The 284,141-nt window shown below is 49.1% G+C and overlaps 7 protein-coding genes and 1 non-coding gene across 21 annotated transcripts; 4 read left to right on the forward strand and 4 right to left on the reverse strand.

Annotated features, from left to right (window-relative positions):
* Positions 1-860: 860 nt before the first annotated feature.
* LOC143637847 (small nucleolar RNA SNORA18) lies at positions 861-982 on the reverse strand. The gene has a single exon (XR_013154502.1). It is a non-coding gene; the product is annotated as a small nucleolar RNA SNORA18 (small nucleolar RNA).
* A 34,001-nt stretch (positions 983-34,983) lies between these two features.
* Positions 34,984-68,572, forward strand: Trim67 (tripartite motif containing 67). 7 transcript variants are annotated; one of them, XM_077105133.1, is made up of 12 exons: positions 34,984-35,117; positions 35,214-35,768; positions 35,835-35,994; positions 55,950-56,045; positions 57,767-57,889; positions 58,645-58,755; positions 59,809-59,962; positions 62,177-62,322; positions 64,435-64,573; positions 65,001-65,304; positions 67,184-67,346; positions 68,139-68,572. In XM_077105133.1, the coding sequence occupies exons 1-12, from the start codon at positions 34,984-34,986 to the stop codon at positions 68,202-68,204; spliced, it is 2,151 nt and encodes a 716-aa protein (XP_076961248.1). In that variant the 3' UTR covers positions 68,205-68,572. The 7 variants fall into 7 exon arrangements, with proteins under 7 accessions (XP_076961248.1, XP_076961247.1, XP_076961246.1 ...); XM_077105132.1 differs by having other exon boundaries at positions 35,214-35,721; positions 35,770-35,994; positions 59,809-59,968; XM_077105131.1 differs by having other exon boundaries at positions 34,984-35,994; positions 59,809-59,968.
* Positions 68,573-75,398: 6,826 nt separating this feature from the next.
* Positions 75,399-84,368, reverse strand: Fsaf1 (40S small subunit processome assembly factor 1). The gene is made up of 7 exons (XM_077105124.1): positions 84,005-84,368; positions 81,991-82,319; positions 78,361-78,417; positions 77,619-77,714; positions 77,410-77,496; positions 76,814-76,866; positions 75,399-75,952 (listed from the first exon to the last, which is right to left on the reverse strand). Exons 1-7 carry the CDS (start codon positions 84,084-84,086, stop codon positions 75,820-75,822), a joined length of 837 nt encoding a protein of 278 aa, XP_076961239.1. The 5' UTR covers positions 84,087-84,368; the 3' UTR covers positions 75,399-75,819.
* On the forward strand, positions 84,171-112,086 carry Gnpat (glyceronephosphate O-acyltransferase). 2 transcript variants are annotated; one of them, XM_077105122.1, is made up of 16 exons: positions 84,171-84,430; positions 91,326-91,508; positions 95,697-95,873; positions 98,322-98,451; positions 101,036-101,163; positions 101,548-101,623; positions 101,881-102,032; positions 102,150-102,280; positions 103,753-103,976; positions 106,427-106,669; positions 107,855-107,934; positions 108,844-108,984; positions 110,176-110,275; positions 110,352-110,445; positions 110,910-110,971; positions 111,826-112,086. In XM_077105122.1, the coding sequence occupies exons 1-16, from the start codon at positions 84,353-84,355 to the stop codon at positions 111,867-111,869; spliced, it is 2,043 nt and encodes a 680-aa protein (XP_076961237.1). In that variant the 5' UTR covers positions 84,171-84,352; the 3' UTR covers positions 111,870-112,086. The 2 variants fall into 2 exon arrangements, with proteins under 2 accessions (XP_076961237.1, XP_076961238.1); XM_077105123.1 differs by lacking the exon at positions 84,171-84,430 and adding an exon at positions 84,555-84,910.
* A 5,589-nt stretch (positions 112,087-117,675) lies between these two features.
* On the reverse strand, positions 117,676-123,034 carry Exoc8 (exocyst complex component 8). Its single transcript, XM_077105125.1, has one exon. It carries the CDS (start codon positions 122,948-122,950, stop codon positions 120,800-120,802), a length of 2,151 nt encoding a protein of 716 aa, XP_076961240.1. The 5' UTR covers positions 122,951-123,034; the 3' UTR covers positions 117,676-120,799.
* Positions 123,035-123,210: 176 nt separating this feature from the next.
* Positions 123,211-133,240, forward strand: Sprtn (SprT-like N-terminal domain). Of its 3 annotated transcripts, none has more exons than XM_077105126.1 (5): positions 123,211-123,702; positions 124,451-124,550; positions 128,477-128,605; positions 129,883-130,150; positions 131,002-133,240. In XM_077105126.1, the coding sequence occupies exons 1-5, from the start codon at positions 123,482-123,484 to the stop codon at positions 131,751-131,753; spliced, it is 1,470 nt and encodes a 489-aa protein (XP_076961241.1). In that variant the 5' UTR covers positions 123,211-123,481; the 3' UTR covers positions 131,754-133,240. The 3 variants fall into 3 exon arrangements, with proteins under 3 accessions (XP_076961241.1, XP_076961243.1, XP_076961242.1); XM_077105128.1 differs by having other exon boundaries at positions 131,015-131,268; XM_077105127.1 differs by lacking the exon at positions 128,477-128,605.
* A 6,065-nt stretch (positions 133,241-139,305) lies between these two features.
* On the reverse strand, positions 139,306-184,092 carry Egln1 (egl-9 family hypoxia inducible factor 1). Its single transcript, XM_077105076.1, has 5 exons — positions 183,201-184,092; positions 148,085-148,204; positions 145,276-145,412; positions 142,948-143,015; positions 139,306-141,677 (listed from the first exon to the last, which is right to left on the reverse strand). Exons 1-5 carry the CDS (start codon positions 184,053-184,055, stop codon positions 141,616-141,618), a joined length of 1,242 nt encoding a protein of 413 aa, XP_076961191.1. The 5' UTR covers positions 184,056-184,092; the 3' UTR covers positions 139,306-141,615.
* A 47,317-nt stretch (positions 184,093-231,409) lies between these two features.
* On the forward strand, positions 231,410-258,265 carry Tsnax (translin associated factor X). Of its 5 annotated transcripts, none has more exons than XM_077105096.1 (7): positions 231,410-231,675; positions 232,247-232,351; positions 237,875-237,989; positions 238,917-239,048; positions 239,815-239,945; positions 252,030-252,157; positions 256,601-258,265. In XM_077105096.1, the coding sequence occupies exons 1-7, from the start codon at positions 231,420-231,422 to the stop codon at positions 256,976-256,978; spliced, it is 1,245 nt and encodes a 414-aa protein (XP_076961211.1). In that variant the 5' UTR covers positions 231,410-231,419; the 3' UTR covers positions 256,979-258,265. The 5 variants fall into 5 exon arrangements, with proteins under 5 accessions (XP_076961211.1, XP_076961214.1, XP_076961212.1 ...); XM_077105099.1 differs by lacking the exon at positions 256,601-258,265 and adding an exon at positions 253,155-255,157; XM_077105098.1 differs by lacking the exon at positions 231,410-231,675 and adding an exon at positions 231,700-232,068.
* Positions 258,266-284,141: the final 25,876 nt, after the last annotated feature.

Consider the following 284,141-nt stretch of genomic DNA (forward strand, 5'->3'; position numbering starts at 1 on the left):
TTAAAATTGAGTAATTTTAAAAGTCAATAAATTTTTATTTAAGGAATTTCCCATTGTGATTCCTCTGTTGACCATTTCAAGGATGCCCTTTTTAAAAGAACTGGTGGCTTAGTTGTTTCAATCGCCCACCATCCTTTTCCCACTTGAATTATACAACAGTGATGATTTCACTATTCTCCACTGTCTGGAGCCGCTGTGGTCAAAAGATATGTGTACACCTGTAAGTCCTGAGTAAAGGGGTGCTGGACAGGCATTACACCCCACAATACATTGGGCTTTACCCCACGTTGGATAAGGAAGGTGTGGGCATTACCCAATGGGGCTGAGTTACACCCACCTGTTCCTTTGTAATCCTACCCCTTTGCCCTTTTTGGGATAGAATGTTCCATGGAAGCTCCCCTTGTGTGTCCCCTATACAAGAATAAAGAATTCCAGTGGCTCTGTCTTTCCATGGACCCCTAAGGTAACAGAGCTGTCCCTGAATTTTGAAAAGGTACTTCTGTGTGTTGCGTGCTTTCTTCGCTATTTTCTTAAGTTACTGGAATAGTCAGATTTGTGAACCCAGCACAGGTCTCCAGCTCTGATAGATGGTGATACTCCACCTAGTATATTTGGGATTTAATTTCTTCAAGTAATTGACTTAGGATCCAAATAGGAGAAAAACAAACAGCCAGAAGCAATGTGCACAAAGCCTTATACTTTGGAGTATAGATGGATCTGCCTGGTTCTCAAGGGCTGACACCTTCTCTAAACACCAGTGAGTTCAAGTCATATCTGTTCCTATCATCACACCCAGTCGTGCAGATGTGGGATATGCCAATACCCAGAGAAGAAGAAAAATTAGGTCTTTCATATTTTTTAATTGTCTTGTAGTTCCTTCCCATAGGCCTAACAAACAGTCCTATGAGTAAAACAAAACCACAGAATTGCCCTACGAGGCATTTCCAACAGTGACTGGCTCCAGGAGAAGACAGATCTCAACTCGATGTTTATTTTTTAAAGTGCCAATTATAGATGGAACAAAAAGAAAGCAGAGATGGCCTGTGGTCCACCATCCACAGCTGACCCTTCTTCCCCCGGGAGTTCCAGAGAGCACCTTTGTCATCCCAGCGGCCCTCAGGCAGATGCAGGGCACGTTCAGATTTACAGGTAAGGCCAAGCATCCGCCTGAGGACACATGGTTTAATGGCCAGGGAGCCAGATGTCGGACCAGATACCCTGGCTGCAGAAGCTTCTAGGCCCTGGGAGCAGCAGTTCCCCAAAGTTTGAGTGGACTGACTGGGAGGTGAGTGCAGCAGGTGGGGCAAGGCTGGAGGAGGTGGGCACTGGGGGCTGCCCTGGAAGGGTACATCTGCCCTGTGGCCTCTTCCCCTCCTCTCTCTCTGCTTCCTGACCCCACATGGAGCTGAGCTCTCCTCTGCCAGCCCTTCCATGATGTGCTGCCTCATGTTGGGTTCAGAGCTACAGAGCTGGCCATATGTGGGCTAATGCCTCTGAAAAACTGCAAGCCCCAAATAAAGTCCTTTCCTCTAGGCTGTTCCTGTCAGTCACCCTAGGGGGAACCATGGAGGGCAGAGTCCAGGACGGGTGCATGATGGAGTGGCCCTGGGAGGTACAATCTGCAGGAATCATAGCTGAGTGGGAGGGCTGAGGAAAGGGGAGAGTAAGAACCTAGACTGGCAGCCGGACGAATGATGCTGCCCTCTGACCAAGCATGGACTGCTCAGGCACATCAGGAGCATGCTTTGAAATAAGGTCTTACTGATTCAAGTTCTGAGGACATTAGTAGAAAAGCATGCTGCTCAGACACCTGCAGGTCAGAGCTCAGAGGTGAGGTAGGAGCTAGAGACCTGGCAGTGGAGGTGAGCTTGGCTGGAAGAGCTAGGCCAGGTGAACGTGCAGCAAGAAGAGAAGGCTGGGGATGGGGCACCCAGGACATGAACCCTGCCACTCAGGCAGAATTCGTGTGGGTCACGGGCTTCCTTCACCAGAGACCCCCAATGGCACCTGCAGAGCCCAGTCACATGTCTCGTCCTCATGAGATTAGGGATTTCCTACTCCATAGAGTGCACCAAACAAGAAGTTGTCATTCATGATAGATAATCAAAATGCTGCTGCCTACACGACCCTAAGCCTTGTTCCTAGGGACTGTGGACCTAGATGGGTCCGACTCATCAAGGGAGGAAGACACGAACAGTCCTGACATGGGAGCCTGCTGCCCGGAGACAACTCCATTCAGACCCGCAGAAGGGCCTTCTCCATGCACATCCACCAGCAAAGTCTTCTGTGCTCAGGGACCTGTTTGTTGATCCTTTGTTCATCCCTGTGCATGTTAGCATATGAAGTCACACGAGGTCATTGAAGAAGGGTCAGATGAGAAAAAGCCTCCATAGCACAGCGGTCAGAGAGCCAGTCCCCCTAGAACAGACCAAGAGCCCTCCTCTGAAGTACACAGAAGTGGTCAGGTGGGTTCTCAGCACTGGACAATGCTTTCCAAATTAGAAAGGGCAGTAAAACTTTCCTCCAAAGTTAGAGACTGAATTGTAGCCACCCAAAATTCATGCTGACGTTCCAACACCGCCCCCACACACCGGCCCCATTCCTCAGAATGTGTCTGTATTTGGGCAGAAGGTATAAAAAGGTGATCAAGTAAAGTGAGGTCATCAGGGTGGGCCCTGATCCAATCTGACTGGTGTCCCTGAAAGAAGAGACTTGGACAGAAGATGCTACCTGCAAGTCAAGGCGAGGCCTTGGGGACAATGTCCTGTGACCCCAGCTCTCTGCTGGCAGCCTCCAGGTTGGGGGCCAATGCCCGTCTGTCGTGTGAGCCCCTGGCTCTGCACTGTTGCTGTGGCCCTCATGAACTAACACACTGAATAGTCCACACTTCACAACTCCGTGGCCGTGTCCCTGATGGCTGGATGTGGTGCTCAGTGTGATCACAACAAATGCCCTGCCTCAGCCAGGACAAAGCTGCTTTCAAGGGCAGGCAGGAGAGGGTAATTAGAAACCCCCAGTGTGAAGGCCACGTCTGGAAGCAGGGTGCTCACAGCACCTTGCCTTCTGCTCAGACTCTGGTGGAAGCACGGTACCCTGGCTCCTGAGTCCCAGCACCAGCAGTTGCTGGCTAAGGGCAAAGGCAGACACTCAAAGCAGAAAAGAGGCAGCCTGTGGACAGCTCCGCTGCTCATCGCTAGCCCGTCCACAGGCCTTCACTTGAAAAAACCAAAGCTATAATTTCTCTAATCAGTGCTTGCTGAGAGTACTGTCTGTCCTTCGCCTTGTGAGATCAGGAACAAGAGGCAAGGAGGCCCAAACTGCCCGCTCTTCTTGGCTTGGTCTGTTTCCTACAAAGTTGAATTTGGAAGGCGCATCCAGGTATCTTCTCTGGGTTGTTAACATATTCTCTCCTCTCTGAAGTGGTACCCCCTTTCTCCACAGAAAAGCCCTCTTCACCATGGCTGATGTTAGGACTGTCAGCTAAAGAGTCTCTGCAAAACAGTCCAATGTAGATAAACTTCCTATTTTTGTGTCACCTTGTTTACTTGGCCACTGGCCGAAAAGATACCAGCACTCAGGTGCTGGACACCCCCTTACTAGTTTTTCACAAACATATCCACTATAGTACTTTGTAGAAATGTGAAAACAAGGCCTCTGGCCTTGAGCTGGGCTTCACAGAGATGTCTACATTTTAAGATAAGTTACCAACTGGGCTCCATGGTAACAGCTGGCAGGGGGAGGAAAGAAAGGGGAGGAGAAGCTCTCCCCTTCTCAGGTGTTGTCCTTGAAGAATTAACTTGCCCAGAACAGTGAAAGAAAAAGCTGCTTTTATGAGAACTCCTGCAGACTGTGAACTTCTGAGCCCCTCCCCTTACACGCTGGGTATAAAACTCTGAAACTCCCTGAACTCTGAGTTCAGGGGATTGATTGATTACAGCAAAGGCTGTACCCTCTGAACCTGGCTGCAGCCAAATAAAACTGTTTCCTGCTGTCTTCGGTGCCTTGCCTCGTTTGTCCCTACAACATCTCTACAGTCTATAATTCTGGACTAGCTCCTATTTTCTTTCTCTGCTTCCTTCCTTCCCTCCCTCGCTCCTTCTCCTTCTGGTCTTCCCCAGCAGAGCGTATTAGTGTCCCTGTGTAGACACACACATGGGTCCTGCCAGGCCTCTGGCTACATCATTCATTACCTGATCCTGCCCACAGGCTCTGTCCAGAGGTGGGTCCTGTGAGCAGGCTAAGCATGGGCTGGAGGGATCCCAGCCCATTGCCCTTGCCTTGTCCAAGGTCCCAGAAGCAGGCATCGGTGGACTGTTAAGGAGCGCAGAGCAGGCCCTTGTCCAGTGTCCCCTTCCCACTGCCTGACCACTCTCCCCACCTCCTTCACCAGCTCACCTCCTGGGTGCCGTTCTCTCCTGACCTGGGCCAACCTTATCTGACTTCTGAGGCCAAGTCCTTCTTGTTTGGGCCCAGGTCAGTGGGCCTTTTCTGGTCCTCTGATCACCCTCAGGGTTCTCTGTTTCTCAGATAATCTGTCCTAAGACCAGGCCAAGGGCCGATTGTGGAGAAGCGGCCTCCAGTGACTGCTGCCCCAAGCTTCTTAAGAAATGGATGTGCAAAGGTGAAATTTGTCACAGAGGCAAACCCCACAGGACATGGGGAGGGGCCCTGGAAGGGAAGGGTGTAGCCAGCCATGTGCCTGAGTACAAAGACAGAAGCTGGGCCTGGCTGTCAGTCCTCCTGGAGAGTCTGGGTGTGCCCTGGAGGATGAAGTGGGCAGGAACCAGCTGAAAAGTAGCTCTTGATATCACTGAAATCTCACTCCATTCCGCACAGAGGCAAGCTCAGTCCTCTGTACCCCACAGGCCTGGATGCACTCAGTGGGTGCTCTGAGCTCCGAGAAGTCTGCTGGGTCAAAGCACAGAACCAGAGACCAGGCCCAAGGAGATGCCACTCCTGTCCATCAGGCACTATAGGGAAGCTGAGCCTGTATCAGCTGCACACACCCAGGGCTGGAGAGCCACTGCAGGATTGGGAGGGAGACAGCCAGAATGTCTAACAGGCACATGCCCACCCAGGGAGAAACTGGGCCAGACACCATCCCCCTAGCTGGCCTGGCACAGCGGGGTGGCCTGGCTAAGCTTCTACCACCCCTAATGTTCCATGTGTCTATGAGACAGGATGTCCCAAGCTCAGAAGGTCCTCCTCAGGTAGCCAGGCTGACACCAGGTGGACCCATGTTGTTGCCAGGCTGACACGATGATTTCAAACTCCGCCTCGGTCAGCCTCACTGTCCTCCTTCCTTTGCCCAATGCCTGCGGGTGAGACGCTGGGTTTTGAGTTGTCTCCCACTTCTGTTTTTTGGCCAGGGATAAAAGTCTCCCTCACTGATAAACAGGTGCTCAGTCTTGTTATTGGTTCCATAATTCCCAGAGGGAAAAAGGACCCAGGCTTTGGGCTCAAAATTTGATAACACTGGGACACCACAGCAGCAGCATCCTGACCGCTGTGGTAGCCCCAGTGGGTGCCTCTTCTACCTAACCCTGGACCTGGGCCACCTGCTGAGCTGGACCAGAGGGAGTCCTGGCTGTGGGCAGCTGTCTTGGGGCCTCAGAGCTGGGTGAACTTGGAGGGCCAGATAAGTCCTGAACCCAGAAAGACCTCGCCTTACAAACCACTAGCAGAGCTGAGGTAGCTCTCACTTGCACCCTGGTGTCAGCACCCCGTGGCTTAGAGTTTGGAAAGGGGGAACCTGGCTTCCGGGTAAGACTATATTTCAGGGCTGGGGATGTGGCTCAAGCGGTAGCGCGCTAGCCTGGCATGCGTGCGGCCCGGGTTCAATCCTCAGAACCACATACAAATAAAGACGTTGTGTCCGCCAAAAACTAAAGAATAAATATTAAAGAAAAATTCTTAAAAAAAAAAAGACTATATTTCAATAAAGGCTTATTAGTGAAGGTTCTGTGGTTAAAAGTTGTAGAAATCAGGCAAAGAAGAGGGTTTATTGGAAGTATATAGGTCTGGGTGTTTTCTTGCCTTTTTTCTTTTCTTTCTTTTTTGGGGGGTGGTATTGGGGATCAAACAGAGAGCCTCGTGAGTGCTAGGCAAGCACTGAACCATGGGCTACCTCCCCAGCCTGCTCTGGGTGTTCTCTAGCACCAATGGCCAGGTTTCCTTTTGTTTTCTTTTGGCACTGGGGATGGAACCCTGGGCACTTGACCAGTTAGCCACTTCTCCAACCCTTTTCATTTTCTATTTTGAGAAAGGATCTTGCTAAGTTGCTTAGGGCCTCACTAAATTACTGAGGCTGGCCTTGAACTTGCAATTCTCATGCCTCAGCCTCCTGGGTCTCTGGGATTATAGGTGTGCACCCAGCTCAACCACCAGTTTTCTGCTTCTCCAAGAGTCCTTCAATTCTAACACTACCCGGAGTCAGTGCAGACCCAGCAGAGCATCAGGACTCACCCCATCCTCCACCTCAGGAGCCAGATGCAGGTCCCAGCCTCTGGTACTTCTGACTGAAGATCTCCTCGCTGACTGGGAAACCCAGAACAGCTCAGAAAGCACTTCCTATGATGGGTTCCTTTTAAAGGGTGCACTCAGGAACAGCTGGATGGAAAGCTGCTGGAGACCAGGCCCCTGCGTACAGGCTCCATGCCCCATCAGGCAGGCCTATGGGATGTGCTCACCAACAACAGCTAGTCTCATTCAGGTTCTGATTCTCCTAGCTCCAGCTCCCTGGCCTTCCTGGAGGTCCAAGAGGAAGCCAAAGTCTCACCCTTCTAATCGCTGGGCCTTTGGGTGATCGAATTCATCATGAAACAATCTAGGGCCCCACACTAAATTACAGTGTTAGCTCAACCTCAGATAGGATTAATCAGAAGGGATTTGTTATTAACACCAGAGACACACCTATTAGGAATTCCAGGGGTTTTAGGAGCTCCGCACCAGGACCTGAGAACAAAGACCACATCTGGTTCCTGCTCTGGTGCCATGGGTTCCCCTGGACCTAGAGGGAGGCTGAGGAAGCAGGTGTGGGCAAGGGTTCCAGAGGTCTTTGTAGCAAGGGGGCTAGCCTCTAGTCCCCCGGCTGCTGGCTGGCCTCGGTCACAGCGACCTGTGACCGAGCCTGTCGCAGTGTGGGCATCCCCCAGGACCGGGCCCAGAGGCTCGGGCGGAGCAAACCTATACCCCTGCAGGAAGGGGCCTCAGCGCTGTTCTCCCCACGCACGCGTTGCCGGGTATTACCCCAAAATGGGTAACTGGGGGGTGCCGGCCTCGCATTCTTCCTTCCTCTCGGATTTTCTGTATTCCTGGAGGACTGCTGCGTCCGGGCACTACGTGGAAGTCCACGATTTCCCCGCGCGGCAGGGCAGGTGTCCAGCGCAGAGCCGCCCTGAGCGACGGAGCCCCGCCCTCCGGCCAGTGCGTGCTCGGAACCACCGCACTGGGACGCCAGTCGCCCTCGCCGGGTGCTGGCCCTCAGCTGCTTGTGTGCCCGAAGGGGAAGTACTGATCCCTGGGGCCTAGGCGCGGGGGTCTGAAGTCGCGCGGTTGGAGCACAGAGCAGGTGCTCGCTGGCGCCCCCTGCGGACCCGGAACCGGCCTTCACTGGGGAAGATGAAGGACTTCTATAAGGCCGGGTGATCGCAGGAAGGCGAGACGCTGGCGGCGGCCGCGGGACCTGCGGTTCCGTGCAGCTGCAGGCGCGGGGGAGGGGCGTGGAGGCGAGCTGGCCCGGCCCTCGGCGAGCTCCGCAAGCTGGCTCTGGAAGATGTCTGTTCGCTCTTTGGCTTTTCACCATTTCTTGCCATCTGAAAAATGGGACTGGCAAAGCTTGATTTGCGGTTCTGAAAATTACCCCAGAAGATGCAGCACAGCCCTCTGTAGCTGTCCAGTTGGTGTCAGGCGTCCCTGTTGGACTGGGAGGTCCAGGAATGATTTAGAGACACGCAGTATCGGTTGCTCCGCAATCCCACGTCTGGCTACCAGAACCAAAGAACCAAAGAACCAAAAGAACCAAAGAGGGAGACCACTGTGTCTCTTGGAGTGTTTCTCAGAAAGAAGGACACCAAATTTAGATCCAGCGCGTAGATCACAGCGAGTGTTTCTAAAGGGCTGGAAACAAGAGCCCAGTTATATGGTCACTTTTAAAACAAAGGCAGTAAAATGTGCTCCCTCACAAGTTTCTGGGAGCTCTGGAATGAGGGGTGCTGCTCTGCTCCGGAGAAGCTGGGCGGTCCCATACTGATCCTCCGGGCTTAGCTCCCTCTGCTGCCCACGGGGAGGCACCAAAGCAACACGTGACTTCCTTTCTTCTTTCTGAAGCCATCCGCGCCTCCACTGAGGTGCAGCTCTGTGGCAGAGAGCTTGCCTAGCCTGGGAGGCACTGGGTTCTACCCTCAGCATCACAAGGGGTAAACAAGCACAAAAAGTCCCTCCTATCTGTGTCATCCGACTCCCAGGCCTAGAAGGAAAGGCGGTTCAGGATGGTAGTATTTATTAGCAAGACACCTTCACTGTGCGGTGAATCTCACCTCCAGCCTCCAAAGACATCTTAAAGGTGCACACGGAGGGCTGGGGTTGTAGCTCAGTGGTAGAGCGCTTGCCCGGCACGTGTAATGCCCTGGGTTCAATCCTCAGCACCACATAAAAATAAAGACATTGTGACAATCTACAACTAAAAATTATTTTAAAAGAAAAAATGGTGCACTGGAATGCCCTTAATTTTTTAAAGGGAAGAGTCCACCCCCTCCTTCCCGGCTTGCTGGTCGTGGCAGGCTCCGGTGGCCCCTGCAGATGGAGCTGCTGGGCATGTTCCCTAGGCGTCTCCCTCCAAGGGTCTGGTTTCTGCCCACTGCTGCCCTCTACCCTGGGCTCCCATTCAGGCAGAAATTCCCATCAGACTCCCTGTGAGGAAGATGGGACTTCACTGGCAAGCACTGTGCCCGGATGAATTGGTCCAGCTGATTTGTGGCATTTTGATTGATGCTCAGTCGGATGCGACTTTTTTTTTTTTTTTTGAGAGAGAGAGAATTTTTTTAATATTTGTTTTTTAGTTTTCGGTGGACACAACATCTTTATTTTATTTTTATGTGGTGCTGAGGATCTAACCCAGCTCCCCACGCATGCCAGGCGAGCACACTACCGCTTGAACTATATCCCCAGCCCGGATGCGACTTTTTAAAACCCAGTTTCCTTTGGAAAGACAGCAGAAAATCACTGGCCCTGTGCGTGTGTGCGTGTGTGTACCCTGAGCAATCTGAATGACTCTTCAAATGTACGATTTGTTCCTACTTAATTTAATCCAGGGGTCTCTAAAGGTAAAGAGCAAAAACAAACTCCACATCTATGGGTCCTCTCCAAAAGAGGGACCCAGGTCATTCCACATTCAAAATGCACACAGCATCCTGTGACTGCACCTTGGACAGGGTATTTGCTCACAACAGCAGGCAGCAGAGCAGCCAAGCATCCCTGCTGCCCCAGGTCTCCCCTGGCCCAGAGTTCGTGGCTCTGCCCTCTCCCAGGCAAGCACTAGTGGCTGCTTTGCCAGGACGTTAGACAAGAAATACAGGCCTGCATTTGCCCTGTCTGTGCTGGTCAATAGGCGGTGATTCTGAGTCCCACTGCCTAAATGACAATCAGGTGACAGGAGTATGGAAGTGGTTTCTACCTAAGTCCAGCTGACAGCAAGTCAACCATCAAACACACATCTGCTTGGAATCAGGTCAGGTAGTGTGGTGTTTGCCTCAAAACTGTCCAGTCCATGAAGGCAACAAATTGTTCCGAGTGGCCTGAGCACTCCCGCCCACAAGCTCTGGCATCCCCTGGAACAGGGTGCAAGAGCATGGTAAGCACACCTTCCCGTTGACAGCACTGCTGGCCGAGCGGAGGATCCATTGCCCTATCTGTGTCTCTGTACTAGGTCTTCGATCTCACTGAGAACACCTCTCTTTACTGCAAGTTCCTACTCTGTGCAGGAGTCCAAAAGACATTCATGGTGGCTTCACAGTCCTGCCATGGGGATTTGGAAGAAGAGTCATCATTTGATAGGGACATCAGTAATAGTAGGATCCACCTGCTCCCTAGGAGAAGGTTCCTATATGTTTCCTAAGAGACCTAGTAGACCCCAAGCCCAGAAGGGTGCACAGCTCATATCTGCAGAGCTGGGATTTAAGCTATGTGCCAGAACCAGTCCTGGCAACCCCGTTGTCTGAACTCAAGAGGTTCTAACACAAGGTGAGGGCTGATGCACCAACGGTGGCTGGGGAGGTAGGGAGGAGAGTGTCAGCACTTCCTGTGTCCCAGGCAGGAGGGGGTTAAAAATATTGCAGCCACTAGAGAAATGTTACTAATGTCCTAATTCTAGAGACTCTTGCTCTTTAGCCTCCTGGAAATGCCTCCTGGAAAGAGAAGGAAATTTTCACCCCTTTGGGTGATTAGAAATGTCCCCCAGTAGCCATCTATTTCTTCTGTCCCAATTCTGTGTCACAGCAGAGCTCTCTGAGCTGGAGCCGTCTCCTGTCTGTGGTCTTCCATGCAGCATCCTGGGAGATGACAGCTGGCCTCCCTCTGCCAATGTCACTTTCTGAGGAATTCACTGGCTTATTGATCCGTGCTGTTCAAATTTGGCCAGTGACCCTGTGCCCTAAAGGTTTGTCAGCTCTGAGAGCAAGGGTGATGTTGGCTGCTCCTTGTCTAATGATGGGTGAAATACAGTAAATCAAAATGAACTAATATGCCTAACATCCCAAACATCCTAACACGCTTGCCAGCCTTAAACTTGCCCAGAACACGTGCACCAGCCTACAGAGGGAAAAAGTCATCTAACATAAGCCTTTCTTTAAGATAAAGTATTGTTAGCTCACATTATTTATTGAAAAATACAATGGTTCTATGGTGCTATGGTTTAAATGTGTGGTATCCCCAAAAGCTCATGTTTCAGACAATGCAAGAATGTTCACAGGTGCAATGATTCATTTTGAGAGGTGTAACCTGATTAGTGGATTATCCACTAGTAAAGATTAACTGGGTGGAGACCATAGGCAGGTAAGATGTGGCTGGAGAAAGCAGCCACTGGGGTTGTGACTTTGGGGTTTATATTTTGTCCTTGGTGAGTGGGGCTCTCTGCTGCCTGGGTGCCATGCTCTGATTACTCTCTCTGCTTTGCCCTTCCACCATGAAGCTCCACCTCACTTCAGGCCCAGAGCCATGGAGCCAGCTGATCATGGACTAAATCCCTGAAATCATGAGCCAAAATTAACTTCTTCTCCTCTGAGTTGTTCTTTTCAGGTCTTTTGGTCACAACGACAAAAAGATGACTCAAACAAATTGGTACCTGGAGTGGGTCATTGCTGTGACTAATCTGACCATGTGGTTCAGAAGTTTTGGAGCTGTGGGAACAATTTTGAAAAGTTTGGAAATGTAGGCCAGAAAATCTTTGGTATATTGTAAGTGGAGTTTAATGGACAATTCTGGTGGGGGCTCGGAAGACCAGAATGCCAATGAGACTGCAGACAGTAAAGACTGGGCTTGTGAGTTTATAGAAGGGAAGGAGGAGATTGGGCGAGAGGCCATTCAGGTTACATTCTGGCAAAGAAGTCATTTACATTTTGCCCATGTCCTAAGACTTTATGTGAAGCTACATTTAAAAGCAATGTACTAATTCATCTGATGGGGGAATTTCAAGGCAGCCCAGCATTTGGGCAGTGGCATGGATATTGCTAGTGACTTTTAGTCGTTTTTACTGTGATAATCAGGACAGAAAGCAAAGCATACATATTTTAAGAAGCTTGCAGTTTGGCCATAAAAGTGCAAGCAAAACTGGAGCTAAGGAAGTTGAGGCTGTTAAAAATATTGCAGCCACTAGAGAAATGTTACATGTTTTGTGCAGGGATGATAGGGAAGGTGGCTTGAGGGCATTTCGGGAGTTAGCAAGACCACACTCGTCTTAGGCCCAAGGCTGCAAAAGTTAAAATTCTTTTGAGAAGAGACCATGAGGGCACCCTGCTTGCACAGGGTGGCTAGGAAGTTTTTTCACAATGCTCAGCTGCCAAAGCACTCAGAAGATGATGCAACCATGGTTCCTGGAGGCTTGGCTGCTGCTCGGTCAAGATGGTGGCAAACCTTGGCATCAACCATGTGGTCCTGGTTCTGCAGGAATGCATGATGCTGGAGTTAGGGGATCATGGAGAATCTACCAAGATTACAAAGGAAGGTCTGGGAGGCCAGGCAAAGTGCAGGAGGGTCATCATCCCTGTGGATGCCTCTGAAAGGGTGATGCATGAAGACACGAGAAGGAAGCAGAGCAGCAGTGGAAATCCCCCAAGACTAAGAGATGCCAGTAACATGGAGTGTCTTCCAGGAAAGCCACAGGAATAGAGCAGATACAGCCAAGAGAGAGACCTTGCAATCAGCAGGGCCATAAGGCTGAGTCACAAAAATGACATGACCCCGTGGGCCTCAGATGCTGGTCGTGGAGCAATAGGATTTGTCTGCCTAGCTGACCGTGGACTGAATCCCTGAAACCATGAGACAAATTAAACTATTCTTCCTTTAAATTGTTATTGCCAGGTCTTTGGATCACCAAAAGCTGACTGAAACACACGACTATGCTTTTGCACCATACTAATGTTGAACCATCATAAGTTAGGGATCTTCTGCACAATTCTGGACTTTAAAATCTGGACCTCAGACTCTAGATGCTGAGACATAAAAGGCATTGCTGGGAAGTGTAAGGCAGAGTGCACAGAGGTCCTGAGACCTGAGTTCTCTGCAGCGTAACAAATGTCCGCTGGGTTATTTGTGTGTGCAGACACAAGCTGCAAGTGGCACTTGGCACTCTGTGTGGCTCTGGAGATTCCAGGTCATGGTGGGTGCAGTGGCCTGGGTACTGGTGCCATCTCTGCCTGAACCAGTGAGCCTCCCTGGGGTCCCAAAGCCAGACTCTGAGCCAGACTTTGGGACAAGTGGCTTATTTGAGAGATGACCCCAGGATACACTGAGGTTGTTGGGGCATGAGGCTGGGGAGGGGGAAATCTGTGAGGGCAAGCTGGACCCCCCAGGGCATGGGACTTAATCCCCCAGGATCTCTCAGAGGAGACTGCAGAAGCACCTCAGAGTGGTCCATCTGTGGGGTGGGGAGTCACCCCCCCAATGTCACCTGCTTTGGCCCAAGTTTGCACCTGGGCACACTGTGTCCGTAGCGTCCTCCTGGCTGCCTTGCTTGCAGGCAGAGCAAGGCAGGGAGAAAGCCATGGGGAGAGAAGGAGAGAGAAGCCTCAGGTAGAAACCGACAACTATGGGAAATCGTCCACTGAAGCCACCAGATAGTGCAGAGGTGGCTGGAGGGATCAGAAGCATCTGCTGTGAGTCCCAGGTGTTTGTAAAACAGGGGAGTTGAGCCAGAGTATGTGCTGGGCTCCCACCGTGCTCCATGCCTACAGAGCCTTCTACCCCAGACCTGTTCCACTGGCCACCTGACCTGGGCAGGGACATGCCACCTGACAGCACCTTGTATGTTGAACACCTGCTGTGACCACAGAGAGCTTTTGTGGTGGGCACATTGTGCAATGTCCACAAAAAATAAATTGGTTATTGAGAGGCCTGGAAGGACCGTCCAGGGAAGAGGCCGTCCTTCCCTCTGAATACTTGGTTTGGCGACCTTGCTTTTCTCGTTTCAATGTAGATGGAAAACACACCATCTCATCAATAACAAGGACCTTGCATTTGTAGACAGGCGTCACCTGCACATCCATCATTGCATTTAATCTCCCCGTGGTCCTGTAAGACAGGCAAGAACATTTCCCCCATCTTAAAGTAAGTGGTTATTTTGGAATATTCCTTGTCAGCCACTTCTGCAGCAGCATCTTCAGCTTCTCCAGCCTGCTGTGTGACAGGCCTCACCCATCACTGCAAAATCTCACCCCAAATGTGAAACAATAAGCATTAAAGGTGTTTTCTGAAAAGTTTTTAAAAAGAGTTAGTTACCTTGGGGCTGGGGCTGGGGCTCCATGGTAGAGCACTCGCCTAGCGTGTGTGAGGCACTGGGTTCGATTCTCAGCACCACATATAAATAAATAAAAAAAATAAAGGTGCATTGACATCTAAAAACAATATTAAAAAAAAAAAAAAAAGCGTTACCTCACTGTGTTCTGGCTCTGGGATCCAGGAGCAGCTTAAATGGGCTCCTGGCTCTGGCGCTGGCAGGAGGTTGCAGACAGAATGTTGTTAGAGTGTATTCATCTGAAGGCTTGGCTGGGGCTGGGGGACCCACTTCCAAAACGACTCGCTCACAAGGCTGAGTTGGCAGGGGGCCTGTTCCTCCTACAGTAGACCCCACCCGCAGGCTGCTCCAGGATCTGTCCCCACCACCTGGTAGCTGACTTCTTCTAGAGCAGGAGAGCCCAGGAGGGAACAGACACCACTGTGTGTTTTCTGAGTTAACTCTGAAGCCATACTCTGCTGCCCACCACATCCCACTGGTCACAAAGCAACACAAGGGCGTAAGCCCAAGGAAAAGCCAATGTCACTAACCCTGTGACAGCAATTCCAACGTTACAAAAAATCTCATAATGAAAAACAAGCACCTAACATATGCTGTTGAATTCCTGACCCTAGCTTTCTAATTTACCTTCATCAAAATAAGATGTTTGCAATAATAATTCCTGGTTTTCAGTGTTGTTTATTGTTGGTTGACTTTCTTTCCCCCACAGAAGAGGTGGGATTGGACCCTCTATGTTGTTCCCCTAGCCCCACGCTTCAACATGCATTCCTCCATCTTCCTAGTATAGATTTTTTTAAAATATTTTTTTAGTTGTAGATAGATACAGTACCTTTATTTTATTTATTTATCTTTATGTGGTGCTGAGGATTGAGCCCATTTCCTCACATGTGCCAGGCAAGCACTCTACCACTGAACTACAGCCACAGCCCAAGTTTGATATTTTTAAAGATAATTATAGAATTGATTATTATATCCATGTATTATATCCAGTGAAGCTATACTGTGTACCATGATATATTTACTTTTGTTTATTTTTCCTGGAGTTAATAGTTGCCTTTTATTTTGTTTAGTTTTTTATGTACCTCTAATTTTCAAGCTCTTTGACAGGGCTTTTAAAAAATTTTTCAAATATGTTTAAGTAGGATGACAGCCCACCTCCACTCCTTCCCCAAAACCCTCTTTTTGGAGCCCCCTGCCTTCTGGCACTGATTTGGCCTGGTTCTCTCTATGCCTGCTGCACACGGCTGCCCTGGGATTCTTTATACTGGGAAATCCTGGCTTTCCTTTCACTTCCCCATTTTCTGAATACCCCCATCCTCCTTAATACTAACTTGATATGGTAAGGAACGTCATCCAGTAGCATATGGAAGTTTTTCATGCCTTAACAGTATTTGGAACTGCCTTTGACATGGCTCCTGGCTGCCAGGCTGCACAGCCTACCCCCTGTCCCTGCCCAGAAGCAGCAGTGGGGCTGTGAAGCCCGGAGTTCAACCCAAGTAGATTGGAGCACAGGCAGCAAGCACGACCTGTGGCTGTGTGCCTGCATGCAAGTGTGGAGTCCTGAGGGCTGCAAAGCAAGGCACTGGCCTGTCACCCTTGGGCTGTCAGGTCTGGGCACAGTAGGGATACTTACTGCAGAAGCCTACTCCATGCACCAGTGCAGCACAGAATCTGCAAGAACAGAGCATCCCATGACCTCCACCTCCCACTTCCTGACCTGTGGGGAGAAAGTGGAAGTGGGCAGAGCAAGCCAGAACTCCAGTCGACCTTAGTAGGTCTCCAAATCCTGGTTAGCGTACGTGTGGGCCAACAGCAGTGACCCAAGTGTTATAGATGAGCACACGCCAGCTGATAAAACGTTCTGTTCCCCCTTGCATTCCAGGAGGTCTATCTCCCTTCTTCAGTGAATGTCATCATGGTCTGTGGGTTTCATTTTTTTAATTCAGGAGACAAAACCCAGAGGGAGGAAGTTGAGGGTGAGCCACTGCAGCACCGAAGGGCAGAGGCTCTGGGCTGCGGCCTGCTCTGCTGCTGCAGGGTCTGCAGTCTCAAAGTCCCTGCCCACCAGAGAAACAGGAAACCCAGTGCATCTCAAAGCCCTGGTTTCATCTTCATCCTTTTCCATGTTCCTAAATCATAGTGTGTGGAGATGACGTCCCCAGCATTCCTAGGCTCCATTCAATGGTCACCGCCTCCTAGGCTTACTTTGGGGGAGCTCAGTCAGTGCCTCTGTCTTTCATGTCACAGCCATTTAAGATGGCTCATAATTCTTGTACATTCACTGTGTGTGTGTGTGTGTGTGTGTGTGTGTGTGTGTGGTGCTGGGCATTGAACCCAGGGCTTTGTGTGCGAGGCAAGCGCTCTACCAACTGAGCTGTGTCCCCAGCCCCATGTATTCACATTTAAAAGCAAGACTTCACCACTTGTCTGGAAGCTGTATGATGAGAATTCAAGAGCCTCTGCCCTTCGTGTAGGGTGATGAGGCTAGAAATGCCTTGTTGGAGGACTCTGAAGGCAATTTGCTTAGTTCTTTTGTTAGACCAGGACCCCAAAACAGACCACGATTCCAATTAAAATAATAAGCAAGCTTATTATTTTGACCGGGTGGGCTGCCTCTCCCAACAAAAACCACGGGAACAAGATGCACTACATCTTTCTTGCAGTCCAGCTTTATAGCCCAGAAAGTCACACAAGGGAGGGGGGGGTTACAGATAATAAAACTCTGATGAGCATAACACAAAGGCTAGTTTACATATTTGCTGGCCCTAACATCAGAATTTATGAAGGTCATTAGAGCCTCAGAGAGGGTCGTTATCTGGCCAGGGAAGGCCAAGATTTATGAGGCATCACTAAAGTTTCAGAGAGGGCTACCATCTGGTAAGAGAGAGCCAGGCATGGGTGAGTTCAAGGCACGAGCAGGCATTCTAAGCAAGTTCAGAATTTTCAGTAATTTATGGTAAAGCTGAAATTAGCTTTTCATGGCTTTGTGGTGAGATGGCTCCCAATGTTAAGAGGGAATCAGGCTGGGTCTATCACTTTCTCCTGGGCTCACTAATTTCCCCAGAGAGAACTCCTCCACCTCTGCTCAGAAGGTAGCATCTGAACCCAAAGGAGACCAGTGGGGTGGGGACCTAGCACCTAGCAGGTGCCCTTTGCTGAAGCCTGTGTTCAGGGCACCAGCAATCGACACTCAGGAGACCCAACCTCCAGGCTTCTGCCAGGGCCATTGTTCAGCTGTGTGACCCATGGAGCAGAGAGGACTCTAGGGTGAAGCTGCCTGTAGATGTCACCTCAGCCAAACCTCCGTTTTTGTCCTCACCATCTGCCCATGTTTGGAAAGACCCAAAAGCTGCAAACCCCTGTGCCCTTGGGGTCGCAGGAGAGTAGGTTTGCTGCTTCCTGGCTTCTGTGTCCACACCCACTTCCTGCTCCTGTGGCCTTCGTTCTGCTTTGATGGCCACGTCAAGGGCTCTCTCTGTCCATCTGCTTTCCGGCTTGCCAGATGGCGTCTGGACTTCTCATCTGCTGTCTCTCCTCCGTGCTGCAGAGCTGCACACAGCAATTCTGTTCTGCAGTCTGAGGAGGGCCTGGCTGTGTTTCTGAGCCTCCTGTGGTGGCTCGTAACATGGAAGCCCATGTCTGAGAGATGAGCATTGGGGAGACAGCAAGGAGGGAGCTGGGCTCATGAACCCATGTCTCATGCCAGGACCAAGGGCTCAGCCCTGGGGAGGCGGGTAAGGGCCAGCTCCGGCCAGCCAGGAGCAGGAGGCCTCTTGTCTCTTCTGGAACTCAGAGGCTGCCTCTCTCAGGTCCTTCCTGGTGTTCCTTTGACAGTCACAGTGGCTGACAAGGCATGGTCAGTTTTAAGTGGGGCAGGAGACGAGGCACGTCCAGGTCAAGTGAATCCTATGTCACAGTTGTAGACAAGACATTTCCCAAGTGCCCAACAGGTCCACAGGCAGAGCTAAGTAGAATCTGACCAAAGGTCCAGCAATGGAGGATTTGGGCACAGCAGTGAAAACAGATGAAGCTTTTCACCCTGTTCCAGTCACCATGGGGCACCTGCAGACCAGTGTTCTCAGTAAGAGTGACCTCAGTTCCCAGGAGACTATTCTAGGCATCAGAACCCAGCTGTTGGGCTATCGACAGCAAAGCCAGCGGGCACCAATGTACAGCCCAGTCGCGTGACCTCCCACATCAGTGTCTTTCTGTCACTCTAAAGCAAACAAACAATGGAGTTTAATTTGTTTTTTCCTGGGTAACAGTTGGGAGTAAAGACAGGTATGTTTAACTGGTCATAGTTAAACAAGTTGTCACGTTCGTAGGACACCTTTTATTTTATTCTCTGTGACTTACCTATTCCTGTCCTTTTTCCACTGATAAAATTATTCATCTTTCTTCACTAATGACTTTTTTTGGGGGGACGGTGTGTGCCAGGGATTGAACTGGTGATTGAGCCACATTCCCAGCCGTATTTCATATTTTATTTAGAGACAGGGTCTCACTGAGTTGCTCAACGCCTCGAGTTTGCTGAGGCTGGCTTTGAACTTGAGATTCTCCTGCCTCAGCCTCCCAAATTGCTGGGATTACAGGAATGCTACAGCACACGGCTCTTCACTAAAATTTAAGAGCTTTTTACGTACAAAGAAACATGAGTATTTAAAATATGTTGCATTTTCATTTTGATAATGATTGTTTTTGAAAGCAGGTTCTGGATGATCTGGTAGATAAGCTATGAGTAAGGGGGGGGGGAATTCTCAGCACCTGATTTGCATTTGTGAAGTCGAGGCGGCGTTGTGGCAGACGTACAGATGAAGAGTCTGAAGCAGCTTAACACAGTGCGGAGGAGCTGAGCAGCCACAGCTTGTGACAGCAGGAGCAGAGTTTTAGGTCACATGGAGCGTCCTGTGTGTATGTCTGTGTGTATGCTGTACCCAGGAGAGTGCTCGGCTCCCGACTCTGAGTCAGATGAGGTCTTGTCTGAGTTTCAGTAAAGTCCAAATGCTGATCTCGTTCTCCAGTGAACAATACAGCTTCACAGAATCCTCAACTGAATCATTAGTGAGATTTTAATTAAGTGTAAATCATAATTTTCCAGGACTTACAAAAAAAGCTTAAAATTATTTATACTGTTTTGTACAATGTGTTTATATAAACAACCTTTCTTGGCATTAGAGTTTTTAAAATAAAATGCAGAAACAGATAAAATATTAAAACAGTCCTGAGAAGTCATCTTTCCAACTATGAAACCTATTATCATCCACTCCACAGAGCTAACAATTTCTATCAGATTACATTAGAGATGTTCATTTCAATTAAAAAAATACATATAGGGGGAGAGAGAAAAAAATGAATTGATTTTACAGAATTGGCTAACATGATTTTAGAGATGGGAAAATCCAAAATCTGCAGGGCAGGCTGGCAGGCTGGAGCCCAGAGAAGGCTGGTGTGGCCATTGAAGTGGGAAGGCCCCCTCTGGCAGAATTCCTTAATGAGGGGAGGAACTCAGTGGCTTTTCATCCCAAGGCTTTCAACATTGGAGGAGGCCCACCACACTGCAGGGCTACCTGCTTTAGTCATAGTCACTGATGTAAATGCTACTCTTATCTACATAACATCTTCACAGACATCTAGATTGGTGTTTGACCGATTGTTGGTACAATGACACAATTAGGTTGACACATAAAATTAAAAATTAAAATTTGTTATAGTTTATTATATAAGAGCCTCAAGGACCAAAGGCTTCAAATTTTGTCTTATGCACATATTTTTTAAGTAATATGATAAAAGCATTGTAACTGTACCTTATCTGGGGGTGTCTGCATGTCTTTTCTCTTTAAAAGCATTGGAATCACCCGCAGTTCAGAAGGTGCTCCTTGCAGGACTGAAAGCCATGCTGAGGACTTCCCTCCAGAGGAGGGAGCCCTGCTCCACCCTGTCTGCCTCCGTCCTTCTCTGTTGGTGGCTCTGCTTGGTCCTGGACGCCCCACAGTGTGTGCTCCGCACTGGCTATGCGGTTCCACATCTTTCTCTTGAACATATTTCTCCTCTTGCAGGTGAGGCTTAGGTGACGGTGTCAGTGGAACACAATGCTGTCACTCACAGGATCCCTGAAAGGCCAACTGCAAAGTGACCTGGATGGGCACTACAGCGAGCAGGAGGGCCCAGAGGCAGGAGTGTTATGACATCCCCTGGCTTCTACACGGGACCCTTTCACCTGGGCCCATGTCAAGGAACCCCCCCCCGCCCCCCCCCGTGAAAGTCCCCTCAGGCAGGAAGAGAGCCAGCTACCATTTGCATTAGGACAGGAGAACTGGACCAATAAAACCTGTGCCCTGGGCTGGCAACAGTAGTGTCCCCATCAGGAGTGCGCAGACCCGGCTATAAATAGAGCCGGCAGCAGATAGGGCCGCTCTGTAATCAGGTCACCCGAGTCTGCCTGATTTATTTTCTTTGAGTCTTTGCCAGTTTGCACTCGGATCTGGTTTCTTTGTGACAATGATGCAGCAGGACAGGAGCAGCCCCTTCCGAGAGCTGCCCCTCCACCCGCCCCATCCTGGTTTCCCAGTCCCTCCTCTGTCTCTCGTTCTCTGGGTGGTCTCTGGCCATCTCTGTCCCTCTCTCTCTCCCCTTCTGTCTCTGCCACGGCTTGTGCTCTTGTTCTCCAGCCTCTGGGAAGTGAGGCAGGGGCTCCCATCTTGGGGGCCTCCTTTTTGGTCATGCTCCCACCTGGGTGAATGGTATCCTGGAGCTGGGCTCACCCCCAGCCCTCCCAGGGCCACTTAGCTTCCTCCTGAACTGCGTGACTGGGGGTGAAGGGTGGGGAGTGGTAGTGGAAGAGGGGGGACTCCCCGCAAGATGCACCTCCGTAGGGGCTGCTGTACAGTGTCCTTCTCTTTCCCCCAGGCCTCCAATGAAGGAGAAGTAGAAAGGACCCTCCAGGGTGTCCCGAGTGCTGGGAGGGGCTCTGCCTCCAAACTCCCCCCACCTGCTCCCATCACAGGTGCATAATACCTTCCTACAGAGGCGGCCCACTTGGTGACTCTGGAGGCCTTTGTGTCCCTGATTCAACCACAGCCTCTGAAAGGCATGCTGAGGAGTTTTGAGCCAACAGTGATTTAGGTCTGAGCTGGGAGGGGACACAGCTCCAGGCATCCCTGGGCCCTGGGGGCGGCCCCTGTTACATCCAGGAGCCCAGATCCCTTGCTGGCCTCAAGAGCCCACGTTGCTGCCCCCTCTTGCCTCACTGAGCTGCTGTTGTGGAGGCCGGGCTGCATCTGATGGGAGGCCTTTCCGTCTGGGTCATGGCTGTGGAGAAGCTGGCCGCCTCATTGTCCAGGTTGGGAGCTGCTGGGGTCCCCAGTGCCTGACTCTGGCCTGACCTGCAGTAGTATCCTGTAAGAGTGGCCCTACATCTGAACACTCAGGAAATAGGCAAGTGGCATCACATCAGGATGTCCTTCAGGGTACAGAGTCACAGGTCATTCACTCAGTCACTCAGTGGATTCTTCATTCACCTTCCACCTAACAAGAACCCCTTCCTTTCTTTTTTTTTTTCTTTTTTTTTTTAAGAGAGAGAGAGGTAGAGAGAGAATTTTAATATTTATTTTTTAGTTATCGGCAGGCACAACATCTTTGTTTGTATGTGGTGCTGAGGATCGAACCCGGGCCGCACGCATTCCAGGCGAGCGAGCGTGCTACTGCTTGAGTCACATCCCCAGCCCGAATCCTTTCCTTTCCTGGGAACGAGAAACAGGGTCCCAAAGCCCTTGCGGTGCTGGGGGAGGTGCTGTGTAGGCACAAGGACCAACTGCGGCCTCTCCGTGGGCTGCAGTTCGCTCTGTGCAGGAGCCGCACGCTGTAGGCAGGGACCCCGCAGTTTGCTTGCTGTCCTCCAGCTTTAGCCTGCAAAGCCAGGTCAGAGCTGTGAAACCCAGAATCACGAGACGGGCCGGTCCTAGGCCTTTCTTAAATAGCCCAGAGCAGGCACAGGAACCAGGCTGACAGGCCCTGTGAATTTTCAGCTGCTGGAAGCCAGAGGGCAGCAGGACAGAGGGTACTGGACACCTGGACAGCTGCAAGGTGGACGCAGGGAACTGCCCAGTGCTCTGCGGATCGTTTCTGCTTCGGTCAGCGTGTGGCTGCAGGCTACCTGCCAGCCCAGCTTCTGGTCTACTCCTTAGCTAGGCAGTTGGTGTGGGAGAGGGGAGGCCTCTGCCTGGCTCTCGACCCAGAGATGGAGGACCGTTCTGCACCCCTGGAAGGCTCTGGCACTTCCTCTGAGGGGTGCACAGTGAACTGTCCTGGTGTTTCCTGTTAGGGCAGATTGCCAGCAGCACTGGGCTGCACCCCCTTTAACTAGGGTTTCTTAGACCCTTCACCAGATCACCAGGTGCCCACCAGGTGGGACACACTGGGTGGCTCAGGCACCCAAGTCAGGCAACTCACCCTGTGCACTTCTTCAACCCCCTAAAGATAAGAAGAAATAGGTAACTTGAGCTGTCCTTAGCTAATAAATAAAATGAACTCCTAGTTCAACACCTTCCCAGAGGGACATACAAGGCCCCAGTGGCTAAACGGAAGAAGTCCACCAAATTTTAAGAAATAACACCAACCTTCTGTACATTTGTCCTGAAACTGTAAGAGGAGCAGCCTCTTAACTGTCCCTGCCAGGCTCCCCGGCCACCTGCAGTGCAGTGATCCTGTCATTGGCCTTTGATGCTGCAGCACCTACATCCCAGAACTTTCTGCTGCTTTTGGCTTAGAAAAGACACGTCAAGAACTTCCTGGGACTGAAGGGCAGAGCCCACCCACCTCAAGCCCCTTCCCCAGGAAGCTGGTTCTGCGGGGTTTGGGGGGGGCGGGTTAGTGCCCTTTCTCCTGCCTGTTGCCGCCTGTCTGGAACCTCAGACCATGCACACACACCCTTTGTCCCTGAGCTATACCCCAGTAAAGGCTTGTTTTTTTGCCTAGAATATTCCATCGTCCCAGAACCACTTGGAGGAGGAGTAGGAAGCACCTTTCTCCATTTAGTGCCTTTGGAGAACGTGAAAAGTGATCGATCACATGTGTGCAGGTCTATTCTTGTCCACTGACCTCTGTGTCTGTTTTTAAGCTAAGATCTTCCTCTTGGTTACTGGGGTTCTATAGTAAGACTTGAAATTCGGAATTCTTTTGGCTTTTCCAGGACCTTTGCATTTCCATATAAACCTTAGAATCAGTTTGTAAAACAAACTGCAGGGATTTTCACTGGGATTTTTATTAAATTTCTAGACTGATTTGGGGAAATTTGAGTTTTCCAATCTGTGAATACAGGATATCTTTCTATTTGTTTACTTATTCTTTATTTACGTCAGGGCTGTTTTATAGATTTCAATGTATAGGTTTTGTACACATTTTATAAACATTTTCCCTAAATACTTGATATGTTGATGGTTCAATAATGGCATATAAATTTTTGTACACAATTTTTCATTGTTTATAGAGAAATACAATTTTCTTTTTTTTTTTTTTTTTTTTTTTTTTTTTTTTTTTAGTGTCGGGGATTGAAACCAATGGGCTACCTACCCTTGGCTTTTTTTTTTTATTATTATTATTTTTTATTTTGAAACAGGGTGTCAGTAAGTTGACCAGGCTGCCTGGACTTGCCATCCTCCTGCCCCAGCATCCTGAGGATCTGGGATCATGGGGGTATGCACCACCATGTCTAGAACCAGCACAATTAATTTTTGTATCTTGACCTTTGCTAAATTCACTTGCTAGTTCTAGTAGTTTTTGAATAGATTTTCTATGTTGATCCTGTTACATTCAATAAAATATAGCTTTTTCCTTTCCAATTGGAATGTCTTTATTTTTCTGGTTTACTGTACTAACTGGGACCACAACTAAAATACTGGCTAGAAGTCGTGAAAGGCATTCCTGGTCTTGTTCTTGACCTTTAGGGAAACACACTTAAGTGTTCACCACTAAGTGCTGTAGGCTATAAGGATTCCTTCATAGGACTCACTTAGGCTGGGGACTTTGCTGTTCTTAGAGGGCTGAGAGTTTTTAATCATGAGTGGACTTTAAATTCTTGCCAAATGCTGCATCTTCATTGATTAAGATGAAGTTTTTGTTGTTGTTTAAGAGTATCAACTGAGGGCTGGAGTTGTGGCTCAGTGGTAGAGCACTTGCCTAGCATGTGTGAGGCCCTGGGTTTGATTCTCAGCACCGCATATAAATAAGTGAATAAAATTAAGTTCCATCAACATCTAAAAAAGTATTTTTAAAAAGGAGTATCAACTGAGTGAATTATAGTGACTGATTTTCTAATGTTGAAATAGGTTTGCATTTTTGGGAAAACCCCACCTGATTGTGAAGTACCTTCCTTTTCACACATACAAGAGCTTGAATTGTGTAGAGTTTCTTTCTGTTTGTTTGGTGTTTTTTTTTTTTTTTTTTTTTTTTTTGTGTGTGTGTGTGTGTGTATGTGTGTGTTTTGTTGTTGTTGTTGATGTTTTGGTACCAGGGATTGAACTCAAGGGCACTTGTCCACTAAGTCCCATCCCCAGCCCTATTCTGTATGTTATTTAGAGACAGGGTCTCACTGAGTTGCTTAGCTCCTTGCTTTTGCTGAGGCTGGCTTTGAACTAGAGATCCTCCTGCCTCAGCCTCCCGAGCCACTGTGCCCTGTGAATTGTTAGAGACTTGTTAGATATTCTTGCTCTCTGCTCATGAGCGAGGTAGGTCCTGATTTTCTGTCCTCCACAAACCTTCGTTTTGTGTTGGCACTAGAGTTATGCTGGCCTCAGGAAAGTGGGCTGGACTGTGTTGCTCCTCTTACAGTTTCAGGACAAGTGTACAGAAGGTTGGTATTATTTCTTAAAATTTGGTGGACTTCTTCTGTTTAGCTATTGGGGCCTGGTACGTCTCTGTGGGAAGGTGTTGAACTAGGAGTTCATTTTATTTAATAGCTAAGGACAGCTCAAGTTACCTATTTCTTCTTATCTTTAGTAATCTATGTTTTTTAAGGGAATTTATCCATTTGGCTTAAAATTGTTCTCAGTGTTCTCTTTGCATTAGTGACTAGGCATGTGTAACAATGTGCTCTGATTTCTGACATAGGTATTTGTGTCTTCTCCCTTTTGTTGATCAGTCTGGCTAGCACTTTGTCAATTCTATCAATTTTACTGGATCGTTTTTTTTGGAGTTATTTATTTCTTCTATATTCCTTGGTCTTCTATTTCACTGGTATCTGCTTTCATTTTCACTATTGGCTCTCTTCTGATTACTTGGTTACAATTTGCTCTTAAAATTCTAGTTTCTTTCTTTCATTTTTTATGGAAATATCTTATGTTTTACTTATTTCTTTTTATGTGTTGCTGAATATCAAACTCAGTGCCTCACGTGTGCTAGGCAAGCGCTCTACCATTGAGCTACAACTGCAGCCCTATTTCTAGTTTCTTAAGGTGGAAGCTTAGATTCAGCTTGATTTGCTGTTTATTTAAGATGCCTCTTCTTTTCTGATGCATTTGGTGCTATGCATTTCCTTGTAATCACTGCTTCCTCCTTAAGTCACAGTTTGATGAACCCAGGGCCTCAAGCACGACAGGCAGGTTCTCTACCACCGAGCAACATCCCCAACACTTTAAAAAATTTTATTTTGAGATAGGGTATCACTTAGTTGCTGAGACAGGCCTCTAACTGTGCCTGTCCCCAGTAGTTAGGATTATAGGTGTATGCCACTGTGCCTGGCTTTCCACAATTTTGACATATATTTTTCCTTTTATTCAGTTCAAAATACTTTTCTAATTTCCCCTTTGATTTTTCTCTGGCCTCTGGCCTTTATAGAAGCACATTATTTATTTTCCAAGTGTTTGGGAATTTTTCTAATATCTTTCTATTATTGACTTCTAAATTAATTTTTCTTGTGGTCAGAGAACATAGTTTTATGACTTTAATTCTTTTACGTTTTTAGATTTGTTTTGTGGTCCAAAATATGGCTATTTTTGTAAGTGTTTTGTGTGCACATGAAAATACTGTGCATTCTGCTTATGTTGAATGGAGGTTCTATAAGTTGACTAGATGGAGCTGGTTAGTAGCCTATGTTTTTTAAGGGAATTTATCCATTTGGCTTAAAATTGTTCTCAGTGTTCTCTTTGCATTAGTGACAGTGTACAGAAGGTTGGTATTATTTCATATCTTCACTGATTCCTCACCTGTTTGTTTACCCATTGTTTCAAATTGTAATTGTGGATCTGTCTAATTCTTCTCCTTTTTCCTTATTCATATTACAGTTCTCTTTATGTGCTCACATACACACAGAGGATCGCTGTATTTTCTTGGATCTGTCTCTGTCTCCCAGCACAATGTTCCTCTCTGCTGTGGTTGTGTTTCCAGGTCTAAATGGACTCTGCCTGGCATGAAGCCTCTAGGTTTCTTGGTTTTGGTGTCTATGTGCCATGTCTGTACACACCTTTGCTTTTCTCCTGTTTGTCTAACTTTGTATTTCACATGGCCATCTCTGCCTTTTAATTGGGGTGATGAGAACGTGGACATTGAAGGTTCTTTTTATATGACTGGGTAAACCTCCTGTCTTGCTGTTTTTCATGTGTGCTGTTTGGTCCTCTTTTCCTCTTTTCTAAATTGAGAGTTTTTGTAACGACTCCATATTACAGCCCTCTGACTCAGGTGTCCCTGGGTCCTCCCTGTACCGTTGCCCAAGGTCCACAGTGTGCACCTTTCCTCTGTCAGAGCCTGTCCCGTTCCATCTCTTCTTCCTTCATTCCAATCACGGGCACAGTGCATCCTCTGATTTGTCCCATGGCTCTAAGATCCATAGGATGTTCTCTTAAACTCTTTGGTAGGCTGACTGCTGTTCACAGGAGCAAGGAGTGGGTGAGGACGGGAGGAGCAGGTGGGGCCCAGCAGCACCAGGAGTTGGCCCTTTGGGCTGGACAGAAATTCAGAGGTGCATTGTCGGGAGCAGACACTCAGCAGACCAGCAGGGTGCAGGAGCCAGGGCTCATGTCCAAGTGAGGCTGGAAGAGGGCACAGGCATTGAGAGACTCAGGAGGAGCTGGGTACCATGTCCAAAGTGGGTGGGTGAAAGGTAGGCTTCTGCTGCCACAGACGGCCACAGGCGAAGGTGAGGCAGTTGGCACCCTATGAGGTCACCAAAACTCTGTGAAGGACTTTGGGCTTTCAGGAGATGCGAATCTCCAACTTGAACCAAAGGTATCTGGATTTCAAGGTGCCTCAGATGGCGTCCGTCACCCATTTTAAGTTGTTGCCTCCTCACTTGATCTGCAAGTTCTGTGGAGATGGAATCCTGTCTGCTCCTGCCCTTGAGTCCCTTATAACAGACACACAAATGTCTTCAAAGACAGGACGATGTGAAGCCAGAGGCCTGGATCCTCCACCTCCTGGCCAGGCACACCTGAACAGCCCGTTCCTGAACTCTACCCCTTCCTCTCCTCCTGAAAGTGGGTGAACCTGATCCCATCTGCCAGTTGTGCTGGATAAAGAATGAAACACATGAACCAGGCAAAATCCCATCCTGACCAGGGAGCACGGACTTTTTACTGCCTGCTGCATGATGGGAGGTCATGAAGGTCAAGTGCTCTCTCAGCTGTGGTCCAGGGCACCCTCTCTCCTCCCTTGGCTCCTCCCCATGGGAAATCCCATCTGGAGACAGTGAGTCTGTGGGAGGAGGCGGCATTGGGCTGCTGTCACTGTTGTCCTCTCCACGCTGACATCAGCTGAGATATTCTGGTCATGTGACTGTAGATTCCGGCTAAAAGGCCATCTTAGGTGTGCCGAATTTCTGGGCTAACTCTGAGCCGCACAGACAACACTCTGGTGCTCTGTGCACATGTGGGGAGTGGAAGGACCCTGCCGGGCTGCCTTGGCCTCTCTGCCAGGACACGTGTGCAGCCATGTCAGCTTGCGACCTGTGAGCCTCTCCACATCCTCCACAGAGCTGGTGGCTTCTAAGGCTCCACCAGGAGGAAAGCCTGAGCCCCGCAGCCCTCAGATCCCCACCCTGTGTGCGGGGTCTGTCATCCTGTATCCCTCAGGACCAGGGTAAAGGTGGGACGTGAGCCCTCTCAGTGACACTGGTATCTTGGCTCTCTGGTCCTCTGTCTCTCTCTTCTCGTTTCCCAAGACAAGCTATTGGATTGGCTTCTGCTTTTTCATGGTGCATGAAAAACTGACTCCAACTGATCTTACTGTCTTCCAAAACTACAGTCTATAACATGAAGTATGTTTACTGAATTATTTTGAGCTCAGACTCTTTTTTTAAAAAAAAATTGTAGTTATAGATGGACAGCATGTCTTTATTTTATTTGTTTATTATTATGTGTTGCAGAGGGTCAAACCCAGTGCCTCACACATGCAAGGCAAGAACTCTGCCACTGAACTACAGCCCCAGCAATTGAAAGTCAATTATTCCTCAAAATATTATCTTTGCCATAAATTTAAAATTCATAAGTCACAAGCCAAGACATGACTGTCTTCTTTGTCTCTGGTTCTACATAGCTGAACCACCAAGCTGTGCTGATAGCCCACTCATCCCTCTGGAGAAGTGGGAGTAGAGCAGTGGCCCAGGCAGGCTGGAGCAGAGCAGCCAGCCACGGCCTGCCTACCTGTCACCCTGCAACATCCAGACTGGGTGGCTGCCACACCCACTTTACCTGGCACTGCAGCATCCGAGGTCTGCCCACCTCAACTTCCTGGGAAGCTGGGTTGCAGCAAGGGGCCAGAAAAGGAAGTGGGAAGAGCTGGGTGGAAGTTCAGACTCAAGGGTTAACCAAGAGCCTTAGTACCTTCCCAAACCTGATTCGCACGAGTTTGGACCGATAGCATTATCCCAAGTGCTTCGGGCGGTAACCTGCTATCAGGTTCCCATTCTCCTGTGAGAGTCCTGTTCCTATTTACGAATAAACCTTGATTTTTTGCATTCACTATTTCTAGGTTGTGAATTTTTCAAGAACCTAGAAAGAAGAGGTTGGCTGTGAGCTGCTGGGGTCTGCTGCAACACTGGAGGGCAGGGCCCACGGTTAAGAGCTGTGATGCTTCTCTGCTGCAGAAGCTGGCAGTGTGCACAGACCCCAGGCCCCTTTGCCAGCAGGAGAGGGAAACTGGTTTCACTACGACCATGACCATTGTTCCTTTGCAATGGGTGCTGAGTTGAAATAGAAAGAGCTTGAGAATTTATTGAAAATAGAAAAGATATTGAGCCTATTTTGATTAATATATAAAATGCTATCCCGTGACTTATGAGTAAATGGTATACAGTTATTAGCTGGTCATAATTTCTTTTTTTATTTTTTCAGTTGTTGATGAGCCTTTCTTTTCTTTTCTTTATTTATTTACATGTGGCACTGAGAATTGAACCCAGTGCCACACACATGCCAGGCAAGCACTCTGCCACTGAGCCACAACCCCAGCCCTAGCGTCATAATTTCTTAAGTTTTTTTCACTAGAAGCTTTAAAAACCTATAGAAGTGACTAACCTATGTATGGGTGCACATATTTAAATGTCTCTTTCTTTCTTCTTGCCAACCATGGCTCTTGCTGTCCTGTCTGACTGTGAGAGCTTCCTGAGGCCCTGGGGGCTGTGTCCTCCCTGGGGGCTGTGTCCTCCCTGGGGGCTGCACCTGCTTCCTGGCAGGGTTGTCCTCCGGGTTCTTCACCGGCCCTCTCACTCCCCGCAGGCAGGCACAGCTTCCTACCTGCTCAGGTGTGTCTGCTGCTCCCATCATACAGTGCACACAGTGTCTGCTGAGAACCAACCATGTGCCTGTCCCCAAGTCAACGTGTGGGGGTGGGGTTCAAGCATACAGAGACAACAAGGCTTGACGTCTGCTGAGCAGCCCATGCACCCACTGCGCGGAATGTTTTTCCTGAGTTGCTTGTTGAATTACCTCCTCCCATGGAGATGTACACTTCCTAAGTTTCTGTTTTATACTGAGGAACCCAAGTCACGGAGAGCATCTTCCAAAGCCTTCCCACTAGTGAGCAGGAGGGCTGGGGTTCCAACCCACGTGGCCCAGCTCCCAAACCCACTCTCCCACCACCTCACAGCAACACCCGAGAGGTTTGTGGGATTCCTACCCACCCCCAAGGGATCTGCAGGCAGAGTGTGTCACACGTGGTCAGTGTTAGGAGGCTGCAGACACTGCATCCAGTGCAGCCACTCCCAGCCCTGCGTCATGCTGAAGATAGCCCTCCAGGAGGTGGGTGTGCCACCCTGGGCGTCAGAGCCTTGGAGGGGAGATGCCCAACACAGGCCTGGGAGTCAGAAGGCACTTCGTGCTCTGACCTCTCTCATTCCAATTGGGACCTGCTCTGTGGCTCCACTGGGCTCACAGGCCATGGGGGAGGAGCTGCTCTTTGTTTCCAGGCAGGGAAGGGGTTGGCTGCACTCAGGTGCTGCTACCATGAGCATCCTGACACCTCACTGCTCTGTTGCAGAGAGTGTGGAGTGGAGACAACAGGACATGGCGGAGTCACCTCCTATGGCTGTGGCCGGGAGCAGGGAGCCCACCAGGGGAAAGCGAATGGCCCATTAGCGCTGGTGGTTGTGGTAGAGAAAGGGAGAGGCGAAGCTTAACAGATGAAAAGGCCAAGCTGTGGGCAGAAAGCAGCATCCAAGAACAAAAAGGGCAAAAGCACAAACAGTCCCGGGCAGGGTCCCATGGAGACAGGTCGAGCCTAAGCACCACCACGATCTCCAGAGGTTTCTGAAGCACCCTTCTCAGTCAGTGGGTCCCTAACTTCTCAATAGGCAGACAGGCCAACCCACACCCCAGCTAGTTAGAGGTGGGAGGAATAAGGAAAGGAAATCATCGTCAGGATGGAGGGGTATTTTATAGGCTCCCTTCTGTACATGCTGGTCTCAGACACGCAAGGTGTGAGACCCTCGGAGGCCGCCTCGCTGCTCTGATTGTGTTTCTGCTCTCCTCTGCTGCAAAGGTCCATCTGGAGGGCACAGCCCAGGGAGCAGTCATTTCCTTCCCATCAAACTGCGCTGGGCCACATGGTTCCTGGGCTGCAGATTCCTAATAATTTCCCCAAATCTTCCTGCAGTTTGGCAAACAGGAAACCCAAACCTCAAATGACACCCCATAAAAATGCCCAAAATATTCAACTAAAAAAAAAACCATCGACTTTCCTTTAGAATTTGTTTTAGAGATTCCTGCACTCAAGATTGCAGCATCTATTTTTAGCTGATAAGCCTTAAGCTCCATTCTACCTAGGCCTGAAGTTCAAGGGTATGGAAGGCTTCACAGATTGCCTTTTATTTCTGGCTTGCTGTGTCAGCCGGAGCTAAATTATTTAACTGAGCTGTGCTTGTTTTGGAGAAGTAACTTGAGTCTGTCTCTTGAGGGTTTCTAGGACACTTAGGGTAAAAGCCAGGCTGGAGGACATTGGCCGGGGTGACTCCTGCAGAGTGTCCCTGCTGACGGGAGTGTTGAGCATCGACGCGCTCTCCATGACTGTGGATGATGGTAAGGTGCACCATCAGCTCACCAAGCAACCACCAGGGCAAAGGCGGGGAGTGGGCGGATTTCAGCAGCATTGTGACCATTGTGACTTAAGAACACACACACCCTAACACTGAGGGCCAGTGGTAATGCCCACTTTCCCGGCTGGGAGGCAGAAGTAGGACTAGGAAGAGGCGGTGGCTTCTGCTGCGAATGTCACACAGAGCATAGCCACCTGCCTCATGGGCACAACCCTGACTTTACTGGTGCACCTGCAACCTGGGACATGGGTGTGTCACACAGGACCTGCATCAAATTTCTTTATGAAATTCACTTTTTAAAAAGGGAGATATTTCATTCTTTTTTGAGACAGGATCTTTCTGAGTTGCCCAGAAATTGCTGGCCTTGAACTTGAGATCCTCCTGCCTCAGCCTCTGGAGCAGGTGGGATGACAGGTATGGCCAAGGTGGGAGGTTTTGTTCTTTTTTTAATATTTATTTTTTAGTTGTACTTGGACACAATAAATTTATTTTATTTGTTTATTTTTATGTGGTGCTGAGGATTGAACCCAGGGCCTCGCATGTTCTAGGAGAGCACTCTACCGCTGAGCCACAACCCCAGCCTGGATGTTTCATTCTTAACAACACAGTGCCATGCCCCTTTCCCTGTGGCCTCCCTCCAGTGGGCTGTTCCTGTCCCTAAGAACTGAGCCAAGCAAGGGCTGCTACCCCCTCCTACACAGACTCTAGAGCCAGGAGAAAACTTGAAGTTCTATTGCAGCATTATGTAAAAGGAGAGAACCAAGGTTCAGAGAAACCAGTGACTTCTCTCTATACTTATGGTCATGGCAGAGTTGGGTCAGAAAGCGGATCTTTAATAGATGATGTTGACAATTGTTAGCAATCACTGTGGTACGATGCCAGTCCTCCAAAGGGGCAAAGCCCTAGGCACTATTCAGTACACAGCTGGTTCAGGTTGTGGAAATGGGGCAGCACAGATTGAGGGCACGAGGAATGCACAGGTGCAGGAATTGGATGTGTTAGATAAGCATCCTCCTCAGGGGAGACAAAACCATGCTCAGCCTGAGCAAAGGAGGGGCTTACTGTCAGTCCCCTTACACAGGGTGCCCTTCAGGAGGCCACCCTCCCAAACCCAAGCAGTGTGGTCCTGGGTTCGAAAGTGACAAAGCAGAACATGAGTCAGGTAGAGCGGTGGTCAGGGACCAGCCTGTTCCCCCTGGAACTGCAGGAGGCATGACTTCCCCTGAAGTCACCAGAGAGCTGGACTGGGTGAGTGAAGTCCTGCTTGAGTCACCAAAAAGTGCACTTTGAAGTGCCTTCAGTTGCACTTGGTGACTCTGGGTTCCAGGGCCACTTTCTCCTGGGCTTATCAAAGCATTGCAGGCAGGATCAGGCTCCCATCACAGAAGGCAGATTAGGACAGGGTTGTCACCATCTCCCACTGGGGATACTGATGTCTGGGGCTTGCTGAGCCGGGTTGCTTAGTCCAGTATGGTGTCCATCTGGCCTCAGGTCGGCCTGCTCTTGAACCTTGCGGCCGAAGCAAGCTGCTCAGCAGGAGTAAGGCTGAACTGAAGGTGCAAAGAAGCCGCAGCGCGCGTGTTTACGAAGATCCCGCTTGGTTCCCATGCGTGCGTTTGTTATGATCCCAGACAGGAAAAGCTTAAGCAAGCTGCTGGGGCGGGCACCTAGTCCCCAGGGAGTCCTGACTTCCGAGGTCTGAGTCTCTTTGGGGCGCAGCTCCGTGCCCCTCCCGGTGGGCCGTTCCCCTCCTGAGGCTCCCGGCCACGCGAGGGCTGCCGCCTCCTCCTACCCGGGCCCAGCGGCGCCGCGCTCGCCGCGCACTGGCAGACTCCGACCCGCTCCCTGGCGCCGGCGCGGGCCTGCGGTCTTTGTTTGGAGTACCGGGGAACCCGGCGCCGCACGGCTCCGCAGGCACAACGTTCCTAAACACGGTTTCCGAATTTGCGTGGGTTTCCTGCCCGCGCGGACTTCCGTGGGCAGAGCCCCCGCGCCAGCCCTTCCCCGTGCACCCGCACCGCCCCGCGGTGGAGTCGGAGCCGCCTGGCGCGGGGATCTCGCATTCCCGCCGCCCTGCAGCCGGGAGGGCCCGCGCGGTGCCCAGCCGAGGCCAGCTCGCGCGCCTGCTCCGGTGGGACCAGGAAGCCGGTTCTGCAAAGCCCACTTGTTCTCGCCCGGGGTGCAGACCCCGAACCGCCCGCGGACGAGCACTCCCGGTCGAAACCAGGAGGCAAAATGGCTTGTGCTTCGATTCACAAGTAAAACCTCGCCCTTTGGCTCCAGGTTGTCCGACATTTTGTGACTGGCTTTTTTTCTTTTTCTTATTGCTTAATCATGATTTAGGAAGCCGTGTCGCCGGTCCCTTTCTAAACGGCTGACCTTTTAGGGCTTGGTTTTTGCCCTTTTATTCTGGCTAGCGGGGACCAGGGACCGAACGGCAGGGGCGGGGCGGGGCGGGGCGGGGCAGGGCGTAGTGCTAATTCTCGATGCAGTCTCCATGCAAATAATGGATTGTTATTAACAATGATCCTCCCTGCGAAATCCTCGAATTGCCCCTTGACTCTCAGCAGCTAGACGCGAGCCCCTATTCGTTGAGCTGGCGCCTCCCCCTCCGCCCTGTTACTCCCGGCTCGGGAAATTACAACTCCTGGGCGCGCGGCGCGGCGGTCGCGAGAGGCGGCGGGGCAGGGAGGGGATTCCCGAGCCAGCGGGCGCTCGCCCCCCGCCCGCCGCCGCAGCGTCGCGCGGCCAAGGTCAGGGGCGCCGCAGGAGCAGCGCTTCGAGCCAGGGACTTGGGTCAACGCCGGCCTCGGGGAGGCAGCCCTGGGCGCAGCTGGCCCGTCTGCAGCTGAGTGGTTGCCGAAGTGGCCCGGCACAGCGGACCTAACGGGCGAGCTCGCGTTGCGCACGCGGGAGCTGGGACCCCACGGTCACTGTCCGCTGGCAGCGCTGTCCGCCGCCTCATAGTGCTGAACCAGCCCGGGCTGAGCGGCCTGCGCTCGCGCCCGATAGGGGCGGGGCCGGGGCAGAAGGAGGACTCGGGACAGCCGCCCCGCGGAGCCAGGAGCTAAACGGAGCTGGCCAACCGCAGCCGACCGCTGGTCCGGTGTGCAGAAGAGGCGCGCGGCAGCCGGCGGAGGCGCTGCTGATTCATCTCCTGGAGCACCTCGCAGGCCACCGCGATAGCAGCCAACAGCCTCTGGACTCTGGCCACAAGCTGAAGGAGCTGGTGCAAGAGCCTTGTGGGCAGGAGGTGAGGACCCCTCCCTTCCATAGCCCCCAGGAGTCTTAGGGCGGTGGCCGCAAGACAGAGAGGGGCGTGCCCCAGTTTGTCAAGGAGGCAAACCCGTGTGATGCCCAGGCCTTCCGTCTCACCAGTGCTGACCACACTCGGCCCCCGCCGCCCGTTTCCGAAGCTTCGGCCATTCTTCCCCGGCCGCGAGCAGCTCAGGCTGCGGGCGCGGCGATGGAGGAGGAGCTGAAGTGCCCGGTGTGCGGTTCCCTGTTTCGCGAGCCCATCATCCTGCCCTGTTCCCATAATGTCTGCCTCCCGTGCGCTCGCACCATTGCTGTGCAGACCCCGGACGGCGAGCAGCACCTGTCCCCACCTCTCCTGCTTTCCCGGGGTGGCGCCGCCGCCGCGCCCCCTCCGGATCAAGACACTGCAGCCGGCGCGGCCTGCGGCGGCGGCGCGAGCGCAAACGCTGCGGGCGGTCTGGGCGGTGGAGCGGCAGGTGGCGGGGACCACGCAGACAAGCTGAGCTTGTACAGCGAGACGGACAGCGGCTATGGCTCCTACACCCCGAGCCTCAAGTCCCCCAACGGGGTCCGCGTACTACCCATGGTGCCGGCGCCCCCCGGCTCCTCTGCCGCGGCTGCCCGAGGCGCCGCCTGCTCCTCGCTGTCGTCCTCCTCCAGTTCCATCACGTGCCCGCAGTGCCACCGCAGCGCCTCCTTGGACCACCGCGGCCTGCGCGGCTTCCAGCGCAACCGACTGCTGGAAGCCATCGTGCAGCGGTACCAGCAGAGCCGCGGGACCGCGCCGGGGGCCTCTGCAGCCGCGGCGGTGGCCGTTTGCCAGCTGTGTGACCGCACCCCGCCGGAGCCGGCAGCCGCGCTCTGCGAGCAGTGCGACGTGCTCTACTGCGCCGCCTGCCAGCTCAAGTGCCACCCTTCCCGAGGCCCCTTCGCCAAGCATCGCCTGGTGCAGCCGCCGCCGCCGCCCGCGCCACCTGAAGCGGCAGCGGCTCAGCCCAGCGCCGCCGCGACCCCCAGCACTGGCAGTGGCTGCAAAAGCCCAGGGGGCGCTGGGGCCAGCGCGGCCCGGAAGTTTCCCACGTGTCCGGAGCATGACATGGAGAACTACAGCATGTACTGCGTGAGCTGCCGGAGCCCGGTGTGCTACCTGTGTCTGGAAGAGGGCCGGCACGGCAAGCACGAGGTGAAGCCTCTGGGGGCCACGTGGAAACAGCACAAGGTGAGCGCTGGCAGCGCCGCCCAGGCGCAGCGCGGGAGGGACCCTTGGCCTCTTGTGCAAAGTTGGCAGAGGGTTAGCCTTAGGGCCACGAAGGAACAGCCTCGTTCGTTCATTCATTCCAGCAGTTTACGATTGACGGGTGTTTATGAATCAGGTACCCTGAGCTGGTCATTGCAGTTGGGAAAGATATGAGAAAATGATTCACTAAGTCCCCTTCCACTGGAAACTGATTGTATACAAGCCATCCCAATTGCAGAAGCAGGGCTCTCACTCCCAAAGGCTAGTAAGGTACCCTGGAGGCCCCTCCCAATTAAGCCAAATAGGGTCTTCCCTCCATTTGAAAATAAATGCATTTTTAAAGTGCACATTACCACCTGGCTGCAGAAAACTGTCTGGGGCCTTCCTGCTCAAAATCTGCTCTAAGGGTGGGAGTTTGCACCCCAACCCTCCCTGAAGGGATGCACTGTTGCCTGTTCAGCAGGACACCCTGTCTTCCAGAGCAGGAATTTTCCTACCCTCAGCTGTTCTTCAGCACCTTCTGTCCTCAAAATGCCTTTCAGCCTAGAGGGCAGATGCCTCCTTGGCACATCTGGGATTGTGCCCTTTCAAGAAGGGAGTGTTTTCCCCAGAGACTCTCTCTTGCCTGGGACTGTATCACTGGGCCAGTGGGATAGGGGTGGAGTCATAAGTGATCTCTTAATAAGGGGACCAGGCATACCTCTCCACAGCCTCCTTCCCCTGGGACTTGCTGGCAGCAGGAAGCTGAGTGTCAACCCCAGAAACTTACGCTGACAGATTTTGTTTGTTTTGTTTTGGCACTGGAGATGGAACCCAGGGGCATTTTACCACTGAGCTACATCCCCAACCCTTTTTAATTTTTTTATTTTGAGACAGTGTCTTGCTAAGTTTCTTAGGCTGGGCTTGAACTTGTGATCCTCCTGCCTCAGCCCTCAAGCCTCTGGGATTGCAGGTGTGCACTACTGCATCTGACTTGTCTTCCTATCTTATACTTCAAGAAAGAGAAGAAACTATCAATATTTGCTTAGACCTTCACCAGGCCCCAAAGGCAAGACTGGAGTCAGCTCTAACCAATACCTAATCTCCCACCCAAAGGTCCAGTGGGCACCTGGGTTCAATACCTGGGCAGGTTAGAGCCTATTGTTCAAGGTTCCCCAGTGCCCCTGGGCTCCTGATACCCTCATTCATGAACTCTTTCCAGTAAACTCTCATTCTAGAGGAGGTAAGAGGTCTCCATACCATCCAACGGGGAATACTGTATGTGTTTTGATTGGAAAATAGAGCAATTTTCCAAGGCTACCTTATCACCCAACTGGGAACAAGCAGAAAGGGCCAAACAGAAGAGAGGAAGAGACAACTATTTCTGTACAGATTTGTTTGTATGTATATGAAATATACACAGTTACTATATATAGTTTCATCTACTATGATGAACATGTGTTGTTATTGTAATTTAACATTTTAAAATAAAAAAAATACAAGAAACAAATAGGGAACACTTGAGGAATCCCCCTTGGAGAGGAAGATTTGCATGTGGATCTGAAGGAGGGAATGGGCCAAGTCCATGGTCCTAAAGCAGTGGTTCTCTGGGGGGCCCATGTGCTTCCTTGTTGCTAATGAACTCCTGAAGGTTCCCAAAACTGTTGGGTGGGGTGGAACATCTGCAAGTGTTCCCTTGAACTGAGAGCCAGAGTGCAAAGTTCCCAGACACTTACCCAGCCTCAAATGCCAACAGTACTGCTGGTGAGAAACCCTGCTCTGAGGTTGTACAGCCCTGCATCTCTCTAGAGCCTGCAATTTACTAGTTGAATAAGTTTAGGCGATTTTAATCTAAAACGTTTTGAAAGTTATGTCTAAGTGGATCCTTGTGGGTGGATTAAGCACAGTTCTGTAGGTCTAGCCTCCAGCATTCTACCCGACCCATTAAGTGGGATTGTTTTTGCAGTCCTGACACTTCAAATCAGAGGACTTGCAGAAAGCTGCAGGGCAGCAGCCTGAGTGCTGTTTTGACCTCACTGACTTGGTTATCTGTAGAAAACGTGAGCGGGTAACTTTGGGGTTTCTTGTGGTGAGCCCCCACCTAGCCTCGAGCTGATTGGGGACACCTTAAGTTCATTTTTTTCCATATGGCCCTTTGTTACATATACTTTGCAGGAATTGTAAATGCCTTACTTATTTCGTCTTTTATGTGAATCGACATCATTTTACAAATCAAGAATTCATTGTAAAAAGGCTGTGATCAATTACCAAGACAAGAAGCATGAGTTCTAAATCTCACATTCTGGTTTCACAAGCTGTTATGTTTTCACAGCCTAGAGAGCCAAAACCAATTTTGGGTATTGCCACTAAAGTGTTCAGAATAGTGAAGACTGGAAATGAAGGAAAGTCGATGTGAGATTTTGCAGTTGTGAGAGATTCAGCATCTTGCATGGAAGAGGTGGATAATGAGCTGTGGTGCCAAGAACCAAAGCCATGCAGGGAGACTCAGTGGTCACCCCCAGTTTGGTGTCAGTGTATAAAATCTCTCCCCAACCAACAGTGCGCCAGCGTGAGAAGAAGCAGCAGCCAGGTGTCAGCTCAGGAGTGGGCAGGGTCACTGTGGGAATGTGATTGTGCAGATCCTTGCATCTGAATTTTGTATCTAGCGCTGCTGCTTCAGGGACAGCCACGTCCTCCTGAATGGAGCCGGACACTGCGAGGTAGTTCTGGGGAGCTTGTGTTTATGACTATAGGCAGGCGCTGCCGCCGTTGTTTTCCTATAGAAAAGGAGGTTGTTGAGCATGTGTTGTGGTGTCCAGGGACTGGACATGAAAAGACACATGGGGGAACTCATGGCTTAGCTTTGGAGTAGGCACCAGGGCCATCCCAGCAGTGAGGGTGGCTACTGAACGATTGCCTGCACACGGCACATCACACTCCCACTGGGGCCATCCAATTTATTGTGAACCTTAACATCTTTGGGTTCTTGTTTTCTGTCTGAAACCCCAGCTCCACACTGGACCTCCTGGCTGCCAGCAGCACTCACCCCAGGCTCCTGAGCCAGGAGGGCCTCCCCTACAGGCTCCCTTCACCCAATTTCCTCTCCGACTAGCGATTCCTAAGGGAGGAGGTACCCAGGTCTGTTCCAAAGCAAGGTTGATAATCAACTTTTAAACACAGAAATCTTAAGATCTTGGCTAAACAAATTCTATGTTGATTCCCCTGGAAGAGGATTAACCGTTTCTAGGAGCTTCTGACCTGAAGAAGACCCCTGTGGTGAGAAGACCACCACTTTCCAGACAGCATTGCCTTTTTTGCTACTGATGGCAGAGTTCTGCTTCTCCTGAAGCCAGGGGGAAGGTCACTGTGGCCTAGCCTGTCACAGGCCTCGATCACATCTGAAAGTCCTGCTTCAGGGGACTCTGGCTGATGGGTGCAGGTGGTTGGCCCTGAGTTAAGGTAAGGACACTGTTCCCAGCTGAGGATGTGGGACACGGGCTAGGCCTCTCCACAGAAGCGCATTGAGCATCTCACTGGTGCCCGAGGAATGCTGCTCGGGAGTGAGGGATGGCTCAGCCTGAAGACCTCAGGAGAGTCGGGACTTCCCTCCGGCCTGGAGGCTGTGCCAGGGGCCTTGGCTTCCCAGCACCATCAGCATGTTCGGTAAAAGAAGTATTGAGGGGTTTCAAGCCTCCAGGAAAGACATCAGAAAGACCACACATGCATGGCAAGGCTGAGCTGGGGCCAGCTGCACCCAGCCGTGGGGGACTCACTCCAACGATTGCAGCCCCATGTTACCAGTAGGGCCCTCTCCTGAAAACTGCAATTACAGAGGGAGAAATGTGACCTTAACTGTCGTCTGCAAATTCTAATTTCAGAGGGAACACATCTAATGTGGTAGATTTTTTTCCTTCTGGAATTGCTTCGACACTCTTTTTTCTTCAAACTGCAATATAAACTTTACTAATGGTACAAATGCATGGTTTTCCATGGCTGTGCCATTCTATTGAAGGGTTATTTTTTAGTTAATCAATATGTTAGTGCTGTGCAGAGGTTTCAGGCTTCAGCTGTGCTGGACGTTTCTCTGCTAAAACCCATACCTGACACTCCTGTTTCCTTGGGTTAGATTAGCAGGTGTGTGATTGCTATATCAAAGGGTATCCATCTTTTAGGTCTGAGTAATATCTCCAGATTACTGCCTGTCCTGTTGTTTCTCCCAACAGCAAAATTATGTCAATAGTAAAAAATTCACAAGGTCGGGGACCAGTAGGGTAAAGCACTGGTGTGGGCTGTCTTACTTCTAATAATTGTTGTCTGCAACTTTCACTACATTTTTGTTAGAAATGTTTTTAAGAGGGGATTACAAGTATCTAGACGTCCATATTCCTAACTAGTCAGGGGCCTTCCTCTCCTCAAGAGTTGATTTAACACCTACAGCTCTGCTGCCCTGTATCTTGGATTTCAGGGCCTCCAAGGTCCACCTGTGGTCTTTTGGAGTGGGGTTGGGTGACCATAAGAAACAGTTAGAGAGAGAAAAGACGTTGGCCAGTGACCTTCAGGACGTCTGGGGCTCCAGCTTGCCTGCCTCCACTGGCCTGGGGTCTGTGCACTCCGAGGCAGAGCCTGGGGTGGTGGGGAGCTAAGCCTTTCTGAAGTTCTGGGAAAAGAAGGCTCTATGTGCCTGGCTGGCTCAGAGCCCACGGCAGGGCTGCCAGTCCTGGAGATGTGCCCATAGTAGTCCTGGGTGCCAAGGTCAGCACAGCAGGAACCACCACTGGAAAGAGAGCTCAAGTCATGCCCTCAGAGCCACCTCTTCCTTACCGCCCCACACAGCTGGGAAACTATAGGGAGAGGCCAGAACCCACAGCTTAAAGGCCTTCCTCTTGTCTTTGAAGACTATTTGAGAGTTCGAGGAGTTCGGAACTGAAGTCAGCCTCAAAGTGTATGACAGGAGGTCCCTCTTGTCACCAGTTATGAGTATGCTAATAGTATGTACCGTGGCTCTCCACATCTTTATCCTGCAGTGGAAAGATTCCCTACAGGTGGACATTCCTGATGAGCGGCCTGCCTGCTAGTGCCAACCATGCAGAGTGTTCTAGATGGGAGGGACCTCATGCTCTCTGAGGCACTCTATGGAAAGCACCAGCACACAGGCCCACCACCTGTGTTTACAAATAAGGGTTTATTGGAACACAGCCATGCTTTTTTGCTTTCTATTGCCTATGGCTACTTTTAGCAGTAGTTGCTTTGGAGGGAGTTGAGTAGGTGCATCAGAGATGGGTGTTCTGTAAAGGCGAAAATACTATCTGTCTCTTTATAGTAAAACATTTGCCCATTTTCCATTGCTGTGACAAAGTAACTGAGAGAATCATCTTGAAGGAGGAAAGAATATTTTTGTTTCATGGTTTCAGAGGTTTCAGTCCGTGGTCACTTGGCCCCATCTCTTTGGGCCTTTGGTGAAGCAGAACATCATGGTGAGGAGTTTTGGTGGAGTGGGCTGCTCACCTTGTAGCAGACAGGAGACAGAGAGAAAGTGGCTAGGGTCAATGCTGTCTAGAGGACCTGTCTCCAGTGACCTACCTCCTCCAACTAGGCCCCGCCTCCTCAGCTTGCACCACCTGCGGGAGCACCACCAGCTGGGACAGGCCTTCAACACATGGATAAGCCTTGGGGACACTGCAGATGCAAGCACAGCAGCTCCAGACTCACCGGCTCCTGAGAGAGCCAGTATCAGCACCTGCCTCCATGGGAATGCGGGGCTCTGAACCCAGAGCAGTCCTGCTGCCCCAGGGTCTGCACTTGAGATGCCTGCAGGGACTGTGTGCTGGGCTACACGGCATGGGCCCATGACTGCAGCTCATCTGAGAAGTGGCCACGCTCCCTGGAGTGGACTCCAGGGCAATCCAGAGTGTTGAACCCGAGAGTCAAGAAGGCACCCGACCTCCCAATCTCAGAGGGTGGGAATCAGCTGCAAAGCTGAGGGAGCCCCAAGGTAGAGGGCAGGGGCCAAGGGAAGGAACTCTGCACACATGTTCTTTGCTGCTCTCTGGGATAGAAAAGAAAGCTGTCTGCTGTTTGTCCTTGGATTTCCTGTTAGTTGTGTCTGTTGCTCTAGAAAGCAGTGGGGTGTGCCTTATCCACTTTGAGGGGACTGCAGGGGTGATGGTGGAGGTTAAGGGGTCACAGTCTGGGGCCTCTGGGCCAGAGCATCCAGGCAGACAGGGAGAGGCTCTGTGGGGGACTTTCTGTTTTGTACAGTCAGCTGTTGGCTGGTGGAGTTTATGAACAGTGGTCCTGTCATTTTGCAGATGAGGAAACCTGAGGTGAAGGGCTCTCTGGACTTGCACAGCAAGCCCTGGGATGATATTGAAAGATGGCCTCCACTTTCCCCAGGGTGTATGCTGAACAGCAAGACACCGCAGAAGGCCAAGTATGTGTTGGGCTAAACAGTAGTAGATCCATGTGGCGCCTGCAGAGGAGTCATTACATGTGGAAGAAACAGGGTTAGCTGAATGGGACAGGGTGTGCCCATGTCTGTCCTCTCCGAATGGTGGGGACAAACATGGCACAATCTCTCCTTCAACTGGAATGGGCAGCAAGAAAGGAAATCAGAAGCGGGTGGGCAAAACACCCTGCTTAGAGCCAATAGGACAGGGGTTGGGGCCGGAGCGGGCAAAGAGAGCAAATAGTCTTCCCATTTCACATGCGGCACAGGGAAGAGGTTCAGAGGACAGGAGGGACAGGACAGGGCCAGGGGCCATGGGGGTAGGAGGCCAGGAGTGCCGGGGGTCTGCCTGACAGACGGCCACTGCAGAAGGGACTGGACCTGGAGGAAGCACCTGCCTGGAGCACCTGTGCAGACAGCAGGTGACTTGAGAACAGCCAGGTCAGGAAGCGCAGGCAAACCCTGTGCTTGCCCAGTCTGCCCGTCCTGGCTTATAGTTTGATTTTAGGTGGTAGCTACAAAACCAGGAAAGCAATGACGGGGAATGATGGGAGGTGGGCCACTAAAATGAAGAGCCGAGGCCTGTGGCTCTGCAGGCCCCTCTGCAGGTTGGCTGCTCCGCCCAGTGGGTTTGCCCATCAGCTGAGCTGTGCTTCCTGGGAACCAGACACCACCTCTGGCACTTGCTGTGATAGTCCAAGCTGACCGTGGGTCTCGCCATTATGGCCTTATTCTGAGTACTTGCTTTTTAACCCACCTAAGTACTTATTGGGTTCACGGAGAATCCAGGAGCACCTGTGTCCTTGCAGGGACAAGGTAAGTGCCTGGTTGTAGAAGGAATGGTCTCCCACAAGGGCAAACATCTGGTCACAGGAGAAAGAAAAAAACAACTAATGGGTAAACAGGCGAGGTGCCTTCTGATGGTGGCAAGTACTGAGACAGAGGTAAGGATAATGTGACAAAGATACTTCAGCAGTGAAGAAGGTTGGAAATCGACTGTGCAGAGGTCAAATTTCCAGATAGGACTTGAAGACAGAGGAGAAGGGACCAGCCCTGCATGCTGGAAAGGGAAGCAGGAGCCCAGAACCAGAGGCAGGAAGAGGCGTGTCAGGTTTGAGGGGCAGAAGTGGGCCAGTGTGTGAATGGCTGGCAGGAGCAGAGCCAGGTGGAGCAGGGAATGCAGGGCAGAGTGGACCATGGGTCCTACAGGGTGCCAGGGGAACCCCCAGAGGGCTTTCAGCTGGGAGCCAGGTGTGGTTCTTAGAAGGTCCCTGGGGCCTTTGTTCAGAAAGGGAGGGTGGGGACACAAGTGGAAACAGGAAGACTCATCTGAGGCTACTACAGTGGACCAGGTATAAATGGGTACTCTTGTTAGGAGCAAGCAGCAGCAATGACGAGATGCTCGTGCGTTCATCTCCTGCTGGAGCCTGCCCCACTTCTTGGACTTGTGGTTTGATGTCTTTCATTATTTTTGCAAAATTGTTGTCTCCCCTATCTTCAGATAATTGTTCTATCATTTAAAAAATATTTTTGATTGTTGATGGACTTTATTTTATTCATTTATTCATATGCAGTGCTGAGAACTAAACCCAGTGCCTCATACAGGCTAGGCAAGTGCTCTCACGAGGCCACACCCCCATTCCTCTATCATTTCTCTCATCCTTTTGGGATTTCAATGACACGTATGTTAGATTGCTTGGTAACATTCCATAGTTCTTGGACACTCTTATTTTTATCTCTTTGTGTTGCAGTTTGGGTAATTCCTGTTGACCTCTCTTCAAATTCATGACTCCCTCCTGGGCCATGTCAAGCCTCCCCTCCTGACCTCCTCTTCCTCCCCACGCTGCCTGTCCCTCCCTGTCCCTGCTGTGGGTGCCTCTCTCAGAGCACTCCCAGGACAGTCTCTACTTCTCACCAGGGATACAGGTTTTCCTCTCTTTCCCTCAGCTGTGAGGGGTCTTTGCTCTGCCACTAAGAGGGGTTTTTTTCTTTTAATTAATGCATTCTTAAATTTTATAGACTCTTACAAGCTGTCTTAAACCCCTTTTGAAATAAATAGATCTGCTTTTCTTTTGCCTTCAGGCCAGGATGTTCCTGGGGCGGGAAGAGCTGCCTGTGACCTGCAATGGGCATTCAGTGTGGGTGAGATGTCCACTTGGTTGCTGGAAGCCTCTGTGTGGCAGGCAACAGCTCCGCATGGCCAGCCCATGCAGACTCAGTCCTGCTCTTCCCAGCTCACTCCAGCCTCTACCACTCACCCTGGGCAGTGGTCACAACGTTTCTGTTTTCCTTTGGTTGTGGAAGAACTAGGAAACACTTTCAAAATCCTGTGGTGTCCTCCACTTGGCCTGTCTTTAGGTCTGTTTTCTACTTTGTGTGGGGGGCGTTCTTCCTTGAGCCTGGAGCTGCAGAGAGAGAGACACTGCCTGTGGGGTCCGACTCCTGGAGCCGGTGCTCTGCCTGGGGGGCAGACGGTCCTTTCTACCACTGAGTCTCCTCTCAACTCCTTTTCTGGTTCTAGACTTTTTCTAGATTGATTTTGCTTAAAATCCATATCTTTTCTCAATGCAAAATGGTAAGAGCACAGACCTGGCTCTTCCTGAGCAAGCTGCAGGTGGTGGCCTGAGGTTGAATTGGGCCTACAGCATCCCAGGCCTGCCTGCCTCCTGGCGTCTCCAGGGGTGAGGCCTGCTTCTTCTTTTATTTTCTTTCTTTCAATTCCTTTTAGTTACATGCAACCCTGGGGTACACCCTGATGTTATCACAAAGGTGTGAAACTCAACTGGCTCTGATTCAGGGCCCACGCACCTGTCCCCACTCCCTCCCTTCTCCCCACTCCCCCTTCAATCCCTTTACCATTTATTTTTCTAATTAGTGTCCTGTGGACACATCTGATGCTGGGACCCACTGTGCCACGTCCAGGCTGCACATATAGAAGTTCTATCAGATCCATTCCAGGGTCCCTGCCTTTTCCCATCCCTTTCTCTTCCTCTTTGATCCCCTCCATCTACTCTTCTGATCTTTCCTCTATCTTGATGAAATTCTCTCTCTTTTTTCCCTATCCTTCTCTCTTTCTTTGTGTGTTTTTTTTAACTCCCCCCTTCTTTTGGACTAGTTTCTGCATATCAGAGAAACTCTCAGGCCCATCCATTTACTGGCAAATCCGTAAGTCACTCTCTTTATAGCTAATAGCCTGTCGTGTGGACCTACCACATTTTCTTTGTGCATTCATCTACTGAAGGCACCTCGTTGTTTCCACAGCTTGGCTGTTGTGAATTTTGCTGCTGTAAACCCTGATGTGGCCGTGTCCCTACAGTATGCGGATTTTTACATCTTTTGGATTTATACTGTAGAGTGGTGTAGAGTGGTGGTTCCATTCCTCGTCTTTTGAGAACCTCGACGCTGCTTTCCAGAGTGGTTACTGGAAAAAGTCCCACCAACAATGTATGAATGGACCTTTTCCCCAAATCAAGCGAGGCCTTTTGCAGTGTGATCCCCAAAGTATAAGAGCAGTCAGTCGCACAATCGTTGCACGTCAGGCACAAAGCTAAAGGGGAATTCTGGTCCTTGCTGCTGACCCTTGGTTCATTCCAGAAACTTCCCTGACATGTTGCCCAAGGAAAATACTCACTTATTCAACAAATACTCACTGGAAGCATGTTAGTACCTCATCCCAAGATGGAACCTGCAAGCTCTCCCTCTCCAAGACCACACATGGCAGCAGGAGAGAAAGACAGCAGGATGTAGTAGGTGTGGGTCCCTGAGGACCAGCTTCCAGGCAAGACAGTGGAGGGAGGGGCACTGGAGTGAGTTGGGATGCCCACTAGGCCCTGCAAGGCAAGGGAGGCACACCTACAGGGGAGCGGCAGGCAAAGGCGCAGAGTGTGGCCATGGCTATGCTGTGCAAGCGGGTGCCGGCTGTGCTCTTCTGTCGACTTCCGCAGAACTCCATGAGCCCAGGCCCCAGGGAATGTGTCCCAGTTACTCTGGGTCTCACTCTGCCAGGTGGGCTCTTGAGGGTCGTTAGGCACCAGCTGACCCCATGGTCAGGGTGAGACACCATTGTATGCCCTGGGCCTGTCTGATGGGAAGCCAGTTCCTGGTTTCTACCTCAGCCTGGGTGTTAGCCGAGGACGTCCCTTGGTGGTGCTGACCTACCCATACTGGCCCCTTGCAAACCTTAGCAAGGCTGCTGCCCTCTGCAGTCTGGGAGATGCGTGAGCAGTCAGCATCTGGAGACTCAGAATGAGAAGGCGAGAAGTGGGCGGCGCAGAGAGAAGGGCCACCTTTGCCACCCCAGGGCACTGCGCAGGCCGAGGCTCTGCAGGCGCTGCTAACCCTCACCCAGCAGGTTGGGTGCAATCAGCTCCCCTACGAGTCAATGTGGCAAGCAAGAGAAACCCACTGGCCTACCTAGAACAGGGAATCCGTCAGCACAGGGCCTTCTGCCTCAGCACTCAGCCAGGTCTGAAGTCCTGGACAGGAGGCCACATCGGCAAACCCAGACTCCATATCTGCCACTAGACCCTCACAATTCTGTGACCTGACCCCAAAGGTGTGCTGGTTTCTTCGCACCAGCAAGCAGGCCGTCAGCTCTGCAGTGGACACTGGCTGGGTGTCCTCTAATGCTCTTCTCTTCTGACCCTCCCTTCCTGGAGGCAGTCAGTGTCAGACCCCACAGGTTCAGAGCTCCATCCCCGAGGACCCCCACCTAGGTGCTGACCCCAAGCCCCAGGTTGCTTTCCCTGAGCTTCTGACCCACCAGCTATAAATCGGGGTCCCCCAGGTTTGATTGACTTGCTCCAGTGGTCCCAGAGCTCAGGCAGACACTTGCTCACGCTCACGGTTTATTATAAAGGTTATTACAAAGGACACAGAGGGAGAGATGTCCAGGGAGGGGGGGAGGGGGAGCTCCCACGGCCCCCCAGGCGCACGCCCTCCAGGACCTCCCTGTGTTTAGCTGTCCTTTGGGGCTTTTTTGAACAGCGTGTAGTAGTGGAAGTGGGCAGAGGTCTGCTGTGAGGCTGGTGGACGAGGGAGCTCAGCAGGGCTGTGGTGCAGACACAGTGAGGTGTCTCCTTCCTGCCAGCGTGGGCAGGACCCACTCAAAGGGTCTCCTGGTGCACTCTCAGGCAAGCAGATCAGAGGATTTCTCTGTGGCCAGCCCGAGGCAGGTGGGCAGGGAGGTCAGAGTTTCTGTGGCCTGCCCCAGGAGGAAAAGAGTCAAGAGAAAGAAGGGAAGGGGTGGGGACTTGGCTTTCTGAGTCCGAGGAAGGAGGCATGTGGCTGTGACTCCCTCTGAAGTGCAGGAGATCCTGAGGCAGCCCCAGGGGGTGGGGCTGTCAGCTGCCAGCAGGGTGGACTCCAGGGAAGAGCTCTGTTGTGGCCACCAGACAGGACATGGCCTGTGAACACTGGTCCTCCCAGGCAGTGGACAGAGCTATTCAGTGAGCATGTGGGGAATGAGGCTGAGAAGGAAGGCTCTGGTTGAGAATGGCGGCCTCCAGGGCATCCACCTCGGAATCCCTGGGCTGGGGAGGCCCCTGACCCAGCAGATGTGTGGAAGTGGAGCATCTTGAGAGGGGAGATGGTCCTGGGTTCCTCAGCTGACCCTGTGACTGCCCAAGGTCCTTGTAAAAGGGAGGCAGGAGGGGCAGCTAGTAGTCACAGATGTGAGGTGGATGCAAACGCCTTGGCCCACAGGGGACTGAAGCACCACACCACGTCCCAGGGGCCTAAACATCAGGAGTTTATTCCTCTTAGTTACAGAAGCCTGAGATCACGGTGCTGGCAGCTCTGGAGTCTGGGGAGGTGAGAGCACCTGCACCCTGTGTGCTCGTGGGTGGAAGATGAGGAGCTGCCTGAGGCCTCTTTGAGGCTCTAAGGGCCGGGAGCCTCTTGAGAGGCCCAGCGTTCACAACTCCATCACTGGAAGAGCCATCTCCTGATGCCACCACCTTGGGAGTTCGTATCCATTGTGTGAATCTGGGGACACAAACACCCAGAGCACAGCAGGAGAGGCCGCATGAGTCAAGCAGCCATACCAGAGTGACCTGGGCAAGGAAGCAGACTGTCCCTGGAAGGAACAGCCCTGATGCTCTGCAGACTCTGGCTCAGACGTGGATGATGACTCTGTGTCACTTAGGCCCTTCTGACAGTGGTGGCAGGGAGCTCAGGTGCCGAGGGGACCCACGACAGAATGACCCCGGCTGTTCCAGGCAGGGTGGGTCCACTCAGAATCTTCTCTGCCCAGCCTGGATGGGCCCTGAAGGGTGGGGGTCTTCACAGATGGCCATCTTCTGTGCTGCCAGCCGTAGAGGAGACCTCCACGTAGCCTGGCCCTCTCAGGGAGCCAGTGCACAGGAGCTGACCTCCTGAGCCGCTTTGCTTTAGGGACCCCCAATCCTGTCCCCTGTCCTGCCAAAGACCCCTTTGATTCTGAGACCCAACTTAACATGGCAGGGCCTGCTGCCCACCGTGGCTCCTTCATGGTGACCCCTGAGCTCATTGCTCCTGAGTGTACTTCTGTGCAGGGCCTAGCCCTCGCTGACCCTCAGCTTCAGCCCTACAGCAGGACTCCATGACAGCCCCTCTAGGGTGGGACTGGCTCCTAGGGCTTCTGGGAGGGGCAGCCTGTGGGCTCGTGGAACCCAGGGGCTCCTGGGGAGGGGACTGTTCCTAGCACCCCCGCCCCAGGATCCCCCTTGGCCCTATTGCCACTGCTGAGGCCTCCGTGTGCCCACCTTCCCTCCCAGCCCTGTGAGTCACCTCCAGTGGTGCTGTGGCTCCCTACTCTGCTTCCCCTTCAGACCTGTCTGCTTCCACCGCAAGGGCTGCTGAGGCTCGGGTCTTTAGGCCGCTGTGTTTATCTTGGGCATTGATTGAGCCTAGCGCCCGCAGTTCAGAAAAGACCAGGAAACAAGGCAGCTCTCTGCCGGTGGGGCAGGGTCTGCTCCGGCTCTGCAGGGTGGGTGGAGGGCCTGCGGGTCTGCAGCCAAGGATAGGGAGGGTCATCAGAAGCGCCCTCCTGTGTGACTGCACTAGGGCTAGCTCAGTGGTGGCAGTTAACCTAGAAAGAGTCATGAAAGGCGGGTCAGTCTGCAGGGCACGGGGAGCTGCTAGTGCCTGGTGCCACAGAACAGAGGGTGAGGAATGTCCACCTGGCCATCGTAATCATGCCCAGTGTGGGGGAGGCTTAGACAATGGAGAGCAAAATCAAATCAAGCGTTTGTGGGGTACAGCACTGGTTCAGGCACCATATGGCACCAGAGACACTCAGGACTGGCTTGTGGTGTGGAGTTGGCCACAGCATGGGGGTGGCTGCAGCACGGGCTGGGAGCCAGGCCCCCTTCTGGGCGTTCAAAGAGCACATTCTACTGGGGAGGACAGCCAGAGCTTCAGGAGGAGCCGAATTTGGAAAGCGTCTTCCCAGGTGGGTGCTGGCAGCAGCTCTAGGCAGGGCCAATGGGAGGTGCTGCAAGCAGAGCCCAGCCAGCAGGGGAAGAGCAGGGTGGCCTGGGGACCCAGTTTGGAGGAAGGGTGGCGTCCCCAAGGGTAGCAACATGGACAGCCTGGGATGCAGAGCTGAGGGCCTGGAGTCTCTCTAGACAGCAGAGGACACTGTCATAAATAAGAGCAGAGCCAGGTAGAGAGCCGGGGGGCTTTTTGGTGTGGGGGGCTCAGGGCCCTGGGTGGGGGCTCTCAGCAGCAATCTTCACCAGCAGTTGGACACGTGGGGACTGAGCCCAGCCCAGCCTTGCTCCAGGCTCAGGGGCTGCTGGTCTAGCAGGGGGACTGACAGGGCCACAGGGAGGGTCTCCTGGGGACCTGGCGTATGGTCCCCTAAATATTAGTGGGTGGTGTCAACTCAGTCACACCCCGGACACTGTAACATGGGTCTTAGTCCCCATACCTTTCATGTCTGGGGTAATGGTTCGCCCATCTCTAGCCCTTTCACATGCACATAAGAATGACCTTCACAGGTCACAACCTGTGATCCCAGAGACTCGAGAGGCTGAGTCAGGATTGCAAGTTCAAGGCTAGCCTTAGCAACTTAGGGAGACCCTGCCTCAAAATGAAAATACTAAAGACTGGAGATATAGCTCAGGGGTAGAGTATTCCTGGGTTCAATCCCCAGTACCAGGAAAAAAGAAAAGACATTTAATTAGCTATATGACCTTGGGCAAGTTCACAGCACCCTCAAGGTGGGAAGAAAGACAAATGGCTACACACCTGCGAGCGCCGTTGGCACACATGCAAGTTCTATCAGGACACTGGGTGGCAACACACAGCACATTTACGTGCTCCTTTATAGTTGGTACCTTTTACTAAACACTCAACTTCCTCTATGTGAAATGAAGTCCCCCACAGCATTTCTAAGGTCTTTGTGTCTACATTGTGTACCTCCTTTGAAATCCTAATGTTGGTGGTCAGGGACCAAGTTTGAAAGCAAGGTCCCCGGGTGACCCCGCACAGTCCCTGGCAAGCACCTGGGATCAGCTAAAAAGCCACGAACTTCAAACAGAGGTGGGTCCCAGGAGACACTTCAGACAGACAGCTCCAGAGACGGTAGACCTGCATCGGACAATTCCTAAGGAACCAGGGAGGGCTTGATTGTGTGCTAAGCATAACAGTGAGAGCGCGTGGGGCCAGATTCACCACACTTGTCCAACCTTAGGGCAGAACAGAAACAAGGAGCTTCCCAGGACTCTCAAGCTGGAGTTTGAAGTACACTGGCCCAGGACCCTGCCTGGGAGGAACCCAGACTGCTCTGGGAGCTGCTGGTGGAGATGCTCTGTGGGGCGGATAGGCATTGGTTGGACCTAGGAGGAAACTGTCCCAAACCAGACTCCTAGGGATGCATTCTCACTCGCGAGGACAAGGAAGTCACTAACTGCCCCTTGCTATTCAGTTACAACCATTCAACCAGAAAGCAGAGCGTGTCTTCCGCCTGGGCCTTTCCTTTCTTTCCCAGAGTTAGCTATGATCTGCCCACTGGGGCAAGCCAAGCCCCCCACCTCTCAGACTCAAGGTCTTCGTACTACTAGGGGAGGACTAGGAATAGTGTTCAGGGTCCTCAGCCAACACCCAGCGGTCCCTGTGGAAGATGGAGCTGGTGCCCTGAAGGTTGAGACAGGTTGAGGGCTCCACCCCAGGCTGCTCACTCCTGGGGACCCAGTGTGACTGCCACAGTCCTCTTCCAGGCCAGGAGAGGTGACTTACCATCATTCCCCCACACACATGGGACTGGGTGGAAAGAAGGACAAGTGCGTTTCTGTGGGGACACTTCCATGGCCGCCAGCCGTCCCTGCCCACCTGGGTCCCACCAAGGCCTGCCAACCGGGGGATAGGCCCTCACCTGACTGAGCACAGGGCTGGCCCTGGGAGGCTCTGTGCTGAGGGGCTCTCTGGCCATGCAGAGGCAGCAGAGGGGAAGCAGGTGGTGAGTCTGTAGGCCACTGAGCCACAAGATGGCTCTGTTTTCAGCCAGGCACTGCCCAAAGTCATGGTCTCCTTGCCAAGTGGGAAGCAGGTCTGCTGGTGCTGGGGAGGCAGGGCTGCTGGGAGGCAGGCACTGGCTGAAGCACAGCTGTGCCGGTGCCTGGCACAGGTCTGACCTCTCTCCCTGCCGGCAAAGGTGGCAGATCGGCTATGACCTACCCCGCTCAGCACAGGCCTGGGGTCTACCAACCATTCTGCTCTTCTTTAATAAACTCCCATCTGTGCAAAGACAAAAAAACAGTTGCCCCATTGATCCCCTAGAGATAGGGGGAGGTGGCCTCTGGGGGAGGTGACAGTCCTGAGTGTATGTGAACCCCAGACCTGCATGTCAAAGCCCTGACCCTTGATGTGAAGAGGTGGGACCTTTAGAGGCCCTTAGGTTTAGACAAGGTCAGGAGGTGGAGCCCGAGGAGAGGAAGGAGCCGAGCCTCTGCATGGCCACTAGGGGAGGGCATGTGTAGGACCCTGGAAGAGCACAGTGTGCTGGCGCCCTGACCTGGAGGCGTAAGCATCCTTGTCTAAGGTGCCCTGTCTGGGTTACAAAGATAGCTGAGAAGGGAATGGCCTGGCCTTGGTGGGCCTATGCTCTGGGTGGGTGCCTTGGGGAGGGACTTGCTGCCCCTCTCTGAATGCTGATAACTGATCACTTTGAAAGATGCCTGCAAGCCTGTGGACAATGCTGCCATCTGAGCCTCCTTCCAAGGTTAAGTATCCTGGGCCCTGGACCCTCCAAGGATGGAGGTCAAGATCTGTGCCCCTTCCATATTAAACTTAATAGCATGTAAATTCCAGCTTCCACAGTTTGAGGCTGGGCTCAGTGGTAGAGCTGCCTAGCATGTGCAAGGCCCTGGGTTCGATCCTCAGCACCACATTAAAATAAAGGTATTGTGTCCAACTATAACTAAACATAAAAAAAAAATCCAGCTCCCTGGCCACATTAGCTGCCTGTTCAGGTACTCAGGAGCCAAGTGTGGCCAGTGGCCGTCAGTGGAGGGTGGGCGTGGAACACCCCAGGTTCTGCTGACAGCTTTGCTGTCTTGAAACTTGCAGAGTGGGTGCTCTAGAGTGAGCCTCAGAGGGAGGTGCCTGAGCAGGGGTGCAGGGGTACAGCAGTGGAGTAGGAGAAGCTTCTTGGAGGGGCCACCCTTGCTCGGAGGCTCCTGGCTCCCTGGAACAGACCAGCCCTCACCTGAACCTCACCCAGAGCGGCAGAGCCTCCCTTGGCTTCCATGCATGGCGCTAGGCCTGCTCCCAGCTAATCAGAGATTTCCAGCTGAGGCTGGAAATTGTCATTGTCCAGGCCAGTGAGGCTCCAGATGCTCTTGGAGGGCTGGGTCAACCCAGACTCCTGGGCTCCACCTGGTTTCTGATGGGCAGCTCTGGAGGAGCCAGACCTCCACTGAGGTCCGCAGTGATGCTGACACAAACAGGGATCCCTCTCTGAGAACCACTGCTACTGTCTAAAGAGTAACATTCCTGGACTTTTTTAATGCCACAGAGAGAGACATAGTGCTGCGTGGCCAGGGGCTCTTCCAGTCCTGGATCGTGGCTGTGACAGCCAGATGTCTCTGGACTGCCCTGCTCCACTCTCAGCCTTTACATTTAGAAAATGTGACTAGTTAAAAACCAGGTCATCTGCCTCATCCATGGCTAGGTTTCAAAGACAAATTGGATTGTGTGTGTGTGTGTGTGTGTGTGTGTGTGTACGCAGGAAACGCAGGACACTGACGCCATGGACCTGAGCTCAGCCAGCAGATGCCCCCATTATGAGCAAACCATACCATGAATAGACAAGACACGCCTATGTCTTTCTACAATGTCAGATTCATTGAGTAACAGTAAATTCACAGGCTACACACTTGCAGTTGTTGTGATTCACTGAATGCCGGTGGGTCACGTGACAGAGGACAGACACCCACAAGTCCTTTCCTTCCATTCCACTCTTCATTTCTAATATCTGAAACACTCAAGGCACACACCACACTTCATAAGATTTACATATAAGAAACAGAAAGACTAAGAAAGGGTAAGGCAGCTTCAGGGTCAGAGGGCGCTGGGCCAGCAGCACAGGCAGAGGGATATGGACACAGAGCAGAAGGGTCAAGGCGGAAGTCAGATAAGGGTCAAGGAACTCTTTGCACAGAGTTGCCCAGGCAATGGACCCTGGTGGATGCCAGTTTGTTTCAGAGCATGAGTTTGAAGTGTCAGATAGAGGTGTACCCTTGGAGGGGCCAGGAGAAAAATGCTGCTAAAGCCCAAGAACAGAACTGGAGATTCACTGCTGTGGCGATTCTCCTGGGCAAGGCTAGTGAGGAGTGACCAGGTGACAGGGTACAGTGCCACCGGGGCCAGCCTCAGAGGGCTCCTCCTTTTATGGGCCTTGCGTTAAGCAGGTTCTGTCTGGTGAGTTTGATAAGCTCCCATGTCTGGTGTTCCTGATGAGATTTGGGATGGCCACGTGTCCAGGTGTTCCTGATTTAGTTTGATAGGTTGGCATATGTAAATTATCTGTTAATTTGTGCCTTATGGTGGTGCCAGGCAGATGATGGTTGTTCAAACAATGTGTAGAGTTCTTCTACCTTGGCACCTGTACTCGAAATACAGTGACTCAGGGCAAATTCCTGTTGCACAAAACGGAGTCACTCAGGAAAAGGCACAACCTGAGAGCTACTGTCCTGCACACCATGGAGTCACTCAGGGCAGGCACAGCCTGAGAACTGCTGTTCTACTACACACCATGGAGTCACCAGGGCAAGCACAGCCTGAGAACTGCTGTTCCATGCACCATGGATCACCAGGGCAGGTGCAGCCTGAGAACTGCTGTTCTGCACAACATGGAATCACTCAGTCTGAGAGCTGCTATTCTATACACCATGGAGTCACTCAGGAAACGGCACAGCCTAAGAGCTGCTGTTCTACAAACCATGGAGTCACTCAGGGCAGGCACAGCCTGAGGACTGCTGTTCCACACACCAAGGAGTCACCAGGGCAGGCACAGCCTGAGGACTGCTGTTCTGCACACCATGGAATCACTCAGGGCAGGCACAGCCTGAGAGCTGCTGTTCTACACACCATGGAGTCACTCAGGAAAAGGTACAGCCTGAGAGCTGCTGTTCCACACACCATGGAGTCACTCAGGGCAGGCACAGCCTGAGGACTGCTGTTCTGCACACCATGGAGTCACAGGGGCAGGTGTAGCCTGAGGACTGCCGGTCTACACCATGGAGTCACTCAAGGCAGGCATAGCCTGAGGACTGCTGTTCTACACACCATGGAATCACTGGGGCAGGCGCAGCCTGAGGACTGCTGTTCTGCACACCATGGAGTCACCCAGGGCAAGCACAGCCTGAGAGCTGTTGTTCCACACACCATGGAGTCCCTCAGATGGGGGTACAGCTCACTTCCCACATATCCTATTTTGCAGCAGCTGGTCTTGGGCTCAGAAGTCCCCTCTGTGGCTCTGCTGGCCACTCCCTTCTCATCGGGCTCAAGGTCGGATGCTGGAAACTACTAGAGAATGGTATAGGCCCAATTCACCTCTAGGGCCACGGGCCTCTCTCTGTTCCTCCCTCTGGTGTGCCCACAGGTTGAACGGTGACTGTGCAGGAACAAGGAGAGTGGAGGTTGACTTGGGGTACAGGATGGTCATAGCATCAACTGATCAGAGATAGACCTGCCAAAGAAGAGCAGGCCTAGGCCAGGCCATGGGCTCATTTGTCCCCTTGTCCTGGGCTGCTTCCACCCAGGACAGGCCTGTTACCTTCCACAGCTAGTGAGCAGTCCTTGCCTCTGCCAGGCCGGGGTCAGAGGGAGGGTGGAGGCCCACCCATGCTCTCTAGGTGCTCTGGGAAAAGCCATGTACTCTGGGGCTAGGCCTCAGTTATGGTCCCTTTATAGAGGAGGACGGCCTGCACAGGGGACTCCTGCAGCCCTTGCACAAGTGTGGCTTCCAGGACGAGGCACAAGCAGTGTTCCCTTGACCCCTCCTTTTACAATGTCGTGTCTCTTCCAGGCCCAGCTCTCTCAGGCCTTAAACGGGGTTTCGGATAAGGCCAAGGAGGCGAAGGAGTTTCTGGTCCAGCTCAAGAACATCCTGCAGCAGATCCAGGTGAGCATGCTCTGGTTCACTCAGCAAGGACAGGTCCCCACCTGCCAGGTAGGAGAAGAAGGGGCAAGCCTTGCCATGGGCACTCGGTCCCACACCAGAGGGCTGGTGTGTCCTCGCACATCCCTGCATGTCGCCTGCCACTGTCTGCTGACATGCATGTGACACTGATGTGGGATGGAGTTTATAGGAGGCCAGCAAGCAGAGGCCACGTGCTGGGGAGCTGGAGAGATGTGATCCAACTGGGCCACACAGGTTGTGGCAGTGGTGCCCTGTGCCCAAATAGTCCCATGTAATCGAGGCACCAAAACGTAAATCCAGGTGTTTACTGAGCACCTGCACTGTGCCCCACTGAGCCTGAGAAGCATCCTAAGCTCAGTCAGTCTTGCTTCAGGGATCCCTGTGTAGGGGAGGGAGCCCCAACAGGTGGGTGCACAAAAGGCCAAGCTGTAACAGATCTGCACAGCTGGTGCAGAGGAGATTGAGGGCCCTTGAATTCCTAGCCCGTGAGAACTGGTGAGCCTTCTGCCACTATGATAGACACCCGAGACAGTCAGCTCACGAGGAGGAGAGGCTTGTTCAGGCTCATGGTTTCAGCAGTTTCTGTCCGCACTGCTGGACTCCACTGCCTCTGGGCCTGTGGTAGCCCAGTAAGCCTCCGTGGGAGCGAGTGGCAGAGGAGGCTGCTGGCCTCCTGGTGGCTGGGAAGCAGAGAGAGGAGGGGCTGAGGTCCCAAAGATTCCTTCAGGGGCATGTCCCCAGCAGCCTAACCTCCGCCCACCAGGCCTCCCCGCAAAGGCTCCACCACCTGCCAATAGCACCACAGGTTGGGGACCAGGCCTTTGGGGGATGCTTACAGTCCAAACTAGAGCAAAACCCATGCCCTAATAAGCTAACCTCAGATGACATCCTCGGGGCATCTGAAGTATGATGTCCCAGTTTTTCACACACACAGGATGGATTAGTTTACCCAGACTCTATCACAGAGCACCAGAGACAGGGCAGCTTGAACAGGACAGATGCACTCTCTGTCGGGAAGGCTGGAAGTGACGGCCATGACAGGTGGATCCCTCTTGAGGCCTCTCCTCAGCTTGCAGCTGCTCTCTTCTTCCTGAGTCCCCGGGTGACCTCTGTGTGTCTGTCCTGCTCTCCTTTTTTTGTAAGAACCCTGTCAGGTTGGATTGGGAACTGCCTTATGACCTCATTAGATCTCCATGGCCTCCTAAAGACCCCGTCCCCAGGCACAGGCACTTCTGAGGTCCTGGCGTAGGACTTCACCATGACACCGGGGGGGGGGGGGGGGGGGGACTGAAGCAGACCCACACTGACCGAGGTCTGAGGACCTTCCTTCAGACTGACAGAGCCAGACCTAGAGCGAGGACATTGCTTCTTGTTTGTTTCACTTTTTTCTGATTATAAAAAGCCAAAGTATGTGTCATAGAAATTTTGGAAAGTAGGAAAAATAGCGCTGAGTCCTGGCCTGCAGGGGATGGGCACACACTAGCGGTGGCACAGTGTCTGAGGCGGCCTGGGCCTGGCTCTGGAGAGTGTTCCCCAGGCACAGGAGCCTCTGGAGTGGTCTGTGAGGTGACAACCCCCAGGCATGAGGCATGCACAGGTCAGCCCTGGGGCACTGGGACCTTCTCCCATGGGGCAACATAGGGGGCTCAAGGCTTCTCTAGTGGGCTTTCGGTCACCCTCCCTCAAGCTCTCTGTCTCCCCAGGAGAATGGGCTGGACTACGAGGCCTGCCTGGTGGCTCAGTGTGACGCTCTGGTGGAGGCTCTGACGCGGCAGAAGGCCAAGCTGCTCACCAAGGTGACAAAAGAGAGGGAGCACAAGTTGAAGGTAGGCAGCTGGGCCGACCCTGAGGTCCCCTTCATGCCCTCCTGCTCAGTGCTGGACCTTAGTTGAGGGGCCAGGGAAGGAAGGACGTGGTGAGGAGGGGCTGAGCTGCTGGTGGGTGGCGCTCAGGGGACAGTCACCACCCATGCTCCCTGCAAAGCCAAGGGCAGGCAACAGCAGCCACCATCTCCTACCTCCTACCTCCTGTCCTCATCTGTAGAGTGGGAGCAACCCGTCACAATGGCAAGGCTGGGCTCTGCCTCTGTCCCTTTCTTCAGTTCTCTCTGATGTATACTCTCATCCCCACCAGGGGACGGCCAGCGACCCCGCCCCCCACTGCACCCCTGGCAGGTGCCTCTGCAACTGAGGAGGGCTGTCACATCAGCCCTCCTGTGGTGTCGGGGAGCGGGGAGCGTTTCCTAACCAAGCAGGAAGCATTACTTTTGAGGAGAGGAGGAGCGAGTATTGGCGGAAGCCCCGTGTCTGGTGATGCAGCCATCCTGGGGCCATCCCTGCCTGCTGGCCAGTGGAGCAAGGCCAGGGTGGCCACAGACACAGGTGGAGCTCAGGCCAGGCCCTCTCTCCACACTGCTCCATTCCAGAGTCTGTTGAGGGAATTGGCCCCTCTAGTCCCCAGTAGGATGGAGCAGAGTGCAGGAGTGGGCTGGCCAGGGCCCCTCCCCACTGGTTTGCTGACTCTTGGGGCCTGGCTGCTCTTCCTCTGGGAAGGCAGTTGCTGAGAGGAGTCCCTGCTACAGATGGTTTGGGACCAGATCAACCACTGCACGCTGAAGCTGCGCCAGTCCACAGGGCTGATGGAGTACTGCCTGGAGGTGATGAAGGAGAACGACCCCTCTGGGTTCCTCCAGGTGAGTCGGCCACACCAGGACGGCCCTAGGTGTCATTCCCGCTCACAAGTGCCAGCCCCAGGCCAGCCCAGGTGTTAGGCAAGGCCAATCCACAACGCAGCACTGTGGGGAGTCCCTGTGCTCGGGCGTGCAGAGGTCCAGCTCTCCCTCAGCCAGGGCCCTCAGCAGCTCTGACCCTAGTTTTGCAGCCTCCATAGGAGAGGTGAGCTAGCATGGTCTCTGGTGGCCAGACGCCAACCGTCAACATCCTCCCCATGCCTGGGAAGGGCAGTCTGCCAGATCAGAGACTGTCCAGGGAGAAGCCAGGTAGAGTCCACACAGCTTCCCCTTAGGGTGCAGTCCTGCAGACCTGGTCGATGACCAGCTAGTTCATCCCTCTTGGGATCACTGCTGTGGCCCTCGGGCTGGCTCGGTCATGCATGTCTCTCGGGAACACAGCAGTGATTCAGCCTCTGTCTGGGGAAAATGACGAATCCTCTTGGTAATTCCCAAAGAAGTGTGCATGGGGCCCTGGCTCTGCAGCAGGTGTGCAGATGTCTGATGAGCAGAACTTCCCAGCCAGGGAAGTGCAATTCAGCCGGAGTTTGCCGCAAAAGCCACAGAATGATCAGAAGAGATGCACTGGGGGGAGTGGGCTTCTGTGCTCAGAGGGACTGGGGCACACTTTCTTCATACCCTGGGACAGACAACTAGCATTTCCCTTGGCAATGTACCAGAGCTGGCAAAGCAGATGTAATCAAGCGTGGTTTTGCATATTTTTTGAAAAGCATCTTTACTTCATGAAAGGGTTTGACCCAATTTCTCTAAATATCTAGTGCTTCTTTACTTTTGTCACCATCACACTGTTGAATCACAATTCAAACAAGACAGTGAGTCTCTATCCAGCCAGCACTGTGCAGTAGGGGTGGCTTCATCTGGCCCTGGCTCGAGGACATGTGCTCAGCACAGCCCCTTCCCATCCCTGAGCCCACAGAGAACAAGCCCCTGGCTCCCGTCCTTCACCCTTCGCTGTTTTCTACAAACCCAACCCTCGACCTTGTGCTCCCCTTCAAGATCTCTGATGCTCTGATCAAGCGCGTGCAGTTGTCCCAGGAGCAGTGGGTCAAAGGTGCCCTGGAGCCAAAAGTGTCTGCGGAGTTTGACCTGACCCTGGACAGCGAGCCACTGCTGCAGGCCATCCACCAGCTGGACTTCATTCAGATGAAATGTAGGGGTGAGCCACAGTTGGCCCTTGTTCAGCCAGTGCTTCTTCCCAAAGAGGCATCTGGTCTGAGGGGCAGCTTGGTGCTAGGAGCCCATGATGCTCTCTGCCACAGGCAGAGTGGCAGGGCAGGGTCACCAGGTGGTGGGCCTGACTGTGGAGCTGGGTGGGGTGGGTCCTCTGTCTGAGCCTGAGCTTCCTCTTGTGTTCACTCACAATGACCCATGGAGTGTCCACCATGTGCCAGGCTGTGGCAGGTGTCCTGTGTGCAGTGGTGAACAAGTCTGCAAACTCCCTCCAAAGACTGGGCTGTTCTTCTAGAGAAGGAAGGGGACAGTGCCCAGACAATGAGAGATGTGAGGCCTGGCAGCGGCAGCTGGTGCCAGCGCAAGGCAGAATGGGCATCGGTCAGGGGGGCTGCTTCTCAAGGGGAGGAGAAGGGAGGGGCAATCTAGTGAGAGCTGAGAGCAGGCGCTGGGGCTTCGCAGGCAGAGGTAAGTTTCCTGTGTCTCCAGAAGAGCAGGAAGGTCAAGGCAAGAACAGAAAGAGGGGCTGGGGCTGGGGCTCATCAGTAGAGCACTTGCCTCACATAGTTGAGGCACTGGGTTCCATCCTCAGCACCATATAAAAATAAATAAAGGTATTGTGTCCATCTACAACTAAAAAATAAATTTAAAAAAGAGCAGAGGGAGCAGGAGAAGATGGCAGGAACCAAGGGAGTGCATGGTTAAGGTTGGGTAAAGTCTGTACAACTTGGCAGGTGCAAAGGCTGTAAGGGACAGCCAGAAGGAGTCCTGCCCTGCAGGTGTGCTGGGAGAGGAAGCGAGGGCACCTGCAGGATTTGAGAACCCAGGCAGGCCTGACCTTCAGAGTGTGGAGAAGCGGGGCTCTTGATACCCCAGGCTCGCTCCCACAGTTTGCACCTCCATGAGGTCGGGAAATGCCACCCGCCCAAGCCACCTGCCCTGGGTGTGAATGAGATGCAGTGCCAAGGAGCAGAAGGGCCAGACAGAGTGGGGAAGCTGCAGCAAGGGAGAGACCCCAAAATGGGCACACCACGGGAGGAGGCTTGGCCGTATCCTCCTGCTGCTCCTGCAACAGGGAGTCATGGGGAGTAGAGACTGCGCTGAGGGCATGGGAAGGGACCCATGGGCGGGGGTCAGGCTGTGCGTGGCCACTGAAAGCACACCTGAAATCAGGGGATTTCAACCAGCTGGACCTTCAGCCAACATCTGGAAAATAGTGACCCCATTCTTGGAGTCAAATTGAAATATCAATCTTGTCATTTTTCCTTTTTGAAATTGTCAGAGTGGATTCTATCAATCTCTAAAATCTCTTGAGCCCAAAGAGAGCTAGAACCTATGACGTTGTCCCCTCTTAGTTCAATAAAGTTCAGGGCATACCCAGTTTGCGTTCCTAATTCCAGGGAGTGGCATCCATCATCCAAGGTTGCTCCTCTGTCCCGGGCCCTGTCCAGGTTGGAAAGCTTCTGGTTGATGGTTGCAGGCATCTCTGCACCTGTGTTGGTCAGTGCTCCATCACAGCACAATGCCTGAGGTGACTGGCCTGGAGCAAAGGTCCACTTGGCTCACAGCCTGGGAGGTTTTAGTCCCAAGTCAGATGGTTCCGTGAAATGTGTCAAGGGGTGCTAGCATGGTGAAGCTAGGACATGAGAGCAAAAGCTTTCATGTCATGGCCAGGAAGCAAAGGAGAGACAGAGGAAGGGGCTGGGTCCCCTCCAAGGTGGCATCAGTTCCCAGTGAAGGGAGGACCTCCCCTGGCCCCACTCCCAAGGGCTCCCCTATCTTTCAACAGCACAACACTGGGGACCAAGCCTTGAACAAGAGCCTTGGGGGACACTGAAGGTAAACCGTAGTGTCCCTCTTCCCCGCTCTGGTGTAAGGCTGACTCTTGCCTAGTTCTCCACCCTGCCAAAAGGGCTTGCACAGGCCCATGCTAGGTGGACTCTGCTGAGCTACCTCAAGTGCTTCTCACAGGCCTGAACATCACTGCCACGGCTCTTGGTGGCGGGTGACAGGCTTGGGGGTAGGCCATGACCCCAGTTCTGAGATCAGGATATGCTGTGGGGTGAAGAATGACACAGGACCTGCACTTCCCTGTCCCCAGCTCTCTTTGGCCTGGGGGTAACCCAGGTGTTTCCTGGGGTGGGCTGGGGCATGAGGACAGGGGTGCTGCGCTAACCCAGTGGCCCTGTCACAGTGCCACCCGTCCCCCTGCTGCAACTGGAGAAGTGCTGCACTCGGAACAACAGTGTCACCCTGGCCTGGAGGACACCGCCCTTCACCCACAGCCCTGTGGACGGCTACATCCTGGAGCTGGACGACGGGGACGGGGGGCAGTTCCGGGTGAGGCCTGCTGCTGGGCATGGGGGGCATCCTAATGTGAGGCTGTGAGTGGGCAACTGAGGCCACCCTGAGGAGGGGCCACAGGATGGAGAGCTGGCAGCTGGGATTGGAGACTGGGCTTCCCTGCTGTAGGCTGTCTCTGGCCCCCGCCAGCAGCAGCGTCTATCATAGAGGACACAGGGATGACTGGCACTGGCACGAGGGAGGGACAGAGCCCAGGGACGGCACCACCTGCAGGCTCCTCCCTCTTGTCTCCCTCGCTGGGGTGCAGGCCTTACCAGCCTCATGTGCTACCCAGGACCCAGCAGGGCAGGTTTCCTCTTGCCTCATCTCATCCATGTCATTGCCATTCAGGGGATAGGCTTGTCTTGGGGGGTCACATTCTAGAGGAGGAGGCTCTTGCTAGGCCTCAAATACCTGGCAAGGAGCTGGGTGTGTAGAAACACATCAAAAATGGCTGTTGGGTTGGGGTGACATACTGCACTCATGGCCCCCAGGTGGACTGACTTGGGGACTATAAGGGCTCTTAGTGAGCCTGAGTGCAACTTCTTCCCAGAAACCCTAGGGCACCCCTGACCCCACCAGGTCAGAACCCTGCAGGACTGTCCCTGGAGCTTCCACTTGGCCAGGCCCAGGTGCACATGCATGCAGGGAGCACAGCCCTGGTCTTTCTCCATCACCTCCTGCCCGCTAGACCAGCATCCACTGGATTTCTTGCAGTTCTTCCCCAGGGAACCACCCCCACTGAGCAGTTTACCAAAGGTCAGGGCTCCCTTAGTTTCTCTCAAAGGTATCTATGTACCTGTCATTTCATTTTTTTTTTGCGGGGGGGGGGGGAATACAACCATGCAGTTCCTTGAGAATCGCTGAGTGTGGGTGGGCATGGGCTAGTGGGGCGTGAGTCAGAGATGGTGGTCTGTTGGGGGTGCACACCTTGGTCCCTCTGTGGTGCTCCCCCATCAGACAGCAGGTATGGGAACAGAGAAAAGGCTGTGGACATGAAGAGGAGGCCCTACAGAGCGCAAAGGTGATCCCTCTTCTTTGAGTCATGGCCACCGAGAAAACCAGACCCAAGGGCTTAAGCTCAGGAGGAGCGGCCCTGCAGCTGGTGGGTGGCTTTGAACAGAGACAGACCTGCATTTGAAAGGTGGCTCTTCGGTGGACTAGCTACAATCCAGGGACAGCTCCCAACCTTCCCCAGGTCTCCTTGTGTGCAGAGTAAAAAACAAAATAACAATGTTTCCATGTTGTGTGACACTTACAAGACCTTAGCAATGCCTGGCACAGAGATAACTGTCAAGAGCTTGGATGACAAGTGAACAGGGAGCCCCCACATTGGAAAGCAGGGAAGGAGCCTGGACACAGTGAGCAGTACAGAGTTATAGGAGAACCTGAGGCCGTGCGGCCAGGGACAATAGGACCAGCATAACTTGGAAATGAATGGGGAAGAAAATACACCCTAGGAAAGATTCTTGGGTCTGACTCAGAGGGTCTCATCCTCTTGGAAAACAGCATCTCCCGGGGGCCCAGGAGCAGAAGGTGCCAACCTCTGGGGTAGGAGGGGATGTGGGAGTCAGAGTTCCTTAGAGCTTCAGAGTCTTTTGACAGGGTCACCTTGGCAGAGACAGGACGTCCTTGGGCAGTGTCCTAGCTAGCTGAAGACCTGCAGACCCGCCTCCCTGGGACCCCCACATGCCTTGCAGCCTGCAGGCACAGTGGCCAGGAGGAAGATGTTTCCTCCCAGTTTGGAAAAGTTCTGGGACCAGGCCACAAGAAGTTGTAATTTCCCTTATTCAAGAACTTCTTTTTGGGGCTGGGCATGGTGGCCACATCTGCAATCCCAGCAACTCAGGAGGCTGAGGAAAGAGGATCGCAAGTTCGAGGCCAGCCGGGCAACTTAGCAAGACCCTGTCTCAAAATAAAAAATAAAAGGGCTGGGGTGCAGCTCAGTGGTAGAGTGTCCCTGGGTTCAATCCTACTGCTGCACAAATAAACAAAATGAGTAACTTCTGTTGGGGCTAAAACACTTTTAGTGGCCCCATGTGCCTGAGAACCATCTGCTGAGGGCTTTTCCAAATGCTGAGGGCCTAAAGAGTGGTCTTCCTTGCTCAGGAAGTGTACGTGGGCAAGGAGACCCTGTGCACCATTGACGGGCTGCACTTCAACAGCACCTACAACGCCAGAGTCAAAGCCTTCAGCACTGCTGGCCTTGGGCCCTACAGTAAAACCGTTGTCCTGCAGACGTCCGATGGTGAGCACTGCCTCTGGGGAGGGGCCATCCTTTCCTGCTGTGTGTACCTCCTCAAGACCTGGGGCTTGGGGACAGGAGGGTGCCACCCGTGGGCTGCAGAGGATGGAGCCTTGTGACCTGGGCCCCATAAACTGGGTGTTCTGTGGACTTCCTCTTTCACTCCTAGCATCTCTGAAGTATTTGGGAGGTACTGGGAACCAGGACTCCCTGAGGTGCCCCAGGTTGGGACTAGAAGCCTGATTGTCTGTTTCTTGGTGAGGCTGAGGGACAGGCACCTGGAGAACACAGGGCAGGAAGTGTGTGTGTGTTTCCCATGCAGAGACCGCCGGATGTGGCTGGGGATTGGTGAGTCTATCTCTGAGCACATTAGAGGCTGCCAGCAAATTCCATCGCCTGACCCTTCTTCTCTTGCCTTCTTCCTTTCCAGTGGCCTGGTTCACATTTGACCCCAATTCTGGGCACCGGGACATCATTTTATCCAATGACAACCAGACAGCCACCTGCAGCAGCTACGATGACCGGGTGGTGCTGGGCACAGCTGCCTTCTCCAAGGGCGCGCACTATTGGGAGCTGCACGTGGACCGCTATGACAACCACCCAGACCCTGCCTTTGGTGTGGCCAGGGCCAGTGTGGCCAAAGACATGATGCTGGGCAAGGACGACAGGGCCTGGGCCATGTATGTGGACAACCACCGCAGCTGGTTCATGCACTGCAACTCTCACACCAACAGGTGCGTGACCTGCCACCCTCCCTGGACATGCACGTGGGTCTTCAGGTCCTGGTGGTCTGACAAGGACCAGGGAGAAGTGACTACTTCCTGCAGCCCCAATGAGAGCAGGTGACAGTGATGGGAGCCACACCTGCCCAGCAGGCAGCCGCAGGGTGGCTTTCTTTCTGGTTTCACTCCACTGCACAGTCATCCAGTCAAGCCTGTGTTCCATGGGGCTTTGCAGAGGAGGAACACATCACTGCTATTCCTGGCGGGACCCTATTACTCCCCCAAGGGATGAGGAGCTTCAGGGAGCTCACTCATTGGGCCCCAGCTCCATCGTGCTCTGGGCCCACCAGCTCCTGCAAACAGACCCTGGGCACCTTCTTCACCTGGGAGGACCCAACTGAAGTCAGGGAAGCCAGGTCTGGTCTGGCCAGGAACTGGTCCGAGGGTGCTCAAAACTGCCTGCTGCCCACCACCTTTTCACTGGTAGTGCCCTTGGCTCCAAACTTGGGGAAGCTCTGTTCCTCTGTGTGCTTGGGGCCAGGTCCAAACCCACCAGTCCTATTGCTTCTTGCTTAAGCCAGACAAGCACCCAGAGACAGTTGCCTATGGGAGTGACAACCTCCTTTAACCCTATGAAGTAGGTAGCATTGCCATTTCATAGACACTGGCCCAGCCACAGGGACTGAACCAAGGATCCCAGCCCCTTCTCAGGGTGGTATGGGCACATCCCTGCCAGGGGAGGACAGCCTTCTTGATCTTTTGCTAACTTTGCCAGCCCTTGGGTGCCTCAGCAGTGGGATCTCTAAGAAACGGGGGCCAGAAGAGAGCACAGGGGAATCACCTCTTTACACCCCACCCCCACACCGTGGGTTTGGAGCAGGTGCAGGTGAGCGCCTTCCCAGAGGAGGCCTGCTGCCCTCACCATAGCACTGGGGAGTCAGTAAGAGCACAGACAGACCAGTTGTAATTCCCTCCTCCTGGGTATGGGATAGGGCCCCGCCCCTGAGCCCAGCCCTCCAGGAAACCTGGCTCTGGAGGAACAACCTCCTGATTAGCCAGGTCCTCTGGGACCTTCTCATTGCTCAGGTCGCTGTCCAGCTGCCTGTAGCTAAAGGGACGGATAGCCTCAGCCCAGAGGGACAGGGCGAGGTTGGCCAGGACCTTAGGAGCATTCCTCACTTAAAATCCCTCCCCACCCAGAGGGCGCTCGATGCTTCTCTCCAGCCCAAAGTGCAACTCATCAACTCTGTCAAGCACAGGGCTGCTGACATAGTCCCTGGCTGTCCCTGCCACTGCAGGATGAGGACCAAAGGGCTTGATTCACTACTCATTGCCTGCCCCTGCCACATGTTGCTCTTCTAGAGTCCCTAGGGTGGTTCTGGGGAGGACAGCTGGAGGGCGGGGTCTTTCTGCAGGCTGGGCATCTGCACGTCCATCAGGGCCAGCAGCTCACTGGGCTAGGGAGAAAGGGGGACCAAGTGAATTCTTTTCCTTGGCAGTACCCACCCCACCTCCGTTTCAGATGGAACCCACCTGGCGAAACCTTAGTTCCCTGGGCACAGGTCTCAGATCTTTTGGAAAGAAGGGGTTGAGCAGTCTTTGCCCCAGGGTAGAGTCTGTTGTGTGGCCAGTTCATGGGGTACAAGCACTGCCAGAGGAGGCTCCCAACCAGCATGAACACTCCCCGCCCCTAGGTATTGAGTTTGAGGTGGGGCTGTCCTGTTGTCCCTGGCCGCATGGACTTGGGTTCTCCTGTAACTGTGCTGCTCAGTGTGTCCAGGCTCTTCCCTGCTTTCCTGTGTCAGGGCTCCCTGTTCACTTGTCATTCCAAGCTCTTGACAGCACCCTGGGGCAGCCAGGCAATAGGTCTTCCTGGGACTTCTCTCCTCAGGACGGAAGGCGGAGTGTGCAAGGGGGCCACAGTGGGCGTGCTGCTGGACCTGAATAAGCACACCCTGACCTTCTTCATCAATGGGCAGCAGCAGGGGCCCACAGCCTTCAGCCACGTGGACGGAGTCTTCATGCCAGCCCTCAGCCTCAACCGCAATGTACAGGTACCTCACGCCTCTCCAGGCCCTGACTGGCTGGGCGACTGGCTCCCTGCTGCTCATCCACCAGCCACTGCCACACACTTGAGCCAAGTAGACTAGAGCCTCCTGGAAGCTGTCCTCTGCCAGGATGCACTGTGAGGTGTTCACTTGGAATGAGCAGGGCTCCATGGTGGCAGTGTGTGGAGGAGCTGGGCTCAAGGCCTGGGCAGGTGCCGATGGTGTTGAGGCCTGGGACAGAGGTGCCACGAAAAACAGAGGATGGGCAAGGGGGAGAGAACTGTGACTCGAGGACTGGCTGCCATCCTTAGCCTCTAGCAGAGTCCTCTGGCTGGGCGGGGCAGATCTGCCTTGAGCCTGCTAAGCCTGCACAGGGTTGAGGCCATAGCAGTTTAAGAAGGCCCTCGAGGTGGGCAGCAAGGTGGGCTGCTAGTCTACGAAGGTGGGGGACCTGAATAAGCACACCCCAGAAGACAGGGAAGGAAAGAGGGCAGCAGGAAGATGGCGGGCACGAGTGCCCAGCCGTGAGAACCAGTTGCCTGCTCAGCAGTGTGACCGTTGCTAACAACGCTGGGAGCGTGGTCAGCCAGCCGCAGGGCTCCTACAGCGAGGAAAGAGGCCCAAGCCAACCAGAACCTTAACCAGCATGTTAAGTGGCCCAATGAGTAAAGCCCACAGGCAGAGCCACCCTGGGCTTTGCCCATGATGCCCTCCAGCAAGCAGAGGGCATCCTGTGACTCTGTGCTAGGGCAGCACCCTGCGTCCATGGCAGCCTCTCAGCAACCCCTTCTTTTCCAGGTCACCTTGCACACGGGACTGGAAGTACCAACCAACCTGGGGCGGCCAAAGCTGTCAGGCAACTAGCCTGGCAACTCCCGCTATCCAGCAACTATGCTGAGACACTTGCAGACCAAGTGCCACTCTGTCCCCACTAAGCTCACATAGCTCAGCAGGCACAACAAGCAAGCCCTGGGCACAGCCAGCTGGGAACGAACGTCTGGAGCCAGCTTCTTCAGGGGATGGGATTGGTCTGCAGGCCACATGGTGGCTGCCACTGTCAGTGGTCAACAGGGCGGGGCTTCACCTTCAACCACTCAGCGTTAGAGATTCTCCAACCAGGACTTTCCAAGAAGGGAGGCCTTCAGGGTTCATGCGTATGTTTCCTGCCATCTGTTTGCAACATTTGTCTGGTTTTGAATGGAAAGAGGAAGGCTAGCTTTGAGACTGGTGTCCTGAGAGGAGCCAGGGAGCCACTGCGCCAGCCCAGGCTGAGCACTGGCTCCCTCTGCCTCTGCTCCTGCCTGAGTCCTGAACTGGCAGGTGCACATGTCTTCTGGGAAAAGTTGCTCTTTAGCATTTGGTCCTAGAATTTTGCAAACCTGATTTGGGACTGACTGACAGGGAACTGATCCTTAACGCTTGATTTCTGCCTCTCACTGAACTGCTGCGGACTCTGGAAAGAACCCCCGGCCTCTCCTGAGCAACTGGCTGTGTCTCACCTCACACATGCCGCACGCACGGCACGCACACGCACGGCACGCACACACATGATGCGCACACACAGACGTGAGCAGTTCTCTGAGGTTTCATTCACTCAGTTCTTGGCTCTGCAATTCTAATGACCGACCTGTCTCACCCTGTGGTGGCTCTTTTTGGAACTGGCTTCCCAAGAAGTTACTGGAAATGTGTCTAAGGGGCTCTTCTGAGCTGGCCACTTGGACTGAAAAGCACAGAAGCTGGAGGCCTGGCAAGGCCGCCTGGTCATCTACCCTTTGCTTTGAGACCCGCCCCACTGCCATTGTTGAAGTGTAATGGAAACAGAAGTGGCCCGATGGCAGGCAGAGGTGGCTCTGCTGTGACAGGGGCCTCCAAGAAGTCCAGGTCAGAGGGCTTAGTCTGCACCTTGTCCCCTCCCACGTGAGCCATGAGCCAGGGTGTGCTCCAGGGCCCTGTACCCCCAATACTTATCTCCACTTCTTCCCTGTCTCCTGCCCTCGCCAGCCCCATCTAGTGGTCACCTGGCTCTCTCCTTTTTAAAGAATCTATTTTGTCAAGCATTTTATTTTGACATGAAGATTGACTTGTCCACTTGCTGGATCAGATTCTCTTGGGGCCCATACACTGGCACCAACTGTGCTTTCTCATCTGCCTTTGTATTCAGACCCTGCGCCTGCCTCCTGAGTACCCACTGCCGGGCTATGCGGATCCAACAGTCCTACCTCAAAGCTCTTGCTCATGGGCCGCAGGGCCGCCTGACTTGCCATCCTGCCATGTGGCTGTGGAGGCCAGCTGCGTGGTGCCCTCAAGAGCTGCTTGGTGCTGTTCCAGCCTCCACGTGGCCTGAAGCCACCCTTTGTGGAGGCCTAGGTCTGGCCTCCTCACCCTCTTCCTGGAGTGCTTTCTGGCTCTGCTTCTCCTGGGCCAGAGCCCCATCCAGAGCCTCAAGGCAACGCACAAGACCTGAGCTCTGTGTCCAAGGCTGCTCAGCTGCCTCCTCAGCCTCCACTTTCCTTCAGCATTGGCTGTGGACATAGATAAGCCCTGGTGGCCCCAGCGTGGAGCTTGGGGCAGGTGCCTAAGACTAAAAAATGCCGAGAAGTGCAGCCTTCCTGGGCTTAACAACTCAGGGGGGGCCTGCAGCCAGGCCAGGGGAGATGTGGAAATGCAGAATGGCATGCCCATACCTGCAGGTGGCCTACTCCTCTCCTGCCCAGGGAACAAACCCAGGGTGCGGAGCATACGAGGCCAGTGTTCTACCACTGAGCTATACCCCAGCCCTCCAGGTGATATCTTTAAGAAGACATTTTCTGAAATCACTGAAGCAGCCAGGACCTCTGCCCCCAGTGATGGGAGGGGCTGGGGTGTCTCCCTTTCTTACTTGCCAGGAGCAATGCAGCTGGTTCCAGGCAGCCCCACAGCCACTCCCCTGCCTGCAGCACAAAGCCCCTTGCAGGGACTAGAATGGACTCAGAAGAAAAGGGAGGCTGCCCACACTGTTTTTGAGGGATCAGAACAGTGAAGAAGGAACTTATCAACTCATTAAGGTGGGAAGGCCTGGCATTTGGGAAGAAAAGACAGTTAGTGGGATTCTCATCTGCCATTGAATTTCCTACCATCTTGCAATGTGGTGACATTCCTGTATATAAATGGCATCAAGACAAGACTGGGCTGGGCAGACCAACAGGTGGAGCAGCCTACAACGTGGAATGAGGCAGTCTGTACGCCTTTCCTCTCACAGGTGTCCATCAGCACCTCACCTCACAGAGCATCCTGGCTCCTGCTTCAAGGCAACGGAAGGCCATATTCCACTCCACCTTTCTCCCGTCCCAGCCTTCTTTCCTGCCCATATAACCGTATGTTCGGCTGCATCTCCAGCCCTGTATGTACTTTGTAGTTGCAATAATACCCTTAGGTGCCCTGTGATTCCCCCCACCAGTTGGGGAGGGTCATACTTCTAAGAATGAGCCTGGGAAACACTGTGGAGCTCCCCCAGAGAAGAGCAGGCCACCCCTCTCTCCCCCTCATGGTGCCCCTGTCCTATCAGGACACTCAGACCAGGATCAGAGGGCAGGATCTGTTGTGCTTCCTATGGGGACATGTGAGACGAAGCCTTAATTCTAATCGAAAGTAAAGGCTTGACCTCCTACACAGGAGGCTTCAGTGAAGATGGTGAGCGGCTCAGCCATGGGCTGCAGTCCCAGAGCCACCTGCAGCAAGAGGTTGGGAGGGTGGTGAATACCTCTGGGATCTCAGCTCGGGGCTGCTAAACACCATCACCATCACGAGGCTGTGGGGTGATGTCAGGGTGTCTCACCCTGGACGTTTTTGGGGCAAGGTTGCACTCCTGGGGTCTCCTACTAGGTGCCAGCAGCAACCTCCAGGTGGCTGACAACCACAGCTACCTAGAGATGCTGCCAAGTGTCCCCTGGGGGCCACCTGCACCTGAGGACTACTAGGTTATGCTATTGGATATTCAGAGTGGTACCTATTTCCATGTCAAACAGAATGCCTACACCACAAAGCTGCTGACCTGGATTCTCCTTTGGTTTTCAGTGGGAGCAGTGGGGAGTGGAGTGCCACAGACAGCGGCCAACCTAGCAGGTCTCTGTTTTGCTCACTTTAGATGCTCACCAGCCCCAGCTTCAAGTCTAGAAGGAAAAGCTCTTTCTTTTTCCTTGGTCACATGTTACCAGAAGCAACAGGGACTTCTTAATGGGTCAGTGGCTTTAAAAAAATATCTAATAGATGTTATCAGGAGACGAATATTGGAGTCTGTGCAGATCCTGGGAAATCTCAGGATTTTCCTTTTGCAATTGAGCCTGCAGCTGTTGTCACTGATGGTCTTCCTCAGCAGGTCCTCCTGGAAGCTTAGGTCGCTGGGCTGCAGAGAGACTGGTGAGCTTAGGGCAGGATGTGTGGGTCAGACACAACTGCAGCCCTCAGAGTTCATTTCTCTTGACCAGGCTTTTGATATTGGTTTATGGCATGGGTGGGGGCAAATCTCTTATCTTTCGTGCCTCAGAATCCCCGCCTGAAAATGGGACTGGTCATGCTACCCTACCTCCCCTGCTGTGATGAGGATAATGGAGGAGCACCTTTTAAAGGACGTGCAGTCTTACCTCTGCAGCCTGGGATAATGGCCCACATTCGACGGACCAAACCTGGGTGGTGATTTTCCAGCATGCTCCGACTTCAGTGTCTTCCTCCCATGCCTCCTTGTGACAGGGTTGAGTACTGGTCACACAGCTACCTGGCCTGGAGAAGGTAAGAGGCATGCAGGACAGGATTTCTGTGACCAGACTGTTAATGGTTCTCTGCTCAAGGCCATGAGCAGTCTCCAGGTTAGTGCTGCAGGCAGGCGGAGGCCCCCTTAGGCCAGGAAGGCCACAGCCTGACTTCCTGCCTCCTGGGTGGCGAGGTCTGTGAGCAGGGCCAATCCACTGCCTCTCCTCTGTCTCCAGTGCTCTGCATAGAGTGGCTTTGCAGCCACGGGACGGTGTGACCAGGGCCATGGCTGCATGGGCTGGAAGAAGAGCTGACTGGACACAGGTTGCTTTCAGACCCCTGCAGATGGCTAGAACTGCATTGGCCTGAGCTATATGATTATATGGGGGACAGGGAGGTCCCCAACTTTGAAATGAATGATATTGACTCCAGATAAGTCTCATCTGAATGCGACACTCTTCTCTCAAGGGCGCAGCTCACGGAGGGCATAGCTGCTAACCTAGTCCTGGGGAGGCCCAGGAGCTTGTAGCAGCAAGACAGGCCCTGAGGAGAGGCCAGAAACAGACTTCAGGGTGGAAAAGGGGCCGCTGGCGGCTGTGGAAGGGGACGCGGGGCCAGTACAGGCCAGCCTTTCAGCACCCCACCCGTGGGCTGGAGTCCTGAGCCCTGCTTGCTCAGCATTGAGAGGGGCAGGCGAAGACGATACGCAATGCATGATGTAGAGGTGCTGCCTTCGCACCGAGCTGTCTGTTGAGCATGAGAGGTGTTTGTTTGACTTTGGCAAAGGAATTTAACAAGAAGCAAAAAGCTGTGTGTCCTTGTTTTGGCTGTCGACAGAACTTCCATTCCCTGCCTGTCCTTGCCCTACTCCCTGCTCCCCAACTCCACGTCACTTCCTGTCCCCACTCTCTGCTCCCCCACTCCACATCACTTTCTATCCCCAGTGGTTGGAGTCTGGTGGCAGCTCTTGGTCCTGTGGCTGTTCACTTCCACTGAAAACAGGGAGGGTGGGCAGTGGCAAGGAAAGTGATTTTTTCTAGTTTTTGTATTGGTATCCACAAGCGTTTGTATTTTTTGAATTGCAAACACTGTGTTTTCTGGTCTTTGGGGGTTGGTTGGACTTTCTGTATTACCTTTTGAAAAACTTGAGTTTTACCACAGTCTTAAGCAGATTTGAAATAAATTCTTTTGACACTGCCAACTAGAAGACAGATGTGGTCTGTAACCACTGCTGAGGCAGCTGCTGCCTTTCCGGTGCAGAGCAGAGCAGGTCAGGGGATTCTGGTTTGCGGGCCCAGGCACTCTCGTCGCCTGTGACTTGCAGGTTGCCCAGGAGATCATGGAATTCATTTTTTGCCTAAGATAACAAGGCTGGAGCTATGAACAGTCCAGGAAAGGAGGCAGTTCATACTGAGGGAGACAGACAGCCCACCAAGGTCTCAGCCAACTCTCCTCTGGAGTTCTGGGCTGCAGTGATAAGACTGGGCTTTGCACCACCCACCGCCATTCACTGACTGTGGTCACCTGGGAAGGGGCTGGGGCAATCCTTGTAGTCACTCACAGCTAAAGGGCCATCTGCCCTCACCTCCTGGCAGTCAAGGGACTAGTCCTCTCCTCTGGACACATGCTGCTCCAGGCTCACTGTTCTTCCCCATGTGTCCTGAGATGCTGGGCCAAGATGGCCTGGCAATGTGTGACTCCCAGTGTCCCAGCCATCCACTGGCCTGTCTGCCCCAGGGTCCTGCTCATTGCTAATACAGCTCCCCGCACAGGTGGGAGCAGCACACAGATAGTCCTCCACACCCAGGGGGCTCCCCACACAGGTGGCCTGTTCAGACCTAAGCTGAGCTGTCTCTTCCAGAGCTGCTCATGACTCTTCTGCATATGTCTATGTCACCCACACACTAGCCATGAGCCCTGGAGGTCAGGGACACTGTGTTCACCACCCCTAGCATGACTTTGACTTGCAACTGGTGGTCAGGAAGGTCATACTCTTGCTGGAGGACAGTAAGTGTGGGGCGCAGGAGGGGGAGAAGTCAGCTAGTCAAGGAGTCCCTGGCAGAACGAGGGTGCAGAGCAGCACTGGGGCCTCCGGGCTTGGGTGCAGAGTGGGCAGTGTGAGCACCATGGGGGTAGCCAGGGTGAGTGGGAAGTGCTGGACACCACGGGGGTAGCTGGGGTGAGTGGGCAATGCCGAGTATCACGAGGGTAACCAGGGCGAGTGGGTAGTGCCGGACACCACGGGGGTAGCCGGGGTGAGGCGTCTGCACCCTCTCAGGATGGTTCCAGGGTAATGAGCAAAGGCCTCTTCACATCATCACCAGATCATAGGTCAAGATGAGTTTCCACATTCCAGTGGTGCCTCTCTACTTTCCAGCCACTCTGTCAGCAAGGAGAAGGCTCTGCCGCCCCTTCCTGGTAGGCTCAGCTTGTCCTGAGCCCCCCGTCCAGGCTCTCTGTCTCCCTTGGGCGGGCCAGCCACCCTGCCATGCATGTCCTGCAGATCCGAGTGCACTGAACGTGTAGCGCTAGGAAGCACCCCACCAAGGGAAGGGGCAGCATGCAGACACAGCAAAAGCACACTTGCCCTGGGCAGACCTCAGTCATGACTTCATGGTCACTTCTCTGCTGCCGACCTTGCTGGAGCCTCTTCAACAGGAAATAACGAGCACCAGCTGAAATCTGAACCCAGGTTGCTTTGGCAGTATTTATCATTTCTGCCCCTACACCTCAAAGTGCTTCTAGAATGCCCACTGGCCCCAAAACTGCACCTCAAATACCTGTGCAATAAGTTAAAAGCAGAAACCACAGTGAGTGTGGTGATTTATACTTGGAATGGCAGACTTTTTCAAAACAGACTAGGTGGGGACTCTGGTTGGCCTGGCTGAGGAAGAGCCTATTTGCTGTCACGACTCATGGGGGGGCCCCTCTTCCCCAGTAGCCCATTTCTAGCTCCTGAGATTCTTCCTAGTGCCACCTGTCAGGTTCTGCAGGCTCCACTCATCCGAGTTACCCACACGCTATCCTCCACAGTCCACTGAAAGCCACGCAACAGCCAGCCAAGGACACCCCGAGGGTTGTTGATCAAAACTTGATTACTTGCTAGGCTGGGATCTGAATTTTTTGGCAATTAAAAAAAGTCATAATTGTTACTAGCATTGAAAATGCTTCTTTAATGTGCCACAAGCTTTGAAAAGCCGTTGACACCTTAAGAAAGGGGACAGCATTAAAATGTGTGTGGCATATAAGTTCTGTCTTCCGCAAGACAATATCCACTGGCACATGAGCACTAAGCACATGTTAAAACCATCTTTCATTATTTAGCAGTCAATATAAATATAAAAACTATTTTATTATATAATTTCTTACAAAGTAGATTTCATATACAAAGTAGTCTGAAAAATTAAAACTGCTTTTCCACAAAACTGAAGAATTGCCACATTCTGAATTCTTTCATAATGTAAAAGTAGTTACAAATGTTAAAAGGTGTACACCACCAGTACCCCCCAAAAAAGTCAAAAGGCAATTTATGTCAATCACTAGCATTTACAAATGATCATGGAAAACTGCATCACAAGCAAGTGCTCCAAGCACCAGGGCAGGAAGCGGAGGTGACACTTGCTGTGCTCACCAACAGCTGGCAACGCAGCCTCACCTGTTCTCTCTCTGTGGAATGTGAGGAGTCTGGGTCTGGTAGGGCCCAGTGCCAGCAGGGCCACCTGTTCCCACTCCTCTTGTTAGCTGACGAAGTGCTTCATTTAGCCACTCTGGAAGAATTTATTTTCTTGATATCAAGGGGGCTCAGAATCAATGTCCCATTTCTGAATTTTCCAAACTGTCCAATTCGTCCACTTGATGTACTAGGAACCGGCTTCTTTTTGGATTTTCTACATTCAAGGTGAGAAAAAGGTACCATATGCGGTCAGGTGCTGGTAGCACTGAGGTTATAGTCTCCCTGCAGAACTCACCCTGATGCAGTCCCGCAGGCCTTCCTCCTCAGGGCCTTGGAGTGGACTGACCTTTCTAGGCTGGCCCTCCCTTTGCTCAGTTCTGCACATGGATGTCACTGCTCTCAAGTGACCTCCCAGCTTCCCTATGATTTTCTCTCATCATGCTATTTGAGCCTCTTCACAGGACTGCCCAGAACCTGACATCACCTTGCCTACCAGTGTGTGTGTTTGGGGTACTTCCCTCCCACAGCGCAAGTACTGGAGGACAGGGACCCCATCAGTATGGTCATGACTGGGGACCAACACCTGTACCTGGCCCTCTATATCCTGGCACACAGTGGGCACTCCAAGGATTGCTGTGGCAGAACAAAGGACCATTTTACAGCATGTGCAAGCACACTAGGCATCCAGAAATAAAGGTCAAGACAAAAAAGTCACGTGGGAAACAGTCACGTGAAGAGAGAGCAGGCAATGCTTGAATGAAGCCAAGAGTCAAGTAGAGGCAAGGCCGGCTCCACGCAGCCCCACACAGCCCTGCCAGGCCAGGCCACCTGACCGTTGTTGGCTCGCTTCTAGCCCAGCTTCCTCCCTAGTCCCTGAGGGGCCCGGTCTCTGACAATGGAAGGCCACAGAGGGCTCCAGCTTCAGTGCCAAGGCAGCTCCTCGGTCAGGACAACTCACTGAAACCTGCCTTTCCCCTGTGGACCTGGGAGGACACTCATATACTGCAGGCACTGCTGCCATACTGACCAAGGCTCACCCAATCTGCACAGCCCTGGCTCCTGCCAGCACACTCACCTGTCTTCCTGTCCCTTCCTCTTCTTTTTCTTGAAAATATCTGTATCCTGTGCCTGATTTCAGAATTTAAGGTAATATATGGGTCAGTAATGGAGAATGCAGATTCAAAAACGGGCAAGAGGTTTGTGACCAAGGTACCAGTTATTTTTAGTCATTTTTTCACATGGGCCTACTAACCATGACTGTTTCAAAGTCTCAATTTGAAGCCCTTTCAAGAATGTAAAAGGCTACTCCAGGTAAGACCAACACCAAAAGTAAAGTCTTCTATTCTAGGTGAAAAGACCCAAGTGTCACACTTATTCTTGGGGCTTTGCAAAGGGTCTCATGTGCTTTACAACACAAAACACGTAAGATGCATAAGGGCAGCCAAGAGAGGGGAAGAGCTAGCATCACCTGGGCAGGAGGCGCCTGCTATTTAAAACTGCCCCTGCAGGTGAGCAGCAGATCCCTTGGCTGGCATCATGAAATGTGGCTGGCAGAGTGGAGGGAACCAACATTCAGCAGTGGTGTCCCTGAGTGCTTCCAGGCATGGCGCCAGCCCCAGAAATCCCTGTGGGAGATAACCCTCGCCTTTCTGCTCCCCACATCACACCTACCATTCTTTTCTCTTCTTCCTTTGCTGCCTTTTTTTCTTTGATTTGCTCCTGTAAAACCTTATAATTCACGTAACTCTTTTTGGGAGGCTGAAATCAAAGAATAAGGACATGTATCATCAGCTTTTATTTTGTAAAATGTCCCAATGTTCCCTGCATTTCCCTGGGACGCTCTTTCTGCACCTTGTGGCTAATGGAAGATGGCCCCTCACCTTAGCACCCAGCATGATGGCACGCTCCTGTTCCAGGACTCTTTCCTTTCCCTTCCCATAGCCCATGATCCCAAACCGGTGCACTTCCAAACGAGCCTGTGGAGAAAACAGAATTCAACCCGGATGCATATGTGGAACCCCGAGGGGCAACATGGCTCCGACCCAGCACATGGCTCCAACTGCAGAGGGTACTGTGGTCTTGTAGGTGCAGCAAAGGAGCTCCTGGAGGCTCTCCTTGCAGGTCACTGTCATGTCACATCTGACACTGAAGGAAAAAATTATCTCCACATGCATCAGTGACAACCAGGACCGGGGAAGAGCTCTGCGACACTCAGGCTGCTTGCAGACGAGCTGAGAAACACCACCTACTCAGGACCACCGATCACAGCAGCTGCCACACCCACTCGGGGTGCTGCCTGGCTTCTTCCTGTCCTTTTAGTAGGCATTTTTAAAATCTGTTCGGATCCCAATAAGCACAAGTCCCTGTTTTTTAGCTTATCATGGTCACTGTCACTATCTTGTCTCTCTCGAGCACACAGCATGCAATCAAGTGAACCAGAGGGATCTGCATAACCACTTCCCTAACCACTAGACATGCAAAACACTCACTTTGTGGCACTATAAATAAAGGTGTTAATGACTACAAATTTTACAAACATTTGATAAATTTTATACAAATACAATGAACTTATAAATAAATAAAATCAATTACAAATAATTAAATAATCTTAAAAGAACATACCTTTTCCAAGTTAAATTCTTGAATATCCACATCTTTTTCATGGACATGAATTTTACTCTGCGAAGAAAAGAATTCTTATTAAAATCATCTGTTACTGCATCAGTACCGTATCGTCACAGTACAGATCACCATCAGAGTTTTCAAAAGCCTTGAACAAGCTACCTCACACCCATTAGACTGGCTACTCTCATAAAAAAGAAAATAACAAATGATGCAAGAATGTGGAGAATTTGAACCCTGTGTTCCACTGGTAGGAATGTGAAATGGTGTGGCTGCTATGGAGAATTGTGGAAGTTCCTCAAAACACTAAAAAAGAGAAGACTGATGATCGGGCAATTCTGCCCCCTCAGTGTTTTCTGACCATCTATCTAGTAGGTTCTACTTGTTACGCTCAGGACCCTATTTACTTCTTCAGAGCATTTGCAATTCTTTCCAGTTATATTAATTAATTTGCTTGCCTCCCCAGCAGACAGGGCAGTTTATTCCATGAGGGCAAAGAATGACACCTGTTCACTGCTTCCTAGGGACTGCAAACAGCAAGCACTCAATTATGTATGGAATAAATGAGTGAATAAGTGATCTTTTTTTTTTCTTTTTTTTTTTACCTACTATTTCCTGTGCATTAGAAGTAGCACAGGAGCAGGCAGTTCACCTGTGGGTATTTGGGATAGGTAAAACGAAACATAAACAGTGCCCAGTTCCTAGATAAGCTGAGGACAACCAGTTATAAAGCACAAGGCAGTTTCCTCAGAGAATGTGTGGCTCAAGTCTCAGTCCTGGGAAAAGACCACTTCCTGGGTTCAGTAGGCCAGCCAAGTGGCCTGCTGTGAAGCTCACCCCACCTCCTCTTTTCTCAAAGTCTTGCTAAAGACAAACAGCCAGTGCCCTGGCTGTTCACCAGAGGTGACTGTTATATTGCTACGTATTTCTGCCAATCTCATGTCTGTTGGAACTCGTGCTATAATGGCTTAAATGCTTGCAGAGAACAAGGATAACTATATGAGATCACTTATTCATTCATTCATTCCACCATGGGGAGCTGCTATTTACCCCTCCCTAGGGCAATCACACTTTCCCATATTTCACAGGCTCTCAGCACAACTTCTGCACCTCATGAGCCCCAACCCAAGAGGACACTACAGGGACCAAGTCACATTCATCTGCTGCAATGCTGAGATTCTATCTTCTCACAGGTGTATGTGTTTTCACTGTAGCCATATTCAGTTTCCTTAACCAGACACAACTCACATTTTCAAAAGATATGAATTTTTATTAATATTTTTAGTTGTTAATGGACCTTTATTTATTTGTTAATTTGTATGTGGTCCTGAGAATCGAACCCTGTGCCTCACACATGCTAGGCAAGCATTCTACCACTGAGCTACAACCTCAGCCCAAAAGATGCAAATTTTTTAAAAACAAGAAAGGGTGGAACATCAAGGACAATGGAAAATTTTACTAGGCTCGGTAAATTCAAACCGAACAGAGTCAAGGTTCCCAAGGTTCCCGGGAAAAATCCAACCATGACGGAAAAGACTCAGTCAGAACAGAAAGAAAAGGACCACACAATGGCCTGCCAGACATTCTATTACTAAGAGACAGGAAAACGCACAATCACTCAGTGCTAACTTTCCCACCCTTTTAAAATGAAGGAAACTTTCCAGTCCAGAAGAGGAACACACAAGAGGTTAGGAAGAATGTGAAGTGCAGATAAGGTGCGGGGGATACCAAGACACTTATCCTGGCTGAACTCTCCAGCTCTGAAATATATAGCAAAGCAGGGCTTTCCCAGTTCTCTCACATCAGAGCTGTCCATATAATACTAATATCTGAAGAGAGCTCTGGGATAATAGGAGACAGCTTGAGGGCTTTGGCTGCAAAGGACCATTTCTTGGATCTCCCCTAACAGGTCCCAGCACCGCAGGATTTGGAGCATAAGAGTTGGGAAGCTGACCTAGAATTCCAAAATAAAGGTAGAGATAATTGGAGTGTTCTAATAATCCTTGAGGGAGAAATGTTAGTAAACCAACAGTAAGTGCTTGCTTTTGTTGTTTTTAGAGTAATGACATGGCAAACTGTGGGGGCTGCCCCTGAGCTAAATGAAGCATCCTCTCACAGCCTTGAGCCCAGAGGGGTTGGTCTTGCAACGCAAGCTGTCTGGCTGCGCGAGGCAGGTGGCCTCCACCTTCTTTTGGCCAAGAAGTCTGCTTTCCCCTGACTCTGGACCCAGGCGTTACCCACTGGGGCTTAACCAGCCCACTCCTGCCTTATTTGGTGAAGAACATTTGATCAAAAAACCTTTGTTAATTTCCCTATAAATAAAGGGAATTCTGGATGCACGCACACTCTCTCGCTCTAGAGTCTTCCAGTGTGAAAGCAGAACCCTTAAGGTTGCAGAGCAGTCTCACCCCTGCTTTATGAAAAAAATTACTTCTGTGTCCATTTGGTCTTTTTGCCGGCAGCCCACAGACACGTAGGGATGCCGATCCCACAGCCCAAGCGGGATGTGGGCATGTGGTAGCAAACACTGGCACTAATGTGTTAGTTCTAAGGATGTACTATATCCAAAAAGCACAACTGCAAGCCAAACTGTCTTAGTGGTGGATGGAATTGTATGCCCTCCAAGATATGTCCATGAAACATCTTGAAAAAGGATCTTTAGAGCACAAAGATCTCAACAGAAAGTCATCTTGGATTTAGGATGACCCCTAAATCCAAGGGAAGATGTCCTTACGGAGGCAGAGTAAAAATAAGGTGAACTGCAGTTATGCAGCTGCTAGCCAAGGGATGCCCAGAGCTACCTCTGATCAAAGACACAGAGAAGATTCTCCCCTGAGCCCTCAGAAGGAGTACAGCCTTGCCAACATCTTGATTCTAGACTTCTCTGACGTCTAGGACTGCAAGACAATTTTTTAAGTCACCAATTTTGTGGCTGTTTGTTGCAGCAGCCTTAGAAACAAATGCAATCCTCACTTCCTATTTTGATAGACCAAAGGTGATAGGACATATCTTTGTGGAGGAAAAAACATTTGGAGGGTAACCATACCTCCTTCATGGACTGAATTTTGGGTCAGATTTTCAGGTTCAGTTGGAAAAGACAGTAAATCATCTGCTCTTCCACCAGAATGCAAGTTCCTTAAGAGCAAGGATTGCTGCACATTTTGCTGCTATATTCCAATGCCTAGAACAGTGGTGGGCAGTTAGCAGGAATATCAGAAAGAGGTAAACGACTGAGTTTTCCTGAGCACTAATAAGCAGAATGCTTATGAATGGAGAGGAGTTCACTGAACATGTCTGGGCTTATCAAGCCCCACAATTCTCAAGACAGTTCTGTTCTCTTGACTTGCTGCTGGCCAGTTCTGCTTATCAGAGTTTTCCTGCATATCTTAAACCCTGAGCCACTGCTGTACCAAGTTTGCCATCAACCATGAAATTTATAATGAAGAACTAATTAACTCTGAAGGGTGAGAGCTTGATAAGGTCAGTCTACAAGTCTAGATGGCAGATAAAAATTTTATGCTGAGTCCTGTGAATGAGCAAATCCTTAGGTGGGGGTGGTCCTGGGGGGGCACGCCATCTATAAAGACAGTAACTTAATGCCACCATACAAAGCGTCAATCAACTTCTTACCTTTGTGTGCTCATCTTGTTCTGGTTGCAGTTTTCTTTTTTTATTTCTGCTGTGAAATTTGACCACTTCTATGTGGGGAAAGGGTGGCAATGCAGCAGCAGAGACTTCTGGTCCTGAAGGAAGACCCTGGGAGGTGACATCAGGAGCACCATGCATCTCTTCTCTGAGTTCCTTGAAAAAGCTGGAAGCACTCTTCCTCTGCCCTCTTTCAAGTGAAGCAGGCAGGGAAGGTGGCCCCACTGGACCGGCTGCTGCAGCTTCCACGTCTCTCTTCTTGTTTTCCCTCTTCTTTCTGATCCTCTTCTGTTCTGATTCATCTTTAGTCTCTCCTGTTTGTTCAAACACCAAAAGGAAGCAAATATTTTTGGTTTTAGCTATCACCAACATCAAGCACTGCGTTTGGCACAACCATTAAGTACCAGCAGTGCACACTAAGAAATAAACTGTTTTCATCAAGGTACACTCCCACAACTTATAGAATCCATAATGCAGCCATCATGTCCTTGGTGACCATATTTATACAATGACTCTGGTCCTCACTCTAAGCACAGAACCATGACAGTGCCCAGTACTGGGCATCCCAACTGGCTCATACATGGTGCTACTGTGTCTCACACAGCAGCCAGTGCTGTTCTATTTTTTTTTTTTTTTTAATTTTAGGGTTATAGGTACATGACATGTATTTTCTTTCTTTTTTAAAAAATACTTTCTAGGCTGCATGTAGTGGCATATGCCTGTAAATCAAACAACTCAGGAAGTTGAGACAAGAGGATTGCAAGTTCAAGGCTCTGTCTCAAAATAAAAAATAAAAAAGACTGGGAATGTAGCTCAGTGGTTAAGCACCCCTGGGATCAATCCCCAGCACCTGCCCCCAAATAAAATAAAAAGTAACACTTTCCAGGATTATAGGTACATGTTACGATCTTCCTGTTTTCTTTCAGTTATCAATTAACAACTTAAGGTGATTGGCTTAATTTAAACATCTTTATTTTCTACCAATGCCTAGATCTACTTTTTGATTCACCTATTCAAACTCTGGTCAGTCATCTGAAGGTTCTGACCAAAATTCTGGGCCTCATTCCTCACCGAAAGTATAAACACAAGAGCTCTCTGGACATTGGTTGATGATTTATGCTTGCTTCTATTTACTTAGTCATTTACTCCAACTGTGTTAATAGCCAGCTACACTCTGGCATTAAGGATATAAAAATGAGTACAGAAAATCCGAACCTTCACAGCTCCTGGCATAACAATTCAAGACTGTAGATACAAACTGTATCAGATCGTTTTTTTCCTCTAGATTTTAAACTTCTCAAGTCAGAGACTAACTCTTCTCTGTCCTCCAATCTTTCCAAGGGCACAGAGTTGCTTCATTACAGGACAGGATCTGGAGTTAGGCTCTGGGCCTGCAACCCAGGCTCTGCAAATAACCAGCTGGGTAACCTTCAGCAAGCTCGGTATCCTTCAGTGCGTTTCTATATTCCTAATAATGGGAATAAGGACGTATCCATAAGGTTAACAATCACAAGGTTGTAAAAATTAATGGGGTGTATGTGAAAAGCAAGTCGCGCCTGATAAATTCCATACTTTTAAGCTGATTCTTACTGACAGGGTGAGCCGCAACTGCTCGGAAATAAAAACAAAATAGCCTTTGCCTTCGTTACCATAACCTAGTTAAGATCAGGCTCTTGGTACCAAAAGGTGGCCAGCCATGTCAGCCCTGCTGGGCTTCCTCTTGAAGTGCCAGGCAGTTGCAAATCTTTAATAATAAGCCTTTTAATTTCATTTTTGCCCAGTAAAAGAAGACAGGGGAGCGAATGGTCGGCCACCTCGTGAACAGCTGAAGGTTACCCAGCTGGTTATTTGCAGAGCCTGGATTGCAGGGCCCAGAGCCTAACTCCAGAGCCTAACTCCCTGCAGAGGCTCGCGTCGCAGGCAAAGGCTCGCAGGTGGCCAGCGCTCCCCGGACTGCGGGCACCAAGCGCCGACGCGCCCCCACGCGAGCCGTTCTCACCCAGGTCGTAGAGGGTCTGCAGGAGGGAGTCCAGGCGCGTCTCTGAGCCCGCGGTCTCCGAGGAAGCGGCTGCCGGCGCCATCGTGCGCGCGCGGGACCCCGGCCGTCCGTCCACTCGCCACTCGCACTTCCGCTTCCGGCGCCGACGGCTGCGCGTGTGCCGCGGGGCTCCGCGCGGCTTCCGTCCTGGGCAAGATGGCGGCGCCCGGGGTCCCGTGCTGCGGCAGCAAAGGGTGCCGTCGCCCTGGGCGAGGTCGGGCCGCCCCGCGCGGAAGAACCGCCCCCAGCGGCTGCACCACCGCCGCCTAGTAGAGGAACCCAGGCCCCGCCCGGAACGGCAGCCGCGCCATGGACGCTCCCAGCTCCTCCAGATCTTACTTCTCGGTCGGCTCGTCCAGTTCCGGCGCTGTCGCGCTCCTCTATGCGGTAGGCGCCCGAGATCGCGGCCCGCGGCGGGGCTCGCCCGGCCCGGCCCTGAGCTGCCGAGGCCCGCAGCTGCGGCGCGGGTGCCGGCGCGGTTCCCAGGCAACGGCGTGCGCCACGCGTCTCGGCAGCGCGCGCGCCGGGCGATTCCCCCGCGGCCCCGGGCCTGCCGCTCCGCCGCGCGCCCGGACCCCTGACCCGTGCCGCGGGGCCGCCCGGCTGGTGTGCAGGCTGGTCGAGGCCGCTCGGGCAGAGCCGAGCACCCGGGAACTCTGCTGCCTGGCTGGTCTGGTCTTCGTCCTTGCGCTTGTTCCAAGCCACTTTGGAGGACAACCTTTGCCACCCAGCTTATCCCCGACCGGCCACCTCAACTCCGGCCACCCCCTCGTCCTCTTCTGGGCTTTGGACTGGTGGGGTTTTTTGCTTGCTTTGTTTTTTCCACCAGAATGTTGGTACTCAAAATTTTCATGAAGAAATTGCAAGGTAGGAGCCCTTTAGCCGTTGGGATTGCACAATGCTGGGGCAGCTGATCTGGTTATTATCTGGTGCTTTTATTACCAAATTAATTTCTATCTACTTTAGAAGGAAATGAAGTAATGCATTTTGAAGACATAAATCCACGTCTTGGCAGTTAGTGTAAGTTTCTGATTTAGGTACAGTATAGTGTTAATTTATGCAGGAAGGTCAGCGCAAGGAAAACACAAAAGGGCAAAATAAACAAAATTCCCAGTTTCTAAGAGAACGTGACTATCTCCAGATTGGGACAGTCCTCTTTGTAGTGTGTTGAAGCTCCAGTGTGCTTTGTGAGGAGCTATTGGTTTTTGATTGCTGCTAACTGCCTATTTCCCTCAAGCTTAATCACCCTTAGCCTCTCTCCTCGCTGACCTTGTCAGCCCACAGTTCTTGGGTGGAAGTATTTCATCTTTGTTTTCTGATTCTGATACTGCAGGACAAACATGTGGAGTTGTTGTGCAGATCCAATATATGGAAAGTTTTTTCTTTTTTTTGCCCTAAAGTGGTTCACGAATTGACTGGAATTTTCTTTGTGTGTGTTGAATAGAGTTGGTGTTTTACTTCTTCTTTCATCAGTGACATTTTAACCCTAAGACTTGTTGACTTTTCACATGAAAGACCAAGGCAATGCATGTGAACAGTGTACTTCTGATGCTGGACAGCAGCCCTCTTATTAGTAATTCTGGCTACTCTTTGTGATTGCATAGTCTTACTTCAGTGAACTTCTTCTTACTCCTTCAGGTTGTCCTCATTTCCACTGTTATTGTGCAATACTTTCTGTCTTATCTGAGACTAGTTCTTTAGAGGTATTTAAGATACTTCTGATTAAAGCAAACATTAGAAGTATCTATAATATCACAGTCATTATTCTCAATGTCTAAGATGTAGGTGTTACAGATCCAGCCCTTGCCTTTAAGGATATGAGAAGTCATAAGTGAATAAATAATTACAATTAAGTAGTCTAAGGGCACAGCATATTGTGTTAGTAAAATGGAGGTATATCTGGTTGTTGGGGATTCTGCAAGGCAAGGTGACACCTTAGCTGAGGTTTGAAGTGTGAATGGTAGATGAAGGAGAGGAAGACAGTCTTAGGCATTGTGTAAGAAAACCACGCCTTACATGTGTTGGGGAGCCAGTCAGGCAAGGATATGGAAAAGGGGACATGAGAATCAGAAGAAGCAGGCAGAGGACATTTCCTAACAAATATGGATATCATGCCTACATCCTTAAGGATAACAATCTTGGCTTTATGGTAGGCCATTTATACTCAGCTACTGGTTTCTGGCATGACATCTGTGGGCAACCTCCTTTACTTAAGCAGAGTGTAGGACGGGAATCAGGGTAGGGAGGGAATCTGATGCATAAGCATAGAGATGATTGGATACTATTGGAAGAATCCAGAGGAGCGAGGAAGCCTGGAGTAGGCCAGTGCAGTGAGGTTGGTGGAAGGCTGTGAATGTCTGTGGGACTTAGGACAGCAAGTTGTTGGCTCTTGGAGTCAGTTGGCTAAGGGAAGGGGGGCAATCTGACATTAACTGTTGGGTTTATGTGACTTGGCAACTGGGCAGCTAATATATGCCTTTTGATAGGACTTACTGGAGAGAAACAGGTTTTGACAGGTAATATATCAATTTCCGTTTGGGATGTGTTTTTTTTTAGGTAAGAGATATTTAGCTTGTTGATTATCATGTTATGGACCAGAAACAACACAATCATTTGAGAAAACATCCAAGTAGAGTGGCATATGGTACCAGAGCAAAAGAGGAAGGTCTGTACTAACATGTTGCTCCGGTAATCATCAGCTAGTGGCTATATCCAAAGCCAGAGGAGTACTTGTGGTCTTTCAGTGAGATTCTGGAATGAAAAATGGAAAAGTCCTGGGACTCTTGACGTGATTCCCTTGCTGTATTCCATAAGACTCTGTGTGGTCTGGTAACTGCCACTGCTCAGTGCCTGGTGGCTGCTGCTGGGGCACTTGGTGACCTTCTTCTGAGTGAATGGGTCCTCTAGAGCAGTCAGAAGGGAGGTTCAGAAGTCAGGAGAGGTTTGTCCAGCCATCAGCGGGGGAGCCTGCCTGCAGACTGAGACAAGGAGAGTGTCCACTTCACCTCTTACTTGGCTCTCCTTTGTTTTATGTTCCTGGGTGAGTAGCCATGCAAATATGTCTACTCAATGATAATCAATACTCCTAGCAGGCCTAAGGGAGGACCAGTTGATAAGCAGTTGACCCTGCCTGTACATGGGAGCCACTTAGTGTACTTTTAGAAATCCTGATGCCCAAGGCACTGCTCACAGAACTAGTTAACCAAGCACCTCTAATGGTGGGGCCTAGGCATTAATATTTTTAAAGTTTCCCCAGTTATTTTAATGTGCAGCTTGGGTTAAAAACCACTTGATTGAACATTGGGTTAGAGCCAGATTGGGGAGTTTTGAGGTTTATCCTATGAATGTTAGGGAGCTGTCAACAGTATTCAAGAAGTAACTGCCTTATTTCATTCTATGATAACTGAGTTCCTACTGATAATAGTAGATTCAGAAACATAGAAGATACTTTACCTACCTCAACAAGAAGTTCACAGTCTTGTACAGGAGGCACCAAATACAGGTTTAATAAAATGTTGGAAGTACCATTTTGAAAATCCATGCTTCTCTCAATCGCTGGTACCGCCATGCACTGATTACTTATAAGAGAGATTGTTTTGATCACCACTCTGTCCCCAACACAAACCACAAAGCCAAGCTTACAGTTGTGCTCAAATATGTAAGGACGAATGCTCTTTTGCCGAGGTGTTAACTTGAACAGAGGTCTGGAGAGCCCTGAAATAGCGTACTTTGTTTAGGGAATTGCATGTCTACAGCAAGACTATCAAAGAGAGGAAGTGGTAGGGGTCATGAAAAGCTGGGGTAATAAGGCAAGAGGGGTGTGGACTTGGCCCTGCAGGTAACAGAAATGTGCAAAAGTTGCTGCTGATCCTCTTTTGCAGGCTTTTTTTTTTTTTTTTTTTTTTTTAGTTGTAGTTGGACACAATAACTTCATTGTATTTATTTATTTATATGTGGGCCTCGCACATGCTAGGCAAGCGCTGTACCTTTGAGCCACAACCCCAGCCCCTCTTTTTTTTTTTTTAATATTTATTATTTAGTTGTAGTTGGACACAGTACCTTTAATTTATTCATTTAGTTTTTATGTGGTGCTGAGGTTTGAACCCAAGGCTCCACATGTCCTGGTTGAGCGCTCTACCGCTGAGCCACAACTCCAGCCCTTTTGCAGGCTTTCTTAAAGTGCCTGTTTTTGCTGCTCTTGGTGTCCTGAATGCTCTGCCCTCCATGTGTTCCCAGTTGATCCTGATCCTTTTCTCTTTCTATTCCCAGGACCACTAAATGGAAAGTTTCAAGATCCCTTTTGACCCTCAAATTACATGATGATAGTTTGTTGCAGTCTAACTGAGGTGATAGATCTGTTCCTTATTAATGGCTTATAAGCAAGAGTGTGTGATATGTTGCAGTGACTTCAATTTTACACCAGAATTCCAGCACCGTGCCCAGATGCTGGAAAGATAAAGAAATAGGCCATCTTATCTCAAGATAATTATGCTGTAGTATTGAGACAAGACATACTGACAATCACAGTGTGTGGGATACATATTGTAATAGACATAGATTGTAGCTGAAGAAGTCCACATGAGGAGGTGTCAGTAATTCCAGGTGGAACTCAGGGGGAGCCTTCATAGAAGAAGGGGTGCCTATGCAGGGATGACAGGAACAGATGGGCAGATGTATAAGGCCAGGTGCAAGCAAGGAAGCACAGTAGGCAGTGCAGTTCCCTCTCCCAGGAGTGGTTGATGGGTACCGTGGCATGATAGGGTTGAATCTGATTAGAACTCTCTTGAGAAGAGCACAGAGGCAGTGGATGCAGAGGACGGGTGAGCTCAGCAGAGGGGCTGTTGAAGGAAAGGGCTGAAGCTGCACTGAGAGATGACCAGGGCAGTGGTGGGTTGCTGAGTGGACAGGGTGCATGCTCAAAGCCAGGTTAGGACCGGACAGAAAGGGCGAGGTTGGGGGGCACTAGAGTGATACAGAAGGCTGCAGATGACAGGGACCTGGAGACTGAGATCTTAGGAACAAGATGGAGTTAAAGATCTTACAGAGCAATGAGTTCCTTTGGGAAAGGCCAGATGAGTGTGGCAACCAAGTGTGTGCACTGAGAGGCAGGAGAAGCTGGGCCAGAAGGCCGGGAAGTATGTGCCCATGCCCAACACTGTGAGGAGGATGGGTAGAGGGGATTGGAGGAGGAGACTGACTGAGGGAGGTGGGGGAAAGAACACACATTTGTAGTTTTGAGGGGAAAACTTCCCATAGGTTGAGAGTCACTGGATTAGAGAAGCAAGGTAGATTTTTCTACTGTGACAGAGAGCCATGAATTAAAAACCAAAGCAGGGAAATTGCTAGACACTTTGAAATGGGCAGGGAGAGGGAGCACTAGATAATGGTGTTACACAGTAGAGGAGGCTGGCAGAATGAAAGCTGGAAGAGGCCAGGATGGAAGGGTTCACTGAAAGAAGGATGTTGGGGCTGGGGGCTAAGAATGTGTGTTTTTGTATATAGCAAGGAGTGAAAAATTATATAAATTTTTAACATTAAAAATAGTGATATTGCTGGGCATGGTGGCATACACCTGTAATCCTAGCTACTTGGGAGACTGAGGTAGGAGGATCACAAGTTTGAAGCCAGCCTTGGCAACTTAGTAAAGCCCTGTCTATAAACAAACAAACAAATAAATAAATAGGCTGGGGATGTAGCTCATCCGTAAAAGCACCACTGGGTTCAATCCTCATAATAACAAGAACAACAACATAATAAAAGATGGGCTGTGGATATAGCTTTGTAGTAAAGTGTTTGGCTAGCATGCACAGGCACTTGGGTTTGGTTCCCAGACAAAAAAGAAAGGAAGGAATTTAAATGGCATGGAGCAATATTTAATGACATTAAATGAAAAGAAACACATTGCAAGTCCCAGTGTGTATCTGGCAAGGAAAGAATGTGTCCATCTGTGCATTTAGAGAAAACGAATTCATGAAAGTGTCTCTGGATCATAGGACTCTAGGTGATTTTAATTCTTTTTCTATGCTTGTATATTCTAAATTTTTATAATGAACATATGTTGCTTTGGTAATTTGAAAAACTATTTTAAGTATTTAGGGAACATGATAATTGTGCGGCCACTGAAGTGCTTTAAAACAGTACTCTGAGTTGAAAACAGAGGTAAACTGTATGGTTCCTGTTTTGAATAAAAACAATAAGAAAACTCTTACATGTTGTGAGCAGGTTGTTCCTGGGTCATAAGATTGGGAGCAATTTCTATTTTTATATGTGTTACTGTGTTTCCAGATTTTCATGATCAGGCCCTGGAGGTAGTCAGGAGTTGGCCTGAGGAAAGTCCACCTAAGTCCACCTCTGCATGCCTGAGTCCCCTTGTAAGCTGGGACTGAGAACACCAGCCCCTCCTGGGTTTGTTGGGAGGCTTGCCCCTCTGTTCAGAGCTGTTAGAAGAGTCCTCACAAACAGTGAGCAACTTAGACATGCTAGCTGAGAATATCACCACCACTCTTACTTTCACAATCGGAGGACGTCTTTTTAAAACTAGCAGTCTAAGAGTCATTGGTAGGCTTCTAAGAGCTGCGCTGGGGGCTGGCTGGGTGGAGAGAAGCCAAGCTACGGCAGTTGAGCGGACATGGCCACAGTAGCACAGACCCTTTGTCAGAGCTCGTGTGGGCCCTTTCTTCTTGAGAGATTGAGAGATCTTCCATTTTCTTTGCACTTGTATGGGCTTATTTGACATAAGCCCAAATATATCAAATGCGGGTTCTTAATATATTTTGGTTTAATTTTTAAAGCTAAGTAGAGGCAGATGAAAGTCTGTCAATGTGATATAATTGCAAAACTGATGAGATAATTCTGGAGCTTAATCTTGTCTCTGCAGTTTTTGTTAAGTTTCCCAAAGGGGTACTGGCTCTACCAAAAATATGATAAAAATTAAATATTGATGTATTGATTCTAATAATTATTACATTTCTTTTTTAAAAAATATTTTTTAGTTGTAGTTGTACACAATACCTTCATTCTATTTATTTTTATGTGGCGCTGAGGATCGAACCCAGGGCCTAGCACATGCTAGGCAAGCGCTCTACCACTGAGCCACAAACCCAGCCCCACATTTCTTTTTCTTAGTGTATGAAAACCTAACGTCAGAACACTCAATTCTTTTGTCCAGAGGCCATGGAATAAATATTTGGTAAAGGTGAAACCTTTCCTATGTCATCCCTAATTTGTCCTATTTGTTTTATAGTATGTGCTCATTACTTTCTTTGATTTGCCTTATTCACAGAAAGAGCTTAAAAAGTGGGATGATTTTGAAGATATCTTAGAGGAGAGGAGACATGTCAGTGACTTGAAGTTTGCGATGAAGTGCTATACGCCTCTTGTCTATAAGGGAATTACTCCTTGCAAGCCAAGCGATATTAAATACAGTGTTCTCAGTTCTGAAGAGATTCATTATGTCATTAAGCAGGTGAGTCCTTTGGTCACAGCCAGACTTGTTCATCGTAACCAGTTCCTTCTTTCGAATGTATTCTTTAAGGTTTAGCTATATTCAGCACATTCACCAAATACCTGTCATCCTATAATGTGTGTTTGCTTCTTTCCTAGACACTGAGAACTGCCGCCACCTGATGCAGTGTCTAGGCTGGCAGGGAACAATGATGGTCACACAGTTACAGTGAAATTCAGTTCAGGGCACACTAGCGGTGGCCCAAGATCCAAGGACACTAAATAGTTATAAGGACTGTTAATTTGGTGTGGAGAGTCAGGGAAGTGATTTTACTTTTAAATGAGATCTGAAAGATGATTCAGGTTTTTCCAGTGAAGTGGGTGAAGAAAGTTCTAGTAGAGCAGATCATTATGGCTCCGTGTTAGAATACCTGTGGAGCTCTGAGAAACGCCTGTGGCTGTGTCCATGCCAAATCAGTTAACAATGTCATCTTGTCTATGGAACACCTTCCTTCTGAGGTCTTCAGATCACACATCCAGAGCGAGCCTTGCTCCCTTCCCAGTCCTGTTCTCTGGTCTAAGTTCCTTTCCCACTGAACAGCTCCACTTCCTTCATTCTTTCCTTCCTTCCTGTACCCATACAGCCACCAAAAAAGATCAGCTTCACCTCTCAATCTCTGAAGCCTGTCCATTCCTGTCCATTCCTGTACCCCAGTGCAGGCAATGATAGTGGCACCTGGGGACTACTGCAAGAGTCCCATGAGCACTTCCTGTCTTCAGTGTTCTGAGGGCACTCCAGTGCACTCTCACTCTACCTCAAGAGCCTTTGACGGCTTCACAGCACAGGCCAACAAAGCCCTACCTGACCGCCCCCACTCACCTCTCCAGGCTAAAAGCTTATCGTCATCCTCTCTTTGTTCTTTGTTTTGAGCTATTTTTAGTATGTGAAAGTACACATTCTCTTAATGCGTGTTCCCTTAGTACATATTCTCTCTTAAATCACACTGGCATCTTCCAAACTTTGCTATTCTTTGGAATCTGGGCTCTTTGAAACACTCCTGCTGCAGGTTCCCTCTCACTGACGTTGTTAACTGAGCTGGCATGGACACGGGCACAGGCATTTCTCAGAGTTCCATAGGTATTCTAACATGGAGGTTTGTAGCTATAATGATCTGCTCTACTAGAACTTTCTTCACCCACTTCACTGGACAAACCTGAATCATCTTTCAGATCTCATTTAAAAGAAAATGGAGCCACGGAGCAAAGGAGGCCCACACCACTAACGGCCAGGCCTTCTGTGCCATTTGTATAGCTATGGTCCTGAGGATCGGGCAGGACAGAGCACAGGTCAGCAACAGCCTCAAGGGCATCAGTCTGTCACTGCGGACTTGGGCCTGGTTAGGGAACACACAGGGCTGGCCATCAGTTTAATCTGGTTCATGGCCTGGGGAATGTTCTCTCCACCCTCTGATTTCTCTTTTGATTTGGATGTTGACTTGTGCTCCTAATCCCTTTGTTTTGATTGGCCTTATGTATCAGAGAAGCTACCTGTTTTCTCTGGTTATGCCTATTTCACAAGTGAAGTCAGATTTCCTCATGAATAAAAACCCCCTCATGGAGCTGGGCACAGTGGTGCACACCTGTAATCTCCACGGCTTGGGAGACTGAGGCAGGAGAATTTCGAGTTCAAAGCCAGCCTCAGCAACAATGAGGTGCTAAGCAACTCAGTGAGACCCTGTCTCTAAATAAAATACGAAGTAGGACTGAAGATGTGGCTTAGTGGCCGAGTGCCCCTGAGTTCAGTCCCTGGTACCAAAAAAAAAGAGGCTGGGTTTGGACAGGTGTGTTGGTAGGCAGTTTCATTGTTGTAAGGAACATTGTAGCGTGTACCTCCTCCATAGCTGGACTCATGGTGAACGCACATGGTGGAGCCTGTTGCTCCAAGGCCCACAAAAAGCAAAATAGCACAAGGCTAAGTCCTCTTGTGTATGTGGTGCTGAGCTGGAACCTGGGCCTCGCACATGCTGGACAAGCGTTCACCATGATCCTCACCCCAGTCCCACATGTGCTATTTTACAGTATCTTTTTATTTTTTTCTAAACAAGTAGGAGAAATACACTGTAAAAATAACAGTAAAAAGTGGAGCATACTAAGTACATAAACCAGGGACATAGGAGCTACCATTAGGCATCATTAGGCAGGAGCCCCTGGAGCTGCCTGCTCTCGGTTCCTGGTTTCTGTTTACTTGCTCCAGTATCTTCACAGACTGGGAGCCATGCATTGTGCTAGGACCTCTGGACAGCTGCAGTGTCACCAGGCATGGGCACCTCTTGGCTCTGCCGTGATCTTATTGTTACTAGACATGGGGAACCTTGTATTGCTACATCTTTTGTAGTTATTTTAAGTGTGGGGGTTGCTGGGGATTTTACTCAGGTGCTCTACCACTGAGTTTCATCCCCTTTCCCTTTCCCTTTCCGTCTTGCTAAGTTGCCCAGGCTGGTCTTGAACTTGTGCTCCTTCTGACCCTGCTGCCTCAACCTCCCAAGCGCTGGAATTACTGACATGCATCACCACACCTAGGAAGATTTATAAATTTTGATTAAGACTATGGCTACAGCCATCAGATTTTTTTTTTTTCAGTTTCTTTAAAGCCAATCAAACAAAAAATCAAACTAAAAGAACTCGTAAAACAATTATATTAAACTAGTTTAGCCTTCATCAAGTCAATGGCCATAACACAGCTAACAGGATGCCTAGAGCAGCCATTAGGGTATGCTTTCAGATGCATAGGCCACAGTACATCACAACAAGTCACAAGTAATCTTCATAGCTATAAATAGCTCAAGTCAGCCAGAACCTCTGTGGGGGCGGAGTGGGGGGGTGGCCCTCAGATAGAATTAGCACTTTGCAATCTTAGGCAAATCATAGAACAGATCTCCCAAACCAGCCAGATTTCTCTGTACCAAATATGCCTGCCTTGCTGGTTGATACCACAGATTTGCAGAATTCCAACTTCCCTGGCCTCAGAAGAACCTGGATTGGTTTCAAGGAGCCACCAATGACAAGGAAAAGGAAGGGTGGGGTCTGATGTGCACTCGTGGGGAGAACTGAAGCCAGGATCAGACTTCAAAGCCCCTGTATTCCAAAAATTCATTTCTCATCTTCGCCAAATGATGGTAAAACAGCCAATGTCAGCCTGCCAACGGAGAGGGAGGCACTGCGTACTGGAGGCATGGTGGTGGAATCAGCCCTTCCTCTTCTGTCTTCCTGTCTGGGGTCAGAGAACTGTAAGCGGCAGCCATTATGTGGGCCTGGTCTCCTGCCTGGCTCCTTTCTCTGGAATGCTGATTCTCTTCACATTTCTAGCCTTTAAACTTACCTACATGAGCTCATTCAGGTTTGCACTCTGGACACAGCTGCCTCATGCTTAACATGCTGCGTAAAAGCTGGGACCACACCTGGCCTGTGGCCCCCCAGCCAGCCTGGCCTGCTGGATAAGAGCTGCGCCCAGGCCAGCTCCAGCAGCAACCCCACCACCTGCAGGTTGTTCTCCTGCTCCTGCAGTGGATGTGGCTGTGGAGCACACGCTGGGCTGTGCTATCACTTACCAGGGCCTCAGGGAGCCAGCCAGCATAGCAGCAGCATGGGGGGCTCTTGCTTTTATGAGATAAAACAATTTTTGAAATGTGTCCAGAATCAGGGTGATGTTAAGCCCTGTGAGGGTTTCAGTGAGGTACTAAGACACTGCAGAACTGCAGGTGGACTCTTCTCATCAAGAAGTTCAAGTCAAAGAAATGGAAAGTTGGCTCCGATGACCAACTTACTTTAGTATGAAGGTATCATGGGAGATGGAAGTGTGAAGTGTAAAACCTCACTTTATAGCGTCACTGTTTCTGAATGGCAGTGGAAAAGGGTGCTCTGGTCACTGAGTTGACACAGAATTGGGGGATGGGAAAATGTTTGTGTGCCCTCCTTAAACTGGCTGTTTTAGTGTTATTCTTTGTGAATTAATTAAAGTAAAGTGATTTTCTTCCAAAAGAGGAAAAAATAAGACCATTTATCTGCTTCACTGTGTTGGAAAAAACACTATGTCAATTTAAAACAAGAAGAAAACACATCATCTTGGAGTTGTATAATCCTGGTCCATTTGAAGCTAGCTATACTGGTTGGAATAGAGTTCTGGCTTATCTCTGCGTCCCTCTCCTTCCAGCTCTCCACGGAGTCTCTCCAGTCTGTCGATGTCCTCCGGGAGGAAGCGTGTGAGATCCTGGATGAGATGAGCCATAAGCTGCGTTTGGGAGTCATTCGGTTTTTTGCCTTCGCCTTGAGTAAAATATTTAAACAGATTTTCTCGAAGGTGTGTGTGAATGAAGAAGGCATTCAGAAGGTAAGTACTGACTTAGACCCAGCCCTTCTGTACCCTGGTAACAACTCGGGCATCTCCTGAGCTGGCAGGTGCTGAGGGTCCAGGTACCAGGCATCAGTGTGGCAGAAGAGGATGTGATTCTTTGGGCTTGGTTTTGCCTTCCTCCTTTTAGCTCTAAACTCCTGATTTCAAACTAATGTACTTGGTCAAGCACGACTTTCAGACCAATCAACATCCCATGTTCACAGAAGTTAGACATATAATACAAAGAATTTTGTCTATATTTCACCCGGACTCCTCTCCAACATTTTCTTTATCCTGTTTGCCAATGTTTTTCATATAATTAAAGTCGTTCTCTTATGGTACAGTTACCAACATGAATCAGTCAGGACATGGCACTTGTGAAGTGGACCTCACAGCTGCCGTTGGCACTCCTCACACTCATGTCCTGCAGAGCCAGAGAAGCCTTAGGGTGTGGGCTATGTCCAGCCTCCCCTCTCCTTCAAGTTCATTGATCCAGAACAAGTTCTCAGTGTTTTTGCTTGTGTCTCTGGGTGTCATGCTGTTCCCAGCAGAGACCAGTTATGTCAGTATCCCTTGGGTTAGACATGAACTGTGTCCCTCCATAGTGGGCTCAGGGGTGCACTTTGGGCAGGAATACCTTAGAGGCGATGCTGGGTTCTCCTCTGCACATCTGTACTGTTCCTCACGGGGTGTCCCTCATCACTTGGTTGAGGCCATGCCTCCCGAGTTTCTCCACTATAGAGTTTCTACTTTCCCTCTGTCCACAGTAAGCATCTTGAGGGATTTTGGAAACAGTCACCGTCCTGTTTCCAGGACGACTGTCCGACTGCCCACTAGGTGTGCATCCACTGCTTGGTTTTGCCTGGACTGCATTGCTCTGAAAACTGCCTAGTGGTCCTTCCCTTGCTGGTGCTATTGGGAAGCTTGCCTTTTCCTGTAAGGAAGAGCTTTCCTTGTAAATGTTCTGCTCACTCACTTGTGTTTTTTGTTTTGTTTTGTTTTGTTTTTTTAATATTTATTTTATTTCTATTTGGTGCTGAGGATCGAACCCAGTGCCTCATGCATGCTAGGCGAGCACTCACCCACTGAGCCACAACCCCAGCCCCCCCACTCCCTTGTTTTTTAATGCTTGTTTTCTCCTAGGAAACCTCTTAATCTTCCTTTGCCTTTTCCTCCTGCCTTTTAATGTTGTGCCTGTATTTGATTGTCTGCTTTCCTGTCAAGAATTTTTTTCTCCCATGATTCTTTTTGATATCACTGACTTAGTCTCTGGGTCTGTCAAACAATGTTTGGTGTAGTGTTTGGGCCCAGGGCAAGCTGTGTTTTACCAATCACAAATTACCTGCCTTGGTTCATTATGTTTAGATTTCAGAAAAACAGGTAACAAATTGATACCAGTGACTGTGTTTGAGTCTATGACCTGAATATATCTGGAATCTCAAGTGTCTCTCCCAACTGTGTGATGCCCATTCTCCAGGCAGACATACATAGAGAAATATTCCTATTATTTTGTCCTAATCATTTATAAATCCTGCTGACTGTGGTGATGCACACCTGTAATCCCAGCAACTCGAGAGACTTGAGACAGGAGGATTGCAAGTTCAAGGCCAGCTTTAGCAACTAAGTGAGACTGTGTCTCAAATAAAAAAGGGCTGGAGATTAAGCTCAATGGCAGAGCACCCCTGAGTTAAATGCCCAGTACTACAACAAAACAAAAACACTTATGAAAGCCCCTGTTAAATCTCTCCCAGAGAAGCCTTGCTTTCTGCTGCTGTAAGCCCCCAGGCCAGGGCAACAGTTCAGGTTAGCTCTTTTCAGTCCTAGGGATTGAACCCAGGGGTACTTAACTACTGAGCCACATCTCCAGTACTATTTTTTTATTTTGAGACAGGGTCTCACTAAGTTGTTCAGGGCCTTGCCAAGTTGCTGAGGCTGGCCTCAAACTTGCAGTCCTCCTGCCTCAGCCTCCTGTGTTGCTGGAATCATAGGCATGCACCACTGCAGCTGACTTGGGTTGGTTGTATAAGGCAGGCTGACCTGGGTCTCACCCTCAGCTCCACCATTCATAAGGTACATGCCCATGTGATCAACAGGGAAGCAAAGGCTTAGACCTTACTTACAAATACATGTTAGAAAATCAATGTCAAATGACTGGTGTATAAAATGCCCAAATAATACATGCTTGTGATCATAATTATTATTCTGATTCATAAAATTTATATATTTAATATTCTTTTATGGGGTGAAATTGTTTGACTAGAACTCCAAAATAATACTTAATCTGGTCAGAGCAGGTGAAGTTTGTATGTATGTAGTGAAGGCAAAAACATGGTTAGTATTACCTTTAAGCATAGACTTGTCCTCCTGATTTTTGATTTGAGGTATGATTTAAAATCATAGAGAATGTGATAACTGAAATTATTCCAAATGTGATATTTTTTCAAGCTTCAACGCGCTATTCAGGAGCACCCCGTTGTCCTGCTGCCTAGTCACCGGAGTTACATTGACTTTCTGATGCTCTCTTTTCTTTTGTACAACTACGACTTGCCTGTGCCAGTCATAGCAGCAGGAATGGGTATGTACTCATCTGCTCCTTTTTTTTTTTTTTTTTTTTTTTTAAACCTTATAGATTAAAATGTTCACAGGAATGGTTCTAGCCCTGCTGGAGTATGGAAGCCAACGTTAACCCAGCCTCTTCTCAGGACCCAGAGTGTGACAGCCTGATGTGGGTCCTTCTCTCTTGGCTCCTTGTTCTGGGCAGATGGAGACAGGCGTGCAGGCACACAGGGCTCTTTGGTTTCAGTTTGAAGAATGTGATTGTACTACCCATGTGTAGTTACTACCTTCTGGCTTTTGTATTTGATAATATACTGATAGTTCTCTATCTAGGTAAATGAACAGGTCTAACTTTTAGAATGTATTTTTTGTGAATAAATACATATAACATGAACTTGCCATCTTGCCCACATTAAGAGGTGTCAAGTGTACTCACTGTGTCATGCAGCCACCACATTGTCCATCCTTGCAGCACGGAAGCCAAACCCACAGAACAGGACCTCTTTATCCTTCCTTCCCAGCCCAGGTACCTACTGTTCTGCTGTCTCCTCTGAACTTGACGGCTCTGGTGGTTCCCACAGGTGGAAGTGCCAGGGTCTCCCCTGCAGTGATGTGATGGCGCACATCCTTTCAAGCTTCTCCCATATAGTCTGGTCAGAATGTCCCTCCTTTCTAAGGTTGAATAATATTCCTTGTGTGAATAGACATGTTAGTTTATTCCTTCACCCCAGTGGATACTTGGGTTGCTTTTCCCTTCTGCCTATTGCAGATGACACTGCTGTGGATATAGGAGGACACTTATCTGTTCAAGACCCTGCTTTCAGCTCCCAGGTACAGTGGCCACACGTGTAACTCAGGAGACTGAGGCAGGAGGATCACATCAGAGCCTCAGATGAGAACTTGGCTCAAAATAAAAGGATTGGGGTATAGTTCAGTGGTAATGCTCCCCTGGGTTCAATCTCTAATACTCCCCCACAAAAGAAAATTTAAAAGGCCCTGCTTTCAGGTCGGGCATGGTGGCACACTCCTGTAACCCCAGTGACTTGGGAGGCTTGAGGCAGGAAGATTGCACGTTTGAGGCCAGCCTCAAGAAGGCCTTAAGCAACTCAGTAGGACTTGTCTCCAAAACAAACAAACAAAAACGGGGGCTGTAGCTCAGTGGCAAAGCACAGAGTGTTCAATCCCCAGAACCAAAACATACAAAAAAAAAAGATCTTGTATTTAATTTGTGTTAGACATATACCAAGGAGTGGAATTGCTGGATCATCTGGTAACTTTATTCGAACTTGAGGAGCTTCCACATGGCTCCACCAGGGCAGTTCAGGTTTCTCCATGTCCTGGCCTGTCCTTGTTGCTTTATGGGGTTTTGTTTTCAGTAGTGCCACTTCCAGTAGGCATGGAATGAACAGCACTGTGGTTCTGACTTGCATTTCCCTGGTGAGCAATGAGGCTGAGCATCCTTTCCCATGCTTTTTGGCCATTTATGTAACTTCTTTGGAAAAGTTTCTATTCAAGTTCATTATCCATTTTTTAATTGGGTTGTTTTAGGTTGTTGTTGAGTTGTAGAAGTTCTTTATATTTTCTGCAAATCCTTTACCAGATAGATGATTTGTAAATGGTGCCTCCCATTCCCTGCATTACCTTTTTGCTCTTGATTACATCTTGGATACACAGACATTTACATTTTGATACAGTCCAGTTTATTTTTCTTCTGTTCCCTTTGCTTTTGGTGTCCCATGCAAGACATCATTGCCAAATTTAGTGCCGTGAAGACTTTCCCTGTGTTTTCCTTAGAATCTTACACTTCAGCTTTACCTTTAGGTCTTTGAGGCACTGAGTTAATTTCTATATATGGCTTAAGGTAAGACTCCATCTTCTGTATTGCACTACTTTTGATACTGTATAATGTTCAGTATCATGGGTGTATAATTTAGCAGGATCATTATTACAAAGTTGTTGTATTGTAACTTTATATATCAGTACTTTATTTCTGTAGAATTGATTCTTAAATGACATATCTGCCTTAGCAGTCCTACTTTTATCAGCTTCCTTTTAAGGCCACCAGGAAAGCTGGGATTTAAGTGTTCACCTTTGGTGATAAATGTAGAAAACTGTAAGGTGAAAACTGCTGGGACTCAAGCACTTCCTGAGCATTTTTATCTGAATAAAGATATGAGGAAGATACTTGGAAATTAAGGAAAAAGAAGAGAAAACCTGTCTTAAAACTGCTAGTAGAGCTGCCTCTCTGTGTAATCTGTCCTGCTGGACGTAGTTCAGTGTTTTTACCTGCTGGGGTGGGGGTGAGAGCAGGTGGGCCTGGCTCTTCAGGTGTGAGGACAGAGGTGGCCTTGTTATCTGGTTCAAAGCGGGGCCAAGGACCTGGGCCTGGGATGCTGCTGCTGCCCTGCTGTGGCCTATTGTTGCCAGCTGGTGTCGGCACAGCACATGGAGCCTCCCAGCAGCTTCTGGCTGAAGCACCCCTTCTCTTCAGTGGTTCTGAGCTGTCCTCTCATTAACTCAGTCTCAGTATAACTGTCCATGTGTCATGTGTAATCTGATGGCCTCTAAGCTCAGGGCTTGAGAAAGTTTCCTTTGTTTTTCAGACTTCCTGGGAATGAGAGTGGTTGGGGAGCTGCTGAGGATGTCAGGTGCCTTTTTCATGCGGCGTACCTTTGGTGGCAACAAACTCTACTGGGCGGTGTTCTCTGAATATGTAAAGACCATGTTACGGGTAAATGCATGTGATGGCCAGGTTTTTTCAAGCTCAGTTTTCTTTCCACTGATGGTTGTTTTGCTTTTACAAATTGTGAATTTCTAAATAGACCATTTAGCTGTTTTCCCCCTTGAGGAACATTCCAAGCCTCAGCAGTCTGTGGCTCCCTTATCTACATGTTGCTGTGAGCAGCATTTATTTATTTAGAGGGTTGGGAGGGCATGGGGAAAGGAATCAAAAGAAGGACCTATGGGGCTGGGGATAGAGCTCAGTGGTAGAGCGCGTGTCTAGCTTGCGCCAAGGGCCCTGGGTTCCATCCCCAGTTCCAGGAAAAAAAAAAAGGTGTCATTTTGAGAGTAGGCAATGGGTTTTGTGTCTTGATTGTTTGTTTTCTCTTTAAAGAATGGTTATGCTCCTGTTGAATTTTTCCTCGAAGGGACCAGGAGCCGCTCTGCCAAGACACTGACTCCTAAATTTGGTAGGTCACTTATAGATTAGAAAGAAAAGTACAGACCCAAGGGATTTAGATGTGACTTTCTGATCACTGCTAAATAGAACTTGATACTTTTAAAATTTTTTGACAAGATGATTGTTTCTTTGTAAGTGTAACTGTTTCTATAAGTGGAACTGTTCCTGGGCTTAGAATATGTGCATACTTTTGCTGTCTTTTATTTATGCCCCTGTGTGCTCTACTCCCCAGTGTGCATGAGAAAACATTTTCCCCTATGTTTACAGGTCTCCTGAACATTGTGATGGAGCCGTTTTTTAAAAGAGAAGTTTTTGACACCTACCTTGTCCCAATTAGCATCAGTTATGATAAGATATTGGAAGAAACTCTTTATGCATATGAACTTCTAGGAGTCCCGAAGCCAAAAGAATCTACAACTGTACGTGAGAATGGCCCAACTTGATTTTCATCAAGTAGAGAGAATATCCCAATTTATATGTGTTCTGACTTATAAGTATACTCCTTTTTTTTTCTTTCCCCATTATGATGCTACTAGGGGTTGTTGAAAGCCAGAAAGATTCTCTCTGAAAACTTTGGAAGCATCCACGTGTACTTCGGAGACCCTGTGTCGCTTCGATCTCTGGCAGCTGGGAGGATGAGTCGGAGCCCGTATAACTTGGTTCCAAGGTGCAAGGCCTGTTTTGATACCTGATGCAGAGAGGAGGGTTAAACCTAGCAGTGTGAATTGAGATCTGGGCTGATGGCCTCCAAGCCTGAACTGTGGTTTACCTGAGAGCACACAGCATATCACCAGGGAAGCTGTGCTGCTTCGTTTTCTTTCTTCCTTTTTTATTAAAACTTTTAATTTATTTACTTATAATTTTTATCGGTGCATTACAAAAATTCTACATAATGATGGGATTCATTATGCCACATTCATACAGGTATAGGTTATAATTCAATCAATCTCCTTCCCGTCATTTCGTTTTTGTCATTGGAAGGCTTCAGTGAAGATGATCTGTGCTTGCTAACAGTTGATTCTCTACAGGATACATGTGTCAGATATGTAATCAGATACAATCGCCTTCTTAGGGGAACTCTCTCAACATTAGGAAGAAGAGTGCTGCTGTTAACAAGTGCACCTGTAGGAGCCATTGAGCCCGCTGAAGTCCAGCCAGCATGTGTCCTGAGCACTGGTTTGATCCCAGAAAAGAGTGTGTGATAGCCACGCATGGGACTGAGCCCCTGTTCCCAAGAAAGCGTATTAAGTCCTTGAGGAGGCGGAGTTCCCCAGCAGGGCTGTGCCTCTCCAGTAGCTGCATTGTCACCTCAAGTGTTTGTGGGCTTCCTGCTGCCACCCGTTCTTTAGACCTCACGTTGGCCAGCTGGCCTATACAGAAGACCCTTACTGGCGTAGTTTTCATCAAGCCCCTTGTGTGGCTGCTGTTAGGCCCCGCGTATCTCTTTTGGCTCCACCCTGTGCTCTTAGGCCTTGTGTACACTTGCAGTGATCCGAGCATGAGGAGCTCCCAGATGAGGATGGGGTCGCAGGCACTCAAGCTCCCAGACTGAGCAGCCTGTCCAGTGAAGATGTTAGCCTGACAGGGGTGGTGTACAGTAGAGATGTTCATGGTGCTAGGATTCTGCAGAGATGGCCATTCATTTTACAGGGAGATATTGGTTTTCACAGAAGTGATATGAACTATTTAAAAATCAGCAAAAGTCTCCCCCCCTGGAATTAGGAGTTTAGAGTAGTTCCTACTGGGTACAGTGTTGCATACCTGTAATCTCAGCAGCTTGGGAGGCTGAGACAGAAATATCATGAGTTCAAAGCCAGCCTCAGCAAAAGCAAGGTGCTAAGCAACTCAGTGAGACTGTGTCTCAAAATGAAATATAAAAAAGAGCTGGAGAATGTGGCTCAGTGGTTAAGCACCCCTGAGTTCAATTCCCAGTACCAAAAAAAAAAAAGAGTATTTCTTTTGTTTCAAGAGCATGTCCTGGAAATGTCTGGGCAGATTACACTGTGGTAAAGCCAGGAACACTTCTTGCAGGTGGCCTGAGGAATTTGGTTGGCAGTAGCATGAGCAGCCTTCCGAGGGGTCCTCCCACTCGTGAGTGTGGGTAGCAAATCTGCCATGTGTTCTGTCCCTTCCTTCTAGATATATCCCGCAGAAACAGTCTGAGGACATGCATGCTTTTGTCACTGAAGTTGCCTACAAAATGCAGCTTTTGCAAATTGAAAACCTTGTTCTGAGCCCTTGGAGCTTGGCAGTTGCTGTTCTGCTTCAGAACCGGCCATGTATGGACTTCGATGCCCTGGTGGAGAAGACTCTGTGGCTGAAGGGCTTGGCCCAGACTTTCGGAGGGCTCCTCCTGTGGCCTGGTATGTGGTGTGGAGGCTCGCCTTTCACTCTTAATTTGGGAATGAATTCTATATGTGAGAAACCTGCGTGAGAGCTGAGCTAAACATCCTTCAGAGAAAAGGATCCTTGTCTGTTTTTACCCCACAAGGACTGGAACCCAGCAGGTTAGCCCTCGAGCATAAGCATTTTCATGTCATGTCCCCCTGACTATAAACACCTGAGGACTGGACCATTGTCCCTTTGTACCCATCAGAGTGGAGACTAGGGACAGGAGTCCTTTCTTCTCTCAGACGACCTCATGTTAGCAGCCCATTTGCCTTGTGGGTGGCACACACTGAAGGGCTGGCCTTATCCAGCTTTACGCAGTTCTCAGATGAAAACAGCTTGGCAAAAACCTTGTCCAGGTTTTGAATGCTGTGCTGGAAATTGGGGGTGAATGTAACAAGAGTTAGTGGAAGTTGTTTCAGTCTCTTTGATTTAAGATTATATAGATGGCAGATGGAATTGCAGTCCTTTCTAAATCAGGTAATTGTTTCTAGTTAACTGCCTATGTACATTCACCATGCCGACATCAGATGTGTGAACAAGCAGTAGGGTCAGTGAGCTGTGGACACACTGTTGAGAATGCCTGAGAATACCATGGGTGAAGGGAGACTTCACAGAGTGGCTCTGTAGCCCCTCGACAGGAGAGGAGCTCCTCAGAGAGTGGTGCCTGATCCACGCAGGGATAGCAAATGCAAAACAGTGACCTGGTGACCTGCATGTTAGAAAGCTGCTGCTGGGTGGGGTGAACAGAAGAAAAGGCTGTAGGTGGCAGCTAGATTGCCTCGGCCTGTGGGCCTCAGATCTGGACTGAAACCTCTCAGCTACAGAAAGCCATAATGGATGTAAGCAGAAAGACAGAGTGGCCTTTAGAAAACACCCGGCTACCATCTCTAAAGATGGACCTCCATGAAAGAGACTGGAGACAGGTTAGGAGGCTCCTGTGCCCAACTGAGAAGTGAGGACACCCAGTCCCAGTGGTGGCTGAGCTGGCACACAGCAAAGAGGAGTCCAGGAGGAATTCCTAACAAGAGCCAGGAAGTCCAGTGCTTGTCACCAGTGAGGAAAGAGGGAGGTGACATCTGTCTCAGCATTGTGATGGTCTGGTAGGAGGTGAGGGGCGTGTAAATTATGATACAAGGTAGCAAGTATTTGGTGTTGTGAGTGGGCCAGGTAAAGTGTTGACCTATAACTATGTGCCCTGGGGACATGTGAATACATAGACACCGGTCTCTCTAAGGCATCTTGCTTTTTGAAGACAGGATAAGTACGTGACTGCATAAGAGTACCTGTGGCTGACTGACACTGCACCACCCTGGTTATTACAGAGTCTGTCACATCCAAGGTACTGAGGCCAGAGCAACTGTGCTTCCTATTTTTAGAGCATATATTCAGTTCCTTTGTTCTTTTTTACTCAAATTATCACACAGTCCTAAGCATTCTCGTATCTAGAGCCTGCCTTTCTTTCTTTCTTTCTTTCTTTATTTATTTCAAGTGCTGGGGATTGAACCCAGGGCCTTTTGCATGCCAATCAAGCACTGGGCCACTGAGCTGCATCTCCAGTTCTCTGGAGCTTTTTAATATCATTTCCTACATACCATTAACTTAAGCAAGCTGAGAGAACAAGCTGATCAAGAATGAGTGTGATTGAGGCCACTGAAGGGAACCGAGTTCAGAGTCTTGGAATGAGCAGCCATGTCTGTGCAGTCCACATACCAGCCAGGAATGGGCCTTTACTCTGAGACCTTGTGTTCATTCCCTGGATATAAGCCATACCCTTCATTTGTCCCTCCCCTGCAGCGTCAGCAGAACCTAACACCCAGCTCTCTGGCTGAGGTTCATAGTAAAACAATTGCCCTTGCTGTTAAACATCACCATCTCTGCATTCTGCTTCTGTGACTACCTTTTGGCCATGTTTAAGCCCAAGGTAGTGTCGGGTGATGAGCTACAGGAACCATGATGGGTCTGTCTCTCTAATGATGCTAGATGTGGGGAAGAGACACATGTCTCTCTGTGCTCTGAGACATGGTGCTAGGAGCTGGGTGGGTTGTAAGAAGTATGTTTAATGTACTCATGCACCAATCACAGACCTTTGTGTCTTAGTATTGTTAAATCCATGTGCGTGTGATTTTTCCAGTCATGTAACTTGCTCTTGCAAATGTTTTGTGCCCTTGGTTCCTGAAGTAGATAGCAGGTGTTGATTTTTCAGATTGGGAACTGATGTGTACTTCAGAATGGCTGACAGTCTTAGGGTACATGGTGTTATGTACATGTCCTGAAAGATTCCATACATGAAGTCTTCTTTCCACTGTCCTTCATTGACCTTGACCGCAGCTGGTAAGAGAGTAACCCAGCCTCTGCCTCTGCTCTCAGGCCAGGCCTGCCCTGCAGACCCTGTCTCATTTACACATGTTGTCTTTGTGTGCAGATAATGAGCCTGCTGAGGAAGTTGTCCAGTCCAGCATTCTTCTGCATTCCAACCTTGCCAGCCTCGTTAAAGACCAGGTGATTCTGAACGTGGACTCCGGAGACTCGGAAGTGGTCGATGGACTCATTTTCCAGCATATCACTCTGCTTATGTGCTCAGCTTATAGGAACCAGTTGCTCAACATTTTTGTCCGTCCTTCCTTAGTAGCTGTAGCCTTGCAGATGACACCTGGGTTCAGGAAAGGTAACTTTCAGGAACGTGTCCTTGAACTTCAGAAGAAGCCTAGCATTGCAGTTCCATAGAGGAAGCAATAGTGCGCAGCAAGGACACCACTGGCAGGACGCGGGGCCTTCACCCTCAGAAGTTAGCTTTGCTCCTGAAACACGTGGTCATCTATCTTAGAGTCCTAGATTTGGAGGGCACAGTAGCATGTACCCATCTGTAGTCCCAGCTGCTCAGAAGGCTGAGACCCACCTGGGCAATACAGCAAGACCCCACCTCCAAAAAAAAAAAAAGAAAGAAAGAAAGAAAGAAAAACTTAGAATTGGAAGGACCTAGAAATTGCCTAACCTAAACATCTTCTACTATAAGTGAGAATTAGGCCTACAGAGTTGCGTAATTGCTCAGAGAAGGCTCTGCATGTGAGCACACTTGCCCCATGTCCTGGTCTGGTCTGTTCTGCTGTGACAGCCCCTTGTCCAGCAGAACACCAGCGCAGCAGCGTGCACATTACACTGAGGAGCGGGGAAGTGAGTCAGGCACAGCTCGTATTGGCAGGAGCTTATAGTCCAGGCCATGGTCTCTACCTGGGGTCTGCATGAGGATCCCTGGGGAAGCCCCACACCAGAGCCGCCTGCAGTGGGCCTAGAGTTGGGGTTCCATTGGTGTTTTCTTTCTTTTTTTTCCCTTCACAGGGAAGAGACCACAGGTATAGTAAAGATGCAGGACTATGAGTGTTGAGGGAAGCTAGGAAATCAGTTTCTCTCCCCCATGGGGACTTTGGCATAGGGGAAGTGATGTCTCAGGCTTCTAAGGACTGTGGTATCTTCCTTGTTACCTGACTGGCTTATTAGAAGCTTGTTTGTAATTTAGCACATTAAAACTGTGCTAGACTAGTTTACTCTGCAGGTGAAGTTCTGGTTGATTCTGGCTTCCCACAGGGGACTTAATTCTTTCCTATTATATGCATAAAAATGCACCTTTGGGGGCTAGGGCTATAGCTCATTGGTAGAGCACTTGCCTTGCATGTGTGAGACACTGAGTTTGATTCTCATTACCACATATAAAAATAAAGATCCATTGACAACTAAAAACATTTTTAAAAATGCGCCTTTGAAGGACTGCATTTTGGGGTTTCATGGACTTCCTGATACTCCCTGAAAGTTTAAAAAGCAGCCTGGTGATCTTATGTAACAAATTTATTTGCAGAGGATGTCTACAGCTGCTTCCGCTTCCTCCGTGACATGTTTTCAGATGAGTTCATCTTCCTTCCGGGAAGCACACTGAGGGTAAGTCTGCACATAGCAGGAGAGCAGGGTGCACGCGTGAGTTCTGCAAGCAGGCAGGCACATTCTCAGGCAACACGGTGAGAAACGCAGGCGCTCACGGTCCAGCAGACCCAGAGCTGCACAGTGCATGGTGATGAGTAGTGAATAACCTAGGGATTCTTTGTGAGGAGGGTCCCTTCTGGAGCCACTAGTGCAGCTCTGTAAATGGCTGTTCCAGTAGATGTTTGTAAGTCTACACACACCTTTCTGCTCACAACGTGTTGGAATGAGTCTGGCAGGCAGGTGCCTCAGCCTGGAGAGGAGCAGTAGGTGGCCTTGCTGGCAGTGTGGGCAATTGAGCAAGTGGGCCTGCTAGTTCTCTGGTGTAGGCAGTGGTAGAACACACACAGGTGGTGCAGGCTTTGGTTGCTGTGCTAAGGAGAGCAGGCTTCGTTTTATTCTGTGGGACTTGAGAGCAAGCATGCCAGCAAGCTTTGAGTGTGAGCACAACTCTTTTTTTTTTAAAAGAGAGAGGAGAGAGAGAGAGAGAATTTTTAATATTTATTTTTTAGTTTTTGGCGGACACGACATCATTGTTTGTATGTGGTGCTGAGGATCGAACCCGGGCCGCACGCATGCCAGGCGAGCGTGCTACCGCTTGAGCCACATCCCAGCCCCATGAGCACAACTCTTAAGTGTCTTTGGGACTCTTCGCACACACTTGCTAGTTAGACTAAGGAGTGTGGCTGCGCACAGTGAAAGAAAGTCCATCCGCCCAGTGGTTTTCTTGTGCTACTCTGGAGCTTCCAGGTGGTCCTGGGAGGCTGTGACTAGCTGGTGTCATGGCCGAGGGCTCATGCTGGGTTGAGATGCCTATTCCCATGAACCTAAATTCCCGGATACATTCTGGCTTCCCCTTTTCCCTTCCAGGACTTCGAAGAAGGTTGTTACCTGCTTTGTAAAAGTGAGACCATTCAGTTGACTTTAAGGGACATCCTTGTCACAGAGAAAGGAAAGACTGTGTTAGAATTTCTAGTAGGACTCTTTAAACCTTTTGTGGAATGTTATCAGGTATGTAAATTTGGCAAGTTCTTCTTTATGACCCTGATATCAAATTAAAAGATTTTTCCACTCCACACATATTATTGCTCTGGTGGGCCGGCCGGGATTTTTCCCAGTGAATGATGTTACCTCCCAGGTGTCTAGAGGAGGAGGAGAAGGCCTGGTCCATCACAGAACCAAAAGAATGACAGCTTAGTGAGACCTAGAGCACAGTCTTCGTGTAACCTTAGTTTTACCCAAACACTGTTGTCACGCTGTGACTTGTGTCTTTTGGTCTTAGTGTGTAGCAAAGTGTTTGACACATAATAAGCACTTAGTGAATGGAAGACCCAAGATCCGAATGATGCATAGAGTCGATCATTTATGTTACTCAAAGTTGGAAGGGAAAGAAAAGTTCAAATGCAGGTATCTAAAGAGCTTGTCAGAGCTCTCAGTGGACACCCAGTAGGAATGGTCAGGGCTCAGGAGAGAGGGAGTTGGAAATGCAAACCCAGGAGCCCTGCGTATTGGAGAGAAGAAGCCTCAGGCTGGGCTCAGTGTGTGCCCTGCCCAGGGGCACCAGACCTGCTTCCTGGCACAGGGATGCTTGTGGCACGTGAGGTGACACCACCAGCCTCCTTGCACAAAGCTTCACACTTGGTGCTTGATCAGTGTCCCTTCTACCCTTTCTATAGTAGAAATCATCCAATGTTTTAGGACCTAGCACATTGTTGGGTTTATTTAGTGAAAAAGACAAAGTTATAAACATCTGGCTCCTGTTTTCTCAAGTAGCATGAAATACAAAGCTGGTAGTAGTTAACCTGCAAACCGACTAAAATGCCAAAGTCATGTTTAATAAACATTGATATTATTACAAACCATTGTATTCTAATTGTAAACATGAACTGAAGCTGGGCTGGGGCTGTGGTCAGTGCAGAGCACCTGCCTAGAATGTGCAAGGCACTGGGTTCAATTCTCAGCACTGCACGTAAATGAATAAAATAAAGGTCCTCTGACAACTTAAAAAAAAAAAAAAAATGAACTGAAGCTTAGAAGAGATGTCCTAAAAGTTCTCCCTTGTTTCTCGGGCTCCACCTTAATGGGTCTGCATTCTGCTCCACTGGGAGGTGCCACTTTTTAAGAAGGTGGTGAAAGTCTTTGATGGTTCTCCTGTGTTTGGCCACCCTTTCTCTCTGTTCCTCATTGTCCTCTTAAAATCAGATCATTTGCAAGTACCTCTTACATGAAGAAGAAGAGCGCTTTACTGAGAAGCAGTACTTGGCTGCAGTGAGGAAGTTTACATGTCAGCTTCTTGATCAAGGTCAGTCACTCTTGTGGGGAGGGGGCTTTTATTACTGGAGAGCAAGGGGTCCACCAGCTCTTCCTCCTTCGCCCAGGTGCCTCTCAGTGTTATGATGTGCTATCTTCTGACGTGCAGAAAAATGCCTTAGCAGCCTTTGTGAGACTTGGCGTGGTAGAAAAAAAGAAGATGTAAGTACTACGCACAGTTCCATGGGTGCTAAAGGGGCAAGGGCCACAAATGACACTGAGCAAAAGCCCAGGCATGGGAGTGTTAGAATGTTCTTCACTTACCAAGCCCCTCCCGAGTGAAGTCAGTATGCATCCCCAGGAAATCTGTGGTTATGAATAAAAATGCCACTGGAGCAAAGGAAGGAGGTAGGGTAGGCCAGTCTGTGGAAGATTTTTGGAGAATGTAGTGTGGGTGGTACATGGATGAATGGGTGGAGAGATAGACATTTGCCTCCAGAACTAAAGCAGCAGTGCGAAAGCTTAAACTCATGGCCACGTGTCTGGTGTAGTCCAAAGAAGGAAGGGTGAAGCCAGGAGGGAGGGCAGGCCAAAGGCCTTCCAGCCCTGTACACTGGCCCAAAGCAGCACTTTTGGGAGGCTGTCACCTTGATGTGTGCAGTGACAAAGCTTATTCCTTTCTTTAGAAACAATGAAAACATATTTAGTGTGAATGAACCTGCCACAACCAAATTAGAAGGAATGCTCAGTAAGTACGGTTTAATAAACATGAAGAACTTCCGCATTGTTTTATCAGTGTTTTTCCCTTGCTGGAGCTGGAGCTGGACCTCACACATGCTAGGCAGGTGGGGGTAAAGCTCAGTGGTGGAGCACTGGCCTGGCTATTCCCTGTACCACCAGAGACAGAGAGGAAAAGACACAGCACAGCCCAGGAAATGCAGGCCATTTGTTCTTGTAAGAGTCAGGAGAGTCAAGCGTGAACAGAGAAATGGCCAGAAGAGTAGAGAAATTTCCTGCAGGGATGTTGGGATGATATTAGAAGGGGATATCGACATTTAAGGAAATGATGATCTGTTAGTCGTGTTGAATGAGCACTATGTCATTGATACTCTTACAAGGGGCATTTTTATACCTAAGCCCAGCTCAGGGCATTGGTCAGGGCTGCATGGAGGGCCCCTCGGTGGCATTTGCCTAAGCCAGGAAAACCAGGATTGGGCGTATGGAGGAAGGAGGGGTGGAGGGGCTGTGAGACCTCTTGTAGGAGTGTGGTGAGCACCACCCCTCTTCTGTTCACAGAATAGGTAGCCTTGGAACTCAGTTTCAAATGTGGTAAGGAGAAGTATAGAGCTAAAGCACTCACACGCACCTCATCTACGAAGACGACAATCAGTTTATTAATAGTGGGGAGCAGTGGCCAGCTCTTGCTTCTGGCCCTGCCACACTGGCCACACCTCCTGCAGAGGGGACTGGCACCCCATTGATGCACTTGGTCTGTACAGCTCTGCACAGTGTTGGGTATCCCTGTTGGGCAGTAGCTTAAGACACAGTTGTATGAGAAAGGGCAAAGTCCGTGTCATTTCACGAGCTCTTTGTTTATATCAGGTTGTAAGACACCGATAGGAAAACCAACAGCTGCAAGACTTTAATGGTCATCACACAGTTATTGTTGTAAAGGACTACTGCCAACATGGGTGTAAAGGAAGACACACCTCATGCTCCACAAGACTTTATGAGTATAGACTCCGTGGAGAGGAAGAAATGATCAGTGTAAGCAGTCAGTGTAATCTTCCCCGCCACACGGTTAAAAGGCATTTGTAAATCCAGCTCTGTGTGTGTTTAAAATAAACGTCTTTTGAAAACATGTTTGGGAAAGCAAAGTTCAGCTTCTGTTTCACAAACACTTCTTAGTCCCCACATGTGCCCAGTTTTATGTTGCCTTCTGGGTTGAAGCACCATATTGACATCAAAGGCTCTGGCTATTAGAAGAAAACTGTGAAGAAGGTGTGTCAGCTGAGTGTCCCTAGTCCAGAAATCTGAAGTTTCTTGAGCACCAACCTAACACCAAGAGGAGAATTCCAAACCTGACCTCAAAGGAGGATTTGTAGTCAAAAAACAGGTGACACTAAAAAACGTGGTGAAATTGTCTCAGGCAAGGGTGTCAGGTACACATGGAACATAAAGGCAGTTCGCATTTAGACTTGGGACAGTCTGCATGACCTCTCGTCAGGAGTAACATACTGTAGTGAAGGGACACTCAGCCTCTGTCTTACTGCTTGCTTTAGTTCCAGTTGCCTCAAATATGTACGGTGGTCACAGTCATAGAGAATAAGTTAGCTAGCTTACTTTAAACTTTACTACCCAGAGCCTTAACAAAATGAATGAGTCAAAGCTACATGCAACTAAGAGATACTATGTGAGGAAGCTTGGAGTACTGTGGCTGAGCACTGGGACCTTGGCAGGTGGCCGCTCTGAGGTGACTTGTAGGTCGAGTTGTTGAGCAGGAGTCAGCTCTCCAAGGTGCTGGGTTTTGAGGATAGACAGGGAGAGTGGAGTGGCATGTGCAGAGAGAATAGGGAGTGGATAGTCCTGGGGAGGTTCTGGAGGACCCGAAAGAAGATAGGGGGACTAGAGTGAGTCCTGGATAGGGAAATTCAAGAGAAAGATGCTTTGTCAGCTCAGGCTTCTGGAATAGGATGCCATGGACTGGGTGGCTTCAACACAGACATTTCTTGTAGTTTTCCAGACTGAGGTCCAAGGTCAAGGTGCTAACAGTGCATGTCCATTCTGAGGCCTCCCTCAGCGGCCATCTCCTTATGTGTTTGAATGAGCTAATGAGATCACTAAGGCCACCATGAGGGCCTCAGCCTCCCGACCACATCTAATTTTAACCACCCCCCAGTATAGGCACCTTCGTCTGAGCTTCACCATGCAAAGTGGGGGGATACAGTTCGGTCAGCAGCAGCAGGGTCAACTCTAAGACATTTGGGTTGGAAGTGCCAAGGAAAATCACTGGAAAGCTCAAAATAAGGTGCAATATTCCCTGCAACCAAGTTCCCCTGCAATGTGCATGTATTCCCAGCAGCCAGGCTGCTTCTGCTTGCTCATTGGAGGTCCCTTGTACCAGGCCACACACTAGTGTGGAGCCAACTCAGCAGTGCCTGGCTGATGACGTCTTGGTGCACAGCCAGGTGGCACCAAGCTGCTGCCTTCAGGGAGCACGGGGGCCAGTGCTGCAGGAGTGCTGGGACCCAGGCTGGTCGTTGCCATGGAGACTGTACAGTGGAAAAGTCCCCGATGCCAAATTTGATTGCCTGCTTTTCTTTTCCATGACACTTGTTGTACAGGTACATGTTGAAGACTCAGATGATCTTTGCTTACTTTTAGGCCACTTTGTGAACAGGTTTGGATGAAGCCTTGAGTTTTGGGTGCAAGTAGCTAGATTTGTCTCCTAGTGAGCTTTGGCATTAGAGCCAGGCAAGCAATCAATGGCAGAGGTAGGGACTTGCAGTGAAAAGAGATGAGGCTTTGAGCTTCCAGCAGATGGTCTGGAGGACTCATTCACTGTCATCCAGCACAAGACACTCCAAGTAAAAGCCTTCCCTAAGACTAGCAGCTTCTAGCACCCACATGCATGCCTGCATACACCCACAGCCAAGCCCAGAGCTGACCCTCGGCCCCTCTCCTGCCTCCTGCTATACAATCTGGAGCTGCCACTGCTTTGAAGTAAGGCCCCAAGCACCTGGCTTTCCAAGATTATCTCCCATTCACACTACAGCATGATGTAGTCACCGAGAAAGCACAGTCTGGAGCTGGACCAAGTTCAAAACAATTCTGCCACGTGTAGAAGCTTAGCCTACAATGTTACATTGAAAATATCCTAACTGAAGATCTCACTGAGTGCACCCCATCTGCTGACCACCTTGGCAGCACAGTGCCCTGCAGTGTTGGTGTGACCCCTCGAGATTGTGGGGCTGGCTGGAGCTGTGCACACACAGCGTAGTGAGAGGATACCACTGCATATCCCTACCCCTGGAAAAGATGAAAGTTCAAAACAGTACCACCCTCAAGTGAAAAGGGGAGCCATCCAAAGATGGAGGTGATATGCACAAGCCTTGTGTGGCCTTGTAAGGTCAATTGAAACTCTCAGAGCCTCTGCCTCACAGAGGGACACAGTGGTGTGTGCCTGAAGTCCCACCTACTCAGGTGGCTGAGGCAGGAGGATCGAAAGTTCCAGGCCAGCATTAGCAATTTAGTGAGGCCCTGTCTCAAAGTAAAAACTAAAAAGGGCTGGCTATAAAGTGTCCCTGCACTCAAAACAAAAAAAAGGGGCTGGGGTTGTGGCTCAGAGGTAAAGCACTTGCCTAGCATGTGTGAGGCACTGGGTTCGATCCTCAGGATCACATAAAAAATAAATAAAATATATTGTATCAACCTATAACTAAAAAAATAAATATTAAAAAAGTCCCTGATGTCAGGTTTCAGTTTTCATATAAATAATTAGGAAGTTGTCACAATATTGAATCATTAATTTCCTCACTGATTTGAAATGCCACTTTAGTACTAAGTCCATGCAAGAAGTAGCTGATGGCAACATTTGAAAGAGATGCCCACTCCCTCACTGTGTTAGCCTTCTGCCACCATGACAGACACCGAGACAGCTCATGAGGAGGAGAGGTTTGTTCAGGCTCGTGGTTTCAGCAGTTTCTGTCCACACTGCTGGCCTCCTGGTGGCCAGGAAGCAAAGAGAGGAGGGATTGAGGTCCCAAAGTTTCCTTCAGGGGCATGTCCCCAGCAGCCTAACCTCTGCTCACCAGGCGTCCTTGCAAAGGCTCCACCACCTGCCAGTAGCACCACAGGCTGGGGACCAGGCCTTCAGGGGATGCTTATGGTCCAAACCATAACACCCACCCAGGCAGCTGCTGTTCTTCCAGAAGACAGCAGACATGTTCTGGAGAGACCAATAATAAAAGTTGTCTGTCTGAAAACCAGGCCCCACAGTAAAAGGAAGCAATGCAAGAACATGTCCCAGCACTGAAGGTACACACCTATTGAAAGTTCTGCTAGGGACCCAGAATGAGGACTAGAAAGCCACTCCACCTGACACTTCAGGACTTACACAGAAGAGATGTTAAAAAATTTTCAAGAAAGCAAATAGTTGTTCAGGAAACGGAATGAATGACTTGAAAGCAACTTTAGAAACTAGAAGACCATGGAGTAATGCTTTTCAAGATGATCCTAAGGGGAAATTATTTCCAACCTAAGATTCTATATCCAGCTTACCTATGAGACAACCAAGAGAGTAGAAAAATATTTTTAAACATTCACGGTCTAAAATATTAATTTTCTCCACATCTGGAAAGATGGGCCTAACTAAAATGGAAAACCAGTGGAAAGAGATGTTGTCTAAAGCAGGGAGTCTAACAGATAAAGGAGAGAATTGTCCAGGTAACAGGAAAGAGAGATTCCAGGTTGAACCTGCAGCAGACCTAAAGCAGGTCAGAGTTTGATAACTCAGAAAAAACATGATGAAAGTTGAAGGTGACATTAAAATTACTTTCTGCCCCACATTGAAAGGTGACATTAAAATTACTTTCTGCCCCACATTGAATGCTTCCACTCTCTGGTGAAGGGAAGCAGGAGGGTGAAGTGTCCTGCTTTCCATCACAGCCCAGCTGAACTCAGAAGGAGGCAGGTGTCTGGGGGAGATCCTGGCAGTGCTGCTGAGCCAACAGAGGGGCTGCTCCAAAGTAACTGGAAAATGCAAAATTATAGTTTATCATTGTGGTTGAAGACCAAGCCATCACAGGAAAACAAAAGCAAACAAAAACCCCTCCAGTAAGGTACAGCTATAGCACTGATGTGAGATAATGTCTTAAAAATACTGAGTTGTATGGGCTGGGGTTGTGGCTCAGTGGCAGAGCGCTTGCCTCACACTTGTGAGGCACTGGGTTCGATCCTCAGCACCACATAAAAATAAATAAACAAAAATATTTTTAAAATACTGAATTGTAGGGCTGGGGATATAGCTCAGTTGGTAGAATGCTTGCCTCACATGCACAAGGCCCTGGGTTCAATCCCCAGCACCACACACACACACACAACAAAACCTGAATTGTAGCTGGGTGTGCATGCCTATAATCTATGCTGAGGCAGAGATTATAGGCATGCTGAGGCTGAGGCAGGAGGATCTTAAGTTCAAAGCCAGTCTCAGCAATTTAGCTGGGCCCCAAGTAACTCAGTGAGACCCTATCTCTAAATAAAATACCAAAAGGACTGGGGATATGGCTGAGTTTCTCAATGGTTAGTGCCCCTGAATTCACTTCCCAGTACCCCCACCTCATCCCACCAAAAAAATACTGAATTGTAGCTAGGCGTGGTGGCACATGCCTATGATCCCAGCAGCTCAGGAGCTGAGGCAGGAAGAAGGCAAATTCAAAACCAACCTGGGCAACTTGGCAAGATTTTATCTCAAAAATTAAAAGGGCTGGGATATAGCTCAGTGGTAAAGTGGCTCTGGGTTTGATCCCCAGTACCAAAAAACAAAATTGTTACGTGAATGAAAGCAAGATGCTGAGCTGCTTGCACAATATAATCCAATTTTAGGGAAAACACGTGGAACTCTTGCCAAGGGCCACCTCCTCTTGGGAGTGGGGTTTCTGAACACGTGGATCTCTTACCAAGGGCCACCTCTTGGGAGTGGGTTTCTGGAGGCTTTGTCAGAGATGCCGGCTTGGAATCCCACACCTGCATGGATGTACCCTTCTAGGAAGCCTCCTCAGTAAGCAGCCTCTTTGCAGGACAATTGCACTGTTGAAGGGCTTGCTCCTGGCATGGCCTTCTTTTTACTTTGCAGGTCCACCTCTCCTTCATTCTCCAAGGACCAGCTCAAATGTCAGGGCCCCATGAGAATTTCCCACTCAGAATTACACTGCTCCCTCCCTCCTCAGCATTCCCCTGCACACAGCTAAGCATCTCACTCTTTTCCAGTCTTCAGGGCCCTCTCCACCCTCAGTCATCACAAAGCATAGCATTCAATTCTTTTAAATGTGGGTGTCCTCATTGTCTGCATATTATTTTATTATTTATTTCTTTCTGGTACTGGACATTGAAGCCAGGAGCACTGTACCATGAGCTACATCCCGAGCCCTATTTATTTGAGACAAGATCTCACTAAGTTGTGCAGGCTGGCTTTGAACTTGCCATCCTCCTATCTCAGTTCCCCGAGTTGCTGGGATTACCGGTGTGTGCCACCACATCTGCCTTGCATTTTACTTTAAAAAAGTAGAACCTTATAATGTAGTTCCTACGTCTTGTAGCCTATGTTACACTTTCTTCATTCAGGAATGTGCAGATAGCATAAAACTTACTTTTTAGAGTAAATTCACGTTTTGTACATCTGAAACTTCCCACAAGGGAATCCTAAAATGTTTAGATCCAATTTATTCACAACTCTTGACAGTAGAATGTTTATTTAAATTAGCTAACAGCTTTTGGTCCTCCCCACATAAATAACAGAAAATAAAAACAACAAAGAATAGTTAAAAGAACATATTAAATCCCAATTAAAGAAAAATACATATAACATTGTATTATCAATTTTATCCAGTGTAGGCACATTTTTAAGCTTTATTTTATAAAACATTTTAAGATTTTCTAATACCACAGCATATCAAAAGCAAAATGCACATACGGATTTTATACTACATGTAAAGTTCCAGATTTCCAATCCTCGGTAAGATGCCAAGTTGAAGATACATATACTGATAATTAAACTATAGATAGTGTTTTGTATAAAAATAAGTTTTTAACACCTACATGAAAAGAGGCTTTAATCAAAAGAGACTTAATTCCAAGGGTGTCTTTTTCCCAACAATTAATTCAATCTGTGATCCCAGGCTCAGTGACAGGTATGCTCAAAGCACACAAGAGATGGTAGTTCACAATGGTGCATCTTTCTGGACAATCTCTAAATTCATTCAATTTTTAGAACTTATTTTGAAATCTAATGAAACCAAAGAACAGGGGCGCTCTGGCTGCACTCTGAGGAATACAACCTGAATTGTTCTGTCTGGACACAAAGGTGCATTACCACCCTAGTGGTTTTAGTCCACCTCCCATGCCAGTTGATTCACAGAAGCATACTTCCTCCAGCTACAATGCAGATTGAAGAGCACACAGACTTTTGCAAAAGAAAATTCTGATATTTCAGCTTTAAAAAGCAGACAGTTCTATGAAGAAGCAACCATTTATGTATGAGAATACACATTCATGATTCATACCATAAGATAAATTTCCATTTCAAAAGCATTTTACAGGCCCAGTGTCACATATTTATATAGTATGTTTTATACTATATGTCAGAAACTAGATGACACCGAATAATCATAATAATCACAAAATTTTATAAAATTCAAGTTTCCAGTGATGTTTAAAAAAGAAATTATAACTGCCTGTTCAGCTGATATATCCAGTTATGGTTATCTAGAAAATCCCAAGTTATGTGAAAAAAAAAAAAAATTTAATGAGAGACAATCTGTAACTCTGCTACTTTCCGGCCTTTTAAATATGGATAGCTAAAAAGAAAACTGCTGTTTTGGCTTTTGAGCTATTAGGTCAAGGAGTGTTATAGCTCTGAGCCATTCTTCAGATCATGTTTAGGTTTCACACAATCTTCAGCTTCAACACCACCATTTATCCAGATGAATGACCTGTGGAAATCATGGGCATGAGAAACAAGACTTAGAGACAAAAATCACAATTAGAAGCTAGGGGGGAAAAAATGAGTTTCAGCAAACACAATTTCTCTGAAATAGGAGAAGTATTATATATATGATCAACACACCACAGAAGTATTTCTTTAGTTTTTTTGTTTTACTAAACAATCTGAAGTATGCATTATAATCTGAGATCCTTTAGCTGGGTGTGGTGGTGCACACCTGTAAATCCCAGTGTCTTGGGAGGCTAAGACAGAGTGGCAAGCTCAAGGCCAGCCTCAGCAACTTTGTGAGTCACTATCCCAAAATAAAAGGGGCTGGGGATGTAGCTTAGTGGTTAGGTGCCTCTGCGTTAAAAGGCAGGGAGGGGGTGAATCTGAGGGCCTTTAAAAAACAAAGGCCATAAAAATAAAAAATAAAACAAGAAAATGCAGTGCGGATCACTCTGAAGTTACACAGGGTCTCTTTTCCCTGTGCTTTGGGCATATCCAATCTCAACTTTGTTCTCTACTTTGTTACAAAAAACAGAATTAAAAAAAAAAAAAAATCTGTGCCAGGCATGTTGGTGCACACCTGTAATCCTATCGGCTCAGGAGGAGGCTGAGAAAGGAAGAATTCAAAGCCAGCCTCAGCAAAAGCGAGGTGCTAAGCAACTCAGAGATCCTGAGACCCTGTCTCTAAACAAAATACAAAACATGGCTGGGGATGTGGCTCAGTGGTTGAGTGCCCCTGAGTTCAATCCCTGGTACCAAAAGGAAAAAAAAAAAAAATCTGTATTGTCAGATTTTTTCCTTTTGGTATGGGGGAATGAACCCACAGATGCTTTACCACAGACCCCATCCCCAGCCGTTTGTATTTTTTAAGATAAGTCTCACTAAATTACCCAGGCTCACCTTGAACTTGGAATTCTCCTGCTTCAGACACCCAAATCACTGGAATTACAAGCGTGCACCACCTTACCTTGCTAAATAAGTATCCTGGTGGAAACTTTTCCATTTGCCTGAACACGGAGCCACTCTAAGCTACACTGAAGGAGTGGGAAGTCTCAAGTTACTGACTGCTGCCAGGTTCCTCAGTGTGTATTTTGTTGTTAGTACTTTATTTAATATGACAAAGATAAAAAAAGCTTCAGCTGGAATTTCACACAATCCAAAATGTGTTGAAAAAAATTTTTTATCTTGGTCTTTTAGATTTCCAAGTAAATGCTCCCCTACCAAATATTATAAAGCTGCTAATCAGCAACTCAAATTAATCAGCTGTTCAAATTACAAACTTGGGAATGTACAAATGTTTTTTTATAAAGCTGCTTCTGGTACCCTGTAAGGATGGAAGTGTCTGACATCTACACATGAGCTAGTTCCAAGAAAGAAGTCTTGTGACTAAAATTTTCTCTAAAACTAATTTCCTAACTCCTTTCTTTCCCCAAATTGTTCATTACAGTTTAAAAGGGAGAAGTACATGAGGCAGGGTGTTTTATATGACACTGTACCCTTTAAGAAACCTAACATTCTAGTGAACTGGGACACTTCCCAACATCCTTGAACTCTGTCTTTACAGACCTCCATTTCTCCATGCTGCATAATGTACAGAGTGTTTTGATTCAAAAGACAAGCTGAAGTACTACAGCAACCATACATTCATTAAGGAATTACCATAATTTAAAAGGAAAGCATGGTATACGTTTTAATAATTCTAGTATTTTTCTCATTTGTGCTTCAATTAGCATATTTTCTTTCTTCTTTTGATTTAGCCTAAGAGGTACCTTTCAATTTTACACTGAGACCATAAGGAATATGTTAATGTAACTTAACATAAATATAAATGACACACAAGCCACATTTAAGTATCACGAAACAGAATCCTCAGACCACGGAAGTCGTGCTCTCAGGGTTCACCCGGATGAGTCTGGATGTGCTCCTCAGGTCTTGGAGCTGCTTGGCAGGTTTCCCCACACCTTCTTCAAACCTCTTCTCCACCACGGGGAGGACTGTTTCATACAGAAAGGACGCATTCTGTCTGATAAATGCCTTCTTCTCTGGATCTTGCTCACACCGCAGACTATAATCCACATGCTGCACGGCGACCAGGATGACTTCCACCAGGCTCTCCAGGAGGACCATGTGCAGTTCTGGGAAGTACAGCTTCAGCGCCTCCTCTAGGAAGCCCATGGTCTGCTTGGTGAAGGCCACCACCGTGTAGCTCAGGTTCACCCAGCAGTCATCGCCGGTGTACTGCTCGAAGTTACTGACCCCACAGTTTCTCATCTCCTCCTTGAGCTTCCCCAGAGCCTCAGGGGTCATCAGGTTCATCCTCCTCCACATCTCCTCAGAGTTGCGGTGCTTGGTGGCTTCGATAATGATCTCCTTGTAGCTGTGTAAGGCCCCCTGGATGTCTCTCACCAGCAGGGCATGGATGATGAAGGTGAGGTCCAGCCCGATGTCCCCAAGCTGCTGGCAGTGCTCCTTGGCCACCTTCACACACTCTGCAGCTGTGGAGAGGCTCTCCTTGCTGTCAAACACCTGCTTGCTGAAAGCATCCACGAACATGCCCATGGCTGACCTTGCCCAGACCACAAAGGCAGAGTAGCAGCCACTGTCAGTGCCTGCAAAGTCTGTCTCAAACTCCTTCGCTGTCTCAAGAAGGCTGGTAAAGAAGACATGGCACAGCTTGTGAATGTAGAGCAGAGTGGCTCCTTCGATTCGAAGCTGGCGTATGGCAGTGTGCACCGCTGCTGCCCTGTTTCTCAGAAACAGCTCACAGGCTTTGGTGCACTGGCCAAGCCGGATCAGCTGAGAAACTGCCCTTCGAGTGGCCTTGGGACCACCTCTCAGTGATCGATCTGGGGAAAGCTCAAATACCAGCACCTCGGTTAACTGTCGCACCCGCTCTTCCACCTTGGCCCTGAGTTCTTTCACAGGAGGTGGGCTGGGCTTATCTTCCAGATAGTGGTTCAATTTGTCCAGCAGGTCCACTGCGCCCTCAAAGTCCCTCTGGGCAATACAGACATCCAGGTCTTCGGGCAACTCCTGGATCCACTCCATTGAGAGGTCCACCTTCTCCTCCTCCACCTCAGGAAGTGCTGGCTCTTCGTCGTCGTCCTCCTCGAACGGGTTGCCAGCCTTGGGAATTGCCTGTGGTGGCCCTCGCGGGGCAGCGGCTGCCGCTGCCTCCTGTTCCCGCCGTCTCTTCTCACCTAGGGCCCTTTTGGTCTCCTCCAGCACTTCCAGCCACTCGCGCTTGATTTTGGCGTTTTCCGCTTGAAATATGCGGCTCTCGGGGAACATAAGTAGCTTGAACATGTCCTTCATGGGCGGGTTGTCCTTGACGTTGACCACGGCCAGGCCGTCCAGCGGGTACAGCGCGTTGTAGCGGTACATGCCGCGCCGCTGGGGCAGCCAGGTGGCCACGAGCAGACAGTCGTTCATAAGGAAGCCGTGCACGCGCTGCAGCTGCGCCATGTGGTCCGCCTCGTACTCCACCAGGTCCCCGTTGTACACTAGGTACTGCCCCGCCTCCAGCAGGTGCCTGCAGCCCTCCACCTTCTCCAGCAGTGTGGTGAGCGTGCGCTGCTTGCCCTCCTCGCCAGCGCCCTCGCGCGAGGCGCCCGCGGGCCCCGGCAGGAAGCCGGTCGGGCCGCGCCGGCGGTCCCGGGCCCCCGCGCCCGCCGTGTCCTCGGCGGCGGCGGTGGTGCCCGCGGCGGCGGCGGGCAGCAGCGCGAGCGGGATGCTCTCCAGGCTGCTCTTCTGCTCCGTCAGCAGGTGGCTGAGCTGGTACATCTCGCTCTCCAGGTAGGAGATCTCGCGCGCCGTCTCGATGAACTGCCGGTAATTCTGGTAAACGTTGCGCTTCAGGTTCTGCGCCGTCTCCTCCGCCAGTGCCTGGACGCGCTGCCGGTGCTCCTGCAGGTCGCGGTCGCCGTCCGACTGCTGCGACAACTGCTTCACGTACAGCCGCGCCTCGAAGCCCCCCGACTCCAGCTGCCGCCGCAGGCGGCTGGCCCCGCTGTCCGACATGGTCTCTGCTCTCCCGCGTCGGCCGCCTGCAACCTCCACCACTGGCCGCCGCCGCCGCCGGGCCCCACCCGACCCGGGCCGAGTCTTGCAGCCAAGAGAGCGGGCGGGGGCGAGCCGAGGGCGCCTGCGCCGAGCCCAGCGCCCCGCATTGCGCCTGCGCGGGAGCCAAGCGATGCACACTGCGCCTGTGCTGACCGAGCGCGGACGGCGCGCCTGCGCGGACGAGCCATTGCGGAAGCGAGACGCGGCCGGGAGCAGTTCGGGGGGGTTGAGCGTGGCGGGTGGCGTGTGATCCCGGTGCGGCGTAAGGGCGATACCGCGCCTCCCAAAGTCTTCCTGCGTCCTAGCCCGGGGATCCCGTGCGTGCGTGCGGCGGTGCGCGGCTTTCGGTCGCCAAGCCCCAGGTCTTGGCCCGGCGTCCTTGTGGGCCTGCGCTCGCGCCGCGGCCCGCCTTGAGTTCTCGCGAGACCGGCGCGCGCGAGTCCGAGCCGGCTTTCTCGAGCGGGCGGCGTCCTGGCGGCGAGCAGTGCGATGGACGAGGACCTGGTGGTGGCGCTGCGGCTGCAGGAAGAGTGGGACGCGCGGGCCGCGCAGCGCGCAGCGGCCCAGGAGCCGCCCTCGTTGGTGGACGCGTCCTGGGAGCTGGCGGACCCCACCCCGGACCTGCAGGCCCTGTTCGTGCAGTTTAACGACCGCTTCTTCTGGGGCCGGCTGGAGGCCGTGGAGGTCAAATGGAGCGTGCGCATGACGCTGTGAGTGTCCGCGCCGTCGCGAACGGCCCTCGGGGCTGTCGTTGACGCCCCGCCGCGCGGGGGAGGCCTGGGGCCGGCCGCCCTGATCCCCGGGATGGCGGATCAGGGCCTTGGAGAGGACACCCCGACCCCAGCGCCCTCCCCTACACACGCAGGTCCCAGGGACCTTCGGGATAGATGCCCCGACCCCAGCACCCCCCAATATATGCGATTCTAGGGGCCTTCGGGATGGACGCCCTGACCCCAGCGGACCCCCCACACACACGCGGGTCCCAGGGGCCCTCGGGATGGACGGCCCAACCCCAGCGCCCCTCCCCCTCCACAAGGGCCTTCAGGATGGATGCCCCAGCGCTACCCCCCTACACATGCGGGTCCCAGGGACCCTCGGGATGGACGCCCCGACCCCAGCGCCTTTCCCCCCACCCTCCGCCACGCGGATCCCAGGGGCCTTCGGCTTGGACCCCCTGACCCCAGCCCACCAGGCTCCAACCCACTCCACCCAACCCACTCTGTACCACTGCCTTCCCCACAATTTGAGCATTGCTGAGGGTTAAGGTGAGGGCAGCCACTATTGCCCACTGTCTGACCCTCAAGATTTAGCTCCTAAGAGGGTGCATAATCAAGAAAGCCCTCTGCAGTAGGTTCTCTTAGTGTGAACTGCCCATGGTGGTAAGTTTGCCCTTCCAGCTCTTCCCCTTTCTTTTGTGTGATTGGTAAATATAACTGTGTTGTGGTGATTGCTTTCCAGGTGTGCTGGGATTTGCAGCTACGAAGGGAGGGGTGGAATGTGCTCCATCCGTCTCAGTGAACCCCTTTTAAAGCTGAGACCAAGAAAGGATCTTGTAGAGGTATTCTTTACATAAGCTGATTCTTAATTTCTTAATTTACAGTAATTATCATAGATTTAGTCTGCTATGAAAAAATTACTCTTTGCTCAGTGCAACCTCATAAATTTTGGAGCAAATAATTTGAAATATTTTTATAGTGCTTCATAGTTAAGTAAGGTTGTCAGATGTCTTATCCCACTTGATCTTTACAACAGCCCAGTTTATGTTCAATGTGCATTATCTTTGTTTTTACATAAAAGAAAATTAGGGGTCAGAGAGATTAAATTATATATTTAGAAGCAGAGAAAAAACAAGATTCAGTTCTTCCTGTTGAGACAGATGTTGGTTCTCCTGTTTGACCATCATGCTACTGCCCTTTAGTGATACCTGGCTGAACTGGCCACACTACTGGCCTGGGGGCACATTCATATGTGGAGTAGTGGTTATTCCTTGTGACACAGTGGACCAGAAACAACTCTCAGTTTACTTTAGGTTGGGTTTAGTAGATGCCTGAAAGTTCCCAGGATGCACCTAGTATGATTTGTCCTCCCCCAGTTGTCGCTTGAAAAATCTGCACAAACAGCACAGGGATGCTAGAGGTTGTCTGCATGGGATGGGAAATAGATTAAAACATCCTTAGACTTGTGGGGGATGGATTTTTGTGTGTGTGTGGTACGGAGGCTTGAACTCGGGCACTCCACCACATCCCCAGCCCTGTTTTGTAGTTTAATTTAGAGACAGGGTCTCCCTGAGTCACTAGTGCCTCACGGTTGCTGAGGCTGGCTTTGAACTCGAGATTCTCCTGCCTTAGCCTCCCAAGCTGCTGGGATTACAGGTGTCTGCCGCTGCACCTGGCTGCCATGGGATTTTTAAGGACAATAAAAGATAACAGGTTTCACAAAATGACTGTTCTTATACACATAATAGTGGTTAAATGGCAAATTTTACATTTTTATACCAGAGTTTAAAGACATGTAAATAGCTACTAAATATAAAATGGTACGATAAAAATATTTGGTTAATGAGAAAGAAAAAGAATGAAGAAGCCAGTCCACGTGAAATGAGAAATGGCCATGAGTGCCGCATCAGTTACACTGCATGTCAGTGCTTTAGTGCTCCTGTTGAGACACAGTGTGATGTACTAGATTAGAAATAATATGCTTTCAGAAAGGGCATGCACATGTTAAATTTAGAGGAAAGGAGAAGCATGTCATTCCAACAGTTAACAATATAAAGCTACCATTGGCTAGCTGGGTATGGTGGTGCATACCTCTAATCCCAGCAGCTCAGGAGGCTGAGGCAGGAGGATCTCAAGTTTGAGGCCAGCCTCAGTAAGTTAGTGAGATGGTCTTAAAATTAAAAATAGGGCTAGAGATGTAGCTCAAAGGTTGAGTACCCCTGGGTTCAATCCCTGGTACAAAAAAGAAAAGAAAGCAAGCTACCATGGCTATATTAGACCAAAAACTTCAAGGAAATAAAATTTACTAGGAAAAATATGGGACATTTTATAACAGAATAACATTAGACAAAAGTACATAATAACTCTAAAAGTGATAACATAACTTAGAATTATGTGGAACATAAATTGGCAGAAGCTAAATAAATAAGTCTACAATCACAGTTGCAGACATTAGCCAGCCCTCTTAGTGACTCGATGAATAAGTAGAAAAAGTACAACTGAAATAAAAAAAAAGAAGTTGAACACGAATAACAAGTCACCCCTCCAGGCGCCCTCGCGAAGTCGCTGCTGGGTGCCTGTCAGCAGTGGGTGAGAGGAGAGGAAGTGTGTTGTGATGGCACGGGTGAGCATTGCCATGGGCAGGAAGTCACAGTGTCAGACCAGGCAAGGATGGGAGGGAGACTCTGGTTTGCTGAGTGTAGCAAATGGGGGCCAAGAAAAGGCTCATAAATATGAAGTTCAATATGACCACTTGCCACTCCCACCACCTTTTGCATGCCGCACTTGAGGAGCTCCTTGGTAGCAGTTGCCACAGCCCTGCAAAATTAGCACCCACCCCTTTAGGCATGAGAAGCAGGTTGCAGCCTGTCCAGCTCTCATGCCTACTAAAGGACAGATCCTTGCTTTAGGCTCCAGTTTCCCTGACCCTGAACCTCTGTCCCTGATGCTACTCTGCCTATCACTGTTGCCCTTAGCTATTGCTCCTACCAGTTGAGCCCTAAGGACCAGCTGAACTTTTTGACAAATGGGGACAAAAGAGAAGCTTACTCTTTCTTGGCGGGAGGAGTGGGAATGATGTGAACAAAGGCAGGCAGAAAATGTGTGGCAGTGTCTGGACTAGAAGTAGGGGCCGTGAACCAGATTGGGCAGTAACTGAAACAGGTGTGCTGTCCAGAGCTGGAACCTGGCCTCAACATGAAGGTAGAGGTGTTCAGAAGTGCCATGGGTCTCCCTCAAGATGTGAGTTGAATTGGACATCTCAAAATTTCTCTTTTGTGAGTGTGGGTATTTATCATTACTTTAGAATATTGAGAAACTTTTGAAATGTCGTGTGGTTTTTTTTTTTCAGTTTGAGTCTTCTGAATAGAGTGGCATTTACTTGAAAAATACCATTCCTCTTTTAAGAAGTACAGTTGATAACTATAAGGGGGTATATTCATAATGACCATGCAGGGGTTGTAGCTCAGTGATAGAGCAATTGCCTAGCACTTGCCTAGCATGTGTGAGGCACTGGGTTCAATTCTCAGCACCACATATAAATAAATAAAGGCCCATCAACAACTAAAGAAGAAAAATATTTTAAAAAAAGACTAAGGTTCATTAATGCCAGTCTTGTTCTTCTGTTAGAAATTCTTCATCTTCTTTCTTTGTCTTTTTCTTTCTTGCTATGTTTGAGATTGAACCCAGGACCCCACTTAGGCAAGGCAAGTGCTCTACCACTGAGATAAATCCTCAGTCCTGGAAAATCTTTTTTATTAAAAAAAATTGAGGATTATGGAAAATTCATGCTTTTGAACAAAAAAGCTCCAGCAACTTTTAAGTGCATTTGTAATTTTGCACATAAACTGCTCTCTTGGTGAGGAGTGAGCAATATAGCTTTTACTGTTTGTCTTAAAATTTTACTTGATTTGAAGTCATAAAACAAGCTACATATAGAGAAATCTTGTCTATGCCTGTCCTTCTCTATCCTTAACTGTCCACCTACTATTTTTAGTTTCTTATTCTCTCATTGTTCTGTTTTACAACTGTTTGTGTCTTTTATTCCCCTTTTCTATCTTACAAAGTGTGAGAATGCTGTGTGCATCCTGCTGTGCTCGGTCTTTTCTGCTAGAACAATGCATTCTAATCTTCTCCAGATCCTTTGCAGGATCTTCCCACTCTCTTCATGCTGCACAGAACTCCCTCTTGTGACTGTGTACTCAGCCAGGCTGCCACTTCTGCACTCCTGAATCATATATGATTTTCTGCCTTTGTACACAGTGCTGAATGGCGCCCCAACAGAGCCATTCCTGGTGGTTTAGGTATTGCTGGTGTAAAGGCCAAACGCACTTGTGGTTTTGCCCGGTACCATCAGATCCTTCCCTGTGGGGTTATACCATTTAGCACTTCGTCAGCAGTATACAGAAGTGTTTATTTTCCCTGAGCTCCACCAACAGTCGAGAGGAGTTTCACCAATCTTGAAGCAAGAAATAGCATCCTAATGTAGTGTGAATTTGCACTTCTCTTTTTATAAATGAGATTGAGCATTTTTTGTAATGTTTTTAGGTCATTTATACTTCCTATCAGAATTTTAAAGGTTTTCATGTAGTTGAATTCATGGATCTTTTCTTCAGGATTCTGATATGTACTTTAAAAGGACAGGCAGACCTTTGGGTACATATGAAAGTTCTGTGAGTTTGTGCATAAGAAGTTAAGACCTCAGGTAGAGTAAGAAAATGCACTTTTATTTTCAGAGGTGCTATGACAAATTAATTGTTTTCTATTTCAGACCCTCTTGCATGAAATGATACATGCCTATTTGTTTGTCACGAATAATGATAAAGACCGGGAAGGACATGGTCCAGAGTTTTGTAAACATATGCATCGTATCAACAGCCTGACTGGAGCCAATATAACGGTATACAAAGCTATATACTTTTAGTGTTTTTTTAAATTCAGTAACTCTTGGGATTTAATTAAAAAGAGAGAACGAGGTAGAAGTAAGTGGTATCTGAGGATTTCAGCAGTGGACGGGGGCCTGCAGTAGCTGATGGGCTTGTCTAGGCCTACACAGTAGAGTGACCATGGCCTCTGACCACCTGCTGTAACCATTTAGGCAGTCAGTGAGGCTGCAGGACCTCTTCTCTGAACTCTCACTCATGAGGATCTTGACTTTATTCCTCATAACAGTCTCCTCCCTGAGTCTATCCTATATTCGGCGACTTCTATGCCCCTTTTGATTCTCATCTCTGTACCGTCTTGTAGGAGGTAGGGTCAGTCGCCTGGGTTCAGATCCTGCCTGGCTATCCCGTGCTTATCTGTGTGCCTGCCTGATTCTTCTCTGCCTCACATCACTCACGTGCCAGTGGGGGTCATGGCAACACCTTGCTGTTGTATCATGGGGAGGAGAGAGGATCACGAGAAGGCACAGATGAAGAGCATGGGCCTGGCCTGAGCACTGGTAAGGTCAGTGTGTCAGGCCTCCCTGGTCTTTGTTCTGCTTCCTCCCTCTGCACACTGAATGGTTTTTACTCATCTCTGTGCACATGTGTCAAGTGTGTATAGATGGTTTCTGAAACATTAGTTTTTGCAGAGGTGTTTTTGTGGTTTTGGTTTTTTCCAAAACTTTTTTCCTAATGTCAGATTAATCTTTTAGTTCAGGAAGCATTAAATTAACTGCTGTTTCCCATTAAAATAGACTTTTAAAAATATTTTTTGCCTGGGTGCAATAGTACCTGCCTGTAATCCCAGCAGTTCTGGAGGTTGAGGCAAGAGAATCATGAGTTCAAAGCCAGCCTCAGCAAAAGGGAGGCACTAAGCAACTCAGTGAGACCTGTCTCTAAATAAAATACAAATAAGGGCTGGGGATGAGGCTCTGAGTTCCATCCCCTATACCCAAAAAAAAAAAAAAAAATGTAGGGGGACAACATATTTATTTATTTTTATGTGGTGCAAAGAATTTAACCCAGTACCTCACATGTGTTTGGCAAGTGCTCTGCCACTGAGCTATAGCCCAAGCCCCAAGATGGACTTTTGAAAAGAAACTAAATATAGGAGCTTGTCTTTTCAAAAATAGAACTTCTCAAAAATCTCTGGGGAAAGGAAAGTTAAAAGAAAAAAGAAAGACTGCTTCTATAGGAATTTCCTTGAAATTACCAGTTGGCTTTCTGAGTGGTGACAGTGCTCTCTGCCCAGGTGTACCACACCTTCCACGATGAGGTGGATGAGTATCGGCGACACTGGTGGCGCTGCAACGGGCCCTGTCAGCACAGACAGCCATATTTTGGCTACGTCAGACGCGCGACCAACAGGGCACCCTCTGCTCATGATTTCTGGTGGGCCGAGCACCAGAAAACTTGTGGAGGCACTTATATCAAGATCAAGGAGCCAGAGAACTACTCAAAAAAAGGCAAAGGCAAGGCAAAGCCAGGAAAGCAGCCAGCGCCAGCCGTGGAGAATGCAGGTACTTTTATGAAACCCCCTCTGCCCCGCGCTGCAGCCCACAGGCCTGTACACGATAAGCCAGGGTCGTTTCTCCTGGAGAAGCTTTTAAGTATACACTGAGCGAAAACTCCCGCTGTCCAAGAAATGGTGGTAGGAAAACATGCTTTGTTCTACATGGAAGTGAGTGAAAGTAGAATAGTGTCTACTGACGATGCTGGAGGATAGAGTCTCTTTTCCTGTCTTGACTCAGCACTGAGTTGTTAGGAAACAGAAAGCAAAAAAATTGTCAAAGTAAAAATAAGCAAAAGAACAGTAGTCGGAGTGTAAGTCCTGATCATATGCCTGTGGTCAGTTGGATTCTGTCAGGTCACTTCTGATGTGGGTGTGATCCTTGGGGAGGATGGGAAAGGAACCTGAAGTGTTGGCTGTACTTCACCCTGAAGACATGCCCTGTCCTGAAAGCTCTTGCTGAAGTTAGGCTCGTTCACTTGGGAAATTACCTAGGAGGACAAGCTGTGGAAGGGTTTGTGTGAGGGCCGGTGTCTCCTCCTCTGATTGGAAGGAAACATACCAAGGTAGCATGCCTTTCCTTCTGGAGCCCAACAGAGAGGAAACCAAGTTCTTTTCAAGGTGAGTGTTCCTCGGTGGTTGTTCTGTAGCATGATGGGGTTTTTTAAAGAAAAGAAAAGTTTGTTTATCCTCTTTGTTTTCTCGATACCAGAGCTCTGGAATATTCTTTTCCCATGAATAGGTAATTATTACTACATGGTACTAAGTTGGAATGAAATATTTTTTTATTTTGAGACTCATCCATTAGTTTGGTGTTTAGTACTGCATTAATGTTGGGAAAAATCTGTGTTTTCTTTGCAGATAAGACCAGTAGAGGTGAGGCACAGCCCTTGGTCCCTTTCAGTGGGAAAGGCTATGTTCTTGGAAAGACAAGCAGTTCACCTGTGCCTGAGAAAGCCATTACCTCGCATGCCATCAATGAGACCAAAGATGTTTTTAATCAAGGCCATTCAGCAAACACCCTAAAGTCTGATTCCAGTATTGAGGTGAAATTTGAACAGAATGGTTTAAGTAAAAAATCATCTCATCTGGTCTCCCCTGTTGTCAGTACCAGTACCAGTCACCAAAGCATCCTGAGCAGCTACTTTCCCAGGGTCTCAGTTGCCAACCAGAAGGCTTTCAGAAGTGGCAGTGGATCTCCAACAGCAAGTGGGACCATTGGCGACATCACTAAACACTCTGTCTCTTCTGGCTCTCAGAGAAGGGTTCCAGCTTCTAAGATGCCCCTGAGAAATTCCTCCAGAGCAAAGACATCAGCATCTGCAGCCCGGGGTGGGGGTGGGTCCCAAGAGAGATCCCCAAGCAAACGGCTCAGGCTGGAAGACAAAACTGTTCTTGACAACTTTTTTATCAAGAAAGAGCAAATACAGAGTGGTGGGAGTGATGTGAAGAGTAGTTCACTCCCCGCAGCTGCAAGTCAGAGTTCTAGCAGCTGCTGTAGTCAGAGCCAGCTGGTCAGCTGTCCAGTTTGTCAGGATGAAGTTCTGGAGTCGCAGATTAATGAGCATTTGGACTGGTGCCTTGAAGGTGATGGCATCAGAGTCAGAAGCTGAGAAGCTTCTGGAAAGGCGATGAGTCTCATTTATTGTGTGTGATCTCAGGGACCACCGCCAGCCGTTGGGGGATCTAGGTGACACCAGGCCTGTGGTTAGCACAGTGTTCTGCTGTTTTACTCTAGGTGGAGGTCTAGAGCTGGGCTCAGGAGCTCATGCCTGTAGTCCCACTAAGAGAGCTGAGGTGGAAGGTAGCTGTGAGCTTATGAGTTTTGAGACCAATCTGGGTAACATGGTGAGACTACGGTGTCAAAAAAAAAGTTTACATCTTAAGGTGCTGGGTTTACTCCTGCCTTACTTACACTGTGGCCCAGAGTTTGTTCTACCTATGCAGTTTTAGATATTTTTGTTCTTTCTTGAAGGCTTTAAAATCTATTAATCTTTATATGTTCTTCTCAAAATACATGTCTCAGGAATGCTGTTGGGTTTTGGTTAAGTTAAAACCATAGCACCAGATGTGCCAAAACCTGAATGACATAAAAGTACAGAGTTGAGTCATTGTAGGGCGCTCAAGTTTGGGGTTTTTATCTTTTTAAAAACAACAGGATATAAATTTTTGATATTTTAAAGAATCTATCTGTTCCACCTTTACTAAAAGGTAGCAGATTTTTTGGTTAGATAAGGAATATTATAAAATAAATTTATTTTGGAATATTACTAGTAATACCTTCTAGTTTTATAGGACAGATTTTAATATTGAGTTTAGCTTCTCAGAATTTAGTAAAGGGGGTAGCTAAACTCAGGCTGGGCAGTAGCTGGCCCATGTGGATGCCAGTATTTAGAACCATCATAACAAAAAGGGTGCCATTGGTGCACTTGGTTTGTTCCTTTTGCAGAGGCTTTCTTCCTGTTCCTGCTGCGGCGCAGACAGCTTCTGTGTCAGTTGCATTGTCTCGCAGGGTACCTCTGCTGTCAGCATTCCCTTGGCCTCGGAGGTTCACTTTTCTTGGTTCTGAATTCTGGTGGTGTGATTTGTTTCTGGTCAGGTACAGGAGTCTTGCGGGTCAACCCAAGTGACGTTTACATGGAATTAATCAGTTCACCATTCCCATCACCACCAGAGGCTGCTTCTCGTGGTACCGCCTGCTCCCCAGACAGCACCCACCACCTTCACTTTCCCCAAAGGTCACCACTGTTTCCATCTAAGGTTAGCTCAGCCTGTTTCTGAAATGGATGAAGAAGGGGTGGTGTTGCTGTGTGTAGAGCTCTTCCTCACTGCCCCCATGTGGTATACTGTACAGGTTTCCATCCACTCCAGCATTAGTAGGATTCTCAGTTTGGGGCCGTTGTGAATGGTGCTGCTGAGTACAATCCTGCTCCGCCCAGTGTGCACATGGGGAAGGGCCTGTGGGGTCACGTGGCTCTGGGGAATACTGTTGGGGTGCACTCCTCCAGCAGTGCAGGAAAGCTCTTAACTGGTTTTGGCCTGCCCAAGTGTTCATATGTCTTAAAGCGTGAAGTTAATCAGTATTTAATAAATATTTATAAATGGCTGTTGGAGTCTGTTGCTGAACACGTGCTGCTGGGCTTTCATCAGTTTAACAGGTTATATGCAATAAGATACTTTGTGAGCAAAACTGCTCAGAGTTCTGAGGCTGTGAGCTGAAGAATGGAGTTGATGTCTTTAATGAGCTGACAGCCTCCTTGGGGACGCAGACTGGCAGAGTAGTCTTGATATCTTTTGGTAAGTGCTGTGACAGGTTCTGCCCAGTGTGGTGGGAAAACTGAGTATGACACAGGACTTCGGGGCCTTGTCCTGAAGCAGATAATTCCCAAGTGGAACCTGGGTCAACCTGGAGGTTAAAGGGTGGGAGGGGCCTGCACAGGCATGGAAACAGATTAGCAGGACGTTCTGGGGACTGCAAACTTTGGGTTGCAGCTGGGATAGGAGGGAGGGGCAAAGTGTCAGGAGAAAGAGCAGATCTAGCTCCAAGTTGCCAGGGCAGCGACTCTGCTTCTCACACCATCCTGTGGTTGTGGTCTCTTGACCAGGTGGGCTTGGAGAGGCCATGCCTCAGCCAGGGACAGGCTAAGAAGCCTGGGTGGAGGAAGACAGAGGCAAGAAGGGGTCAGGACAGTGAGGCTCATGTTGGGTCAGTGGCAGAGCCTGGGATGACAGGAGTACCTGTTTGGCTTCCTTAGAATGAGGCAGTTGGCCTGAGGTCAAGCCTGCACTTCCAGCTGTGTGAAAACTGGAGGAAATGAGCACCCTCAGAGGCGGCTCCCCAGATCTGAGTCCCTCAGAGCAGAGTCACTCTCCGTTTCTCATTTTTCTCTTTCTAAAGCAAACTTGTGGTCTCACTAGCAGAGTCAGTGATTCTGGCTCAGCCTCACAGAGGGAAGATAGGGTGTTTTATTTCTACAAAAACTGGGCGTTTTTAAGTCAGTGTCTCACAATGTTCAGCTACATAACTTCAGAAACGTTGGCCTGTTTTTGTAGACTGTAAATGCACACCCTAACTGAAAATTCTAAGCTGGGTGGGAAAATACTATGACAAAAACATCATTCTGTCCTATTGTCCCAAAGCTTTATTTTTAAAAATTTTTTTTTAGTTATACATGGGCACAGTATCTTTATTTTGCTTATTTTTATGTGGTGCTGAGGATGGAGCCCAGTGCCTCACATATGCAAGGCAAGCACTCTGTCACTGAGCCACAATCCCAGCCCCCAAAGCTTTATTTTTTTTCCAAAGTGTATGGAATTTTTAAAGAAATCAGAATGTTTCAAAGTAAAATCGTTGTACCTTCCTACAAGACGCCTGCACCTGTGACTCCTGCGGGTGGTGGACGTGGTATGTGAATCTGGTCTTGTTCTCAACTTTTTTGCCTTTCTGAGCCAACTGTAGTTGTTGAGCATCAGCACAGCCACCAGACAAACTGGAACTCTTCATATAGCAATGACTGTAGAGCCGGAAAGGATAGGACATGGAAATCTGCTTTGGCTTTTCTCTTGCAGTCTACCATTGGCCTTGAAAGTCACGTGGTCACCTAATTTATCTTCACACCTCTAGAAGCAGATAGTAAAAGTCCTGGCGATAGTAAAAGCTCCCCAGGGGATGAGCATTGTGTGACTAGAGCCCAGCACTGCTGCAGGGCAGAAGCCAGCTCAGTGCTAACCTAGCTAAGATGACCCTCCTACTGAGTCCCTCCTCCTGAACATTGGGGTGGTGGTACTCTCTGGTCACCTGCTTTATCTTCACATCTCTAAAAGCAGATAGTAAAAGTCCTTAGCTCCCCAGGGGGTAAGCATTGTGACTAGAGCCCAGCACTGCTGCAGGGCAGAAGCTAGCCTAGTGCTAACATAGCTAAGATGACCCTCCTACTGAACACAGGGTGGTGGTACTGTCCGCAGGTCACATTTCTGAAAAACCAACAGCAAAGTGAAGCCCAAACCACCTAAGAAATCTGTGAGCTCAGGACAGAAGGAAATGACCAGGGCCCCAAGTCCTGTGAGGGGAGCAGAGGACCCCTCCACAGGCACTTCCTCTCCACACTTTTCACCTGTCACTGAACACTAGCATCCCAGTCTTGAAGAAAGCAATGGGGTCCCAGATAACGGGACAATACTGTGCGCCAGAGTGCTCCTGACGAGGTGGGCCTGCATGGTCCATGAGCTGTAGTCCTTTTCCCTTGACCAGGCCTGAGGTTTGTTGCTCTGGCCCACCCACATAGTCCCAAAGAGTCCTGGATGTCAAGTACCTCCTTCACTCTTTCCTCAGACCTTTCCTCAGAGCAACAGGTGCCTGTTAGGTCCCTAGTGTTAGTGAATGAGGGTCTCAAGTTCCAAGGTTATCCCTTTGCACAAAGCATGCTGATGAATGCTAGGTGCATCTCCATACCTTGCTGAAGAGTGAAAGTCTAGGTGCATTTAGGAAATGCCAAGAACAAACCACTCCAGATTATAAGCATACCGTGCACACTAACTACATAAAAAATCTGTACTTACAATCAAGCATGGTTTTTTAGATTCCATTCCAGATAGATTTCCTTTATGTACAAGAAATATAAATTTGTGTGCACACATGTACATAACATACAAACATAGATAAGTGATTTCATTTATAAAGTAAGATGGACTTGCCCTGCGGATGGTGTCCAGCCTTGCCTTGACGGAAACTGCCAGGCTGCCCTGTGCATAGGTCATCCAAGTTTCATGAGTGCAGTGCTGCCCCAGGGAGGAGGCTCAGCGCATAACGTGTGTCATTCTATTTTCCAATCCTTCCAATCTATTGTTGGCTGCTTGCTTTTCAGTGTCATTCATTACATTTTCAGTTGGATCTATTCCTCTGGCATATTGTAGCTTCCTCTTACTTGAGATAATTCTGTCTTCAATTTTTTTGCTGACTTAAATCAACTCTTTGTTTCCTGGCTTCCCAAGAGTTTCTTTTTCTTCTTTTGGTCCTTTTTTTTTTTTTTTTTTTTTTTTTTTTTTTTTGAGAGAGAGAGATTTTTGAACTTATAATTTCCTATTCTTTTTTTTGAGATGGGGTCTGGCCATGTTGACCAGGCTGGTCTCAAATGATCCTCTTGCCTCAGCCTCCTGAGGTGCTGGGAGTGCAGGCATGAACCATTGCTGGGCTTGAATTTCTCCCTTCAAGTGTTAACTTGAGTTTATCTCAGTGTTCACCAGCCATGAACATCATCTTCTTTTCTTCTTAGTCCTCCTCCTGCTCATTTTGGAAGCGCCAGAGTGCTCCCGATGAGGTGGGCCTGCATGGGCCTCCACTTGCAGCAATAGCTGCAGTTCTCCACAGGGCTTGGGGTGAGGTCCCCCTCATGGCAGGGCCAGGTGCAGTGCCCAGAGATGGTGCTCTTTGGGTGAGGGAAGAGCTGGAGGTGGAGCCTCTTAGATCCCCCTCCCATATTGCCATCTTCTGCACAGTCTCCTCCAACCTGTGAACTCCAAACCCCTACCTCTCAAGCCCAAGGGGCCAGTACACTCACTTTGGGATCTGACTTACCAGGACTTCTGTCACATGCAGGGTGTGCCTGACCTGGTGTGTCCCAGATACGGCCACGGCCACAGTCACTGCGCGGCCCTCCTTGACTATCTCTGCCGGTGTTTTCCTCTGCCTCACAGGTATTGTGTAGTGTTGGCCTTGTGCATGACAGGAGGCGCTGACATGGAGCCAACTGGGCTGACAGGTGGGACATGTGACAACTGGACTGCAGAGGTAGGACAAGACACACAGGGCTGAGAGAACAAGGGAGCTCTTGACAATCAAAACCTATCAACAGGCATGAAACAGCCACTGAAGAACTGGAAAACAGATACCCCCCAGAGAAGATGAGGACAGTGACCAGGGCAGGAACAGCATGTTTAAACCGGCCAGCTTGTGACCCCACTCTGGAAAGCACGAGAGCAGAGGGGAATAGTAATGAAAGACGTCAGGAAACACCCAGCCAGCAGTGCCATGGCCGAGATGCCCCGTTCCACTTAACTGGCTCACAGAAGTAGCAGGTCACACTAGGAACTGGGCTGCTTCAGATCTCAATCCACACAGAGACCATAGCTGCCGCAGTGCCACAGACTCGAGGACAGTGACTTCCAAACGAGAATTCTGTCCTGGGCCAAGCTCCAGTTGGGTGTCATGGCTGACAATGCCCACACCCACATGTGCTTGCCAGAACCCAGAGACCAGGGCCACTGCAGCGAGAAAGGACACAGAGAGGAGGGGGCAGGGTCCTGACACGGAGTGGAGACAGGGCGCCAGAGGCCAGCTGTGCACCAGGAGGAAGGGCAGCCTCCCAGCGGCACAGGCTGGGAGCCACAGGCACAAGTGAGAGACGTGAGGAAAAAACGTAAGTCGCAGAAGAAAATAGAACCACAGGGTACACTGTCTTTCCGAGCTCCAAGCAGCACACCACCATGGGAACACCAGGAGCTTGACCCCGGGCACAACACCACCAGGTGGGGAGGCTGGGTGGCAGAGGCTGCCTGTGTCTGCGGTGCGTCTGGATGGGGCGGGAGTGCTGGCAGGAGGCCTATGTTCTCTTGGTCCTGGTGGCACCTCAGCAAGCAATGCCTGGTCTTGAGATGCCAGGACAGAGCGAGGATCTCATCCCTTAGCTCCCGAAGGACCACTCAAGAGCTGAAACTTGTTTTCCTCCAAGAGTGAGGGTCACTGTTGCTCCTGACCCTTAGAGAATACACAGTCTAGCTACTGAAGCTACTTACACAAGAGCTTACTTACACAAGAGCTCAGCTTCCAGTCCCCACTGTCTACCTCTTACCAGCTGCAATGAGCCAGCATTTCCAGGTCCTGTGCCTACTTTGTTAAGGACATAAGGGCACAGGTATTCTATAGACCCAGGAGGAGCAGAACAGCTCTGGAAGCCGCCACCGATCTCTGTGAAGGGAAGACCTTGTACAGTGACTAACATACGCATCAACCAGTTACGATGACCCATCCACAGCCACCTGGGCTCTCCCGCCCGTGGTATCACACCTGTGGGTTCTGCTCACGAACCAGCTCACACGCACCTTCTGCACCTGTTGCCAGCCAGCAGGTACAGTGAGCAGCATGTGTGCAGGTGAAAAACCTGGTGTCCCGGGCAGAAGCTGCGCCGACTACCACAGTCTGGGCCTGTGTTTATGATGTGAGGCCTGCAGATGGAGACGGAGAGCCAGTGCGGCCTTCTGTCAGAGGCGCGGTGAGAACACAGATGTTGCAGGCGTTTCCAGGCCACAGCCCTCAGGAAGTAGAGTGTGTGCATGCTCCAGTGATCCAGCTGAAAACCCACCTGCAGAGACCTGTCCCAGACAAGGAGGCACCTGAGACTGACAGCTGTTCAAAACCCTCCGACTCTGCATTCTCCCTCTGCAGCTCTGCTGCCATGATGTTGGAGGAGGGGCACAGCATCTGTTGGAAGCCAAGCCGTGCCAGGCACAAAGGTGCTTTGCACACTGTCTCATTCAGCTCTCACAAACCTCTGTAAGTCTGCTTGTTTTCAGATTATAAAAGGATCAGAAGGTCACATGATTAAATGGCTGAACCACCAGAACTAAATAGATCCATCGAGCACACCACCTAATTCAATCAGTCTTCACCTCTAACTCATGTGCCCTCTCCACCAATCCACCCAGCTATGCATCCTGGTACAGTTCTCCAAATGCCCTAAGCTAGGCCAAAACATGAAAAAGCACCACACTAAGAATATCACGTGAGAGATACACGGCAGGTGTGTTGGCTCACTGCAGCAGGTGGTCACACAGCTACACTCTGCTACACACTCAGAAGCACACCTGAGATGGCCGGGGGGTGCCTGACACCCATTCCTTTTGCAGTCAAGTGTGACACAGACTCTCAGCAGTGCTGAGCACACTCGAAGCCTGAGACTCCAGACAGAATGGGACGAAGCAGAGCAGGGACGTTCCTGAGGCTGCTAGACTCGGTGTCCGCTGTCTTCTCTTCCCCGTAGTCACCTACAAGAGGCATCCTGGACTAAGCTGGAGAGGTGTGAAGCACACAGCCGGCCCAGCCGAGGGCCCTCTAGAGAGCAATGCGTGGTAGTGGATTCAGAAAACAAAGAGCTGCAGTGACAACCAAAATCTTTTTCAAGAACATTTATACATCTTTTTAATTAGATTAGCTTTACAAGCAACTCCAGTGTTCTTTCATAATGAAACACTGCTTTTCAAATTACATGACTTTGTAGTCTATCCTGAAATTCTTTGCCTGCTATTGCTAAAGGTCTGTGTTTTACAGCTGGTTAATGTGTTGAAAAAACAGCATTATGAAGCTTTATCTTTAACCAGAATTAACACATATAGGCCACAAAGAGTTTTAAATAGAGTCCTACTTGGTGACAAGTTAACAGTCCCACTAACATGAAATGAATAGATTTAAAATGGATATTAAAGAAATGGCTATGCTGATTTCTTGATCTTTTCACAATGTATCACCAAGAAAGTATATAAACCTCTCCAAAAAATATACAATTTAAGACCTGTCTGGCAAGCACAACCCATAGACAGTAGAATCTGATACTTTGTACATCTGCAGAGGTATCCATCTGAAGGACAACAGCGCTCCCAAATTAAAAGGCTATTGCTGTACATCTTGAGGATCCAACAAGCCTTCTTCCACCAACACAGAGCAGTTCCTGCCAACGCTGCATAACAGTGCTTGTGAGCCAGGCCGGAGGTGGAGCGGGGCACTGCAGGCTGGATGCCAAGACTTGAACACCCAGGCCGGCATGGGCACTTGCTGGAGAGGCGCCGTTGATCATCTGGAGTAGAGGAGAGGGCGGGAAAGGGCTGAGCCTGGGAGAGGAAAGCACCACCCTTTTTCCCGCGAGTCCTGCTGCGTGAGGTCACAGCTCTGAGCATCTGGTTCCCCAAGTTTACACTGTCAGTTTCTCTCAATTTTTTTCATGTTTTACATGAACAATAGCAATCTTTTAATAAAAATTACTGAGCTTTCCATAGAAAAGGTCTCTAATTGAATACAAACTATACAGATGCTAAAATTGTCATAGGTTGAAATATACAGAAATATTTCTGTATACTTGTATTTTGGCAAAGAAGATCAAGGACAGAGATAGAAAACCCAAGGGTGCAAGGTCTTACACCTAATTCATGCAAAATAGGGATACCATCCTTTGGGCTTTGCTCAAGACCAGGGAAATGACGCCTATGACACCCATCCCAACTCAGTTCTTTAAGAGGTTCGGGAAGCCTGTGTGATCTTGTAATAGTCCCTCTTTTTCTAAAAAGTAAAAAAGAAAATCCATGAAATGTAAAAATATCTGATTTTGTGTTCTCTGCTTTCCTAAGCTAAGCCTACATCTTTCAGGGCAGGTGAGGAGGCAGAGACATTTGGGGAATGCCTCAAGGCTAGGCAGGGCAGCCAGTGGATGGAGTCTGCAGCCACACTGGTCCACCTGGATGCATCCTTATCCCCCCTGGTGCTCTTCAGCAGAACCAGGTACTCATCTGCAGGTCAGATGGGCCCTAGTGCCAGGGAGAGATGCAACAATAAATTTAGAAGGACAGTCAATTTGAGGAGAGGCCAGGGAGAAATGGGATTACGTCACCTAGGATTATAGGACACGCCTGAGAGCAGAAGAGAGCCCTTTATTTTAGGAATCTGAAGCTCGGGACACCCTCACGTCCTTTAGTGCTAGTCACTTTTGTTTCTGAAAAAAAAAAAAAAATAAGTGAAAAGATAAACCCTTCCTATTGTGCACTTTTTCTGGTAAGATGGGGACTCAAGGTTACTTGGTAGTCACTGGCAACCACTTCACGGTCAGGTTTCACATGGACAGAGTCGACGGACGCACCACAGCAGGGTCTCAGAGTTCAGATCAGTGTACGGCGGGACAAGAAGGCAGTCTGGGCTTCCGGCTGCAACTACAGTGCTCCTTCCCTTGTTTCCAGCCCAAAGAAACCGACTCTCAGTCACTGGACAATTATCGTGAGAGGCCTTTTAGGGCAAAATTTAATAGTACGAAGAGGTTTACAAAAATAGATTGATGTTATTTTGAGGAATAATACTGTAATTTTTTTCTCATTTCAGTTTTGATAAATTGTACCTAATCATACAAAAATTACCCCAAATTCAAACTTGATATAAAAAAGAGAGAGATGAAATGAACTCAGCTAGATGATAGATCTGGCAAAATATAAGAATGAAAATTCCACGTAGGGCACTTGTTCACGTCAGGTGGGGAAGCGACAGTCCTGGAGTGTTCCCCATGGTGGCAGCCGCAGGGGCGAGTTCAGATCAGCAAAGGCTCCTGCCCCATGAAGCTCAGGGGAGCTGCTTGTCCCCAGGCAGGTCCGCTGCCTGTCTGTGGTCCTCGCCTTCCACTCGTCCAGAGCCACATGGTGACGAGGGTGCTGCTGGCCAAGGGCGGCCTAGACATCCTTGCCGACAGGGTCGGAGGGCTTGTTGAGCTCAACCCGCACGCCCTTTTCACCTGCCAAAGAGAGGAGACATGCTCAGTACGCGGCATGCCTGGCACTGGGACAGCACCTCAGCTGCCCTCACTATGCCCGGTGGGCTCTGCAGGGACAAGCGCTCACTCGGCAGCAGACCTCTGAGAGAGGAAGTATCCTCTACACAGAGGTGGTAACTGTCTCCTTGTGTTCAAAAAGCCACTGGACTACCTTAAAACAGGAAGTGCTGAGTGCCACTGGAAGCAAATAATGGCTTTAAAAATATACAGAAAATGTGTGAATGTTGGGTTTTTATGTTTTAATAAAACGCTGAAGTTGGATTACCAATTGCCCATGGAAATACCGTGATCAGGATGCCAACACGGAGCCCAGTAGTGGAGAGGTCAAAAGGAAGACACCACCTGGAACCAGGACGTGCTGCTCAGGAGAGGGGCCCATGGGGGCAGCTGCGCCAGGAGGGACGTGCAGCTAGAGCCAGGGTGTCTGTCTGCCGAGCGGACTTGGTTGGACCTCTCACTTCACCTCCCTATGCTGGCTGACTTTGTGTTCTTTAGAGCATGTGCCTTGAGAAAGGGTATGAGAGGAAGCCTGAAGCCTGGCACTAAGAGGTCAGCAGCCGGTGACTGAAAAGGACAGTCACAGAGGCTCAGCTTAGTTTGAATGACTTCCTTTGAACTTGTTGTTCCACACTTGCCTCATCCTCGGAGGGCTCTGCTGGCTAAAGGTAACAGCACTCTGGCACAGCCCAGAATCTCCGAGCTTGAGAGGCTGACACAGGAGGATTGCAAGTCTGAGGCCAGCCTGGACAATGGAGATCTTGATTCAAAAATAATAAAATATAAAAAAGGCACGGGGGTGGGGTGGGATGTGGCTCAGTGACACAGCCCTCAGGGCTTCCATCCCCAGTACCACAAAAAAGATGACAGCAAGGATGACTTCAATCCTTTTTAGGGCTGGGGTGTAGCTCAGAAGTAGAGCATTCCCCTAGCACATGCAGGGCCTGGGTTGGATCCCTAGCACCACACACAGGCATGCGCACACACACGCACACACACACACCCTCTTGAGTGCACACACACGCTGTATGCACTCATACACACAAGTGCTCTCTCTCTCATACACACACACACACACACACACACACACACACACAGTCCTGCTTTCACTGAGGGCATGAAGGACCGGCAACACGGGGTGCTCCTGAGTGAGCAAAGTTCCTGGGCTTTCTGCACATGCCCCCTGGTCCCAGGCATCTCTGCACCAGAGCTCCCTGGCCCCAAATGACGTTACCTGTTAGATATTTTACTTTAGCTCGAGCTCGCTCATCTGCATCAAAATACCAAACAGTTATTGCGTACCTAAAAGAAAATTCAGAATAGGATAAGAATGGTAACAATGGGGGACAGTGATATGTGCCTGACGGCAGGTCAGCAACTCGCCACGCCACTGCTGTACCTGGCCTGGACGACACGAGGCACACTGGGTGACATGCCATCTTGCTCACCAGCTGCCCAAGAAAGACTTCTTTCCTCTCCTAGCACCCCCTAGCCAGGCAGGTGGCCAGGCAAGCCACCCAGGTGCCACGAGAGGAGAGGGATGACGTGGCACCCCCTGCACAGCCGTTCTAACAGGGACAACCCAGAAGCCACAGCTGGGATTCACAAGGCACTGACAAGCTTCTGGGGTTTTTACCAAAACCATCACATTGTGTTTGATGCCTGCAGTTTGGCTGAACTTCATTTTCATGAAAGACTTCTCAGGACTTATTCCACAAACGATGACACAATCCTGGTTTACTGACCACCCAGTGCACACAGTTCCACCCGCTGGGAACACACAGGGACACATACAGGAGTGAACACTTGCTCCAATCCCCTTCCCCAGGAGGATGCTGCCATCGGCCAAACGTCTTGTGGACCCTGGCCAATGTTCACGGGGGAGCAACATAGGCCAAAGACAGCCAGCAAATTATCTGAGGAGTAGCGCACCACAGAGCCACCAGCAGCTCTGGGGACACTGTGGTGCACAGGTCTGTCTGTGGCCAAGGTCCCAGGTGAGACCCAGGCTCCTGGACCCCACACTCCCTCATAAGGTACCACACCCTTCTTACCACCAACATCTTCTACTCTCTTGGGCAGCCCTGGTACCCAGCAAGGGGTTCAGATGTTCGATCTTGCCTTCTGCTCATGCCCTAATCTACAGCTGCGTCATAACTGGAGTTCTGATGTCTGCACCCACTCCCTGAGAGCCCCAGTGCTTACAGAAATGCTGCAAGCTACCACCTGTCATTGTCTTCCCCTGGAGTGCCTTTGAGAGTCCTGTGTTCTCCTGGGCTGCCCGACATGCCCAGGTCACAGCAGACTGTCTGCCGCCTCCACCTGGCTCACTATGGCCCTCTCCTCCTTGCCACTCCTAGGCACTCGTCCTCCACACCACCTGGCATTTTTCACTACCCAAAATGTCTGTCATTTCTTCATCCAGGTGGGACATGATCCAGCCAAACTCAGACTCCATAGAAAGGAAGGCCTATGAAGCAGGTCCTGGGTCAGGACCAGTGAAAGAGCAGTGGGCGTGGAGGCGGGGCTCAGCAAGGCCACCAATGCAACCCCACCACTCCACCACATGTGATACCACATGCCACCCAGCTTGCTACCCAGTTTGTGAAAATCTGTGAATGTTGAATTTTTATGTTTTAATAAGGATGAAGTTGGATTACCAGTGGCCCATGGAAATACAGAGGCAGCATGGTCAGGAAGGAGGGAGAGTGCTGGAGCACAGAGGGGTTGAGCATCAGCAAAGCCAGCGCCCCACACAGCGAGGGACAGCACTGCTGGGGAGAGCACACCTCACCCAGCCCCCACAAGGGGCTGCAGTTTCACCAGAGCATGCAGAGCCCCCTCCCTAGCAGGGAGGAAGTGTCCAGGAAACAGGACTGTCTTCTACCAATGCAGATTTTCATAAGAATGTCTGGAGAATCTTCTAGTCAAATAAGCTACACGTCTTAACTGAATCACACATGGTAAAAACAGACCACGTTTAAAGAATGCTTTAAATGTAACCAGTTCAAATGCTCCACTCTGTAGAAAAGCACAGGGAGCAATGCTGCTTACTGGGACAGCCACGCGAGTGCCCGCCACCCACGCCCGCCTCCTGCATCCCCTTTCCTCCTCACTTCCGCACTAGTCACCTCTGATTTTTCTACTCTTGTCCATTTTCCCACACTATCCCTCTTTTTGGTCTCTTTACTACCCTTGAAAACCTGCCTTTTGCTTCCCTATCTTTGTATGCCCAAGTGAAATGTTCTCACCAAGGGACAGACAGCAGACACACAGAGCAGCCTGCGCTGGGGACCGGGAGGCCTGTGCTTCCCGACCTGCCCACAGAAAGAGACTGCCACAGACTAAACACTGTGTCTGGGCACAGCGTTCAGTACTAACTGGGGATAACCCTGCACAAGGTGACAATAGTGTGAAAGAGGCCTGGCAAGTCAGAGGGACCCGAGGGAAGCTCCCTGTTCACCCTGGCGTCCCCCTCCTGCCCCACCACACCTGGGTGCCGTTCACTTGCCGTCCCCCTCCTGCCCCACCACCCTGACGACACTTTCGGAAGGGATACTACCTTGTAGCATATGCTGGTTGTACTTCATGAGGGTTACGACGGTCAGACCAGAAAAACAGCAGTCTATCAAATTTGGGTTCAATGTCAGCAAACTGGGCTTTGCCTTCTGGGAAAATTCGAAGTATCCCTCCACTTACCTAGGAAGAGAGCCAAATGTGTGAGTACAAACAGCAAAGGTGCTACAGACTGAACCCAGAGGGAAAAGGCCACCTCCCAGGTCAAACTCAGGGGTTATCTCTGTCAACAAGGTGCAACGGTGTGTCAAAAAGGTGCAAGGGTGTGTCGGATTCTAAGGGCCCTCACTGAGGCATTGACAACCCACCCTGGCCTTGGGCGTTTTAAAGACCTGATGAAGCTGACAAATAGTATCTGACTTCAAAAGCCCTCAGATGATTCTTGAGAGTCTGAAAAGCAGTGAATCTGTCTTACTTATATGCTAATGGCTGCTCAAGACACCTTGATGGCTGGTCAGCAGTGACCCAAGGGCTCCCTCTCTCACATTGGGTTCCACAGTTCAAGGACACTTGTTGGGACAGTCACACACTTAGTGCCTCCTAAGAAGCGGCACACAGGGCAGAGGTGGCTCTGTTCACTGTCACCATCTGCCCATGGGCTCCCTGTCCAGGCCAGATGACAGGTGACGAGTGCCCTCAAGGCCTGTTCTTATTTTCCTGAACACACCACTCTCTGGGGTCAACCCAGTGTTCACTGAGCGTCAGCTGCTCTGGGAGCCATGTGGCCCCGGGTGGAGAGCAGGGGACAAGGCAGAGAGCCCAGGCCACCCGCCAGGGAGCAAACCTGAGGACCTGTGCTCATAAGCTGGGGGACCTCGATGGTGGGACGGAGCTCTAACGCCTAGCACAGACCATGGCATGGCTGAGCACAGCAAAAACTCCCTTGGGAGAACTTGCTGTGCTCGCATGAGGATGCGCCCAGGGGGCTCGTCCCCGGTGACAAGGTGCCAGCTATTGGGACCCTGGCCTGCCTCCCTCAGGTCCTGTTGTCCCTGAGTCCCTAGGCATCAGACTGGGGCTGAGAACGTCCCTCTTTCCTGGCCCTCCCCTCTGAAGACAGTTGCTGGACCGGGGCAGGTGCCCACCAAGACCCTGTAGGAGCAATGCTGGCTGACATTTCCGCTCCTCCTTGGGAACCTCCCGACAGCCCACCAGCTCTTCCTGGTCCTCTGCTGAACTGTGTGCCCTCCGAGGTCTGTGCCCTCTCAGCTCTGACCTGGCTCCCAGGGCAGCAGCTGCACATTGTCCACCCTCAAGGCTCATTCGCAAGGCGTGGAATGCTCTACTCACAAAAACTCCACAGGTGGCTTTCTGCCTGCACACGAGTCAGAAGCATCACGGCCTGACTAGGTCACGAGACAGAGCCCCTAACAAGATCCAGAAGCTAGGTGTTGGGCGAACTTGTCTCTGGCTTCCCTTTATCCTCAAAATCTGACCAGAAAGTCAATCTTCAGATTCTGCCTGAGGCCACCTGCTCTGTGCCCTGGGCGTGAAGTGAGCCACCACACGAACTTCTCCATTTCAAACTCTTGAGCACTGGGCAGTGGGACCAGGCTTGTGACATATGCTACAGAATCTGCTTAGCAGTGGACTTCCCTCCACCTTGAACTTGGACCAGGACAAGGGAGCTCTGAATCAGAATATCCCGGGGGCAGCTGCAGCCCTGAGAGCACCTTCCACTTGGACCTGCTTCTCGGGGCAGGCACGGGTTCCGCACACCCAGTACTGGGTCACCTCCCTGTGTGCACTGGGCAGGGACCTGGGCTCTAAAGGCTATTTGGTTTTTAAAATCGCCCTGGCTACAGAAGCATGTTCACTCTATGAAACTCTATGATCTACACGCATTCACTTTTCTGTTAAATGTTGTTCTTTAGAGTTTAAAAAATTACCCAGCATAGTCAGTTGAAGCAACCTGCAATGCAGGAACATATGGCATGTCTGAAAATCACCTAAGGTTAACGACATGAAAGGAACACACATTTAAAACGAGCTGACTCGCGCCACCATTCTACTGGGCCTCCCAGGGTCGTCAGCCTGGGACGAGGGAGGGATACAACCCTGCCTTGGCCTGCAAGGGCAGCACCACATGCCTTGGCCGACTCAGAGCTTCCTAACGACTGCTGGTGATCGCCACCAAAACCCTGACAAACAATTGTTCCCAGAAGTGTTCTTGTAAAAACTATTTAAAGGAAGTTATTTTAATAAGGTCATTTTTTGTAAAAGTTAAATTCCAGATAGATCCTTCACTATCTGGAACAACAATTCATTTTTAAAGATATAACAGTACCTTTTCATGCAGCCTTATTGGGGAATAATCAATACACCAAAAGGTACCCATATTTAATGTATTCCACTGGATGAGTCAGGACACAACATGCAGGGAACCAAGGTCCACCCAGGGCAATAAAATCCTTCCCTCCCCACACTTCCAGTGTCCACGGCGCCCCCTTTCTTTTCCCATAGTGAGAACCCTGAATACAAGATCTACTCTCTTCATGTTCTCACCCACAGCACAGGAGGTCAGCCCTGGCCCTCATGCCCCAGCCCCTGCCCTTGGGAGGCTCAAGTGCACAATACCACACTGTCACCTACAGGCCCTCAGTGTCTGAGACACATCAGTATCCAGTTCCAAATACATTCACACTTGTTTCAATTTACAAAGATCCATTCCTAATACTGGGACTGAAACAAATTTAAGGGAGAATCTAATTGTCCTACGTGTTACATATTGTGGCCCAGGGGAAGCATGAACGTTAATACGTGTGAGAAGACAGATGCTCCATGAGGCGGCATACCTTGGCGTCCCAGTCTTTATTCAGATAGTATATGCACGTCACACATCTTCCATCTCCGTTTGGGTTATCAACGTGCCGCACGTAACCTGTCCCATTGCCGGGGTAACAAGCAACCATGGCCTGCAATAACGAAATGATTTAAAGTCCGTGATGAACAGAAGGGATATGAAACCCCTCCTCAGAAACAGCGGTTTCTGCCCAAGTCACACTCTCGACAGACTGGCCCCCGTCAAGAACGCAGGACAGCTGCACCATCGTGGACAGCACCCTTGTCCCACCATGGAGGTCACAAGCCAACACCCTGCTCAGAACAGCACAGGGCAGAGGGTTTTAGGGCCCCAAGTCCTGACCTTCCCACGTACTGAGGATCAAGGCCAGGCAAGCTGTCCTGCTCCTGGGGGTCCTCTCTGAGCTGCCCCAGGACACCGGTTCATCTAACAGATGGACCCTCCCAGAAACCCCGATGTTCTGGAGGGCACCAGTTGGGTGGGCACAATCCAGACTGTCAATTCCAAGTATCAGTCCACATAATGTCAGTGATTAAAAAAAGAATCCACTAATTCACCTGTGACTAACCCTCTTCAGATCATTAGACCATTTTTGGCTCCGTTTATAATACTACATACTGCAGAACCCAGTGGGGAGTTACACAGGATGAGGGAGAGACCCCAAACAGCACCCTCCAGGTGTGTGCATGAAAGTGGGTCGAAATTGATAGAAGTCATCTGAGAACAATTCCCAGGAATTTTCAGGAAAACAGAAAGATGCTCGAGGTGCCGGTTGCTCTTGAAAGCCCTTCTTCAGGTATTGGAGCAGATAGACCAGTGCAGAGCTTTTGAACCTTAAATTACTACCAGGACATTTAAGGCAAAGGATGCCGATTTTTAAAATTCACGCTCTGTTGCCCAGCTATAGCACCTTGGTGGCTACAACTCCGAGAATCCTTTGAAATCCCACTTCCTGGACCCCTGACCTACTGCTCTTCATTGACACCTGCTGACCACCCTACATCATGCCTCTGCTCCTCCTGACTCGGCTGGCAGCGCTGGGGAATGGCGGGGAACTGCACGAGGATGGCGGCCTCAGGAACACTGGAAAGCAGGAGCCTGTGCCATTCTCCATCACCAGCTGCCAGAGCCAGGCTCCCAGAGCAGACCAAAGACAAGGGCCAGAGGGCGCCAGAGGGACAGTGTGGCCGGCCTGGGCACCCTTGGCTGCCAAGACCAGGAGCCCAGACAGGAGGCCGAGACCTCTGTACAGCAATCTCCTCTGGGACCGTCGATTCAGGCCTCTGCCCGCCCCTCTTGCGGAGGAGGAAAGGAAAGTCCTCCCTCCACTCGGCACCTGTGTGCAGGACGCACACCGGGCACATGTGGAGAATGAAAGTCCTGCACTCAACCCAACCCTGGACTCTGCCTCTGGGTGGGTCCCTGAACACGTGAGGAAGCCAGACAATGGGAAGTGTCTCTCCGTAAAATGACAGGAGCCCAGCCTGGGCAGGGCAGCCGCAGGTGGTTAGAGAGGGCACCAGCCCATGGGCTAGAGGCCTAGGGCAAGCCAAGATGAGCACCGTGGAGTGCTCTGAAGCGTCCAGAGTCGGGGAGGAGCCACCAACCCCATAGACCAGGAGGACTATGGCAAACCCAGCATAACCTGCATGGTGCCAGCTGGGCCCGCTGCTCGCCAAGCGCCCTGTGTGGTTCACATGTGACAACTGAGGTGACACAGATGAGGCCAATGCTACCACCTTCAAGAACTCGAGGGCAGCCAGGGGGGAGGTCGTGAGCCAGCAGACATGTGGGTGCTGGAGGCTGGCGCTGAAGCCACGTGCCCAAACACCATGACTGCAGGCCAGCCAGCGCCAAGACCACGCGGGCCGCAGGTTCCATGAGAGGATGAAGGAGGCTAAGCCCAAGAGAATGGCCAAGAGGGTCTTCTGAGGGCAGAGACTGCAGGACTGCAAGGGATCCAGGTGGAGGGGTCAGGGGGACACCAGGCAGCTGTGAGTGGGCGGCACCCAAGGTGAGCATGTCCAGAAAGGCACCAGGACCTGGGAGCCAGGAGCTTCTCAGCAGTGATCAGGAGGAGCCCAGCACCCCAGAACACGTGTGCCAAGTGGGGACTGGGGCCACCCTGGGAAACAAGAGGCCAGGCGAGATCCTGTCTGACCGTCCACCACAGCAGGGTATAGCTGTTTCCTAAACCTAAACTCCAGGTGAGACTTTAAAAAGAAAAGACGCACGTCTCAGACTCGTAAAGTACGTCAAGTTCCCCAGTCCTTAAAGTACCTGGTACCTGTCTCTACACGTGCTTCTCAGAGTGGCCACCGCCACCATGTGTCCTTTACTCTGGGGTCACTGAGAACACGACATCAGCAGAGGGGATAGGGCACCACGGGACTGCATTTAACCTGCCAATTCCACCGACTTTCAATACCAGCCTAGGAAAGGCCATGCAGTGGCTTTGTCAAAGGACAGAGCAAGCACAGCGCAGCTTGGTGTCAGACGAGAAGCAGCACGGTTAATTCCCCGTGAGGTGCTGACGCCACAACCTTCATCTGCCACCTGGCAGGGACAAGCCTTGCCTTCCTCAGCCTCCCTTGGGGAAAACCTGTTCCAACCTGCAAGGCACACATGACAGGTCATCCCCTTGTGTGAGAACATGCAGGACGACGGCGCGTCCTCAAGACCAGAAACACCGCAGCTCTGCTTTGCACTCCAGGACCAAGGGAAGGAAGATCCGCCGGGCCGTCCCTCTGGGATCGCAGGCATTACTGCCCGCACTAAGGCGTCCATGGAAGGCTCTGCTGCTCCAGCTCTGGCTGGGGCTTCCCCCCTTTCTCAAGAGAATTATTTAAAAATAGAAACTGACAGCTAAGAGGACTACACTGTGGTCACCAAGCCACACCCACCCTGATTGAGGGGAAAGGGTCAGATGATCCTGCTCATACAGGCCGCCTAGGCACCAGTGCAGGGACCCTCCTCTCATGTCCTCATGGCTACCTTCGGGGGCAGGCACCAGGAATTTGCCCCATTCACAGATACCCAGAAGGACCTCTGCCAGGTTAAAGGGGCGGAGGTGGGACAGGGACACGAGCAGGAGTCCTCCCCAGCTCCTCAGAGGCCTGCATGGCTGGGTGGATTTCACAGCTGGGGTGGACCTCATGGCTGGGGTGGACCTTGCAGCAGGTGGGGTGGCCTCACAGCTGGGGTTGACCTCGTGGATGGGGTGGACCTCCAGGTTGGGTGGACCTCGCAGCTGGGGATGACCTCATGGTGGGGTGGACCTCACGGCTGGGGAGAATGGCAGCACAGCCAGCCTGGAAACAGGCAAGCCCAGGAAATCTCCACACCCACCAGCCACCAGCCAGAGGCCTACAGAAGTGGCTCCATGGGAGGAAGGTTCTCAGAAGAGCAGGACTGAGGCAAGTGGAATTTTCTGTAAGAGTCTTCCCACTTTAAAAGCGACTCTTTACTTGCTGGGTTTAGCTCAATCTCGTTCGGTAAAATATACAATCAAAAGTGTCACTGAAGTCATGTACTTGCTCCTGACTTTGGTTAGCACAGTGGGTGGGGCTCAGGAGGAGGGACAGGCCACTTGACTCCCTGTTTGCTAAGGAGCTACAACGCTATGAGCAGGAGGAGCACCACGACCACTGGACTCCTGAGCTGGGGTCGTGGAAGGAGGGAGGAGGGCAGGGGGAGCAGGTGTGGCTCTGGACCAGCCCCATCACAGGAGGAAGGCACAAGCAGGTCCCAGCTGGGATAGACCCACTGCAGGCTTCGCAGCAGAAGCAGAGGCGATGGCCAAGAGTGGGCCCGTAAGTGAAGGCTTAGAGGCCGGGAAACACGGAAGGTGCAGTGCCTGCTGACTGCCGCACACAGTCCTGGGGACGAAGGTGGAGTGTGGGTAGACTGCAGACAAGCCTCAAAGTGCCTTCACTTCATTTTTGATGGACTGAATCAGGGACTCTACCACTGGGATACATGCCCAGCCCTTTTTACTTGTAAGACAGGGTCTCACTAGGTGGCTGAGGCTGGCCTCGAACTTGCTAGGATGACAGGGCTAACCCTAAATGACCCGTTAAGGAGTATGTCATGTGTTCAATATAAACAAGGAATCCCTCATTTTTGGGGTAAGGGCAATATGATTAGAACTGTGCCTCAGAAACACAGCAGTGGCCCCTGAGATGGACGTGGGGAAGAGAAACAGGGAAAGACCAGGCGGAACAGAGCCAAGGAAAAAGACAGCCCTGGGAGGGTGGGGGGCCAGAGTGGAGCATGAGAAGAGCTTTAGCAGGTGGACAGGGGCAGCGGGTGTGCCTGGGTCCAGGCTGCAGGGGACACAGGTCTGGGTGGAAGGGCTCATCTGGGGACGCGGTTCCTCCGAAGGCAGTTGGGGATGCAAGTCTACAGCTCTGGGGCCCTGGCTGCAGATGTGGACTTGGGGGCCGTCTTCTGTGGCTGCCAGCGGTGGGGGAGGGGGAGGGCTAGGGCACAGGCCCGATTCTGAGTTGCTCCCTGAGGTCAAGAGCCCCCATCACAGCAATGTGGTGACCAAGTGGCCACGGCCAGTGTACCGTCACCAACTCCCACTGATGTTTGGCTGAGTCTTTGTCCACTGTGAACGAAGGACACAGAGGAGGTTTCCTCAGCCTTGCGACTGACGGTGGTTTGGGTCTACCCTCTGGAACGCCCCAAAGCCTCCCGACCACTGAACGCGGGTGGGAAGTCACAACACTCACCCACGTTCCTGGGGGCCACTCCTGTCCACTGGCTCTCAGCCAGGGCCACCGCTGCCTGCTGTTGTCAGCCCCAGACATTAAGCTTGATTCTTTAAGCTCGATATGATAAGTAAAAATTTGTCTTTTTAATGTTTTCATTACATCTTACATTTGCAAACAAAGAAAACCTTCTCACACTTCTCGGCCACCTAACTCTGGACTGCCCCGCTCCTGCCCATACCCGCTTTCTGTCAGCTGCTCATCCTTTCTCTACTCATATCTGAGAGTTCTTCTGTTCCCGGTCGCCACCAGATGACACAGTGACAGCGTCTGCATCCTTCCTGTGCTCCTGTGGCGTATTTTATTTATTTATTTATTTATTTGTTTGTTTATTTATTTATTTTAAAGAGAGAGAGAGAGACAGAGAATCTTAATATTTATTTTTTAGTTATCGGCGGACACAACATCTTTGTTTGTATGTGGTGCTGAGGATCGAACCCAGGCCGCATGCATGCCAGGCGAGCGCGCTACCACTTGAGTCACATCCCCAGCCCCTGTGGCGTATTTTAATATGAGGTACTTACTTAAGCAAGAAGGCACACAGCAACCCCCCCACTTTGGTTCATATAGTCAGTCAACACGCAAACACATGGCAGTCCCAGAGAGCTTCCAACCCACCTCACTGTGAGGAGGCCAGTGTCCTGCTGTCCCCAAGCCAGGGGTCTATGATGGGCAAGTGGAGGTTAGAAGTCCCTGCAGCTTCAGAAAGAGTGGTTTGCCCCGACGTCATCCCTGGCCTGGCTCCTACCAGAGCCCTGGTAGGCCACTCTTGAGTCTGCACCCAGACCTTGGGGTCCCTGATGGTTCTGTGGTTCATCCCCCACCAGGGAATTCTGCTGCCGGATCCCACTTGGAGTAAGCTGAATCCAAAGCCAGAGGGGCACCTCTGTCTTGAATAAACCTTCCAGGGAAGATGCACATCGAGGTCACACAAGACGCAGAGTAGGGAACCTCATCCAGCTGGAGAGCGCTGAGCAAGGCTGTTAAGAGTCTACTTGCTAACACAGGTCTGCACATGCGCCAGGCTCGGCGGGTTTGGCTTTCACGGTAACGCACTAAGAAGCTGGGCTGGAGAGATCAGGGCATGCATTTAGTGGGAGACCTGGGCATCAGCAGCAGCTCTGGGAAAGACCCAGAGGACAAGTGTCGCTGAGGCCAGTCACACAGGGAGACCAGGTGCAGACACCACAGTAGCTCCCTCCAAGACGCCCAAGAGCAAAGGCGTGATCACCTGTCACAGGAATGGTACCAGGAAAGACATTATAGAGAAAGTGACCAGCAAGCAGATCCGGAAATAAGTCTGCCAGAGCAGGTTAGACTCCAAGCAGAGGGAACAGGGTTTACACTGGGGGGTGGGTGCGGGGAACGGGGTGGGAGGCGGCGACACTGTATCCTGAGAGAAGTCCCAAATGAACATGGATGGCAGGAGAAGTGGGGAGGCAGCACTGGCTGAGGAGCCACCTCCTGGGCAGAGCAGAAATCTCTAACCTGCCAGAGGTTACCTGGGCTGCAGCTTGCAGCACAGAGACCCCCAGACTCTCCAGCTGGGCAGCACAGAGACCTCCAAACTCTCCACCTGGGCTGCAGCTACAGCACAGAGATCCCCAGACTCTCCACCTGCACTGCAGCTGCAGCACAAAGACCCCCAAATTCTCCACCTGGGCTGCAGCTTGCAGCACAGAGACTCCCAGACTCTCCACCTGGGCTGCAGCCTGCAGCACAGAGCCCCCCAGACGCTCCACCTTGAATCACAGGCCCCAAGTACAGAGTGAGGCCTGAAGCCTCTCCTTTTTACTCTCCACCCTGGTTGGCAAAGAGTTTGGGATTGTAATAAAAAAAAATCATATCTCAACTTCACAAATGTCACTCAGGCTACCTGTCAAGATGACATGGAACAAGAAGTTACTGATGAGTAAGCGAGGCTGGAGTGCACGGTGGGAATGGAGAGGGAGGATGGACTACAGCACAGGAAGATCTCAAAACCAGCCAGGCGTGGTGGCTCCCGAGGATAAAGCCAGCCTGGAGGACTCAGCAAGACCCTGTCTCAAAATAAAAAGTGAAAAGGGTGGTGGAGGGGTGCAGCTCAGTGGTAGGGCACAGCCTGGGCAGCTTAGCAAGACTCTAACTCAGAATAATGAATTAAAGGGGCTGGGGTCAGCTCAGTGGTAGAGCTTTCATGGATTCACTCCCCAGCAAGGCAAATCATCTGTCCCCCTCTCCCGACCCTCCCTCCCTCCTTTCCTCCCTCCATGAAGCGTGAGGCATCTGGGATGCGCTCAGTCCTTCAGCAGGTACCAACTGAACACCTACCACATGGGCAGCCCCATTCTGGATGTTGGGATATAATAATGACAGAAAGACAAAAAGGATCTGCCTCCAAGGAGCCCGCTCTAGCAGGAGAAGGGATACAAAGCCGGTAGGTATATAGTACAAGACGTCGTTAGAAGACAGTGTCATGAAGAGGTGGAGGGGACGCGATGCCGAGGGGCGGTGGGTTCCCAGGGCCAGGTGACCTGACCCCTGAGCAAGCCTGAAAGGGACAGAGGAGGAGTGTGCAGGGCGTAGGCTGGCTGGTGCAAGGGCCTGGAGGCACGGCACCTGGTGCTGCGAGGACAGGAGCTAGAGAGGAGGGGACAGCAGGAGACTTGAATAAGATGGGGAAGGGCCGGAGCGGAGATGGTAAGGGGGCAGTCACGCCAGGATTGAACAGTTCACCGTCCCCTGGGAGCTGCCCAGGGATATGGGCACTCACTCGGTCATCAGCTGAGTTGCCAGAGAGCCCAGCTCCAAGCCCAGTCATTTGAGACGTTGGATGACTGACTGCTCAGACCAGAGGTGCCAAGTGGCCAGACGCTTGTTCCCTTTTGAAGGCAGGATGAGCAGTATTTCCAGAAAGATTGGTAAGGGCATGAGACACAGGGTGGCCCCAAGCTTTTTGGCCAATGAAGAGAAGAGAGGGGGCGGCTGCATGGGGGCTGGAGCTTAGCATGAACTGTCAACAAGGTCACTGTGACTCCAGCACTCAGGAGCCAGCAGGGCTGATGCCAGCCTCAGCAAAAGCTAGACGCTAAACAACGCAGTGAGGTCTCATCTCTAAATAAAACACAGAATAGGGCTGGGGCTGGGGCTCAGTGCAGAGTGCTCGCCTAGCACGTGTGAGGTGCTAGGCTGGATCCTCAGCACCATGCAAAAATAAATGAATAAAAATACAGGTGTGTCCAGCTACAAGTACAAGAAAAACTAAAAAAAAAAAAAAAAAAAATAGGGCTGGGGATATGGCTCAGTGGCTGAGTGCTCCTGAGTTCAATCCCTGGTACCCCTCCAAAATAAAAAACAAAATGAGGGAACAAAGGTGCATGCCAGGCACAGCAGGAACTGCTCAGGGATGGGTGGCCCAGAGGACACGCATCCTGGCGGGCTGTGGTCTCAGGCACACAGGGCCGAGTCAACAGGACACAACTCAGGTGTGTGTCCTGGCTGACAAAACTGCTCCCCACTCCATGGAAGGCAATGTGGAGAGTAGCAGGAGGAAGAGAAACCGAGGACACGGTGGCCATCCTCGGCGCATCACCCCGACCACTGCTCCCCAGCTAAGTCACTCTGGGCCAGTTTCCCATCTCTCTTTGCTCCACTTCCCTTGCCCGGGAAGGGAAGACCACAGCAGGATGCCACTTGCAAAGCTAACACAGGGCTGGGGATATGGCTCAGTGGCTGAGTGCTCCTGAGTTCAATCCCTGGTACACCTGCTGACCTCCATCACTCCAACAGACTAGCACACAGGAAGTGCCGGTCATGGAGGCTGGTGCGTGGACAGTGCTGGTGCCAGCTGTGCCCGACAGCCAGAGACCTGGAGGAGCCATGTGCCTGGGGCACCTATCCATTGAAGGGTTAGCACGGGGGGCACAGTCAGGTGCTCCATGATCTTCACTCCTTTCTTCTTCCACAAACACCTGCGCCATCATGACTAGGAGCACCTACTATGTGCCAGGCACTGTGGCCAGTTTGGTCTTTTTTTTAGTTGTAGTTGGACACAACACCTTTATTTATTTCCTTTTTTATGTGACCTTGAGCATGCTATGGGAGCGCTCTACCGCTAAGCCCAAGCCCCAGCCCCCAGTTTGGTCTTTATTATCCCATTCTGTCCCCACACTAGCTGCTGAAGAGGTCTACTCTATGTCCCTCCTTCCAGAAAGAAGGATGAGGGCCTTGGCGTGCTGAACAGTGGCCACAGGCTGGCAGATGTGAGCAGGCCTGAGGACTCCCCGCCCGGCTATGGCCCCTGTTCTAAGTGGCGTTTCCTGTCTCTGTTTCTTTGTGGCTAGGCATGTGCCCAGTGAAATGCGTCCCAGTTGACGCCACTCATCAAGGGCTGCTGGGATCCCATGAAAGAACTGGCTGCCCTCAGCCCTGCACAAGCCCCTTGAAGAAGGGGCGACCATCTCAGAGACAGGAAGTTCATCCTGCTCTGCCCGAACTCCAGGTGACCAGGACTCAGACCAAATCCCAGGCTCAGTCCTCATCCCTGGAGCCAGGGACCTGACCCACGACCTTCCTGCCCAGCCCAGGACTGCTTTCCACCAGGCAGGGGGAGCACACTGGGAGCCGGGCAGCTTTCACACTGGGAGGCCCAGAAGGTCCCACCCAACCAAGTGACAGGAACTTGCAGGCGAAACCCCAGGATGCCTGACTCCAGTCCTACATTGCTTCCTGCAAATAACAAATCAGGGGCTTCACAGAGGAGGACAAGAAATGTAAGTGGAACCGCAGAGTAAGAAAGTGTGCAGCCCAAAGTACCCAGCACATGCTGACCTCCATCACTCCCACACTGATGGAGGTCAGCAAGTCCAACACGTGTAAGGACCTACTGACCTCCATCACTCCAACACACACATGGAAGGACCTGCCCTCCACCACCTGCTGACCTCCATCACTCCCACACCCACGTGTAAAGACCTGCTGACCTCCATCACTCACACACCACATGTAAAGACCTGCTGACCTCCATCACTCCAACACCCACGTGGAAGGACCTACTGACCTCCATCATTCACACACCCACATGGAAGGACCTGCTGACCTCCATCACTCCCACACCCATGTGGAAGGACCTGCTGACCTCCGTCACTCCCACACCCATGTGGAAGGACCTGCTGACCTCCGTCACTCCCACACCCACGTGTAAGGACCTGCTGACCTCCATCACTCACACACCCACGTTTAAAGACCTGCTGACCTCCCTCACTCCAACACCCACGTGGAAGGACCTGCTGACCTACATCACTCACACACCACGTGTAAAGACCTGCTGACCTCCATCACTCCCATACCCACGTGGAAGGACCTGCTGACCTCCATCACTCCCACACCAAGTGTAAGGACCTGATGACCTCCGTCACTCCCACACCAAGTGTAAGGACCTGATGACCTCCATCACTCACACACCATGTGGAAGGACCTGCTGACCTCTGTCACTCCCACACCCACGTGGAAGGACCTGCTGACCTCCGTCACTCCCACACCCACGTGGAAGGACCTGCTGACCTCCCTCACTCCAACACCCACGTGGAAGGACCTGCTGACCTCCCTCACTCCAACACCCACGTGGAAGGACCTGCTGACCTCCATCACTCACACACCCATGTGGAAGGACCTGCTGACCTCCATCACTCACACACCCACGTTTAAAGACCTGCTGACCTCCATCACTCCAACACCCACGTGGAAGGACCTGCTGACCTCCCTCACTCCAACACCCACGTGGAAGGACCTGCTGACCTCCCTCACTCCAACACTCACGTGGAAGGACCTGCTGACCTCCATCACTCACACACCCATGTGGAAGGACCTGCTGACCTCCATCACTCACACACCCATGTGGAAGGACCTGCTGACCTCCATCACTCACACACCACGTGTAAAGACCTGCTGACCTCCATCACTCACACACCCACGTGGAAGGACCTGCTGACTTCCATCACTCACACACCCACATGAAAGGACCTGCTGACCTCCATCACTCACACACCCATGTGTAAGGACCCGCTGACCTCCATCACTCACACACCCACGTTTAAAGACCTGCTGACCTCCATCACTCCAACACCCACATGGAAGGACCTGCTGACCTCCATCACTCCCACCACCCATGTGGAAGGACCTGCTGACCTCCATCACTCACACACCCACGTGTAAGGACCTGCTGACCTCCATCACTCACACACCCACGTGTAAGGACCTGCTGACCTCCATCACTCACACACCATGTGGAAGGACCTGCTGACCTCCATCACTCCCACCACCCATGTGGAAGGACCTGCTGACCTCCATCACTCACACACCCACGTGTAAGGACCTGCTGACCTCCATCACTCACACACCCACGTGTAAGGACCTGCTGACCTCCATCACTCACACACCATGTGGAAGGACCCGCTGACCTCCATCACTCACACACCCACGTGGAAGGACCTGCTGACCTCCATCACTCCCACCACCCATGTGGAAGGACCTGCTGACCTCCATCACTCACACACCCACGTGTAAGGACCTGCTGACCTCCATCACTCACACACCCACGTGTAAGGACCTGCTGACCTCCATCACTCACACACCCACGTGTAAGGACCTGCTGACCTCCATCACTCACACACCCACGTGTAAGGACCTGCTGACCTCCATCACTCACACACCATGTGGAAGGACCTGCTGACCTCCATCACTCACACACCCACGTTTAAAGACCTGCTGACCTCCATCACTCCAACACCCACGTGGAAGGACCTGCTGACCTCCCTCACTCCAACACCCATGTGGAAGGACCTGCTGACCTCCCTCACTCCAACACTCACGTGGAAGGACCTGCTGACCTCCATCACTCACACACCCATGTGGAAGGACCTGCTGACCTCCATCACTCACACACCCATGTGGAAGGACCTGCTGACCTCCATCACTCACACACCATGTGGAAGGACCTGCTGACCTCCATCACTCCAAAACATGTATAAGGACCTGCTGACCTCCATCACACATACACCATGTATAAGGACCTGCTGACCTCCGTCACTCCCACACCCACGTGGAAGGACCTGCTGACCTCCATCACTCCCACACCAGGTAGAAGGATCTGCTGACCTACATCATTCACATACCACATGTAAGGATCTACTGACCTCCATCACACACACACACCACGTGGAAGGACCTGCTGACCTCCATCACTCCCATACCCATGTGTAAGAACCGGCTGACCTCCATCACTCCCACACCCACATGGAAGGACCTGCTGACCTCCATCACTCCAAAACACGTGTAAGGACCTGCTGACCTCCATCACTCCCACACCCACGTGGAAGGACCTGCTGACCTCCATCACTCACACACCCACGTGGAAGGACCTGCTGACCTCCATCACTCCAAAACACGTGTAAGGACCTGCTGACCTCCATCACTCCCACACCCACGTGGAAGGACCTGCTGACCTCCATCACTCCCACACCCACGTGGAAGGACCTGCTGACCTCCATCACTCACACACCATGTGGAAGGACCTGCTGACCTCCATCACTCCAACACCCACGTGGAAGGACCTGCTGACCTCCATCACTCACACACCCATGTGGAAGGACCTGCTGACCTCCATCACTCACACACCCACGTTTAAAGACCTGCTGACCTCCATCACTCCAACACCCACGTGGAAGGACCTGCTGACCTCCCTCACTCCAACACCCACGTGGAAGGACCTGCTGACCTCCCTCACTCCAACACTCACGTGGAAGGACCTGCTGACCTCCATCACTCACACACCCATGTGGAAGGACCTGCTGACCTCCATCACTCACACACCCACGTGGAAGGACCTGCTGACCTCCCTCACTCCAACACCCACGTGGAAGGACCTGCTGACCTCCCTCACTCCAACACCCACGTGGAAGGACCTGCTGACCTCCGTCACTCCCACACCATGTGGAAGGACCTGCTGACCTCCATCACTCCAAAACATGTATAAGGACCTGCTGACCTCCATCACACATACACCATGTATAAGGACCTGCTGACCTCCGTCACTCCCACACCCACGTGGAAGGACCTGCTGACTCCATCACTCCCACACCAGGTAGAAGGATCTGCTGACCTACATCATTCACATACCACATGTAAGGATCTACTGACCTCCATCACACACACACCATGTGGAAGGACCTGCTGACCTCCATCACTCACACACCCACGTGGAAGGACCTGCTGACCTCCATCACTCCCACACCCATGTGTAAGAACCGGCTGACCTCCATCACTCCCACACCCACATGGAAGGACCTGCTGACCTCCATCACTCCAAAACACGTGTAAGGACCTGCTGACCTCCATCACTCCCACACCCACGTGGAAGGACCTGCTGACCTCCATCACTCACACACCCACGTGGAAGGACCTGCTGACCTCCATCACTCCCACACCCACATGGAAGGACCTGCTGACCTCCATCACTCCCACACCCACATGGAAGGACCTGCTGACCTCCATCACTCCCACACCCACGTGGAAGGACCTGCTGACCTCCATCACTCACACACCCACGTGGAAGGACCTGCTGACCTCCATCACTCCCACACCCATGTGGAAGGACCTGCTGACCTCCATCACACATACACCATGTATAAGGACCTGCTGACCTCCGTCACTCCCACACCCACGTTTAAAGACCTGCTGACCTCCATCACTCACACACCATGTGGAAGGACCTGCTGACCTCCATCACACATACACCATGTATAAGGACCTGCTGACCTCCGTCACTCCCACACCCACGTGGAAGGACCTGCTGACCTCCATCACTCCAAAACACGTGTAAGGACCTGCTGACCTCCATCACACACACACCACATATAAGGTCCTGCTGACCTCCATCACTCACACACCCACATGTAAGCACCTGCTGACCTCCATCACTCACACACCACGTGGAAGGACCTGCTGACCTCCATCACTCACACACCCACGTTTAGTCCCCTGAACATGGTGTCACTATTAGATAGAAAAGGACACAATAGGACATTATCTTTTCTGTGACTACTCAAATCTAATAAATAGGATAATCTTAGAATACAGTATTCTGATAATAAAATTCTTGAAAATCAGCTTTTTCAAAAAAGACAATATGAAAATATTGGATAAGATTTTGAAACAATTGTTACAAAGGTTTAACAATCAACACAAAAGTTTTCATACTCTCTGGAGATATACTAAAAATGAACTTTCAAGGGCTGGGTAGCTCAGTGATACAACATTGGCCTGGCCCCAAGCACCACAAAAAAGAAGCAAGCCCACTAAAGTTTACCCTTCAAGGATGGCATAAGAAGCTTCTAGGGCTGGGCTGGGCTCCGTGCAGAGCGCTTGCCTGGCATGTGTAAGACCCTGTGTTTGATCCTCATCACCACACAAAAATAAATAAATAAAATAAAGGTATTGTGTCCAACTACAATTAAAAAAAAATTCTTTAAAAAAATAACAATGACTACATAACTTTAAAAAAGTTTTAAAAATAAAATTTTAGGGGGGCTGGGTTGTGGCTTAGTGGTAGAGTGCTCACCTAGCACATGTGAGGCCCTGGGTTCGATCCTCAGCACCACATAAAATAAAATAAAGATATTGTGTCCATCTACAACTAAAAAAATAAAATAAAAAAATGTTTTTAAAAAAATTTAGGGCTATGTATTTTTTTAAAAAGCCACTTAGGTTAAAATATAAAGCAGAAAATTTTTGAAAAGAGAAAAAACAATTTAATTTTAAAAATAAGTAATTTCCACTATAAGATAACACTTAATGCATATGTCTTTCAACAATACTAACACTCACTGAGATGCCACATGAAACTAACGATGGCCCAGTGACTGGCTGCCTCCACTGAGTCGCTATCCTCTCCAGTGGTACAGCTAAGGTAGGCACAACAGCGAGAACAGGGTAGCCAGAGCAGCGGCAGAGCAGAGCTCAGAGCGACACCACTTGTCACCTGTACTGGGGCAGGACCATCCAGGAGCACGCGTGGACACAATTCCAGCTCAGCCTGTCATCCCAGCGGCTCCGGAGGCTGAGGAAGCAGGATCCTGAGTTTCAAAGCCAGACTGGGCAACTTAGCGAGGGCCTAAGAAACTCAGTGAGACCCTGTCTCTAAATAAAGTACCTTTTAAAAGGGGACTGGGAGTATGGCTCAGTGGTTAAGCTCCCCTGGTTAAGCACCCCAGAACCAAAAAAAAAAAAAAAAAAACCCACACTTCTTTAAGTGTCTATGCTGACCTGTGGCGTACCTACGGTCTATGCTCACCCAACAGTACCCTTACTGAAGAGCATGTGCTCAAAGTCTGCACTTACCTGTAATCTACACTTAACCTGCAGTCTGCGCTTACCCACAGCCCATGTGTACCGAGCACTGTCCTCTCACCCAACAGCGTATGCTTCAAGGGCTGTGTGAAGACACAGCAGAAGACATGTACTATCTCTCCCAGTCAGCCCTGGGCTCTCTGCTGACGGCCACCCCACCCAGGGGTGGTCAGCAGCTTTTGTCTCCCCAGGATCCACTGCTTCCAGTCTCCCTCCATGAGCCTTGTTTCCCTGGGGATCCCTGGCCATGGTCCTCAGCCCTCATACCAGTGAGGCCTACTCTCTACCCTCCAGGGGGCATGTGGCCCAAGCCTGCTCAGGGCCGCTCAGCACTGGCTACAGCCAGTCAGCACAATGGGCTGGTGCAGGACTTCTGCAGAACCCCCTGAAGAGGGGCTCCCTTTCTTGGTGCATGTCCAGGAGGTGACAGCAAAACCAGGAGGCGTCCTGCTGTCCTTTAAATAGAACTTGCAAGACACAGCTCATTAGAAAAGTGGAGTGCCCCAGTTGATGATGAGTCAGAGCCCCTGGTTGATCAAACCTTCTGACAGCTGGAACCCAGGGCTGCAGTTATGGACACATTTCCTTCCTGGTTTGCACAGGCTGGGACTCTCGGTTTTGTTTTGGCCATTCCCATCTGAGAAAATCGAGCACCTCTGGTATCAGTTGGCACCCAGAAGCTGGTGGTTCAGGACACGGCACAGCTCAAGATGAGGGCGTGCACCTGACTCAGAGAGATCTAGTTCCTAATCCTGGTTCTAGCAACAACTGGCTACGTGACTGGGCATCTGCCCAAACCTACTTCCTCCTCTGTGGCCTGGTTTGATGCCCACCTCAAAGAGCTGATGAGTGGATGGGACAATGTGTCCACACAGCCTGCTCTTCTGCCTGCCAACAAAAGGACATTTGGCCAGCTACACTGTGACCACAACACTGATTCCCAAACCAGCCTTCACGCCTGGCCTCTGGGATCCATACCTGTATTTCACCCACTGTCCCCTACCCGGAATCAATCAGGTACTCAGTGTCTCGTCTTACCTGGCCTCCACACCGCCCTCGCTGGAAGTGGTTCCCAGTAGACTAACACCATTCCCTGCAGTCTGAATCCAGAATCCTAGCAGTCATGTCTGGGTGAAACTGTCCATTATCTAAGCAATCACACAGTTCTGCTGGATATCTGCAGCCTGACAGGAAAGAACTGTCCTCCCTCTGGTGATACAGCAAGGGCCAGCCTGCTTCAGGGTGGAGACCTCTCGTGGGCTTCTGGGAGACCTGGCCCTCCCTGTCACCCTCCTTGTCACGGCCTCCCTGCTCCAGCCCCTCTGCGTCCAGCACAGATTACTGCTAGCTAGTTTTTTCCTTAACCTCAGTCTGCAAACCAATGTTTACATGAGTCCGATCTTTGTGGCCCCGGCTACTTTGCGCCACTGGAAAAAGTTACAACCACGTAGTCTGAGCTCACGGGGACCCACAGGGTTTCTTGGCATTCCTCAAGGCGGTCATTTCATTGAGACTTCCTAACTCACTAGGTGATGCTTCTTATTTACTTGAGGCAACCAGAAGGAAAAGTCCTTAATTTCTCACCCCAGCCTGTTTCTAAATGTGCCTAAACCTATCATCCTCCTCACCCCGCGTACTGAGCAGGAATGGCTGCCACAGAAGTGCTCAAATAGTGCTGCTGTCCCCACCTGAGACAATCCAGCCTCACGAGCTGCCGTGAGCACATGTCACGGGACCTCATCCAAAGTGCCTGTGCGGGTTCAGTCCACAGTGGGCAGGGGTCTGCATTTCTTGCAACAAACCAATGCTGCTGGCCTGAGGGCAACATCAGAGGCAGGGTCTCATGTCCGCCCTTCTAGCCTCCTCCAAGCCCACCCATGGCGCCCTTGGGCCTGCTTCTCTAACAACCCGAGGCTTTTCTAGCAAACACGAGCTGTCTCTGTGCAGAACCACTCTTTGCTCACACCCACTGCTGCCCAACCTTCCGGGTTCCGCTCTGCTCTGCTCCTGGCAGCTTCTGGGAAGGAGAGTCTCTCCCTGGTTCCCAAACTTCCTTAGTGTCTCTGTGATTTTTTCATGCCCCCCTAGGCCAAAAGAAATCCCTAATACTCACCTTTACTAAGGCGTAAGGGCCAAAGCCCTTGGTCCATGTTTAAGACTAAGCGACCTGGGGCCCACAGAGACAGCACAAGGTTCCCAGCCCTGGGTCAAACTGAAGGCTGGCCACCTGCTCCCATCCACAGCAGGCCTTGCCCTCCCTCAGAGCAAGTGCTGAAGACCCTGCCTCACCAGGAGAGGTGCTGGTGTGCCTCCTCTGAACCCTGAGGACTCTCCCGGGTACCTGCAGGGGTGGGCTGCAGTGTCTGGGGCGCCTGGATGCATAACTCAGAAATGGGGCTGGGGGCTGTCCTCAGAGTCACAGCAGCACCCTGCTTGGGAGCCTGCTGGACATGCAGCCTTGGGATCTAGCCGGACCCAGGCTCAGAGCCTCCCTAGACCTCCAAGTGGCCCTCAGACACAGGAACGCAGATCGCAGACAGACTCCCTGCCACGGGCCTCACCTCCAGTCCCACTAGCTCACTGCCTCCAGACTCGTGCTCCTGCAGCTCCAGGGGGTTATCCTGGCAAAGTCCCAACCCACCCCAGCACCTTCTCTAGCAAAAGCATGAATGTCCTCCAGACACCTCCCCAGGAAGGCCCTCTGTGGCACGGGGACCCTCCCAAAGGAGCTCCATCATCCTGCCCCTCCAGCCCTCTGGCTCTTCTCGTCCTCCAGCCTCCCCACCGGCTTCTGCTGGGACATGGCATGCGCTCCAACGCCGACCTCCATAGCTGGGCGATCCTCCAGAGCCTTAGCCAACAATCCAGCAACTGCCTAGAAGGGCACAGGCAGAGCGCACTGGAGGCCCAAACCACATCTCTGCTCTCCTTGTACACCGCCCTTGGCGGAAGGGCACCCTTGCTCTGCCAGGTTCCCTGACAACTGCCCACTCTCCTCGGCTCAAGGTCCTTGCCAGGCCTCCCATGGACCCCTCCAGCCACCTCCTCCACCTCAACAGAGGTCCTGGCCCAGGTGTGGGCTCCTACGACCATCCCCTCATGCACCCCTTTCTTCTGTCCTCTCATGCACCCCTTCCTCCAGGGCTGCCTGCAAACCATCCCTCACACTCCACTCAAGCCAACTTCCCGAAACTACAATCTGATGCCAGCCGCCCTCTAAATCCTCCCCACTCCACGGCCTAGCTGGATCGGACTGTCTAAGAAGCTGTGGAAGAGGGCAGTTTCGGATGGGGGTGCTTGTGAGGATACTGCTGTGAGGACAATCCCTCTTCAACAGCCATTTTGCTCTGCCCTCTGCCTTGGACAGCCACTCGTGCCACTGAGAGGACTGGGGGGTGCTGTGGCCGAGTCCAGGGCCTCCTACCACTGAGCTCTACCCACGGCACGTCAAACTCCTTTTAAACCAAGTAAAATTCAAAATGAGCAAAACTCACACAAGGAAGACACACCACTTACCTGGGGACTGCACACTACCCGGACACAGTGCCACCCACCAGGGAACAGGGGAGGGAGGGCCTCGGCCTGCTGTAGGCCTGGCTGCCCCATTCTGTACTGAAGTCCTTCTGGGACAGCCCTTCGCATGAGGTTCGTGTTTCTCTGGCTGCCTACCTGTTACTACAGCAAAAAGAGTGCGGAGCCCACAGATACCCCTCCTCACGCCCACCACACGCCAGACACCACCACCCCGGTGTTCCCAACAACGCTGCTGGAAAGGACCTACTCCTGTCACAGATGGGAAACTGGGTCTGGAGAGGATTGGGAAATTTTAAACTCCAAGGTCACATAGCTAAAATGTGGCAAGGGGCAGAACTGAAAGCCACGACTCCTCGATGCCAAAGCCAGGTTCCGCAAAGAGATGCAAGGAACCAGAGGGAGGTGCCGGGAGGGAGAGGTGCCAGGGAAGGGCAGCGGTAACAGGGGAGCGGGATGCTTTAGCAAGCAGGCACTGGGCTCCATGGACCTCAGTCCAGTCTCTCATCAGCCAGGACATGGCACTGATGCTGCCCATCAAAAAACCAGAAGCAAGGATGATGACTGTTGGGAACTGCAAGCTGCCAATGTGGGCTGGACTTTGCTCCCAGCTATCCAGGACCCACACACTCCTGGTCGAGGGCTGAAGGGCAGACAGAGCAAACAGGATGGGCGAGGGTAGGCAGACCCTTCGGTCGGCACAAGGACCCCAGAAGCTCTCCATGGGGTTCTGAGTGGCAGCTGCTGGACAGTCTCGGGAGGCTAGCAACCAAGGCATGAAGGCAGAGGGCGCTAGCTACTTCATGCCTCCAGACAGGGTGTCAATCAGGAACTCAGCAGAGCTGAGTGTGAAAGGGCCTGACCTTCACCACTCACTGGCAGTGGGCTTAGGGAGCACAAGATCCGGGATGAATGCTTTCCCGACCCTTATCCATCCTGCAAGAGCCACCTGTGAACTGGGCCCCTCAACCTGGACTAGACTCTGGCTGGCAGAGCTGAGGTGGGCCTTGCTGCCAACGTGAATGACTCAATGTGTGGGCAGTTGCTGCAGCGCCCAGGCGACAGAAGGCCCACAGAGCCAAGAGGAGCCTTACCAAGGGACCAGCACCCGCCACTACCTGAAAAACCACCTGTCCCACCCTTGTGTCTACACGCTGTCAAAACAATGTCCCTGGGAGCGAATGGCCGTTGCCCTTTCCAGTGGAGGCTGTGGAAGCAGAACAGCACTCCATGTACTCCCATCAGGATTCCAGTAAAAAGGGGGGACCATCTGACACACAGTCGGCTCATCTGGACTTTTTAAAATTAAGAAGCTCCTGGAATGCGAAGAGCAAGAGCCAGCAGGCAACCTGAATGCAGCAGGACACCTCTGAACACACATAGATCCCCTGGCATGAACCGGCAGGTCGCGCTCACTGCCAGCCGCCCCCTGGCTTGCAAGACTTCAAGGCTACACCCGGAGCGGGCTCTTCAATCTCTGGGGCCTTGTCTTCCTCAACTTTGCAATGAGGGAAAAGACGGTGGCCACACCTCAGACGCCCACTGTGAGGACAGAATGCAATAGATAAACTGGATGGCATAGCGCCTGGGACCCAGTGAGCACCCCATCAACGTGGGCACCAACATGGGCACGTTGAGCACAGAAAATGCCAGAACACAGCAGTTCTAGAGACGTCCCCTCCAAGCCCCACCCACATGCACTAGGGCTACCTCACAATCTGACGCACAGTTGCACGTCACAGCATAACCTACAACTGACACCAGGTCCAACCAAGGGCCACGGAAGCAGTCCATCCAGCTGGTGGTCGCCTTGTCTGTTTTTGCGGTGCTGGGGACTGAGCCCAGGCCTGTGCCTGAGACCCACGTCCCCTCTCCCCATCATTTCATTGACTGGCAGTATCCTCCTGTGGAGGCGGGGGGCGCTGTGCCCTGCTGGTCTTCCCACCACACCTTGAGCATGGTTACTCCCTAAGTTTGGCAATAATGAATAGAATGGCTCGGTCTCTGTGTGGACAAATTTCTGCTTCTCTTGGGAGACGCTGCGCAGTGACATCCTGGGTTACACGCTCAGTCTGCATTCACCCTCTGGCTGTGGCCACCCTGTCTGTCCAGTGGCAGTGCCACTTTGCAGCTCTTCCTGCCACGAACGGGCGGATCAACCAAAGGGTGCCCACGTGCCACATCCTCCCTGGAGCATCAGGAGAGGCCCCTTCTGATCTCAGCCTTCCAGTGCTCCCTGGGGTGGCATTTCTTGTGGCCTTAGTCCTATTTCAGTCCAGCGACCAGTAATGCTGAGAATCTGTATGCACTTGGTCTTTCGTGAAACGCCTGTTCCAACCTGCTTTCTACTTTCCCATTGGATCCTTTTATTTATTTATTATTATTTTTTAATATTTATTTTTTAGTTATAGGTGGACACAATATCTTTATTTTACTTGTATGTGGTGCTAGGGATCAAACCCAGTGCCTCACGCATGGTAGGCGAGTGCTCTCCTCTGAGCCACAGCCCCAACCCCTATTGGATCCTTTTATTACTGAGTTATAAGAATTCCTTACACACTCTTGATAGAAGTCTTTCCTCAGATTAATGTAAACATTTTCTCCAAACATGTTTGTCTTTTCATTTCTAAAATTTTTCATTTTTTAAATTTCACATTTAAATATGGACAAAAAATCCAACTTATCAATTTTCCTCTTTTATGGTTCATCTTGTTTGTGTCCTAGGAAATCTTCGTCAATCTTGACGTCATGAGAATTTACTCTTTTCTCTTTTTTTTCTTAAACTGGGGATTGAACCCAGGAGTGCTTTATCTCTGAGCTACAACCCCAGTCCTTTCTACTTTTTTTCAAACAGGGTTCTCCTCTTCTCTTTTGAAGTTTTTCAGGCTTTATACATTTAGGCCAATGATCCATTCTCAATTAATTTTTTATACAGTGTGATGAAAAGCTTAAGGTTTGTATTTTCATAAGATAGCCAAGCCATCCAACACCATTTTTGAAAAAAAACAAAAACCATATCTCATCCTGAATTACCTTGTCATCTTTATTAAAAAAATAAAGTCAAGGCCAGGGTTTGGCTCGGCGGTACAGCACTTGCCTTGAGGCCCTGGGTCTAATGCCCAGCACAGGCATGGGATTCTGAATCCTGCTCCTGCTCCAATGAGCTACAGCCATTTCTTCTTTGACCCAGAGGTTACTTCCTACACGTATGGATTTCTTTTCTTTTCCTTGCCATGCAGGGCAAGTGCTCTGCCTTGGAGGTACCCCGGCCTCCTTCCCAAAACTGCTTTCTGCTTTAGCTCTGCTGAAGAATACCAACACTCTGCGACACTTCAATCCAGGTTTCTGGAGATGTGTTCCATGGTCACACATGGAACAGCCTGCCAGGGGCACCTGAGCGCTGTCGTGGCAGGGGCGAGCTACAGATGACCCTGAGTCCAAGCTGTGACAGTACTGGAAGCTTCTCTATCCTCCTTGACCTACCATCTACTTGTTCCAAGAAAGTCGAAATCTCCAGTTGCTACTACACTTGTTAACTGTTAATTTGTCAACTACTTCTTCCCAATCTGTCAGTTTGGCATTTTGGAGCATTCTAGTATTTTTATAATCAGAAAACACATAAAGTCACAATCAAAGCAGCAACCTTCTTCCCATGACATACAAGATTTCCACAGTCAAATAAATATTCAGTTCCCAAACTCAAGAGAGCAAATGCCTCAATTACAAAATATTTAAGCCCAATTACATTATTCAAAGTTTTGTGTAATTCAATTCAATTACTCTTCTATGTAGAGACCTACATAATACATATTTCTTTAAGAAAAATACATATATGAACACATGTAGTTTAACTTCACTTGCCATTAACTCCTCATTTTTCAAATAATAAGCTTTACTTTGGTTATAAATGAATAAAACCATTTTATCCAGTGTAAAGTTAAAAAAACACACAGCCCCTAATACATAGAGTAGTTCATATCTTAAGGGTTCATGTCTCCACTATTAAAAATGCTAAGGCGGGGCACCCTGGGACTGTGGCTCAACGGTAGAGTGCTTGCCTGGCACATGTGAGGCATTGGGTTTGATCCTCAGCACCACATAAAAATAAGTAAACAAAATAAAGGTATTAGGTCCATCTACAACTAAAACCATATATATATATATATATATATATATATATATATATATATATATATATATAATCAATTTTAGAAAAATGCGGAACCTATGAGCAATTTCTTGAAAGGCATTTGCTGCTATTACACAAATCCCGCAGGTCAAATCCAGCCACACAGATGCTGAGATTCTCAGACCTGGCCACAGCCACGAGAAGTAATGGCTGAGGGTAAAGAAGCCACAAAGCATGACTAGAAACAGGGAAAGCCCCAAGGACCTGCACTATTTTAGCTTTCATAAAATAGCTTTCATAAAATCATGACTTTTAGGATTTTTGCTTTTAAAGTGTCCTATTAAATTATAGATTACCTGGTTAAAAAAAGAAACGCTAAGTAATATTAACAAGTCATAAAACAATCCGATGTACGCTTATCTTGGTGAGAACTGTGAAGCAAGACCAAACTCACTGGTGAGATTCGATCTGCTCTTTCCAGCTCATCTGTATGCACAACCAGCTTTTAAAATTAATCAATATCTAAGGGATTCCATTAGCAAATGCAGCTTAAATAATTAAATTCATGAATGTAAATAAAATATTTATTGCCACAGACTCATTCTGCCAAGGGGAGCCCCAAGGGTGTGACTGGGGGGTCAAATGTCCCTAGGGAGTTCTCTCCATCCCAGCAGGCTGAAGGCACCCTTCCCAGGCAGCCAGGACTCTTTCACACAGTGCCAGGGCTGCCAGCCAGTGGCTGGCACAACAATGGAGAGGTGTCACTTAACAGGAAGGTCTGTTGTCCGAGAAAACGCAAGTCAAGAACTCTGACTGCTGATGGCAACGTCAGCCAACACCAGAAACAGGGACAGCAAAGGGGCATCAGGGCAGAGTCCTAATAACCTGAAGAGCCCCTGCCACAGCTAAGGACATAAGCACCTTCCAGAAAGCTTCTTATGCTTAAGCACGCATTGGCCAGCTCTTCTGTTACCCAGGTCCACACTGCTCCCCTTACAGATGCAAAGGCGGAGGCAGCTGTCAGGCTGAGCTCCAGAGCTCTAGAGTTCCATGCGGCCGAGCTCCATGTGGCCGAGCTCCATGTGGGGAGAGCCAGAAGACAGGTGTCCAGAGCGGCTCCCTTCCCCACGGGGCTTCGTCCACACTCTCCTTCCTTGCCTACACAACTGCAGACGCAGGGACAGCTCTGGGCCTCCTAGCCTGAACAGCTGCACGGGCACAGCCCGCTCCTGGAGAGCAGTGTGGGCAAGCCTCTCACATACCAGTGACGTCAGGCTGTGGTCTCCAAACCATAGAGGGACAGCAGGCAGGCAACTCCAGGATCGTGTTCAACAAGGAGGGCAATTCGACAGGTGTGCATTCCAGTGTCACCTCTTGGAGAGGGCCCTGCCCCAGTCCCAGGGCACGATTACTACCAGAGATTTCATAAACAAGCCAAACCCACCTGGATGGGCAGACAGGACTGAGCCAAAGGACGAGCTCGGCCCTGGGTCGGCTGCCCTGCAGCAGCACCTGGCAGGTCCTGGCTTCCTCCTACACACACCAGCCAACTTCGCTTCCTCCCCAACAGGACCACACAGAAGATAACTTTCAGAAGTGTGCACACGTGTCCCTGGTCCCAAGGTGTACCTGCTGCTCCTCACCCAGGATCTGTCACTGGGCTGACACTCTGGTAGGGGAAAAATAACTGCAGGCACAGTTCTAAAGGCTCAGCGAGACAGCAGAGAGCTGGCTGCAGATGGCCTTGAAGGATGGGCTCACAAACTCTCTGTCTAGTTTGGGCTTTCTGAACTCCATTGCCTCAGTTTCTAATGCCAGGTCTGACTTCAAACTTTGCATGCATGTTCATCTTGGGGTGAGGAGGTGGCAGCTTCCATTAGATCCCTATGAAGCCATGAAACGCTAGTTTAACTGCCTTGGAAAACCCTGCAAACGGCTGAGCTGGGAGACGGGGATGGGGGGAGGGGGCGGGCGGGGGGGGGGGGCGGATTTCATTATCACATGGGATTTCCAGCCAAAAATGTCTATTCAAGAAATTGCACTCCAGGATACCCTGGCCTGTAACCACCCAGAACAACCATTCCTTATGCATCAAGTATCCGTGCTAAGGATGAATCTAAGGTACTGCCTTCACAACTCCACACTGGGAGCATGAACACACATTTCTAAATGTCGACACTAAGTAGAACTGGCAGGCAGAGCTTGTCGAAGGATGAAAACAGGTGAAAGCCAGGCGCAGTGGGGCAGCCTATAATCCCAGCAGCTAGAGAGGATGAGGCAGCAGGATGGCGAGTTCAAAGCCAGCCTTAGTAACTTAGTGAGGCCCTAAGCAATTCAGTGAGACTGTTTCCAAATAAATTGGAGGGGGGAATAAGTGGGGGGCTGGGATGTGGCTTAGCAGGAAAGCACCCCTGAGTTCAATACCTGTTACCCCTGGTAGGGCCAGGTCCTGTCACTTGCACTCACTCTGCCACGGCTTTCCCCAGGCTGATGACGGACTTGGATGTTGAACGTGATCAACACATGAAGGTTTTCTGATTATGAAAGAAATATTTCTCATCTTGCATAAGCCAGGCCCTCTTGTTAAATGCAATCCTCAAACCTCCACTAATGTATCTGCAATTCTGACTCTTGACACTTCTAAGGCCCAATCAAAACCAGGATGATTTTAGAAGTTTAAAGTTCTGCTTTTGAAGATTCTACCTTGCCCAATGTCATGTGGGGCAGGTACCATCTGTGCCTGCATGCCAGGCACAGGTCCTCCCCGGGTCACAGAGGAGGGTGGCCAGGCAGGACCTTCAGCCTCACATCCACCCTGCTGCGTGCTGCAGTGATATGTTTCCTGGGGACTCTCAGGCACTGGGCCAGGCAGTAAGATCCACAGGGCTTGTCCCTGGGGGCACAGGGACGCTGTACCGCTCCTTGCTATCATAACTCAACCCTGGTTCTGGCAGAGGACTGGCACAAAACTTCCCCCCATCTTCAGAGGCCTTTCTCCCAGTGTGTGGAGTTAAGAATAGTTTTAAGGCCTCGCTGCCCTGGCTATTTTTATCTGGAAAGTTAGGGCTGGAAACAGCACGTGAGAGAGACAGGACTTGCCCTCAATAGGACAAAACCTCAGCCTCAGGAATGGCTCCTGCACATTTAGAACTGGATGGGAATGGGGGCAGAGGACAGCCGAGGCAGGTCACTACAGGTAATGTGGCACAGCAAGCATGCCTGGGAAGCTGGCCTGAGCAGCATGGCACCACGGTCCTGCCCCTGAACCTGTGGGGCAAGAAGGTTCAGGGGCAGGAAAGGGACAGGTGGAGGTGGGGGAGATGTTCAGGAAGGGGCTGAGTCTAGACCCAGAGGTGTGAGTTCTGAGGTGCAGGCAGCCTGGGGTGGGCAGCAGGGGAGGAGCTGGGCAGGAGCCACAGGTGTGCGGGGAGGGGGCAGGGAGGTGGCACCCTCCCCTGAACAGCAAATGCACTTCCAGGTGGGGGTGGACATGTGGCGTGAGCAGCTGGCCAGTAGAGGACGCAGAAGGGCCCTATGTGTCCCACACACCCTGAGGTTCCCAGTGACACGGGTACCGTGTCGGAAGCTCACATAGGCTGGACATGGAAAGGATGCACTCAGAGGAGAACCCATTAAGGGAACAATGGCACTGGCAATGAGACCTACACAAAGTGACTAACCTCCCCCAGGGAGGCACCACTGTAGGCCACTCCTGGGCAGCAAGCCTTGTGACGCTGAGGGTGCAGCCACAGCAGGGTAGTGCCCAGTTCTGACGAGAAAACCTGCCCCCTTTCCACACGGACAGGGCTGCGAAGGCTCCTAGGACACGAGGGCGGCCGGGGGACCAGTGCAGGAAAGGGAAGAGACAAAGGGAGGTGAGGCTGCAGTACCCAGGGCAGAGAAGAAGACGGCCTCGGTCGGAAGTGTGATGACCACCCGGAACAAGGGGAAGACAGGGCGTGTGAAGCTGTCCACTGACGGGTGAGGCGTGCCCCAGAACAGCTGACTCTGCCAGACGCCACAGACCCACCCCATTCAGTGTGGTCTGAATGACCACTTCCTCCAGGAGAGCTCTCCTGGTCTGCGTACATTAGGCTCATCCAGACTGCTGCCCATCAGATTGATGCTGTGTAAAAAGCAACACAGACCCCTACTACAGAGGAGTTCTGCCAACAGAGCCGGAGGCAGCGTGAGCAAGCGAGAAAACGCTAGAGGACGAGGAGGCTCAGACACACCAGGGAGTCAGGGCCCCGGGTACCTGGGGATGAGAGGGGGTGACCTCAAGGAAGAAAGGGCCCAAGGTGCCAGCCTTCCAACATGCAGGTTAGATGCTACGCCTCCCCTTCAAGTTTTATAATCCAAAAACTAGTCTGAACCTAGGCATGAGACCCCAGAGGGCAGAGGACCACATGACCTGGGGGCGCAATCTTAGTGCCCAGCACATTGAGCATTCCATGAACAGTTGCTGAATAAATACATGGTGTCCTCAGATGAGATGGATTCAAAACTGTTTCATCCACCTCCCTGTCCCTCCCAACAGGGGATGCCCACCATCTTAATCATGCTGAGTTTGCAAAACTTCAAGAAGAATGTGGGGATGTTGCCCAACCCCACACAGGGTAAGAAACACAGCAAGAAGACGCTGAGGAACCCTGACAGTCAACCCAGTCATGGCCTGGGTGCTGACCAGGTACCCAGATCCGCCCCAGCGCCTCTCTGACCTTACTGTGGGCAACTCGTCCACGGGGAGTTGCCGCTTTATTTCTGGAGAATTTGCCTTGAAACAGGCAACTGACTCAGGAACTTGTGCAGGAGATCACCTGGGAGAAAAAGTGTAGGCTGGAGGAGACAGACCTGGCCACAAAGGACAGTGCCATCTAAGGGCACAGACACCAGGGAGAACCGCACTGACCCTCCAGTCCCTGCCTGAATGAGGAGGAGCCTGGCTTCTAACAAAAAGCCCAGGGACAGGTGATGGACACTTTCACGCCGAGGCTACAAGAGGCGAGAGCCTCAGTCTCCCCACTGACTGAGCCTTTTCATACTGGTGGAAGGAAGCTGCCTCCTTAGCAGCCACGTGGCCAGAAAGGGAAGCCTAGGGACCTGAACACTGTAAGGAGCCTGCAAGTGGCCCTGGCCTGGGTGGCCAGGAAGCAGCTCCTCCCACCTGCCTTCTGAGACCTCAGCCCTAGGCCCAAGACCCACCTGCAGCTGAGGGGCTGTGAGCAGAGAGGCACCCGTGCCCAGATGCCACCCAGGACCTGAGACATAAGATGTGGGTGATGTCCTAAGCCACTAAATCTCGGGTGATCCGTCACATGGCAATCGTAGCTAATACAAGCTACCAAGAAGTCTGCAAATAGAGGCGGTTCGCCTTCTCCCTCCTCTGGCTTCTGGCTACGTGCAGAGCAAGAATCGAGCCTCAGGAGAACGCCACGGTCAGACACTGTGGGCAGAGTCAACACCCGAAAGCTGCAGGAGGGGAGGGGACCTACAGGTTGGAGCCAGGGCAGCAGAGGAGCCACGACCAGGGCAGGGGTGAACGGGCTCATGGGCAGCAAGACCTGGCCGAGGGGCAGCTGCTGAAAGTTCTAAGTAAAAAGCAACACAGACCCCTACTACAGAGGAGTTCTGCCAACAGAGCCGGAGGCAGCGTGAGCAAGCGAGAAAACGCTAGAGGACGAGGAGGCTCAGACACACCAGGGAGTCAGGGCCCCGGGTACCTGGGGATGAGAGGTGGTGACCTCAAGGAAGAAAGGGCCCAAGGTGCCAGCCTTCCAACATGCAGGTTAGATGCTACGCCTCCCCTTCAAGTTTTATAATCCAAAAACTAGTCTGAACCGGAAGCTGCTAGGACTAAGGTGGGACGACAGGTTCTGGGTCCCCGGCTCTGTCCTGGGTCCCTGGCTCTGTCGGACCTGCCACGTGTTGATCTTTAAAGGGCATTTCACACACAATAGCCTCATGCTCACTGTGCTTCTGTGACTCAGCCACCCCCCCCCCCAGAGTCAAAGCAAGCTCCCACAGGCTTCACAGCCCTGGATTCTGCATTCTCACTTCCTCACATATGTAGCTGGTGCTCTGTGGCTCTGAATCCATCCAGGGGATCAATGCCCTCACACCACCACCGTCTTCTGGGTCCTCAGTACAGGCCCTAGGCGACCCTCCACTTCAACCACACGGTCACTTGTAGCTAGAATTCACTGAGACTGTTCTTGATATTCTGTGGTCATTCTACTCCTTCTGGATTTTCTGTAGGGGTTTGATTTTTAACAGCACATTTAAATGAAGATATTTTATTTCTGACTTTATTTTGACTCTGAATCTAAATCTATGCTGGCCTCATGCTGAACCAATCTCCTCCAGGGTTTCCACAAATCTCAGAATCTGGGCATTTCTTCTTACATGGATTTCCAAGCCATCTTGAGCCAGCTGTTCACAAGGGCGCACAGATGTGAAGACAGCCAGGGTGGAGCTGGCAAGGGCACGTGTGGCCCCGGGGAGCAGAGGGCAGGCCAGGGGGTCAAGAGCAGCAGCCAGCACGGCCACCCAAAGCAATGTGAGCAGAGAGCACAGAACTTTCTTCCTGTGGCTTTGGCTGGAAACTGATGCTGGCAAGCAGCTCATAATGGAAAATGAAAAGACGGGGCGAGAGAAGACAGGCGGAAGAGTTAGGGCGAGATAGAAAAGCAGTTACTTCTCTCCAGCACCAAAGTCAATTCCGGGGCCTCGTGGCTGTTCCTTCCCTCTCACCTCTAATCCACCTGCAGGTCTCCTGGGTCACCATGTAGAATGCATCCAGGCCACCCACAGGCCTGCTCAAAGCCCCTCACCCCAGGCCCAGACCACAGCAGGAGCGTCCAACTCCTGCCCTGCTCCTCCTGCCTGCGGCTGCCCTCAAAGCACCACGGAGACCTTTCTTTCTAAGACGACGGGTCTTATTGTGCTGCCCAGGCTGGCCTGAACTCTGGCCCGAGCCATCCTCCAGCCTCAGCCCCCCAAGTAGTTGGGATTTCAGGCCCATGACACATGCCTCACTCAGACTCCCACGGCCTCTCATGTCACCCATGATAAAACCTGGGTCCCAACCCTACAGCAGCCCGTGCTTCCCATCACAGGGCTCTACTGACTGTGTCCCTCCCCCAGCTGGAACCACTGCAGCTTCCTGGCCATTTCTGACATGCCAGGCACAGTCCATCCAGGGCTCCTGTATTGCTAGTGGTAGCCTTGCTCGCGATGGTTTTCCCCGGACCCACGAATCAGCCCCTGGATTCACTGAGTCTGTACTTAGATCTTGTCCCCAGCTCTGTCCTCACCTCGCTCATCTCTGAACACATCCCACCAGCACATCCCATTCCTCACACCTATGCCTACTGACGCCCACTCTGCCCTCCCCAGGGAAGGTCAGCTCTGTGAGAACAGGCACTGTTTAGGCTCTTCAGACACCCCTGGCTGCCCAGACATTGTCTGTACATGGGCAGAACTCACTTAACACTTGTTGAATGAAAAGACTTTCAAAACAGGACTCAGGGAACAGAACAAGGAGCCAAGAGCACACATATTCTGTGAGGACATGGGATCTGGGATACACGCCCCCTGTGATCCTGGTGACTCGGGAGGCTGAGGCAGGAGGATTGTGAGATTGAGGCCAGCCCTAGCAAGTTAGCAAGGCTATAAAATCAACTTAGTGAGACCCTGTCTCAAAATAAAAAGGGCTAGGGATATGGCTCAGTGGTTAAGCAGTCTTGGGTTGAATCCTCAGTACCAAAAAAAAAAGGAAAGAAAGGGGATCTAAGACATGGAATACGGAACAAAGAATTCCAAACTCAGGAAAAGTTCACAGTGACTTCAGCGAGCAGGCAGCAGATCTGTCCGAGCCTTCAGGAAGCTGGTTATGGAAAAGTGTCACCATGACATAGGAGGCACTGCAGCAAGGGTAGCAAGGAGCTGAGTGCTGTGGATCAGCTCCACAGGCAGTGCTGGGTGAGCCTCCACCAGGGGTCTGCTTTGTAGAACAGAAGCATTCTTGCTGGAACTAGAGTCAAAGGCAACTGTGACAATGGCCCAGTGAGACACGGAAGCCACTGTGCAGCCCAGATGTGCTCCCAGTGTGGACTCAATGCTCCTAGGAAGGACGGTAGGACACAGCAGAAAACTTCTATGAGAACTGCCCAGAACTTGTCAGAACGAAAAGGGGACAGAGAGCTGGAGTCGCTTACACAGAAACTAAATAAAGACAAGCAAGCTGCTGACATCCTCCAAAGGCAGAGCAGAGACACCAGGAAACACCAAGGACCAAGACAGACGGCAAGGCTGACGGGATGGGGCAGGGCCGGGCACTGAGAGTGGACGTGCCAATCAGAAATAGCTTGAAGCAGCTCCTCCAAGGATGGAAAGGGGAGGCCGGCACCAGGGAGCACAGCTTCAAACAATGCACAGCAAAGACATTGCAGGAGAGCCTCCAGGAGCCAGGCAGGGACCATCCACGAGGGAGAGTCACCCTAGAGCACAGAAAAGCCCAACTGCAGGAGCTCCGGAGTGAACCAGGGGAAGGCAGGAAGCCCAGCATCCAGCTCCTCCCAAAGAACAGAGGCCAGCCCCATTGGGCTGCAACACGTGGTTCCACAGAGGCACAGAGGGACAGCAGAGGGAGCTGATCCAAGGCCTGCAGGTGTTCCTGACCAGCTCCGCATCCTTGAACAACTCATCTAATCTCTCTGGACCTATTTCCTTTTTTAAAAAACAAGTGTGCGTGTGTGTAGGAAGCAGTTCTGGTCAAAAATGGTTCTGAGCCTTTTTTCCTCCAGCTCATGAGACGGGGAGAGACAGGGAGAGCAGGAACTCTTAAAAGACTGGAGTCGGAAAAAATACTTTAGAATTAAAGGTGCGCATTTACACATAAACCAGCTCATTAGACAAGTGCTTCCTACAAGATGAATCTGCTCCCTTTCCACCTAGCAAGCCTCTAAGCCTCTGAGTCCATCCTTCCCAGCAGCTGCACAAAAACTGCACATGCAGGATTTCCCACCTGTCTGTACCCTGTAGAACTGACTTTGATCCTGAATTCAGATGCAGTTAGTAACCATCAACAAGTTGCTTTGATATGTAGGTCCAGGGTTCCATGAGGAAAGAGGGGAGCAGAGGAAGAGAGAGAAGGGAGTCCTGTTGGGCCCAGCCTTACACTGACCTATTCATTCAGGCCTGAGCATCATCAGGTCATGCCCCCAGTCCTGCAGGTGGGATGCAGGCCTGAGCCTAGGTGCCAGCAGCACAGGATTCTGGGGAGGGCTTTCTCCTCAGCTTGCAGGCATCTCCTCCCTGTGTCCTCACAGGACAGGTAAGGTTTTTTTAACAGGAGAGGATTGTTACCATATCTCTATTGTAGAGGAAATAAAGCAACAGGACTTCCCTCACCCTATTCTCTGCTCTGAAAGCCATAATCTGCCAGCACTGACCAATTAATTGCAATACCAACAAAAGAATCTTAGTAACCCAACCTGGTATTTCCATCAGCAGACCTTACTACCCCCTCTTCTTACTTATGCTTTCCCTGGACATATAAGGTTGGGATGAAACTGCAATTGTTAGGAATACCATCTAGTAATTTTATCTTCATGGGCAAGCCTTTTCCTTTAGGGACACCACAGGAAGGCTGAGGCTCCTCCAGCCTCACTGCCCTCATTCCTCTTCCTCTACCCTCAAGGCCCCTGTGACTTCTGAGAGTAACACCCCGCAGCAGGCTGAGGGTCCTTCCTGGTGGATGGAAGAATGTCGGAAGGGGAACAGGATCAAAGGGCGGTTTAAGGGGAAGAGGGGAATGCCAAAGACCAGACCAGACCACGCCAAAGTGCTGGGACACCAGTGGTTTCTCTTTTCCCCGGTGTTACTTCATCCTTCCCTGCAGTCCCTCGGTTGGAGTAGCTGAATAAACAGTGGCCAGATAAATACTTGGGAGGCCGGAAGCCACCTGATGACCAGGCCCTGCCCCAGGTATGAGCGCGGAGCACAGATGGTATAAGGAAAACTACCCAAGATGCTCAGCGGGGAGGCCTGAGCACAGGACCTGGACTGCTGCAGGTTTCAAAGCCTCCCCACCTGGAGCAGGGAGAAAGCAGAAGTGGGAGAAGGACCTGCCGAGACCACACACTTGAGAAGGGTATAAAATTCTTTATGGAAGACCCCTCCTCAACCACCCACCATGAGGTGTTCTGGCAACTCGAGAGAGGTGCTTACAAGCACCACTCCGACAGTCAATACACGCTGGCTTTAAGCCACTGCGTCAAAGAAACATTGTCACCTGGTGTGAGTTTACAGAGCCCAACCATGGAATCCGATCATCCACACAAGGCCGGTGCTGCCTGCCCACTGTCAGCTAAAATGTTCATCAAACTCTGCCTCCAGGGAGGTGCCAAGAGATCGACACCTTCAACACCACCCCCATGTCCCACCTGCCTCCAGAGGGGCAGGGAAAGCGGGGTCTTGATGTCCAACTCAACTGAGCTGAACACCAGCCAGCTTTTCCTAAGTGCAAGACCTTGGCTGCGTCTGAGCTGAAACTTCCTCAAACGTAAATCAGGAATGCCACCCACTTGGCAGGATTAAGACTGCTGTGGCTGTCTGTGTGGAGCTAATCTGGTGCCCAGCACACTGCGGTCACTCATGGTCTGGTGGTGCTATTTTGACTGCCTTCGCACTCCCCCAAAGCAAGCACCCTCGTGGGGTTTTTTGTTTTGTTGCTGCTGCTGTTGTTTTAGGAATACTCAAATCACATGTTTAAACATGACTACCCAAACTCTTTCAGCCAGGAAGTATAATGAAAGGAATTCCTAAGATCATTCACAGATCCTGAAACTAATGGAAGCATAAAATCAGATGCAGAGACGGCACAATCCCCCTTCCTCCAGCCGGTCCCTCACTGCAACATTGCAGGTTCAGTCAAGAGACTTAAATCAGTTTCCCTCAGCCCCCTGGGTCCCTTGGGGAAGGAGATAACTATGTCCTAACAGGTACCCAACAGAAGCAGCTGCTCTAAAGCCAGGCTGTCTGCTGCCCCTTCCCTGAGAAGGACAGGGGAGAAGAGGTCTCAGCTTAGCTGGGAAAGTAGATAACCTTGGAAAGCAGATCAAGGAAGATTTAGGACATCCCCTTCCTCTGACTCGAACGTCAGCTCAGCCCCATGGCGGGCCTTGGTCAGCCCTGTCCCACTATAGCACCTCTCCTGCTCCACCTTCAGATTTGACCCAACAATGTTTGTTAATATAAATGAAAGTCTTGTGAAAGAGCAAGGCTGAGATTCACCCAGGTCCCTTTCCCTACCAGCTTCATTTTAAACAACTGCTCTTCTTTCCTGAGTCTAGTAACAGGAGGACACATGCCTTCCCCACCGTGAATCCACAGTTGTGAATGAGCATCACACCTGGATTCCCCACAAAGCTCATGTTTGGAACCCTCCCGATGCCTGTGTCCAGCCTTTGGGCAGCCTGAGAGTCACACATGTCAAAACGGGACAGTAACACACACACAGAAGAGCCATGTGTGTACAAACGCACCTGTGCTGATTTCCCAGCACAGTCCCGAAACAAAATCAGACACCAACTGACAGCGCTTCGGGAGGAGGGTGGCCCAGCAGAGCTGGGCACAAAGAGGATTCAGTGTGGAAGTAAAGTGAAAGGAGCTGCAGGGGAGGGGCAGGTCTGCTGTGACCTCGAGAGGGGAGAGGCCCGACTAAGGTCCTGCTGAGGAGCACTGCATAGCCAAGAGCAAACAAAAGGATCCCAGGAACGGAACCGGACGGCTAAGAGGGGCCTCCTGCTCCAACGCGGTGCTGCCGCTGTTGATGTTCCAGGAAGCTACAAAACTGCTGCTCCTTTTCAACAGAGGGATCATATCAACAAAGCACACAGAGGAAACCTAGCTAAGATGGAACCTGCCTGTACTGAGCGACCCGAAAACGGAAATACCTCTTTCCCCGCTTGCAGTGGGTTTGAAAACAGCAGGGACGGAGCCGGACGGCAGGGGGAGGGCGGCGGCGCAGCTCTTCCTGCACACTAGAGTCCCGCGACCAGAGACCTGCCTCTCTGAGGTCCGCGGCCCGCCTCTCTTAACGCGGTGCGTGGTGAGCCGCGCAAGACCGGGCCTGCGGGAAGGGCTACGGAGTGACAACTGCGCACCGCGGGGCAGGGGACCGTGCCCTCTTGGCCTGCGTAGCCCAGGTCCAGGCCCTGCGCCCGCGCCACGGCGCTAGCCGGCAGGACAGGCCGCCCCTCCCCGGCTCCCGCCCAGCCACTTACTTTCGTCCGGCCATTGATCTTGTAGTTGCCCAGCTTGCCGTTGCAGTGGCGGATCAGGTCGTCCATGCTGCTCATGAGCAGCCCGATGGTCTCGCAGCCGGGCTCCTTGCCCTCGATCCAGGTGATTTTGTCACCCCGGATGTCCTTGGACGAGTCGCTCTTCTGGCTGACCAGCTGCCCGTCCGTGAACTTGCCGGTGTCGTGCAGTGCGCGCACCTCGTCGCCTATCTGCTGCCCAGTCTCCCTGCCCAGGAAGTCGTCCACCACGCAGATGCCGTGCTTGTTCATGCACGGCACGATGTACTCCAGCGCCAGCTTCAGCGCGGGCAGCGGCTTGGTCTGCCCGTTGGGCCGCAGGCCGCCGCCGGGGCTCAGCGCCTCTCCGGGCGAGCTGCCCGCTGGGCACAGGCTGGCCCGCTCTGGACACGGCGACCGCCGCGCGGGCGGTTCCTCCTGGCCGCGCTCGGCCGCGCCGCGGGGGCCCCGGGCCTGGGCCGCGTCCCCGGGGGCCGGCGCGCGCGCGGCCTCGGCGCTGCCCCGCCGCTGCCCCGCCGCCTTCCCGGCCCGCGCCCCGGCGTTCCCGGCGGCGGCCCCGGCCCGCGTCGGAGGCGCGGCGGCGGGCGGCGCGGGGCCCGGCTGCGCGCGCGGGGCAGCGGCGGGGCCGGCGGGGTCGCCGCCCTGGCACACGAGCTTGTGCTTCTTCCAGTCCTGGCGCTGGTGCTCCTTGCAGCAGTAGAAGGAGCTGCGGCAGCGGCCGCAGCGCAGCAGGTTCTCCATCTTCCCGCACAGCTCGCAGTACTGCCGGTCTCGCTCGCTCGCGCTCGGCCCTCCGGGCCCGCCGCTGTCACTGGCCATGGCGGCGGGGCCGGCCCGGGGCCGGGCGCGGGGCGGCGGCGGGGCCGTCAGGGCGCCGAGCACCGCCGCCCGCCGCGGAGCCGCGCGTAGCTGGCCTCAGCGCCGCATGGCGGCCGGGGCGGCGAGCGCGGCCTCGGGGGCGGCCGCGGGGAGCGGGCGGGCAGGGCGCGGGCCGCGGCGCCACTCGCTCCGCGCGCGCTGCACGTACACCACGGCCGGCGGCCCGGCGGGCGGGGCGGGCGCACACGCGGCGCGCTCGGCGGGCGGGCTCGCGCGCCCCCGCCCCGCCCCGCCCGGACGCGCCGGGCCTGCGCGCGGGCGGGCGGCGACACCTGCCGGGCGAGCGCGCGGCTGGCGAGGCCGCGGGGCGCGCTCCGGGCGGGGCCGGGAGGAAGCGGAAGCCCGCGGCGGCGCGGCGTTCGCCGGGTCGCCGCCTCCGGAGCCGGGCCCGCCCGCCCCCTGCACCCGCGGGACCCCGCGCAGCCTCGCCCAGCGCTGCCGGGCGCCGGGAACAAAGAGCGCGGCCGGGCCGCGGGGGCCGCACGGCAATGGGGGCGCGGTGGCTCTTTTCTTGCCTTCGCTAAACCCTGTGAAATCTGCGGGTCAGAGCCCCAGGAAGGCTTGGTGGCAGCAGGTTAAATGAGGTGACTATGCCGGCTTCAGTAACCACGTCGGGCGCTCCAGTTCAAGCGCGGACTCCGGGAAGCGCGCCGGGTGCTGCAGGGCCTACTGGCATTACCCCTGCTCGCATTTCGTGGAATACAGTTCTTTGTTTTGCACCAAGTGGAAACCTTACCAGAAACGAACCAGGGGTGCTGCCTTCCACCTGCCATCTGTCTTAAGAATAAAATGGCCTGCAAGTCGGTTTTCACAAGCTGACAAAGCACCGCCAGTGCGGGAACCCCACGCCAGGCTCCCAGGTGGTCTACATGGGCTTAAAATACAGTCTTACAGGAGCTGCAGTGTGTACCCCCAAGGTAAAAGAGTATGAGGAATTGTTATAAACCACATTGCAGAACAAATTTCTAAAAAAGGGAAAAAATCCAGCTTCAGTCCCCAAGTGTAAGATCTCTTTTTCAACTACATATGATATAAGGCTTATTAAATACTGCTATGCACATAAAGGGCATCCTTGGAATCCAGACTGGAGAGAGGAAAATATCTCCAATTTGCTGGTCCTTTGGGAAACTGAGGAAAAAATTAAATTCACAGCTTCAAATTCCAGACCAAACTAAAAATCCTGCCTTCTCAGAACACTCTTGAGACCTGGGTCTACCCCAGATATGCATCCACCTTCCCCAGAGTGTTATGAAATTCAGTAAAATGTCATTTCACACATTACTAATTGGACTCTTAGTAAGTGTATTGAGTGCATACGAGGGGTCACATGTGTGAAGCCATCTTGTCACACTTGAGCACATAGTTCAGTGTAGGGGGTGACATTTAAATAATGACACCCCCCAAAAAAATAAATAAAATAAATAATGACATCTCAGAGTTTAAACTGCCCCAGGAGAAGAACCATTACAGTGGTTTAGGGACATGGAAAATTGCTAGATCTGCCCTTTGCAGCAGTAAGATTCCATGAAATTAATTTAGAATTTTCTAAAACTGTAAAGGAGTTATTGTAGAGCTTACAAAAACAAACTTTTTAGATATGTACAAATTATGTATTTCATTCAAGTAGAACCTAATTCTTTATAGGCCTCCTTTTACTAGCGTAAGTATAAATTGTCCTTGACTATTCCTGAACTGTTCTTACTAGGCATATTCATAGCACAAATACTTGATTCTTCTAAATTTAGTCATGTGTAGGTATTTTAAATAGTCCAAAAATTGTTTTAAAATTATTATTTAGGTCTATGGCATGCAAATTATTTATACATTTAAATGTACTTTTCTATTTTCATTGAAATCTGCTTATAGATGTCCATACCGAGACCATTGTTTGCAGCCTGACACAGTGGCACATTCCTGTAACCCCAGCTATTTGGGAGTCTGGCTCGGTAGGATCTACAATTCCAGGCCAGCTTGGGTCACATAGGAAGACCCCATCTCTTTCTCTCTCTCTCTCTCTCTCTCTCTCTCTCTCTCTCTCAAAAACAAACAAACAAACAAAAATGTTAGTTAGCTTTTTTTGTGGTAAATATGTATACAAAATTACATGCTGAACATGTATATCTTGGAGGTACTTAATGGGTCAAGTAAGATTCTTATAAAGTTTTCATGAATAGAGCAGTCAAATATAAAATACTGATTTTAAGTATTTCCAAAGATCCGTGGCTGCAGAATTTCCATTTACTCTGGCTTAATGATTTGTGAACAAGTTACAGTGCAGCACAGTTCCCCACACCATGTGCTAACAGCTCAGGAGCCATTGGTGAGTTTGCCAAGATTCTGAACCTCCTTCAGCAGCTGAGTGGTTGCCAATGGCCCAGGGGTTATAAAGCAGGCTCACAGTGCTATGCAAGAATTTGTGATCACTTACATGGTGCTTGCTGTTAGGTGCCACATTCTGTTCTAAGCATGCTGCAAATACTAACTTGACCCGTCGACAGAACTATGAGGTGGGTACTGACTGGGCCCATTTTACAGAAGGGAAACAAATAGAGTGTGACAGTGAGTGTCCCCCCAGTCCTGAAGAGCATGAGAAATCCCAGGCTTTGAGGGACTCCACCTGTCCAAGAGGACTGTCGTGGGAACTGAAGAAGGAGTAAAGCTAAAAGCGCTGCCCGAACCCATTGAATCAACTGCCACTAAAGCTAACAGCACCCCTTTTGGCACCCCTGTGCTCTTCCAGGAGTGTTTCCTTAAGCCATAAAGTGATAGCCCTGAGAACTGACCACAAATGGATGCAGTGCTGAGAGTAAGTGCAAGAGGTAAGTGAGGAAATGGATGCAGGAGTCACTGTGACCATTGAGGAAAGCTGTGGACAGAACAGTGCCTTCGAGGAACTAGCCCCTTCTCTGCTCTAACACATTGAAGATTCACATCGACTATCATCCCCTCACAGGGAATCAAATACCTGATTGTAAATAATGGTCTCTTGTTTCCCCATCTGTGACAATCTTGTTTTAATGCATTGCAGAGAACCGAAAAATCAGATTGTCACAGGCACTCCACCAAGATAAACAGGAAGGCAATCTTTGGGTTCCCGGAAAATCAACTGAGAATTTGAGGCGTTTTCTATCTATAGTTTGGGGACACGTACAAGAAGATGTCTCTTCAACTTCGAAGCAGCACCTGCTGTCTGTGCCAGCATTCTCCCAGAGGCACATATGTTCCCAGGTGCACAAGGCCACCCTGCTCCTAGCACTTTGGGCAAGGCTGTCCCCCGCTGGAAAACGAAATCTTTAACTAAGAACTTCTCTATGTCCAGGAAAATTGAAATAGCCAAACTGTATCAGTCATGATCTTAAAATGACCCACGATCCAGTTTAGAATTTTATTAAGGATTGTAAAATAAGAAGTATAAAATTTATGGCCATTTCTCATTATAGTGAGTTTTTTAAATGGCTCATAAACTTGGGATTTTATATATTATATTAATGTGATTTTTTTCCTAGAAAACATTATCTTAACATCAAATAGTACCAATTAGTAACTTATACCAACCCAAGTTGGAAACACAGAAATAATTTTTCTGCAGCAAACTGAAAACATAAACAAAGACAGAGAAAATGATGCAGGCAGTTCCATTGTATCAGCTCAAGCAGTGATCAACCTGCGCCCTCTTCTTCTCTGTCTAACCCTGTTCTGCCCCTTTTTGTTCTTGGTGGGTAGGTGGGAGGGAATACTAAACATATACGAACTTCAACATGCATGTCTGAGAAGGCTTGTAAGAAAAAGATCAAGTATTAGATTTTTTTCCTGGTTGTCTCAGGATTCTGTTTTTTGTGTTTCTTGAGTGGATTTTGCTTGACCAGTACCTGTCCACCCACCTCCCTCCCCCCACTGATTTTCTGGAGGAACGTGACCACTTATGCTGTAGATGTTCCTTGTTCTGAATTGGCTGGCTTCTTCCTGTGATAACCCCTTTGTTCCTGTAGGTAGTGAGATGGATTTTTATCACCCATGGCCTGAGTGCTGTGCATCTCCTAATAGGCCACATCTGGAGACACAGGCTGGCTGGGAGTTGTTGTTCAAGGTCATGTGACCACAGCCTGTCTCCTCCCTCTGAAGATTATACCACCCTCTACTCAGTTGTTCTAGCTTCAGATCCCATATTTCATTAGAGGTTGTAGAATAAGGAACTTTCTAATCCTATCATTCTTTCTGGATTTATTACCTGAAGAAATCTACCCTATGGAGCCTTTCTCCACCAACTCTTGGTTGCCCTGAAATACCACTTGTATGTGACAGGGAGGGTCAATCCCTGTTTCTTTTTATTTCTCAATTTTCAGAAATATTGAGCTGGTGCCCTAGCGATTTCTAAAGAGGTTTAAAGAAACAGCATGAATTTGTGGATTTTCATGGCTGCAATGTTTTCATCATTCTCTCTGGTGCTCCAACTGTCCCATGTGTCCTAGACATGGTCACATTTGTCGGGAGCCATTCTCACACGTGACTGGGTGACTCCCGGTTAGGGTCTGAGGCGCTCTGGCTGTGTCAGAGCTTTCCCGGCCCTCTCCTGTTGAGAGAACCTGTCCGTGTGGGGGTGTAACTGACCACTGACCCCGGAGGCCCAATCACTGACCCTGACCTTGGAGTGCCGCCCCCCTTCAACCTTCATTGGATGGAATTCTTCCCTGAATTTCTTGTTCCCCAATAAAAGGCTACTCCCTGGCGTGCTCACTCTCTCTCTCTCTCTCCTGCTAGCCCTGAGTAATCCTTGCTGCCCTGCCGGGCGGTTAGAGGTGGGAACCAGAGAGGGGAGCCGTCTCGGACCTGGTCATAGAAAAAGGTAACTGAGTCTGTGTGTTTATTTCGATCTCACTAGCTAACTTTTATGCCAAGAACCTCATTAATGAAACCATTGCGCTGGCCACATGGTAGACACATTAACCTGTGAGGAGTTCTTGCTTCCTGGCACAAGATGGCCCAGACTGACCTTGCACACTCCTTGTCCCTGGCACAGACTGGGCATAACTCCAGAGCCCTGGTTACTTCTAGTGGGAAATGGTGGTTTATAATGCTGTCAGAGGAGGACGCATGGCCACTGGGTTGATGTAACTTCTAGTGCCTTCTGATAGAGCCAGGATGGGGGGTTTTATGTGACTGTGCCAGGAGTAGAAGCATTGCTGGGTCTCACTCCTCTGGAGCCTTAATATAATGTCCTCTTTCCCTCTGCTGCAGTGTCTCTGAGGGACACCATGGCCTGGCTGCTCATCTGCTTCTCTCAGAAGAAATGCTCATCCAAGCTGCTGCCCCAGGGCTGGCCCCTTCTGGCCTCCTCCCCGAGGACTGCTGGGCCTCCCACGCCAGCGTTTGGTGCCCAGTGCGGACACCCTGCAGGGTGACTCCTCTGTGCCTGCCCTTTGCTCTCCTCTTGTTCAAGGGCAGGTGCTTAAGCAACCTTGGCATCACCGTCCTGCAGAGGCACACAGGCTAGAGGAATCTGGAGCTCATTTCTCTACTCACAGGTAATCGGGAGTTTGCACTGTTCCGTTTTGCTGGGAGCCATCAGCCAAGTAGGTATGACAAATCCCTTGCCAGCTTACTCCCATGCTGTCTAGTGGAAGGACTTCTGAAAGGTGACCTTGCTCAAGGACCAGGGCAGGATGTTTAGGGTGTTCCCCCTTTAGAATAGGGCAGTTTAGCATAATAGGAGATTAGGGTGTTCCCCCTTTAGAATAGGGCAGTTTAGCATAATAGGAGATTAGGGTGTTCCCCCTTTAGAATAGGGCGTATCCTGCTGCTGAGTTCCTCTTGAGTGCTTAGGGTCAGACAGTATATTTTGGGAGACAGAAGCCCATGCGGTGTGGATTTGGGCAGAGTGTGGATTTTGGGCAGAGAGTGGATTTGGGCAGAGAACGTGGATTCCCCCAGAGCGTGTTTGTAGACGGCCGGTGTGAGTTCGGGAATAAAGAATTGCTGTTTGAATCTACAAGCTGTGTGGAGACTCATGATTTGTGCCCAGCCAGAGACTGCGGCACCGTTTCATGCTAGTGCTGAAGGTGAGTGTTATTTGCACTTCAGATTTTATGGATTTGGGGGAAGCTGTATCGAGAAACAGTGATTTGGCCTCTGACTTTATACTCCAGGCCTGAAAGCCCTGTTAGGGAGCAGCTGAACCATAACCAGAGTGAGATCCTGTGGGAACACGTGAGCCAGAGGTGCTTCGGAGCAGTGATGGACACTGTAATGTAGACCCAGGGTCAGAGAACTCTTCTGTGCAGACGATAAACATCCTGGGCTTTGGGGACAGGCTATTGCTTCTTGTTGGGGGCCAGCAACTCTGCTGCTGAAGCACAAAAACAGGCATCAACAAGAAGTGACCAGAGCAGTGTGGCTGTGCTCCCACCAACTCGACAGCAAAAACAGGCAACAGCCAGAGTTGGCCACAGGCCATAAGTGCCACCTTGCCACATACCAGCCCCTGGGAATGACCTCAACACAGATCAATCACAAAATGTCATGAGATGGTGGTATGCTTCAGCAGAAAGCTCAGAGAACATCAGTAGAATAATATTTGCCTTTTTAAGAGTTTCTCACTTAATACAGAAATAGCAGCTCACATCTTCCATTAGAGGCAGCAGGATGGAGATTGCTTTAGATCTTTGCCGTGTAGTATCATCATAGGCAGTATTTAATGGTGGGAAATGGCTCACAGTACATTGGGACGTACTAGCACAATTCAGGAATCCAATTAACACTTGTTGGTGAGTAAGCTTTAAAAGCTTACACAAAATACCATCTGTAGTTTGCAGATAGTGTTCAGTGTGCTTGGAAGAGCCTGAAGTGTGGACGGCAGTGTCCACGATGAGAACTACTGAATGGTCTCGTCATGAACATCTTTGTTTTCTTTAGTTGTTTCTTCCTTTACAATTCCACAATAAATATGTAGATAGTTTGTTAAATATATTTGTTTTGATCTGAAACAAATAATAATTTAATGGCTTGTTTGTGATAGAATATAGTGTAAAAAAATGAATAAACAAAGGACTTAAAAACAAAAGATGCTTTAGTGGATGGGATGCTTTTGTGGTTTGGATCTAATAATGTTTCCCTCAGAACTTGTTTTTTTGTTTGTTTGTTTTGGGGGGTATTGGGGATTGAACTTAGGGGCACTCGACCATGGAGTCACATTTCCAGCCCTATTTTGTATTTTATTTAGAGACGGTGCCTTACTGAGTTGCTGAGGCTGGCTTTAAACTCATGATCCTCCTGCTTCTGCCTCCTGAGCTGGTAGGATTATAGGCATGCGTCACTGTGCCTGGCCCTCAGAGCTTTGTGTGAAAGCTGACCCCTGATGAAGCATGGTTCTGGGTGGGGTGTTTAGGCAATGATGAGGACTGTGACCTTTCCAGCGGATTGATCCATTTGACAGATTCATATTGCAAATGGACGACTGCGTGCTACTGTACACAGGTGAGGAGAGGCTGGAGGAGGTAGTAACTGGGGGCATGCCCTTGGGTGCTTTATCTTGTCCCCAGTCCTAGGCAGCTCTCTCCTGCTCTTTGCTTTCTGGCTGCCGTGAGCTGTGCCCTCGCCTTGGCTGAGTCCTTCACTGAGATGTCCTGCCTTACCTCAGGCCAGAGCAGTGGAGTTGGCCCACTGTGGACATGACCTCTGAAACTGTGACCCCCCCCCCCAATAGGTTTTCCTTCTCTAAGTGCTTCTTATCAGGTTTTTGAGGAACAATGAGAAAAAGCTAACTAAAATAGTTGCAGAAAAAAATCGACAACATTTCTGAAGGCAATATGTTTCAGTGTAAAGAGCCTGAATTTTAGAAAAATAACTGAGTTCAAATTCAAACTCCCTTAATACCTAGTGATCTTTAAAAGTGAGATGCCATCCTGGTCCTCAGTTTACCCACCTGTAAGGCAGGATGATATTATCTACCTCGATAGTGTGGTAAAAGCTAAAAGAATTTACATAATGAGGTAAATTCTAGCTTTCCAAACTAACTCCTTAGAACTGTTTTTGAAATTTTGAGTTTCTTAACCTATTTTGCCTTTTCTTTATAACCAAGTACAAAGTCTTTCTCTATATTTTAATATAGAGAATGTATATTAATATATTATATTAATATATGTTTTCTTTATATTTTAATCCATTTATAAATTCCTGTATCATATTCTCCAGGCCATAGAATCAAAGACCACAGATAAAGTCAAGTCTGAAACCTTTAGACTCTCCCGGGCACCTGCTGCAGTCACTGTGACCACTTGGTCTGAACACAAGAGAAGGGTGCAGCTCCATGCACGAGGGTGCCAATCTGATCTTGCTTCCTCACGGCACCCTGAGCAGCCCTCCTCTTCTTCTGGCAGGCCCACACAGACCCTTCGGATCTTGAGATTCTTGTGTGGCTTGCAACACAATTTCTTCTCTCCTGGTCAAATTGTTGTAACACATGGTGCTAGTATTTGGACATTTGTCCCCTGAAAAATCCTTATTGAAGCCTAATTGCCATCTGAGCAGCATGAAGAGTCAACTAAGCCAAGGGCGAGATCTCGTGGTGGATCACAGCCTTACTAAAAGAGCTGAGGCCACAGTGGGAGGTTCCGCCCTTGTCTGCTCTAGCTCTTCTCCTTCAACCATGCAGCAAGAAGGCCAGCGCCAGATGCCAGCGTCTTGTCCTGGGCCTCCCACACTCCAGAACTGTGAGCCAAATAGAGTTCTGTTCATTATGAATCAGCAGCCTCAGGATTCCATTACAGCAGCAGCAGTGAACGCATGGCATCCCAGCAAGCCGCAGAAGGCACCTTTGTAGATAATGGCCTCCAAAAATATTTCTCAGCTCTTGACTTCTGAATGAGTCAATGATCTCATGTAAAGGGGGTTTGCAAGATAATAATGCCAATATCAGAGTAAATGTTGTTAGTACTGTATTCTAAGAAAATCACTGGCTGTGAAGTAGGAAAGACTATGGAAATGGTTAGCAATATGGAACGCGCACTTCCTCAGGCAACCAACAGATTCTCCTTCTGCAGGGGTGGAGCTCTAGATTGTTTATTTTATATCCTTGCATTTGTATTGCAAAGCCCCAATGAAAAGTAAATTGTTTTCTGTGCTGAATGAATTGCAACTGGAATTCAAAACGGAACTGCAGAAAGAAGGAAGAGCAAACAAGCACCACGAGTGCAGTCAGCAGTGAGGGCGGCGGACATGGCTGCCACAGAGGAGATGCTTCCGGAAGAAGGTATAAAGGGAAATCCTAAAGGAAGCCTCTGTGGCCACTTAGGTTACCTTACGTCTCAGAAAATCAATTTTTAAAAACTTTAAAATTTAAATTAAATCTATTTTAACAGATACATAAAAACACAAAAATGTACATATTTATGGGTTGGGGTAGAAATGAATAATAGGAGGAACTGTTGAAAATTAACAAATATGTGGAAATTAAACAATATGCCACTGAACAATAATTGGATCAAAGACAAATCTAAAAGGGAAACTAAATAATATGTTCAAGCAAAGAAACATGGAAACCAAAACCTATTCAGCAAAAACTGATCTAAGAAGAAAGTTCATAGCAATAAGTGCCTGAAAAAGAATGGTTTCAAGTGAAGGACCTAATGGACACCCCAAGGAAGTAAATTAAGGAATTTTAATTAAGGAATTTAAAAGGACAAAGTAACCCCAAGGTTAGCAGAAGGGAGGGAATAAAGATCATAAACAAGTGAAGTAGAGATTATAAAAATAACAAACGATCAATAAAACTAAGACCTGGTTTTTTAAAAGCTAAACAAAATTGACACACCCTGGACTAAGGGGGAAAAAAGACTCAAATAAATTCAGAAGTGAAAGGAAGACATTAAAACTGATAACAGAAATACAGAGGAGATGACCAACTCCTGCGAACATCTATACACCAACAAATTAGACAACCTGGAATAATTGGAAGAATTCCTAAAAAACACATAACCTACCAAGACCAAATATTGAAGAGATTTGAAGTCTGAACAGACTAATAAATGACTAAGGAGATTAAGTAAGTAAGTAAAAGTATCCATCAAAGAAAAGCCAAGGAATGCAGGGCATAGTAATACACAATCATAATCTCGTTGCTCAGGAGGCTGAGGCAGGATGACAGCAAGTTCAAGGTCAGCTTAGGCAATTTAACAAGACTCTGTCTCAAAATAAAAAATAAAAAGTAACAAGGACTGGGGATGTGGCTCAGTGGTAAAGCTCCCCTGAGTTCAATCTCCAGTGCTGCCAAAGGAAAAAGTTTTTAAAAAGCACAGGACCAGATGGCTTACATTCTAGTAAATATTTAAAGACAAACTGATACCGATTATTCTTAAACTCTTCAAAAAAAATTGAAGCATATGGAATACTTCCAAATTCATTTTACGAGATCAGAATTATCTGGTATCAAAGCCAAAACAAAGGCACTACAAGAAATGTAAAATATAGGCCAATATCACTGATGAATATGGACACAAAAATCCTAAAAAAACAAAACAAACAAACAAAAAAAAACTAGAAAACCATATTCAACAGTACATTGAACAGTATGTTCACCATCATCAAGTGAAATTTATCCCTGGAGTACATTTCGTTCAACACATGCAAACCAATAAATGCAATTCATCCTATTGACAGAATGAAGAACAAAACCTATGTGATCATCTCCATTGATGCAGAAACAGCACTTGACCAAATTAATTATTCTTTTATGATAAAATTCTTCAACAAATCTGGTAGATAGACTGTTCTTCAGTACAATAGAGGCCACTTGTGATCCGCCCATGGCTCAACAGAGAAAAGTTAGTTTTCCCTCCCAGATCAGGAAAAAGACAAGGGTGCCCACTCTCACTACTTCTGCTAAACATAGTACAGGAAGTCCTAGCTGGAGCAATTGGGAAAGGAAAAGAAATAAGAGGTATCCATGTAGGAAAAGATGAAGCAAAATTGTGTGCTGATATGATCTTACATATAGAACATCCAAAAAATCTCCCCCAAATACTATTGGAACAGATAAACAAATTCTGTAAAGTTGCAAGACACAAAATCAGCTCACAAAAATCAGTAGCATTTCAATATGCTAAAAACAAACTATATGAAAAAGAAATTAAGAAAACAACCCCATTGGCATAGCATAAAAAATAAAATATTCTGGAGTAGATTTAACCAAGGATGTGAAAGATGTGTACACTGAAAACTCTAAAACAATGATGAGGGGAAACTGAAGAGACCCAAGTAAATGAGAAAACACCCATGTTCATGGATGAATTAATATTGTTAAAATGTCTGTGCAATCCAAAGTGACCTACAGATTCAGTGTAATCCCTATCAAAGTCCCAATATCATTCTTCACAAAAATAGAAATAGAAATCTTAAAATTCACATGAAATCTCAATCCTGAGCAAAAAATACAAAGCCTGAGGTGTCACTCCAGCAGGTTTTGAAGAAGGTTATGAAGATGTAGAGCTCGAAACAGCACAAACAGGCACAAAACAGACACATCAACCAATGAAACAGGATGGAGGGTTCAGAAATAAACCATATATGTTTGCATCAACTGATTTTTGACAAAGTTACCAAGAACACAAAACGGGGAAAGAACAGTCTCTTCAGTAAATGGCCTTAGGAAAACTGGATATCCAAATGCAGAAAGATGAAAATTGTCACTTATCTTACCCCTTATTCAAGAATAAACACAGACTGTATTGAACCCTAAGATCTGAAACCATAAAGTGACTGGGAGGAAATGAGAGAGGAGCCCCATGATGTCTGGGCAGTGATTTCTTGGACATACCCCAAAGCACACCAATGAAACAGAACATCGGGACAGCATCAGGCCAACAGGAGTTTGCTCAGGAAAGGAAACAAGAGACAGCCCGTGGAGTGGACAGAACACCTGCAAGTCACACACGGGACAAGAACTGATACACCAACTACTCAAGAGCAAGGAAAAGAAACGTAGTGAAAATAGGCAGAGGACTCGAAGGGTATCTCTCAAAAGAAGACATACACATGGCCAACAGAGATAGGAAAGTGTAGATGCATGGGCTGGTGTACTATTTTGATACATGTATACATTGTGGAGTGATGTGCACATCACTCTCTAATCATCAGAGGATGCAAACCAAATCATGGGATTTACCACCTCACCGTGGTGACTGTTCCCAGAAAGATAAAAGATGGCAGTGTTGGTGAGGGTGTGGAGAGAAGGAGAATTTGCCCTGGGGAATGTTACAAATTAGTGCAGTCCCTGTGGAAGACCATATCACGGTGCCCCCAAAACTGAAGATAGAATGGCCATGTGACCCAGTGATCTACACCCAGGGGGAACGAAATCAGCAGGTTGAAGAGACACTGCACAGCCAGATTCATTGCAGCACTGGTCACAATAGCCAAGACACAGAACCAGCCCAGGAGTCCGTCCATGGAAAAGGAGGTTTTAAACGGTGGGGTCTGTACACATGGAACACCAGGGGGGTCTGCCTAACAACAGGATGAACCCAGGTGTAGGGGGTCGCAAGGCTCCAAAGACTAACTTCCCCATCCCCCAAGAAGAGCCGTCCAAGAGGCTCGCATGATCCTGCCATCCAATGGTGAGCCCTGCTGGCTTACATGATCCTTACCCACCAATCAGAAAGCACCCCAGTCAACTGTCAAACCGTTTAACAATTAAACTGTTAAAACTGTCAAACCGCCCCTGGCTCTATAAATATGCAGAGCTGTTCCTCAATAAATGGGCATTTTCTCCGACGGCAAGCCTTGATCGTTCTTTCACCAGAACCGTACATCAAGTGAATGAGCCACCATGGGACAGATAGCGTGAAGACTTGAAGAAAGTTGGACTCCAAAACACAGAGAGTTGAGTGGCCATTACCAGGGGCTGGAGGGTGGTGATGGGGAGAGGAGGGAGTGGTGGTCACCAGACACAGTTTCAGCCATGCAGGAGGAGTAAGTCCTGGTGAGCTGTCACGCAGCTGGGCAATTAGAGTGAATCATGATGTATCGCCTATTTCAAAATCAAAAAGAGGGTTTTAGATGTTCACACCAAAAGGGCTGATAAACATTTGAGGTGATGAATTACTCTGGTCTGATCATTCCACAATGTATACATGTATCAAAATATTACATCAGCCCATAAATTTACACAATTATTTGTCAATTAAAAATAAAATTTAAGCTGGGTGTAGTGGCCCACACCTGTCCACCCAGCTACTCAGAGGCTGAGACTTGAGGATCAGTTGAGCCCAGGAATTCAAGACTAGCCAGAGCATCATAGATCCATCTGGAAAAAGCAAACTAACTAACTAAAAAAAAAGAAAAAGAAAAAGAAAAAACTGTGGTAAAGGAAGAAATGGATAGGATCTTGCTTTACAGAGGACAGAACCAGGGCACTGTCGGGAGAGGGCCGCAGAGTCAAGCAAGGGATTTCTTGAAAGGTGGGAGAAATAGCCACGTCTGTCTGCTGACCATAAGAGATGGTGGCTGTGGCTTTCCCTGAGATGCAGGGTGGCAGTACAGAAGGGGAAGGGGGAAGGCTGCTCACCTGCTTAGGGCAGCCCTTGCACACAGAGGAGTGTGGCCCTGGCTGTGAGGTGGCCACAGGCCTTTCAACAAGCCTCTCAGCACCCATAATGAGCCAGGTCCAGTTGCTGCTCCTGCAGCAAGACAAATCACAGTGCGGCACTTCATCTGCACGGGCTGTCCCACGTTGCCATCTAGGTGGCGTGTGTGCATGTGTGGACATAAGTACTCTGTGTGCAATGTGCCCATTCCTGTAACAGACGTGGAGTGTGCACGGGTGTCTGGTGCACAAGTGCTCAGTGTGCCATGTTAGCTGTGGTGGGTGATTTCGCAACAGGTGCTGTACATTGTACATGGCTGCGAAGGGTCAGCCTTGAGCTCATCACACCATGCAACAGGTTCTTGTTAAAGCCGCATCCTGGAAAGTACATCGCACATGGGAAAGGAAGAGAAATGGAGCCACTGAAGTAGGCGAGGACAAAATGGCCTGTGGGTAACAAGTAGTCCCCAGGTAGGAACTGGGCTTCCAAATGCAGTGAGCACTTTGTGGCCTTGGGCTTGCAGAGGAGGCCTATCTGCTGCTCGCCCAGGCGTGGGCAGGGAGGGCATCTGGAGGAGGGCCTCCAGCAGCCCGCCCAGTCCTCTGCTCTCCTGAATGGCCCTTCCTTGGTGCGTTTAAATTCTCCTTCAGTCTGGAGTAATAATTCCATCTTCTCTACTCACAGTCTTTGTTGGCTTTGATCCAGATTGACCTTGACACAAATCTTCATGTTGTCACAGAGCCACATGTGAATTAAGTCAGCGCACAAATAAATATAAATAAAACACAGACACAGCCGCTTCATTTGGGGTACTCTGTACACAAACGTGATTCAGAGCATGCTGACAGCATTCATGACCTAAGACCAACCAGAGGGGCTGCGGGGGAGGCCCTGTGGTGAGCGCTTGCCTGGCATGAGCAAGGCCCTGGGTTTCATCTCCAGAGTGGGGGCAGCGGGAGAGGAGTCAAACCAGGATCCTCACCTGCCCTTACAAAAGTTTATGAAGTTATTTACGTGTGAAACACACTTGAGGCCACGTCCTCACTGAGGTCCGTTCCTTCTCTCAGCTGCCTCTCCAGGTAAGCACAGCAGGTACCACGCAATGGCAATGACTGTGCCAGGCACAGAGAAAGGTAACTCCCAGCCAAGCAGGAGGTCTGGAAATAAGAGGAGCCAGTGTCTCCACCCGAGAACACCAAGGCGCCTGAGTGAGGCCCAGGCTGGCGGAGACCTGTGCCTCTGTGTCTCGCAGGCACTTTCAAACCCCAAGATTCTAAGGAGTTCCCTCCCCAGGCTCTTCTCCAGGCTTCCACTGGCCGAGCCGCTGTCTGAGTTGGTGCCACAGCCATCCCTGGAGGTCCCTGGCTTCCTCCCATCTGCCTCCCCATCAGTAGACCTGCCAGTCCTCGAACTGTTAGGGCTCTCAAGCCAGCTGTGTGTCCCTCAGTCACCCTGTACCTGGTGTTTGCTGTCAGCTCTAGTGACCCACAAGGGACATGTGAATGTCACTATGATCTAAAAAGCCGGTGCAGGTGGCAGCAGAGGCTGTGCCCAGAGCTCAGAGGGGCTCTGGGTCAGTCAGGAGAATCTCCAAGATCTGACCCACTCAGAGGAGCACCCCGGAAGGACAGTCAGCACTGGTCAGGCCACCCAGAACCCACTCCCCACCTATTCTTCTGTTCAGTGCCATTGACACTCTTTTTTATTTTTATATTTTAAAGAAAGTACATTTAGAATTAGCTAGCTGCACTCTGTATAGATGATTCCAGTTTTATTGGTGACGTCCAAAGTGTCACAGTCAGCAGCCAGTGGAACGTGTGCCTTCTTCTGTCCCTAAGGCCTGAGAAGGGCCCGTGGCCGTGTTACTTCACAGAGCTTCTGTGCAGCCTGTGTGACCTGGAGTTTGCTGGCCTTGACGTCCACAGTGAACACAATGTGGAGTCGTCTCCCATCTCAGACCTGGTGACAGTATGATGGTCAAACCGGCCTATCTGGGGTGCTCTTCTGAGGATATCTGGGCTGCCAGAGGGTGGGTGACATTGGATCTTCTTTTGTGGCTGTGAATGCCTTTCTACACTGTCTTCTTGGGCTTCAAAGCTTTGGCTTTGGTTCTGGCTTTGGAGGATCAGGAGCTACCTTCTTAGCTTTTGGTGCCATCTTGGTGAAAAGGTTGGTTGTTGACACTCTTTAAGTGGGTGCCACTCAGGTGTGGACCCTAGAGGCTGCTTGGTCTGGAACATAACTGACCCTCCCCCTCGGTCCCTAGACTCTGGTTGCTATCTCTGGACCAGTCTCTCTACCTCAAAAATCTGCTTCCCACTTTCAATACTACTTCTCAGAGTTATCTTTCTCATTACAGAAATCACACACCACTCCTGTGCTTAATAACAAGAAACTTTTGGGCTGTGGGTGTGGCTCAGTAGCAGTGCGCTTGTCCAGCATGCATGAGACCCTGGGTTCCATCCCCAGCACCACGCAAATAATTCATTGATCATGAACTTCGTCAGTTCCCTACTCACCATGCAGAAGGAAGCGAGCCCCAGAGCCACTCTGTCCCCCACTCTTCCACCCCGCCAGCTGCCACCTCACCCACCGCGTCCAGGTCAGTCCTTCACAGATAACTGTGGTTCTCTCGTGCCTGAGTCTGTGGCTACGTTCTTTCTTCTGTCTGGCTCACTCTCCATGTTTTTTCTGCCTAGGAAATAAAAAGAGAAAGAAGAAAACAGAGAAATCGTTTAAGTAAAAGAGTTTCCAAAGGGTAAAAAGATGAGAACAAACAGGGCCTCACTCTCATGGAGCAGCAGACCAGGGAGCTCTTCTGAGCCTGCTGTGCCCCTAGGAGAAGTACGTGGAGCGACACTCAGCACCTCCAAGGACTGGGATGTCACTGGCCGTGGCGCGCCAAGTGACCCCACGGAACCACGGCTGGTGATGTTGTATCACAGACTATGGGACATTCAATAAGTGCATTGGGGGCTGGGGTGGCAGCTCCGTGGTGGGGCACTGGCCCACCATGTGTGAGGCATGGGGCTCGACCATACAGCAATAAAAAAAATAAAATAAATGTATTAAAAAAAAAAGGGGGTGCGTTGGGTCTCCCAATCCTGACTTCAGTCATGCTCCACGCCTGTCACCCAAGTTAGCTCTGGCCCAGGAAGTCCAGCCGAGAGCGCCAGCCCTTTAGAGCCAGCTGCTCCGGATGTAGTGAGGAAAATCTCTACTCCAGGATATTTAAACATTGAGAGCTGGGGTTTAATTAACATTCTGGATTAGTTAACATTATTTTCAAACAAATATTTTTCTAAAAGGTGGAACAGTAAGAATAAATATTTGAAGAAATCAACAGATGAAAGCACAGCTATTGGTGATCAAAGGACATGAGTGAAGACCCCACCCAAAAGAAGCCAGCCAAAATGTGGGGCACGACCTGCTTGTCACACAGAGGCTAAGTGAGAAAGGCAGAACCCTGTACTGGTGTTGGAGGTCGTCATCAGGAATTCCACAGGACCTCCAAAACGTGGAAATACCTCCAGTGGAGGCGGAGGCGATGAAGAGAAGAAAAGCCTATACTCCTGCTTCCTATAAAAATAGAGCCATGGGGCTGGGGATGTGGCTCAAGCGGTAGCGCGCTCGCCTGGCATGCGTGTGGCCCGGGTTCGATCCTCAGCACCACATACAAACAAAGATGTTGTGTCCGCTGAAAGAACTAAAAAATAAATATTAAAATTCTCTCTCTCTCTCTCTCTCTCTCTTAAAAAAAAAAAATAGAGCCACCTGTGACCCAGCTGTCCCTGTTCTGGGCAACCTCCTCGTCATAAAAACTGCTGCACTTGTGTGGATCCTGACAGCTGAGATGCAGAGGCAACCTGTGCTTCGGAGGCCTGAATGGAGAGGGTGCGGGATGTGCACACACAGAGGGTCTTCTTCAACCATAACAGAGAATGAGAGGCAGGATGTTGCTCAGTGGTGGGCCACTTGCCTAGCATGCATGAGGCTGGGCGTGCAAACCTGCAGCCTAGCACTGCAAAAAATAAATTAATAAAAAGAAAAGGAGAGAGAGATCACCTGGCATTTACCCTAACATGGGTGAACCTGGGGACATGGCACAGAGTGATGAGCCAGACACAGAAAGAAAGTGTGTCTGACCCCATGTACTTGTGGGGTCTAAAAACAACAAAAAATCTAAAAACAGTCAAACAGATACAGATAGAGGAAAAAAACATTGATTAGGAGGATTGAGGGATGGGAGAAGTAGAACAAAAGATACAAAGTAGCTGTATGTAGGGTGACTGAGTCCAGAGCCTCACCCACAGTGTGAGGACTGCAGCTGAGAAGGTTGGGGTGTGTAAGAGATTTGGTTACATGAGGCGATTTCAGCTGCTTTTGTCAAGAAAAGGTACCCAGGTGAGATGACAGACATGTTAATCTGCTTCAACTCATTCACCATGTGCGACTATGTGCACCCGGTGTTGTCATGCCGTAAGCCTCAAGTACACGCCATACAACTTATCAAAAGGAAGAAGAAGTCAGCATGAAGAGGAGCTCGGAGGAGGAAGCAGCAGCCTGCGGTCAGGAGCTGGCCAGCTGAAGACATGCGCCTCCTTAGTTCAACAGTCTCACAAAGACACGGAGCTCTTGGTTATTAGACAAATGAAGCTGAAAATTTTCACCACTGCTTTCTGCAACTGAAAGAGATCTTCATTCTGAATCCAGCACCAAATAAAAAATAATAAAAGGGAAAAAGAAAGGTGTTGATAGTTCAAGGCCGCCTGGTATGTGCAGAAGCTGCAACACTGGCAGCTGGGAGCGTCAGGAGCATCTCAGGAAGACCAGGGCACCAGCCAGGCATGAGCAGGAGGAAGCCAAATGCAGGTACTCGACTCTCAGTGACGCGACTGAGCAAAGCTCAATGGGAGAGGAACACGAGGTGCCTGGCTGGGGACAGAGCTCTTGTGCCTGAGCAGGCGTACGGCCCTCAGCAGAGATCCATTCAGGGGGACATGGCCATAACATGTACTGCAGACAACTCAAGAAACAGAGGCTGGATTTCAGAAAACGGACAGCGTCTGAATAGTACTGTGGCTATTGAGTGCCCAGGGCAGGGGGCTCCGGCTTGTGCTCCTGAAAGGCACCTTACTGGAGGGAAGAGAGAAGGGATCAACGCAAGAAGCTAAAAACAGTTTGGCTTCAAAGTGCAGTGACTGGGAAGGGCCAGCCTCTCAACCGTCCTCAGAGGGCCTTCCCAGAATTCCCCACACCTCAGGGACTCTTGAGCTGACTGGCTCCTCGGCTTTGAAACAAATGTGTCAGCAACCTGGAGCCTGTGGGTGGGACTCCACCTGGGCTGAGCCATGGGAAACATCGCTCCATGCCCTTAGCTTGGAGGCCAACATGCCACCAGGAGGGCACTGTGATGCCAGAGGAAGGAGCCCAATCCCAAGGGCACCCTGGTCTCCAAGGCAGCCTTCCCCAGTGGCCACAGGGCCACAGCAAGACACACCTTCCCCTTGGTTGGAAAGAAGCAAGGGAAGGGTAGAAAGGAAACCTGAGGCTATTATTTTTATATAGATGAAGATTTATGAAAAAGCACTCTTTAGATTACTGTGTCCAGCAAAGAGGAGCCTGTTGAGGAAAACGTAGCATTTGTTTCAGACTACCCAGGTGATATGAGCTGGGGAGGATGACCCAGTCAGAGAATAATCAACATTTCTCTTCCCATGTGTGTTGCAGTGTGCTTGAAATTTACACATGTACAGTAATATTTTTCAATTTCATAGTATATTTATCTTCTAAGCAAATAGGTAAACTCTGAAAAACACATCACACTCATTTTTGGCATGACTCACAGAACACAGGGCTCACAAGACACAAGGCAACATGTAATAATTATGTAGGTACTAAAATCGCATGCTTTAAGGACTCTAAGCTGGCTACTGTGGAGAGGCAAACAAATTATTTTACCCTAAAGCAAGTGTGTTCACTTTGGGGAAAAAAAGCAGGTATCAGTACTTTCCACAGACATTACAAATGGTCTTCCTGGAACTGTCAAAATAAGATATGACATTCTTTTATTTGGGAAGCTTCAACTACTTCACTGAGTTCTTAATGGGTTTATAGACATCATGGGATAGGACGAGATGAAATAGGACCAGAATTTCTATTTCATATCAAGGTGATAATTATTCCAGAACTTTCTGCATGTGAAGACAGCACTGCAGGATCCAGTAAAACTCATGTTCCATCTTAGAACACAAGGAAACTGAAAAAATGAGCATGCTCCTATAATCCCAGCTCAAAGGAGGCTGAGGCAAGAGGATTGTGAGTTTGAGGCTAGACCAAGTAACGCAGAAAGACCCTAAAAAAAAAGGTCCCAGGCAGCAGACAATTATTACTAAGGGAATGTTATGGACTAAAGAGATAATGAGGGTTGGGGCTGGGGCTCAGTGGTGGATGCTTGCCTGGCATGTGTGAGGCACTGGGTTCAATCCCTAGCACTGCACATAAAAAATGAATAAAATAAGATAATCAACAACTTAAAAAAAAAAAAAAAAAGGAGAGAGAAAGAGAGAGGATGAAAGTCCAGGGAAGGGAGTGCCCCAGCACAGAGTTAGCCCTCTGCACTCAGTGAACAATGACTGGCACTTCTTGCCAGTGGTGACTGGCCTCTTCTATGAGGTCCAGCAAGACTACGGATGAGGCCGAATTTGAACAGGATTTAGAAAATGAGCAGGAGAAGCAAAGGGGTCCGTTTACTGGGGTAGAAGCATGGGGTATGTTTAATGAGCAGTGAGACAAGTTTAGATGGAATGGGCCTCACATGCAGGGTGGAGAGCATTGCCAGGAGCTGAGAGTCCAGGACTCTCCTGGCCTGGCCGACCCAAACGCTGGCCTGTGGAACTCGCGAGAGGAGCCTGTCTGTCTCTCCACTCTCCCTGAACATGATAGGGACTACACGTGCATTCACTTGTTCCTGATCTGGGTTGCTGGTCGTGGGAGCAGAAGAAAGGCAGTCACCTGTTCGTGGACTGAACATTCTGTAAGTCGCTCAGCTTTATTCCTAGCTCTATGCTGAAGAGACATTACCAAAGGTGACCCGCAGCACGTAAGGAGGTTCAGGAGAGGAGAAAGATCTCTGGCATCATTGTGCACTGGATGGCAAATGTGGCACGCTAGTGAGTTGCCCACTTAGAAAACAACCTTCCTGGATATGGGTGATCCTGTTGGGAAGCAGATGGACTGCTTTCCCTCTGCTCTCCCCACCCCATTGGAGATGGGGCAGCCCTGAGCAAGCAGGAAGCCTGCTCTGCAGCAAACACCGCTGGGTGTCCTCAGATCCAGTTCAATTCTGACCTCCTCTACCCAGAGATAACATCAGGTTCACAGGTCGAGAGCTCTGTCCCTAAGACAGAGGCAGACCTGGGCCCCAGGTGGCTCCCTGAGCTTCCAACCCACTGGTTATAAATCAGAGTCCCCATAACCGCCCCCTCAGCCTGACTAATTTGTTCAGGCGATTCAAGGGGCGCAGGGAAACACTTATATTCACCCCTTGTTTTCAGGGGCGTTTCACAGGCTATGGATGAAGAGATGCACGGGTGAGGTTGTTGGCAAGGGGCCCGGAGTTTCCATGCCCGCTCTGGGCATACCCCTCCCCAGGAACCTCCAATGCCCAGCTGTCCAGAAGTTCCCGAGCCTTGCCTTTTGGGTTTCTCTGGACATTTCAAGGCTTCTGCAGTGTTGAGGACCCACGAAGCCTGTCAGTCAACATTCCTCCCTGCAGGGCATGCAACAGGACCCCTCCTGACAGGGACCAAGCAGGTCTGTGCCTTTGCACAGTATCAGAATCTACTGAAGGACAGTGAATTCACAGGGCACCACCTTCAGCAGCAGCAGACCACCCAGTACCCCACCTGTGGGGCCCCTGGTGGTCCTGAGCCTGGCAGTCACGGCTTCTTTTACTCCAATCTTAATTTCTAGTGTCTATGACACTCAAGTCACAAATCACTTTACCCAAATATGAATGCATGTTACAGAAAGGCTAGGAAAGGGTTAAAGCAGCCAAGGGGTTCAGAAGGCTGCCCTGGGAGGAAAGGCAGATAGGAGGAATGTAGAGTCACTAGGTGGTCAGATAAGATTAGGAACCAGGGAAGAACTTGTTCAGAACATGTTCAGGGCACAGAGCAGCCAAGGCACAGGAACACATTCTAGGCCAAGGTCCAGATGGACGCAGCTTCCCAAGCTGTGTTGGAGTGTCAGCTTGCGATGTCGCTTGGAGTGGGTGGAGCCAAGTTGCAACAGGCAGTAAAAGCTCCCCTCTGCTTAGGCTGGAGGACTGAACTTCAGACGTTCATCAGTGTGACCATTTTCTTGGGCAAGCCTCATGATGAGTGACCAGATGACAGAGTGCTGCCGAGTCCTGTCTCAGGGTGCTCCTACTTCTCTGACCTTCTAGTGAGGAAGTTACTTCCTTTAGTGGTCTAGTATGTCCCATACGCTCATGGGCTTTTTCAATAAGAATTTGATATGATCCATCCATGTGCTTCTGATTAACTTGGTCAGTTAACGGGTATTCATTTTTTTAAAAAAATACTTTTTAAATTGTCAATTTATTTATTTTTTATTTATTTTCATGATATGCTGAGAATCGAACCCAGTGCCTCACACACACAAGTCAAGCCATCTACCACTGAGCCACAACCCCAGCCCACAAGTGGTCATTTTTATTGGCATAACTACTTGGTCAGTTTGTGCTTTATGATAGTGCCAGGCAAATGGTGGTTATTTACTCATACCATCAAAGTATAAGTCCACCACAGCACTTGAACTCAAAAAGCCAGTGCTTTGCCATATGGAATAACTCAGGTTTAGAAATACTCTGGAACCAATGTTCTTATACCATGGAGTTCCTCGGGGAAGGCACAGCCTGAGAGCTGCTGTTGCTACACACCATGGAGTCACTGGGGCAGGCACAGCCTGAGAACTGCTGGTCTACACATCATGGAGTCACAAGGGCAGGTGCAGTCTGAGTATTGCTGTTCTGTACACCATGGAGTCACTCAGGGCAGGTGAAGCCTGAGACATGCTGTTCTACATACCATGGAGTCACTCAGGGCAGGCACAGCCTGGGGACTGCTGTTCTACACACCATGGAGTTACTCAGGGAAGGCGTAGCCTGAAAGCTGCTGTTGTGCACACCATGGAGTCACTAGGGCAGGCACAGCCTGAGAGCTGCTGTTCTACATACCATGGAGTCACTAGGGCAGGCACAGCCTGAGGACTGCTGTTCTACACACCATGGAGTCACTAGGGCAGGCACAGCCTGAGAACTGCTGTTCTACACACCATGGAGTCACTCAGAGCAGGCGCAGCCTGAGATCTGCTGTTCTACACACCATGGAGTCACTCAGAGCAGGCGCAGCCTGAGATCTGCTGTTGTGTACACCATGGAGTCACTCATGGCAGGCACAGCCTGAGAACTGCTGTTCTACACACCATGGAGTTACTCAGGGAAGGCGTAGCCTGAAAGCTGCTGTTGTGCACACCATGGAGTCACTAGGGCAGGCACAGCCTGAGAACTGCTGTTCTACACACCATGGAGTCACTAGGGCAGGCACAGCCTGAGAACTGCTGTTCTACACACCATGGAGTCACTCAGAGCAGGCGCAGCCTGAGATCTGCTGTTCTACACACCATGGAGTCACTCAGAGCAGGCGCAGCCTGAGATCTGCTGTTGTGTACACCATGGAGTCACTCATGGCAGGCACAGCCTGAGAACTGCTGTTCTACACACCATGGAGTCACCCAGGGCAGGCACAGCCTGAGAACTGCTGTTCTACACACCATGGAGTCACTCATGGCAGGCACAGCCTGAGAACTGCTGTTCTACACACCATGGAGTCACCCAGGGCAGAACAGCCTGGAACCATTGTTCTTATACCATGGAGTCACCGAGGATAGGCACAGCCTGAGAGCTGCTGTTGTGCACACCATGGAGTTACTCAGGGCAGGCACAGTCTGGGGATTGCTGTTCTACACACTATGGAGTCACCTAGGACAGGCACAGGCTGAGGACTGCTGTTCCACACACCATAGAGTCACCCAGGGCAGGGACAGCCTGAGGACTGCTGTTCTATACACCATGGAGTCACTCAGGGCAGGCTCAGAGTGGGGACTGCTATTCCACACACCATGGAGTCACCCAGGGCAGGCACAGCCTGAGAGCTGCTGTTCTACACACCATGGAATCATTCAGGGTAGGCACAGCCTGGGGACTGCTATTCTATACACCATGGTGTCACTAGGGCAGGCGCAGCCTGAGGACTGCTGTTCTACACACCTTGGAGTCACTCAGGGCAGGCACAGTCTGTGGACTGCTGTTCTACATACCTTGGAGTCACTCAGGGCAGGCACAGGCTGAGGACTGCTGTTCCACACACCATGGGGTCACCCAGGGCAGGCACAGCATGAGGACTGCTGTTCTATACATTATAGAGTCACTGAGAGAAGGGCACATCCTGTTCACAGGCATCTCATGATTTACTATGGGAAAAATGTAAGTCAAAGCCTTTCTTTATGGCCAGGTATCCGGGGACTTGCTTTGGGGGGAATTATGAGCCAAGTACCCTGAACAAAAGCCCCCCCAAAAAATAAATATATATATATATAATCATATCACAAACTTGTTTTGACCCTGAAGGAAGGACCCTACTGCTCACATGTTCGGCCCCTGGGATGAGGTGTGGAGATCACGTGCACACATTCCTACACCACTTCATTCAGAAGACCTGAGCACGCATGGATCACGGTACCTGCAGGGGTGCTGCACCAGCTCACCTGTGGATGGACACAGGGAGCCTTCATCTTTTGCCCAACTGAACAAAGCTGCCTCGACCCTGGTGCAGAAATCTGTCCAGGAACCTCCTCTTACTTCCTCTGGGGGTGAACTCAGAGGTGGGATCCAACTTTGACTTTGTGGACGTTGCACGGCGCGTTCCCTGGCAGCAGCAGCACTGTGCGTGTCCACCAGACAGCACGTGGGGTCCAGCCCTCCACACCTCACCTGTGCTTGCTCTCCTCTGCTGCCTCCTTTTCTTTTTCTAAATACCTCTATGTTGTTTATTTATTTTGATGTGGTGCTGGGGGTCAGACCCAGTGCCTCACATGTGCGAGGCGAGCGCTCCCCATGGAGACCCAGCCCAGCCTTGCTTCCTTCTTTTGTGATGGCATCTCTGACTGGGTGTGAGGTGGCAGCGCCCTGTGGCTTTGACTGCTGGCAGAGTTGCTTTGCAGCCACAGCAGGCACATCGGCACTGCTTTGGTGAGCACAACCACCCACCACCCCCACCAAACCTGGTGATGTGCTGTTGTCCACAGTGTTGGAGTTCCCATGGGAAGTGCTCCTGCACAGGAGTGAATCCAGGACAAATGTCACTATGCATCACATGTTAACATACCCTAGGAAAATAGATATCCCCCTATTTTCTCTGCTTACGAAAGTGGTGAGATTAGTCTAACACCTAAGCTCCCCAAATATGAGCGAGCAATAATTAGTTGATGTTTTTGAATCACATTCAAAATGAATATCTAATTTCTGTATCTGATGATTCAGGTGGAGCTAAATGTGGTAAGAGTAGGGAAGAGGAAGGCTAGAAATGGCTTCATCTCTAAGTCCTGAATTATACTTTTGCTGCAGTTTAATAAAAATTCTACTTATCTGTATTAGCTTTCTGTTACTATAACAAAACACCTAAGATAATCAACTTACAAAGAAAAAAGACCTCCTTCAGGTCACAGCTTTGGAAGTTACAGTCCATCATTTATTAGTTCTGTTGTTTGGGGCCTGTAGCAGGGTAGTACATCATGGTGGGAGGGTATGGCAGAGCAAAACCACTCTGTCATCAGCCAGGAATCCAAAAGGGTGGAGGAGGATGCTAGAGTCCTACCTCTCCTCTAAGGGCACAACCCAGGGACCTCAGGACCTTCCACTAGGCTCCCACCTCTCAAAGGTTCCTAGTGTCATCCTGGAGGCCAAACCTTAGACACACGGACCTGTGGGCATTCAGGATGCAGAGTGAAGTGAGAGGTGTGTTCAGGAGGCAGTAGGATAGAAGAAGGTCTCAGGTTCTGAGAGGTCAAACAGGGCATCTTGTCTTGATGCGTATGAGTTATGTTATTCCATGTGACCTATTGGAGCTTCTAACCCTACATTCCTTGTGAGGAAAGCGAGAATTCATTTATTAGCTGGTATTGGGGTGGCTAACACTGGGGACAACAGGACCTCAGGTGAAGCCCCTTCTTCCTTGGTGTCAAGAGCCCCAGGAGACACAGCGTAGCAACATGAATTTCATCAAAACTCGTGATTTCCACCTTCCAGGGAGAGCATAGAGAGAACGCAACATCAATGCCATATAGCCTTTTTGCCCAAGTGACTTGGAATATGTTTTCTGTAACTTTTTACTTTTTTTAAAATTTTTTAGTGTGGGAAAGAGTATAGCACGTTAGCTTAGAGCCCTCTGGCCCAGTTTCAAGAGCCAGGGTCCGGATGTTAGAGGAACATGAGCTTCTGGGGCCAACTAGCTTGAGATTTTCTTGGGCTTAGTACTGTAGTTCCTCCCTATGTGTGGGAGCCCTCTCCCAAACCACAGTGTGTGTCTGAAATTCAACCCTACGGATTACTATAGTTTTCTCTATACACAGTCACCTATGATAAAGTCTAATTTGTAAATTAGGCACGGAAAGAGATTAACAATAATAATTAAAACAGAACAATCATAATGTACACTATAACAAAAGTCGTTTTAATGTGGTCTGTCTCCCAAAATATTTCATTGTATGTTCACCTTCGATTTAAAGGAAGCACTTTATGACTTCCCTTTGGTGTATCTGGACTGCCAGCATCACTACTCTTTTCCTCTGGGGCTATTTTTAAGTAAAATAATAACACCAGTGCTGTGGTGCTGTGACAGTTGACCTGATAACCAAGAGGCTACTAAGTGACTAACAGGTGGGTAGTGTATACAACATGGACTCACTGGACGAGGGCATGAGGTTTCATCAAGCTGCTTGGGAGGCATGCAGCTTAAAATGGATGAATTGTTTATTTCTGGAATTTTCCATTTTTTATTTCAGACTGTGACTGACCTCAGGAAACTAAAATCTCAGAAGGCAAAACTGTAGCAAAGGAGGCTACTGTGAATCTAAGCACCAGCTCCGGTGTTGGCCCCGGCACAGCAGCCAGCAAGTCACACCTGGTCCCGTCTTCAGTGCAATAGCAACAGCTATCCTTCGGGGCGCCACATAAAACTGAAAAGAGTGGCAATAACTGCTACTGGTTCTTGAATGTTCTCCATGTGCCAATTGTAAGCATTTTCAGAAAACAGTTCAGGAATTATTTATTTAGTCAAATATTTTCTAATCTGTAATGTAACCGTGAACAGCAGTGGGCTTGGCAAGCGGAAGATTCTTATCTTCACGACAGCCCCAGGCCAAAACAGAATGCTTTACAACTCACGGAATCTCTGTTTGATCTTGCACAGGCTTCTGTGAAAAGGAGCTTGCTTCCCTACTTCTTTCCACAGATGAGGCATTTGCCCAAGGCCACACCACAGTTTAAAGCAGAAGCAAGATTAGGTGGCAGCAGGTGTGGCCCCCGCTGAGCTCTTCCCCTGCTCCCCACAACTTCCACTTGAAGGGTTAGAGTTACTGCAACTCCGCGAACAAAGAAATCGTGGAGAAGTTTATTTGCTGGAACTTCATGATCAAGACCTAGGTATTACTTTCCACCTGGCAGCTGGGACAAAGCCCTGGAGGTTGTATAAAAGGAAAACCTCTTAACTATACTTTACCAAGTCAAATCCATCAAACGGGCTTATTTTTGTACTGGCTGGTCCCTGCAATGGCATCGGAAAGGGCAGATTCAGGACTCTGGCTCAAGAAACGTGACTCCACAGGAATTGTCAACCGATTAGTACCCGGGTGACTGTGGGTAGGGCGCCAGTGACCTGGCAGAGGGGCTGGAGTTTCTCAGAGCATCCTGCCAGGGGGTCCTGCCCAGGATGTCCGGGAGAGATGGTGTGAAAATGTCCAGGAGCAAGGCTAGACCCCGAGGAGCAAGGCTAGGCCCAGGACCACAGGACCTTGGTAAAGCCCACTGCTTAGGCAGCTGGGGAACCAAAGTTCCAGCTCCTGGGATGTGCAGAAGGACTGATATGCACCCAGAGGGGATTAAGGTATTTCTCAAGGCCCTGGTTAGTTGGGGCGAGAGGGTCCTGTGGAGTCCTGTCCCTCCGGCTTCCTGCTCTGGGGACAAGATCTCTTTCTCCTGCACTCACTGCCACATGGCAGTGCAGCTAAGGGACCCCCCCCCCAGAACCCACGGGGCACTGTTTGGACTCTCAGGCTCCCCAAGAGGGAGGTCCGGCATTACGTCATGGTCATGGAGGTGGTTTTGGTGTCACACCACCCTCCTCTGTGTCCTTGGTGTCTTCCCCATTCAGCAGGGCACAAGCAGGGAGGGCGTTCCATGGGCCAGTTCTGGAGAGGTGGGCCTGCTCCTCACACTCCAGGGTGCAGTCACGGGGTTCCCTGAGGTGCCAAGTAGTGCGGCAGCTGGGGAGGCAGCTGTTCTCAGCCGTCGCTGTGCACGTCTCGGTCCTCTTCCTGCTACTGTGACAGAATGCTATACACCAGATAACTGATAAAGCAGATTTATTCTGGCTCAGGATCCTGGAGCTGGGAAGCCCAAGGTCATGGCCCTGTGTCTGGCAGGGGCCACATACTGCCTTGGTCAGGGTGGAAAAGTGGAAGGGCAAACATGAGCTGGCCACAGAGAGCGAGCGCAAGGGCAGCTGGCCTCCTCACAAGCACTGTCACCATAATCCAGTCCCCACGGGGACAGCGTCTGTCTCTCCCCCTGGGGGAGGGGGAGCCCCAAGACCTGGGCGTCCTGAACTCCACCCTGGTCCTCCCAAATGAACGGCACCCATGGCAGCCTGGCTCATGTTGGTGACGGCCCCTCCTCCCCTCACGTCTGTGGGCTCCAGGGCTCATTTCCCGAGTGTCGGTTGTTTTGCTTCCTGTGATCCATACCAGGTCCCCTCTTCTCCTCTGCTGCCTGACCCTGGCACGGGGGCCAGAAACACGCCAGTGGCTTCAGGAAACATCCTGGGCTGCATGTTTTGCTCAAGGGGATGCTCTACATTTACTATAGTATTTCTCTATTTCTAGGAATTGAAGGTATCTTTTACATGGTGACATAGTATATGACAATTATTATTTAACTGTGGGTTTCAGTTCCAATTTATAAAATTGGTTTTAAGTTTCCCATCTCAATTCCATTTTTCCTTTTAGTCTATTATTGTTGTTATTATTATCATTATTTGGTATTAGGGATTCAACCCAGGGGTGCTTTACCATTGAGCTACATCTATGGTCCTTTTTATTTTTTATTTTGGGATAGGGTCTCACTAAATTGTCAAGGGTAGCCTCGAACTTCCGTGATCTCCCTGTCCCAGCCTCCCAAGTTGCTCACCTTATAGGCAGTCTATTATTATATGCAACTTTGCAGAAAGTAATTTTTTTTTCTGTAAAAAGGATCGAAAATAAAGTAGGAAGCTCAGACTTCAAGACAGGCAAAAAAGGAATGATGTCTGTATTATCAGAGTCCCCAAAGAAGTAACAAAATTATGGAACACAGCTGGTATTGAAAACTATATTCCAAGAAGACATTCCAGAAATAGAAAAAGAGCTTACACATCAAAGGTCTCACTAGGTACCTGAGATGATCAGTCCAGAGTGATCAATCCTGCAACAGATCCTATAGTAAAATTATCATTTACAAAGATAAAGATTAAACTCGCCAGATTTCAAGGTCAAATATATAAAGAGAAAAAAATTAGAACCATCAGACTTCAAGAACAATATTTTTAATAAAGCAAGACAACAACTGATAATTTTTTTTTTCTTTTTTTAAGACGGAGTCTCACCATTTGCTTTAGTCTGACCCCGAACTCTGGGCTCCAATAATCCTCCTACCTCAGCCTCTGGAAGAGGCAAGATGACGGGCATATACCACCATTCCTGGTTTGTAGGACATCTTAAGATGATTCACACTCAGAGAAAGAGTGAATCAGAAGTTTTATTTCAGCCAAGCTGTTCTTCAAATACCAAATAGAAAAATAGTCTCAACATTTTAAAAAATGTGGGGAATTCTGCCTCAATAAGCCCTTCCTGAGGAATTTACCAGAAAATAAACTCCCTCTAACCAAGTGACTGGGGAAGCTTGGTTAAGGACCCACAGACAACCCTCAACAATCAAAAATGACCAAACAAGAGCAAAGGAAAGGTGGGGCCGGGGGCGCTAACATCCAAGTACTACCACTTTGATATGACATGATTAAAGTCTGGGGAAGGGGACGAGGAAAAAGGCCAAGGGAGAACAGACCAAGCTCACTGGCAAGTTGTCTATGGGCGTTGACATATATAAAAACCTCTGACATATCAAACACAAGGTCAACAGAACAGCAGACCAAGGACATTGAAGAGGATGTTGAGTTCTCAACTTTAAGACCTCTCATAAACTACTGTGGCCACACCTGCAATCCCAGCAGCTCCTAAGGCCAAGGCAGGAGGGTTGCAAGTTCAAGGCCAGCCTAGGCAACTTGAGACCCTTTCTCAAGACAAGACAAAAAAAGATCTGAGGGTATAGCTCAAGGCAGAGCCCTAGGGTCAATTCATAGTGCCTTTCTCTCTCTCTCTCTCTCTCTCTCTCTCTCTTACACATACACCCCCTATAAATAGAATAGTACAGATTCATCTTATAAAGAAAGAAACAGGAAACATACTGAACAACAATGAAGTCTTATAGTAGAATTAGTATCAAACATATCAGTCATAGCAATAAATGAAAAAGGGCAGAATTCACCTGGTAAAAACATAGAGATTTTCAATTCGACTCAAAAAACTAAGCCCAGCTACTGCTATGCACAGGAGGCAAATCTGAAACAAAGTGGTTCAGAAAGGGTGCCCATAGGGCGCTGGCAGTGGGGCAGGAGGACACCATACAAATGGAAGAGAAACAGCAGGGGTAGCAATTTGACATCAGACAAAGTTGACCTGGAAATATGAACAAACACACAGCAAGCTGACCCAGCATGACATACCCCTGAAACAACTTCTGGTAGAAAGGAGAAATATAAGCTCGAAGCATAGGATTTTAAACACATCATAGACAATGAAAATACTATGAATCAGAGTCTCTGAGATGCATCTGAAAACACTGATTAGAGAGAAATTCATTGCACTAAATACATTCTTAGTAAAGTGGAAAAACAAAAATAATGAATTAAATCTGAAGTTCAAATACCTAGAAAAGAAGAGTTAAAAGAAACAGAAGGAATTAGTAAAGATAAAAGTAGAAATCACTGAAGTGTAATTTGTTTTGTGACTTTGGATTTTTTTTTTTTCTCGAAGAGAAATGTTTTAGTATTGTCAAATCTATTAATTGTAGTTGATAGGGCTGGGGATGTGGCTCAAGCGGTAGCGCGCTCACCTGGAATGCGTGCAGCCCAGGTTCGATCCTCAGCACCACATACAAACAAAGATGTTGTGCCCGCCGATAATTATTGTAATTATAATTAACAATAATTAATTGTAGTTGATAATACCATCTTTTTCTTGACAATCTAAAATGTGATTATTAGACGCACATTTTTAAACCCCTGAAATCAGAACATGTCTTAAAATTAAGAACATTTTTCTTAAAAGTGGTTGGTCAGGAGAGGTAGTTACCAAGGCTGGTACATGTCCAAACTTGTTCATGGTTATCATTCCCTTCACTTCACCTAGATTATTCTATGATGAAGAGACAGGATCCAGGAGAACTTGGTTCAGTCCAGCCCACTTGGCACATTAAAGCCACCAGAAGAATGCAGCATTTGTTCACACCAGTATGGTGGATGACTTTTATAGAGGGTTTTTGTTGTTGCTGTTGTTTTTCTTTTCTTTTTTATTTTCTTTCTTTCTTTCTTTCTTTTTTTTTTTTTTTTTGGTACCAGGAGTGCTCCATTCTTAGACTTCTGTAACAAACTCCATCTGACATTTATGAATTGTTTGATGAGTGTAATTCTGGGTTTCATTAAGTGTAATTTTATTTACAATTTTTGCAGTGACATTTATTAGTGAGGCTGGGTTGTAAGGCTAAACTTCTTTTTGGAGCTATCTTTATCGAGTTTCATAGGATATAGCAATTCTATCCTAATTATATTAAAACATTGAAAGTGCTCTTTTCATGTAAGCATTTTAAACAAAGGCCTACAATAATCTATTACCCCCATTTCTAAATCTCTGCATAGGCAGTGCAGAAGCTAAGGGCACTGGTGAGGTGGTGGCTCTGGGTGCCACAGACTCTACTGCAGCCCCAAAGGAGCAAGTGTGATAAATGAGGGCCATGTGGCTATATGCTCAGTGCACATCCAATTGACATGATGGCCACTGCAGGGCTCTGCAGTGATTTAGACTCTGGCAAGAGAAAGTGCGACACCCTCCCAGTGGCTCCTGTTCCCAGGGTGGTTTATGTGGATGGCTTGTGATATGCTTGTTTACACACATTAATCTTATGAATGTATGTGACTAAATCTTCCATATATTCAGGTCTTAACGGTTCCTAGAATTAACACTCAACACTCATAAATAAGCACTTATTCAGTGAATGCTGTAACTTTAATGGCTCATCAAAACCATTGCTTAGACATCTTTATTCCACTCTCCATACAGCATCTCAATTAATGAGGGGAGTGAAGCCCAAGCTTTAATCCCGAGGTAGAGCCAGTGCTGAAAACAGGCCATCTTTGGTGAGCGCTTGCCTAGCATGTGCAAGGCCCTGGGTTCCATCCGCAGCCCTACACAACCGCTGCGGGCCATCTAACCCCAGACTACAATTTCATTCCATGGTGGCCTCTGAGTAAAAGCCTTGCTCCAGTACAAGGGCAGACGTCCTGCCACAGTCCTTTCAAAGGCCTCTATCTGAGCACAGACTTCCTGAGGCTGTGTGTGAACCACTGAGAGCCGCAGACTTTCTGGTGAGACAGGCACTGTGTAGGGTCAGAATGAGGTGCCAGGCATCACAGATATGGCCGAAACTCCAGCTTTCACAGGCCTATCTGGGCACCTTCAAGTCTGCTGCTAAAGGTGTGTGTGTCACTTCTCTCTTACGGGTTCAGGAGAGCGTTCCTGTTTTCCATCTCAGAGCTCTTGACAGTCCCACCAAACCAGAGGCAGACATGAGATTAAGATCGGAAGTTCTCCAGGTAAATTTATTGGGTCGTTGCTGGGCTCTGAGTTGGAGCAACAGTGTGACAGAGACTCCTAAACATGTGTCAGCGTCAACGTGCTTGGAGGCAGGTACAACCTCTCTGTTCCCAGCAGGAGTGGGCGGAACCATCCAACATGTCATATTCATAGAAAAGTTGCAGGAGAAGTTTCTGCTTGGCTCATGTGATAATAGAGCCCTCTGTATTGCCCAAACACATTGATTTATTTAGGGATTTATTGACTTACCCTAGCCAAACATGTGGATCGAACTTGATCTGGGCCCAGCAGAAATGGGCCATGCAGGTTACCAGTAACAGAGACAAAAAATGAAACTTGTGTGCAGTCAGGCAGCTTGACTAATCACAGGAAGAATGTGCCCGCACTCACATATACGTTTATCATGGTTTTCACTTAGCTCTTTCACAATCTCAAACTAAGAAAAGAAGGGCAGATATTTCCATCACAGATGGCTCTATCAGTTCCTTCGAAAATACCTCAGCAGAGTTAAATATAGAGCCGAATCCAGTCAGCCTGTGTTGATCAAGTCTTATTTTGCACAAGACACGGTGCCAAGAATGAGCCAACACAGAAAGGACACAAAGGTCCTCCCAAGTCCCCAGGCCTCTGGCTTGGCCCCACCATGATGCTCCCAGGGACCCTATGCCTGTGGCCTCTTCTAAGAGAGTGGAAAGCCAGACTGGGTTCTGCAGTGCCTGGGTCTTTCAAAGTGCCTTTCATCCCAACCTCAGCACTCGACCTGAGTTCATCTTAGAAACTGAAGAGGAAAGGCCTGGAACACACCCGGCAAGAAGGGGGCCAGGTGGGCTGCAGGTACCACATCCCAGATCGGGACCCAGCAGACGAGCAGCAAACAGCTTGGGAAGAAGGAGGGGGTCCAGGCCTGGAGAAGAGGCCCTGGGCCTAGGCCTGAGCCTGGAGCAGTGGTCTGGGCAAGGGGGCAGAGCTGTGTGGCCTGCCTCGCAGGGGTTATCCTGGGCACCACGGCCTGCTGCGCCCAGGGTGACCTGAGGCAGCCCCAGCCTGTGGGGTGCAAAGGAGTTTCCTGCAGTGGCAGTAAGCAGGGCGAGGGCCAGTTCCTTGGTTCCCAGCTGTAGGACCTTAGCATCAGCAAGAGGAAACTGGCCTTTGCGGGTCCCTCCCACAGATGGTGTAGCTAGTTAGGGACAGAAAGCCGAGGACATTGTGGGGACCAGTGCGAAATTAGTAATGAATGTGCACAAGCTATGAAGGCAGGGTGGGGACACCATGCGCGTCACAGCACTGCGGACCCAAGACAGCCAGGAAGCACCTCGCGCCTGGCACTGTATACTTGGCAACTTTGTCCTCTAAATGCCCGTCCTGATGACATTGAAGATACTTTGACACGCAATCTTCTGGCTTTTCACTCAGAACTGATTTAAGGAATGTTATTAGAAAAGCATTCAAATCATTCAATTCTACATTTATTGTGTGTGTGTTTGTGTGTGTGTGTGTTATGATAAATGTAGAAAATATGGTAAAAACTTTTAGTAAGAAAGAAAGGGCATTATTTTATTTAAAAATTTTTTTTAATTTATATTTTTTTAAAGAGAGAGAGAGAGAGAGAGAGAGAGAGAGAGAGAGAGAGAATTTTTTTTAATATTTATTTTTTAGTTTTTCGGCGGACACACTTCTTTGTTTGTATGTGGTGCTGAGGATCGAACCCAGGCCACACGCATGCCAGGCGAGCGTGCTACCGCTTGAGCCACATCCCCTGCCCCAAAGGGCATTATTTTAAAAGAAAAGAATTTAAAAGCTCACAGAATGCAACTGTCCGTATGTCAATGTGGGTTGGCAGAGGGGTCACCAAGGAGAGGAGAGGGCGGCTGAAATACTTGCTCAGCTGGGGAGAGATAAATATGGACAAGCCAAACAATTCAGCTTGGTTCTTAAGAGGGCCCCATGATGAATACACAACACATGAGGACCACAAACCAGAATGAAAAACTTAAAACAACGCAAGAAAATTTGTCCCCACTAAAATAATCTTTCTCCCATTTCAAGATGTTTATCTCAGATGTTTTTCACAGAGACAGAAAGCTGACTAACTCAGGGGCAAATAAGTGAGTACTATTTCCTAGCAGAAGCTTTAAAAAAGAATAAAGAAGCTTTCAGAAAAGGAAGAAGTAGATTTGAAATGAAGATCCTCAAATAAGATATGGGTGTGCTCAGAGGTTGGTTCTCTGGGCCTATGCCTTGGTCTCAGAAGATGGCCTTCCATCACAGAGGTGGCCGAGGACCTTACAGGAGAGCTTCCCCACAGGGGCAGCACCTCTCCTAGAAGACTCCTGTTTATGGGGAAGCCAAATAAAGGAGCTTTGTAGCCTCCCCACCGGCCGTGGAGGGAGCTGCTCTTAGAACTGAGAGGTCCAGGGAAGGAGCGCTAGACGCTGGTTGGGCCTAGAGGACACAGGCTGGGGCTGGTTCTCCAGGAGGCCCTCAGATCCTCAGAGCTTCTTTAGCACTGGTTCCTTTCACATTCTCTTCTGGGAGGAAGTACCTTCTACAAAGAGTAAAGCCCACCGGGTGCTAGACAATGGTTTACGGAGTTTAAAAATAGCTTGGAATACAAAGAAAAACTAGGCAATGTCCGATCACAACTGACTAGACGCACAGTGTGAGACCTGTTGGTTTCTTACAAATCAGTGATATTAAGATCAGTTATTTCCTTTAAGCTTATTAGCTGGAATACTGCTCTAAAAATAACTTCCTCTTATCTACTATTTGGTCACTTAGTTGCGGAGTATATATTAGAAAAGAAAAAGCCTGCTTCTTTCCCTCTATTTACTGGTTTTAAATGAGGAGCTGGTTTTACTGTCCCCCAACAGTGACTTGTGGAAAGGTTTTCTTGTTTGTTTTTTTGAGAGGGCGTAGTTGTTCTTATCCTCAGGTGGACGACTTGGTCCTGTTCTCTTTCTCATTGCTGCTCATTCTCAGTTCTCAGTTTTTCTCTGGCATTTGGTGAATCTCTTTAAGCTTTCTGAATGTGTTTTTAAGCCAAAATTTCTCAGAGACATTTCATTCTGTATCTTGATTTTGTAAAAGAAAAATTTCCCTTAGGATTTACTTGAGCTCTAAGATAATTCAGAGATCTCAAAGAAAGTAATCAAATGGGACTGAAATCAACAAAATCCAGACACTGGGGACCTTGATAGCATAATTTATTTCTTTCAAGATATGAACAATCCCACACTGTGTTATGCAGTTGAAAAATAATAATAGAGCTTTATAAATAAAGAAAATCTAATAGCTTTTGAAGAGGAAGAGAAATTTCTGCTTGACTATTTATGGTACATAATTTGAAAATGATTTCAAATACTTATGTATAATAATTATGTGATACATCAAAAATAACTCTGAACGTTTAAAAATGTGTTTTCCTTTTCCCCAAAGCCTGTTATTAGTATAGAATTGTGGCTTACAGAAGGACTAGAGATTGAACATTCCACTTTTTAAAATTTTCGGCTCCAAAACACCGGAAGCAGAAATATAAATTATGTGTTAATAAAGATAATAAAGAGGGACTGGGATTGTAGCTCAACAATAGAGCACTCGCCCAGCATTTGCAAGGCACTGGTTCAATCCTCAGCACCAGATAAAAATAAATCAATGAAATAAAAAGATATTGTGTCCAACTACAACTAAAAAAAAAAAAAAAAAGGTAATAAAGAGCCACAATTAAATGACAAGCAAACACGAAGGCAGCTGAAGCCAGAAACAACAGGGTTTTTGTTTTTTGTTTTGTTTTTAATCAGAAACACATTTATTTACAAACCAAAGGGATAATCCAAATTAAACCAACATTTTGAAATAGTTTTATGGGGGAAAAAATAGATGGAGCTGGGGCCCGGGGTGTAGCTTAGTGGTAGATGGCTTGCCTGGCACGAAGGAGGCCCTGGCTCCTTCCCAACACTGAAAAAAAAAAGTCAAAATGAATTAAAAGCAACTTGGAGATTTGCTTACTGAACTGCACTTGTCCATTCTTGCAGCTAATTCCTGTCCAAAGTGATGATGGAGTTTTCTTGTTTGTTTGTTTTGTTTTTCAACAGGGTCTGGCTAATTTGCCCAGGCTAGCCAGGAACTTGTGATCCTCCTGCCTCCGGCTCCTGACTAGCGGGCGTGACAGGTGTGGCTGCCGCCTCTGGCTTGATTATGGAGTTTCTATTCTGTTTTTACAAAGACCTGAGTCCAGGGGACCTTGTTCATGAAACTTGTGTCTTCTGGCCTCTCACTGTTCTCAGCTTCCCTTCCCACCACGGAGGCTGGATCAACCTGCTGCCTGTGACCCCTCAGACAGCCTGAGCTTTTCTGCCTTCAGCTGCAAGCAGAGAGAAGTTCCTCCACACTCCCCCAGGCTCAAGAAGACTGTTCTCAACTCCTCACATGTGACACACAGAGCATGCACAAGACTGGACTGGGAAGCATGTTCCCTCACAGGACAAAAAGTCCAGCTTAAGCTGTGTGAGCTCCTTTTTATAAGTAATGTTCTAGGCCCAAGGCCCACCCTAGTATAGCTGAGCAGGAGTGGACAGACTTCAGGACTGCCTTTCTAGACAGACATAGACAAAATCTGATAGAATTACAAGAAGTTTACAAATCTATAATACTGGGTTTTCTTACATTTCTTGTAGTAAATGATGAAGTAGGTAGACAAAATTAGATATCTTCTATCAGTAAGGACACAAGAGACATGAGGAACACAGTGAGCAGACTAGCCCACAATACTGCACAGAGCCTTGGCCTGTCCTTGCGTCCTCAGGAGTTGCTGTCTGCCGCAGTCTAGCTGGGCACAAAATCACGAGCCACTCACAGCCTTGTAGATTCAAACAGCAAATCTTTATTCCCAAACTCACACCGCCACTCTACAAGCACCTTCTGGGGAAAATCCACACCTCCACCAGGCTCTGCATCCCAAAATACTCTCTGAATCCCACAGAACTCAACGGGAACTCAAGGAGCGGGTGGGCACCTGAGGCAGCAGGATACGCCCTAATCCCAGCAGGAATCACCCTAAACCTGGACCCACCCTAATCCAGCAGGATCCTCCCTAAACCCGGATCCACCCTGGTCCTTGAGCAGGGTCACCTTTCTCAAACAATCATGCAATGTCACTGCAAATGACCTGGGTCCAAGGCAAGCCCATTTCCACAATGGAAAGTCCTCCCTCTAAGCAACATGGGGTAGGCTGACAAAGAAATTGCCATGCGTCATTCCTACTTGGCAATGGCTCTCAGCATCTCCCCCCTTCTGATTAATTAAACAACAAGCAATGTGGCTTAGGGACCGTGCCTGTTAGGTTGTCCAATTCAACATATGGTTTTTACCGTCATCGGAAGAACTGACCTCTAGGCGTCAGCCTCCTGTATTAGGTTGATACCACTGCAATTGGATCATACCCGTCACTGACTACCGGTCCAGCATACAGCCATACTTGTGGATAGGTCTCCGCACCAGTGGGGGGGTGAGGTTCTTTGCCTCACCTCTGTTGGCCCGCAAATTTGGCCTTGGTGCCAGTCGCGGGGGGTGAGGTTCTTTGCCTCACCTCTGTTGGCCCCCAAATTTTAGACCATCACGAGCAGAAGGGAGGAGGATACAGAAATGCCACGACATCAAGCCAATTGACGGCTCCTTTGGAAAAATTGCATCACTGGTGACACCATCAGCAAAGATATGCCAACACTACCACAATTCGCTGCACCAAACGATAGTTCACAATGTATACAAGTGATACATAGTCCAGGCAAGTTCTGCAAACAGTTCAAAGCAGAGGAGTCTATCAATATGTCCATTTCCTCCCAAAGTAAATCGACTCCTTGATTGAGCATTACATGTTGAGTTATATTCATTGATACATCAGTTTATACAGTTTACTGTGATAGCTATCATAGAAGCTGTAGTTTGGTTTTATCTTTGTCTTCACTGGCACTGGGATGAAGATAGGAATTCTGGCAATGATGCTAAAGAGACGTTATCCTGAACAGAATTATTAAATATAATGAAAAGGAAAGGTGAAAGTAAACAAACAGATCTGTTAACCTCCTTTAAAAACAATCCTTAACAGCTGTTTACCTAATTTAAATTAAACTATTTAAATCACGTGAATATAAAAAAATTCAGATCCATTTTTTCATGAGCGCTCCTCATATATGAAATATGGACATACGCACATACAGACATACAAGACAAAACACAAGAGTGCACACAAACGTACAACACATAAGACAATAGTAAAGGCCTTGTAGCTTTACCTAGGTGAAATCATGTTTAAAAATGATTTTTTTAAAAAAATTCCACAGTCAAAAAATAAAACTGATCAGAAAAACATTAACCTAGGTCTGTATGAGCTTAAAAATAGAATAGAACTTTATGATGTGGGAAAAGGCAATAATAAAATAGATATTGAAAAAAGCATCCTGGTTAATTACTGTCGCAGATGTAAGAATAGCCAAGCTAGAGCTCTGGATATCAGCTGTTATGGATTTGAGTCAAATCATCTTCTTTTTGGTCTGTAGAAATTGCTTTGGTTAGTCTCTCTGGAATCCAAATCGGCTGCTGTTCTCCCTGTGGAAACACACAAACAGAAACCCGACTCCAGACAATCACTGGGTCAGGACCTTTCCATTGTCCTGTTAGAATATCTTTCCAAAGTACCTTAGGCTTATGTACATTTTTTGGATACATATGTCTTTCTGTAGCACTAAGCCCTGATGAATCCAAATTTTAAAAGTTTAGAGTAAAAAGGCTTATTTTAAGTTTATCTTTGGGGGATATATATACCCCTTTCCAATTCCCTCTTTTTTCTTTAATAAGTACATTTTAATAGTTTGATGAGCTCTTTCAACTATGCCTTGTCCCTGTGGATTGTATGGGATCCCTGTTATATGAGTAATACCAAATGATGAGCAAAATTGTTTAAAAGAGGTAGAGGTATAGCCAGGATCATTATCTGTTTTTAACTGTTTTGGAATGCCCACAGTGGAAAAATTTTGTAAGCAATGAGTTATAACATCTTTAGTTTTTTCTCTGGCATGAAGGGAGCCCATCAAAAATCTGGAAGAAGTATCAACTGTAACATGTAAATATTTTAATTTTCCAAATTCTGGCAAGTGTGTGACGTCCATCTGCCAAATATGGTTAGGTATCAGTCCTCTGGGATTGACTCCAAGATTAACTTGTGATAAAAAGGTCACACAATTTTGACATTGTTTTATTATATGTCTGGCTTGTTCCTTAGTTATTTTAAAACGCTTTTGTAAAGTATTAGCATTGACATGAAATCTTTTATGAAAATTTGTAGCTTCTTCTAGTGTAGAGAAAATATGTATGTCATGTGTAGTTTTATCTGCTAAATCATTGCCCAAACTAAGGGCTCCAGGCAATCCTGTATGTGCCCTGATATGTCCTATAAAGAATGGATCTTTTCTGTCGCAGATTAGACTTTGTATAGTGGAAAACAAAGAAAAAACAGTAGAGGAAGGAGAAATCCTACCAGCATCTTCAAGGGATACTATAACATTAACAATATACTGACTATCAGGAAATAAATTAAATACAGAATCTTTAAACATCACAAAAGCTTGTAAAACTGCATTAAGCTCTACCTTTTGAGCTGATTGTTTGGGTACTAAAAATGTAAAAGTTTGATCAGGGGTAACTACTGTTGCTGTACCATTATTTGACCCATCAGTGAATATATTTGGAGCATTCATGATAGGGGTTTTTCTTGTCATTTTTGGAAAAACTACAGGATGCTTAGACCAAAAAGACAACAAAGGATTAGATGGTAAGTGATTATCAAATGAAACGTTAGATTTACACATGATTATTGCCCAAGTATTTAACTCATTAGCTAACTCATCAATTTGCTCCATAGTATATGGAGTAATAATTTTATTGGGAGAAATTCCAAACACTCCCTTCGCTGCTTTTATTCCTTTGAGTATTAATTGTCCTACAGCATCAGGATACCTAGTAAGAATAGTGTTAGGAGAATAAGATAAATGTATCCACAATAATGGACCTTCCTGCCAAAATACTCCTGTAGGAATATTTTTTGTTGGTAGTACAATAAATAATAAAGGCAAACTTATATCAATTCTATCCAAATGCATATTTACCATATATGTTTCAATAATTTTTAATGCCTTTCTTGCTTTAGGAGTTAACATGCGGGGTGAATTTGGATCTGATGGACCTTTTAGAATATCAAATAAAGGTCCCAACTCTCCTGTTGGTATGCCTAAATAAGGCCTTATCCAATTTAGGTCTCCCAATAACTTTTGAAAGTTGTTAAGTGATTTGAGTTGATCTACTCGTATTTGAATTTTTGGTGGACGGATCATGGTTGAGGATAATGGAACTCCTAAATAATTAATTGGAAAATTTAATTGTACTTTATCTATTGCTATCTCTGGATTATAATTTTTTAATAAGTCTGTAAGTGTGGCATAACATTCTAGCAATGTGTTTTTATCTTTATGGGCTAATAATACATCATCCATATAGTGAAATATTTGTAGTTCAGAATTTTGATTTCTAAGTGGCTGGGTTGCTTTGTTAACATAAATTTGACACATAGTTGGACTGTTAGCCATCCCTTGAGGGAGTACTTTCCATTCATATCTCTGATCAGGACCTTCATGATTTAATGCAGGGATAGCAAATGCAAAACGTGGGCTATCCTCGGGATGAATTGGAATTGAAAAAAAAAACAATCTTTAATATCTATAGCTAAAACATACCAGGTTTTTTGCAAAGCAGACAATTGAGGAATCCCTGATTGAGCAGGTCCCATAATAACCATCTCATTATTAATGGCTCTTAAATCTTGCAATAATCTCCATTTACCAGATTTCTTTTTGATGACAAAAATGGGAGTATTATGGGGAGATATGGAAGGTTGTATATGTCCTTCTGCTAATTGTTGTTTGACCAGGTCATGGACTACTTGTATCTTTTCTTTAGTCAGGGGCCACTGAGGAACCCACACTGGTCTTTCTGATTTCCAAGTAATTTTGATTGACTCAGTGGCCCCTTCTGAAAACCCAATCCATGTCTATTTATTCCTTGATCTATTTGAATCGGTGCTGCTATACCTTGTTCTTGTTCTCCTAATCTTTTTTCTTTCCTAAAACCTTGTCTAGCCCTTGTAGTGGGCGCATTAGGATTCATGTTATTTGTTAACGTCAAACCTAATTGATCTAGGACATCTCGTCCCCATAAATTTATAGGAAGATGATCCAATACATATGGCTGTATAGTTCCTTCACATCCTTCAGGATCCTTCCAATCTAATACCATTGCACTTCTATGGGGATTAGTCGCCACTCCTAAGCCTCAAAGCAGGGTGGGTATTATTAATAACTGTGTTATTCTATCTCCTGGTGAAATTACTGATATACCTCTTGGAGAACTAACTATAATTTTTATTTCACCTTCATAATCAGGATCAATTACCCCAGGACTTATAATAAGTCCTTTTAGAGTGGAATAACTGCGTCCCAATAATAAGCCTACTGTTCCAAGGGAAGAGGTCCTTTTACTCCTGTGGGAATGATTTGAACTCCCATCTCTGGAGTTGGTACTGCTCTGGCGGAGGCACAGATGTCCAACCCTGCACTCCCTCTGGTTTGTCTGATGAGGGATTTAATGGACAATGTGTCCTGGGCACTATCCTGATGGTGTTGCTGGGTTCCTCCACTGCCCCGTATATTTGTGGTTGTGGGCCCTGGAGCATTGGGCCCTCCAGTCCGTTTTTTGGCAATGGAGCCTGATGCCTTTCTCTACAATATTGTGGGTAAATACCTGGTCCTTGTCCGTTTTTTGATAAGGGAGTACCCTCTATGGTGGTTTGAGAATGGCATTCATTAGCCCAATGTCTCCCTCTATGGCATCGTGGGCAGATACCTGGTATTCTATTCCTTTGATACCTAGTTTTGTTAAACCCTTTTCCAATGGGGCAATTCCTTTTAAAATGTCCTGTTTGTTCACAATTGTAGCATGTTTTTGGCCTGGCATCTAAAGCCTGCTGTACTGCAGCTGCCAAGTCTTGCCCTTGTTCATTAATGTCTCTACATAATTTAATATATGTGTTTAAATCTTCATGTCTCCATGGTCTAATAACCTCTCTGCAGCAATGATTTGCTTGGTCATAAGCCAGTTGTTTTATTAATGGCATTGCTTGTTCTGTATCCCCAAAAATTCTGGCAGCCGTTTGAATAAGCCTATCTACAAATTCAGCGTAAGGTTCATTAGCTCTCTGTATTACCTTAGATAACTGACCTTGTAAATCTCCATGTCCTTGTAAAGTCTTCCATGCCCTAACTGCGTCTGCAGCAATTTGTGCATATATGGCAGGATCATATTCAATTTGTTGCCGCTGACCCTCATAAGGTCCTTTTCCTAACAACATATCTAGATTTCTTTGAGGGTAACCGGCTGCTGCATTTCGCCTAGCTGTCTCCGTGCAGAATTCCTCATTGGCAACCTTCCATAACAAATATTGTCCTCCATTTAGCACAGATTTACACATGTTTGCCCAATCTGCTGGCGTCATGTCCAAGTTGGTAATGGATTCGACCACACTTACAGTGAAGGGTGCTTGGGGACCATAGGTTGTTACAGCCTCCTTTAATTGCTTCACTGTTTTTAAATCTAAAGCACGGTGAATTCGCTGCCCTCCTACCTGTTCAAGTACAGGGCATGCTAATCTTTGAGGTCCTGTCTCAGGATCCCATTTATCAACTACGGGTATTGAGGGCCACTCAGCTATCTCCATAGGTGGAGCTGTTGGTTGAACTACGCCCTCTGGTGATAGAATGGAGTTAGTGGCAGCCTCCTGTTGTAGCCTTTTTCCTAATAGCCCCTTTTCCTTTAAATTTTCTTCCTCTGTCTGACTAGTTCGAGAGACCTTCTCTTTTGCTTGATCTAAAATGTCTTTCTCCATGGTCTGAACCTCTAACAATTTACTTAACACTCTTTCGGGTTTGTTTTTTACTAATTTCTAATCTACTATAAAGATAACGCAACCCAATAAGATAACACAAAACAAAACCGAAACTGAAAGAAACAAAAACGGAATAAAAAATCGTTTTATCAATTTTCTCTTCCTCAGGGCCGACAAACTTTAAACTTTGAGCCAACCATTTTTCCCAGTTTGCCTGAGAAATTTCTAGGGATAGGCAGCTTGAAACAAAAACAAAATAAATCAAAACAAGAACACATTGTTTTTTGAAATGGTCACCCATTCTCTCGCCTTCCCTCAGGGGCGGGCAATTTCACTTACCTCCAAGTTTCAGACGTTCCCCGTCCGGGCCACCAATTGCCGCAGTCTAGCTGGGCACAAAATCACGAGCCACTCACAGCCTTGTGGATTCAAACAGCAATTCTTTATTCCTGAACTCACATCGTCACTCTACAAGCACGTTCTGGGGAAAATCCACACCTCCACCAGGCTCTGCATCCCAAAATACTCTCTGAATCCCGTGAGAACTCAATGGGAACTCAAGGAGCGGGCGGGCACCTGAGGCAGCAGGACACGCCCTATTCCCAGCAGGAATCACCTTAAACCTGGAATCGCCCTATTCCCAACAGGATACACCCTAAACCTGGACCCTCCCTAATCCAGCAGGATCCTCCCTAAACCCGGATCCACGCTGGTCCTTGAGCAGGGTCACCTTTCTCAATCAATTATGCAATGCACTGCAAATGACCTGAGTCCAAGGCAAGCCCATTTCCACAATGGAGAGGCCTCCCTCTAAGCAACATGGGGTAGGCTGACAAAGAAATTGCCATGCGTCATTCCTACTTGGCAATGGCTCTCAGCAGCTGTCCTCCTTCCTTCAGGGGCTCTAGGACCACGGACTTACTCAGGATGGGAGTGGATGAGGGGCTGTGATGTCAAGCCAGGCGTTGACTTGCTAGGAAGTTAGTGGGTGGTTTTCTTAGTTCAGTTCCTTCTCCATAAACATGGTCACAGAGAACACGCACGGTCACCATCACGCCCCAGATATGACTCCATATGTAAAGGAAAGGAAAAGCTCTGGAGTAAGAACACCAGCTGTGGAAGTGGAGGTGGTCCCCCTGAGGCAGGCTGCAAGAGCCTGCTGATACTTTTTGCCATTGTCTCCTTTTCCCTTTGTAGTCAAGGTCAATTAACTGGTATCTCCTTGGCCCCCTCCATAGCTTCCCCAAACCTCCACACCTGATAATTTAGGGCAGGGTCTCTCAGTTCCTCACCGACCACACTACTAACATTTGGGGTGGAACACTGGTTGGGGTTGTCTTGTGCATTGCAGGATGATCAGCTGTACTCTGGACTCCATTTGCCTGTGTGACCCAGTCCCACTTCCCAACGTCCAGAGAGGTCTCTAGATGTTGCTGGATGTCCCAAGAGGAAGCGACCTTTGTTGAGAACCACTGGCTTAGCTGTCTAACCATGAGAAGTAAACATTAAAATATTTGTGTAGAATATGTAAAACCAGCACACCCTTGTGTTTATGGCCCCATAATTATCCTTCAGGTGGCTACATCATAACTTATACCTTAATCCTGCTTATTCTAACACATTGTTTCCAATTTGTGCTAGTCTGGTATGTTGAATTTGTACCTAAAACGGAGGTAATATAGCTGAGTAGTAGAGTAGCACACAATAAGGGAGAAACTTAAACATAATCTCTTGAGGGCCTCATTTATTCTTTCTTGGTTATATGATTCCCCACCCCCCACCTCCCGCCCCGCAATATCCAAAAGCCAATCCTGACATGTGGTATTTATTCCTCCTATAAAGGTAACTGGAGTGAGGACTTATATACTGGATAACAACAGGTGCGATTAAAGGCTTAGCACTTTATTCAGAATCAAATATGGGAGGTCAGAACGCAACAGAAGGGAGGAACAGTATCCCAGAGATGAGGTCTTGGGAAACTCCCAACTTACTTTCCCTGACGGAAAATAAGCTGGCTAAGTGCCAACTCTGTGTCTGAACCTGAAGCAATGAAACAAGAAAACAGGAGGGATTGGCTTGCAGGTTGCCAGAGGTTGCAAGATGTTTCCTGACAAAAGGTGTAGCTACATTTGGGACACTTGGCAAACCTGCCATATGCAAATAAGTGCTGGGAAAGAGCCCTGGGGATTCACCTCCATCAAGTGCTTTGAGAAGTCCTTATAGGTTATGAAACTAGTGCTCTAATCATGACATCTATGGGAAGCAGTTCAGGTGACAAAGCTGTGGCAAAACAGGCCAGGGCAGTGGTGACTGCAGAAAGGAAGGAAACAGAAGAGATCTAGGTTTTGCAAAGTTGAGGTCCTGGGAGCTGCTATTAGGAGATAGGAAAAATACCCTTTTCCCATAGGGACCGACATGGGTTCAATTATATTGTTATATCGTGTGCATGTATGAATGTGTAAGAAATCCCACCCTTATGTACAACTTCAATGAACCAATAAAAGATATGGAGAAAAATACTTATCCTAGACTGGTTTTTTTTTTAAAAAAAGCACTGACTCTACAAATGTTCTAACTACTGGATTCCTTGAGGCTAGAGGAAGTCACATTAAAACTACTACATTTAGGGGCTGGGGTTGTGGCTCAGTGGTAGGCTGCACTGGGTTCAATCCTCAGCAACACGTAAAAATGAAATAAAGATATTGTGCCCACCTACAACTAAAAAATGTTTAGAAAAACTACTACATTTATATCAGTCTTTTTAAATTTTCCATAGCCTTGTCACCTCTAATCAAAGGGTAGTGGATGGCTGGGGTTGTGGCTCAGTGGAAGAGAACTTGCCTAGCACATGTGAGGCGCTGGGTTCAATTCTCAGCACCACATAAAAAAAATAAATTAATAAAAATAAAAGGTATCGTGTCTCTCTACAACTAATATATATATAAATAGTGGAATACTGGTGGGTGTCAACCAGGGTCGGAAGTCACACACTTGGGAGAAACATATGCCTAATATCCACATGCAGGGTCCCCAGGGCCTCCTTTATTTGCAAGGAATCTGGCTAGTCAAGCTCGAACTCAGCTCTGCAAAGGTGTGCCAAGCGTTGGTGGGTTACTCTCCTAAGAAAGGAACACTCCTAGGGCTCTCCTTTTTCTCGGGGTCGGGGGCGGGAGGGCGTATACCAGGGATTGAACTCAGGGGCACTGACCACTAGGCCCCATCCCCAGCCCTATTTTGTATTTGATTTAGAGACAGGGTCTCACTGAGTTGCTTAGGGCCTTGCGGTTGCTGAGGCTCAAGCCTCAGCCTCCTAAGCCGCTGGGACCTCAGGCCTGCGCCTCCGCGCCTGGTTTCGGGCACTCCTGATAGGCCTCGTCACTAACACGTGCAGCAAACCCGTCACTTGATGCGTCTTCGCTTCTAGATCAACAGGAAGGCTGCATGCAGTACGTGCCTGCAAGTCGCCGGCGGGCCGAGCGTGACTCGGGGATCGTCGCGAGGGTGCAGCCAGGGGGCTGCGGGCCCGCACGCGTCAGTCCTGCCCTTCGTAGGCCCGGAGCCGGCGGTGCTGCCACCAGCCCTCGAGGGGGCGCCATGCGGAGGTCTGAGGATCACGCCCGGAGCCGGGACCAGAACGCCCTAGGCCTCAAGTCCTCTCAGAAGCTCGTCTCCGGAGGGCGGCAGAGCGCGGGCCCAGGTATTTTGCCGGCGCCCGTCGGACTTCCGGGCTACTGTTGCGCCCGCGCGCCCAGGTTATGCGCACTGCGCGCAGGGCGGCAGCGCCGGACGGTGGAGGTGCTCCGGCGGCGGGGCCGGAAATGTGAGCGGCCGGGAGAGAGCCGGCGAGGACTCCGCACGCGCGCCGGAAGGGTGCACGGCCCAGGGAGCGCCGGCGACAGAGCCGGAAGTGTGCGCGGCCGGGGAGCGCCGCGAGCGCGCTTCCGGTGTGCGTGGCCATCACGCGTCTCGCGGTTGCCCCGCAGGCCCTTGTCCTGTCTTGTCGACCGCTGCGCGGGCGCTGTGCTGCGTTCCGCGGCCTGCAGTCTCCGCGCGTCCCAGCGAAGGCGGCCCGACATGAGCGGCAAAGAAGGTGACGTCCGCGGAGGGCTCGAGCGCGGGCGCGGTGACCGTCGGGTCTCGGACTGCGCCGCCGTCGGATCGCAGCGGCGACGCCTGCCGCCGGGAGGCCCTGGGAGCCCGGGCGCGGGAGGCCGGGGCGGGAGGGCGCGGCGGCGCGAGTCCACCCAGCGCCCCTCTCTTCCGCACAGGCCCGGGCGGCTTCAGGAAGAGGAAGCACGACAACTTTCCGCACGGCCAACGCAGAGAGGGCAAGGATGTGAGCGCGTCGTCGCCCGTGATGCTGGCCTTCAAGTGTAAGTGCCCAGGGCTGGCGGGCGGGGGCCGGCCGCGGCGCGTCCTTGTGCACCTGCTTTTCCGGGCTGCCGCGATGGACACGCAGGTGGCTCTGCCGGGAAAGCCTGGAGTTCAGAGGCGTGACTCCAGGGCCCGCTGCCCCACGCTGGCCTGAGGGCACGGGTGAATGGCAGGCAGTGGGTACTGAGCACGGCACGGGCCTGAACGTTGCCCTGGGCCTGGTCGTGGTGCCTCGGCTGGTTGCCTAGCATGTTCGTGTTCAGTGTGTGTTCGTTTTGTTAACCAGTCTTTTGAAGGCAGACTGTTGTGACCTGGCACGGGATGGGAACGTTGTTAGTGAATTACATACGCGTATAGATCCACGGTCGCCTTGTTCTCAGCCTACTAAACTGGTCAGGTTTCTCCCCATTTTGAAACCACAAGACAAAATCCTTCCTCTGCCCCCTCTGTCTGCTGACCTGTACTGCATAGTTTCTGTGGTTCAGTAACAAGGAAAGTATTCACCTGGCCGGTTCTGACTGGCAGTCATTGGAAGCTAGATTGGGGCTTGAGGAATTGAGCTGTTCACAGTCTAAGCCTTATAACTACAAGCAGCTCTCTGTTCCTGGCCATAGAGCTGCGGGAGTGTCCTCATGAATGGCACCTACTTTCCCTAGAGAGAATAAGGAGGAAACCATGGGCCCTTCACTTGCAAACCTCAGACATCACACACTGTCACTTTTACCACATTGTATTTGCTAGAAGCAAGGCAATTTTAAAACCACCTCATGTTTAAGGGGAAAGGAATTAGGTTTCATTTTTTTTTTTTTTTAAAGGGGAGAGTCTCAGATAGTTTGAGGCTAGCACAGTACCTACAGTGATCTTCAGTGATTCAAGAAAATTAGCTGTAATTGAACAGAGAGCATACTGATACAGCTTAGTACAGCTTGGAGTTGCTCCTAATTCATTGCCTTCATTGCCTATTTGATGAATCACGATTTTCTCTGAGATCCGGTTTAAATAGCTTGTTGGTGGTAAACATGTTCATTATCCATCCACTTAGTGAAGAGATGGTTATTGATATCTCTTAGCAAAACCTAATATGTATATTTGCTATAACACAATTACATCTTATTTATTTGTTTTATCTCTGATACTGGCCTGAGTTCCTTGAGGATAACAATTGTATCTTATCTAATTTTATATTAATTTTGTAAAATTAATATATCCAGCTCATAGTGAGACTTGAAGTATTCTTAATACAGTATATGATTAAATAATAAATGTCTATTACCTTGAAATATTGGATGAAATCTTGGCCTAATTTCATCTTAGTAATAAAAGCTGCTTATAAAAATTATAATTGAGGTCCTGGCCAGCTACTAATTTGGCTAATAGTTTATTTAAGTTCTTGCTTTTTAATTCTTGGCAGAACATATCTGTTGATTCCCTATAAGCCAGGCAACTTCTGGGTCTTTGGTGTGAAAATGCTTCTGAAATAAGGTCATTAATGAGAGAAGTAAGTGGTTTATGGGCATTTCAATGATGATGCTTGAGAATTTGGAAAGTTGATACTTGAAATTTACCAAGTAGCTCTGAAATATTCTCAGCCACATAAAAATAGACCTTTGTGAGGTGATGGTTGTGCTCATTAGCATGAGGATGTCACGGTGTCCATGTGTACTAGCATCAGGTTGTATGCTGTATGTATTCATGATCGTTTTTTGGTGCTAGGTATTAAACCCAAGGCCTTGTACATGCTGGAAAAGTGCTCTGCCGCTGAGCTACATCCCCAGCCTGTGTGCACAATTTTGATGAGTCAGTTATAGCTTGGTGAAGCCATGAGGACAGGAAGACAAGCAAAGAACAGGAGAAAGTCATCAATGTGAAAAAAGGCATTTCTTTTCTGGAGATATACATATTTTATGTGGAAAGCTAATTTATCTTAATTAAAGGTAATTTTTGTAAGCAGTTAGTGTCATTTTATGATCACATCTCATGTTCACAAAGGCGGGCATGTCTTTACATTTTTCACAAAATGCTCATTGTGAGCCTCCTCTGTGGGAGAACCCAAGTAAGGCATGTCTGCAATTTAAGAATATTTTGGTTTCTAGTGGAACCTTTGATTTCCATGTACTTTAGAAATAAGGTGATTTTGTCCTTTTCATTTTTATAGAGTAAATAATTGTTTTGTGCATATTAATATTTTTAAATGCAGTTTTGCCTTCTAGCCATTTTGTATTCTAAGCAAATTAAAATATTCTCCTCCAAGATTGCCAAGTGTCCTTGTAAAGATTATAGGTCTGTGGAAGGAGGTTTCAGCAGAGGTCTTTCTTTTTCTTTTAAGTTGTAGATGAACACAATAACTTTGTTTTATTTATATGTGGTGATGAGGATGGAACCCAGTGCCTCACACATGCCAGGCAAGTGCTCTACCACTGAGCCCCAGCCCCAGCCCCAGGAAGGTCTTCAATGAGAACACTATCTTACAGAGAAAATGTGATGAGATGATGTGGTTGGTTAAACTTAAACCCAAGATGCTTCAAGAAATACTTTGCTGTCAAAGGTACAAAACTTACTTCATTAAAAGGAGTCAGTCATTAGATGAATATTTTACTACTGTTGACGTATAAGAGTAAAGAAACTTAAAATCTTATTTTATAATATCAATTTTATCTTGGCAATTCATACATTTGAATCAATTGGGGTATAATTTCTCATTTTTCTGATTGTTCAGATTGCAGAATCACATTACAATATCAATTTTATTTTAAAATATTTTTTAGTTGCCAATGGATTGTTCTGCTTTTCTGCAGATAGCGGGATATGAGGGAAGACCATGCAGCAGATTGAACAGTGCTTTAGAACTGATTTGTATTAGTAGCTCTAATGAATAGTTATAGTGTGAATTCCAGCAGCGTAACATCATTTAGAAAGGCTGCCGTCCACCAGTTACAGGGTAGGACAGTTCATTGCATGCTGGAGGCAGTGCTCAGTGGGCAGGTGGATTTGTAGTATCTTTTTATGGGACATAGCATGCTACTGGCAGGTGGTGGATTCATTTCAAACTGTAGATGTGCTTTTGTCCAGCATGTTGTATTACCGTGACTTTAGCTAGCAAGTCAGGTGTTTTTCAACATCTATCTCTGGGCCTTCACTGCTGTCCTGTGCTCTGAGGATGTGGTGGTGAGGACAGAGCTCTTGCCTTCCTGAATGAACCAGTTAACACACTGATAAGTAGACAATAGAATGTTAGCTGGTGAAGCATAAATGTTGGGAAATAAGGAACCAGTGAAGCATGGTCAGGGTCTGGAGAGGAAGTGAGAAGGGGCAGCTGCCATTCTGAGTGATGAAGTGTGTACCATGAGGTGGTCAGTGGGAATGGTGTTACAGAGAGGCAGCAGTGTGAATCAGGAGCAGCAGGAAAGCAGGCCAGGGGAGGTGTGATTTCACTATTTGAATATCTTGGATTCTGCGCATTATTTTTCCTGCAGGTGATCTTAATATGTCTAGAGACTCCTGGTGTTTGACTGTTTTAGTTAATGTTATTTATATATGTATATGTTTGTGTAGTATAATAAAATGAGCTTTGTATTGTAGAAAAGGTAAAACATTTTCTTTCAATTAAAATTATACCTTTTTCTCCATTATAAGTATACCAATGCCTCAGATGGGGTCTTTTAAAAAGTAATAAAAATAATTTTGTTACTTGCTACAAATTTTAGTAAGGAAAGTATCTTGAACTGAAACAGCAGTACATGGTGAAGAGTTTATTAAAAAAGCTTAAAAAACACTTTGTATTTGATAATATTAAATTAGATTTTTTTGTAAATAAAGGCAATTAGAATAAAAATCTTTCCTAATATTTGTCAAAAGCAATTTGAGCAGAAGAAATGAAAATTTATTAGTTTAAAAGCAATTATATTTCACCAGTATAAACAGAAATTCCCTTCAGTAGTGCCTTGAGCAATAATTGCTCATACAGGGTCAGGAAAAACAGTAAGTATAGGAGTCAGAGTGGTCACATTCAAGCAAAGGATGTTTGGGGCGAGACGTTTTAGAGATTGTGCAATGCCTTGTTCTATAATCAGGAAGGAAAAGAGGAGTGAAAGTGGGGAAGGAGACTCTCGTGGTTACATAGTGTTGTCTCTTCACAGTGTCAGGATGAATCATCAGACTGGATACCACAGCTGCTTTCAGCCTCCCCTTGTTCTTGGGAACTCTTACTTTCTAGTTTTCTCCTTGGTTCTCCTCTTCCTAGATTGATTGGTTGATTTCTTTCTTTTTTTAAAAAAATTATTTTTTTTAATTGTAGATGGGACACAAAATCTTTTTTATTTATTTATTTTTATGTGGTGCTGAGGATTGAACCCAGGGCCTCACACATGCAAGGTGAGTGCTCAGCCATTGAGCTACAGCCCCAGCCCTTGGTTGATTTCTTTCTTTCTTTCTTTCTTTTTTTTTTTTTTGTTGTAGTGCTGGGCGTTGAACACAGGGTCTTGCACATGCTAGGCAGACACTCCACCAGTGGGCTGTGTCCCAGCCCACTCTTTCTAGATTTCTTTTCTTTTTTTTTTTAATATTGTTTTTAATTGTAGGTGGACACAATATATTTGTTTTACTTATTTATCTTTATGTGGGGCTGAGGATAGAACCCAGTCCTCACACATGCTATCCAAGTGCTCTGCTACTGACCCCAGCCCCAGCCTCTTTTTCTAGGTTTCTCACATCCTGTGTTGTCTGACTCAGTTCTTAGCTGGTCTTCGCTTGGTCTTATTAAAGTTGTGATGTTTCTGACTGCATTTTCACACTGACTCTCCCATGACTTTCTCTGGTTTGCTGAATACTCTATGGTTTATCCCTGTAGTTAAAATAAAACCAATTCACATAATGATTGTGAATTTTCAATCTTTTTTTTTCCTCTTTATTTCTTGAAAATAGTATTTTTTCAAGTACATTTGGTTTGAATGCAGTATAGTTACAAGGTGAAATAATGTGCATTTTAAGTTCACATGGTTTATTTATTTATTTTTAATTTTTTAAAAATATTTTATTTTTTAGTTGTAGTGGACACAATACCTTTATTTTATTTTTATGTGGTGCTGAGGCTCAAACCCAGGGCCTCGCACATGCTAGGCCAGCGCTCTGGCGCTAAGCCACAAGCCCAGCCCCCAGGTTCCACATGATTTATAATAAATTGACTGGAGTATTACTAGATACTTATGTGTGATAGTCATATTTTTAGCTTTTAAGGAACTGAGGTGTAGTTCACAAAGCTCCTTTCATCTTCATTTAGTCCACCAGTGCTGCTTTAATGCAGTTCATGGGCTCTGTTAGCCTCAGGGATTCATGAATGGTGTGTTTCTGTGCCTTGTTGTCATGTACAGAAAGGTATTTGGAGGACAGTGTCCTGCCTCCTGTGTTTGAGACTAGGTGACTGCGTGTTCTGCTTATGTTCCTCGTCAAGTGAAGGCAGATGGCTGCGACCACGCCTGCATTCGCCTCGTGAGCGCGCACCTGCTTATGGTCATCTGTGTTCTCAGCGTTTCAGCAGGAACTGGATGCGCGGCATGACAAGTACGAGAGGCTGGTGAAACTCAGCCGGGACATAACCGTTGAAAGTAAAAGGACCATTTTTCTCCTCCATAGGATTACAAGGTGCGTAAGCCTGTTTAAAATTTGTTACAGTTGGATACAGTTACATATATTTTTTATACTTCAATGAACAGTCACTGGCTGTCAGATGTGGTGTCTTTGTGAATATATTGGGATCAGAGAGTATTAGCAGCAAGTACATTTTAAAACTAAATGTTTTGTTAAAAATAGGTGGGGAAAATTCTTAATTTTGGAGCAACCAGGGATTTTCTGTTTTATGAAGATCAATCATTCAGATATAGCTATTTGAGAAAATAAATTTTGGATTATTTATTAGAGCTTATTACATTCAAGTTTTACTTTGGTAATAGGTGTGAAAATTTAATATTAAATAAATGTTAAGGTAGGGTCATCCTCATTTGTTTCCAACTCATTGCACTCTTTCAGTTGTTAAAGTGTTCTATTACCTTCATACTGTTAACTGTAGTGCACACACTGCCGTTTTATTTTACCTGTTTGTAGCACATGGTATTATCAACTACTTGTCTTTGAAAGTTCTTCTTTGTTTGACTTTTCTGTTATTGTCTTCCTTTAGGACTTTACGTTGTTCTTTTTTGGTACCAAAGATTGAACTCGGGGTGCTTAATCACTGAGCCACATCCTCAGCCCTTTTTTGAGACAGGGTCTTGCTAAGTTGCTGAGGCTGGCCTTGGACTTATGAACCTTCTGCCTCAGCCTCCTGAGCTATGAAAGGTGTGGGCGACTGTGCCCAGCTTACTATGTTCTTGTTCTAAGCAGAGTGTCTGTATTTGATGTCTTGGCTGAAAGTAAAGAAGCCACCTAGAGTAGCGAAAACAGAGCAGGGAAGTGCGCGGCAGTGATTACGCAGATGCCGCTGTGTGTCTCGCAGTTTTCACTGTTGCCTCTTCCTTTGCTTCATACTTCATGTGGCCAACTTCCTTTGCTTCTCTGTTCCATGTGGGGTAAAAGGTGCCTTCCCTGGAGCTCCCAGCTCATATATCTGGGTCCTGTTCCAAAAGAGATTCTAGTTGCAAATTCTAGATGCCACTCCAGAGGGGTAGCTGTGATTGATGTTCCACTGTGTATCTTGTCAAGCATTAGGTAAGGCCAACTGTGATAGCCTTCTTTTATCAAAAACATTATTGAGGTGTTCCTTCACTAACTTAAAACTTTTTTTTAAAATGTTTATTCTTAAGTTTTAGGTGGACACAATATCCTTATTTTACATTTATGTGGTGCTGAGGATTAAACCCAGTGCCTCGCGCATGCTAGGCGAGTGCTCTACCACTGAGCCACAACCCCAGCCCCTTAAAACTTTTTTTTGCGTGATACTGGAAATCAAACCTAGTGCCTTGCAGTGCTCCATCCCTGAGCCATATCCCCAGCCCTAACTTAAAACTGGGTGTTGAGTCAGGGGTTGCTCTATTATTGAACTACATCCCCAGCCATTTTTATTTATTTTCTTTAGACAGAGGGTCCCTAAGCTACTGAGGTTGGCTTTGAGCTTGTAGTTCTCCTTCTGAGCCTCCTGAGTAGCTGGGATTACAGGCATGCACCACCATTTAGAACTTTTAAGATAATTCTCTAATACTCTAATTTTTATTCCATTAAATGGAAACAGATATGCCATACATATTCATTGAATGTGGCAGTTAATTTTTTTCTTACCTGTCTAAAATTAATTTTTGTGCTGATAGTATATTACAACATTTTCCATACTATTAATAAAATATAATTGTAGATAAGGGTTAGAAGTATCCAAATACATAGATATTTAGTCCAGTTAACTCATATTTGGATGATTTTGGTTTTTCATTATTAAAGCATCTGGCTGAATTTCTAAAAGTTCCCAATATCTTAATTATAGTGCTCCTGATATGGAAGAAATACTCACTGAATCAGAAGTTAAATTGGATGGTGTCAGACAAAAAATATTGCAGGTAGCCCAGGAGCTGTCAGGAGAAGACATGCATCAATTCCACCGAGCCATCACCACGGGTGAGTCTGCCTTCACCTCAGTGGCAGCTTTGTTTTAGAAAAAATGCTACATGATTTATGTCTGAGTTGCGTGAATTTTAGTTGATATCTGGTAAAATCACATTGGCTGTTTTGTGAAGACTGTCTAAAAACATTCAGTTGGCTTTATTTTTCTGACTGTGTAACAATAGATACTGATCTAATATGGTAATTGGAAATATAAAGGTAGTAGAATGAACTGTCTTGGTTTTATTCAGTAGATAGGGCATATCTCATTTCTCACAAAGGAAAATTTCATGGTGATTCTCAGTTGTACTTTGGTAGTTCATGGGGGAGAGTGTGTCCCTTAGCCAGATGAACCCAAACTTCTCCCACTGTGACTCCATCTGGGAGCCTGGGGATAGGGTAGGGTTTTATCTGTTTATTTTAAAGAATCTTGGTGGTCACCGCTGTCCTATGAGTTGAGTGAACATTCAGAGTTCTGAGTCCTTTCCTCTGTCCTCTTCTGAACCCAAGTCCATTGCTGGGAGAGGTGCTGTGCCACCCAGGTCTACCCTAGGACTTGCAGCAGGGTTGGGACACGTGTTCACTTGTCTGTCTGATCAATGTGTGTCTAGTTTCAGCACATATTTCTCAGAAATGATGAATTGTCTTTCAGCTTTGGTGTCAGATGGTAGCTGCGTGTGCAGTGGGGTCTTGGAGGTGAGGTGCACTGTTGGAGACTAATATGAAAGCCCAGGTCTGCGAGGAGTTGTCGCAGCCATTCCCAGAGGAGTTAAGGACCCAACTCTGTCATTTGTTAGTTCATATCTGAGGCTTATTGCCAGGTTTCTAATCTCGCGACTAAAAGGCTCAGGGGTCACTCCAGATAAACTGGGCTAACTGGGCTGCACAAAATAACCACACAAGAGACACAAATACCTTTTTCTTTGGGCTGTGACGGCTCCTCTGACCTTAAGGGTCCGTAGAAAGAGAGAGAGCGAGAGTATGCGCTGACCCCTTTTATTGAGGAGAGGCTATTCAAATGAGGCAAGGGGTCAGATTTCAGGGGGCTGAGTCTATCTTCATGATGTTCACTGTCAGCAGGTTGACTGACACCTGGGTAGCCCACACCCAAGGGCATAGTAAGAGAAGGGGACACACACACAAGGCACTTCCATGGAAGATTCTATCCTAAACAGGGCAAGGGGTTATATTACAAAGGAACAGGTGAGCATAGCCTCACCCATGTGGCTGTAGCAAGACACACCCATGCACGAGACACCGACCCTTGCACCCAAGAAGGGTGCCTCATTTCTGTGACTGAGTGCCTCAGCACCCAGCCAGGGAGTGTGACCCAGTCCCATGCAAAGTTGGCCTCCCACAGCTTATTTGTTTTTAAATAATAGCCATCAGTAATGAGCATGGTTTAATGCATTCAGTTTGTATTGTCAGAAGGTACCACCTCAGATCTAAGATGAATTTCACTAAGGTGAGAAGGTCAGACATGTTGGTGGGAAGGTGAAGGGAAAGCTAAGCCCATCTTCTAGCAGAAAATATCTGAGATATCTTCATGACCTGGTGCGGGAAAGAGTTCAGAATGACAGAATACAGTACCTGTTAAAGAACAGTGGATCAATTGAATATCATTAAAGTTAAGGCATTCTACAGGGATGAGAGGGGGGAGGGAAAGGGAGAGAGAAGGGAAATTGCATGGTAATGGAAGGAGACCCTCATTGTTATACAAAATTACTTATAATAGGAAGTGAGGGGAAAGGGAAAAAAAACGAGAGAGAAATGAACTACAGTAGATGGGGTAGAGAGAGAAGAGGGGAGGGGAGGGGAGAGGAGGGGGGATAGTAGAGGATAGGAAGGGCAGCAGAATACAACATACACTAGTATGGCAGTATGTAAAAAAGTGGATGTGTAACTGATGTGATTCTGCAATCTGTATATGGGGTAAAAATGGGAGTTCATAATCCGCTTGAATTAAATATATGAAATATGATACGTCAAGAGCTTTGTAATGTTTTGAACAATTAATAATAAAAGGCGTTTTATTTCTCGAAAGTCGTAAATAAGGAAGTGAAAAAGCAAGCTAAAACATGAGAGAAGACATTTAAAATACACGTTTGGATAAAGATTCTTACAAATCATCAAAAAGAAAAATATTGTAAAAATGAAGAAAAAACTTGAACAGAGGCTGCCCTCCCTACCCAAATAAAGACCATCCAAATGGCTGGTGTGCATATGAAAAGGTGCTATTGTCCTGATGGACTGCATAACACAGAAGTAGGACCCCAGTGAGCTCTCCTTGCCCCCAGTGTGGCCCAGTTACAGAGACTTAAAGGATGAGCTGGTGGCATTTGGACCTGAGCCTGCGCTGTACAACGCAGAAGACCTGAAGAGGCCCGGAGCATCTCTTGTCATAATGCCTGAATTGAACAGTGATCACAGTGTCCGTCAGTAGGAAAGTGGATACATGAATGATGTAGTTTTATGAAATCTACTACAAGCAATAAGAATGGCAAATATCTGCAGCAGTGTCACAGGAATCTCATGGTCACTGGGCAAAATAAGCAGGCCCAGAAGAGCACTTGCTGTATCTTTCTTCTTAGGTGGTATGTGAGTGCAGGCAGGTCTGATGTGGGAGACAGAAGAGAGAACAGTGGTTTCCAGGAAATAGGGTGGCCGGCAGGGTGTTGACTAGGGGCACGAGGGAACCTCCTGAGGTGATGGGAATGTTTTACATTTTGATCTGGGTGGTTACATAGATAAACACACGTGAAGATTCATTTATTGACTGGTGTAGTGCTGTAGGTAAACTGTACCTCATTTTTTCTTAAAACCAAGAAAAGCTGGTGTTGACACGTGAGTTCTTTGCTCCTTTACCAAGGGTGCTCTTTGCATTGGGGACCACGTGGGCAGTGCTTCCCTTTCTGGGGAAGAGCCATTCATTCTTAGGGGTGGTGCTCTCTGTCAAAACCTCTGGTGGCTTCCCTTGACTCTCATTCCTGGCTGGTGGCGGGTCGGTGTCGGTGGCCATCTCTGACTCACACTCTTGTCCTCCACCTTTGCTCTTCCTAGTAGAGGTGCCTTGGGGAAAAGGTAAATTGGAACTCTGTCCAAATTGGAACTCTGTCCACAGTTGCGTGTGTATCTTGTCAGAGATGAGGCAGGAGCAGCGTGTTTGTATCTGAGTGCCACGCTCTCAAGGGAGATCCTGGTGAGTTACGGCCACCTCACCTCCCACAGCTGGAGCAGTGGAAAGGTAGCCAGTCTCAGTAGAAGCTGTGTTGGTTGTGCACTTGAAATCCTGAGGGACACTGCCTGTTGGGGTTGGTGTTGGGGAGCCAGGTTTCCAGAAAGACTTTAATTGAAGCGGCAGCACAGCCTGTCTCACTGCATCACAGTGAGCAGAGTCTCAGTTGCAGGTCTCTGGAGCTTCCTGTTGGCTTGAGTGACTGAAGGCGAGTTTGAAGAGCTCTGTAGTCCTGTCATTGTTTCCGTCACATCATGCAGGAAACCTGTCATACAAAAACTTGATGGCAACATATAAAAGCTGACCACAGTTGTCCCCACTTGTCACGTTGATCTGTCCTTAAAACTTGTATCTTTGCCTGGTGCAGTGGCACATTCCTGTGATCCCAGCCACTCAGGAGGCTGAGGCAGGAGAATCACAAGTTCAGAGCCAGCCTCAGAACTTAGGGAGGCCCTTAGCAACTTAGCTGAGACCATGTCTCAAAATAAAATCTAAAAAGGGCTGGGGATGTGGCTCAGTGGTTTAGTGCCCCGACTTTAATCCCCGGTAACATACATACACACACATATACTCTTGTGTATCTTTATAAAAACTTGTGTGTTTTCCTCACAGTTTTGGTGTTGCAAAGGTGAAAAGTGATGTAATTTTTCTTGTGTGGATCAAGATTCCCGGTTTCTTACCAGGTTATGGCTAGGCTCTGTTCTGCACTATTCCCCAGGCACTGAGTGGGACATCTGAGATTTGGCCCATTGGCTCTACTTGGCATGTCCTTCGCTTAACTCACAGGTGAGGGATGGGGAAAGAGTGTCAGCAGCCAGGGCCACGTGCATAACCACTCCAAAGACACCTTGCAGCTCTGAGGTGTGGCTTGCCTTGGTTGCCAGTGATGTTCCTCAGGTTGGGAGGGAGTGGGATGGGCACAGCTGCTCTAGACTTCTGTTCACTGTGTCACTGAGGACGCTAGTGCATACCTTGTCTGTTTCAGGCCCTTATTGGAGTTTTCTTTGAGAATAACCTACTCTTGGATTTTAAAAAGTAGGGATTTGATTCCTTTGCTGCAGAAAGTCCTTAAAATTATTTCAGTTGAAGCAATAAAGATTTTTTAAAGTTAAGGAATAAAACAGTCAAAGAGTATCCAGGACTTAAAATTTTTCTGACACTTATTTAATAAAATTGACTATTTACAATTAGAGTATGTTAACAATAAGGTGCTTACGAATTGCCTGCTGCTTGTCATTGTTATGTGTTTGTTTTGGTGTTACTCCAAGTAGTTGTTCTTTTGACTTGGAGATAAAACATTTCTGGCATTGAACTAAAGGAGTTATGTGCCTATTAAGTATAGTGGCACACAGACCATTTCCTAAGGAGTATTGTGGAGTACAGACATGAGTATCCTTGTGTTGAACAACAGCAAAACCGTAGGTCTGTTTCCTACACATTGCTTTCTTTCCTTTTAGTTGTTGGCACTACTGGGGATTGAACCCAGGGCGCTCTGCCACCAATCTCTGTCCCTAGCCTTTTTTAAATTGGTACTGGGTACTGGACCCAGGGGTGCTTTACTATTGAGCTGTACCCCCACACCACCATAATTTTTTGTTTTTGTTTTTTTTTTTGATTCAGGGCCTCATTAAGTTGCCCAGGCTGGCCTGAGACTTGTAGTCCTCCTGTACTCCCTGCCTCCCAAGCAGCTGGGAGTGCAAGCATGTGCCACCGCACTGAACTTGTTGGAGGTATTTTTTAAGCCACTATTCTTATATTCATGATTTTTTTCAATTCTTGCAATACCCCTAAATTATTTTTACCATTTTACAAATTAAGAAATTGAGGATCACAGAAGTTACGCCCAAGGTAGTAAGCCACCAAGGGTGTCCTTGGTATCTTTGAGTGGATTCAGTTTACCTCTTGACTTTAGAATCTAGTCCTAGTAAGGGCTTCTGTCTTGCTTACCCCAGATATTAAGGTTTTCTTTATAAACCAGCATATGTTAATTGTTTTCTTTTTTAATACCACCAAACAACTTACACTGTTTCTTCATTATCTCCCTCTCCCTTATTGGAATGTAGATTCAAGTCTCTGCAAAGGTTTTATTTTTGTATGTACTTGAAAAATGTTGAAACAATGAAGAACAAAACTATTTTTAAAAGACCCTTTTTTTTCCCAGCCATATCCTTTATCTGATGGTTTGCTTTGTGAGTTTTTAATTTCACTGTTGTTTTTTCTAAAAGAAAATGTTTCCAGTACTATTAAACATAGTAGCTGGAATTGGATTGATACTAATGTATCACACTTAATCCATGTATTTTCCAATAAGAAAGTTCTGAATTCCATTATAGTCCTACAGAGAAATTTGATAGTTTCAGCATATTAGCAAAACTGGGAAGGCATACTAGAAAACGAAGTAGGATGTGAATATCTCTGTATCTGTTTAAGAGAAGTGCCAGAGACCTTGGTGAGTTAAGGTAAAGCCAAGTGGGGACACAAATGGCTGGCCGGTGGCATCCTGGTGGCTCGCCAAGGTGGAAGTGATTTCCTTCTCTTCTCAATGCAGGCTGTGCAGTAGTGGTGCTGAGCGTGCTCTGCCCACCTGGTTGTTCAGGGACGCGGCTGTCCAGCCTCTGATGTCACCAGTGTCAGAACCACCAGGGCGTCAGCGCAGGACTGAGGCTGGGGAAGGAGGACAGTGGAGGGAGGTGCTGAGGGTTTCTGGGGCAGCTGTGGACGTGCAGGAGGGACTTTGGCCACTTCTATGGGCCAGTGTCACAGCCACATCCGACTGCAGGGGAGAGTAGGAAATAAGGTCCCTCTGTACCAAGGAGAACAAGAGACGATGGATGACTAGTAATTTCTTCTCTGCCCAGTGTGGTAATTTTGTGTTCTTTTGATTTAGTGGAAAATTTGGGTATATGCCTATTCTTAGATTTTAAGCTTTTTGTCGAGATTTTCATTTTGTTTAAGAGTATTCAGGTAATTTTTAAGTGATTTTGTAATTCAAAGGGTGGTGGAGGACATCAGCTCCCACCCTGGAAGTGTTTCAAACCTCTATACCTCTGAACATTCCTGTTGCTTTCCTGGGGCTCTCTGGAGCCCAGGTCTCACTTGGTAAGGATGGGTCTTTTCATTGTTTTGGAGCTGGTGCACCAAGTCAGAGAGGCCCTTCCTTGTCCTCACAGACTCTTGTGCATCACGCTGTGGTGGAGCACACAACAGTGTGCTGCCACATCATCTGCCGTTGCCCCAAGCCCTAGCAACTACTAATTTCCTTTCTGTCTGTATGAGTTTCTCCTCTGGCATCTCATGTAAATACAGTTAAGCAGCATGTGGCCTTTTGAGTCAGGCTGCTTTCAGGTAGCTTCATCTTTTCAAGGCTGTCTGTATCTTGGCATGTGTCGGGACTTCCCGTACATGTCCCCCATGCTGGTTGTTTGCAGTCTATTACCCGAGGGTACCATGTTAGCTCACCTGCTGCTCAGTTTCCCCTTTGGCCCCTGTGAGTGGCACTGCTGTTACCATCCTGCAAGCCTTCATGTGGACACCTGCTTTCCCTCCTCTCAGGTACAGCCCGGGGCAGGATCGCTGAGTCCTGTGGAAAACAGTTTCTAGAAAGAATGCTAATGAAATTGAGACGTGAGGTTGTGATTTATCACAAAGCCTGTCTCACCTGTTTACCTTTATATGCTTTGTTTGTTTGTTTTGCTGGCACTGGAGATAGAACCTGGGCCTCTCACATGCCAGACAAGCACCCCACCACAGAGCTACACCCCAGCCCTTGCATATGGTTTTTGATGGGAGAATTGGACTAAATGTGTATTGCTTAAGATATAATATAAGAATGAGAGGGGCTGAGGTTGTAGCTCAGTGGCAGAGCGCTTGCCTAGCATGTGCAAGGCACTGGGTTCGATCCTTAGCACCACATACAAATTAAAATAAAGACAGTCTGTCCATCTATAACTACAAAAAAATAAAATGAAATAAAATAAAATAAAAAGAGTGAGGAAAGATATTTAGAATCCTTTTATTGAGTTTCCCTGTATATGTTCTAATAGGGAAACAAGGAGAAAAAGAAATTACATGAAGTCAGCCTCTAGACATCCCTCTTACTGGAAGCTGATTCTGTAAATAATTCTGATTGGATTTTATCCAAGGTAAAGGCAAAGGGGAAGGCATTGTTTGATGACATGTGGCAGTAGGCTGAGAATTTTCACCTTGGGGATTATATGCTGAACATAACGGATGTCCTTGTCATCAAGTTTAAGCACAGCTTGTCTAAACATCCTTTTATCTACTTGTGACCAAAATGCCGTTCAGTGTTTTGGGCCAGTTGTCCTTGAACTTTCTCGGTGATACAATATGAAACCTAATTTCTGTGGAACAGAATTGGCCACCTTACTTCTGAAGTGACTTTTGTCAACATATCCTGAGTGTCCCAATGACAACTTAACATGACCTCAGGAAAACTTAACATCAGACAGCTACCCATGTCTGACAGAGAGTGGCACCACAGATACATTTTGGGTCCTCTCATTCTGTATGACTTTTTCCCAATGAATAAATCAGGACTTCTGATTCTGAGTTTTCTCTGTAGCAATATATTTTTTTTTAATGGACTCAAATCCAAGATAACTATAAGTCAAATACAACTGTCTAGATAGTTCCAAATATTTGTGGTCCTGGGGATAGAACCCAGGGCCTCATGCCTGCCAGATAAGCACTCTGCCACCGAGTTCCATTCCCAGTCCTTATTTTTATTTTTTTAAAATTTTGAGATAGGGTCTTGCTACGTTGCTGAGGCTGGCCTTGAACTTGAAATGCTCCTGCCTTATCTCTGAGCATCTGGTATTACGTGCTGCACCGCCACACCTGGCTGATAATTCAGAATATTTGAATAGCAAAATTTATATTATTTTTGCCAGGACACTTTAAAGTTTCATAAGATTAGTGAGAATGAACAGAGAAGGTTATTTGAATCAATTTATTAGGCATTTGATCTCTTCCACAAGGTCCTATCTGTGGGGAAAGGGCCAGGAGCCCAGTTGTCAAGGGGATGGAGTTGCGTTTATGAGTCAGACAGGCTTTCATTTTTCCCTGAAGCACAAGTTTTGTGTGGTGGGAATTATGAGGGCTGCCTTAATTGGGATGTATCAAAACATTTTATATGTAGAAAAAGATCTGAGAATTCGTAGGCACAGAGGAGTGTAGGACTGTGAAAGTAAGCGTTAGGAGATGACATTGAGGGCTGGGGCCAGGGCTCAGCGGTAGAACACTTGCCTAACACATGTGAGGCCCTGTGTTCAAACCTTAGCACCACATAAAAATGAATAAACTAAAGCAAAGATATTATGTACAACTAAAAAGAAATATATATATTTTAAAAAGGAGATGATGTTGAAGCATTGGGGAAAGTTGTAGTGGAAATTCAGTGGGAAAAGATAAGAACAGTGGGCGTGTTTATGTGGAGCTGCATGTAAAGCAGGTAAAACCGGGGAAAGCATGAGCATTTGAACTACAGCCCTTTTCACTTGACTTCAGGCCTCAGCTGTCATGAAGGAAGGACTATCGGTAATGCAGCCAAGCGAGGTTCTATGGGCACTGAGAGAGGCCCAGGGCTTGTTGTTCACGTCTTATCTTTATTGTTAGCAGTTTTATCCGGGGCTTCTGGGTAAAGACCCATGAGACTTGACAGCAGGGGCTTGAGCGGGTGCTTGCCCCCTGTCCACGGCAGCATTCTTCAAAAGCTGGAGGTGACCTGAACCCACCTGAGTAAGGGTGGACAGAGAGGCAGAATGTGGCTGTGCATACCGTTGAGTGTTTCTCCATCTCATTGAGGAAGGCAGTTCTGATTCATGATGCACATGGATGAGACTTAAGGACTTTAAGCTAAGTGAAATGACAGTCATAGAAGGACAGATACTGTGGTTCCCCTTATGCCAGGTCTGTAGTCAAAACCAGGGACAGAAAAACTGATGGTTGCTGGTATCCAAGGAGGGAAAAATGGGGAGATGCTGTTTAAAAGAAGATCCCAGTTTTGCAAAATGAGGGGATTCTGGAGGGGCTGGGGACGTAGTGCAGTGATAGAGTGCTGCCTGGCATGCACAGGCCCTGGGTTCCCCAGCAGCCCCCACCCCACACAAGGTGAGATGGTGATGGTGTGTACACTATTAGGGATGTATTTATTACCACTGACATGTACATTAAAAATGGTTAAGATGGTTTTTTTTTTTTTTTTTTTGGTGGGACTGAGCATTGAACCCAGGGGTGCTTTAACACTGAGCCATACCTCCAGCCCTTTTTATCTTTTGAGACAGGGCCTCTTTAGATTGCAAAGGCTGGCCTTAAACTTATGATTCTCCTGCCTCAGCCTCCCAAGTTGCTGGGATTACAGTTGTATGCCATCATGCCTGGCAATAATGAAACTAATTCTAAAAACAAAATCAAAAGGATTCTAATCACCATTGTTCTCTAAGCAGGGTGATAGAATTCATTTTATGGTGAACAAGCATTGCTTGCTAAATTGCTGTTTTGCTCACAGAGACCAGTAGGGAGAAGGTGTGTCTAATCTGGGCCCCTGGGCCTCAGTGAAAGGCTGAGATTCTGCCTTCCCAGGTCCTCTGTGGTACACAAGGACATTCTTCTTGGGTCTGTGTCGCTTGGTTGAGCAAGCCTTTTAAGGAGTTTGTGGACATGCAAGAGGAGGAAGGGAGCTGAGCTGAGGGTAGGCACAGTGCATTGGAGTGCCTTGTGTAGTTAAGGAGGAGTCAGTTCAGTGATAGGTGGAGCTACGCTCCCCTTTCATCACCACCACCCAGATGCCTGGCAAGAACAGCTTAGAGGAAGAGTTTATTTGGCTCATGGTTCAGAGCACTTAGGTTCTGTGGTCAGGGCCTCCTCTGCCCTTGGCCTGAGGAGAGGCAGAGCACTAGGTGGGAGGGCGGTGGCAGAGGACAGCTGCTGGGCTTTTGACCAGCCAGGTGGAGTTCCCAAGGGCAGGCCCCCAGTGCTCTTCTCTTCTAATCATGCCCCACCTGCCTGCAGTTACCACCCAGTGAGTCCAGATCACTAATCCATCAATTGGATTAATCCACTGATGAGGTTACAGATCTTAGTCCAGTCCTTCCACTTCCTGCGTATCCCAGCACATGGGCTTCTGGGGAACATTCCTAGATCTAGACCGTAACAGAATAAGCCAATAATCAGTCAAAAAGCAAACTAGCAGCCGGGCACGATGGCACATACCTGTAATTCCAGCGGCTCAGGAGACTAAGGCAGGAGGATCGCAAGTTCAAAGCCAGCCTGAGCAATTTAGTGAGGCACTAGGCCTCAGTGAGACCCTGTCTCTAAATAAAATATAAAAAAAGGGCTGAAGATGTGACTCAGTCGTTAAGCACCCCTGGGTTCAATCCCCAGTAAATCCCCCGCCCCCCAAAAAAATTAATTTGTAGGTGGTAAAATTGAGTGGAACCAACCTCCAGGCTTGGAGCTCCGTGTGAATACCGTGCATCAAGCACGGTGGTCTCTGCCCTGGCAGTGGGAGTGTTACGAGTCGCTCTTCCAACTTTGTTTTAAAGTCCATCTTAGTGAAGCTACATTATGTGGCAATCAAACAAGAATTCTAGCTGCTTCTGCAACACGGTGCTCCCGAGTGATATAAAAGAATAATATTGTATTGCTAAAAATGTTGGTGATCTTAGAAATAGCTATGTGTGAAGTAATGTCAAATTCAGCAGAGTAGACGGTATGGGGAGGGGTCCAGCTTTTTTTTCTACCATGTGTCTTTTTTCATGTGGCTCTGAAGTTAATACTACTTCATAAAACATTCATGCCACTTTAAGAAAACTGAACCAAAAAAAACAAAGGCCGAATGTTTTCTCTGATGTGTGTGGATGCTGATCCATAATGGGGATGGGGTGGGCATGGGAGCAGTGGAGGAACTTTAGATAGGGCAAAGGGGAGGAAGGGGAAGGGAGGGGCACGGGTAGGAAAGACGGTGGAATGAGATGGACATCATTACCCTAGGTACATGTATGAAGACACCAATGGTGAGACTCTGCTTCATATCACCAGAGACATGAATAATTGTGCTGTGTATGTGTACTATGAATTGAAATGCATTCTGCTGTCATAATTAAGTGAATCTAAAATAAAAAAAAAGAGGGAAAAAACTGGACCAAGAAAACTTGACTCATAAATTGGTCTATTCCGTATTGGCTTGACGTGACCAGATCAGGACCAATACTTGGTGATACTCTTTAGATGAATGCTTTTTGAAGGTCAGATATAGCATGTCAGACTTTAGGGGACATGATTAAAGCAGTGCAGGCAGGACCCTCTATAACAGCTCAAGAGCCCGAGGCACAGTGCCCGTGACAGGGTCCCCTCTATGAGTTGGGTCCGGGCAGCTCCTGGTGTCGGTTGTCCATAGTGGTGCCAGCACCCCTCCACCCTATGCAGAACTTCACCTCCCAGAGTGAACCTGTGCTCCTACTTTGTTTTGTAGGTTTTCACAACAGGCATGTTCCTAGTTTTTAAGTGTTCTTCCACAACTAAATGGAATTACATTACATTACCTGTTTTTTTAAAAATAGATGTCTTTATTTAGTCTTTATGTCTGCTCTGTGCAAGGCACTGCTGACACAGCAGGGACAGCACTGGAGCACATGCCTTGCTCCAGCTAGCCAACCATGAGAGCCGGGGCCGTCAGACCAATCAGCCTTGGTACAAAGGCCTAGGAAAAAGTTTGCGCTGCCTTCGCCAGCACAGGCCTGGTGGACTCTGCTGTGGAGAGGGGTGGTCGGGGAAAGTCTCGGACTGTGACAGTTCTATTCGTTTAGTCTTCCCTTAGTGATTGTTTTTTTTTTTTTTTTTTTCAGGACTACAGGAATATGTGGAAGCTGTCTCTTTTCAACACTTCATCAAAACACGGTCCTTAATCAGTATGGATGAAATTAATAAAGAGTTGGTATTTACAACAGAAGACAGTGGAAAAGAAAACAAGACTGTGAGAACTTAAAATATTTCTCATTTGTATAATATATATAATGGCTTCATGGTTATAGGGGATGGACTGGCTCCATGTGGAGAAGATTGAGATGGGTATGAACCGTGTGATTTTAGATTCTCAGCCAGGGAAATAGAGCTTTTAAATGTTCTACTTAGGGATAGAAGAGGAACAGCTTGGGGTACATTGGGAAAAGAAACACTCTTCTGCCTAAAGCAAGCACTGTCATTAGTTCTTTTATTAACCTTGTGAGAATTATCACCCCATTTTACAGAGAAGGAATTAGGCTTTTAAAGAATAGCTAACAAGAAATCACACAAGTCAGGCATGGTGGCTTGCTTCTGTAATCCCATCAGGAAGATTGCAAGTTCAAAGCCAGCCAAAGTAACTTAGTAAGACCCTGTCCAAAATTAAAAAATAAATAAATAAAACAAAAGGCCTGGGGTGTAGCTCAGTGGTTATGCCCTGGGTTTAATCCCCAGGACAAAAAAAAAAAAAAAGCCAGACAGCAAGTGATAGCACTGAGATTTGAAACCAGGCATTTTGCATCCAAGCCTCTGTCTCGTCTCTGTGCCAGAGCTTCTCAAAGTGGGCTGCAGTGGTCCCTTGTGCTAGGTGCTGCCTCAGAGCCTTGTTGGAGAGGCTTTGACCTCAAGCTTTGTAGTGAGGCCACGTACATACTCCATACCCAAGGGATCCGGTGAAGTCATCGTTGCATAGTGAGAGCTCTGAATCACTTAGATCATGATGCTTGTGTCTGAATTTATGTAGCTCTTGTGAATTGACTTTTTGCAGGTAGATTTTTTTTTTTATATTTTGTTTTAGTTGTAGTTGGACACAATACCTTTATTTTATTTTTATGAAGTGCTAAGGATTGAACCCAGCGCCCTGCACGTACTAGGCAGGTGCTTTGCTGCTGAGCCACAACCCCAGTCCCTGCAGGAAGATTTTTTTTTTTTTAAGAGAGTGAGAGAGAATTTTAATATTTATTTTTTAGTTATCAGCAGACACAACATCTTTGTTTGTATGTGGTGCTGAGGATCGAACACAGGCAGCACACATGCCAGGTGAGTGTGCTACCACTTGAGCCACATCCCCAGCCCCCTTGCAGGTAGATTTTTTTAAACAAGCACTCTTTCTTTTTTCTTTCTGGATTTAAGATAGAAAGAACACTGAGGCAACAGGGTGGGCCCTTTTTTCTTTTTGTTTGTTTTGGTTATACCTGACAGTAGAATGTATTTTGACATATTATATATACATGAGTGCAACTTCCTGTTCTTCTAGTTATACTAGATGTGGAATTACACTGGTCATGTATTCATATATGAACAAAGGAAAGTTATGTCCAGCTCATTCTAGTCTCTCTCCTATTCCTGTCCCACTCCCTTCCCTTCATTCCCCTTTGTCTAATCCAAAATACTTCTATTCTATGAGTCAACATCCACATGTCAGAGAGAACATTTAGCCTTGGCTTTTGGGATTGGCTTATTTTACTTAGCATGATACTCTCCACTTCCATCCATTTACCAGCAAATGCCATAATTTTATTCTTCTTTAAGGCTGAGTAATATTCCATTGTGCATACCACATTTTCTATATCTATTCATCTGTTGAAAGCACCTAGGTTGGTTCCATAGCTTGGCTATTGTGAATTGAGCTGCTATAAACATTGACTGGCTGCCTCACTGTAGTATGCTGATTTTAAGTCCTTTAGGTATGAACTGAGGAGTCAGATAACAGGGTCAAAAGGTGGTTCTATTCCAAGTTTTCTGAGTAATCTCCATACTGTTTTTCCAGAGTGGTTGCATCAATTTGCAATTCCACAGGGAGGGCCATTTTGAATGATGTACCTTTTGATGTAAAATTGTGACATAAAATTCTGATAAAATTTTTTTCCCTTTTTTTTTTGCCTTTTTCCCCACCGTTTATTACTTTTAGCACCAGAGAGTCAGGATAGGCAGGTGGGAGGTGGAAGGAGCTGCAGTAGTAGCCTTCCTGTAGATCAGCTGGAAGCTAGTTTGACACAGGGGCCAATGTGGCATGACTGCCGGGCCTTGAGGACGCCACGGGCTGCTCTGCGCTGCGCTGCAGTGTGTGACACCTACTGAGGAGCTCCGCTCCGACCAGTGAGGTTCCTGCCTGCTGGCAAAGGGTGGGTGAGCTGCCGTGAGAAACAAGCGACCCGCTTGACCCTGCTTCTTAGTGCCACCTGGGATTGCCACAGTTCCTTCCCACTCCCTCCTCCCCAGACAGGAGTGTCCAGGGAAGCAGACAGACTGGGAGCAGAGTGCCTGCCGTGCCACTGGCAGGGTGTGGTGCTGTGTTGTCACATGCACTGTCAGGTTGCCGACCCACGTTCCTAAATGGCATTTCCTTTTAATGTTGAGGGTATTTGGTGCTGGGATTTGATAGAGTAGGTGTTGTGCTCTGGTTTGCCTCTTGAGGATATTGTCAAACTGACTTTATTTAAAAATTACGAAGTCTCAAGCATACAGAACAGTACAGAGTAGAAACAAAGTGAGGGCCCTGTGCCCACAAGCTGGACTCAGTGGTTGTTAGCATTGTGACATATTTGCTTTTTCTAATTGTTTTTAATTAAGCCATTATAAAGCAAATTAGCAATATCATGGTATTTCACCCTAAATACTATAGTAGCCATCTTGAAAAAATTATTCTTTAAATTGCTTTTCTTTACTAATAATTTTCAGGAAGATATTGCTGCCAATTTGTTAGTTTGTTAATTTTTAAATCATGCTTCTTTCTCTAAAATCAACTTATTTATAACCTCCATATCATGGTAGAAACAAAGAACTAACGTTTTCCTTAAGTTCATTTTATGAATGGCTTGTGAAATAAATGTACTCCTCTCCACCCCACACCCCCCAGCCTGCTTTTCTAAAAGGTGCCAGTCTCTGATAGGAACATGGCAGGTACTCATGATGTGATTTTAAAGGCATCGGAATGATTGGGAAGCCAGCTTTAGATACATACCATTTCTGTTACCGCCCCAGCCCTCTCACCTCTGCTGATTCTTGGGCCACGTTCCTTTGCTATGTGATAAGGAAGGGGACAGATGGTCTCTGAGGAGCAGCGTTGGGATTCCTGCACTGGCTGCACAGCAGCCACAGTGATCGTGATGAAAGCAGGTTGGGCTCTGCTGTGTCCTTAGTCACTTCTCAGAGACTCTTCATCACCTCGAAGTAAAGATTCCTTGATGTGACATTGAATCCCATCTGTCTTTTGGCCTCAACCTGCCCTACTCCTTACCTTAAGCTTTCCTCAAAAGAAATAGTGCACTAGTTCATCAGGTTATATAAGCATAGTTCTTACTTGCCCACCTGTGCAGTTCCCGCTTCCTGCAGTCTCGGTTGTAGTTGCACCGTCACCTAGCCAGGGCTCATACAGTTTGTAGTCTGACCTCACCACTACAGAGGTGATCTGGAAGAGAGAGAATGATGTGAAGAGAGGGTTTGCACGTGGATGCTTGCTGCTAGCACTGAATGTGTACTTGTGTTGGAGCATTGTGTTGAGGATGGGGTCAGTGCTGTCTCATTTAATCCATAAAATAAATCTCTGAGAGGGTCCTGTTATCCATATTACAGATGAGGAGACTGAGGTTTTAGATCAGATAATTTGCCAAGGGCATACACTGAATGCAGCAAGGTGCTGGAAGAGGTGGGAGGAGATGCCTCGAGATCCTTGGAAGTGTTAACCTCAAAGCAAGAGGGACCACTGGCCTGGAGGAGGGAGGGCGAAGCACCTGGGGGTGCAGTGAGGATCTGTTGGCAGGAGAGGTGGTGCCAGGGAGTAGGCAGCTGTGCTGACACCAAGAGGCTTGGGGTAGAGTAGGTTGCTCAGGGGAGTTGAAGGTTGGAGGAGTATTTGAGGAGGCTGCAGAGGGAACCGCCAAGGAGCGCTGAAAGAACTAGTAATTCCTAGTGGAACACGCTCCACGTGGGTGTGATCGCTGCACTCATCCTCCCCAGTAAAGGGTCAACGGGTAGGTTTTAGTATTGATTCCAGGTTCTGATTTCATAGGCCGAGTGCAGGAAGGGCACAGGAGTGTGAGAGAGCCGGGGTGCTGCAGCGAGAGGCCCCCAGTCATGGTGGTTGATGTTGAGTGGAGAGGGGCCGACTGGCTTGGGAAGGCTGTGTAATTGTTAGTTGAATGGCGATTTTCGTGCTGCCAGGTCATGAGGCCATGTTGAAGAACACTTTCCTCTGTCTAGTCAAGCTGGAGGCAGTTGGTCTTCCTAGGGCAATATGGATCTCAGCACCCTGGGCCTCTGGTCACTCCTCCCCAGGCCACGGGCGGGTTCCTCTTCCCTAGCACAGTTGCTGCGTTCCACTTGGATACAGTGGACTGGGGCGGCTGGGTTCCCGCGTATGCGCTCTCCAGTGTGCTGTCTTTGTGTGCATTGCTTTCTGTTTTTTGTTTTCTAGCCCTCCTTGGATGCACAGGATAAGCATCTTGTCACTTGGAAACTGAAAGTCACACCTGTGGATTATCTTCTGGGAGTGGCCGATCTAACTGGAGAATTGATGCGGATGTGTATTAACAGTGTGGGGAATGGGGACATCGACACCCCCTTTGAAGTGAGCCAGTTTTTGCGCCAGGTGTACGATGGGTTCTCCTTCATTGGCAACACTGGGCCTTATGAGGTCTCCAAGAAGCTGTACACCCTGAAACAGAGTCTAGCCAAAGTGGAGAACGCTTGTTACGCCCTGAAGGTCCGGGGCTCCGAGATCCCAAAGCACATGCTGGCAGACGTGTTCTCAGTGAAGACAGAAATGCCTGATCAAGAGGAGGGCATCTCCTAGAGCATCGTCCCTGGCTGATCCCAAGAGACCAGTTTGTAAGACTGTCACTTAGCATTTCACTGGACTTTGTTGTGGCATTGGCCTTGAAGTGTTTTCAGTTGTTTGTCTTCTCAGTTGTACGCACACTGTACATACAGTTTTCAGCTGAGGCCCTCTTATCATTTGTGCAAGTGTGGGCACAAGCGTTTGCATGTGTGCCTGTTTGAGGTCTCTGCTGGCTGACCTTCACCATTTATCTGTGCTAGGTAAACGTGCTTTGTATTGCTTTTTCTGCGGTACCCCTTTTAATGTACTTGGTGTGAATGTTGTGGTGATCATTTTTAGTGGCAGCCATTGTAAGTTGGTGGTTTTGTTTTAGATAGAAAAGATTTCTTAGTTGCACTTCTGGACCTGAACTTCCACACCTCCAGAACTGGCTTTGTCCATGGAGCAAGGAGTAAAAACTAATAACCTGTCAACATTTTAAAATTATAAGTTTTGAGGTATTTTTGTGAGAATTTGTATAAAGTTCTGGCTAATTTTAGGCCATTTTGAGTTTATAACCTTCCAGAAAAAATGGACAAATGCCCAGATATTAGTGTCTTCACTGTTTTGTTTTCTGCCGTGCTGGGGATGGAACCTAGGGTTGTCGTGACAGGCCAGTGCTCCACCACTGAGCTACATCTCCAGCCCCTCCTCATTTTTTTTCCTTTTGTTTTAGAAGATATGGTGGGGAATTGGAGCTAATATTTTAATGTTTTCAGCGGTTAAGCTGAATTATGTATGTGTATGTAACTAACAAGCTTTTAGTGAGTATTTAGCGGGATTTCCCCCCTTGCCATTATTAGAGGCATGTTTGAAGGCTTTCCTGTTCTAGTATCTATTAGAAATTACATTTAGGTAATTGCAATGAAATATTGAAACACTCGAATTGATCCCAACTTTTACCCATTGGTAAAGTTGCCAAAGAAGATGCGTGGTGCACAGTTGGGCAGCTGAGAATGGCGGTGTGGTCTCTGGTGCTCCTCAGAGTGGAACTGCCCTATGGGTGAAGTGACTGCAGCGCTGGCTTAAGATCTAGTTACTCGGTTTTGTTTTGGGAAAGGTCATCTCCGCTGGTAAGAGCTAATCCTTGATAGTGTCCCTTTTCAAACAGTGTCACCTAAATGGATGGTGCAGAGGCTGCTACGAGGTGGGTGGTCCTGCGCCAGGGCACCATTGTATGGGATCAGCTCCTCTGCACACTCTTGTTACTTCTGCCATTTGAATTTAAATAAAAATAAAATGGTAATGGATTGATGAATGTTTTGCAGATGTTTAAAATAAATCTTTTGAATAAAATAAAGAAATTAAGCTCACTGCTTTGATCCTATTGAGAAATACTTAAAGTTTAGCACTTCTGTTGAAACAGGAATCCTGATCAGACTACCTGAATATGGCGGGTTGTCATTTCTAAAGTCAGTCCAGAGGTGGGGAGGTGTCCAAGTAGTTTACTAGGACACTCCCCTCAGGGGACACTCCCCTCAGGTTGTGTCCCCCTTGATGGTGGCCTAGAGACACCATGGAGATGCCTGGCCCAGGGCCGACTTCCACAGCTCCCATAAAGGAGGCCGTCCCTTCTCGTCACATTGATCCACGCCAGCTAAACAGCTAAACCACTCCTGTGAACCGGTTCCTAGAGAGGGGAATGGAATGACCTTCGAAGGTGAGGAACTGGCTCAGACTGTCAGAAAGGAAATGGCTTCTGGGTGGGTGGCCAGAGCGACTCTTGCAGGTGGATAAGAGCCCTTGCTGCTGCTGTGTCCCTGGGGTCCCTGATGCAGAGGGTACAGTGTTGGTGGTGGCGGGTCTTGGCCTCGTGTCTCTAGTTGCTCACAGCAGTTCCATCATCTGTTTTGTTTCTCATATTTTTGATAAAAAGAAATGGGCTGTAGGTCACATGGCAGAGTGTTGACAGAATTCCGAAATAAAATTGTCCAGGCATGGTAGTGCTCACTGGAATCCTAGCTACTTGGGAGGCTGGAGCAGGAGGGTCTCAAGTTCAAGGCCAGCCTGGGCAACTTAGTGAGACCCTATGAAAATTTAAAAAAAAAAAAAAAAAAGGGTAGAGATTAGCCCAGGGTGTAATGCCCCTGAGTTCAGTCCCCTAGTATTGCCAACCCCCAAAGCTAAAATAAAATGTTTTTTTTCCTTAAGTTTCCTGCTGGTGTTAAGTTAAAGAGCCCTAGGGCTTTTCAAAATGTGCCTCAGAGAAAGCTGTGATTTAAATGAGAGGTTGACAGAATGGATTTAAAATTCCATCCACATTTTAAATTTTATTTATTGTCTACAAAAGACTTTAGGTTCAAAGACAAAAATGGATTGAGGTAAAAGGAAGGGGGAAAAACAACTCTATGCAGACAGCTAAGAGAGAGCTCAAGTGGCTGTGTTTGTATTTGGCTTAGGGTTATTTGTCAGCTTTTTGTGACTGACCAAAATACCTGACAGGAACAACTTAGAGAAGGAAAATTGGTTTGGAGCTCATGGTTTCAGTGGTCTCAGTCCATGGACAACCCACCCCTTTGCTCTGGGCCCAGGTGAGTCAGCGCATCATGGAGGAGGGTGTGGAGGAGGGGGGATGCTCAACTCTGAGACTTGATGATGCCTAGGGACACGCCCCTGTGGGGGATCTCCTGCAGCCACACCCTGCCTGTGTGCAGTGCCACCCAGTGTAGTACTCCTTCCAGTTACTTCTCCATCAGGTGGGTTAACCCACAGGTGAGGTTACCGATCCTGATCTAATCCCTTCTGCCATGAACATTCCTACGGCAACACTTGAGGTTTTGGGAGTGGGGGTACACCTCATATCCAAACCATCTCGGTGGCTGTACTAATAGCAGACAAGCAGACTAATTTGCAAACAAATTCCATAACCTAGATGAAACGAACAAATTCCTAGAAACTCATCAGCTTCTGAAACTTAACTCAGGAACTTGAAAATATGAACAGAACTATTACAAAGAGATTGTTATTAGTCAAAAACCTTTTTCCAAGGCAAACCCAGGATGAGCGAACTTCGTTGTATATTCTGTCTTTCAAATATTTGAAGAAGAATTAACACCAATCTTAAACTGTTTCGAAAAATGGGAGGGGAAACTTCCTAATGCGTTGAGGCTGGTATAGTACACTGAAGCCAGACTAGTATCTTTCATGGATACAGGTGCAGAAAACCAATACTAGCAAAGGAAATCCAGCTACATCTAAAAAAGGTTATGCCCCATGACCAAGAGGAGTTCAGGAATGGGAAAGATCAGTCAACATGAAATCAGTCTATATATTATACATCTGTATGTAATACATAGTATAAGTATATATAATATACCGTATTAATAGCTTGAAGGGGAAATAGCGTGGTGATCTCAGTAAACACACGTAAATAATTTGACAGAATTCAGTACCTTTCAAGATGAAAGAATAGTCAGGAATTTATCAACTTGGTGAGCATCTGAGAAACCCACAACTTGGGTATACTGCTCAATGGGGAAAGACCGAAATCTGAGCCACATGTGGTGGCACACCCCTATACTCCCTGCAACTTGGAAGGCTGAGGCAGGAGGATCACGAGTCAGAGACCAGCCTCAGCAACTTAGTGAGACCCTGTCTCAAAACATAAAGGTGGGCATGCAGCTTGGTTAAGTGTGTCTGAACCCACAAAGAAAAAGGAAGGAAAAAAAAAAAAAACTAAAAGCTTTCCCTCCAAGATTAGGAATGAGATTGAGGATAGTCATTTCTATTCAACATTGTAATAGAGGATTTGGTTAGGAAAATTAGGCAAGAAAAGATCTGTTGGAAAGGAAGAGGCAAACTGTTTGGGACAACATGATCTTTCAATACAGGATGCCCTAAAGAATTCTTTTTAAAAATGAGAACAGTTTAGCAAGGTTTAGACTCTCGGATCAATATACAAAACTGAGTGCATCCTCCATATACCTGCTGTGAGCAATCGGGAAAGGAAATTAAGCAGTTTCATATGCAATTGTATGAAAAAGAATAAAATACATGAGAATAAATTTATCCCCTCAAAGTGCAGAATAACACACTGAGCACTACCAAATATTATGAAAAAAGATGAGAGCTATAAATAAATGAAAAGCCATCTGTATTCAAAGATGTAACATTGTGAAGATAGCAAAAAGTCCAAATGGGTGTTCAAATTAAATACCATCCCCTCTGAAACGGCAGCTTTGGGTTTTCAGAGACAAATAATCTGATCCAAAAATTCCTTTGGAAATTCAAGAGATAGAACAGTCAGTGTAACCTTTGACAGGAGGAACAGGTTTGGAGGGTCACATCTGATGTCACAGCTTAACACCAAGCTGTGGTAAGCGATAAAGGCAGGTACTGATGTGAGAGCATATACACAGTCAGCGAAATACAGCAGTCAGCAAGGAGACTCAGGTACCTGGTCAGTTGATTGTTGGCAAAGTTGCCAAGACCATTCAGAGGGGGAAATAATACTCTTGAATAAAAGCCACTGAGACAACCCAGTAACTATGTGGAAAAGAATGAAGTTGAGCCATTACTTCAAATCATATCCAAAATTTAACTTAGGATGAAAGACTAAACTATAAGAGCCCAAACTACACAGTTAAGAAGGAACAAGTGCACATTTTGTAGTGTTTTGATAAGGTGGTGGTTTTTTAGTGTACCCGACATACATAAGCATCCAATTAGAAAAATAGTAGACCGCCACCAAAGTAAAAAAACTTGTGTGACCAAAGGACACTTGAGAAAGTGCAAAGACATCCCAAATGGGAGACAGTATCTACAGATCAGAGATCAGATCAGGGCCTCGAATCCAGAATACAGTAGGTCTTACAACCCAGCAAAGACAAAGGAAAGACGAAGACCACCAGTTCAGAACTGGCAAAGGATTGGCAAAGACGGCTTGAAAGATGACAGATAGCCAAAGGTCCATGAAAAGGTTCAGTTTTGACATGGGTCAAATTGTGAGCTGCCATCTCACCCTCATAAGTACAGCTACAGAATGTGGAGAGGTTGGAGCTACGGCATCAGCAGGCATGTAAACGCAGCCACTTTGGAAGTGGGACAGTTTCTCAGAAAATTGAGCAGATCCCCGCGTGACCCACAAATTCCACTTCTAGTAGAATTGAATCTCAACGAGAGTTTACAAATGTCCACAGGGGCAGGAACTTGCTATAGTGTTTCGGGAGTGGGAGGGCAGGAAGACTGCCCCCAGGCAAGCTTTGTTGTTGGGGTGATGGAAGTGTCATTGGCCACAGGGATGACCACAGCCTGGGAACAGGGAAACCAAGGAGCTGCTCACTTTCCACGAGTGAAATTTATGAGTTTATCTCAAAATGGTGTCTTTTTACAAAGATTGGTTTGCTACTTGAAATTTTGCTAGAAACTTGTGAAACTGTTTGGGCCTGGTGTCTTGCTTGTGAGAGAGATTTCTTTCTTTTCTAAACCCATTTCTTCAGTTCCTTGAATGGCGAAGGACTGCAAACTTCTCATCGCTTCCTGAATGAAGTGTGGTAAGTTGGGCTCTTCCCAGGGTCAGTCCATTTTCTCCCTGTTTCTGATTTGTTGTCACACATTGGTTGTGTTCTTTTACCATGTTTATTTCCTGACTACATCTGTAGCCATAGCATTATTTTTGTTATCCCTCAATATACTTTGTATGTGTGTGGTTCTGGGGATTGAACCTAGGGCTTTGTGCATGCGAGGCAAGCACTGTGCCAACTGAGCTATGTCCCCAGCCCCTCAATACACTTTCTAAAGTTGGTTTTGTGAGATGTTTCTCCTTTATTCTGGTCTTTTCAAAGAACTAACTTTTGCCATGTTTATTTTTTAATAGTCTATGTTTCCCAGTTTGTTCTCATATTCTTATTTTTATCTCCTTCCACTTTCTTTGGGTTTATTTTCTATTTTAAAAATAGTTTTTATATTTGTAATTAGTCTTTTTCAGACTTTCTCACTGGGTTTTTTTTTTTTTTTTTTTGGTATTGTTATATATTAGGTGTCCCCCAAAAGCTCATGAGTGAGATAGTGCATGAGGGTTTAGAGGAGAAATGATTGGGTTGTGAGAGCCTTATAACCCGATCAGTGCACGAATCCCCTGATGGGGATTAATTAGGTGGTGACCAAGGCTGGTAGGGTGTGGCTGGAGGAGGTGGGTCCCTGGGGTGTGCCTTTGGAATATAAATTATGTCCTTGTTGAGCACAGCTCTCTGTTTCCTGGAAATGTCCTGAGCTGCTTTGCTTCACCACACTTTTCCACCATGATGTTCTGCCTTATCTTGGGCTCCGAGGAATGGAGCTGGCTCTGTGGACTGACACCTCTGAAACTATGAGCCCTCAAACTTTCCTTCTTTAATTATTCTTTTCAGGTCTTTCAGTCACAGCAGCAGAAAAGCTGACTAAAACAAGTACCAGACTGGGGATTGAATCCAGGGCCTCATGCATACTGGGCAAGCATTCTACCACTGAGCTACGCCCTCGGCCCTTTTTCTCATTTTAAGACAGGGTCTTGCTAAGTTCCCGAGGCTGGCCCTGGAACTTGTGATCCTGCTGCCTCAGCTCCTGAGTTGCTGGGATCACAGACGTGGCCACCATGATCTTGAACACTGGTTTCAGGATTAATTTTGATAAGGGCTTTTAGAGTGGTTATGAATAAGACATGGTCTCAAGCAGTTTGCTTTCACTGTGGGTTGGATTGATCTACTTTGAGCTCTTAATTTTAGATGACTAAGGACTTTTTTTTTTTTTTGTAGTTGGACAACATGCCTTTATTTTATTTGCATATGTTTATAATGTGCTGAGGATTGAATCCAGTGCCTCGCATGTGCTAGGCAAGTGCTCTGCCACTGAGCTACAGCCCCAGCCTGACTTTATTGGTTTTGCTCCAGAATTAGGTTCTTGGCTGGCCTTCCAGGCTGACATTGTGTTCCTGCCTGATCTAGCTATGAATTCTGTTTTCTGCTGGTATCTTCTTTGTCTTGCTCCTTTTTTTTTTATGTTGTGTTAAATTTTATTCAACAAAAATAACAATATATAAAGAACTGTATCAGCAGTTCTATAAGTTGAAAAGATGAGTAAAACTCTTGACCAGACTCAGAGGAGTTTACAGTCTAATATCTGTGAGAGATGGACATATGCTCATGGCTTAAGATGGCTAGATCAGTTCCATTGGGTGAATAAAATAAGGAACTGTGGAGCAAGTAGAGTTCAAACTGAGACTTGTAGAATGGACTCAGTTTGTCAAATGAAGACACTAGTGGGAGGTTTTCTATGTGGAAGAGGTGACTTGAGTATAAATATACTTTGTCTCTTGATAATCTTTCCAAAAGTCTGTTCAGAAAGATACTATTGACTTCTTGTAGGAGTCCGTAATTTTGAATGAACATTGAATTCTTGTAGAAGTCTGTTAATTTTAAATGAACTCTCTTGATTGTTTTATCGAGTGCTTAGTTTGTTGGGCCCAGAATTCAGGAATGTTTGGCGTCTGCTGCAGCCCAGAGTAAACTCTGTTGTTGTCACCCTGGGGCTTGCTGGGTTCTCGGGAGCAGTGTACACATCTGTTGATTCCTGGTCTGCAGTGGCTCCCGTGCAGTAGATGAGATCTGGTTCATATGGTTGGTGAGGTTCAGGTAGGTCAGTGTGCTCTCAGTGCAGTTACAGATAAGACCATTACACTGAGACCCAGATGTCTGTCTGCCAAGCTCTTCACAGTTGATAGATAGCCTGTTCCATATGATATGATCTCACATCTGCAGCCCATAATCTTTTTTTTTTCTTTTAACTGTAAGACTTACAAAATTTTTACATGACTTGTACATTACATTCCAACCCACTGGTTCACAATAGCATTACCCTTGTCTAAAAGTGCATTTGTAGAAATTCACTTGATTCTCACAACCTTGAGGAAGGCAGGGTCTGGTAATATCCCTCCCAAACACACAGCTTTTTATCCTCCCTTTTAATAAGTAGTGTAGCTAAGACCTGTAGAGGATAAGCACCTTGCCCACTGTTGTCTACCATGTGTGAGATGGACTTGGGGTTGGGAGCCACGGCTAATGAAGCTGAGACCATGGCTGCTGTGGACAGCACAGTCCTGGCTCTGCCAACCTTGGGCAGGTGTGCCTTAATCATGGCATATTCTTTCCGAGCCTCGTTTTTTCTCATCTGTTGAGTATTTGCCCTTCTCAAGTGTTTTCATGACCTGCCTTATCTATGTGACGTGCATTACAAGGCATGAGGAACCCAGGAGTGTAACTCATTGAATGGACTGTCTACAATAACATATCATGTATATTATATGCAACTATATTTTGCACATGATTTAAAGAGATTCATTGACCCTCTGAAATCTATCTGTGGATATTCTAAAACCAAGTCCCTGAAACCTAGATTAAAAACCCCCATTATTAAGGAGAATCAAAATATCTTTATGCACTATCCTTGTATGAGAATGTAGCTTCCACAGTGATGTTTCAAAAGAGGGAGAACTCAGCCTTGCCACACACATTGTAGGACTGAATTCTGTACTTCATTGGTGTGTCTCTAGAGAGAATTGTCTGGAACCTAAACAAGCTAAGACTCGCTGGCCTGTGCAATGTCTCCAGGTTCCATCCCATGGAAGGCCGAGTGCATCTCTTGGGACCCTAACTACAAGGCAGTTCTTAGGCAGTGTGTAACATTGGGTTGTCCCATATGTTCCAAAGACAATGGATGGAACCTTGTGGGTGACTTCACAATTGCAAGGCCTCCCTTTTTAGGCAACTTCTCATTGCTGTGACCAAAAGACCTGAGAAGAACAACATAGAGCAGGACAAGTCTATTTTGGCTCAGGTTTCAGAGGTTCATTCCATGGTCACCCAGCTCTGTAGCTCTGGGCCCAAGATGAGGCAGAATATCATGGTGGAAGGTGTGGAGGAGGAAAGTGATTTCTGGACATGGCAACCAGGAAGCAGAGAGAGCTCTGCTCACAGGGACAAAATATAAACCACAAGGCATTTGACCAGTGACCCCCTCCTCTAGCACACCCCACCTGTCAGCAGTCACCATCCAGTTAATCCATGATTAATCCAGTTAATCCAGTGGATTAATCCATGATTAGGCTACAGCTCATAATCTCATCTTTTCACCTGCGATTGTTCTTGGTCTCCCTCACAATGAGCTTCTGGGGACACTGCATATCAAGTCACAATGTATCCCTCGCCCCTACAGTTCTCTATAGAATCACACCAATTTCAATCAGGGATCACCTGTTGTGATGGTTCTCTGTGTGTATATATATATAATTCATGTCTCAGGAAAAATGTTTTTTGCTTTTGTAGAAAGTATATGCACCTTAATTTTTGGTCACTATCAAGCCACCAGGGTTTCGGTCAGCGAAGGCCCACAGGCAGGGTATGCCATGAGGTTATGTCACAGGGCCACATTGTAGCATCAGGATTATGTGGGTGCACCCTGTGATGTTCCCACAACACCTGTGGTGATACCACTCAAATCCTTGTCCAATGACACACAGCTGTGTGTCATTTCCAAATTTTAGAATGTAAGTATTTTTTTCTACTGGTCCACTTTTTTCCTGGAAAGCCTCATTTGTAACCCTTCTTGGTCTTCTGAATGACAAAGGCAGTTGCATTCTCCATGTCACACACGTGGCTGTAAAAAACACAGCAGGGCCACATCTATCCAGGTGATGCAAGACCACAGGACTCAGCTGACATTCTCCATATCCACTGTGCAAATAAACAGCTGCCTGTGTGGTGTACCCGTTCACATGTGTGTGCAGGTACACACACATGAGCTGCTTTTAGCCCCTCCCATCTGGAGAGCAGGTGATGGAGGGACAACAGCTCCCTGCAGGCAGAGCCTGAGCACCCACTTTGTAGAGGTGAGGGCTGGCCACTGCTTGGAAGCACTCGGCTGGTGCACTGGTGGCTGAAGGGAACAGTGGGAGGGGGAGTTAGCTGCAAGTATCAGGGTGGCCTAGGAACCCCTACAAACATGAGGACTTCAGCTGCCATGCATTTTCTTTCTGGGTAATGTGTGCATTTTACATGCACCCGGTTGTCTCTGCTTCCTCTCTTACCCTCCCTGGTTTTATGCAGGCTGTGTCGGTGGTGGCCAGCCTGCTGTTGTGGTTTCAAGGCATCAGCAGATCTAGGGAGGACTCCGGGGAGGAAGGTGAAGGGCGCTGCATGAAGTCTGCAGGTCTAGACCAACTGGTGGAGTGGGCGTGCTGCCTGTTGCCCTCCAGACCCCTCTCCCTCTCCTCTGGACTCTCTTGCCCACAGGGTCTTCCTGCATTTTACTAATGAGGGCACATGCCCCACGTGGAAGGTAGAAGAGCCAACCTTCCTCAGCACTGGGGGTCGGGGCACAGCTTGAGTGGCTGCTACATGAAGTTCTGCAGGAGTCTCTGCTCCGGGCTGTGGGCAGCGGAGGCCATCAGCTGTGGCTTCCTGCGGTTCCTGCGAGGCCTGGACTTCCTGCTCACTGGCAGCGCTCCCAGCCCTCCGCCCTCTGCCCTCCCAGGGCTTTGGAAGCACCTGTGTACAGTCCTTTCCTGAGCGGGAAACCTCAGGTGCTGCCTGTTTTCCCGACTGAATGCTGACTGAGGGGCTTCAGGCACAGGAAATGGGGACTACTGCTCCTGACACCAGGGGTCCAAGTTCTGACTACCACTTTTCATCCTCCGGGTGGGCTAGGACAGAAGTGCAGGCATGCTAGGCTGATGTGGGAAGCGGGCTCTGTGCCGCTGAGTCCAGTCCCCCTCTCTCCTGCAGCTCAGACTTTGTCCCTCGTCACCAGGGATGCTCTTCTGAGGATGCCTCTTGGTGTCACCTCATCCTTGGCTTTCTCAGCAGTTGACACAGGCAGCCATGCCCTCCTCCTCACCGCACCTCCCCCTGCCTGCAGGCCACCCGTTCTTGGTGGCTCATCTGTCCCTTGCCTTAATCTTCTGACTCTGGAGCCCATGGCCCACGCTCCCGCCTCTTCTCTCCCTACGTTCAACCTCTGTGGTCTCTCAAGGTCTTGTGGATTAGATACCATTGCTGTGCCGATGCTGCCCACCCAGACTTCTGCTGAACCCCAGGTGCATCATGTCCAGCTGCTCACTGACTGCCGCACTTGAATGTCTTGTGTCTGGCAAGGGATGCACCCAGGTCCCACTTGTCCCCAGCCCACACCTGCTGCCCCGCTGCGCACACCCCAGCGACGGCTCCTCTCCTGTCCGTCAGCCTCACTCCCTCTCTATGACTCCCATTCCACATCAGGTCTGTCAGGAATTCTGTGGCGCACACCTGGAATCCCAGCTGCTGGGGAGGCTGAGCGGGGGTATCACAAATTCGAGGCCTGCCTGGGCAACTTAATTAGCCTTTGTCTTGAAATAAAAAGTAAAAAGGGCCGGGAGTGTGGCTCAGTGGTAGAGAGCCCTGGGTCCAGTCCCTGGCAACCACACACACACAGGGCCCACCAGCCTCCCTCAGCCTGGCCAGGCTGACCACCCCCTGGGGCCACTCAGTTGCCTCTATCCTGCTTCCCACACAGTAGCTTATGACCCTCGACATGCGGTCGATGCCTCTGCTTCCCTGCCTTCAGACTGGAGCACCCAGGCCTCCCGCTGGCTTGCACCTGCTTGCCCACCGCCCCGCGTGGTTTGAACCTGAGGCTCCCTTTGCTGACCTCATCCTCGCCGCCTGCCCTTGGCTTTCTGGCCAGCAGGGTCTGTGCCTTCTGTCTGGTTGGCTCTTTTCTCCTGGCATCTGCACGGGAGCTGCCTGCGCTCTGATGTGTGTGCTAATCTTTCCCTTTCCTGCCGAGGCCACGTGGACCTGGTAGTTCAGGTTAGCACTCACCTCCCAACATCACCCCTCACCACTACCCAGGTACGGTGTGGGTTCCTGAAGCAGCATTCCTTGCCTATGTGAGGACTGCGACTGCTGCACGCCTGTGCCCATTGTCTGCTCTGGGGCTGGCTCTGAGTACCTGCAGCAGGGTGGGTGCTTGGCTCTTTCGCTGACACCGACCACTGCAGTGCGTAGTTTTAGGATGAATAGGCAATTGGGTTATTCCCACGGTGTCACTATGACAAGCTATACTGACACCCGTACCTGTGGTGGTTGATTCCATGTGTCAACTGCCTGGGCCCGGGTGCCTGCTGTCATTCTGGGTGTGCCTGTGAGGGTGTTTCTGGGCGAGACTGACTCAGCAGATTACCTTTCCAGTGTGGGCCTGTCCAGTGGATTGACCTAGACAGCTGAAATGAGGGCCCCCGCCTGGCCCTCTGCTCCGAGACATTGCCCTCTCTGGGTCTCGAGCCTGACCAGGGCCTTCAGCTCTCCTACTTCACAGGCCTTAAAGCTGGACCTGGAACTGCACTGACCCAGGGGCCCTCCTGGGTGTCCAGCTTGACCACTTTGGACCTTGGGACTTCTCTGCCTCCACAGTCCTGTGAGCCAGGTCTCACAAGCACACACACACCCTGTTGGCTTTTTTTCCCTGGGGACCTGACTGGTGCAGTACACCCTTCTGATCGCCTGAGCACACACAGGAGTCTCTAAGTCTGCAGGGGTAAAGTTGCTTGATCCTGGGCAGCATGGATAGTTGCAGCCAGAGGGCTTTCACCAATCTCGGCTCCCACGACAGAGCTCATGGTTCTGTGTGACTTAACCTGATGGGTCTTCAGTGTATCTGCTCTGAATTCTCACTGTTGCCACTAGTATTACCTACATGAGCTGTGTCTTTGTAAGCCCGCACTGCTGAATATCAGTGACTTTTAATCTAATCAGGTATATCTTTATAATTAAATTTTTTAATACTTTTATTTTTTAGTTATTTATATGTGATGCCGAGAATTGAACCCAGTGTCTCACACATGCTAGGCAAGCACTCTAGCACTGAGCCACAACCCCAGCCCTACAATTAATTTTTTTCCACTTGGATTTCTCTTATAAATTACTTGCTCTCATATCCTTAACAGTTTATATTTAGATTGCCCTTCACTCAAGCCCTGGCAATCACCTATGTACTTTTTGTCTCTTTCTACATATTCTACACATCTAAAAACATTCCTCTTACTAATTGCAATTATATATCATTCAATCAACATCTCTCCTTTGGAAAAAAAAAATATATTTTACATGTTTTGTATGTACATTGCAGGAAAATATGCAGGCAAAAAAATCATTTATAATACTACTTATAGAGATAACTATATGTTGGCATTATGTAAAGTTATCTTTCTAATCTGTGTGTGTGTGTGTGTGCGCGCGCATGTATGTGTACACAGGTGTTTACACACATGTATAATTACAGCTGAACTAAAGATGAATCATGCTTTTCATGCTCTTGTGTAAAATGATTTTTTTTTCCCTAAAGATAATACCAAAACATTTACATGTGGATCAGTGTTTTCCTGTGAGGTGATTCTTATTGGCTACAACATGTCCCACTAGATCTGTGGCTGAGAAGGGGTCATTCAGGCATGTTCGTGATGACAAACAGTACTGACACACATCCCTGTAGGTGTAGCTGTGCCCGCTTCTATGTTTATTTCCTTGGTACAGATTGTGAAAGTGGAGTAGCTGGTGAGGGGAATGTGTTTTTTTTGTTGTTGTTTATTTGTTTGTTTTTTTTAACCATTTTATTGCAGTTGTAGATGGACAGCATACCTCTATTTTATTTGTCCACTTTTATGTGGTGCTGAGGATCGAACCCAGTGCCTCGCTCATGCAAGGTAAGTGCTCTGCCACTGAGCTACAGCCCCAGCCCGAGAGTAATGTTTTTTTTGTTTACTGACAAGTGGGTCGATTTCTTCTGAGCCATTATGAACCAGACTCCCTTTGCTGCATCTTTGTTCCCAGACAGGTGGCTTCACAGGGAAGGCCACGCACCGTGTGTCTCCCCAGAGCTGGAGGCACTATGTGATGCTCCTCAGGGTCCCCAGGGAGCCTCTGGCAGGCTGCCCTGCCCCCGCCCTGCCCAGATGGTAGTGGAATCCCACGTGTCACACGTGCTCCGAAGCATCAGTACGTGCAAGGCGGGAGAGAGGCTCTCTGTGATGACTTTTCAACGTGCAGAATAAAGCCCCTGCCTCCCTCTATTGCTGTGTTTTCCAGCACCCAGCCCCATCCCAGCCGGCTCAGTGAACTTAACGAGGTCAGCAGGTGTGACTTCTTGACTCTTCTTCAGGACACTGCGGGTGCAGCCTTGCACTGGTGCTGCAGAATCAAGTGTGGCACCCCCTGGCCTGGGCTGAGGCTGGATAGCATGGTCCACCCTCCTCCCAAGTGGAGGACAGCGCCCTGTCAGAAGCTGCCCAAAAGTCCATCCAAATATGCTTTGTGTTAAGTTGTGGATTATGTAACTAGTTGCCATTGTTCTTCCATAAGCACGTTGAGAAGAGGCACAGTGAAGTTCCAGGAAGCCATGGACTGTCATGGTTCTGGGTGGCGTTATGTGCATGTGGACATGGCCATCTCTTCAGATGCATGTGCTACAACATGAGGGGCATAGACTGGAGGAGAGGGAGGGAGGAGAGATGGCTGTGGAGGGGCAGCAGGTATGGCAGAGCTCCTGGTGTCCCTGCTGGCCACGCTGACTGGCTGTGCTTTTCTCACTGGTGAACGTGGTGCTTTTCATGATTTAGTGAGAGGTGGATTCTCCAAGTTGGAGAGAGGCTGTGGGAGCGGGGGGAATCCGTGACTGTCACAAAAGCAGGGGACACTTTGTGTTAATGACTGAGCAGGCAGCTTGATGTTAGAGTGAGGAAGACAAAACAGAAGAATTGGCTACAGAGATCTCAAGAGCCCCTCCAAGTATGCCCCTGTGCAGGGGGCCGACAGTCCTGAGGGAAGGAGCCACCCAAGCCCGAATGCCCCTGTCCAGGAGACGGGGTGGGGGGTGGGGGGCTGGGGGGGTGAGGGCCCCTCATATGTGTGTTGTTGGAAGCTGTGATGCAGGTCCTGTGTGAATACACTGGGAGAGCCGTGCCAGTCTTGGTGGACACTTGTGTCTTTTGTCATCCATCATCTTGAGCATAAAGAAGAAAGTACACACCAGTGTACTAAGGTCTCCTGAACGTGTGGTGGGTGTTCTCACCCAGCTTTGCCAGGGCTAGCCACGTGGCATTTCCCATGCACACTGAGCCACGGCCCCATCATGCCACCCTCTGCCCTTCACCTTCCCTCCCTGCTGAGTGCACAGGTCGCTGTGAACACCCTGTGGGCAGCACACCGTGCCCAAGGGCAGCCGCACTCTGCTCTCGTCTCCACCTCACTCTCCTACAAGTCAAGGCCCCCTTTGCCCACCCCAGCCCCTGGAGCCCCTGCTACCTATGACCCAGAGGTGGGCGAGGCCTCGGCACTGCTGGCAGGCTGTCCCCCAGGGTCCGGCCCTTCCCCAGCAGGCTGTCCCCCAGGTCAGGCCCCCGGGTCAGGCTCTTCTCCCAGCAGGCTGTCCAGCTGCTGTGCGTATTGGAGGAGGGTCTCCAGGAGCTCCACCCAGGGCCGGCCAGAGCTGGGGTCACCACTCCCACTGCTCGCTTCCTGGTCAGTGTGTGAATATTGGTTCAGTGTGAGAAGATGATGGGATTGGCAGGCTGGAGCCCGTGGACAGACACTACAAGCCCATGAGGCTGACGAGGATGGAGAGTCGGGGACTTGGCTTATGTGAACCCAGGCACTCATACCCCTGCTGTCCTCCAGCTCCTCCCCTGCTCGCTCCTGTGCCTCTGCCAGGAGAAGGGCACATCTGCCTTGGGAACCCCACGCCTGGTCACGTCCCTGCACCTCCTTGTGCTCTGTCCACATAGAACCTTTGACAATGTCTCAGGAGAGGGCAGATCCACGTGAGCGCTCTGTGGACTCCCGTAGCGGTCATACCTTCACAGAGGCAGATCTCACCTTTAAAAAATTTCCATGATGGTAAAAATAGCACGTGTTCACTTGGAGCATACGGACAAGAGGAAGGGCACAGTGTTTCCATCTCAAGGGTCCAGCAGCAGAGGGGGTAAGGCAAGAAGTCCCAAAGGAGCCCACAGTAGGCCTGGCCACTGTCTTGCTCCCTGGGAGTCCTCCAGCTGGGGCCCCTGAAATGCTGGGTCCCCTCCTTTAGGGCCAGTATCTCAAGCCCAGCTGGCTTGGCCTCTGGCCTGCATTGGCTGTGGGGTCTGAGCAGTAAGGACTGGGCTGTTGTGACTGGGGCTGTGGGCTAGACTGGGTGCTGCTTGCATTTGCTGGGTGGCACTGCTGCCCATATGGCCTCAGTACCTCCCTCCAGCATCTGGTGTCCTTTGACCCCAGCTGCACCTCTGCAGAACAGGTTGAGCAGAAAATAACAACATCCCAGTAACAAACGACCAAGTTATTTTCAAGTATGGATAAGTATAAAATCAAAACCGAATGTTTCATGGCCTCACCTCCTGCCAGCCTCTCTGGACCCTGAGCGCTCCAGGCCCAGCCTTGCAGCTGTAGCACAGCAAGGCAGAGCTCCTCGTGGAGTGCCGGCCTTTCTCCATGCAGTGCCTCTCTTCACAGAGGGCCGCTGGGTCTGGAGCATGTGAACAGCCGTGTGTGCGCTCCTCCCTTCAGTGCACGCGGTGTGTACTTTGTGCCCGTCAATCCGTGCCCCTTGGTTTGCCTCCTGTTCCTCGGTACTCTCACACTGGGATTGTGCCTTCCAAGCACGTCCTAAGTCTGTCTGCAGCTGTCATTCTCTGGCTTATCCTCTGCTGCACATCGCCCAGGAGGAGCAGGAGCCTGTGTCCATCCAGGACCAGACTCACTGGTGTTGTCTGCAGGGTCAGCAGGTGCGAGTGGAGGTGCCAGTCAGGGGCACAGAACTGGCAGAAGGAAGGCATTTGTCAAGCTGCTCTTTTAAAAAAGATCAGGCCCTGCTGGGCGCGGTGGCGCACACCTGTAATCCCAGTGGCTTAGGGGGCTGAGGCAGGAGGATCGTCTCAGCAAAAGCAAAGCATTAAACACTCAGTGACACCCTGTCTCTAAATAAAATACAAAATAGGGCTGGGGATGTGGCTCAGTGGGCCAATGCTCCTGTTTCCCTGGTACCCCCTCCACCAAATAAATAGAAGATCAGGCTGGTTATACTCTCTCCACAGTGTGAGAGGCCAGCCACCTTTCCAGTGAGTGGCAGTGAGCATTTCTGTCTGGGAATTATCTGTTTGTGTCCTTCACTCGCCTTTCCTCTAGGTGGCTTCTCACACTGGTGGGCATGGTTCCCTCAGTGTAGGAGAGCGGCCCTTGGGCCTCCTGTGCTTCTCGGACGCCCCCCAGTTCATCCTTCATGTTAAGCTACTGTTTGCTGGTTTTGCAGCAGGAATATGAACCTCTTGTGTGGCCGAGTTGGCTGAGCGCCTTCAGAATCAGGCGCCACTGGCTCCTCGGAGAGGTCTTCCCCATCGCAAGATCACACCGCAGCTCAATCAAAACCAAAGTGCCACTTGGTTGGGAAAGTCACACGTTTAACACAGAAAGTGTGTGAGATGCGTTTAAGCAAAACAGTGAAAAAAATCCTACAAAAAGTCTCACTGCAGAGCTGGTCGCTGTGACCTTGGCCCTCAGCACTGTGCAGTAATTAAGACTGCGGTGTGTCTGTTTTAGTGCTGGGGACTGAGCCATGGCCTGTGCATGCCAGGTGAACCCTCGACCACAGAGCCCAAGACTGTTTTGATATTTTGGTTATTGTGAAACGAGTTGTTAAAAATTTGAATTACATTTTAAAATAGCTTTATTGAGGTATGAACTGAACACAGGATTTGTCTGGTGGTCTCTAGTGGACAGAGCTGTGCATTGTCTCTGTGCCTCTGATCTGACCATAGGGTCTTGCCCCCTGGCCAGAGCCCAGGTGTGTGCAGCTGCTGCGCGTCTGCCCGCTCTCGGGGTCACCCTTTTGGGCACCGCACATAGGTGGCATGGTGCAGCACCCCGGCCTCTGTGCGAGGCCTGCTGCACGTCCTGTGATGCTTCAGTCCCTTCTGCATTGTCGCAGGAGTCAGTCTTTCATTGTCCACTGAGTGAGTCCCCTGGACGCTCCACCTCTGTTGTCCCTTGCCAGCCGAGTGAGGGGGCACTTGTATTGAGCCCACTTCTCAGCTCTGAGAGTGCTCCCTTGTTTACAGGGTTACATGTGGGCGTGTACTTTCGTCTCTCCTGGGTCACCTGGTGAAGCTGTGTCAGCATTTGGTTGTGGTGCTGGGGTTGGAGCCAGGGCTTCGTGCATGCTGGGCAAGCACTCCCACTGAGCCACACCCTAGGCCTGGTGGCAGTTCCCAGAGCTGACTGGGACTGAATCAATCTCCACTGGAAAGAGGTATCAGGAGCCTCCAGGGACCCTCCCTGGGGGTGGGGGGAGACCCCCTGGCACAGCACTCACAGCAATAGGGCTTGAGACGGCGCCTGCAGCTGCCGTGGGGTCCTGCCCTGATGGGAGAGATGGTTCCTCCCCAGTTGGATCTCAGCGGAGTCACTGAGGTGGTGGACATCAAACACGGAGGTGAGCTCAAGATCGAGCCCTACCTGGGCAGAATTTAGAGCATGTGAAGGTCCGCACGGGTCCTTGCTCACCATGCTGGACAGCGCTATTCCTGAGGGGCAGAGGTGGATGCACTGAGTATGTGAGCCAGCCTTCTGCCACCACAATGGCATTCCTGAGCCATAGCTGATGCAGGGAGAGGCTTACCTTGGCTCACGGTTTTGGAGGTTTCAATCTAGGTCTGTGGCCCCGTGGAGCTGGGCCTCTGGCTGAGCTGGATGGTTTGACAGGGAGAGGGAGACTCACGGGGCTCCTGGATGGGTGTGTGGGAATTGCCAAACCAGCGTTGGCCGTACTGAATGCGGATGTCATCTGCGAGTGAGCCAAGATGTCCTGGGATCCGCCAGTATCCCGGGACAGGAAATCACCTCCACCAGCAGGTTTTGAAGGCACCATGAGAGACCAAAGAAATAAATAAATACATAAAATAAAGACGAGTATTGATTTTTGTTACAAAACCCATTTAGTCAACATGCAGATGCACCTGTCTGTTTTCAGTGTATCTTCACAACATTTTCTGATATTTATTCCAGCATCTCTGGGAAACTGTCGTAGCTGTCCATGAGCTATAAGTTGGAGGTGGGCATAATCTAGGCCAAGGGTTGGAAACCATGGGCGAGGAATGACAGTCGCCTCTCGACAAGTCACAGGTCACTACAGGTGTCCTCTGCAAGGCCCTGGCTGTCTCTGGTGTGGGTGAGGGACGTTCACTGTGCCCAGATCTTTACCTTGATGGACACTCCTCTGTTCCTGCTGTGGAATCTCCTCTGCTCCCTTCCTTTGCCCTGTGTGTGAATAATTACCAACCAAGGAACCACTTGGTTTGTTGGCTCACGTGCCTTCCTTAGGTCCACACGGAGAGCCCTGTGGGGTTTGGCTGTTGGACAGGTGCTGGCTAGGACAGCTGGACTCCTGGGGGCCATGACTCAGGGAGCAGGGGCTTCAGGACCCCAGGCCTCCCCTGCTTCTCCCTGTGTGTCCTGGATAACAGAGATCACAGCTCCATGTTCCCAGAGGAAGAGCCGGAGAGGGAGGCAGTTCTGCACTGCCAGGGACTCAGCCTGTGGGCAGCTGGAAACAGACCCCGGGACAGGAGGCTCTGACTCTGAACTGACCCAAGGGAATGCCTACAGAGGGGCTGCTGGTGACTGCCCCACTGGGAACGTTCCCGCCTGCCCCCCAAACCTGTCAGCTCTAGCAGGGATCTTAGCACACTTAAGTAACAGGAAAAATCCAGATGGAAGATCTCCCCATTTTTCTTTCTGAGTCAAAACAAGGGGCCAGAGGGTTGGTGTCAGGTGAGTCAGTTCATAGCCCTGAGCATGCTTAAGAGCGTCTTGGTGCTTTGTACACCCTTTGGGGAGACTTGGAGGGAAATGATGAAATCTTTTCCCTGAAGACCATTGGGGGAATGGATGCCAGGAAACCAGACCAGATTTGATGTTTTCAGACTAGTAGACTTGGAGCTCTAGGGGATCCTATGAGGAACCAGAGACCTAGTCAGCAGGAGTCCTGGACGACCCAGGATATGTGAGTCCTGCACCTACTGTACCCATCTGTCCTTGGAGGAGCACTGAGAGGCGTCCAGGTGTTAGGGGATAACTGTTGGCACCAACTCGAGGTACAAATGATGGGGGAGGGCCAGTCTAGAGTAAAAGGGAAGTTCTCAGACCTGTAATGAGCAGTTATTCAAATGAAAATTCATTTGCTGAAACGCATTTCACCAAGAAACCTCCATTTCTCCCTCTCAGAGGGACTCAAGGCCTCCACAAAGGACTCTGTTTTGTGATCAGGTTCTGACCAGGGCTCTTGGTTGTACAGAAACCTTTTCTTCTAATGGGGTTGCTTGTCGTGGAGTAGCTTAAATTAAGCTTTATTAGTTACAACTCAGGATACACACGAGTTCAAGATCTAACAAAATGAGACCGAGGTCCTTGGGGAACTTGGGTGTATCCTGTGCATCTTCACAGTCTGCTTTTGCTGGGGTTTCCTTGGCATCACAGGGGGAAATGCAGTTGTGTTTTCTTCTTGTAGTCCCACAATTCTCGAAAGGAAAGGACAGTGTGACAGTGTGGGTGGACCCAACACCGGTGGTCCTGTGCTTTTGGAGATTGTCATGAGTGGACATAATTTCGACATACGCAGGCGAGGGGAGAAATAAAGAATGTCCACGTGCTTCTGCCCCTGTTCAATGCTTTATTCACTCAGATCACTCACTACAGTTTCACTCTATAGGTTCTTAATCAAGAAAACGACAATTCTTAATGCTGGGCACTGCAATAGACATAATCAATTCATAGCAACAATTCTAGATTAATTAATTCACAGCAAACAATTCTAGATTAATCCTAAGCACTGTAAAACACTCTTAATCATGACAGGCTAGTGACAGACATTCCCTCTGCATGCTAAGTTCAAAAGTCTCAAGCCTAAGGCTTTATGTCCAGCAGATGCACACTCACTCAGACTGCGGTGATCAGGTCTGGAACCAAAGCAGGCTTTTCCTAGTGTGGAGTGGACGGCCAGTTGAGGAGAGGGTCTAGGGAGAAGTTGCGGCTCTCACCAAGGTCCCGATGAGGGGGTAGAGTTTCAGAGCAGTGAGGATCATGCAGAGGATCAGGAACAATGACAAGTGATGGGATGTCAGGTCCTCATCAGATTCTCCAGCTCGAGTGCATCCTTGGTTCGGCTGGCTGAATCCCTGTTCATTTGCTCTATTACTTATACTAAATTTTGGGGCTTTTGACCCCCCTTTCAATCCTTATCAGCTACCACCAGATTTATCAGTGACATCATTTACCCTGGGGTCAGAAACATCTGGTCTGGTGGTTTCCACCCTGATCTTCTCGCCTTTCCCTCTTATCAGGGGAGGACAGCCTGCCAGGGGCTTCACTCTCTATCAGTGTGAGGGGAAGTAACTTGACTGAGGCCACACTGGAGGGCTCTGGGGGTGTCCTGGTGAGACTGCAGGTTTGAAACTGGAGTTTTAAAAATGGAGTTGCTTAGGCTCAGGCCTAAGGCCATCCTCACAGGGATCTTACAGAACTGTTTTCTCACACACTGTAAGAGCAGCCCAGGACATGGCCAGGACACTGAACCTCGCCGGGAGCCCTCAGGCCGGGCAGCCAGGCTGTGCCAGCGTGCTGCGGCTCACACACCGCTGGAGGAGATCCTGTGCACGTCCATCACACTGGCCACGCCGCAGCTCTGACCGTGAGGACGGCCACACAGCACACACGAACGGATGACCAGTGAACTTCGACATCTGTTTTTCATCTTAAGTGTGTTTCTTTGTCTTGTCACTGTGGAAAAAATCCCGGAAAAGTCTTGAAAGCTAATTAGCTCCAAATTTACTTTAGGAAAGAAGGTCCAAAGAGTTTTGATGACAGATTTTTCTTTGTTCTAGTTGCCAAGGTGGTCTTTGACCTCTCCATTTAATTTGGGTAATTATTTATTTGTGCATAGGCCCTTTGTGTTTTTCAGTATCAAAACCTCCTTCCTGGAATAGGCACCTGGCTTCTTATTCCCATTTGCAAAGACCTGCCGTCCCAGATAAGCTGTAGAGCACTGCACCAAATAGCCCCTTGCTGTGAGCCTAGCCCTGTAATTGGAAGTCCACGCGCACACACACACGTCCTTCATTAAACTGATTGCTAGGCTTTTTTGTTTCAGGAGGAAATGTGGTATAATGATAATATGTATTTTTTTTTTAGTTTGTTTTCCTCTCAATTAATACATTTTCTTTAAAACTCCAATTTCTGCCCAGTTACCTATTAACTTATACACACTTTTCTCTGCTCTTGTCTTTTTCATTATGTTTAACAATATGTCATTTTAGTCTACATGGGAGTGAAAAGTGATTAATTTAAGACTGTCTGCAATTGTCCATGATCTTAGGGGACCAAAATTTGACTCAATTCTACTTCACTCTGTCATAATCACAAAATTCCTAATGGGCAATCTAATTCTTTAAGAGTAGTCAATATTTTTTAAATTTTTATATAAAATAGATAGAAGTACAATATGCTACTCACACATATACCTATACATGAACACACATATATAGCACATGGTGCATGTGTATGCATGTGTGTATTGTGTGTGTAGGTGTATATACATACAAACACACACACGTATGCTTATTTTAGAACAAAAGGCTTTTAGGATGTAAGAGTTTGGGATTCAGGGGCCACACAGTTCCTGACCCCATGATGCTCCATGACAGTCCTCCAGCCCAGCGGGGAAGGTGGGCAGGACACAGTCGGACCACAGGCCATTTCCACCCCCCACCCTGGAACTTGCTGCTCCTTTTGTGTGTGCTGTGTGCCTGGAGGATGTGGAGGGCTGTGCCTGGGCCAGGAAGCAGATCCGTCTGCCAGGTCTCATCCACCTCTGTACCTGCTGGTCTTCTCAGAGACCCTGGAGCTGGCAGGAGTTCAGGGTCCTTCCAGCTCCATGCAAACAGAGAAGATCACCTTTGCTCTTTTTAAAGTTTTTAAGTGTCTGCATGCCACTCGCTGTCCATGTGGACATTGGCACAGAGAGTGTGCTTTAGTTTGGGGGCCCTTCTGTCCTGGCCACCATGCTTAAACAGCTTCCTGTGTTGCTCACGAAGGACATCTATGTGTTTATAGACATTTCATTTCGTTATAAACGTAACATTGGAAGCAATATGAAGCATGGAGGGTAGCTTGGCTAGGAAAATCTGGCTTTGCCATGGTTTCAAGACAAATACAGACTTTCATCAGTGAAAGGGATTTGAATGTCTTGACTGGAGATGCCTCTTACTGGGGCAGTGTGGATGCAGAGGTAACAGGTAAGGCCACCACAGTGTGGCGTGGGCCAGTCCCTGAGCAGACGCTCAGCTGGGTGAAGTCCCGAGGTGAGAGTGCTCAATGCCTGGTGGGTTCTGGACTTCGCTCCTGCATGGTGATGGACACACCTTTGGTTCTGCTCGCCTCTCAGCCTGATGGTGTTCTAAGCCAACCACAGACGTAGGCTCCACTTCCTCATTGTCCCCTGGCTTTGCATTGATTCTCAGTATGCAGTGACCTAATAAATTATACTTAAGTAATTACTTAACCATTGGCTGTTTAGGTTTATATTAGTTTTACATTTCCTCTTTTGTAGGTTTTCCCCCTGGTACTGGAGATTGAACCCAGGGGCACTTAAACACTGAGCCACATCCTCAGCCCTTTTTATTTTTTATTTTGAGAGAGGGCCTCACTACTTTGTTGAGGCTGGCTTTAAACTGGCAGTCCTCCTGCCTTAGCCTCCCAAGTTGCTGGGATTACAGGCATGTGGCCACCGCACCTGGATCTACTTTTGTAGGTTTTCTGGTGTCTTAAATGTTTTCTTAGGATAAATTTCTAGGAATAAAGTGCTTGGGATAAAGAGCTGTTAATGTTCGTTTTTCTTAAATATTCTTCCTCTTGCTTGCTTGCTGTTGTTCTCAGTATTTAGAGTCATGGAACATTTTGGTCAAAAAGAAATGTGGAGAGGGCAAGTGTGAGGCTTGTTTGAGACCTTCCCGTGTTGTTCAGGCACTGTGTCGCTCGGGGATGTGGGGGAGTGGAGTTGCTCCTTCCTTGTGTAGAGGTGGGCTCCAGACCACAGCAATTCAGAGAGTCTTTGCTGAGCACCTACTGTGTACGAGGGCACAGAGCCAAGTGTGGAAATGTCCAGGAAGTGAGATGTGAGGAATCAATTTGCTCTTCTTAAGCACTGGGTGGCCTAGTTGTCTTTCCTGGGCCAGAGCTGGGCTGCAGCTGGCTTTATGCTGTCTCCCCTTGTTGGTGGCCTGGGGCATAGTGTGTGGACGGTGCTTATCACTGTTGACCATCTTCCTGGAGGCCCATTCAGCTCTCAGGAGTGGGTGGTGTGTCACTCTGACCTGTATGCATCTGAAATGGCCACCCTGCAGCCCAGGAGGAGGTCTGGAGAGGATCTGGGAGTCCTGTCTTGGAGGAACTAAAGGAAAAAAGTTTCTGGGAGCAACCCAGAGGGCTGTGCTGGATACCGCAATTATAGTCAACCTCTGCCACCTAGTGGCCAAGTCTGAGAAGCTCTTTTCTCTTTTCAAAATAAATAAATGAAAAAGTATTTTGATATATGCAAAGACGCTGTGTCTGTCATCCCACCTTTTCTTTAACCAACATTAAGAACAGAACTGCGGGGCTGGGGATGTGGCTCAAGTGGTAGCGCGCTCACCTGGTATGCGTGCGGCCCGGGTTCGATTCTCAGCATCACGTACGAACAAAGATGTTGTGTCCGCCGATAACTAAAAAATAAATATTAAAATTCTTTCTCTCTCTCTCTCTCCCTCTCTCTTAAAAAAAAAAAAAAAAAGAACAGAACCGCAAGGCACCACGAGGGAGTAGCGGCCAGGAGAACCAGCAGCCAGAGATGGGTTGGGCAGTACCAGAGCGGCTTCTGGCCTTCTAGTCTCCCCCACCCTGCGGGAGGTCTTCCTACTATGTGAATTTTATTGCCCTGTATTTATGAAGCTCTTATGTGTATTTTAAGTTTTTGTTAGGACTATGAATAGGTGTCTTGGAGGGACTACCTTATGGCAATTAGGGCAAAGAGCTTGAAATGTGAATGTGAAAAAAGTTCAAAGGGAAATCATCAGGGTAGTAGGGCAGGCCTGAATGGAAGCTCAGACTCAAGAGCTGACCAGCAGCTCTACCATTTTTCCAACCCTGATTAGCATGGACTTGGACCAATAGTACTGACCCCACGTGCTATGGGGACCCCGGACTAGTTCTCTCAGGTGTAAGTGCTGTCAGGTCTCTTCACTCCTGTGACAGTGCTTCCTGTTCTCACGCTGGAGTGAATCCTGCTGCTTTCCCTCTGGCCTTCATCTCATGCAGCTCACTCCTCAGATTTGTGAGGAGACAAGACCCTGGACAGAAGCTGGCGGTGAGCTGCTGGGTCTGTCACAACATGCAGGCGTGGCCCTCCACCTGGACCTGCTACCCCAAAGCTGCCACGTGCCACTCGACGGCAGTGGGTCAGAATCTGGCTTTACCGGCTTGCACAGCCCCCACCCGCCAGCAGAAGCCAGCAACTGAGTTTCCTCTCAAGCTCCAGTTCCAACGCCAGCCGTCTCCTTGCTTGAAGAATGTTGTGCAAGGGCAACAAGCTCCGAGCACCGCTGTGTCTTCACTGGTGGGGCCTGGCCCAGCCCTTCTGGGACACAGAGGCCCGGGGGGGGGGGGGGGGGGGAGATCCTGGAGTCGGAGTCCCTGCGTCGTTGTGGTCTATGTGACGCACGAGAACCAGGTGGCCAGGCTCCATCCTGGGTGCAGTTCCCAGAGCTGCCACACAGGAGCTCGCAGACCACGTGGCTCGAGGAGCAGACTTTCTCTGTCACAGTTGTGGAGGCAGAAGTCCAAGGTCAAGGTGTGGGCAGTGTGGGCTTCCTCCACCTGTGTCCTCACAATGTGGTCCCTCTGTGTGCTCCTGACCCTGACCTACCTTTGAGGCCAGTCATGCTGGCCCAGGGTCCATCCTAACGACCTCATTTCATATTAAGACCTAATTAAAGACGCCATCTCTGGGGGTACCAGGGCTTCTGTGTATGAACACGGCTCAGCCTGCAGGGCCAGGTTGGGAGCAGAAGGGACAGTAACCTCTGACCTGCAGAGGCATGCGGTTTGGGGCCACGTGTGGGAAGCTCCTGGTGTGATGCTGGGCATGTAGCGGAAACTCAGTGAACAAGCTGCTAGTTCTACCTTAGTTTGGATTCTAAGCAACAGACCCCTAAAGCCATGGGGTCCTATAACAGAATTTAGGGATTTTCTAAGACAGCTCAAGATGCCAGTCAGCCAGCACTTACCTCACTGGACCTCGGGGGTCCACAGGGCGTCTTCGCACGGAGGCCGGTTTCCCCACGGCCTTAGTCCGTGGTTGCCAGAGGATGATGCAGCCAGGGAGGGAAGCCCCAGCCACAGGCAGGCTCTAGGGCTTCAGTTCTTATCATGGCTTTAACTTGCTTCCAGGACCTGCTGCCCCTGTGTATTCATCTAGTTAAAAGAGAAGTGTCCTTCCAGTGCCTGTCCATCTCATGGCCCTTAGCGGGGCTGCTGGGCGGCTCTTCTCTCCTGCCCCCTGAGGGAGGAGTCTGGCAGACCTCGGGCGCCTGTGCTCCCAGGTGCCCTCCACTGTGGCTCTTCCTCACATGCAAGCCCTGCTCTCCACACGCCTCCCTGCGACTGCCGTGTCCTTCCTGGGCCTCTCACCTAGCTGGACCATGCTTGCTGATTGAACCTCTGTTCCCTCCCAGGGACAATCTGCTGAGGTCCCTTTGCTCGGTTTGGATGCGTGCTGCTCCCCCGAGTGGGCAGCCCTGGGTTCTGGACACCAGCCGCTCCCAGCTCTCAGTGGCTTTGGCCCTCCCTGCTGGTCCCTTGGCAGCCAGAGCCAACAGCTCCCAAACTCACTTGACTCTACCCTCCCCAGCATGCTCTGGCAGCTGGCCGCCCGTGGTGTCACCACCCCAGTGGTGGTTGCTCTCAGGGTGCAGCCACGGTGCTGCCAGCTCTCTGTGTGTGGCAGCTGGGCCTGCTGGAGATGGACACTCGGCCTGTGAGACATAGCCGGTCACTGGAGGCCT

The sequence above is a fragment of the Callospermophilus lateralis genome, chromosome 13 (assembly GCF_048772815.1).
Source record: "Callospermophilus lateralis isolate mCalLat2 chromosome 13, mCalLat2.hap1, whole genome shotgun sequence".
NCBI classification, from domain to species: domain Eukaryota; kingdom Metazoa; phylum Chordata; class Mammalia; order Rodentia; family Sciuridae; genus Callospermophilus; species Callospermophilus lateralis.

Bases quoted from the DNA above. Each gene is read 5' to 3' on its own strand.
- Trim67 (XM_077105131.1), top strand. From the start codon at position 34,984: ATGGAGGAGGAGCTGAAGTGCCCGGTGTGCGGTTCCCTGTTTCGCGAG. The intron at 57,890-58,644 runs GTAGGCAGCTGG...TCCCTGCTACAG, and splicing joins AGAGGGAGCACAAGTTGAAG to ATGGTTTGGGACCAGATCAA. The intron at 58,756-59,808 runs GTGAGTCGGCCA...CTCCCCTTCAAG, and splicing joins ACCCCTCTGGGTTCCTCCAG to ATCTCTGATGCTCTGATCAA.
- Fsaf1 (XM_077105124.1), bottom strand. From the start codon at position 84,086: ATGGCGCCGGCAGCCGCTTCCTCGGAGACCGCGGGCTCAGAGACGCGC. The intron at 77,497-77,618 runs GTGAGGGGCCAT...CTTTGATTTCAG, and splicing joins CCATCATGCTGGGTGCTAAG to CCTCCCAAAAAGAGTTACGT. The intron at 75,953-76,813 runs GTGAGTGTGCTG...CCTTGAATGTAG, and splicing joins AGGAAGGGACAGGAAGACAG to AAAATCCAAAAAGAAGCCGG.
- Gnpat (XM_077105122.1), top strand. From the start codon at position 84,353: ATGGACGCTCCCAGCTCCTCCAGATCTTACTTCTCGGTCGGCTCGTCC. The intron at 95,874-98,321 runs GTAAGTACTGAC...TATTTTTTCAAG, and splicing joins ATGAAGAAGGCATTCAGAAG to CTTCAACGCGCTATTCAGGA. The intron at 101,624-101,880 runs GTAGGTCACTTA...CTATGTTTACAG, and splicing joins GACACTGACTCCTAAATTTG to GTCTCCTGAACATTGTGATG.
- Exoc8 (XM_077105125.1), bottom strand. From the start codon at position 122,950: ATGTCGGACAGCGGGGCCAGCCGCCTGCGGCGGCAGCTGGAGTCGGGG.
- Sprtn (XM_077105126.1), top strand. From the start codon at position 123,482: ATGGACGAGGACCTGGTGGTGGCGCTGCGGCTGCAGGAAGAGTGGGAC. The intron at 124,551-128,476 runs GTATTCTTTACA...TTTCTATTTCAG, and splicing joins CAAGAAAGGATCTTGTAGAG to ACCCTCTTGCATGAAATGAT. The intron at 128,606-129,882 runs GTATACAAAGCT...CTCTCTGCCCAG, and splicing joins TGACTGGAGCCAATATAACG to GTGTACCACACCTTCCACGA.
- Egln1 (XM_077105076.1), bottom strand. From the start codon at position 184,055: ATGGCCAGTGACAGCGGCGGGCCCGGAGGGCCGAGCGCGAGCGAGCGA. The intron at 148,205-183,200 runs GTAAGTGGCTGG...TCGTTATTGCAG, and splicing joins AGATCAATGGCCGGACGAAA to GCCATGGTTGCTTGTTACCC. The intron at 141,678-142,947 runs GTAACGTCATTT...TCTCTTTGGCAG, and splicing joins TAAAGTAAAATATCTAACAG to GTGAAAAGGGCGTGCGGGTT.
- Tsnax (XM_077105096.1), top strand. From the start codon at position 231,420: ATGCAGTACGTGCCTGCAAGTCGCCGGCGGGCCGAGCGTGACTCGGGG. The intron at 231,676-232,246 runs GTATTTTGCCGG...TCTTCCGCACAG, and splicing joins GCGGCAGAGCGCGGGCCCAG to GCCCGGGCGGCTTCAGGAAG. The intron at 237,990-238,916 runs GTGCGTAAGCCT...GTGGGGTAAAAG, and splicing joins CTCCTCCATAGGATTACAAG to GTGCCTTCCCTGGAGCTCCC.